The sequence below is a fragment of the Vanellus vanellus genome (genome assembly GCF_965231255.1).
Source record: "Vanellus vanellus genome assembly, chromosome: 2".
Classification (NCBI taxonomy): Eukaryota; Metazoa; Chordata; class Aves; order Charadriiformes; family Charadriidae; genus Vanellus; species Vanellus vanellus.
This window is the reverse complement of record NC_138906.1, coordinates 54,534,741-54,814,832: the sequence shown is the minus strand read 5'-3', so window position 1 is coordinate 54,814,832 and position 280,092 is coordinate 54,534,741. Positions and strand designations below refer to the sequence as shown.

General features: G+C 43.7%; 2 protein-coding genes across 2 annotated transcripts; both read right to left on the bottom strand.

The window, feature by feature from the left end:
• Positions 1 to 2,466: 2,466 nt before the first annotated feature.
• Positions 2,467 to 31,861, bottom strand: LANCL2 (LanC like glutathione S-transferase 2; the record flags this gene model as incomplete). Its single annotated transcript, XM_082480073.1, has 9 exons — positions 2,467 to 2,593; positions 4,381 to 4,453; positions 7,762 to 7,938; positions 10,036 to 10,218; positions 14,230 to 14,376; positions 14,841 to 14,988; positions 17,165 to 17,372; positions 20,175 to 20,292; positions 31,658 to 31,861. 9 exons carry the CDS (start codon positions 31,859 to 31,861, stop codon positions 2,478 to 2,480), a joined length of 1,374 nt encoding a protein of 457 aa, XP_082336199.1. The 3' UTR covers positions 2,467 to 2,477.
• Positions 31,862 to 68,071: 36,210 nt separating this feature from the next.
• On the bottom strand, positions 68,072 to 228,170 carry EGFR (epidermal growth factor receptor; the record flags this gene model as incomplete). Its single annotated transcript, XM_082479617.1, has 28 exons — positions 227,777 to 228,170; positions 113,057 to 113,208; positions 111,031 to 111,217; positions 110,177 to 110,311; positions 108,368 to 108,436; positions 105,291 to 105,409; positions 103,569 to 103,710; positions 102,591 to 102,707; positions 101,900 to 102,026; positions 101,727 to 101,800; positions 100,441 to 100,531; positions 99,487 to 99,686; positions 98,299 to 98,431; positions 96,550 to 96,649; positions 94,488 to 94,645; positions 88,964 to 88,999; positions 86,976 to 87,117; positions 85,135 to 85,257; positions 83,797 to 83,895; positions 78,829 to 79,014; positions 75,324 to 75,479; positions 74,377 to 74,452; positions 73,036 to 73,182; positions 70,443 to 70,540; positions 69,830 to 69,997; positions 69,688 to 69,735; positions 69,482 to 69,587; positions 68,072 to 68,448 (listed from the first exon to the last, which is right to left on the bottom strand). The coding sequence occupies exons 1-28, from the start codon at positions 227,877 to 227,879 to the stop codon at positions 68,072 to 68,074; spliced, it is 3,669 nt and encodes a 1,222-aa protein (XP_082335743.1). The 5' UTR covers positions 227,880 to 228,170.
• Between the last annotated feature and the right edge of the window lie 51,922 nt (positions 228,171 to 280,092).

The window sequence follows — 280,092 nt, the reverse complement described above, 5'->3', positions numbered from 1 at the left end:
TTCCCCTTGGGCTCCAGCCAGCCAAAATCACCTCCCACAGCTGCCATTCTAAGCTCAGCAGCCAAGAAGGCATACATGTATATAATCACTGAATGAAAATACCTGCCTGTCGACTCCCTAGTTAAGCAGTCAATACAACACATGTTTGGGATCTGCTGGGAAGGTCTGTGGCTTCTGTTCTGTGTTTGCAGGCAGTTCCTGCAAACCTGGCAAGCCCCTTCCCTAGTAACCCACCCCCACATGCCCTGCACTCACAGTGGAGGGGAAGGAAAAAAGGGGTTGGGGGTGATATGAAACAGCATTAGGGCTGCTGTCTACCTCCTTTGCTAGGACTTCTGTGAGACCTCACCCTGGGCCAGCTTCCTCCCCGGCTTATTTATGGGCAGGATCAGCAATCCACAGGCTGAAGAAAGAAACACAGAGTTAGTTAGACCTTAGCATGCTTGCCACGGAGAGACATCTCATTTGAGACGGCCTCTAATGGTACATTATGCATTGCCTTCCGTAATCTGCTCTCCCTGTTCCTCACCGATCTTTCTGCTTTCTCCTGCTCTGCTCCCATTTGCTTCACCCCAGCCACTTGTCAGATCCCCTCCCTCATTCCCACTGCCTCTCAGCATTTTCCCTTGTTCCTGGCTGGGTTTGGTGTCCCCCACCTCATCTTCTGCCCTTTGTCAGAGAAGTGGAAAAGTCTCTCCGGCTGGTCCTGTGTTTTAGTCCTTCCTAACAAACCAGTAGCGGAGCTACACTGTGACACTAACCTGTCCCTGCACTGGCACTGCTGCTCTTGCCCAGCAAAACTGATGTGGAGATTATTAACATCCCAATGGATTTGGCAACAAACACTATAAAGTTCAAGGAAGTCACCCGCTACCATTCAGAGATTTATACAGGAGCAACAATGCATCTCCAAGCCTGACTGCAAATACTGGCGCATAGCAGATGGCCCATGGGGCACATATATCCCAATGCACGCCTGAAAGGTCAAAATCTCTGCCATCTGTCACACTCACACCCAATAGAAGACATCAATTAAAAGAAGCACCTGGAATGAGAGCACAGGGAGACATGGGGGGGAAGGATGACAACAGAGCCTGAGCGAGTGACAGCGTGCTACAATTACTTACCTTTCCCAAGCAGTAAGCGTACTTGCTGTCTGGAACACATAAGCCTGCTCTAAGTGTACTTACAGTATGTCCTGCTTCCCCCCCAAACCAAGAGCCTGATACTCAGGCTCACCTGGAGGCAGGTCTAGTATTTCACAACCCCCCCCCCACTACAAGGGGAAGCAAAGCACTAGCAGTACAGTTAAAACTAAGGGCAAAGGGCTTTTTCTGTTTGGATTTTAAGAGGAAATCAACTTCAATTACAGCCTCTAGCAATGGTTTCATATTGCTCATTTACCTTCTGCAGCCTCCACAAGCAGCTGGTATTTATCACTTCTATCATACTATATGGGCTAAATGCATCGGGGCTGGGAGAGGGAGAAGGGTCCAGAACAAATCCTTGCCTTGGTTCGGAAGCAAAGTCATGCTGAGTTACCAGCATGAGAAACTGCCCTGATGCCCTCCCTTACTAGATGCTGCAGGACAGGTTTATTACAAATCCACGTACAGGAGAGGAGAAGCACAGTTATGCTGTCCCTAGCTCTGCTCCTGGCAGCAGCTCCTGGCAGGTTAGTATGGGTGACTCCACCTTCAGTTTGTGAAGCTCATGCCATGGGATGGGGCTGTGCAGAGGTGGGGACAAGCATCTCCACCCTGCTGTAAGTGCCTAACACACTAACCACGTGCAGGTATCAAAGGGAGTCTCTATTTCAGGCTTTCAAAAAAACCTCCCAGAACAGCAGCAAAAGACAAGTCAGGTCCCTTCCAACCTGCTAAGTTTCTGAAAACTGAGAGGGGCTCATACCTCTTCATCAAAAAAAGGCTCATCTCCATCACCTTAGCTTCTATGGACTGTGGAGACAAACATGAACATAAAAACGTTTTTCATCTCTTTTTAAAGTTGCCAGCTCACCAGTGAAGCTGGGCAGTGTCCTGCAGTGAACTCTCTGGCATAAGATGGAACTCTCTGGGTAACCACGCTGCAGAAGGCAATACTGCTGTTGTGAGTCATGCGCAAAGGTACAGGACAGAGATTCACACAGAGACCAGCTTTTGGCTAACAACAAAAGACTCGAATCAACACACAACACCAATAAACATGCAGAGCATGTCAAAGACCTGAAGACAAATACAACAGAAAAGAGAAAGTTCAAAACTTGACTTCTCTCGTCCTACATCTGAAGGTATCACTTCAACAGAACGTAAAAGTGGCTTCTCCTGTTCATGCTCTAATGACTTCATGGTCCTTTGAGGCGGGGGCGGTGAGGAAAGGGGTTTATCCATCCGTTGGTTCAGGGTCGATTGGTTCAGTATCAGAGGCACTAAACAGTCTCATCTCTTTTGGCATCAGTTTCCTTTCAAAAAGATCTTCTAGCTGTCCTGTTCCACTTTGTTCTCCCTCCTTTGAGGTCCAAGTTCAAACGCTGGAAACTGGGAAGTCTCCGGTACTGAAATATCTGAGAGGAAGTGAATAGCTCCAGCCATGCCTAAAACAACGAGAAAGAAATCTTTGTGCATCTTTGACATTAAAATGGCACAGTTGACAGCAAAGGCAACTGCACCTGTTTGCACACCTCCTCACTAGATCTTTTTTTGAATAGGTGAACTTAGGGCTTATAGAAAGGCAAGCTCATCTGTGCTTTGCCCAGAAAACCAAGTTTCACCTGAAAAAATCAAAGGCAAGAACCAAGATCTCTCTGCTACCACCTTTTCAGCTGCACAACCTCAATACTACTTCAATTAAGAAAAACCAAATCCCTATTTGGACTGTCCTTCAGAATTTGAGCAGCTCTTGCTTGTCGTCTTCACTAGTTAAACAACAAAGGCAAAACTTCATTATACTTGTGCTGTAAAGATTAATTTTGCTGTTTGGATTCAGTTTGCTATTCATGAAGAGATCATCCAGAGCCTGAAGCACTAGCACCAGTATCACCTAATGAAACTTTAAGGGTGACAGACAACAGAGGCACCCTACAGCAGGAGAGCACACAAATAGAAGCTCAGATTTACAGCCAAGCTAAAACCCTGCTTTATCAACAGCTAAGCACATACAAAGGAAGGAACCTTCCTGAAATACAGCATCTCATGCAAATGAAACCATCAGGACAATCCTGTAAGATGCACATGCAACTGCCACAGAAAGTGTGCTCGTACATGCAGAATTGGACAACTTCACACACATTTTGGCTACAAAAAAAGCCCCCCAAATTAAGATATTTTGTTTAAAATTTGAGATTTATAGATTTTTCTAAAAAAAAAAAAATAAATAAATCGCCAACATAAAAAAAAAACTAAAATAAAAGTGGTATGTCAGCATTAAAGCACAAATCATCATATCATTGGCATTACTTCACCTTTTCAACAAATTTCAAAGCTCTTATACAACAGATTGTATGCCTGCTTTTTCCTTCTACAAGTGCATGCAAGGGAGCTCTCAGGAATAAGAATACTTATACTCTTCTCCTTTAAACATTAAGACAATAACTCTGTATTTAGAAGGGATACATAGAACTACTGCTCTCTTGTGTTCATACCTTGGATTGGTTTATTTGTAAAATAATCCTATTCAGCCTGCTGTAATTTCACGTATTTGCGATAGGTGGCACACTAGGCTCATTGCTCACGAAGTAGGAGCGCTACTTTAAATCCTACTTGGATCTATGAGTCCTATGAGTATTTCTCAAACGTAAGGATGAGATAGGGAATAGAAAATAAACTACAAATAAAAAAAGATACAAAGCTCCAGGAAAGTATTTAGGAACATCTCTGAACTTACAGAAAAGCCTCTAAGAGCTCTGCATTTCTTTTCTGTTCAAGTGATTTGGGTTCACACTAAAACTAGCTTTTCCTTGCTTTAATATTGCAGCAGAGGTCTAATTCTGAGAAGCCAGCAACTGCTTTGAGACCCCCTGCCCACAGCTGCTCCTCTGCCCGGTCCCTCTGCAACAACACCTGCGATAAAACTGTTGCCATGACTTCTATTTGCTTTCAGCCAAGAGGCATCAGCACAGCAGAATTTTATTCAAGAGTGACAGGGGCACTGGCTTTACATTGGAAACTGCTGAAATACAATCAAAAATTTAAGTTGTGATAGCAAATGGTTTTCTTTTGTCTCTCTCCCCTCCCCACCTAGAGGTGGTGCTAGGGGGTGGGTCTATTTTTAATAGTAGAGGAACACACCAAAGGTTTCCCAACTCCTAAACATGCGCCAAAACTGCAAGGTTGCCCTTCTTTTCTGTATAATACAATACCACATGCAACACTATCGCTTTACCTTCAAAGAGAGAATAAGGTCGGTCAGGAATACGACATCCATGTGCACCATACTCCAAACACCATTCAGCAAACTGGGGAAAACATTAAAAAAAACGTTGTTTTTATTTAAGACTGTTAAATACAAGCTCGAGTATCTGCATATCTTTAATAAGTACTAAATGTGAAACAGTGTAAGCAGAGACACAACACAGAAATCACTGTCCGAGATCAATTTGTCCCATTTCAACTGTGACAAGGCTGCAATTAGGTTTTAGGATACGTATTTCCACAGCACAAGTTCCAGTTTCATAACAATGTAATTAGGTGGGCTGTACTTAACTTGTTTTCTGTAAATCAACCCTTCTACATGTCAATGAAAAATGTTATGAGAACAGATATATTCAGTTTCAAGGGCAAAATTTTTCTAATACTATAATATCAGTTTCTTATCTGTCCTGGTGCTTAATTTATCCACATGCTTAAGACTCAGGGCTGTTAATTGCATTTTGATTTTCTTTCGCTTCCATGTACCAATTTAGAGTATTAAATCTCTAGCTGCCATTACGTAGTTTTATTTATTTTCTCTCCCCAAGCCTTATGAAAAAATCGTTATAGACAGTTAGACAATTATGGTCATCAATATTTTGTTGCAGAAAGTAGAATACCATTAAAAAGAGTTACCAGGGTCTTTCTTGTGTTTGATCAACACTGCTGCAGTAGCTACATTAGACATACATGACTTACGAACTGCATCTGGATCAATTTAATAGCAACCATCTATTTCTCCTTTATGGCTCCCCAGAGCATACGGGGGCCACCAGTTCCCCTGGCATTTCTGTGCTTGGAAGCAAACCACTGCTTATTCAAAATACAGTGTGAAGATTCCTGCAAAGCAAAGAACCGAGAGGTCTCTCCCCGTTCCCCCTGCAACTTGGGCAACCTGCTAGCAAACAGAACACCCTGCTCACAGGATGTAAGCATTCCCCCAGAGCCACCAATCTGTTCCACAGGAGGATAAGGGGTGGCATCTCCTCCCTTCTTCCCCCCACTGTTCTGTCGAAATGTTTATTGGGGGATAGATTTTTCTTCTCTTGGTAGGGGTGTGTGCATGTGTGTGAATGCCTTGAGGAAACCCGGCAAAAAACCCACAAACACAAACATTGTGGTCTACACTGTTACTAAGAACTGATTAAACATTTTTGGGCCCCCCACAAGTATAAATCTTGAAACCAAGGTTTAATTTTCCACATAATCTTGTCTTACACGTGAGGACAGAACATGTTTATGGCATGTTTCTAAACTACAGTCAATTCTTGCAACATCCACATCTTATTGCATACTAGCCTTTATTATGACTGCCAGCCTGGGAACTGCAACAGAAATTACAAAAACATGCACCCCAGGCCACTGAAACACAACCATCATTTACAAGTTCATAGCTTCACCACAACTCACAGATACAGTAAGTCACACTAGTGTCTTTGTCACACCAAGGGGAAAAAATAAAAATCTTCTAGCAGGAAGACACGAGCCATTATTTGTCACGTAGACTGCCCGTGCTTGCCTTAACACTGGTTTAATCACAATGTTGAGCAGCACAGGGCTCAGATGCTCTCTGTTGCCTGGAGCCCAGGATGCCACAGCCCCTGTCTCCTCTCACAGGCAGGCCAGCTAGGAGAGGCTCAACCTCCTGGGAGCCTGTCTAATTATGCTGGAGAAAAGCTGCAAAGCCGAAAGCAAGAAGCACAGACCAGGGGTCTCTGAATCACAACCTTTCAAGCTCTTCTGGTTCATTTGTGAAACAGTTTCAGGGCTCCTGAGAGGTAACCAGGGATTCCTGGCCAGGCTCCTTCCCCTGGGCCTCATGTTTTCGGCGTGAGCAAACATCCTGGGAGGGGAGCCATCTAGTTCTCTCAGATACATGCCTTTAGGTACCAACGTAACTACGTGTTTGCTTCCCTGCGTGCTCTGGCTCAAAAAGAAAAGATTTCAAGAATTCCAGACAAGCAAATTCCTCTGCCTGTTTCAAGATTTTCCCTGCAAGAGCCTTAAGGCTCTGAGTGAATACTGGAGACGTTAAAATGCAGAATGGCTGCAAATATGCTGCCAGACCTGCTGAGCACCTCCAGCAGTCTTTGGCCACTGCACCACATCTTCCTTCTCAAAGGGATTTCAAGTACATAAGTAACTGAGTCTCTTCCTTCTTTGGCTTTGAAATAGATATGTTTCCTTTTCTCTAGCTTGGTACGGAAGACTGTCAGGGCTCTCTTAGGCCAGAAACACAGCACCAACAGGAGTTGCCAATGTTGCGCAGAGCCACAGAAGATGTACTAGCATGGAGGATGACAGGGAGAGCCTGAAAGCTGCGCTGACAGTAATGCCTACATGGTGCTGTGGCTCACAGGTCAGCAGTGGGTGAGCCCACAGGTAACAAAGTCACACATTTGCCGTGAGAACGCTAGGGGTTTATTACATTCTTTAGGATGCACGTATGCCTACCAGTGTCCTCATGGTGTGATGCTTTGGTAAATGTAAGGTGAGACAAGCAGCAACTTTTTAAAGCTCTGCTGACAGGACAGGCTGACAGCGGAGATTAATACAACAGCTTTACATGTTGCCAGTGCTCATCTGAAAGCACCTAAGAAGCAACTCATCAAATTTCCCATTACAATACTTCCAAAAAGGCCTCAGCTAAATAGCTGCAATATGAAACCTAATATCCATTAATTAAGCCTGAAAAAAACCCCAACCAACAAACCAAAATCAAACCAAAGCCTTGTGAGATGAGGAAACAGAGGCTGAGAAAGCTTTCCCCTTTGGTAACTGCGAGCATAGTCAGAGCTGACAGCAGAACTGAACAATTCCAGTGGAAAAATTCTGAGTGTGTCTTTCTCTGCAATTTGTATTAATGAAAAAAGAAAATAAAATCTAAGTGAGCAATTTAATAACTGCAATTCAGAGCTCTAAAAGCCCCAAACAGACACTAGTCTGAAAACAAATAATTACAGAACACTACAAACAGTATCGCTTGAGGAGCTGAGGACGACAGTGGATGTCTCAATGGAATAATTAGCACCACATAAAATTAGTCTGTTATTGTTCAGGCAGGCTGACTTTCAGACTCTAATTTCTTCTGAATACGTGTTAGTTCCTCGCCCCTTACAGAACATTTGCATGTTTCACTTTGAGTATTAAGATGGTGTGTGCCCCATGTACACAGTTGAAATGGTCCAGTCAAAGTGTGAGTACAGGGGAGCAAGTGACGGGACACTGTTGTCCCACCCAGCCAGCCAGCTCCAGCTCTAGCGTACAACAGCCTACTCTGATCTCAGTTTAGTCTTGCACAGGCGTTATGACGTGAAAGGGAAAAGTAATTTTGTTGGGATGCTGCAAAGCTCACCTTGCAAGCTCGGTAGAGGTACTTTTTGTCCTGAGTTAGGTTATAGAGAGACAAGAAGGAGTAGCCATTGCCAGCAGTACCATGGCAGATCCCATATCCTTTTCTCAATAAACCTCTCTGCCAGATGACATCGCTACATTCCATAGCATCTTTCAAGTATTTATCCTCTTTAAAAGTCTGTGGAATAAAAACAGAGAAGAAAACACACATAAATTGAAGTAATTGAAGAAAACAAAAGGAAGCTGGACCTGAGAGGTGGTTTGGCTGTTGGTGTGGGGTTTTCCTATATACAATTTACTTTGAATTTTAATAATCCATTCATCGCAGACTTGCCTTTCTTTTCTTACTAAGTTGTTTCTCCTTTCCCTACATGTAAAAAGAAAGAACTTCTGATTTCAGAAGCAAAATCTTGTGGACCCCAAAGGAAAAACTCAAGTTCAAGGCCCTTGGTTCTACAACCTATAATCTATTTGAAGGGTATATGGTCTTTTTTGCTTTTCCCCTCCATTCCCAAACCACATCATCTTTTGATTTGAAATACAGAAATGTAATTATTGCCGCTAAGAAATGTAATGCAGAATAGTGGAGATCAAATTTGGTCCTAAAGGGCTAGGCCCTGGTCTTCCTGAGTAATTCTTCCTGGTTACTCACCATCTACCCTCAATTCGATGTCAAAAATACACAAGAACAACTCTTCGCATAGCACAGGGTTATTTTCTCTTTCACAAGGACAAGTAGGAATACTCCGTTACCTTAATTAGTGTTTGTATTGGAAATACTCAGAGCACTAGCCAGTTTGGGCAAAGGACCAATTTTGCAAAGCTTATTGCAACTGAAGTGCACTTTGGACACAAGAGAGCCCATCAAGAGAGCAGAAAACAAAAGCAGGTAATTTAGCTGAACACCACCAGACTTCCACCTTTATAAAGCTGCTTTTTTGCTCTCCTTTGCCTAAGACACTCTACAGATCAACAAGACAAAAAACCATCCATTTAAAAAATAGTAACTGATGCACTACTGTAGACTTAGTCCTTTAGAGACGGCATCCCCTGCCAGGCTATTTAATAAGGTAACAGAAACAATTAACATGCAAGATTCTTAAATCCACGAGCTTGATAAAGAAAGTCCCTCTCTCTGAACAGGGTTTGACAGTTACTTAGCTGTAACATTTCAAATTAAGGCCTGGCAACAGCATTTGATTTCCACGACAAACACTTCTGTCTGTTATTACAAGTCCCTATGCTTGGTATGAAAGCATAGCCAGCAAAATGTACTCAACTTTTTCTTATTGCTTCTTCAAAAAGCAGAATATAAAGAGTAAAAGAAAAGCATCATATGCCCCATCACCTTAAATACAAAAAGAGCCAGAAAGGAGACTGATAAACAGAACTTGGTCCTATCCCTCTTATCTTCTGCAAAACATTTTGTGCTGGGGAAAGCATCGCATTGACAAAGAAGGGGAAGGGGCAGGAAGAAGCATTAAGTGAACGTCCTACCACAGTCCAAAGAAAAAGCAACTGTGACTGCTGCTACATTCAGCAATGCTGTAAGAGATTTACAGTTCACATTTCAGGTAGCTGCGTAAGTAATTATTCCATAAACCAAGCCTGCTTTTCATCAGCCCACCCAGAGGCCAACCAGGGAATCTGCCAAGGAGGGCTGTCAAAAGCAAGAATGAATTTGCATAGTTTTAATTAAATGGCACACTTTCAAATGTCATGCAAATCAGAAGTGCAAAATACAAGAGAGACAGCAAACCTAGTTAAGGGTGGAGAAGAGCAAACAGTAGGCTTGTGGTAGCTCAACGATTATATTTATGCCCTAGAGGGGCCCGGGATCTTTGCTCTGACGTTAAGTTCTCAAGAGTGATATCTTAATAATGGAATAATTTATGGAAGACATTCTTTGGCAAGGCGCACGAACCTACGCTTTTGAAAACCAACATAATTCTTGGAAAACTCTTGGGATGAAGATTCAAAGAATTTAGGTCAATGTTCTCACACCCAGGACTCTGATATCAAGTTGTTTAAATACGTGGCACTTTTCCAAGAAAGCCTGAAGTCTAGTAAGTACCAGCACTCCGAGCAGCAATTTTATCCACTTATTTCCTCTTTACAAACGTACCCATTTTGAGATTTTTAGATGCCTAGACTAGGGTTCAGGTTTGAAAGTCTAAATCTAGAAAGAGATGAAATGCAAGCCTTACAATCTCATAGGCCCATGTACAGGTCTCTCTGTAAAAACAGAGGTCTATAAGAACACAGAATAATTCACCTTATAAGCTTGCATGAGCATGTGGATGACTCCAGGGGCACCATGGCACCAGTGAACCAGTCTGTCAGTCTCATTGCTCAGTGACGAAGGGTAGTTCCCAGATCGGAATTTTTTATGACGCACATAGTCAATGCTTGGCTTCACCAGCTCCGCCAGGGTCTCCTGGTCCACATTTGCAACTGGCTGAAGAGAACATTAAAAAAAAAACCACCATCAAAAACATATACAGAAGTAGTAACAAATTGTGTATCGTTAGTTCTATGATCTATTTTCGAGTATCCTACATATGTGCCCTTGATCCAAATACTTTGAATCACTTCATACAGATTTAATTAATGTCTGCTTACAATATGCTTGTGAAGAGCATTTTTACAGCTACTGTAGAGACAAAGAAATTGGGGCACAAAGTTGTTACCTGTCTTAACTGGATGTGACACAGAAAGACTACAGAAGAACTGAAAACAGAATATAGATTTCAAGACTCCCAGGCCTCTCTTTATACCTTAAAACGGAGAACACACTTACAGGAGAAAGATGTGTTTATACCTATGTTGCTCATAATAAAAACTTAAAACACGATCGGTTACACATTTTGTTTTAAAAATAACTAACATAACAAACCTGTCCTATTTCCAAATAAATGAAAAAGAGTGTATGCAGTGGCATACCTGGCAAAGGTTTATGAAGGTTAAAGTTTTCCATCATAAAAAAAACCTTCCTGAAGCTATGGGCTATAAATCTGTATTTCCAATTTCAGAAGCAACACCTTCTCCAAGCAGCTAAACATCTTTGTACTACAAACTCATCCTTAGATTGCTCTTCTGAATTTTCCTTCTCATGTCTTCTATTTAGTTTACATCCTTGCCAAAGGAATAATATAGCCATCAACCTGCCTGCTCCTTGTAAGTAAAGGTTTAGAAGCTGAGTATCTGTTGGGTCTGCAGTTGTTCTTTGTTGTCATTCCCTCCTCTACCAGCCCATTTTACAGTATTTTCATAACAGAGCTCTCTATTTTTACAATCTACAAGATTTCTGGAATTCCTGTAAGCTGTGGGAACAACTGTAGAAATTGAAGCCTACAGGAGTCTAATAACTGAGCTTATTTTTTTAAATAACTTGTCTTTGTTGCTGACTTGATGTTGTACAATTTCACTGTTTCCCACCAGCTCCAGCACATTTGCATTCAATAGGTGAGCACACTGCTACAATTGACAGTTTTACAGCCAAATGACGGAAAACTTTCAATAGCTGTATTTTCAGTAACCTGAAAAAAACAAAAGCCTCTATTTCACCTCAGCCAGGAAAGCTTTGCCAGGCTTCTACCTACCAGGTCCCTCAAGCAAACTCCACCTCTGCACTTTTCTGAGCGGAACAGAAACCTTCACGCTGCTAATCAGGAGTACACTGGAATACAGATCAGCTTATCATGAAGAACACCCCACCGCTGATCAGCCCTTACTCAGACACTGCTGACCTGTGGGGTAGGACGATTCTGTGGGAAGCTTTGTTTTGGAGCTCTGATTTCATGCTGCACCCCTGCAGCAGAAAGCAAAGCAGATGGGCACCAGCCATAAATGCCTTTGGTCTTGAGCTGTGCAAGGCAAGCCTAGCCCAGCACATCTGTTCTTGGGAAGTAAATCCAAGAAGAGCAGAGCTCTTTACAAACCTCCTTCTCACCTTGTGCTTCTAAGAAGATCTGAGTACAGGTGAATTCTTTGCATAAGCTGCTGAGGTTTCCAGCACCTACTTCCAACAGCAAAAAAGTAACCTACAAGTATGTGTCCTAACTCTCTGGACAAGAGCAACAATATGCAAACAGACATTTTTGCCTCAGGGTTAGTGGAAGGGGCTAGGATTACAGACTCCCTAGCTAGCACTTCAGCATTCCCCCTCTACCTCCTGGATGAGTTAACACTGCTGAGTTCTTATTCTTCCAGGAGTCTTTTGTGAATAAATCCAGCAATAGGTGTTTCGTCATAAAGGTGTACAGAAATGATCAGTGATGTTCACATCTCAGACGCTATGTGGGACACCCTTTTTTTGTTATCAAACAACGACTCAACAAACAATCTCCTGAATTCTTTGCTGAAAATACAGAAAAATTCTCCTCATTTGGCATGGGAGGGATGGGGAAAGGATGGACTCCAATATGCCATCTTCTTCTGCAGTGGATGACTCAATTCTGCATGACTCACAATATTTAATATACAGTGAAAAGACAGTAATCTAATGCTGCATAAACAATGGCTTTGTGGTAATTCTTAAAAGCAGCAATTATATGTAAAGGAAAATATAGTTACAATTTTAACATGTAGACAGAGTAGCTTTTGCTTAAATCAAAAAGCACTGTGTAATTATTTCTCCTATCAGCCTTGAATAGCAAATGAAGGATGGAGCCTTTAAAGAGGCTTCTTTAAAGGACCAGATGTTTCTCAGAAAATCTAACAGAGCCAGGGAAGGAAAAATGGAAGCCAGGAAGATGAGGGAGCCAAATGGGGGCAGACCACCTTTTTGAAGCAAGCAGGAAGCGAAGACCTGCTGGAGTGAGTTCAGAGGAGGGTCACGGAGATGATCAGAGGGCACCTCTCCTGTGAAGACAGGCTGAGAAAGTTGGGGTTGTTTAGCCCAGAGAGGAGAAGGCTTCGGGGAGACCTCATAGCAGCCTTCCAGTACCTAAAGGAGTCCTACAGGAAAGGTGGAAAAGGTTTTTTTTATCAGGGAGTGTAGCGATAGGACGAAGGGTAATGGTTTTAAACTGAAAGAGGGTAAACTTAGATGAGCTATTAGAAAGAAATTCTTTACTCTGAGGGTGGTGAGACACTGGAACAGGTTGCCCAGAGAACCTGTGGATGCCCCGCCCCTGGAGCTGTTCAAGGCCAGGTTGGATGGGGCTTTGAGAAACCTGACCTAGTGGAAGGTGTCCCTGCCCATGGCAGGGAGGTTGGAACTAGATGATCTTTAAGGTCCCTTCCAACTCTAATCATTCTATGATTATATGATCAGGGCGCAGTAAATCAGAGCAGCCTGAGGCCCCAGTGAGATGATCACTGCAGAAAATGGCTGTAGTGAGGTTAAGACATGCCCCCAAGTAGCAGAGCCATGGCCACTTCCACGGCAGAGTCAGACACTTTAGCCTGAGCTACTGGTAGAAGTGGTGTGAGCTAAACTGAAACAGATGGGGAGAACTAACAGCATCTTTTGTAAATGAGGAACGGCTCGGTAGCAGCAACACCAATACCAGCAGTTCATTCGCTTTTGCAATGAACATTTGTATGCAGCCTCAGGCTGCGAGGACCTACGATCCTTCCACTTGCCTGAAGGAAAGCCATTCTGCGTGATCTGGTAAGAAAACTAACATTTACAAAGATGCCCAGACTGGCAGCACCTTTAAAAACCAGAAACGGGTACAATGCAAATTTTGCAGCTCTGTGGCCATCTTCTATAATGAATCTTCACGCTTTTGCCAGATTGTATAACAGAAATAAGATATACAGGTCTGTTTTGAAAAACAATCCTATTGGAGAATCTCAGGGCAGGAGGGAATGGATTTAAGTGTGGGAAAGAGGAGGTATACAGAAGAGAGGAATCTCACTCAGGCCAACAGAAAGAAGACAGCAAGGGTCATAAACATAGTAATGAACATCAGATTTTCAGGGGAGAGAGAGGTGGGATAAGGAAGATCATCTAAAGAATAAAAACATACTGAAGACTAATGCGTGATTAAAGATAGTCTTCAAAACAGTGAAAAAAAAAAAAAAGGCACTGGAGAAGAGAGGAAAGGCATGGAGGGCAGGAGAAGAGGACGCACCAGCGGTGTATCCATGTAAAAATAGCAAAAAATTGAAGAGTGATGGATGGTGAGTGATTATTTAGCTGGACTAACTGCAGGCACCAGAAGAAGTAAGGATGAGGATGAAGGAAGGCACCTCATTGTCTCCGTTGAGGATACAAAACTTCAGCTTGTGGAACACCGGTGCTCTGAACATTCTAATGTGAGGATACCTGAGTCACAGTTTTCTTCTGCTACCAGGGCCTGAGCTAGAATCTCTGCACAGTTCTGCGCTGCAGAGCCTAACTCCAACTTGTGAGACCTGACCCAGCACAACACTGCACATGCATGAAAGCTGAAGATAAGATCCTCTGATGCAAAACAACAAATGGTGTTTCATCCCAGCCCACAGAAGATGCTCTTACCTGCATGAGAATGTAATAGATCCCAGCCACTCCATGGGCTGCTCCAACATATTGCTTCCTGTGCCACTGGTACAACAGAGGACAACGGTCTGTTTTCCGCTCCTCCTTTGAAAAGTTTTTCCCCGATTCAATAATAGCATCTATTACCTGAGAAAATTAACACACCAATTCATTTAGACTTGAGTGTTGATGTAGAAATGAGATTTTTCCTAAATGGTGGAATTGCTTATATTTCTAAGAGTAGAAATGTAATATATAAGTATTTCTAATCACTTTTTTCCAGGCCTGCCTTCTCTGGTTCTGGTATCTGCAGAACAGTCGTGCATCTTCCCCACACTGCATTCTCCTCTTCACTTAAACACTTCCACACTTCTGTCTGAAGGTTTTTGTAACAATTCCATGGCCCATCATGGACCCACCTGCACTGGCCTGTCTGAGTCCCAGCTGGGCAGCAGGGAAAGAGGGAAGAGACTGGAGGATGAGACAGAGTTTCCAGTTCTAGGTCCCTCTCCTCTTCAGCATCCTTTTCTTAATCCCTTGAATTATGTGAAGGATTGATTCCAGTTCAACTTCACTGATGCTGCGGCACCGGAGACAGAAAACTATCTTACCTCTTTGATAACAGACTGTGGGACAGTGTCCGGACCAATTTCAGTATTCAGGTACAGCAAGGCATATAGGTAACCTGCTCTGCCATAAAGCAGCTCATCTGGAAGTTCAGCATCTGTGCTTATGACTGTCCTTTGGAGTTGCAACAACCTGCATCAGACAAGGAAGGTTGTGAGAGAGAGCATCTTTTCTTGAGACCATACTGGTCTATGTGTTACACAAGCCATCAATCAAACCAGAAGTCGGAGCCCCACCACTTCCCTTCAGTCATTCCCAGTTTAGCTGGCTGCCAGGTTTACACACAGGAGCTCTGTGTGCCTGCCATCCATGACAGGCAATTCAGAGCCAGAGCCAGGTGAGTATTAGTGCAACTATCAGGCTTTTGTGCAGACAGGAACAGATGTATGGTTGAAGGGTGGGGGTTGGATGAGGCTGGAGAACTACTCCAACAAATAGGGAGCACCACCTAAAGCCTCTGGCAATTTCACCTAAGCAAGGACCTTTAATTGTAGATGTGTAAGAGGGAAATAACAAAAACAAAAAAAACCCAACAACACCATTCAGCACTCCCCCTTCCTAGATAACATGTTGCCTCATATGTGTGTAGCAGCTCCATTTTAAAAAGGGCACTGGTATTATGCACAAGTGTTTTGCTTGCCTTTAGCGATGAGAAAAACCCTTAGGCGGGCCATCACAACTCTCATTTGCTCCAAAGAGATTCCCTGCTATTCTTCCACAGGTCCGCATCAGAATTGAGGTGGAGCAGAGATCTGTTTTCTTGCGCATTCCCTCCCTGTCTCTTCCTATCTTTTGTGATTAAGTTAGCAATTAGACGAAACCATGGAGATGATCACATTTTAAATTGGGGGATGGGGCAAGACAATCCGGATTGGATTAAGACTAAATTCAATTCCCAGATGCCCCCAACAGCTATTACTTGGCAGAAATGTTAGCTCTACCACCTTGCTGGAGAAAAACGCTGACTCCAATGGCTTGTTTATGCTGTCACGGCTTAATACCAGGGAAAAGCCACTCACAAAAAAACCCCAACCTATTTTCTGTTAAACTGCCCACTGTTAAGTTTTATTATTCAAATCATACAACTGGACAGCTACAAGGTAAAAAGTTAAAAACACAATCATAGATTACATTTTTACATCTATAATGTACCACTCAGCTGGTGTCATGGATATATTTGTAAACAAAAAAAGGAAGAAAAGGAACAAACAATCAAACTAATCTTGTCAGTCCTTCTCCTAGAAGTGATTTTTCAAGCAGAGGTGAGACTAAAATATCTATTGCTAATCTCATTTTGCTATACTCATGCTTCACGCCTTACAACAACACTGCTCGCCTAGCTGCATCCAAAATGACATGCCCGAGTTTACTGCTGTTTCTAAAAGCAAGAAAAACTAAACCTACCACCCATTTCAAAAACTGAAATATTCATTCAGGAACAGCAGCAGAGATTAATCACACTAGGATTCCAGATTAGAGAGATACCAATTATACTTCCAAATATAAACCAGAATGGAGATGAGCACACAAGGCTAGTCCACAAATTCTGGCACCCTAAGGTATGCTGCTGGACCTCTAGCAGGTGGATTGCTGATGCCGACTGCAAACCCAACAGGGCTCCAGTCCTTCCAGCCCTCTCTGGGACAGCAATGAGCTCCACACCAGCAAAGGGACAGTCAGTTCTCCAAGGAAGCTCTACATCTAAATGCGATTTCTCAACACATTTGTTACATTTAGTTTACTTTGAAAGGGGCTGGAATTTTTTCAGGCTACCCTTCATATGCTCTAACCTAATTAAAGCCCTTGCCTTTGACATCTCAGCAAATACCTCCTCTTTGTTTTATTAAATCTTTGTTATATATCAATTTGATGTACAATGTTTCTGGCTGGATGTTTCCAGATCCCTGCAGTGTACATGTTTTGTAATGAATCTACAATTAAGACCCACTCTTTACAGGAAGCATTACATACTGCACAAGCACTACATATTGCTGGTGACAAGCGTGCGGCTTTTGTTAAATGTCACTTCAATGTGACAAAATCAAAACGTGCATGCACTACAGATATGCCCAGGACATCCTGTTCTTACAGCAATAGAGGACTCAAGATAACCCGCTAAATATGAATCAAGTGTAAGCCAGCTTTAATAAAGATAAAGGCTATTTTGTATTCTCCTACTGAAAATGTCTCAAGGGAGAAAGTGTCTCAATTTTTTAATCCTGTCCTCCAAAGCTCCACTTGCTAATGTTACTGAACCAATGCTCTCTACAAATGAAGGGCATGGCTTTTTCCACCATCAACTACTTACTTGGCAACACATTCTTTAGATTCACTGTCATTTTTCAGCTTGTGATAAACCACTGCACCCACTGCCAGTGGTCCAGCATCACCACAGAGGAAAGTAACTCTTCTGCCATTCAGATTGCGAAGGATTCTCTTCACGTAATCAAGAGATCGCTGCAAGTGGCTCTGGTTTTTTGTGACACGGTAGAGTTGCAAATATAAGAGGGCAATACCTGGAACAACCACATGAAAGATAGTTTCATTTACTTTTCCTTATAAGTATATCATATTCCCCTCTTTAGTGCCTCTGAACCAATAACTTCAAATGTGAAGAAGTATTTGGGCAATTAAAACATGTCAGTCAAGAATCCTAGCTTATGCAATGGGAAGGCATCAGGCCTTCTACTTTGATTACACTTCAATTTGTATTGTGACAAAAAAAAAAAAAAATTTCTCAGACTGAAGCCCAACTGTAGGACTCACAATTTGCAGAGAATGAAGAAAATTCACAACATAGGCACCAATGCTTGGTGATGAAATCAATGAAGACTCAAAAACTTGGACTAACAAGCATGTGTATGACCAAGTACATTGGCTGTAAAATACTCATCTATTATATGCAAGGAGTAACTTATTTTCCATTTGATTCGTAAAAGGATCTTTTGATAAGTTTTTGGATTCAACTTGCCAAGTTCTTTATAACCCTTAAATGTATTTTACAACAAGATTATGAGCTTCTACAAGTTAAGCTGGCTTGTAAAAGCCAGAAAGCAAACAAGTCCTCAAGCTTCACTCCATTAAACTCATTACATAGTTTCCCATTAAAACAAAACAAAAACAAACCTTAAAAATTGCAACAATGTAGACTGAAGACAAACATCTGAGATCCATCTAAGTGGATGCTTATTGGCCAATTGCATGCATACATGTGCAGAAGCAAAACACTTACCACCAGACTGTACTGCACCTCAAACTCAGTTCTGAACAGGGAGAGCACTCTCCTGAGTCACAACTAAAGCCGAGTACACACAAGGCCCACTTAGCTCCACCCAGAGGCTACCTGAGGAGTACAAGAAGAACGGCACCACAAGAGTGCTGGTACATCCTCAGATGTTCTCTGGACTGGCTTTGACAAGGCCTTTCTAGATGAGTCCAAGACCAGACCTGCAGAGCTTGGTTAACCCAGTTCACTGGCATGGGAACTTGTGGGCTATTTACTGGGATTTTTGTAACCCTTTTTTATGTTGCAACAAATGTGTAGGTAATCCAGGCTTGATCAAAGGATCATCAGAAAAGTAGCCATGAGGTCCAGTTCATCCAATCCTTCTTTGTTCAATACCCTTAAGATGGCTCCTCCAAGATGTATGGCACATACAAAGAGCACTTGTATAAGCAAGATGGACTCTAACATAAGTCCTATGATTGTTATGTGCCAACACTATGTGCTCCAAGATTTTAAAGATGTTTCACAAAGTACAAGCCAATGCTCAGGACTGCACTGCCAATAAGATTTGTCTAGACTTGGTACATAACCTGTTTTCAGCCTTGCTTTTACCTTCTGATTTGCACACTAGCAAAATCCTGCAAGGAGCAAGCTTGGGGATAAAGTATTTGCACTAAGTATTTTAAAAGCCAGATCATTTAAATATTTTTTAAACTCTGAATAGAGTCATTTCCACAAGAGCCTTGATAGAAGTTTGGAACTTGGAATAGACGTAGTTGGCGATCCTTCTACAGGATGGAAAAACCCCACTATCATTACACTGCATTACTTGTTCATCTACCTTCTTGTTTCAGATAATGACGGCTGTGTTACTTTTAGCTTATGACTCATTTTCAGCACGCTCTGGTTTATCAGCCGTAACTTCAGTTGTCAGTCACAGTGTCAGAACACAGCTCCCCAGGAGCCCTTTTGTAATGTCAGCGCAAGAAAGCCCAACACTGGAGATCTTCTGCACTCACTTAGCAGCCACTCACTTTCAGACTTTGAAACACATCTACCCTTTAAGTCTGAGTTGTCTAAAATTTCCCCACCCATCCACCCACAGCACCATCTGTACTGAAACACCAAGAAGAAAGCAAAGAAATTTTACCCTTTCAGTGCCAGAATTAAGCATGAGCATGGACAAAGCCTGGAGAGTTTTTCCAAGCTGCTCCCTCTCACGACACAAAGATAAAAGAATAGATCTCCTCAGGGCACATTTCAAACATGCTGTGCTAAAAGCATAAGTATGCCTGAAGCATGAGCTAGACAGAGCAGGAATAGAATATGTCATTGTAATAGCAAAGTGGCACTTAAGAGGCCCAGACGGAAAAGCATTCTGGCAGCTTGAAGAGCAGTGGCTGCATAAGGCTTGACAACTGCAGGCTCTGCTTAAAGGATCAAAAGGGCTCATTCACATTTGGACAGCATCAGTGATGCAATGCTAAACGAATGATGGTGCTAGCAATAACCAGCGCTTGCACATGCCTGTTTATCTTCATGAGCTTCACAGTCTTGCAACCCCACCTCCATACTTCCCCTTCCTCACACGTTCATTTTACCCCTTTTGTACAGACAGAACAAGCACAACCAAACTATCCATATTCCAGAACTTAAGCTCCTGGGCACAGAACACCTCCCCCCTACCTCAATGATTAGAAGATGTTGTTACCATTAGACAACTCCTAACTAACAGCAAAAAAGATGAAAATAACTCATTTTAAGAAAACCTTAAGAACCTTTAAGAAAGCCTTATAGAAACAATAGGTAAGCCAAAAGAAATAGCAGCCTTAGAAAATCCACTCCTTTTGCAAGACAAAGATCTCCATATACAAAAGCCAATTATCCCTCTGTAACTTTGTCTGCTGAAGTTAATGGAAGTCATTCCAGACAGTAATGACAAAGGGTCTAGAGTTAAAAGAAACCAGCTTACACAAATGCCTGTATCAGATTATTTCTGCCACTCCTATGAGAATATCAGAACCTTCTCCTTTTAATAAACCCAATTACATCATTTAACAAACACACTTCATTCAAATTCTAGCTTTCTCACCAGTCCAGCCAGTATACGCAGAGCAATCATGTGGATCTGCTGTCTTCAGCCCTTCCTCCATTTGTTGCAGAAGGTCCTTGATTTTTGCCTGGATCCGTTTTGAAAACTGAGCACTGACCTGAAAACAGGAGACAGGAGAAAGGGAGCAAGTCAAAAAAGGAAAGAATCCAAGAATGCAAACTATCTGCTCCACTTTCTTGTTTGGGGGAAAAAAAAAAAAAAACAAAAACAAAAAAAAACCACAAACCAAAAAAAACAAACCAAACCCAACCAAACAAAAAATAACTAGGGAATAAACACTACATACAGCAATCAGCAGTGTCAGGGTGGTTCATCTTAAGTGTGTTCATGTAATCCATTCTGATTACATATCAGAGCAAGTTACTAGTATCTACATTAGACAAAAATTATCTCAGGATGCTTTAAAGCCACATGAAAAGCAGCTATGGACACTGTGGCAGTACATAATTATATCCTGCCCCTTATCTCAGGCTCTTGATACAGTAAGTAAAGCTTCTCTGAGCTGAGTAATAGGTGAATAGAAGCAAACAGAAGACAACAATCTGCTGCCACTCCATGGGCCAGTACTCCATTCAGGGTCCTGGTACCAAGACCACGTTATGGACAAACACAGCACAGTGAACCTACAAGCCCCGTATTATAGGTGCTTGCTCTCATCACAAGGTCTCTGCACATCCTTTGTGGCACTATGGAGAGAAAATAGCTAACGGAAAATAAATGCTCATATTTGAGACAATCAAGTGATAGTCAAGCCATCATCTTTAACGATGTGCTCAATCACATCATCCATGATGTATTGCCATTTTCTTCTTAAATCCAAGACTTTTTTTTTTTTTGCTGTCCCAGTTTGTGATTGCCACATAGAAGGCAAGTCACATAAATGCCCTTCCTCCTGCTTCGTGCTCTCTCCTCTCTCCAAAACAATATTAGGATTCACATGCTTTATCGTGAGAGGAGGCTGTTAAATGCTAGCTTTCTTATTAAAGAACAACTACCTGAAAGAAAGAAAGAACTAGACACAAAGAGGATGAGTAAAAGTAGCTCGGCAGCTTCAGCTCATGCATGAAGGTAAAGAAACAAATCTTTAATTTTACATGTTACTTGCTATTACTTTTCACCAAGAAAAGTTTACATAGATGCTATATATGAAATATAACAGAGGATACTTTACTCTTGCCAACATTTCTCTCTCATTAAGCATACTGTATGGGAAGATACATTAGTGATTTTTCCCTTAAGCCTATGGAACATGGAAACAGTCAATGAACTAGAATTTACTGCCCTATTAACTTCCATGGGAAAGAGTATTCATGAAGTCCCTTCACAGGACGATTCTACATTTGAGTGGGAGCATCAGGAACAACAATCAAAAATTTTTTTTTTTATTAAACTGCATTACTTATTGATCAGCTTTTCCTATTAACACATTTATTAAAAACTATTTTATATATTTAAAAAGAGCTTAAGGGCTAGGTTTACTTGTAGCACAATTTATCTACTACAGAGCCAGAGAAGAAGAAACAAAAAACCTCTTCCCTTCCTAGGCTATAAGAAAAGCTCAATCATTACCAGATAATTGCATCATTCTGACAAAAGTGATGTACACAAACCTTGTGTCACCCAAAAATATTCCCTGAATATGTTTTCCATCATCTACAGAAAGCCCCAGACTTACATCACTTGCCACGCATATCTTAGTTATCCAGGAACACACAGATGAGAAACTCTCTAGAAACAGTGGTGATGGTTGTAAACTGAAAGAGGGTAAACTTAGATGAGCTATTAGAAAGAAATTCTTTACCCTGAGGGTGGTGAGACACTGGAACAGGTTGCCCAGAGAACCTGTGGATGCCCCACCCCTGGAGCTGTTCAAGGCCAGGTTGGATGGGGCTTTGAGAAACCTGACCTAGTGGAAGGTGTCCCTGCCCATGGCAGTGGGGTTGGAACTAGATAATCTTTAAGGTCCCTTCCAACCCAAACCATTCTATGATTCTATGAACATGGAAGCCAACAGAGCTTCCCCACCTCCCAAACCAAGAGCCACAACACAGTGGTCATCAGAAAAATGGCATTATGCAATTTGGCTACCTGTCAGCTTACACTAATGCAAAGCTACTGTTTTCTGAACAGTGCTTGATCTCCTTCCACCTCTTGCTTCCCAAATGACAGCTGCAACAAATCAGATTGTTGAAGGCTTAGTTTGATGTTAAACACATCTACATTTATTATTTTTTTTTACTGGAGAAGGAGGAATTATCTCATTAGAAAGATAAGTTTGATTACAAGACACACCAAAAGGGAAGGGTTTAGATAAATGATGGGTCCCGGATGCCACTGTGCAACTGATTACTCAAAATACACCACACTTTGTACTCTTGTTCAGAGCAGAACTTCAAATAAATATCAGTGAATTCAAACATCCATTCAGGAGATGCAGAAATCAGAAAGATAATAGGAATTCCACAAGTCCTCCGACACACCGTAAGTCTCCAGGGTGAACAGTTCAAATCTACTTTATGATGGTAGGATAGGGAGGGAGAAGGAAATTGTGGCATTGTATCTCATGTCATACATATACCACTCTAGGAAGAAGCCAGAGCCCCCTTAACCTTCTCCAGTAACTCTAGAAATAGCAACTAGACACAGTAAGTAACTGATGTCTATTACTCTTCGACCTTAATATGGCTTTAAGCACCTTTTCGTTAGAAAATTACACCATGCACACACAACATCCCCCCAGCTCCTTTTGACTAGTTCAGTGAAGTCTTAACACAAAGCAAAACCTTTCCCAAGGGCAAGGCTTCTCTCCTTCAAAAGACAACAATGCCAAAGCTAAGGCATATGGTGAAACAGCATGAGGATACCCACGCGGATGCATCCAGGCATAGCACTCAGCTTATCTGACAAGAGTGAACTAAGGTTTCAGACTCCTGGTTTATTTAGCTACTGTACATTGCAAGCAGGTGGGTTATCTTTTTGTTCTGACAATACATCTGCTGCTACCAAATCAGGATATTTTTTATCAAACACCAGATCAAATCACTTAGAGGCAGGAGGGGAGTACTAGGACATCAGGACACCTGGGTTCTGCTTTGAAACCTCAGTCCCATACAAATAATTTAGCTCAGGTTGGCATACCCCTTTCTCTAAAATGGGAGTTGTGACTTACCTATCTTGTTCAGTGCTTGGAAAAGCACAGATTAAAAGATTTTTTTAATTATTATTATAAGTATTTATCATCCCAAACAAAACTACTCCCAAGCCAGTGTGAATAGGTTATGAGTGGCAACAAAATTTTCCTTTCCTAATCCTGCACTACTGCTGCTTTTTTTTTTTTTGGTTACTCTGCAGGTTTCACAACTGAGTACCGCCACTGTTCATTTGATAAGATTCCACTATAAGCTTATAACAGATGCTTACATGCACTAGAATAAATTAATTACATAAAGAAATGAATGCTGAAAGGTGGCTTTAGAAGGTTTATAAATCTCCTTCAAGGAATCTTATGGCAGCATTACAGCTGAGCATAAAGCACGCTAATGCGTGTTGAGCACAGATTAATTTTCATGAGAAGCATATCCATTTAGTGAGGATGATTTCAGCTGGCATTCAGCCTTTTCTGCAGGTGACTCTTGTTATTCCTGTAGGGACAAACAAAAACCAGGAAGCCTGACCTCTGATAGCCAGTATCACATTTACTCTTGGTTCACAACAGACTGGGTGGTAACAGGAGCTGAGGAGTATCTTTAACTAGAAAAGGCTTTCTCTGGGAATTCAATGGCTGCATTACTCCTGTGCTGCTGCAGGAAGAACAAACACTGCTCAAATTTTACATCAGCAAAACACAAAAAATGAGAGCTCATTCCCCATTATACCCAACAGAACCCTGTACCATATTGATTATGGTACCAACAGAGGCTCATTATCAGCATGAAACAAAAGTAGTGCAGAAAAATACAAATATGTTGGTTTTGCAAATTAACTGTTTGGTGATTTATTTGAACCATATCACCTTTTCCATTGCAATGAGGCAGTATGCAAAGCTACATCCCAATCGAAAGCCTTTTAAAGCCAGCAAAAACATAAGGAATGTAAGTGTATGTGCAACATCACTCACCTTTGCCTCTAATGACATGGTGTCCAAATTATGCTGTCCTTGTCAGCAATACCAGTTTCCCCTACTCACTTTCTTTCATTTGTAGGGTTCCTAAAAAGAACTTAGATCACCTTCTTTTGTAAACCCAGCATTAAAACTACATGTTACAAAAAATACACCATGATGCAAATAAAAATTTCCTAAAAGAAATGCACCATTCACTCGCAGTTGATATTACAATAATACACCAATTCTTTCTGACCTACTTCTCCATTACAGCTATATCCAGCTTTACAGACATGGCTTGAAAACAAATCAGCACCACGAGCAGAAGAGGCAACAGGCAATAAGCAGCTGCTACATGTGTTTTATATCATGATTTCTGGTAGGTAAGGGAAGCCTGTAATGTAAAGTCTTGCATGCATATTTGGACCAGATATCACAGTGCTTACCTAAGTCTGACAATGCAACCGTGAGACCTCATGGCACTCCTTTTGTGGTTAGAAGTAATACTCTGGTTTGACAGACACAGGGTGAGTTATCTCATTTGCCTTTGTCAAAGACATTTAGATACAAGCGTGTTTTTCAAAAACACCTCTCAGCATTTATTTGCATCATGATGTACCTATGCCAAATAACTTGTGTAGACTCATGGCAGGACAAGGGACACCTGGTCTCAGCTTCTTCACAAGTTGCCAACGTATCAGTCTTCCCTGCCGCCACCAGCTCCCAAAACAACAATCTTGCTATTAATCCTATTTTGCTATTAACCCTGTTTTACTTCAGCTTTTGGGGGACTGATGCTACATGCAAAACTATACTGAAGGAGGAAGAAATTGTTTCTGCAGAAGCAGCGAGGTGATGGCCTATACACACGGTGCTACCCATTGAACAAGCAAAATACACTTTTATTTCATCTAATCTCAGTTCGAATCAGTTTAAGATGAGATATTTCAGAGAAAAGTGACTTAGCTGTTGGTGATGTGTAGAACAGGAGATATAACATGGTGCTGGGTTTTCTGTCAGCCAAAGGGCATTTCACAGAGAAGAAAATACAGCTCAAGTTGTCACTGCAGCAAGGACTCATTCAAAACCCAAACTTGCACAGAAGACTGCAGGGGAAACATGACAGACACTGGTAAGGGAGAATGGGATGGAGGACGACTCACAGCTCTACTGAGATGAGAAATCCTGGCTGTACTGAAATCATTGGGAACTTTGCCACTGACTGTAAGGGAGCCAGGTTTCACACCCACGCACTGGAGGCATGGGTTTATTGAAGCAAGATGAGGTCTCACGCTTACCCCCTCAGAGCTCCTGCAAGAGCAGAGCAGAAGGAATGGCAGTAGGATCCCACATGCACATTCTAGCAAGGTCAGCTGGGAAGTGACCTGCCTTTTTGTACAAAAAAACCCAAGTCATACTTTGTTTTTACCTAAATCAAAAGACTGTTACAGCTCCAAGAGCAGAGTTGTTTGGGGTTTTTTTTCCCTTCTCTGAAATACCAGATACTGAGAAACCTTATCACCCAGCCTCTGAAACAGTTTCATACAGTTCTCTGCTACTACTCAGTTAGGTCCTTCCAGAAACAAATGCCAGTTCTGCAAACCACATGCTTAATAAATGATTTGAAACACTGCTGCCTGTAGAACACATTGCTCTGTTTTTCAGTGATTTGGTACCTAGTACAATACATGTGACAGTGGGGGAAACATAAAGGGGGGGGCGGGAGAAAAGAAAAAAGGGAGAAGGGAGGGAAAGAAGGAGAGAGAAATCAATAGCTTTAGACACACTACTACACTGCTACAAATTCCAACTTAGGACAGGCTTTAAATGCAGACATCGCCCTACCTCAGAGGAGACGAGGGCATGAAAAACAGCATTAAAAGGCAATCCACTCAAGTTTCAGAAATAATTGTTTAAAGCATGTAAGAAATAATGAGACTGTGCCTCTAATGCATTTGTGTGTAAAAGGAGCTATTTGTCTCATTGGTGATTAGATTACAAAAAAACAAAGCCTAAAGATTTAGATCATCATAGACAGTCATCAAAAAACTTCAAATTATTGATAACAAAATTAAACATGATTAACAGACACCGAAGAACATTATACTAAATTCTGGGAAATGGGAGGCTGATAAAGCAAAAGAGCAATACTGAAAATCACTGGTCCTCCAGGTAGCCTAACACCAGCATGCTACTTCTTGAAAACTAAGAAAATCAAAGTCTGTTGTGAGTAGTATTTAAATTCACTCACTACGCAGAGGTCTCCGCCCTAGCTGGGACATTTTAAGGTGGTCCAGAAGTCGTAAAAAAAAGCTAAAACCTCTACCAACACTGTCTAAACCATTTTGATGCACAGACAGCAAGTATATTCCACATATTGAACTTGACAATGTTATCAGTGTTGTGAAGCAAAACAAACTTTCCTTCAACAGGAACATGATTTGCAGTACACAGAATCCTCTCTCTATTAAAATAGAACACATCTGAACTGGGGTGCCACAAAATGGCCAAAAAAGTGGCAATCTCAAGAAATGTAGCTATCTCATTCCACAGTTCCAGCAAAAAAAAAAAAAGTGGCAAGATCTATTTACAAGCTCTAGAGGTTCAATTTTGTCTTCAGTGCAACGAGTGGTATGATTCCCGTTAGTGTAAGTGGCTGTATATCAGTCCCAGAACAGAGAAAGCTTGCTGCTCTCAGGGAGACAACTAAAATGCCCAGTGAGACAATCCAATAAATATAAAAAAATACCTCAGGGAGGGGAAGGAAAAATGAGGCAATGACAAAGAACTTTACGTTTTTGGGTTTTTTTAGCATATTTTAAAAGAGGATGAAGACTGAACAGCAACAAAGGAATTATCAGAACTAACAGGAGATTGAGAAAGCACCAAGGAAACTAAACATTGCTACATCACCCAAAAGTAAATATTCTGTATCCCCATCACAAGATAAACTTTGCCAATAAGCATCATTAGCTAATTTAAAACAGGTTCTCTGCAAAGATTCCCCCACAAAGCCTAATTAAGTACATTGTATACATTTGTCAGAACACACAACCTTTTACTAATATTCTTTAAACATTATGGCAAGTCAGAAAAAACTTATCAAGAAAAGAACTGGCCTAAAAAAAAGTTAACGTTTAGGCATCCTAGTGACCTATCATAAAGTCTGAATCCAATTTCAGTGCTGGGGTTCAGATGTGATAACATCTTGATGCCAAGGGTGCTTTTCTTGCGAACACACAAAATCCACATCAGGTTGCCTAGGCACAGAATTGCTTCCACCTTCCCCTGGATGAACAGGTAACATCAGTCTGCCTTCGGTTTCCAAGTCACTGGCCTGCAGATGGTGTGAAGGTGGCTCCTAAATCACATCTCTGACTATGCTATGGATATATGCATCTCTGACTATGCTGTGGTGGCTCCAAGGATGGTGGGCAATGTGAGGCTGATATTGGTGGGTCACCCACAGAGACAGGTCCTTGAAAAAAAAAAAGAAAAAAAGAAAACAAACAAACAAACAAACAAAAAAATCGCCACACCTTACCAGCAAGCTCTCCTCACCATTTTTCCCCAGGAATCCATTACATCTTCATAGCTCTCTACCACACAAAGGTTTTGATAAACAGTTTCTGAGCCAGGACAACTGGCTGCCTCTGCTTTACGCAAACCTGTGCAGACTTCCTCATTCTCGGTCCCCCACGCACAACTAATGGGCAACACAATGCCAGCAAGTCTTGACATTGATTGCAGCTATAGGTTGCCTCTCCTCCAGTTCAGGTGGGAGAGCAAAGTACAACACTGCTCAGATGAGCTACCTTTGGTTCCCAACCTGCACAGAACCATAGCCTGATATTGCCACATTTAAGAATAGGTGAGTTTATAACCAGAGTTGCCTAAAATGCAGGGGGAACTATCAGAAGAACATCTGCTTTTCAAGTATTAATACTTTCCCCAGTAAACAATTACAGTGAATTAAAAATTAAGTGAAACTTAACAGACAAACTGATTTTCCCATGAACTAGGCAATATGCTTTGTTCTGAGTCTATAGCTGTCTATTAATTTCTCCGCCTCCCTGACCATTTACATCTCCATTTTGAAAACTTCTGGACCACTTTGAGGTAATGTCTTTAGGTACTTTTTCAGGCTAATGTATCACTATGGGATCTACATCAAAAGGAAATGGGCTACAGGATATATATTGAATTGAAAGATTCATCATTTTTTAAACAAAGACTTACATTTAAAATTATGTTTCTTATTAATCTAGAATTAATGCTGTCTCGTAAATTACTACCTTCAGCTTTCTCAGACAAGTTACAGAGGCAATTCAAGTACACGATCTAATTAAGAAAAAGAGGACCTCGACTACATGAGCTGAGCCCACCTAGATAATGACAGTGTTTACTGTGACTATTTTTAAGGCGGCAAATCAGCAGCCCCAAACTTAGTTTTCTTTTCTCCTGCTCAAATACCTTCTAGCTTCTTGAACTGCACCTTAGGCATATAAACACACACTTCCATATGCAGCACTTTGTCCCAATTGTCTCATATTTCAGAAGACGACTTGAAAAGCCTCTTGTCCTTTTATCAACCGGATGAATTTTAGATGGCAATCGCGGCAGCTTATGAAATCAAATGGAGGGATTAATAATGCATTGCCTTCCATGACAACGGCAGAGCCCCGCACACCTCTAGCTGTCATTACGTGAGTCACTCAGTGCTCACCACTCCACACAGCAGCAGATGGGAGGAAAGAAATTATACAGTGCACCGAGGGCTTCTGAAAGCTGCTCTCATTTTTCGGAAACTTGTGCTATTGTGTACAGCAGTTTACAGAACAGACACCCTAACCTGCATGAAGTCCTTTCGTCTTCACTGGGGCTTTAGGCAGGCAAAGAGGTTTCTCTGATGGGACTGGAGCCTGTTAAATACAAAAAAAAAAAAAAAACCACAAACCAAAACCAACAAACAACAGCACCCCAAAACACTCATCAGGAAGTCTCATAAAAGTCAGGATAGTACTAGGATTGACAATACACAAATGCTGCAAAGAATATAAATACATATAAATATACTTATAGCTATGTTCTAGCCCAGAAATACATAGGACGATTCGATTCCTCAGATTTTGCAGATGCAGAAACAAACAAAAACAAATTACACTAGCATTTGCCTTCTCCTATGAAATGCACAGAGTTGAAAAAAATTCAGACTGCTGAAAGTTGCTGTAGTTACATCACTTTAATGTGGTACAGAAGATTTTTTTCCAGAGATGGTTCGTACTTTTGAACATAACAAAGCCACACCACCATCTTTTATCAAATACACAGCTACACAGGTGCTAAAGATATTTTCTGAACAAAACTGCACAAATAACTGCCATAAGGTAACAAGGAATGTCATCCACCATTGATGCTGGGAAAAAACATTTGCACCCACTGTAAAATAGCATACTCATCTACAGCAGAGCAGAACAGACATTCCCAATGTGAATATAGGGCTAGAAGTTCTAGATTAACTAATTTTACCTCTGCCACAGAAGAATGTCTGAATTTGGATTTATTCAAGAATTAAATCTGAAGTAAATTGAAGTTGAACTATTCTGCAATACAGCTAGTATTCTCTTAAAAAAATAATTAAGGATGTTCACTTTCCTCCAATATCAATTCTCACTTTGGAAAGCTGTAGTCAACCTAGATCAGCAGCAAATGAAGGCTTATTTTCCCTTTAAAAAAATGGACATTAAGTGTGGGATCTAAAGCAGGCACATAAGAAGTATGACTGGCTTACAGAAGGCCTTAGAAAAATGCTCTTAGTATGTTTTTTTACCAATTTAACAGCAATATACAGCTATAGTTGTTCTGCCATCTCCTCTCTGCCTTCATACTTCAACTCCTCATACTGGAGATGTTTTTTATATACTGAGCAAGACACAAAATAAAGAAATCACAGTTCTCTGTCACACAAAAAAAATAGCTTTACCAACACTGAGTACACTACCAGGGATTTTTGTAAAAACAAAGCAGATTTCACTTCCAAACCTACCCTTGCTTTTTAACACTTTCCAAGTTCTTTTGACAGCTGCCATTAGCTGTAGCAGCAAGACACCAGTCCACCAAAGTACTCTCTTTTGTGCGCTCTGCTTAGCCACACACGACTTCATAAACCTCAGTTGCAACAACGAGTGAAACCTTTCACTGCCTCAGACTGATTGTGAGCTGATGCTGCCCTGCTCATTGTTATGATGCTCAGGGGGAATGCTGCTCTCACTGCTGAGCATCACCATCCTTGTCCCACCCTATCAGTAAATCAAGGTAATTCCTTACTGCCACAAGCAGGAAAATACAGAGCTGGGATTAAAGGCGCTCCTTTATTCACAGTCGAGTGAGCTAGGAAAGTTAGCTTCCCACCCAGTGCATTCGTGCTTCTAGCAATGTCACCATGCAGTGTTTTTCATCCCAAACATGACGAAGCAGCACAGTATTGAAAGCTGAGGCTGCTCAGGGGCTTAAATGACAGAAGGTCCGTATTCTGGTATCCCTTCTGCAGCTTAAGCCAGCTTGCGTGGTAACAGGCCAGAGCAGGTTCTGTGCTTAAAGCCGAAAACGCACGCAACTGCCCAACCAGCAGCGTGTGGTGTCGAGGAGATAAGCGGAGAGGAAGGACCGCGAACCCGCTGTGACCAGCGCCACCAGACCGACCTTCTGCTGGCCCGAACCCACTGCCAGGTGCCTATCATGACGCACCTGACTCTATAAACGTGTGTATGTCAGTAAACTGGAGAACAGCCCAGCATCACCTAAAGCCCGACTGTTGCTGCCACCTGAGGAGAAACTCGTCTTTTCCAGATGCGCGCTCACCTTCCTCCCTTCCCTGCGCGCTTTCTGCGGTGAGACTCGGGCAACTTGTAAGGGGTGGGACAGAACCGCCGTGGCAGCCGCAGCACAGGCGGCGCTACCCCCAGGCCCCGCAGCCTGCTCCCTCGCGTTCCGAGGGAAAACAAACACACCTCACGGCCGTCACCTCCACCGACTCCACGCCGTGGGGCCCGGCTGAGCTCCCGCGCCTTCCCCTCAGCTCAGCCAGCCCGCCCGCAACTCCCCTCAGAGCCGCTGCCTCTGCCACGCCGCCCGCGGGGGACGGGCCCGGCGGCTCGCCCCAAGCCCGGCCGGCGGGCAGGGGCAGCAGGGCGCTCCGCAGCGGCGCGGACAGGCCGCGGGCCGCCCCACCACGCCACGGACCCCGCCGGAGTCCACCCTGGGGCGGCGCTCACGGCCTCCCGCGCCGCGAGAGCGGCCCGTGAGGGAGGCAAGGCCCGGGGTGCCAGGACGCGGCGCCCGCCCGCCGCCCGGGACTCACCTTCCCATCGGCGCCGAAGGGGAGGGACTCCTCCTCCGCCGGGAGCGGCGCTCTGTCCCGCAGGGTGTCCGCCGCGCTGGGGGCGGCCGCGGCTCCGGCTCCGTGGGGCTGGTAGTCGGGGTAAGGGTTGGCGAAAGCCCGCTCCTCCATCTCCGCCTCGCCGCCCAGCTGGAGCTTCAGCCTCTTGGACATGCTCTCTCCCATCTCAGCCGGCCCCCGGCCCGCCTCCCCGCACGGCAAGCCGGCGGGGACACACTCCGCCCCGCAGAGCGGCGGATTTGCAGCAACGCGAGCGCCGCGACCGCCAAGCGGCACCCCTGCTACAGCCGCCGCCCGGCGGGCGCGGAGGCGGGAGACCCGCGGCCGCCCCGCGGCGCCGGGGCTGGGTGAGGGAGGGCGACGAGGCGCAGCCCGCCGGCCCCGCGCTGAGGGGGCTGCGGTGGCAGTGCCCGCGGCCGCTGGCCCATCTGGGCCGCCTCAGGGCAGAGGCACCGCCGGCCCCGGCCCCGAGCCGCCGAAGCCCAACTTGGGAAGGCGGAAAGGGGAGCTTGCGACGCCGCCGCTCTGCCTTGGCGTCCCCGTCAGCCGGGAAGGGGGAGCGGCGAGCGCGGCGGCGGCATCACACCCGCAGGGGCAGAGCGCGGCCGGAGCCGCGGCCGGACCCCCCCGCGGGGAGAGGCAGCCCGCCCGCCCGCGCAGGCTGGGTGGCACCGCTGCAAAGCCCGCCCGAGCTCCTCATCGTCCCCCGCCGGGGCCTCACTCTCTCGGGCTGCTGCTGCTGCTGCCGCCGGCCGTACGCCGGGCGGCGGAGCGGGGCTCCCGCCGGCTCCTCCCGGCCGTCCCCCCGCGGCGGGGACAAGCCGTCGGCCGGCGCATCTCAGAGGAGCGGCAGCAGCAGCAGGAGGGGGAAGGACAGCCCCAGGAGCAGGCAGTACGCCACCAGCTCCTTCCCCCGGCTCATCCGCAGCCGCCGCCGGGCCGCGCTCATCCGCCGGCACCCCCCGGGCCCTGCGTGCCGACCCTCGGCCAGCCCCGCCGGCAGCGAAGGAAGGAGGGAGGGAGGCGGCGGCCGCGGCCCCAACGCCCGCCCTGAGGGGAGGGAGGCGGCCCTCGGCTGCCGCCCGGCGGGGAAAAGGGGAGGAAGGCGGCGACGGCCGCCCCTTAGCCAGCGAGGGGAGGCAGCACCCCGAGGAGAAAGGGGGAACGGGGGGGCTGAGGGCGGCCTCCTCCCCTCGTCCCGCCCTCGGGGTTGTCACGTCGGCCTGTGGACTTGTGGTGGCCGCGTTGTCCGGTCTGTTTACAGCCAGCCAGCCCGCTCCCAGAAGCCAAAACGTGTTAAAAAAAAAAAAAAAAAGAAAAGAAAAAAAAAAAAACCAACAAAAAACCGAAAAGCCCCACGGCACTGGAGGAGGCCGGCGGCGGCAGCTCGTCGCCCCCAGCCTGTGTGCTCCCACCCCACAAGTGTGTGTGAGGGGGGAGAAGGACCCCCTCCATGGGCAGCGGACGGGTTTGAGGGGGGTGGTCCCGCCGCGGGGATCGAGCGTTTGAATTTGGGATCCAGCCCTGGGGGCGGGGGGGTCTGAATGGCAGGAGTCTGTGTCAGCATAAATTTATCCTGAGGCCTCCATCTCGGGCTAGGAGAAGAGCTTCGGGTGAAGGGGCACTGTGCAATGACGGAGGATAAATATTTTCTATTCGCAAATCAATGGTCGATGCTGTCACATATTGCGGTAGCCGTCAGGAGTATTGAATGGCATACCGCAACAGCCTGGTTGTAGAAACGGGCTGCACAAAGCCTGCCATCCAGCCAAGCACAGTGCACAGGGTTGTGTAAAACTGCGGATGCGGGAGACCTCATTATCCCATTAAATATTTACTCCCAACTATGCCATCGCTTGTTTGCTAGTGACTGTAAGTCAGCCAGACTATACACTATTAATTCAAGATCTGGACACTGTGCAGACTTATTGATCTTTAGTTTTCTGTGCTGAGTAATTTTGTTGCTGTCAAAATACATAGTCAGTGTGTAAGATTAAATATAGTTGACGCCTCTCCTAGCATTGGCTTCAGCTTGTGGTTGGGTGTAGCAATGTACATGTGAACAAATGGGACGTGTCCGTTGTCTTGTGGCAGGCTATAAATTTTAGGAAGTACTTTCTTAATTTTATGTATTTTTAGAAATTGACCTGATGACAAAGCAGAAATTCCAAACAGATTGTCCAACAAGAGGTACCTGGTATTTGCTCTGGACGTGAAAACAACCATCCACTTAAAAATTACACGATCACCTATAAAATATCTGGTTTTGTAATCATTTAAAAACATCACTTTATGCATGTTTTCCTCTTTAATGCGGAAGTCTTTTGTGCTGTGTTGCAGAGCCTGAAAGGGTAAATGCAGAACCTTTTTTAAAAAACCTCTTGTCTCTGTGTAGACATTTTGCTATGCAAAGAACGTTTTCATCTTGAATGGTTTCCTGCCCTCAGCGAACACCAGCTGCGTCAGTACAAGTGACTACATCCCTGTAACAAGGATCAGAATTAAACCTTTAATACAAACGTGTGTGGCTTCTCTTTTCTTACACCTTCTACTCTCCTTGAATCAAAATGGTGGGAATATAAAAGCAAGATCATCCCAACTGGATGAGGTGAGATCATCCCAACTGGATGGTGGCCCCAACTGCAGGTGAGGAGTGCAGGTGCTCCCTGGCACCTTGCAGGAACAGGTTCTTCTCTTCCTCTGGCGTGGTGGGTTGGGAGGTGGTGGGTTTGCATCTCTCGCTGTTTGGTTAGCTGCACGCTGCTGTGTTTAACGTCCCATTAAACACCTATTTCTGAGGCGCTTCACTCCAAGCTCACCATTCCTCATACTTGTTGCAGCGTGGTACATTTAGTCTCAAGCGTATGAGGTCTTCCTTTGTTCTTAGCAGGTGGGATACATTTCAAAAGACTTCTGGGTTTTCCTTTTGCTCCTTTACCTTTGATACACACAGAGCTCCCACAGCCTGAATGGGAATGAATCATGGATAAAGGAGTAAGAAAATGGTTGGGCTGACTGAGGTGACAACCCTGAATATAAGTTTTAAGCAAGAATCAGTGCACATCTCTCATCTGTGGCAGTGTGGAGCAGGAGGCCACACCTACTGAAAACATGATTTCATGGGCACCTTTCATCTAGAATACATCTAAATGCTACTGAAAGCAGTGAGCCCTCGTCATTTCTTCCCACTCCGGCTATGCACTACTATAACCTGCCTTCTGCAGCACTGGCAAATGTGCAGCCCTGCAGCAAGCTGATCTAGCTGAAAACTGTCCTTTTCCTTTCTGTGATGTAGGTGAAATTGCAATGAATGTTTCACCAAGGCCTGATTCCTATGTAGATATCAGTTTCTTCATGTAAATCACGCACATTTTTGATTAACAGATCATTGGGCTAATCATTCTTTACACAGGAGGAATTTGTAAACCCCTCTCTCTTACTTCTTCTCGCCTTTCCTTCCCTCTAATCCTCTTTACATCCTGCAATGTCTGATACTGTGCTCCTGATGGGACTGGTGCCAGTTTTTTTTAAATAGCAAAATAAAATATCGTTACTTTTGGGGCCAGGACTAAGTAATCAGAATCCATGCATAAACCATGAATGATGCTTTTCTTTCCCATGTGTTTTGCTGTTTGATCCCAGTGTGCGTAGTAAATTATCCTAACTAACAAGGAGGGAAAGAGCGTCGTCAGAGCCAACCCTCCCAGGGCTAGCATGCTGCTGCCCTTCACACCATACCCCGCGAGAGCTACATCATATTGCAGTGTGATACAGCTTGCAGAATGAGCGTGAGCAACCATCGGCAATCTCCAAAGCTCTAGCTGTGACATGTTTAATGGTTCCTTCAGCAGCTGTGTTCATTCTTATGGCAGTATAACAGCGCTCATTTATTTTCATGCACAATGGCCCCAGATATGTGCAAGCAACAGCCCCATCCATGTTTTGTTCCGTGGAGACAGGATGATGAGTATGTGACTTCAGCACTCATGGTAAAGTGCCTTGTAAATTCTGGGAAACCATTGTAGCAGCTGGCATTAATCTCATTTTATTTCTAAATATAGATCTATGAGATTCAGCTGAAATTAACTGGGAGAAGCAAGAGCTTCATGAATGGGCCCTGCTAATGTGATACATACTGGTGAACAAAGCTGTACACTGCTTGCTTCAGTATTTACCTGTGGAAAAACAAGGTGTGGCTATTTCTCAGCTGGCATTAATTAGGACAGCAGGTCAGTGGATGGAGACAGGGCAATTTAAGCCCGCTCTAAATCAAGGATCATACTTTTACTCAACATGAATGAAGTCTTTCATGCTGACTTCTGCTTTCTTTCTCTCTGGTCCTCTCCACTTCAGGCTGAACTTTGCCTATGCTACATCCTTTGTGCTCTGCAGCAAGCCTTTTTCTCCTCTAGCACTACCATAGGCCTATAATAGCCTATAAGGGCTTCCTAATTCCCTCTTCACTGTTACTATCCCCTTCCCTGAGCTGCACTTGCTAATTTGTTTTTGTCTCCACCATCTGATATTATATTTTGCAACTAAATTGTTTAAAACCATTTAGGCCTCATAAACTATGGGGGGCTCCTTCTTGTAATAAACATGATATTATGAAATAAAATCTGCAGGATTGGGATTTGCATTTTAATTGCAAAAGACTTGCAGACTTTGGACCAAATTCAGTCCTGCGTTTCAATTCAGCTTCAGGTGGAGTATAACCCAATGTAAGAACAAATGGGCTTGTGTGATATGTTATTATCATATTGCTTTTCAGTAGCAACGAATTTCCCTTGCTGCTGTAAGTAATTGGTCTGTATAATCTGCATAATCTTGCTGTTTAAGATCTTGGAGATTTCTGTGAATCTAATAAGACATTGTGCTAGTCAACCACCAAAAAATGTTTTAATAATAACTCCTAGAGTCATAGAATCGTCTAGGTTGGAAGGGACCTTTAAGATTATCGAGTCCAACCATCAACCTAACACTGCCAAAACCACCACTAAACCATGTCCCTAAGCACCATGTCTACACGTCTTTTAAATACCTTCAGGGATGGTAATTCCACCACTTCTCTGGGTAGCCTGTTCCAATGCTTGATAACTCTTTTGGTGAAGAAATTTTTCCTAATATCCATCCTAAACCTCCCCTGGCATAACTTGAGGCCATTTCCTCTTGTCCTATTGCTTGTTCCTTGGGAGAAGACACCGACCCCCACCTCGCTACAACCTCCTTTCAGGTAGTTGTAGAGAGCGATAATATCTCCCCTCAGCCTCCTTTTCTCCAGGCTAAACAACCCCAGTTCCCTCAGCCACTCCTCATAAGACTTGTTCTCCAGACCCGTCACCAGCTTCGTTGCCCTTCTCTGGATACGCTCCAGAACCTCAATGTCTTTCTTGTAGTGAGGGGCCCAAAACTGAATACAGTATTCGAGGTGGGGCCTCACCAGTGCTGAGTACAGGGTAATGATCACTTCACTAGTCCTGCTGGCCACACTATTCCTGATACAGGCCAGGATGCTGTTGGCCTTCTTGGCCACCTGGGCACACTGCTGGCTCATGTTCAGCCAGCTGTCCACCAACACTCCCAGGTCCTTCTCCACCAGGCAGCTTTTCAGTCACTCCTCCCCAAGCCTGTAGCGCTTCATGGGGTTGTTGTGACCCAAGCGCAGGACCCAGCACTTGGCCTTGTTGAATTTCATACCATTGGCCTCAGCCCATTGATCCAGCCTGTGCATTTAACACAGTTCTCTTGTTTTCTGTTCTTATCTTTGGTCTTGTAGCAGAAAAAGCAGTGGTGTTTCAAGTCTGTTGCACTTCTGTTTTGATGAGTGCAGACTAATAAATGATAAGCCTGAGTAGCTTATCAACACCCTGCTTTTCCCCCCTGCCCCTCACCTTTGTAGCATGATATTTCATAGAATCATAGAATCATAGAATCAGTGAGGTTGGAAGGGACCTTTAAGATCATCAAGTCCAACCATTAACTACCCTGATAAAAACACCACCACTCCTAAACCATGTCCCTAAGCACCTCATCTACCCTTTTCTTAAACACCTCCAGGGATGGTGAATCCACCACCTCTCTGGGCAGCCTATTCCAATGTTTAATAACCCTTTCAGTGAAAAAATGCTTCCTAATATCCAATCTAAACCTGCCCTGACATAACTTGAACCCATTTCCTCTTGTCCTATCACTTGTCGCCAGGGAGAAGAGTTCAGCTCCCATCTCTCTAAAACCTCCTTTCAGGTAGTTGTAGAGGGTGATAAGGTCTCCCCTCAGCCTCCTCTTCTCCAGGCTAAACAACCCCAGATCCCTCAGTCGTTCCTCATAAGGTTTGTCCTCCAGACCCTTCACCAGCTTTGTAGCCCTTCTCTGGACACGCTCCAACACCTCAATGTCCTTCTTGTAGTGAGGGGCCCAAAACTGAACACAGTACTCGAGGTGAGGCCTCACCAGTGCCGAGTACAGGGGGATGATTACTTCCCTAGTCCGGCTCACCACACTATTCCTGATGCAGGCCAGGATGGTGTTGGCCTTCTTGGCTGCCTGGGCACACTGCTGGCTCATGCTCAGCCGGCTGTCCACCAACACCCCCAGGTCCTTTTCTGCCAGGCAGCTTTCGAGCCACTCCGCCCCCAGTCTGTAGCGCTGCATGGGGTTGTTGTGACCCAAGTGCAGGACCCGACACTTGGCCTTGTTGAACCTCATACCATGTATGTATAAATGTACCTAACGGACATTTATTTGTATTAACAATGTTTGTACAGAAAATAAGAAAACAAAACTCCCAATTTTTGTTGAAGTTAACTTTGCACAGAACAATCAGAATGTTGTAGTAGAAGACTTAAGTAAGAGAAACGGGCAGCTGTGAATGAATGTAGGGTTTGTAGTTTCAGTAGGGATGAGGGTGTATTGACCACAGTACAAGGTCATAATAACTCTGCCTGCAGTGGAGCTGGTCAGTCATGCTCAAAAAACATCCATTAAAATTGGAGCAGAGGCAGAGAATGGGGAGAGTCTGTTTCATGAGGAAAGCCTAGACCACTCTGTCTTTTTTAGCAGAATGAAGGCTGAAATGGTGTATAGTTGCTGCTCATAAGTATGCGAAAGATATAAAAATAGATCTGTATCTATACTAGGGGGAAGGCAGAATGATTAAGGACTGTATTCATAACTGAGCAAAGTGGTTATACGTTGCCCATGATGAAATTCGGGCTAAAACCAAAAAGAGGTCTAACTACCGGAGGAGCAGGGTTTTGAAGCAGCGTTTCAGTGAGGTTTTTTAGAAAGAGCTTGAGAAACATCTTAGAAAAAAAAAGACTGTACTGTGAGCCAGTAAACCAAGAGACTTGTAGTTATGTGCCTCTGGGAAGTACAGTGGTCTCAGGGGAAGTGAAAGAGCTGCTCCTTATTCATTGAGAGCTTCTAGTAGCCCGTGATTAAGAGAGCATAGTTGGGTGGTATTTTTTCCTGTCATAAAATTCCTGCTGAGAGAGGTATATTAGCAATAAGATAGTTATAATATTCACTGAGCTTCTGGGTGAGATTTCCTACAGCAAGCTTTTAAAGTCTAATTGTCATTAACGGTTCTGCACATGTGGTGTTTATGTGGGGATGGAGAGCAGGCATCTAAACCTGCTTAAAATTCTGCCAGGGGAATGACGAGCCAAATCGCTGGGCTGACAGAAAGTTACAAAAGGATGGATCTAGGCAGCTTTCCATTTTATGGCTTGAAGGGAGATTTCTGTCTGAAGTGAATTCCCCATTCAGACAGTTTCCTGACATGTGTTTTTATTTCCGTAGCTCTCTCCTGGTGTTTAACTGTACAAATATATCTGTCATCCAGCACTGAGCTTCCAGGTCTAACAGTAATGAGAAGATAGCTGAAATATGAAAGTGGTGCCCTCCTGGAAGCTGTTTAAAATCTGTCAGTCTGACATAAAAGAGGCTACTAATAGAGCCATAGTTATTTTTTTCCTAATCTGAACAGGTCAAGAATTTGTGGGGTGTGCTCCCCCTTTTTCCTCGGATATTCTAGCGCTAAAGAGCATTTTGGCTCACAGAATAAAGGAATGGCTTAGTTGTTGTGTAGTTCCTCCATTGCTGTTGGACTGGATGCCGTTCACCATAAGGCTGGAGGGTACCGATATGAACATCCCTCTCCAGTTATCAAGATGTTAAGAAGAAATCCTGCAGTACAGAAGTTCGTATACTTGAATAATGTTAGTGGCGATTGCTAACAGTTTAGAAAAATCTAAATTCTGCTGTGGCAGCTGCATTGACTGGTTTAGGTTTCCTTAAGTAAAAAAAATGGATTAACATTACTTCTCTCTGTGTGTGTTGCAACTCAGTTGCCATATTATGTCAGAATTAAGCAGATCACCTTTGCAGATTTCTAGAGTAATTATCAAGTAGTACAGGTATTGTTGTATCCAGGCAAAGCAGGACATGCTTTGCAGGCTTTTCCATATCTTTTGTTTGACGAGAAACTACAGCAGCTTTCAGACACAGGCGGTTTCTTAACACACTGGCCCAATTTCTGTAGAAATGATAGATTCCAGGGACTAAGGGGGAGGAAGTAGTTGCAAGGCTATCGATCATAGTTCACTATTTTAAGAAAAGGACAGTGTGAGAGAAGCAAAATAGAGATAATGGGCTTCAGTAAAGCAGACGTTGATAAACTTAGGGAATTTGTAAGTAGATTCTCGTGGGAAGATAATTTAAGGATAAAGAAGTGCAGGAGAGATAGCAATTACTGAAAGAAGCTGTATTTAAGACACAACAGAATAGTATTGTGCTATGAAGGAGAAAGGAATCAGTGTAAGAAGAAGGAATAGCTGCAGCAGAAGCTCTTTAAAGTCCTGAATATTAAAAAGGGATTTATTTACAAATTAGGAACGAGGACATCTGGCTAAAGCTGAGTAGAAAAAAAAGTAGACCAAAAGTGCATGGTTGAGCCTAGAAAGATGAAGTACACAATGACTTACTACTATTGAGGGTGATCAAAAATTAATGTGAAAAGATTGTATGAACACTACAAGAACAGAAAAAGGCAAAGTATAATTCAGGCCCATTCCTTAATAGGGGAAGATTGCAAATAATAGACCACGATGAGAAAGCTAAGATATTCGATGGCATCTTTTTCCAGGCGTGACATAAATTGTGAGCAAATGCCTAAAGCAATTAGGTCGTTTACAAGAGCGCAGATGCACAAGTCTGAGCAGGGAAAGAAGAGGTTAGAAAATATTTAATGTGTTACTCTTACTAAAGTTAGGGTGGCCTGGTGGAATTTACCCTGGAATATCTGAGAAACTGAAGCAGTAACCATTCAACCATTGACACTCATTGGTAACAAAAGGGGAGAAGGTTCTCTAGGAACTAGAAGAAATCCCACAGAACCCATCCTTCAAAAGAGGAAAATGAAGGTTCAGGAAGGTAACAAGTCTGTCTGTGTTATCCTGAAAGATACACAAGTCTAAATTATTAAAGAATCAATATATACCTAGAGAATAATACGGTAATAAAAACAGCTGGAGTAGATTTGTCAAGAATAAATCATGTCAAATTAAACTTGTTTCCTTCTTTGATGGGATAATTGCTCTCGCGGATAACAGAGAAGCAGTAGATATGTCTCGACTCTACTAAGGGTTTTGACGTGGTCCCACCTAACATGCTCTTAAGGAAACAAAAGAAATGTGTACCTACCCAGAGTCATGATACAGTGAGCACTTGCATGGTTTGATGTTAAACTGGGAAGACATTAAAGGTGGGGCTCTGCAGAAGTCATATTTCTACTCAGGATTTTCATTAACAACTCAAATCATGAAACACACAAGTTTTCAAGCAACATGAGGCTAGGAGGGATTGCGAGCTCTTTGGGATACAGGATCAAAATTCAGAACCATGTTGAGAAACAGCACAAAAGGCCCGAAACCAACAAGGGAAAATTCAGTACTCAAATACAAACACTTATACTTGGGAAAGGGAAATTAAAACCTAAATTATAAAATAGGGAATGAAGAGATGTGATTGCTCTAATGGAGCAATCTAATGGAGCATTAGACAAACTGAGCAAATCTCATGCTCTGCGGTGCTGACAGAAGTGTTGTAGGTAACATATGCAAGGTAGTTATCCTTCCCTGCTTGGCCCTGGGATGCCGACATTTTCACCGAACAGTTTTGAGTGCCACACTGTCCGAAGTGTTGCCAAACTGGGAGGAGTCTGGAGGAGAGAAATCGAAAAGGTAAGGGGTAAAGAAAACGTGACCAGAAAGCAAGACCCAAAGACATGACTTAAAAGATTGAAGGAAATGGCTTTGTTTGGTATAAGAAACAGAAGACTAGCGATAAGATGTAATAATAATCCAGTATTCAAAGGCCTTTTAAACAGAACGGTGGCAATTTGTTCTCAAAGGCCCTTGCAAATAGACTGTCATTGAACTCAATGAATTTGCATTGCAGATACTTTAGGGTTTGGTATTAGGAAGTAGCTGTGGTGCAATGCCTAAATATGCTGCACAGAGGAGGAATGTTTATGGAAGGGTTTCAAGATCAAGCTAGACAAATTATTAGACATGGTTTAGGTGTAATAGCGCTATCCTTCAGAGAGGAGAAAGGACCGTGTGATCCCAGGAGGTCCTTACCAGGCTTGCGTTGCCATTACTCTGTTACATTAAGACCCGGAACACAGCAGGGCTGACTGTTATTGTCTTTGCAGATAATTTTCTGTTCCAAGCTTCAAATATACAAGGTTATTATAAGGCCTGTTTTGTTTTATATGGATGTTAGACAGCCACAAGTAAGAAAGGAATATGGTTAAATATTTTTTTTAAACTGACTTTAATTTGGGGCCAGTTACGGGATAATGATATGTGGAGAACAAGATGTAATTAAGGAACTGCGGGAGGCCTGTAAAGAATTAAATCTGGTGTGTATAATGAAATCCCAATAACTTCAGCAGGCTGGTCAAGCTATTAGCCTGGTTGGCAGAAATCATGCTAATTGTGTGTAGCCTGAAAGACCATTGTGGAAGAGAAAATGGAGGATAAGACAGAACACAACCTTAATGTGAAAGACTGAGAATACAAGAAACTAGGAGGCAAGAAGAGGTGACGACAGGCTATAGGAATCCTGAAGACCTCAAGAAGTAGAAGCAAAAGCAAAGAAATATGTTTAAGCCCCAAATCTGCACTGCGTTTATTAACCAGGGCAGAGACTGTAGAGGTTTTCAAAGTTATCATTTACTCATTTGTATTCTCCAACCATGTGGTCTAGTACAGTGATCGCTGGAGAGCTACGACCTTAATCCTGTTGGGAAGCTGGGAATGGAAATCCTCACTTCATACTGTCACTTCAGTCCTGCTCTGCTTGTAAGGGCTCTCCCAAATAAAGGGTCTGTATGTAAAGATTGCACCAGTGCTGATTTCAATCAGGCCTTTAACGTGGCAGCAGCAAAGAGTATTGCTTGATAGCTACCCCAGACTGGGCATTCATCAGAAAAGCTCTGGGTTTTTGAATGCCAGCTGTGGCACGCCAGATTTGAGATGTAATACAGGAGTTACTTACAAAGCAGGAAATGTAATGCTCTCCTTACTTGGCTGCTGAATCCACGTACACCATTCAGTGGCTCCAAACACTGCTGACAGCCTTGAAGGGGGGAGGCTTTACTGACTGCTGCCACTGTCGAGGCAAAGCTTTGGCTGGTGCCACAAACTCAGCCCTCTGCCAGCCAACTTAGGGGTGCTTTATGTGCAGTGCAGAGGACAACTGTCTGTGCAAAGACAACGTCCCTCCTGGTTCCTCTTCCCCCAGGCACTGCAGCCTCATCCAGTGATCATAGAATCATAGAATCATAGAATCATAGGGTTGGAAGGGACCTCTGGAGATCATCTAGTCCAACCCCCCTGCCAGAGCAGGGACACCTTAGAGCAGGTTGCACAGGAATGCGTCCAGGCGGGTTTTGAATGTCTCCAGAGATGGAGACTCCACCACCTCCCCGGGCAGCCTGTTCCAGTGCTCTGCCACCCTCAAGGTAAAGAAGTTCCTCCTCATGTTTAGGTGGAACTTCCTATACTCAAGTTTGTGCCCGTTACCTCTTGTCCTGTCACTGGGCACCACCAAAAAGAGCCTGGCCCCATCCTCCTGGCACCCTACTTAAAGGGTTTAAGTATTTATAAGCATGGATCAGGTCCCCCCTCAACTGTCTTTTCTCCAGACTAAAGAGACCCAATTCCCAGATCCCAAGAGAAGAGCTGATGGAGCAGAAAAAAGGAGAGAGTTGTTCTCTCCTGCCAAGGGGCATGGCAACCAGGAGCCTTGTGGTTTCGTGCCAGCTCTTTCTTCCCCTGTATGCTTCCCCATCGCAACATCCACATGTCTTTGAACCCCTCTTCTGTGGCAGCACTCCTCCAAGAGCAGGGGCCTTGGGATCTCTGCATCAAATGTGAGTCCTGGGACTGAGCCTGGATTCCACACCTCCTTTCATGTGGGGAGAGCAGGTGGAGACCCCCAACACAAGTAGTGTGTCAGGGATGCAAATGGAGCTGCCCCATGGTTTGGGGCAAAAAGATTTCCCTTTCCCTACTGCATCCTGAATCTTGATGTCTGACAGCAAAAGACCCATTACAATGAGGTTTCCACTTTTTAGCAGAAACCCTGGCATCTGCTGTGGTACGCTGTTGAGAAAAGGCACAGAGTAGGAGGGAAGGAAGAGGAAAGTGTGTTTTCTGAGAAAGTTTCAGAAGCAAAGGAAATTAAGTTTGAATGAGTTCTAGCTTTATTCCACATTAATCTCCTGGCTATTAATCTGGAGTCATTAGCCTCAGAACACCAGTGACTGCAAATGACCTTCTTACCCTTCTGAGCAGGGGTGTGGGTGTACACACCCATTGACCTGTACCTCGGAGGAGCAGAAATAGATAGTAGGCGATACGGGTCTGGTGAGGGAGGTAACCGTCCTTAACAGATGGGATTTGTTAATTCTTTGTTCTTAACCAGACTCCTGCTGTTACTGAGAAAGGAAAAAAAAAATATCGTGATTTTTCTGCATCTGAGACAAGCAGAACGCCTGAAATATCCGATGTATGCCTGCTTTAGTTTACAGGGGCTCGAGAATCTTGTGTGGTGTACGCTTGGGGATGAAACAGAGCTGCACCCTGAGGCACAGTGACCTATGAGTCTTAAATGTGTCCACTTGATTTTTGAAAAGAGGCAGAAGCAGCCATAAGGTCATCATCTTTGCCTTCTAATGCCTGAGGTTTTGAAGTGTTATTCAAGGCAACCATTTATCTTGTACCTATGAGGAGTTAAATAGCAGAGGTTTTTTGCTTAGAGGAAATAACAGCAAAACTTTGCTCCTGTCAAGAAAGAAGATGTGTTGTCTTAATTAGCTGAAAGACAGAGCTGGTTAGCTCTTCTGCTAGTGATGCCTCAGAAGATCTCACTGACCATCAACAAGAAAATAGGCAAAGGCCTCACATATATAGGATATATTATTTCTCTACACAGGGAAGGATTTATGCACAATGTTTACTTTGGGTATTCTTACTGTATTACAAAGAAGCTCTTCCCCATTAATGAATAAGATTAAAATTTAAGAAAAAGCCTTTTAATCTGTAATTTCAAGCACCTCAACAGAGAAAAGTTAATATGCAATGATACCACCTCTGTTTTCTGTATCCAGGATGCTTATCATCGCACTTCCAGACAATGAGTCAGCCTGTGCTACAGCTAGTTAAGCTCACATTTTCTCAAAGATGGGTGGACATTTAGTCAATACCCAGCAGTGCATTGCCTAGATGACATGATCTACTTATCGTCCTCATATCAGGAGCTATTGAAATGAACAGATGTCTTCTCTAAGAATGCAAACTGAAAAAGTGTAAGTATCCCTATTTATCTAACAATAAACTGAGCATCTTTGTAACAGGAGTGCTGATAAAGGAGGAAGGATTTGTAATACGAGAGTGCTGATAATTTGCAAATTCTGAAAAACTCAACATGGTATTTAAGAACTGAGCATGGATTGTTGGTTGGTTGGTTGGTTGGTTGGTTGGTTGGTTGGTTGGTTGGTTGGGGTTTTTTTGGTTTGATTGTTTTGGGGTTTTTTTCTGGCTTATTCATCATTACCGGTGATTAAAACTTGCCTGTAACTTGTAGAATCTTTTCAGCTAGGATTCTCTCAGTGAAAAGCAAAGCAAATTAGAATCTGGTTTGTGCTTTCCTAGCTGTATAGCATTTTTGGAGCTCACATGACTAAGAGTCAAACAACAGTATTTTTATCTTGAAATCAGCACAGATGATTCTGAATAGATGCCTGTGCAAGACCAACTGAATAAGAAACACCTTACATATATGGCTACTTTCCTGATTTCACCGACAGTAAAAGTATTGTGAGAAAGAATTGGGAAGACTCAGAAGTTTTAATGTAGTTTTATGTAGTAAGATGTGTTTTCATTACTTCTTTCTTTGCTTCTTGGTTTTACCAATTTGTCTCTGAGATTCAGATTTCTATGGCTAGATGGACCTCTGTGCATCAGTCTTCCTAAGTAATGCAAGCTAAAGAGCATCACACAGCAATTTCTGCAGCTAGTGGAGAACTTTACTATGAATTATAGCATGTTTTAAAAAGACATCCTGGCTTGCTTTTCTTTCTGTTACAAATTCTGTTCCATTGCCTCGGTCCTGATCTGTAGGTATTTTGGCTTTTATTAGTGCTTTAGTATACCGACAGAAATAACTTTCATTGAAATGCTCCTCTTCTAAAGAAAAGATACATTAACTTTATGATAGTTAAGATGTGCATTTTACGCATATTATCTTGACAGTATTAATTAACTGCACACCTGGTAACAACCCAGTAGCAATCTCAGCTAAGAGCTAAATGGTCACCCAGACATCCTTGTCGCATGACCATCTCATCCAGTATCAAACCTGAAGGGCATTGGTTTAACAAGAAAAGCAGCTTGTTTTGCTGTGGCCTGCCCTCTCATTAGACCTGTTGATAAAAAAAAAAAATCATCCATGTGTTGTGCTTGCGACACTTCCAGAATTTGCAGTATGGAGTAAAATCTGGAAAATGGAAATTTATTCTCCCAAAGATCTGCCTCTAGTGGAAAAGGCTGACATTAGCTGTAATCCCTCCCCTATCAAATATATCACATTACTTTTAGAGGAACCGTTATGTCTTAACAATACCAAACAGCTATCAGTGGTGACTACTCAGAGCTCACTGATTGCTAAAGCTGGTTACAGTCTATAGCATCCCCAGATTTTTCTTTGCATTCAGTGGAAATTCATTCCTGTGCTGCTTTGGTTCTGCTAACAACATTAGTGATGTGATATTTTCTGCCCACTGCCTCCTGGTTTGTCAATGTTTTGGGTTTTTTTATCTGTGTTGAGTTTGCATTGCTTAAATGACCTCTCTCTGTTCTTTTTTCTCTCCTTGAAAAAAGAAATGCTTCCCTCTTTTCCAGTTGATCAAGGCTTAGAAACCCACTGCCTCAGGTATTTTGAGTGTCTTTTGAGTTTAACCTTGTTTGTCAGGATTCTTGCCAAGCGCCTCAGGATGCAAAAGAATCACAGGCACATCATCTGGGAATAGATTTTGTGTTCAAGCCCAGATTGAACTGACTTACTGGTTATATAGGGTACTAGGGAATACACGTATTCACTACATCTGTCTTCAAGTCAGGAGTTCGCTTAAGCACAGGAGGAGCAAAACTTAAGATCTATATTTTAACAGAATTGTCAGATGTGTTCTGCTTGCCACATTTTTTTTTTTTTTTACACCCAGTATTCAACTGGGTGTTTTCTGAAGCCTGATATTTTCTGCCATCACCACACTGAATGGCAGTGTTATGTTCAAAGTAATAAAAGGTAGGTATCTGATCACAGGACTTTGTAATTCGGTGTTCTTTTGTTCTGAGTGTTTTTTAACCTAAGGATGAGTAGATCTGGGTTTGGATGCAAATCTTTCCAAAGCTTAACTTTATCACTTGGACATAGTCTATGAAAGCATTGGTCAGAAGCCATGCAATTTCACAGGGATCCTTGGGAACATTTCGTCACAGGAAAGGAAAATGCCCTTTTTGGTGACGTTGCTACCATTCGAGCTTGTGATGTTAATCTTACACCATCAAGATACCACGTGCTAGACAGATATCTCAACAGAGACTAACACCTTGGGTTTTGTGATGTGAAAATATATCCATATAGAAATTCTCATTTTTCCTAAATTTCACATGTTCATGTCCCTGTGCTGCCCTTTGCTGTAGCTTTTCAGCCACGTTCATTTCCTTATCGTGAATACTACAGTGTCCTTACTTTAAAAAAGTTGAAGGTTGGTGTTGGGCTACTGTGGGAGAACTAGAACATAGCAGGAGTTATTGGGAGTATCTGGAGCCAAGGACAGCTAGGAGAGCCATTAATTTTGTCTTTGGTGCTTGGCAGAACTGAGGATGTGAGATCCTGGGATAGGAAGTCTCCCACATAGAAGAACCAAGGTTTAGGGGAGCTACAAGTCTGCGGATTGGGAGAATATCAGGAAATGTTTTTTGGAGGCTTACAAATACAAGAGAGAGGACATTGATGGCTTTGGAACAAAACCATTTCATGTCAGCACTGATAAACTCATTAGATCACAAAGCACTGAGGCTACTCCCAGTGTAGCTGCTGCTTATAGGTGCAGTTTGAAAAGCTGAGGAAATGCTCTTTTCATCCTTCTTCCCTTCTTTGCATTCATGCGAAGGCCAAGTGCGATCTGGCAACATAGAAATCCAGTCTATAAGCCACCTTGAATTCCTCACAGCATTTCCCCAATTGAAGGCATTCAGTGGTTGTCAGAAGTTGCGTGCTGACCCACATTGGTACTCCCTACATTAGATGCCTATGAAATATTGGACTTGTGTCATCTTAGTCTTCAAGTATTTGAGCACGAACAGAATTAGGGGCCTACTTTTGTGAAACAACCAAACTTGAACAAAAATAGTTTTCTGATTGTCCTGTTCATCTTCCCATCGACAAGCACCCTAAGGTGTCTAGGCTCTGATGAGCAGTGATGTCTCAGTTGACTTGGTCTAAGGGAGATACCTGTGCTCAGAGAGCCTCCTCAGCAGCAATGTGCGATGGAAGACTCATTTTAGATTTTGCACAGCCATGTTCATGTGGGCTATCTCTGAAACAGCACCTACCTTGATGAAATGCTGGGAGGATCTTTTTGCCTTGCAAGGGATGAAAATTTCCCAACAGCCCTGTGTGTCCTGATGGCATCTGGACTTCACAGCCCAGTAAATGCTGCATCCAGTCTGGTGCAGTGAATGATTTCTGATGTGCACAGCCTCCTAACATGGCAGAAGAATCCGCTAACTCAAAATCAGCTACTTTTGTGATATCTAAAAGCACAATTGAAGAGGAAAACCTAGTTCAGTGGCTAAAACTGTTTTATTTTTCAAGGCCGTTAAAAGCATGAGATTGTTTTTACTCACAAGATGCTGTCCATCCTTCCCTTCACCTCTGACACAACATTCCTGGTCCAAACTACTAAGCTATTTTTGCTGGAACTTTCAACAAAAATAAGCATTTTTGGCAGACACTGAAAAAAAAAAGTACAGCCAGAAAAGAGAAAAATTGTGGCCCATTGAAGACTGTGGAGAATTCTTGCATAATTTGATCTAAAGCAGATGCTTTAGATGCTGTGACTCCTGTTCCAATTACTGTTCCTTTTTGACAAATCAAGGATAACCAATGTAGAATTAAACCACTTGGGAAGCAGAATAAATCACAGTCATCACAGTCATCAGGCTGCAGAGTGCTTCATTAAGTTAAGCTATCAGCTTTCCACAGAAAAAAAAAAAAAAAGAAAAAAAAAAGTCTTTCAAACAAAGCAGCCCTGAGGGGAGAAGGCAGCATCAGTGTAATGAATTCAGTGGCTGACAGGATGGAGGTAGCTACAGGCTTTGGTTATGACATCTTCCTCCTCAGCAGGGCGCGCGCTCCTTGTAGCTGTGTCAGATCTGGCCTCCTGTAAAGCATATGGCTCTAGTCAGGGCTACGTGTTAATGTGAAAGAACACAGGACTGAGGTCAGAGAGCAAGAAGGGATGTGAAGCTGAAAAGCTGGCAGGTGGTTTGAGGAGGTGAAGGAAAGGCAGGAAGAGAATACAGGATCCCATAAGGTGAAGAATGATGATTGTGGGCTACACAGCATGTAGACTGAGGATGTGAAAGAGAAAAAAGAAAAAAGAAAAGTAAAAAAGAGAAAAACCCTACACTTTTCCTAGCTTTGGCCAGGAAAAGTTCCTTGGTCTTGGCCAGGATGAGTTCTTTGGTCATGTAACAAAAATGAGTGGTGAGAGTGGATGAGAGAAAAATGAAAAGCGTAGGAGACATTCCCAGAGGGGCGCTTCTTGTTCAAGAAACACGGTAACGGAGGCAGAAGGTGGTTATACTGAACAGGGTTATACTGAACTGTTTGAGATGCGATGAGGCAGGGGAGGTGTCAAGTGGAACAAGAGGACCAGACATGTTGCTGGCAAGAGTGATACAGATTTAGCAGCCCAAGCCTGGTGAGGTGGGATGGGAAGAAGAGGTATGCTTCTCTCACTAGGGATGTTTCTTGCACCGTTTCAGATATTTCTGAGCCAAAAGATGTTGCAGGATGGGAAAAGGGGAAGGGTGGGTTGATGCCTCCATTCCCACTCTAGATGTGGGCATAACGGGTATATTTTCTTGATCATGCATGTATCTTGATGCTCACAGAAAGTTATATTCTAGTAGTTGCAGAGGCTGAAATTGTTCGTGTTCAGGGACAATCAGGCATTTCAAGCTTCTGTGGTACTAAGGTCCCCTAAGGCTAATTCCTAGGATAAACAGGCAGGCCTGTCTTCATGTTGATTACCTCCAACATTTTGGTGATGCCATCATTTTAATCCAACAATTAAACTGAATCCCTCTACCTACTTCACATACATGAAACAGTCATCAGAAGACAGCTTTCAGCAAACCCTAATTCAAAGCAGCCATGTACCACTAAGAAATTCATCCTATTCCCCTACCAATTACATGGCTTTTCCAGGTCTCTATGAATTTCTCTTTCTTTCCATCTCTGGTTTTGAAACAGATGGAGGGTTTAGAAAAAAATAAAAAGGAAATGCTGTGTGGTTTCTACCTATTGGTAAATACCCAGATAAAGCATCCTCAATAGATTAAAGAAGTAAGCTCTTAAGAAGCTTATCTAGCCTCATCTCCTACTATTGAACCTTTATTTTTTTCAGAATTAGCACTGATTTGATTTTTTCCTGAATCTGTTTGCTTCCTGAGTGGGCTGTCTTTGTGACGTGTAGCTGTGCGCAGTGTGTGCTTCAGTGCCTGCTGCTGATAAACGGGTAGCAGCTCTGAGGACAGCGAGTGTTCACCTACCACTTCAAGGACTGGAAGAGGAGGGGGCAAAACGAGGAAGGAGAGGCTTTTAAAAAAAAAGCCCCCCAAATGATAATGTAGATAATGTGAGATTCTGAAAGCTGATGAGACAGTAGGAAACACACAGTGCTTGTGCTAGCATACGTCTGATAATAAAATGCTTAATCAATTAGAGGAAAGAGTGAATATGTGGCTCTGAACTTTGCTGTATTTTGCTCCTTGTTGCACAGTGGGAAATCAATATAATCTTTGGTACAGTACCAAACTTTCTGAAACAATAGCTCTGCAATTTTAAAACAGTGGATCAAAACTTACGTGGACTCGTTCAAGGCCTAAAAGTTTTAAAGAGAGTACATCAGGGACAGGAATTTTAACTCAAATATCCCCAGATACCCAACAGGTATACGTTAGCACTGCTAACTTCCAGGCCAAGCCTATAAGTTGGGTGGAACAGTCCTACGGTGGAAAACAACTGTCATGGGAAGAAGTGCGGGTAGCTTAGGGGCTTCAGTAGTCCCGCAGAGTTTCGCAGAAGAAAGGGATGGTGTGGGGTTGTAAGAGGTAAGGAGGTGCCCTTCAGCCATGCAACGTGAACTCAAGCTTTCTTTGAACTTCCTGGTGCTGAAAGTTTCCCTGAAAGATGAGAAACCCCTTTGTATGCTTCAAACAAGTGATAGCTATACGCCTCAAAGAAGTAGAAAGATGTGACGGTTGCCTTGTGTGAAGCTGAGACAAAAGCTTCAGTGAAAACTTTCCAGAAAGTGAATATAATGAACTTTGAGATCCCTGTGTGAAGGCCTGCATGAAAGCTTTCATCTGTATCAACAGATGTACCCTTCTTCCCGCAGGAAATTTAAAGAGAAAAATCCCATTGATAGTACCCCATTTGGTGCTTTACTGTGTCTTGCAACCATTTCCACATCACAAAAGTGAAAAGGTCCTGCCCCATTTTGGGCAACTCTGCTTTGCTTCCAACGCTGTTAGTAAACCATGCTCAAAGAAAAGTTTCTGATGTTTCCGGTTACTCACTACAACTTTATGGATCTAGTTTTCCACTTGCACAGTTTCCCTTGACTGACTGAAACCGCCGAAACTGATAAAAACTGCATCTGGACTAGTAAATAGCAAATCCTGCTGCTCTTGTTCAGTTGTCAGACACCTGCTTACAGTAATTTTGTCATGCTGTCATGTTGGTCATCACAGAAGCCCCAAAACTGAAGACATGCAGGCAGTCTATCATGGCAGAAGCTTTAAAAATTTGCATTTGAAATTAACTAAGTAATAGAGCCTTCAGAAAAGTTGTGTGAAATTAAAGCAGTCACAACTGCATCAGACAACAAAATCTATGAGAAAGTTATAAATCATCTAGAATTTAGTTCAGAGCAGGCTGAAACGCCTCCTATAAACACATTACTCAGCATTTGTCTTCCAGTGGGTTCTCAAACCTTGCTGTAGCCAATGATGGGAAACTAAACTTTATGGCCACTTTCTTAAAACAGCTTAAGTTTTATGAGGGGGTAAGGAAAAGTTTCTGTAAGTGAATCAGGACCACATTTTGAAAGCAGTGGGAGTCAGATGGCGATCCATCTGCTAGGACTCTAAATGTCCAAGTGTATGTCTAAGTGTATGTGTATTTTGAAGAGTTGGGTCCTAAGTGATCTGGTTATTCAAAATCCCATTGTAAAAGAGACCCAGCCACTTAGAAGCCACTCTCTTTCTCTGAGCTTTCATAAAGGGATTGACATGATGCCATACAGTCATTTTCATGTCCATAAATCTAAGAGGAAGTATATACAGAATTGCATCATTTAAACCCACAGATTTTACTGCAGTTTTATGTTTTGGATAACAATCATCAGCTGGTGAGCTGAACTCAGCTTTTACAACATGCACAACTAACTGATGCTCTTATCAGTGGCATGGCAGCAAACACCGCTGCGGTGAGGCTTCTTGGGGCACACTCTAGCTTGGGCCTCCAAGTCAGCCACAAAGTTGCCTCTCCGGGATGTAAGGATGCCCAGAAAAAAACCCAAAACCAAGCGAGAATAGTAACTGCAGCAGGGCTGAAGGCCTACCTGTGTGTAAAGGCCTGTCTATGCCGACAAGAGTAAGGGTCCAAACTGCCAATTTATACTCATTACGGCTTTCCTCATGCAAATGTTGCATGCTTATATTACACCAGGAACAGCTTCAATGTTCTGCGGGACTACTGTAGGAAGTTGATCATGTATGCAAGTCTTTGCAGACCCAGCTAGAGAAATTCACTCCAGCAGAGAGGGCGGATGAGCCAGCACTAATGTTTTAAAGACTTGAGAAGGACATAAATGATGCATAAGTTTTTACACAGGTTGTATACACAGATATACATTTCAATAGCATTGTTAGTGCTATTTGAACTATTTATAGAAGTGCTTTGCATTCAGTGGTGAGTTAAAAAAAAAAAACAGAGGAATGTGTGCTTCAACCGACATCTTAAAGGGATATTTAGAAACTTTACTACCGTTTCCCCTGAGGCCCTTCCCACGATAACTGCAATACTGAGACATGGAAGGTAAATTAGCGAATGTTTGTAACACACTTTGAAGATGAAAAGCTTTCTTTCTTTTTTTTTCTTTCTTTTTTTTTTTTTTTGAATGCTAAACATGCTGATGATTATGAAGGTGGGATTTCTGACAGCTTCTTTGTTTTGCATATTGCACTGAAGTGGTTTGCTATGAATCCAGTTTGCTGCCAGGTTTTCAGAGGTGAGTTTACCCGCTCGGCTTTGTCAGTGTATCTGCTGATGCCTTTTGTTATGCTGCCGCCTCTCCCGTGGACTGGCACTGCTGATGCAGGAGGACGCTGGGCTCAAGCACAAGGTTGCACACTGCCACTTTGGGCCAAATGGAAGAACCTCCCTGTTCACAACATTAAAGTCCATCAGAGTTTCTCTTTGACAGAAACGTACCCTTGCAACCCAGGAAATGAAGCTTATCTGTGAGACTAACTCTTCTCATCTACAAAGGCATCCCACACTGACGTTCTGCTGAGCATAATACATCCTACCCTTGCAAGATTGAAAAGATGTGACAGCAGCTTGGCCACTGGGAAGTTTGACAAAACCTTCTGTCCGTGAAATCCCATGCAAAATGACAATATTTAGAGTAAAGACCCAAGTGCTAAACAGTCTTCAGTAGTGCATCTTATTAATTTAAACACAAGAGCTCAGCAGCAACAAAAGGCTTTGAGTCTAATTCTCAGACCTTTCTGCTGTTTTAATTAAGAAACTTCCCATTTTCTTCATTAGACTCATTAGCTTGTTCTTTATCTACTATATGCTTCCACAGGAACTGAAGCATGGAAGAAGGCAAACAGCAGTCTCCTCCATCACACAAATTAGTATATTTTCATATTCAATAAAATTAGCTAATATTATTGTGCCAGCAATCTTGACGTGCCTAATTTATTAAGCTTCCATTAAGGGAGACCACTGCAGTACTGGAAAATTTTATACCTAGTAGAAGTAGGTTTGTGAAACAGGTTATATTGGTACAAATACGTTTTGGGGCATTTACATATTTGAACGTGTTTATAGCTGAGGCATGAGGATACCTTGAGAAGATGCAAATAGCAACCACTGGAATTCATCTCAGCCACTGCGAGTTACTCAGTTGCCTGTTGTTTTGTTTGCCTGCTTTTCTTCTCCATATTGTGAAAAAGCATCCAGATGCTTTCTAATGAAACCCATCATTAGAGCAAACTAACAGTGTTGCTGAGAGAGTTTGTATAGAGATGGAAAAAGGAGCACAGTGAGAATTTTCTGTAGGTACAAGCTCACAGCAAAACGCAAAACCCCAGCAAAATGCATTTTCCTAGCAAAGAGCAAATTCACAGCCAAGAAGCCTCTTCAGCCCAACCTGTGTTAAAATATTTATTGTAGAGTAATAGGATGTTGGAGGGAAGGCATTTATATGACATAAATAATTGTCCCTCTTTTTCTTGAAATTATGTTGTAAATTATCATTGCAGGTTTTTCGAGCACTAATTTCTCACCACCTATGGGTAAGCAGTCGCTCTCTATGTATTTATGTTTTCAATATGAAGAGTGTCCCTATTACATATTTCAAAGCAAAAATCACAGTCAGTGTAACAGAGGACAAGACGTAAATTCGTAAACTGATGTAAAGCACTGCTGGCTCAGTGGGTGTAAATCAGCAGGGCTCCAATTGGACCCCATCGCTTTATACTCACTGGAGGGCTGAAGCAGCCCCAGCACCAGGGAATAGCTCTTCTGCTTGGTGAGTGGCAGTGAACTGCCAAAAGTGTTTCAAGGGTGGCTGGAACCAGGCTTGCCCTCTAGTTTTATTAAATCAGTATTATTAAAATTCTGGCTAGGTGTCATCAGACCAAAGGTCTATATAGCAAAATATCTTTCTGCTTCCAGCGGCTAAAAGTAGGTGCTCAAGGAAAGTGTGTGAGAAAGAGGTCATCCATGCTCTCGGGGTAATTCAGTTTATAATGAACCTATTTATATTTCCCCACAGTCTCTGGGTAATTTATTTTTTGTTTCTTTGCATAAGAAAGCATAAATTTAAGTTGTGGTCATTAAATTAGTTCGAAATAGATGTTATCAGAGTCTTTCACCCAAGAAAGTTTTCTGAGCAATCATTTTGAATGATAATCTTAATACTCAGCAACCCGGCATTCAGGATGAAATGTCATCTGTGAGCCCATGAAACACACCTTGAAGTAATACTTTCTCTATGTAAGCAGCTGACAGCCTTGCAAAATAGGAAATTGCATCCTGCAAGAGAGTATATCCATGCCCCTGCCCTGTTCTTCCTGCTGAGCAAACCTCTTTGCGTGGAAAGGTTAAACCAGAAGACCTCATACCCAACATCTCTTTGTAGAAGTCATGCTTGGTACCGGGGTCGTCTTTTCCATGCAAAATCTAACAGGTAGGTTTCAAAGGGACCTAACTGAGCTGAGTACCTAAGAAACATTGTTTTTAATAACATGCAGCACAGAAAACAATCTGCAGCTTGTATGCACTTCAGCGACAGCGCTAAAGCTTGTGAAGTTGCACTGTCCCTTCGTTAAAGGAGCTGAAGTTTTAAACATGGCCTCAAAAATTGACTTCTATAAGTACTTCCTTCAAACTGTCTCTTCCTACAGCCCATTCTTCTCCTCCCCACTTCCAGGCAGAACCTACAGGCGCTGCCCAAAAGGCCACTTGCTATGTCCTCTTCCACTAAAGAAAACAAGTCCAAAAGACTATCCAAAGTGCAAATCTACCTAATCCTGTCTAAAACATCTACAGAGGGCTCAAACCTTTGTCACAAAACAAAATAACAATATGCATAAAGGGGTTCAGTTAATAACTTTGGAAATAAAATGCTCTGTGTGTGCATGTGTGTGTTTGGTCACCCGACAGTCACCAAATTTTGATGCATATTTATTCTAAAGAAAATGCCAGTTCTCCCAAGCCAGACAACGAGCCTCTGACATGTCTTTCCTTAGCTCATCCGTCCTCCAAGTTTTCTTTCTGTCCTTAAGAAAGATGGCATTCTCCCATCCTGATAGCCCTTGAGAAGCTTCACCAACACCTATTTGCTCCCTCCCCTCAGGCCATCCGACGCCGGCCTCTTTTTCTCACTTCCCTACCTATGTGCAACATGCTTTCCTACCTCCCAGGCATCCTTGTGAGGCTACATTTGTGTCACATGCCATGAAGCAGCCGGGGCCACCATGGAGGTCTCTCCAGGATTACTTTGGGTAGTCTGAATGTGCCACCTCCGCCCTCCTGTCTCCTTCCACCAGCTTCCCTCGGCAAACCCGACTGGTGGAAATCTTCCGGGCTGGCCCAGCTACCAGCATTTCAATGGGCTCATGTCTGGCTAGATAATGATTTTAAGCTTCCCAGTGAGTGTTATCCTCCTGGGAGAAATGACCTATTGGTTTGAACCAGCTTCTGTTGAAGGGAAGCATTAGAAAAGCCAATGCAATTAGCACTCCAACAAGGATGCTTACAAAGATGAATTTGGGATCAGTGCTACCTCTAATAACTAGTGCCTAATTGTATTTTGTTTAATCATGTATAGATCACTGTTTCTCCCAGGAACTGCCTGGTGCCTGCCTGCTTTTTTTTGTGTTGGTTTTAAGCGCCTGTTGGAGTTAGCATCACCATCAAGTAACTATGAAGGTGTACCTTGCTGCTGCCTACCCTGTGGCGGGGGAACGCCCTTTTGGTGTACAAGACTTCCTTGGCAGGGGTATCAGCGTGGATTTGCTTTGATATGAAACTGGGGAGAAAGCAGCCTGGCTTTCAGGAGGAAGGCATCCGCGTGTGCTCTTGAAATGTTATATGCTACTTATGGAGATGTGCCTTGGAGGCCTGCCTGTTGCCCTCTGTGAATATAAAAGAAAGCTAAGCTCCCAAAAGATCTCACTTTTCGGCTCACAGGCATTTTGTTACTTTTGTCCACCTACACAACTGATTTCTGATGTAAGTTAGGTTTGTTGGTTTAGCACCCAAAACCCAAGAACGATTCAGAGCCTCACCTGTTTACAAGTCTATTCCAGCATCATTATTCACAGCAAAACATACGGAGGTCCAATTTTTCAGGTGGATCTCCACTGGATGCTGAACCAATAAAACAAGTAGTAGAAATAATTTTGCATTAGCAAGTCCCAGGGGCCAATATACTAATTTTTAAAAGCATAGCGAGGCATTATTTGCATTAGGCAAGACTACGGCTTTTCTAAAACCACCTTTCACTGAAAATAACCTTTTTTATTTCTGCAATGGGATAAATCTACGCTAGAGCGTCCTCATATGAAACAGAAAGGCTGGACAAAGACTACTTTTGGCTGGACAAAGACACCAACAGTTTAATGATCACAAACCAAAAATGAACCTAAATCTCTTTGTCCTGACACAGCCTATTTGCATTATTTTAAGACTTTTCACAGCATCATTGCAGAATACTGCTTTTCTTGCAAGACATGAAGAAACCCAATGACTGAGCATTAGGGAAATGGACTGCTTCACAGTAACATGCACAAGAGCTTCTGAGGGCAGGATGTCACACTTGTTATGACCTTGTCACTTGTACGCTTGCCGCCAAGGGGTACAGTCATGTCCTTCAGATGCTCGTTGCCATGTCAGACTTCAGCTCTATCGTGTATGCAATTGCAGTGCAAGCCTACTGAAACTAAACCGCCAAAGAGAAGGATTAATTTTCCATCGGATCAGCGCGGTGACCCTTTCCAGCAGCAGCCCGTACTTAGGTTGGATTAAATGTACCATGAACCTGTACTCCAAATGGACTGGAAAATAAATCGCCTATGCAAGCTCATTTTTTCTGCTCTGTTTCCTGGGAGACCTATTTTAAAGCTGTGTATGTTGTGGTCAAAGTTTCTTTCTCTTCCAAGAGAGGGCACTATTAGCTTTCCTTCTGCTGTTCTCAGAAGCCGGGGTAATGGTAGAAGTCCTCTTGGCTGGGCATTAAGTGCTAAGCCAAAGGTACAGGCACCAGAAGCCAGGCAGACTTTGCAAGCTTGGCTTCCCTTTGGAAGCCCAAATAGCTGCACGTGCTTTCTACCATTGCCCCACGGCAGGTCTGTCCACAGGGGAGAGCGCCGTGCTTGGAGGACCTCACCACTGTGTTGTGCTAGAGGTGCATCCTAACCACGTTTATGCCCAGCCCAGCTTGGTTTGACCTAGCATGGCTTGGTCTCCACAGGCAGTGGTAAAGGTCATATGTTGCTGTATTTCTTATCCACGAACATTAAACTCACACACGGGTCAGCTGCTTTTGATGATTTAACAAGCTCCAAGAGCTAGATGGAAACCTATACAACCAGCTGTGACCCTAGTTAGCTGCACTTAGGCTTGTTAAATGAGTGCCAGGACAAATACTGCTAAATAAAAGCTGTGAGGTAAGAATGACCATCTCTTGTATCATCGTCACTCCTATCTGAGAGTGTCCAGTGAAATCTAGTGCAATCCATAAGTCTGTGCCCCCCCCCCCCCCCAAAGGAAAAAAAGAAGTGCAAACCAGCCCATATGATACTAGATGAAGACAACACTTACTGCGCTATTTCTGAGTTAGTTCAGTTTCACGGAGCTGTAACTCACTGAAGGCAGCAGTCTCTGAGGTTAACACATGCATTAAATAACATTCCTTCCACTCTCTTGAGAAAGACAACAGGTTTTAAAGTGAAAGGCTTTCTGCAATGAGAGCTCTGGTGTTGAACTTCACACAGATGGTGCTTATTAGGGAGATTTCAATTCCCAACAAACAATTTAAAGCACCACCTGATCTGTAATTCCAGCTCCTCTCTCAACAAAACAGCAACAATAATCCACATTGTAGGACTGGGGGTTTACTCCCCCATATATACTTACGGGTGGGCTCCAAGCAGACCACCTCAGTCTGCAGGCAGGGATGTGAGGAAGAAGACCAGCCACCCTACTGAGCACCCTAAGCAGGACATGTCCTTTGGCACCTGCTGTATCAGTGACACCCCTCCTAGGGGTCTGCCATGGGTCTGACTCAGGTGGGCACTGACCTGGGAGCTGAGCCTGTCTCTGCCAGCAAACATAATGCAACTTTAAGGAGGCTGAGTCACCTTCTCTGCAGTTCCCAGCACTTGCCTTTGGTAATTGCACGGAACCTCTTTCTTGCCAGACTCACACCTGCTGCAAACACCCCTTGTCAAATGCTGCTGCAGCAGTGGTGCCCCAGTTGGCAGCCTCAGGAGAGGAACAATCAAGGCCATCTGTGACCAGTTCCTACTGAAATGTGACTGCCCCGAAGAGCAATGGTGGAGCCCTTCCACGTTCAGTGCTGTAGTAGGCATGTAGGTCTGTCCCAGGTGCTATGGTAGGATGGTCTGACTGTGGCTCTGCGCCCCTTTAAAGCATGTAGGTTCTCTTATTGGCCACCTTGGAAATGTCTTAGGTGACCTGACGTAATTATCAGGCATTCAGATTAGTTCCCTAGAGGCTGGCTTTGTTGCTTTCCCGGGTTGAGCTCAGGAGCGCCGAAGAGTGAGGCTTGCTTTGTGCTACTGCCGATAATGATGGAGCATGTGGAAGAGGCTTCTGTTCCTCTCCTATCTTTAAATAGCATTTTTCTTTATCTTGTCTTAGCCTACCATATCCTGTGCAGGCAGATAGAGGGGGTTAAACTGCAGCTGTGTTTCTTCAGCTGTCCTCTCCTCTTGCACCCTTTGTCACTTTTTATGTTTATTTGATGTTGGCAGCACTGAGCTGAGTGGAATTTCTGAATGCTCATCCTTCCCAAATACCCGTGCTATTCTGTAACTACACCATTCTTCATTTTAAGTTCCTCTCTTTTGGTGCTTTGGCAGTGGGATTTATCCCCATACTGATGAGGATCCCCACCTCATTGGGGTAAATACTGAGGCATTTCTCTGTCTCTGTTTCTACCTGTGAAATACGGAGGACAGCAGCTTCCCGTCTGATAAAGACTTTTGAGTCTATAAATTGTTCTCTGATCTTCACAGAGGAACCGTATGGATGTACAACATATATTTCAGTTTCCTTCTCTATATTAATACTAACATATAGAATCTTCCCAAGCCAGCTGATCACCAAAGAGGGGAGAAAAAAATCACGTGCCAAAAGAGCAAAGATTTATTTAATTACTTTTATTAAAATAAAAATATCATGCATTAATACGCATTAGACATTTCTGAGAACCGGTAATATGAAGATTAAGACTACGTCATTTCTGCATAAAATAAGTTGAGCTGGTAAAACATGCAGCCTACGTATTGGAAGGGACTGGATGGAAAGTTGAAAACGAGAAAGGTGCGGTAGTGGCTTTTTTTTTCTGTGTACAAAGTTCATCTATAAAGACAAAAATTATTTAATTTACTAATCCTGATACCGAGAACTTATCCAGGCTGAATGTGTACTGACAGTTCCAGCTCCTCTCTGCTTTACTGTCTTGTCAACCCAGTGTATTTTGCTCTGTTGTGTTGAGGACCCTGTAATTCCTTCAATCTTTGTCTGCTACATGTTCCACCAGTTGGATACTTAAACACCAACACTCAGAGGACGCCAGGGCTTCATTGACTGGCTTTGCTAACAGAATTCCTCTTTCTGCCTAGTGCAGTACAACAGCTTAAGTCACCAGCGTGACTCTGGTCAAGACGTTATTTTGCCTTTCCTTACGCGTGAGTCCTGCGTTGCTGTTGCACAGCTCATAGCTATGCAATTTGGAAATGGCTTCATCTGCCAAATGACACACGGATGAGCTTTTGAGGGATTGCTTTGACTGGGCTTCTGCTTTCGCCGTAAAAGTTAAGTGAGAACCTGCCACGCGTTTTGAAAGAGCAGCTTTTATTAGCGCCCTGATAAGCAGCACCTGGGCTTTCATATTGCACTTCCAATGGTCACAAGCGTTAGCTGTATTATTGCTCACATTTTGAAACTCCAGCACTGTGCATGCAGAGAGCCAAAGAGTCTTGGCGAGAGGAACGGGTCCCATTATTAGCTTCACTAAGCTCTGGATAAATCCCCAAGGTGACAACTTTTTACCAAAAAAAAATATCTAAGTCTATCGATAAAGAACTCATAATGTGAGTTCTTCTCTGGCTACAAACTGTACAAGCTAGCCACTGATTTTTCTTCCCCCCAAATAAAACAGTATATTACAATAAAAGTTCTCCAAAAATTAAAAACAATTAAAAAGAATAATATACACCTCATTTTTGTCGCTCAATATACAAACAATCTTTGATCAACAGTATAAACCATTAAACCATATAAAAGTCAAGAATTTCTTATTGTACAAATAGTGCTTTCATAGCTGAGTAACTTTACAATGCTGTGAGGGTACCGTCTGTATCTATGAATATATTGCTTGACAGTTTATTAAAACCAAGACATTATACCTTATACTCGGTTGATTGCATCGATACAAAGTGGCCTAAAATGGGCAATGGATCCATAGGATCTCTGATTATTGCGAGGGATTTTCAAAAATCACTCAACATTAGCCTTGTTTTATACTTTCGGTGTAATCAAGTTAAACATCCCATTAATTTCAAGGGGAACAATATTAGGAATGGAGGATTAAAAAAGCAACCTAGGTATGTGAGCCAAGCCTCCTGCCATTGCGGACAACTACTTCACTTATTCCCTTTTGTAAAATATGAGGATATTATTGATGGTGGTTGCAAATGCATACTCTTCAGCTAGCTTGTGAGAGGTAAGGAGAAGGGTCTGGATAAATTCCAGCACGACTAGAAACGATGTACCGTATCAGCTACATAGGAACAAAACCTCCAACCGGTCCAGCTCTTAGCTGCGGGTTTGATTTCTGGTTTTCACCTTGTTAATCAGAAAAACCCATTACTTCAAGGAGAGAGGTACAGAGAGACCACAAAGCCCGCGTGCTGTTGTGCATCCAGACAGCCCCATCTGCACCACCTAAGAGGACAAGTGTAAAGTTGGTGGAGCACCAGCCCTGAACCTTGGCTGAAGGCATTTTGCCTGCTGACGTCAGTGGGGCAAGAAGTGGCTTGTCTTTTGCCAGCTGGGTCTCCAGTTACCAATTTTTTTCCTCGAGAAACCCTTTGCTTGGATGCTACTGAGGGTTTGCCTCACTGCTGTGGGACAGCCTACTATCGCCATACTCTTCTCTCCCACGTGTAAGAAGGAGGGGTTGCATGCTGTACCTCTGACCTACCTGCAATTCTCACACAGCCACGGTAATACAGGTGATCTGCCAAAACACACAATGTCGAACAGAGGCAGGATGCGTGGCAGAAAATAAAGCCTATCATGGAAGCGCTGTGATTTCCACTCCCCCGCATAATTAAAGTAATACATAACCCAAAGTGTTATCGGTTTAAAGACTAACTGCCTGCCTACACACTTCCTCACACAAAAAGCAGTTATCTCATCGTGTCTCATCTTCACATCATTGTATTTTTTCCTGATACTGAGCCAAAACATCATGTATTGGTTTCTTTTTTTCTTGACTGTGACCCTGTTTAGCTGTTGTGTTCAGTAGAAAATGAATCGAAATGGAGTAGAGGTTGTAGATCTGGCCCTGAAGTGATACCTGGTCCTGATATTTGGTTTGGTTTTCTACTGACAGGCCTCACCCTCCTGCCAAGCCCTCCTGGCTCAGTGGAGGTCTGGCCCAGCCCCAGTGAAGAGCGGAGATCTGTAGCTTTTCCCTGTAATGAGAGGCTGTGGAAGTGGTGATCAATACCCTATTCCTTTAAAGCAAGAAAACAAGACATTAAATCTTTGGTCCTAATGCAGCCCATTTGACAAGCTACTTGAAGGTGTCATGTTTGTTTTTTTTGTACAATTTTTTTTCTATTATTTTTTTTATTATTTTAAAAAGGCTCCTTAAAAGTCGTATGTCAGAACAAAGAGAGAACACTTACAAAAAGAAAGCTAGAAAATGGGATCCCAATACAAAAATTTGAACCAGTGGTGATAAAACATTACAAAGCATTCTTGCTAAGTGTTATACACAGAGTTTGACATTTCACGAGTATACATACAGTTTCCATCAGGAGGGAGGACACAGGTACATTTTCATACTTTGTACTGATTCAGTTGTTTTCTCACAGAGAAATGCAGGGGAAAACAAAAGCCAGAGTACCACAACTGCTCATTTGGAGAGGCAGCTTCGTACTAAAAGAGGACGTTGAACTCTGAATCTGAAAAATGAGTGCTTGTCTGGAAATGCAAAGTTTCTCCTTGGCACCCTGGAGCACACCCAGACAGACCGAGGACACCCCAGGCACCTTGTGATGCACCTTAAACTGGCTGGGGTCCAGTGACGTTATTACAGCCCTAGCTGCATCTTCCAGGGAAGAGAAGAGATTCACCCTGTAGTACACTGGTCTTCCAACAAGTAATCTCTATGGAGGGCTTTGCTTCAAGCTGGTAGCAGGGACAAGAGCCATGTGCCTACTCCCACCTGTACCTGCAAGAACAGTCAGTGGCCTCAGTGATGTCCCGGGGCAAATGCGGCAGCTGTCTCAGGTATGGATTGGCCGGCTGTGCCCCTTCCCTGGCATTACTCTCCCTACACAAGCCCCTTCCTTTCAAATAAACCACAGGACTGTACTTTCTAATGCCGGGGCTTCACGTGGCCACCTGATGGTGACGCTGGTGGGACAGGGCATCACCCTGAGGCGTTCCAGAAGCCACCAAAACTCACTGCACTGTCACCTGCCAACTGGAAATGAAAGCAAGCCCCCATCTTCTCGGATGAATTTACCTGATGAAGACCAATTGCAACATGAAGGAAATTTCCCAAGCCAACTCCCTTTGCAGCAGAAGAAAACAACCCGAGGCCCAAATGGAGTCAAGTGCGGTGACACAGTATACAGATCACTGGAAAAAATCAAAGTAAGATGAAGACTCTTGACTTAACTTATATTTTCATATACTTAGCACTTATTAAAAGTCTTAAATTATTATTATTGCAAAAGCAGTTCCATATTAACTGCTGCTTTATGATTAAGAGACGCTAAGCACTAACTTGTGAGTGGTTTTATTTTGCTTTCCATGAGAAAGATAGTAAAAAGGGAAATTTTTATTTTCTCGATTAGTAAGACTCTGTTAGCCTTTAAAAGTGGCTGTGGTCTGCTACATTTCCCTATCCAGTCGTATTTTAAAAATCAGCATTTTCTACTCACACCTCCTGAGAGACAGCAGAACTTTCAAGTTATTTTTGGATGCTGATTTATGTAAGCTCTCAAGCTGCACTGCTTTTTTTTTTCCTAATATTTGTAAAAAAACCCCAACTTCCCATGTCCCATTCAGTGTCCTAAACTCCATGCAACCCTGCATCAGCAAGGTCCCATGAAATGCTGCCTAATTGTGTTCGCCTTTATGAGCGCCTATGATCTGCACGGGGCTCCTTGCTGTTACGTGGGCAGTGAGCTGCAGTGGGAAAACCGGACCATTTCAGCTGCTTATTGATTTTTATTAATTTTTTTTTCGCCTCAGTGGAAATCAAGTGGTACGTTGCTAATGTCTGTTACCCTACGAGCATCACCCCACGTAGCACCCGTGGCTCTGGCGACAGCCATGCAGCTGCGTGGCCCCGTCCGCTCCCACTGCCGCCGTATCTGCCCCTGCAGGCGCTGCCCACGGACTACAGCACACTGCCCAGTTTTTACTTCTTGCTGGCTATTCTGAGCTGCCAATTTACAAATCACGGCTTACGGGATGCCTGTTTACCAAAACTACTTTACATTACAGCTAATCCCACCAATATGGAATCTGTACATTTGTATTGAGACTTTGTGGTCCTACCCCCTCTTTCTACTTTTCTCATCAAAACCAAAACATTAAAAAAGTGAGCCTCTTTCAAACTTATATTGCTTAATTTTCAGATGAACGTCCCTGTTTCCAGCAATGAGTCGCTACTGAATCCCTCCTAAATTGTTATGGGCAAGCATATTAACCTCTATTAAATAGTTTTCATGCTACATAATGCTGGTGATACATATTGCTACTTCTTAGTGGCTTCTTTTAGCTAACAGATTAAAACAAAACATCAATAAATTCTTTTGTGCAATAGCGTCAGAAAGATTCGGCAGGAGAACGTGCACTGTGTGATTTTCTAGTGTTCTGCTTGGAGACATAACAGATTTAGCAAATTGGAAATTATCTGTGATTTCTGTCAAGATCTTTTTTTGGGTTTATGTACATTCCTCCCGGGGTGGTGGGTGGAGAAAAGCAGCGCTGCCTGTGCGTACATGTTGCACGCTTGTGAGAGCAACACAACAAATCTGCTCTCAGGAATGCAAGGAGAAATCTGCCACTAATTGGACGTGGGAACTGAATTTTGGTTAGTGTTTTAAATACAAGCCAGTAATAATCAAAGTCAAATGTTGCATCCTCCATACCCGCTGTGCCTAGGACTTGGTCATGGTGACACAGATGTACCAAACAGGACAATCTTTGGATTTTGACCCAATATACTGCTCTACCCTCGACTGCAGGGTGGCCGATGAGCTGCAGCACACACACAAGCTGCTAATGCATTTTACACTGTGTTACTTATAAAAGGGGTCATTTCACATGACTGTTCTTCTCCTTCATTCCTCAATAAATCTGTAAAAAAATGTTCTGAGGATTTGCTGCTTGATCCTGGACTCCAGATGCAATACTTAAACTGAAACGCATACTGATATATCCAAACCACAGTGGCGGCATAAATTTGACTATTTCTTGCTACTTAATATAGACCGCATATCCTCTGCAACTCAGCTGCTTACGTTACCTCCAGCAAGTTCCCAACAATCAACTACTTAGGGATCTTTGTACCAAAATCACCAAATGTGCACTTGCTTTCTGATCTAGTGGTTTGATCAAAATAGCACTGCCAAGCTGCTCGTGGGATGCGTCTAAATTACTGACTAAATTCACACTTCAGGCATTTTACTCCTCCTACATTGATAAGAAATGTTAATGATGGAAGAATCTGACGTTCTGTATCACGGGCCCCTGGCAAGAGGAGCTGCTTTTGCTGCTGCAATTGATTTATACTATGAAGCTAAAATCTCAGCCTTGCCTAGTCTGCCTATTGCACACTGATAACAGAAGATGATGCTGGGTATTTTAAAGAAGCAGTAGGCAGCCCTGTGTTTCAGAAGAGGAAGATAATATTTTTCATCACTCCAGATTAGTCTTCCTTTCCTTAATTCATTCTCACTGCCCCTCCTGCATTGCCAGGATATATAACCCCAAAGGGACAGGCAACCAGCCCCAGGATCTGCCCCAGCATGGTACAGCTGGGTGGTACAGCAGTATTCTGCCTTGAAGTGAGTAAAGCATAACACTGATATATCCCTTTCCTTTGCCAAATGTATAAGGGAAAATGATTTCTGCTCTGAGCCCCTTTAAGAAGGAAAATAAAAGTGCTTGGCTAGAGCTACCTGTGCTCTCTTGCCCTAGTCAAGTTTAATTTAGTATAGTTCTTCCAGTCTGTCTCGTGAATGCTCCAATTTGCCACCATTTGCATTTCCTTGACATTTAATTAAAGTCTGTTAAACATTATTTGACACTTCATTTTTCAGTTACAGCAACATCTTTAACAGTTTTGTTGAAGAAGAAAGGCAATTTTGACAACTTGACAGCTGCATAAGGGATCAGGAAAAGAAAGTCTTGCATTTGACCATCAGAAAACAAACTAGTGAGCACTATAAAATCAATGTACATGTGACTTTGAGGTGAGTTCCTCCTGTCAGTTTTTAGCAGTAGTGGTCAGAAGGTGATGCGTTGTGCCATTTTGCTCCTTGTGCTGGTTTTCCCCAGAGCGATCCACTCCGTACCGCCCTGGGCAGAATCTCCCATACGTCCCCCAGATGCACTTCTCTTTGTGCCAAGAAGTAGTGTATGGAGCCAATGTGTAAAAATTCGGTGTTTTGGCATAACTTTTTCTGTTCCAGGAGTTTTGGAAAACTATGTAATAACATTGTTCTTCCTTTTCTGCTGGTGATCTGAGCACCACATAGCAGACCAGCAGTACAAGCATCTGATCTTGTGAAAGATCCAAAAATTCTGTTAGAGACATTTATAAAAATACAGACTGTAGAAAGGAATTTGACTGTACAATGTGTTCATGTACAGTTCTCAAGTTCATCCCAGAGTGGCTTCTTACCATGCTACCATTTGAGAATGAAAGGAATGCATCTGTATTTCTTCTGTCCAGGAAGATCCCGCTCCATCCCAACACGCATCTGAGTGCAGGCCACTGGCCTCAGTTATTACGTGGAAATGGGCAAGAAAAGACCCAAACTACCATCAGATAGGCTTTGCAGTTTCAGCCCCCATGCTGAAAAGAAAAGGTGTGCTGACTGATGCATTGCGGTCGCTGTTCACTCTGACGAAGAGTCCGTCCTTGCAGCAGCCAGGTGGTTCACCGAGAGTCTGGCTTGCCTCGCTGCAAGAAGAAGTTCTCCATGGTCATGCCGAGGCTTCAATGTATTCACTTTTTGGCGCTGCTACCCTCAAGTACTCTGGGTTCTCTGCTGCGGGAACTTTCAAGATACCGTTAGATTTGGTTTCCTTCGGTAAGAAGTCCTGCTGGTAGTCAGGATTGTCCAGATTTATTTGGTGGTTGCCCGCCTGGATCCAGTAAGGAGAGCTCTCAAAGACTGTCTTGGCCAGTGGAGACTGGTTGGTGTTGAGATACTCGGGGTTGTCCACAGCTGTGCTGTGTGAATTCTGGTAGCTGGAGTCCGTGGGGACCTTTGAGTTTGCTGTGAGAGAGAAGTTGTTGTAGATTGGATTCTGGACTGCTGAGGCAGATGCTTTCTTGGGCACCAACTGGTTTACGTACTCTGGAGTAAAAAGAAAATAAAAGTAAGAAGGAATGAAAACGAAGACACATAACTAATGCAGCCATTTGCATCACTCAAGGTGTAGTTTCAACCCAGCTGCCACTTGCTCTTCGTGCACAGCATCTCACTGAACTTCCTGGAGCGGAAGAGAGCCAAAGGCAGGGACTGCCATGCCGTGGCACCAAACACACTGTCCTGAAGCTCACCTTCAGGAATGCGGTTTGCAAAGCAGCAGATAGATGGCTCAGACCACGAGACAGCGAGAGCGCTGCTGCTGATTTTAGTGATGTGTGGGTGGCTATGTCCCAGATAGTGTTCTGAAATTGTAGTCTGGGAGCTTAGCTGCCAGAAGCTGTTTCCCTAGAAAAATGGTTAGAGATGAGGAAAATGCCTAGAAAATACAGGACTGGCAGTAACAGACACCACACTTCACTTCAATGCCATCCCTTGCAGGGTCTTTCACCCTTTTTAGCTGTGGCATATTCTTGGAAGGGTTGGTTGGTTTTTTTTAAGGACACAAAGCATCACGAATGCATAACCCAACACCAGCTCCCTTGGTGCTCGCTGGCTCGCTCTTGGACCGCCTACGCTGTAAGTCCACGTGAAACCGTCAGCCGCCTTCTGTGTATCAACATCTGAAAGCAGCGAAACTGCCAGAAAGCTGTTTATATTGCTGAAATGGTTTAAGGGGTGAAACGTGTTTTTTTTAGAGGCTATTTTCCCAAGTGCAGGGGTGGTAGAAAGCTTTAAATGCATAATCGCACATGCAAACTCCCCGGCCAGATGGCACACATGGCAAACATGAGGAACCTGGCTCATGAAGGAACCAAAATGAGAGGCAGCCAGAAGCAGCCAGAAAAAGTCTAGGAAAGGGATATGTGTACACGTTTCCACTCCCTTTTACTGAGCAAAAAAGGTAGGAAGCATTTGGATTGCTTCCTTTCTACGGAAAAGGAAGGACAATGATTATATTCACAACCAAACAACTTGTGAATGAATGGCCGTGGGATGGAAACAGGGGAGAGGTACTCACCCGGGGCCGGCAGGAAGCCGTCGTCTATGCTGTCCTCCAAGAAAGCACCCGTTGGGTCCGAGCTATACCTCTGGACAAAGCTGTCTTCCCTCACAGGGTGCCCCTGCTAGGTTGGAAGCAGAGAAAATCAATATTAAAGGGACTGTTTTGTAGAAGTTAATCCACATGGGAGAAATTGCTCCTTTTTTAAAGATCATCCCACTTACCCCGTTCCTGTCAATGCAGGTTGTAGCAGAGCTGTTGCTAGTAGCACTCTTAAAAAGAGAGAGAGAGAAAATACAGACATTATGAGAAGCGGATCACTCTTAAAATTGCTTGTCGTGTTTCAACGGAGGAAAAGTTTCCTACCAATGAACTCAAGAGAGGAGTGCGGGATGTTGAAGGGCTGTTGAAAAAGCCCTGATGTGGCACGAGATACTCATCCGCGTCCACTATATCTTCCATGTCCTCCTCCTCCATCAGGGTGCGGTAAAACTTGGAGTCCGTAGGGCTGGGCAGGTGCATCCTATCGTCTCCCTGTGAGACAAGTTGGAGTGAGAGAGGACCCGCAAACTCCCTTCAAACCCTCATTATCCTCTTCTCTGAGACACAAAGTAAATTTAGTGAGACATCCAAGATGTAAAATCTTGATCTGTGCGTTTAACCAAATTTACCTAGAGTTTAGGCAGTCTTTGTCCCTGCTGCAGTAAAATATCTGTGTTTTGAAGAGGATCAAACTCTGTTCTCCTCTCAGGACTGCAGTATGGACTGTTACTGGTCCTAGACTGGGACCAGTACTAAGAAAACAGTGACTGGTCTTGAAATTCTGTTTGTGGTTCTAGCTGAATGCGTTAAGACCTGGAAAGCAATGATAAATCTGACCTTAAATTATCCATATTATATGTTTTCATATGCACAACTTATCATTTTGGGCCCCATATTAAATGCCCGTCAGACATCTTCCTACCGTTGGGTTTAGTACCTGTATAACGAGATAGCGTGGAGGGTCACGGGCCATTTTTGAGAACTCCGCTATCAGTTCACGAAACTTGGGACGGCTGTCTGCATCAATCATCCAGCCTGAAGGGACGACAGGAAAAGCAATGCACAAATAAAGTTGCTTTGGGGATCAAACACAAGAGATTAAAATAAAATGCAACAGCAAAAAGAGCAGTGCCACGTGTGGAACAAAGAAAGGAGTTACCTATAAGGGACCACCATAAAAAGTTCATTCACCAGCCACTGCTGTGAATTTCAGCGTTTAAAGTGCACTTCTTGGAAGTTTTTGGAAGAATGAAGGAGGTAATAAAACCCTGAGGCTGGAAAAGCTCCAGGTTAAGCCCGTCTCCTCTCCTTCTGGCCTGTCTCCGTGTGGGCAGACAGGTCCCACTCAAGTGATAATAAGGCACTGGGCCTGAGGATAGCAAGTGGGTGGCCAGCCTGGATCAGTCCAAATTAGGCTGTTTTGAAAAAGGCCTTGAAGATGGGGAATCAAGCTAACTTCAGGGAGCCCCTGCAGATGTACAGTGATTTGACCGTCCTCACTGCACTGCTTCGTGAAATCCTGGGAAGCCTAAAGCAGAAGCTACACTTGTATTTTTCTACCCTTTGTACCAGATGTCTCCTAAAATTCAAAACATCCTCACTGGGGACATTTTGAAAGATTAACTGTAACTAAGCTGTATGTAATTAGTAACCGGGCTTCATCAAAAACAAGTCCTACAGCTTAATGTGGATCAATGCTAGAAGAGATTTCGAATATAGATGCTGGTGGTTTAACATGTGATATTACTTAGGAGACCCACACTTTCTGTTATCAACTAACAGATGAGCTGATGTAGACACACTTGTGTTTAAAATTAAAAATAATAAAGGTCAAGCTTAGTGAGCCTGGAGGAACTCATAAGAAACAGCCTATTCATAGTAATGGAGAAATGAAGTGATAATATGTCATCTGAAATCTGCATTAGACAAAACCTCATCAACGGCAGTAATTTTTTGCCATGCTAGATACATGATCTCCTGCTAAATTCTTCCAATGCAGTCGTTCCCAATTAAAGAAATCCATCTTGCTTTTAGATGGACTGGTGCATTTGGGAGTTTGCTGCTATTGCCTAAGTAGCATCTACTATTTCTGAATTTATCTCTGAGTTGCGTATGTTTAAGTACTGTTTCTTAAGAAAATAACTGTTGTGCAATAACTTTTAACGTTTCAGTTTATACTCTCTGCTTATAAAAGAGATGACTGGGAATCCTGGATTCCTTTAGAAAAAAAGTTACGGCTTCCACAGGGTCTGCACCATAGCCTGCAAACATGGGGTGATCAGAGCAGTGACAGGTGTGCAACTGAGTCCTGTGGCAGAAGGAAGGATCAACCCCCCCCGAGCCTCACGCTCTTGCATTTAAACTCAGTGTAATGGTATGAAAGGGGATGGGAACACTCCACTGGTGGTGGTTTAAAAGAAACAGGTATCTGATTAGGTGCCTGGAAAAATGCCTCCTTCCTACATCTGGGCTATCCCTGAGGAAAGGCAATGGGCTGAGGTGTCAGTAGGGTTCAGCATCTCTGAGGATGAGTTTCTAGGACGCTGCTTTTGGGTCGGGGCACCTTCCACGCTAGGTGCACATATCTGGATCCATTTCCTGCTTGCCCTGCTGAGCACAGGATCCGGCTCACCCTGTGCAGTGCCTGTCCTGACAAAGCAACGTGTGGGTGCTCCAGGATTCCCCAAAAGTGCTGCACTACGGGGTGTTCATGGTAGCGTGGCTCCTATTTCAGGAACAGGTACATTTTGCTCCAGTGAGAAGATCTTAAATGCCACCTAGTGGGCTGCTTATCAGCATCCTCACAGTAGCGAGCGGGGATGCAGCAGGAATGGCCTAGAGATGCACGGGAAGATGGGTAATAATCTGGCATTTTAGCAGCTGATATATATGGAAAAGGTGTTTGGGGTTCAGAAGCCCTTTGACGTGCCCTAAAAATGGCCAAGAAGTGCTTCAGAGACCCCCAGATCTTCTGCTGCTTTACTGCTGCAGCTGTGCGCTGAAAAGGAGCCATCCAAAAATGAGGAAGAAATTGGATGAGGAACTCTGGATCGTCATGTGGACTTGCCATTATCGTGGTGCCTGTGTTCCCAGCGCTCCTGTAGTAAAAGGAGCACATAATCCATGCATGTGATTGCGGGGGGAGGCATATTACCTAACTAAGGGGAAGCCTGGAGGAGAAAGCAGTGTTAATTTTATTTTCTAGGTGTACAAAACCAGAGTATCAAGTAAAGTGGGTGGTGTTATGCTAACTTACGCTGCCTGACAATATCAGTTCAAAATAATTGACAATCTTAGTCAGTGGTGCGGATGGTGAAAAAATCATTAGTTGGTTGAATTAGTGACTAATGAAACCAGCTCCTGCGCTCCTAGCACCTAGTTCAAGGTGTGGGAAAACACACTCTGGTATCACCTCTCTTTTCGCATAACCCTATTCCTCTGAGATCACCAAGAACACAGTGTATACTAACGTGACATAACGAAGGCAATTGTGCTACTTATTCGACCCACTACCCCAAATGTGAACTCACATTTGACCATGATCATGTAGACATCGATGGTACAGATGGGGGGCTGGGGCAAACGCTCGCCCTTCTCCAAGACAGAGGAGATTTCACTGGCGGGGATCCCGTCGTACGGCTTGGACCCAAATGTCATCAGCTCCCAAACTGTCACACCTGCAGGGAAGAGAAGACAGTGAGAGAGGCTTTCTCGAGCCGGGGTGCTTGGCCTGGGCGCAGAGAGGTGGTGAGCAGAGAGGGCTTTCCTGGAGGCACTGCGTTGCCAGAGCCCCACCCAGGATAAGCATTTTTTGCCGCGATTTTAAAGAGAGACAAATTAATAAAACAGGTTGAAATCATCCTGCTTTCCTATATTTTTTTAAGTTTGTTTGTTTGTTGGTTTTTTTTTTTTTAAAATCTCAGCTAGCATCTCAGTGTTGAACATCCCACAAACTTCCCAGCCCCAGAGAAAGGAAATTCAGGTTACCACCTCCTGACTCCAACCCAGCAAGCGGTTTTAAAAATGGAAGTTGTCTTTTTGTTTGAAAACAATCTCTCTGGAGACGAGCAAGAGCAGTTTTCGAAAGATGTCTAAACCAGCTGCCTCAGTGTCGTTTGCTGACATACCATGTACTTGTGTGATGTAGCTGTTTTGATTGTCTGGTAGTTTAGGATACAAAACAAGATTTTGGATGCCAAGACACATAACTGGATTAAGAGGACCAGAGGCTGTACTTTTTCTAAAAGGACACAGGATCTGACCTTCTGAATTAAATATTTTCCAGGAATATCAGAGCCCACGGAGTAGAAATTTTGGGAATACGTTGCTTTGAAAAGTTTCCTTTCTGCCTCTTTTTCTTTGAAGCTGGCTTACGAACTATACCAAATATAAAACGAATTCTCTAAGGTGATTATCACTTTGCTTCCCTTTTAGCATTGTCCTCTCAATACCAGGACAGCACAAACATTTTAGGCCACTGCAGAGTTATACTGATTGACACTGACTGACAGCCTGGCCGGTGGTTATAAGTCCCCACCTCTATATGTGGCTTTATTGTCAGTCCAGTTATATTTCATGTGAAGTTGCTGAAGAAAACCATCAGCAGAACTTCAGCAAACGGACCAGTCTCCTACCTGCAGCCCCTTTCTGGGGCTCAGCATCTGAAAGTGTATTCTGCAAAACATCTTATACCTCACTAGCATGCAATTTCATGGGAATTTTACTTTGTTGAACAGGTGGTTTGGGCCCATTGTTTATGATTAATCCCTCAGTCTTCTCATAATAGGAAGAAAAAAGGGCTGTGTAGAGTCACTAGTAAATCTGCAATTTTCCAACCTGTTTGCAATAATTATAATTGGTTTTAGACTCACCATAACTCCAGACGTCACTTTGATGAGTGTAAATCCGGTGTAAAATTGACTCCAAGGCCATCCATTTAATAGGAACCTAGGAAAATTCACAAATAAGCTTTAAGAGGCTGACCCAAAATTTATCAGTGATATTTTACCAGCAGGTGGTGTTTAAACCAACAGTTTGGCTGCAGAAGGGAAAAAAACAACCAACAAACAACGCAACTATCTGAGTGGTAGAGCAGGCAACTTTTGAGTCCCTTATCACTATTTTCGTTTATTATGTTGAACCTGGGAACTTGTGGAATATTAAGCATATTAGAAATATCTCTTTCGATTAGTTTTACAATATTTTTAACAGACAAATTGCTATTTTTTTAACCTTCTCCTATCATAACAGGACACAAATCCAATCTCAGTCTGCATGACAAAGACTGATCTGCACTCATATGGTTTCCATTTATGGTCTCTGCAATATTTGCGAGCAGCTTCTCTTTAATTTCTCAGCAGGACACGCTCCCTCCATCAGCACGTAGTACAACGCGAAGGCGTGTTGAACCAAGTCTGACAGGTCTTTTTTCTGCTATAAATATACAGCATTCCCTTTCTCTTCATAAACTGCGCAGTGTTATTGGTGTTGGCTACACTGATGAATTCAGCCATGTTTGTTTTTTTTTTTTTTTTTTTTTTAAATGTTTCTTTAATAATCTCACTTTTTCCCAGACATTCTGGGTGGGAATTTCAAAAGCATTCACTGCTGTGCTACCTCCGCTCCCACTGCAGTCCCACTGGCCTGACGCTGCTTCGGCTGATTTCAGAGGACTCCCACAGGCTTCAAAGGCAGCACGCTGGGACGGCCGCTGAGCGTTTTGAAAAACCGACTCTCTTTTTTTCCCCTCTTTCTAAGGTTCCTGTGCAAGCACAAACACCGACGAATGCACAGTAGTTCATTTTCCGACGCGTTTTACCTTGCCTCCCTCAGCATGATACTCCTTCTCGTCGGCACCGAGCAGCTTTGCCAGCCCAAAGTCCGTGATTTTCACGTGTTGAGGAGTCTTAACGAGGACGTTTCTGGCAGCAAGGTCACGGTGCACCAGGCGACGCTCCTCCAAATAGTTCATTCCCTGCAATACGACAGGCCATGGGTAGGCACCACGTGCTTTGGGCTTGGACGCGCAAATGAGTTGCCAAACTTGAGGTTCCCTGCGGTAACTGTACGCACACCACCATGAACACATGGTAACCTATTCCCCCTTCAAAAAAAGGTTGGCTGTTTCGATTTATGCGATGCTTATTGCAGGGTGAGTACCTGCGCTTACACAGGTACAAGGAGAAGTAGCTGTTACCCTCCAGGAACCTTTCTGTGGGTCCATGTGCCAATGGAGTCACAGAGAAGAAAGGGACAGTAGCAGGTATAGCAGGGGATGCGTTTCCTTTGGGATTCAGTGCAAGAAATACAAAATTGGAATAGGACTTGAAAATAAGGGGGCAAACCCTTCTTTCAGCTGCATTTGTGCAACCCCTGTGACTTCAGGAGAGCACAGCGCAGAATCTATCACCTTCCATACACACACAGGCCAACCCTACAGAGAGTACGTACACACTAATGGCCTGGGAGAAGAGTCCAAGCAAAAATAAATTAATCGTTCAAAGTTGCTGATTCTGCCTCTCGTTACAGCGTATTCTTTCTGCTCCCTGTTACCAACTAGGCATCCCACTGCAAAGGTGAGAAAAGGAAATAAAATTAAGAAATTAATTTTTTTTGCTGAGCCCAGAGTTGCCTCTATTTTCATGTCCTCTTTGAAAAGGCAAGTTCTTCCAGTTTCACTGCCTCCCATGATTAGACTGGGTTCGCTATAGTTTACGTGTTTTTTTGGTACAACGTCCTCTTGAAGAGGAATACGACTGTGCCGGGTTGACTTTTAAGGTATGAATCTAACAGCTGCGTTTCTAACCACAGAGATTATTCCCCTTTCCTCCAACTCCAGTCTCTTGGTGTATGGAATCAAAAAGTAAATGATTTCTAAGTTTCCTGTAAGATCCTTTCTAAAAACCACAATTATTCCCAGTCGATGGATTTCTGCTGGCAGCAGCTTATGTACGTGTATTTTTATGGAGAATTAATAAAAAAAGTACTTCTAACCTACAAAGTTAAGACCAAAATGATCATGTTGATGTGATGACAGAGCACTGGAGGGAATAATTCCCTTCCAGCCTCCACTCCCTTTCCTAAGCCCACTGCTAACTGGACCACCATCGAATCCTCCACCCAAGTTCCCCAGCAGAACTTCACCCATGCGCTGCTAATGTTGCCAAAACAAACCACCCAAACGAACTGGCACAACGCCACTATGAGCATGCCTTTAATTACACAAATAGATCTTTAGCGAGCAGAGCTCTTGAAACAAAAAATCTTGGGCTGCCAGCAGAAAACAGAGTATCTTAAAACAATAACAATCACATAATCTAGCCCCAGTTGGACAAAAAATTTTCCTGCTAAACATGCCTTGCTGCAGAAACTTATTAAGATGAAAGCTGCTGAAAAGCCGAATATCAGTTTCACACTAGGTTAAGACACTCATAGCTAAAAGACTCGTGCACGTGCATAACCGTACACCGAAGCCGTTGAACTGCTCCTCTAGGAAGTTCAGCAGATTGTGTGCAGGCCTGGAGTTTAAGCCATTTTTCATCATTAAGCCTGAGACCATTGTGTTCAAAGAGTTACTTCTCAGTGTTTCTTTCTGCACATGGTGCGTCTATGCTCTGTCATAACATCTTGTCTGAAAGACAGGACTCCATACTTCAGTGAAAGATAATATTTATAAAAAAGGCAAAGAAAACTTATTTCAAAGCTGTGAAAACAGAAACAAAAATAAGCTTCCCAGGGAACTTGCCTCCAGCTGGTTAGTTACCAGACATAAATATATTTGTTTCGATTTCCCCCCCCCCCCTCCAAAAGTACATTTTTAAAGAGCCAGAGAATGTCCAAAAATCTGGCAAGACTTTATCAGAGTAGTAGCACCAGACGCATTGGTGGGAAAAAGCTGTATGTGTGATTTACGAGCGCTTTGCGGAGAACTTCAGTGTGGAACAGCACAAAGGAGTATGTTGAAGGTCAGGCAGCACCAGAGAGGGTAGAGATTGCTATGGGCGAACGTTGAACTGACATGAAAAAATCAAACAGAAGCTAACAATTGTGAATGGCAACCTTTTGGGCAAGCGGTGCCCCGAGGATCAACGTGGGGACTGATTTTGCCACCTTAAAAATTAACAAGGAGGAGGAGGGAAATGTGCCCTCCAGCTCATCCTCCAAAGGGACTGAAACCAGGACAGAGCAGTAATTGATTTTAAACAAGAGACCAAAAGAGTCAGAAAAAGGCAGTTCACCTCCTGGGTGGACGCATAAATCATAATTCACTTGCTGTGGAGAGCGCTGTAAAAAAGTACACACACCAAGATGAAAAATGTGCTCTGTATACTTTCGGCGGATACATTTCTGAGGTCCTCAGCATGTTTCCTGAAAGCAAACCACGGCCGGGCAAGCCTGGGATGTATACAAGGTCTCGAGGGACCGATAAGGCTGTTAAGTGTGTGGTTAGCTTGTAGACCGGCATTCCCGAAATAAGCAGCGTTAAAGCTTTGTGGATACTGCCATCTCACATGACAAATCTCCAACAATCTGCAGCTTTTTTTTTTTTTTTTTTTTTTTTTTTTCTGGTTTTGTTCCATTCTTCCATGCTTGCAAATGGCTAAACCACCTTCCAAACACAGCATATCGCTGCTAAGGGCTTGAAGCTGTCCTTCAGTCTCCTTTGCTGCTCTTTTCTTTGGTAAACAGTGCCAAGCGTGATAACGAGTCTTTTATTTGGCACCACAGCCACTGCAATTAGATTGCAGTGTGTATCAGCGTATACCACAGAAGAGCCCCGGGGTGCCTGAATGCCTTTTGGTCACAGCCAGCCTGCACTAGAATGGACCCGGTATTTATTAATCATCAATTTCGATCCCCAGGCCTCAGAGATTTCAGCTTGAAATTCTCCGAGGCGCACCGGAAGGCGTATCCGACAACATCACTGTCTGCCCTGTGGCACAGCCTAAAGAAATCCACCGATGGAAGCGGCATTTTGGTACGGGAATTGCCAAATTCTACTCCCTTCCCTGCCACAGCTTCGTTGCATCATATTATCAGTTCATTACCGAGTGTTTGGTTTGGACATAAATGTCATGGCAATATTACTCTGTCTAGGAGCATTTGGAAGAATACTTAAGGTTTGCTCAGCAGCTTGAAAATGGTAAATTGTTTAAGACAAAGTAACTGCTTGCTGCCATGGATAAGGTATTTAGGAACCACGTGGTGAAACAGAAAGGTTTACAGAGACAGGTTAAGTAAATAAATACATTACATGCTGTCAGATCTCTGCGTTAGAGTCCGAGTTTTAGCTGATCTATCTGGAGGCGTGCCAGTCTGCTTACCTTTGCAATCTGCACACACCAGTTGAGAAGGTACTGGGAGCCGATGTTGTCCTTGTGCTCTCGGATGTAATCAAGGAGGCAGCCGTAAGGCATCAGCTGTGTGATGAGCTGAACAGTAGAAGTGAGGCAGATCCCCAACAAGCGGCACACATGAGGATTGTCAACACTAGCCATCACGTAAGCTTCCTGAGAAGAAAGGCAAAAAAGCAATATGAAACACTCCCTCTGGCATGACAGAAATGTTTGGAGGCAGTGTAAAACAAGTGGGTCATTCAAGAGGTTGCTAAAATACTATATGCAATCTCTGCGCCCTGTATCGCATACAAAATACTTGTATTTCCCACTCTGTGGACCACGTATTTTCCACTTGGTGGAAGGTCCAGATTTTGAACACTGAAGCATCACTGAGATGCCGCAGAAGAGCCAGTCTCCCACTACTAGTACACCAAGCAAACATTGGACACAACATCCTGGAACAAATCTTAAAGACCTAGGAGGAATTCATAAATTGAACATCAACTGGAAGCTGATGGGATTTCTTCATTTTGAGCACCTAATTGCAAGGGCAACACATCTTGCGAACATGTGTCCTACGGCTTTTTTTCCTTCACAGATCTTCTCACAAAAATGACGGGAAATCAGTATTCTTGAGATTTCTTCCAAGGCTTGAGACTTCTGTCAAGGCTTGTACTAACATAGAAAGTCAAAAGTTGTCATCTAGGATGCAACTGACAGTTTGACTTTTTAAGACACCATGTTTTTCTCAACCGTGTTGTTCTTCAAGCTGTGTCAAACCAAACAGGTTAATAGTCAGTTCACCTCTTCAGAAGCTTGAATACGTGTCTTACTTTAAGCAACACTGGTGAAAATATTGTCCCAGTTGGAAAAGCTCTTTTAGACCCATATAGCAATTTAAATGATACCAGGAAGGTACTTACAATGCGGGAGCCCAAGCATAATAAACCCTTTGGCCAACTGGAATTTAGAGTTTGAGTTTCATAAATATGTGAAAAACTCTTCTTTCCAGCCAAGCCTGGGCTCACCCTATGTAGCTTTAGGTACCTAGCTAAGGTACCCGAGGCACCTCTTCTTCCTTTGCTCTTCTGTAGGAAGGAAGAGGCCCCTTCAGAGGCTGGTGCAGTACACTCCAGACATGCTGACTACATCCTTTAACATGGCCGCAGGGTAAAAACCCCTGACTTCATGGGGTTTGTGTGCAAAAAAACTACTTACGGATTGAAATTTGAGATCTATACTTATATTGACATCCACTGTCAAGTGCCAGCTCAAAGAATGGATTCCAATTGGGGGAAAAAATTAGAGCTGAAGATGTTTTGTTTTTTTTTTTAACTAACTTTGTGTATGATTTACAGTATGTCACTTTCAGACATTTTTAAAGCCATTTGATTGAAAACCAACACAACGGGAAATAAATGGGAATTTTTCCATGCAGTGAGCTTTTAGGTCAGCATCTTAACTCAGCATCTGGAGTGACACCAATTAATCATCCCTTGACAGTTCAACATTAAGCAGGCAGCCCCCCCAAAGCCTAAAATCATAGTGAAGACCCTATTGTGGCAAGGAAAGGAGCAAATCTGCACTTTCTAAGAGCTTAAGAAAAGAAATACCATAGCGCTTTACTCATCGTCTAACAAGCTTTCCACAGATGTCACATAGCTGTGTAGCTGGTAAGAACTATTATTAAACAAAGTTATTAAAGCAATGACGTTCAAGAAATAAGCAACCCCAATTCTTAAGCAATACTTTCTGGCCTTGGTATTGTTGTTTGATGTGCCAGCCTAGCAAAAGATGATGTAATGCAGCTTCTTCTGAGGTGCTAATTCTGCATTTGGTATCCTTGTTTTTGGAGCCCCTGGGATGAAAGTGGCCTCCAGGCAGCCAGGTTAAAGAAGATGTCCAGCAGGACTGGATAAGTACTCCTCAACCTACTGCAGGATGTGAGCAGGTCATTGAAAAACAACCCTCTGTCACGGATAGCACTGATTCTGTGAGCTGGCTTGAGGAAAGGTAAAGCAAGAATACAGTCTGTCATTCAATTACGTAGATATTTGTGGCAGCATTTTTTAGAGAATCTTGCGAATCCGTTATACGGCGCTCAGACGTAAGCAGAGACCAAAACACACGCATCTCCCTAGGCTTCCACACTGAGCTGTCGTACCGACGAAAGGCGTCTGTTCCTTGCCTTGCTTCCTGTTGGGATTCAGATACATACTGTATTCGTTTCAGCAGGGGAGAAAAGAATCTGCAGAGTCGGAGCTGTTCTCGCTGCCCATCTGCCGCGCAGCCCGCGCGGGGCTGACCTGGGGGGCTGAGAACCGGGCTGCTGAAAGAGCGGGGTGGGCGTATGGGCCACACAGCTTTCGGAGAGCGTCCCAGCGTTGACGCCGCCGCCTATTACATTTGATACTGCAAAGTAAAATAGGCCACCACCTCCTGGCAGGGAGCAGAAGGGAGCTATTGTGCAGTCGTGGGACCCTCTAAGTAGCCCGAGACATTAAAGTGGGCCTTTGTTTCAACTGTTTATCTTGGAAATCTCTGTGGTACGCTCTGACCTGCTCCAAGTATGCTTGGTATTCAACAACAATCTTCTGAATTAGCCCTACCCTAATCAAGCCAGGAAGAGCTTCGCCTGGATCATGTGAGCTAAAGCTGCTGCGCTTGTTCTATACCTAGTGTGTTTCTGTAAGACAAATCATCTTTAATTGGGCATTATCATCTCTGGGGGTTCAGTGACCTTGAAAAGCTGGTTGTGTAGCAAAAATCTGTTTTGAGAGGAGCTTTTGGAGCCCTCCCTCGGACCTCTTTCACTGGTTTTGTATTTTTGTATTTTCTTCTGAAATATAGAATGAATTCCACCAACCAAATAATCTAAAAAATGAACAGCACTGAAAAAAGGAAGAGCTTTTTGTTAAGCTTCCTAATTCAAAGGAAAAAAAAAAGCTAACGAGGAGATGTACTACAGAAACTTCTTTGAAAAGGGAAAGTACTTTGATATCACCAAAGAGCGTGCAGTCCCTGCACCTACTGCCCCATCGTGTGACTATCTTGATCTGCTGAAGGCAGAATGTAGTACTGTAGGCTTATTCATTAATCCTTCCTCCAGTATACAGGAATTTAATGCAGTTAAGTCCAAAGCATCCTTTGTGGAGACTGTGTTATGCTCCTTATCACTGTGAAGAGGGAAAAGAGGGGCAGAGCTCAGGGCAGGCAGCTGAGCAGCATCTCTGCCAGCTCCTCAACGCCAGCGACGGGAGGGACCGCAGCCTGCTCGCAGGCGGGCGAGGGGCAGGGACCAGGGCCACATGGGTTGGGGGACTGGGGGAAGGGCTGAGACCGGTCTGGAGTCTAACTAAACTAAAACCAGGATGGATATTGCTTCAGGTATGGATTCTGAGACGGACCACCTATTCTTTTGCATTGCTGCAATACACATATCAAATCATATGGTACATAACACACAAACTGTTGAAGTGGAGTAATGTATTGGAATAACACTGGAAAAATCCAGTGTGGTTTACTATCACTGGTGGTTTGTTCACAGCCATTCATCCTGACACTTCTCATTATGAGACGTCTTTTTGTTTACATCTTTGCCAGCTTGAACCATTTGAGAAAACCTTCCTACCTGGGGCATCGTTTGCTGGCGAAAGCTGAATTTATTTATTTTTTAATTAAATTTCCTGCTAAAGTGGTTCAGTTCCTCCCAAAATAATAAAAAAAAAAAATATTCCACAGTTTTCCCCATGGCTGAAGGATTTGTGCATTTGGTTAACACCACCGTCACTTCCACGCAAACAGGCTGTCCCCAAGCTGCGAACCTGTGTTTCACAGCTCCACTTGGCACGTCCCAGGGATGTGCGCCCTGTCCCTGCAAACAAGCGCTCGATAGATGAGCCCCTGCCAAATCCAAGCTTCCAACCTACGCTTTCTAGAGACACACTTATGTGGGTATAGCAAGGAGAAACTTAAAGACTTCATCTGTACCAAATTCACTGCGCTGGTTTTGGGGCACCCCTGGGCTGACCATTCCTCAGGAGCGACCCAGCAGGCTCCAGCTCGGGGCTCAAAGGGCTGAACAGGACACAGACACATGCCCCCCCGCCATGTTTCTTGTTGCTGAGGACTGAACCAAAGCACATGAAAGCTGAACTGAATGTATACTGAACATGGGAGTGCTCCTCTCCGCACTCAGCATTTACCTTTCCTTGTATATAAATGTGTTATCCTTGGTGTCATATGTTACGTGGCTTTGGATCTAGTGGCAAAGTTCAGATTTTTACCTATTCCACATTCAGGGAAATTTCTATTTAGGATTCTGGCTCACCCATTTAAAACTCACACACACATATCTATAAACTCCTGAAACAGTTTCCCATAGCCTTTCTCCCTGTTTTCTGAAGTGATGAGCTATATCCAAGCAAGACAATAGAATTCCCATACGTCTTTTGGGAAGCGAGATAATTTCTCACTGTTCATGGCAGAGAAACCAGACAGCTGGAATATTTTTTCTTTTGGATTTATAGTTAATTTAATCCTATTTAACCATGCAACTAGCTTATAAGAATCTGCAATGTCAGGATTCAAAAATCTTCAGATATGTCGTTATTGGGTTTAGTTGTACTGCCATAATGGCAATGAATGCCACAGTTTAAGGCCTGAAACATCAGAATAAAGAAAACAGACTTAGCTGTAAATGTACGGTCCTGAGCTCTCCTTAGGTGCCACCCCACAAGTATAACATCAGTATTTGGACTGTGAGGACGGGGTTCATAGAAGACACAAGAACACTTCACAGATTGGGCTGCAAAGCCCAGTACTTCTATATGGAGAATGTAGTTTGGGGTGCAAAATATTTCTTCCCACCCAAAATCCTAAAATCCCTTTAGATGTTACAGAGGAAAATCCACAGACCACATACAACTTGGCAAAACAAACACAAAAACTTACATCAAGTATTTCCTTGTTGGCTTTTGGCGATGTAGCCTCTCTCAATTCTTTAATAGCAACCGGAATTTTAACCTTCTCCCCTTCTGGGATCCAAAGTCCCTACCGAAAAGAAGTACAAAGAGTTACTCAGTCTCATATCTAACAGGTTAATTCTGACAATTACATAAATACTTTACATCTTCTGAGTAGACTTAAATATTCTGAGCAATGGGAAAACATGGCAGACAACAAAAATTTGCAGGAAACGTGTCTTGTGGGTGTTGAAAAAATCCTGTTAATGCAGTGAGTGGTACTTCTCTTTCAGTAACCTCTACTGTACTTTTTTGAAAAGGCATGTTCATTACCGTCCCTGTATAAATAGCCCAAGAGACGCATAAAGAGCAACTTATGTGGATGGAAATCTAATTAATTAGCGCATCACGGCAACTGCATTTGCAAAACCTTGCCACTTCCAATTTATAAATCATGGGATGAAAAGAACTGGGATTTTCTCACGTAAATCAGATGGGATCTATCCTGTAAAATAATCCAGTCCTAAACGTACGCAGTGGCAGCTAGGTCTGTGTCCGACTGGTTCAGTGCTCTACATCTATAGTGTCATGAGGGCATTTAGGTGGCAGGTGAATGGCATGGTGCTACAAGGACACTCTGCTGAAGTACCCAGCAATGCAGGTACACATTTTCAGAGGTCAGTGGGATTTGCGTCCCTGAAGTTCCTAGCCAGAGCTGGAAAACTGCTTCAGAATATAGAGCTTTTTATAAAGAAATATAGGAATCTACTGTTCATATTACAGTGCTGCTGGCAAAGCCTGAAATACATATCCTGAATAAAAGGAGGAGCACAGAAAGGTGGAACCTGGTGAAGAAGAAACGCAGGCAAGAAACAATCACCCTGTGGACCTAAACAACTGAAGGTGTGTAGGCACTTCCACACATCCGAGTCAGTTCTAATGGAAGAGTGATTGGCAATTATAAAAAAATGACCCCAGACCAAAGAGAAAAATGGCTTAGCACTGAGCTGACCAAAGTGCATTTCTTTTTTTCCTAATATTCACAACAGGTTGTATTTGGCTGTGGCAGTTTTTAAGTAGAGACCTTTGTCCGCCCATTCAGCAGCATGCCTTTGACAACATCTTATGTAAAACTTCCCATGTTACCCGATTCTTAACTCAGCTTATGATGACTGAGTCATCTCTCTACCATTCGATATATGCATGCTATAAAATCTAGTTGAAAAAAATCTACGCAATGATCGCAGCTCTCGGTTCATACTTTGTTTGGGTGGCTTCTGCATGAGGGAGCAAGATGAAAAAGGGAAGATAAACATGGTGATCTTACCTTATAAACAGTGCCGAAAGCTCCAGAGCCTAAAACTTTGACCTTTTTAAATTCTGTTTCCTTTAAAATTCTCAGATGAGCCTGGTTTGGTGCCTCCCCGCTGGGTGTCAGTGGTTCGACAAGCTGGTGCAGAGAGATGAAGACGTTAGAAGAGGATACAGTCTAGGAGAACAGCAAGCAGCATGCTTTGGGGAAGCAAATAAATCCTTCCTTTAAAATAATGAACATTTTATTCCACGTGAAGTTTATGGGAGGACAGCTCCGTTCTGACTTACAGCAATAAATATCTAGAGTTGCTCCGAATTTCAGAGGTAAAATCAATCACAGAGTGGCCACTGCCGTTTTGAAGGAGAAGGAAGGAATACTACTGTTTAAATGAAGGCTTTGACTTCAAAGCCTTAAAACACATGGCATGAAGAACAGTGTAATTACTACAGATTTTTTTTTGTACTTCTGAATAAATTACAAAAATATTTTTAATAAATATTTCATAATTTAATACTTAATATTAATATTTTAATATTTTTTTATACAACCTTTCAAGTCTGCTCTTGTTGAACTGGATGAAATTCCCATGGTACCACTGGCTCCCCCAGATCGCAGGGTTTACAAGCAGCAATTGAAACTCTAGATTCTTTTATCAATATAAAAGGTGATTTTGAATCGACAATTATGTTTTCAAAATTTGATCTAAGCATTATTGCAAACAGCAGCAATGCCTTCCAAACAGAGATGATTTAACACTTCTTTGATACATAAGTGAGCTTTTTTCCCCTCAGTGATTTTTCTTTTTCATTTTCTTTGAATAAAACCATATTTAACTAGATAAAACCTGATTTTAGCGGGCCAGCAACTTTTCTGTTGTGATGAAATATCCTCATTTTGAGGAGTCCACAGGGTATAATATGAGCTGAGCACAAATTGAACTGTACTATCACAGCCGTAGAATACAGTGATATGTAAAATACTGTTAGATAGTGCATTAAAAAGCAGGACAGCTTTGTTTTTTTAAGGATTTTAGCAGCTGACTCTGTAAAGCCAGGGAGCACAGAAGAGAGCTGCAACTGCTCTTTTAGCACAATGCTAAATACTATTTGCTAATTATTTACTAGGATTGGACTAGAAAGAGAAGGGGGCTATAATCATAAAAGAGTAGCTTTAACCCAGGATAATGAATTTTGCTATTTTATATGTGAGGTACCCAGAGGGTGATGCTGTAACACACACAAAACCATGCAGAAAACAAAAAGCAGAATAGACACCTTGTTCATGCCCAACAGGGTGAACCGTTCGCTTTGATGGCTTTGTGGGGCTTTTGTGCTAAAACCAAACCAAAGACGAGACACAAACACTTCCTCAATTCTTTTCCCTCCTTTTCTTTCTCTCTCATTTTTTTTCCTCAGGATCAGACATACTCTTGATCAAGTGGGTACAATTTTCAAAAGCATCCAAGTTGCCGCAGCAGCCTCAAGGCTTTTCTGGAGGGAGTAGTAGTTTGAGGCTGAGGGTGGTATGGATCAGCACACATTGCACCTCACCCCGAAGGCATAGTTTCTGCTGAGTGGACAATCTCAATGATTTGCATTGGGATTTAGACACATAAATCCCCTACAGCTTTTGAAAATTATATACAGAGTGATGAGACTTGAGATTAAGTGAGAAGGTGTTAGGTGCACACTGCCTCTTCTCCAACTGGTGTGGTGGACACCGTGTTGGCCAACCCGAGGGCTTGTTGAGTTAGAAGGCAGATGCACAGTGCTTTAATTCTCTGGTAGGAGGAGGACAGCACCCATTGCCCCAAATAAAGCAGCCGGTGTTGCAGCCATGGAGGCGGCGCTCACCTCCCTCTCCTGCAGCAGCCGGCGCAGGGTCCGCTTCCTGACGATGTGGCGCCTCCGCAAGTAAAGGCCGATGCCCAAGCCAACCACCACCAGGCACAGGAGACCTCCGACAACGCCAGCTGCAATAGATGGGATTTTGGAGCTGCAAGACAGGAGGGGATGCAGAAAGAGAGAAAAATGCTTAAGCGTAAGATTTAAAAAACAAACCCTATAGAGATTGCATGAAGCCTTAGGTTTTGAAAAAACACAGTCTCTGGACATCCACCTAAGCCTATGTGACATTTCATGTATCTTGGGCATCTGTATTTTTAAGTTCCTCATTCAGCAGTTGTGTTTATTGGTTTTATTCTTTAAGAAAAGGTGAAGGACCGAAAGAACCGAGCTGATATGAGACCATCTCAACTTCTACTACGCTTGGCAGTGAAGATTTCTGCTCCACTGTTCGGCCATCTCTTCCTTCTTCGGCTGATTGTTTCTGCACAGCCTTCTGCACCTACCATTTTTGTCCCTTTTTTTTTGCTGGATTTCTACTTTTGTCCCATATGTGCAAAGCCCCCTTTAACAAACCAAAGCACATGTATTTCTCCTTTAAAACTGCTCCTGTGGTGTGTGGCAGGAACTGAGCCTTGCAGAGATGGGCCTGCTTGTATACATTGGTGATTTTAACATCGCAGAGCAGGAGGGAAAAGAAAAGGCCCTCCACACAGATGAGGTATTGACAACTTTGTATGCTTTCTTTTCAAAGCACAGTGGAAGTTACTTTGATAGTCCACCCAGGAAGGCAGATGGAGAGCAGGTTGAAAGCCTTCTCCTATATCCCATTCCTCACTTGAGTTTGGTTTTTTTTTTTTTTCCAGTGCTCAGTAATGATTGGGGTGTAACCTGCTCAAGTCTTCACTCTTCTCTCAACCTCGCAACTGGAATTGATCCTCATGGTTTAAGTGAGGGGATTTCTCCTCCCTCTGACAAATCCTTGCAGCACATCAGCATCAAATCTGTGATGCCTCTACGTGCCAGCCATGGGCAATGTGAGTGTTATCAGATAAACGAAGCACATGGAGAAGTGATATCAAGAAGGCATACGCAGTTGTGACACCAGCAATGAAGCTGACGTCTTACCATTGGGGGGGGGGGGGGGGGGGGGCATGCTCTAAGGGTCGTGCTGTACTTCAAATCATTAGCCCTCCCCTCCAAGTACAAAATGTCTGAGACCAGGTAATATGTGAACCATCCACATTCTATGTACAGATTGCTGCCTGTTTATTAGAGCCTGGGTCATTTCAAATTTAAGTTGAAAAGGGTTTCAACCTGTTTTCCAAGGTTGTTTTTTGTTCTGTACTTAAGATCCATCACAGCTCTTTCTAAGTTGCCCCAGGGATTACTATTAAATAGAATCACTTCTTAACAATACTTCTAGGCTGAATTTGTCCTGCCATAGCATGACTTTGTGGCCAGAAACTAAATCCCTCTCTCTTAGTCAGAGAATTCTGGTTGCTTGTTGCATGACTTTGAGCAAGTCATGAGGTCAAACAGTGAAAGGTAAGATCGAGTGTGAAGAATGAACATCCATCCGTGCACAGAGCGGCTGGAGATGTACAGATCACAGGGCCGGAAAAAAAACGCCAAGTCTTTGAGATGAATCCCTGTAATGCAGGTAACCATATCATTCCTAAACATATCTCTGTCTGCCACTAGCCCTTAATCCTTTCTTTTCCCAGCTCCTCCTTTTGTTCTCCAGTAACAGATTCCAGGTCTCACCTTGACAAACAAACTAAGCACAACAAGGTTTTGGAGTCTCGTGCCAGTAGGAATATTTCTCAGTTCTTTAAATCATTTTTATAGGTCAGAGCCTGCTCTAATCTGTCACTTCCCTGTACAGAGCTGAAGACTTAACTTTAGTCCCAGCCTTGCAGTGTCCAGCGTGGAAATGTAAACACGCATGCATTCTTTTCAGCTCTGTTGTTAATTGTAGCAAATGAAATACTCACCCATTTGGACAGCCTTCAAGACCTGGCCCTTTGCACCTGTAAAAACAAATGAACGTAACAAACATATTAGCTCTGGCATACATACCCCTAGAATTCCAACTAAGAAGAGTGCTACTGATTGAAAAGTTTGTGTTTCAGAGCAGTCCAACTATTAAGGTAGGAATTTATAATAGTCAAACACTCTAGTAAATATCAGTCAATGGCCTTGTTCCAAAATCTTTTCTCTAGAGGCATAGTTATGCTGCATACTCAGTATAAAGAATATTTTAAAACAACTTTCCATCCTGTGGTAGAATGGGGGGATGACATAGGTACATAAAATCCAAATGGACCTGGATTCCCTGGCTCTGCGCGGACATCTACATTAGCACAGAAGCTCAGGGCTGACCATGGAAGAGGGCAGAAGCAGTGTCTCCCCTGCACAAGGGCAGAAAGCCACATGGAAACACGTTGCTGTGGACCCTCCTGCATAATCCTTTTTTTGCTGGTAAGTAAAAGATTCCAATTTCCAGACTTTCTATTGCAATGGAAAACTTGGGTAGCAGATCCTCGCTCCCATCAGAAAACAGGATTTGACAGCATTCCCTTTGGCTACAGTTGGTTAGTATGTGTCCATATTTTTATTTCAGAATCTAAGATCTTAAGTTACTGGTAATGTAAACAGGTATGACAGTTATTCAGAGAGCCAGAATCTCTACTAGCAAGTCATTCACCCTCTGTTTGATTTTAAAATGCCTGAAATTCATTTTGGCAGCCTGATGCAAAAAACAACACGTATGAAAACACAGTGACTGCATTCACTTGATGGTCTAATGGGTGTGAGAAGACCGTGCATTCCCGAAGTGCTGCTGGGCTACAAGTTGTATGCTCTTCATGGGAATTGTGGTCTTTGTGGTGTCTACTGAGGAAGGAGAGCATTACAGAGAGGGTTACATCACCTCTGAAAAACAGAGCACCACAAGGAGGAAAGTCCAGTTTGTGGTATTCACTCCTTGTGCTGACTTAAAGAAAATGCATCATCCCAAAACAACTCCAGAGGAGGTCAAGGAGGGGGTAAAGAGTGATCCCGTGCTAGGAAAACTGCTCTGAATTCCCTCTCGCCAAGAGGAGGAACCAGAAAAAATTCAAAATGGCAGGTGGAGTTGCAGATCTTATCTCATAACTTGATCTAGGTCTGGGGGAGGAAGAGGTAAAGCAACTACTTGTTTTATTGGGTTTTTGTTTGTTTGTTTGTTTTCATTATTCTGATCTTCCCTCGTGTATTTGACTTGTTTCTGGGCCAACACAGTGCTCCAAGACCCAGCATCTGGAAGGTCTTGTAAGTTCACTGGGCTCCCATGCAAGAATGTGCATCCTGGTGTCCTGGACATGCTGAAAGTGCTGCGCATACCAGTTCCCGGATCCCGGGCGCCCAGCTTTGTTAGCGTTCCCTGTCTGCCTACGGCTTGGTTTGTTTGCTCAGTTGTGTAACTAAGCACAGAGAGGCTGCACGTGCAGAGCAGAACCACCAGCTTGCTTACGGTCACAGGAGACGTATCTTGCTTCGCACCGGGCTTCTCTCTTCGGGTGCTTCACAGAAAACAGATCTGGGACCCAAGACTTCATCCTATCGCGCTCTGCCACTCAGATATGAATTTCTACACGCTAATGCATCAAAGGATGTGCACCTTCTCCCGATAAGGATGTGAAATTAAAAGGCCTCACTTTATTTCAGAATGTGACTGTGGTCCCTCAAATTATCTCTTCCTAAAAGTTCTGGTTTGCCATGCTACTTTATGATGGCATGTCCTCCATGTGCTTCCTACCAGCAAAAAAAAATTGGCTGAGGGGATAGTAGCTACAGTCTGAGGAATGTCTGACCAGTTATTTCCCCTACATCAGAAAGTAGAAGCAGGAGAAGTGTAGATTTTCATCTGTCCCCTTCCTTTTTTTTTTTTTTTTTTAAATATTTCTCACACAAATCCATCAATATCAAGTCTAGTGGGATAAAGTAAAAAGGTGTTTGGGAAGAAAATGACAGATCAGCTTGTGCTTTTCAAATCCCATGTGATTTTCTGATTCATTTCACAAGTCAACGGAGAAACAAAGCCTATGACAAATATCCATCCAGGACTAAATATAACCATCTTTCTTAATGTGGAATTTTATGATGGCATCCGACATAAGTAACCCGGCTTTTATGGAATCTAAACAATCACTTTTTCCATTGCTGAATTGTTTTTCTTCTGCTTACAGAAACTGAGAAATGTGACCGTGTGTTATGAACTGCCTCAACATCTTATGGATACATGAGATAGAATCTAGCAGCAGTTGAAGTCTCTGAAATACTTTTCTAGTTATTGGAAAATTAGTGCTGTGTACAGTCCCTGAAAACTTTTGCATCCTGAACTCAGCATTTCATCTGTCTACGTAAATATTACTTGTCCCAGTGCGGACACAGCTATTTATTTCCCAAAGCCATCAAGCTTTTAACAACCTGCTTCTCGACCCATAGTTCCTAATTTGATATAATATGGCCAGGTTGCTATGATTTATGGCCTTTCAGAGGGAACTCACACTGTAACACCTTAAGTTACTTCACAGTCATAAAAGAAACGGAAAACTGTTGGGCTTTTTAATGCCTTACAAGAAGTTTCTTTCTCATTGACCTTCAGAGTGTGACAAAGGCATCACATTTGTGCTGTGCTGTTCCCTCTCAGACCCCCTGGATGCTTTTCTTACCACCTCCCCCTAAAATTCCCTGGCATTTAACATGAAGACTGGTGAGACACGTAATGTTGGTAGCGACTGCGGAGGCAGGACATGTCAGCCAGTGCTATTAATTACAGTGGTGGCTTCTCTCCTCTTTGCTCTTCCACCCCAGTGGCTGTGGCTGAATTTAATTCCCATACTCTGGGAGAGTGGCTAGGGAAAACCAAATCCTTCAATGGCGAGCAGATTAATTAAGCTAGTGTGTGTCATTAGTTGCTGGAGGTATAAATGGGGTAATTCCAGGGCTTTGGGGACGTCGCTGTCTTTGTCAGATCCTATTTTCTCAGCTGTTCTAGAGGCAGAACAAAAGGAAGCTGGTGTACAAAATCCCCAAGAGGTTACAGGGGAAATGGGAAAGAAGGGGTCTTTTGGGCTGAGCAGGAGAAAGCTACCTCCCTTCTGTTTCCTAATGAAGGCTGAACAAATGACTCAGAAAAGAAAATGAGACAAGACGAGATTCTTCACAGCGATACGAAGGAAGTGATGCACGACCGGTAAGCACACCTAAAGTAAAATCCAAAATTCACAACAAGGCTCAGCTGGGAAGAGAAGTCCTCTTTACCGGCTGCTTCTCCAAATAAGAAAAATAGAGCCAAATCCTGGAAACCCTTACTTGCATGACTACTGAAGTCAGTGCACTTAATCACGCCGATAAGGTTTTGTGGGCTCTAGCTGTGAAATTGGACGGGGACAGAAATAAAGTTGTTGTTTCTTGTCATGCAGAAATCGCTGAGACTGTGGTTTCTAAGGATGCAAAAACTTTGCGAGACAGATGTTTTCCACCCACTGCTGAACAGATCTCATTCCCGCAGCACAACAAGGGAAAGGCGTGAAGAGAAATAAGTGGCATTACTGATTGATTGCCTTCACAGGGACAATGCTGTGTCCGACTGCACGTTCCCAGACTATGCCTCTGACACTGGCTCCCTACCTATCAATGCCATTGGCCTCAGATGTCCCATCTGCAAAGCAAAAATAGTAACACTACCTTCTTCTAGCTCTCTTGAGCCCTTCAAGGATACAGCCTATTTCTTCTACTGCATTTGGGCAGCAACTTGAACTGGTCCATTGAGCATCTCCACAATATAACTGTGGCAAACTTAGTCCAGTTCTTTCATGTAAGAGATGAAATTGATACTACTCTATGCTCTACCTTAATAACACTGAGCCATATGTTGGGTACCCCTAATTTTAAAAAAGGTCTCCTTACCCTACCCCCATCACCTGCCAGACTTCTGTGGTACACCCATCCACTGCTAAAGCCAGGCAGAAATTGACTTTTCTGATGAAGTCTGCTCCGGGGACTTGCTTGTGCACAAAGAACTACCATGTGGCTCGTCATCACATCCATGTCTGGCAGATTATGTTCTCGAAGTTTGCAATCACTTCAGTCTTGTGTTTGATCTTGTTACTGAGGCCACACAGTGGAAAGCCTTGTTCAGATGTGGTTACCCAATATGCTGCTCCAGTAATCAGCTGCATTTCCATGCAGCCAATTAGAAGAAGGATATTGGAACACCATGGCCGGTTTGTATCAGTAGGGACTACAGAGGTCATTAATAAAGAGCAAAGTTATTAAGATCCCTTCTCAACTGAAATCACTTGTTCTCAGGTGCGTGATGGGAAGCCCTGAGAAGTCTTGCCTGCGACTGTGACAAAACACGGGGCATCGCTGTACATCGTGGCAAACCCACATGGCTGTTACAGCTACCATCTGCAAACCAGGCCACTGAATTCATTACAAGCACTAAGAAGGGCTGTTACTTGCTGGTTTGACCTTTCATCTCCTTTTCTCCATGAAGGTTGGGGCCCGGACACTCCACTTTTTAATGACCTGGCAGTTCAATTAGCTAATATACAGTGGGATGATGGTCAGTCTAAGTATGTTATAACTTCTCTCTTGCAACACGTATTACAGACAAACCTGCAGGGTACAGGGCAGGGGCCAGTGGAGGAAAAGACACCAAACATGGCCTGTTTTCCTGCTCTTAAAGCATCACGGTCCAACAACCAAGTCTCAAACCCTAAAACCTTTTACTGTGCATCCTGTGTCCTTTGCAGGTTGGAAACCAGGAGAGGAGTTGTCACCTATTGTCAAGCAGGTTAAATACAGTTCAATTCACAGCTTGTTATGGGTGGCAGTTTAAGCACGCCCCCAAACGAGGACAAAAATAATTCATACAGACTGGGTTTACTGTGATACCCATAAATAAAGCCACACACAGGAGGCAAGCAAGGCTTTAAACTCAGACCAAGTGCTAGCATACGCAAAGAAGGAAAAAAAATATTACTGTGGTACCCCACTGTGATTTCCCTCCTAAAAAATCAAAGGTGCAGAATAACAATGGGGCCCGGGAGCCTGGCATCCACCAGATGTCACTGATGTTCCTCCCAAAACCAGAGGACCCAGCACCAAGCCAGGTGGTAAAAAAAAAAAAAAAAAAAAAAAAAAAGTACATCACTGGTGGATGAGTTCTGTAAAATTCCAGGAAGTTTCCTATTTAAATCAACAAACAAACCTGCTTCAAACCCCCTAAAACATTTTTTTCCTTTTTTTTTACCTTCAAGATGAAGTGCCGCTGAACCTCTCCTATTTACAAAGTCTGCCACGCTGTGCTTACATTACCTGTGTACTCCTGACCTCTCTCGCTCCCTGCTATTTCTCCTCCTCGGGGGTTTGAAATGGGGCTGGTAGGAAGGCAAAGAGCTCGAGAACAGCTGTTCCCCTATTTCCCCCCGACCCTGTTTCCATTCAGCCCGAGGTATTACTCACCCCCGGGTGCAGTTTGGATGGCAGAGCTGGCAAACGGCATTCGCGTCGGCGTATTTCCAGACGAGGGTGTCATTCTCGCCCAGAACCCCCGCCGGGCAGGATTTCACGCAGTGGGGGCCGTCTATAAAATGGGCACACTTCATGCAATTGTCAGGGCCCTGCAAAGAGAAACAGCTTGTTTACAATGCCCTTACATCAGCATATTCAAGAGGAAATTCAGTGGAAAAATCTAAATGCCTTCAACTGCTAGAAGTTTTCAGCATCATCCAGTTTTATTACCTCGCTACCTGATATTCTTGCAGTATTTGCTCTTGTAGGATGGACTGTACAAAAGGCAGTACCTGACATTTAAAGCTAATATTTTCTTGAGTTTCAGTGTTGCTGCTTTTTTTTTCCCCCCCTGCCTTCTGCCTGGTTGGAAAGTTTGCATTTTTCATTTAAAATAGGGAATAATTTAGTAACACCTTGATAAGGGGTAAGCTCAAAAGCAGAGGGCCAGGCTGCTGCCTGGTGCAATCTACCATCATGCAACTTAAAATGATGGAGCTGGACCTGCTGAGACCTCCCTGAAGTACTGACCTCAAATCATTATTTTCCTGTTTCTCAGCACAGGTTCTTTCCTCTGCTTCCGAGAAGCAGGGGATAATGGAGGCAACCCAAGGAGTCCAAGAGGTTTTTTTACTTTGAAGAGCACTTAGATTGTGTTTAAAGGCATCGCCTTTGGCCATTTTTGGCAGAACTGTTTTTATTCATTATTATTTATATTTACTTATAACAGTACCAGGAATGCCCTAAATATTTTAAAGAAGGGAAACCAGCAATTCTGGGTCCAATTCTACTATGAAGAAAAACCAGACCAGATCCACAGTGGCGGTTTCGGTGGGACTATAGTAAGACATGCTATGGGAAGATTATTTTAATTACTGGAATGTCTAAGGGCTACTATGATAGACTGGTTACTAGACATTGGGCAAATATGGAACAAGGGGGTGGTTACTGCCTGAAGGAGCTTATAATGTTAATAACATCCCTTAGGCCGTGGTGGTCTAAGCTTGGAGGGAGGATGGAAATGCTTCACATTACTGAGCAGTGACTCTGCAGACTGATGATGGGCAAGGGTTGAACAGTCAGTGGCTGCAGGGGATGGCAAGAGGTGTTTAAAAGAGTTGGGTTAAGTAGCACAGAAAAGGATCTGTGATGGAAGCAGGAGATTTGTTTTCAATTATCAAAACCAAATGAGAACTAGAGTTTTACAATTAAGACATGAATTTGATCTGATTAAAAGGAAATCATTTTACATCTCTGCCAAACTGGACACCTCGTAACACATAAGACTGTTCTCAAAATTAAAGGAGAACAAAACTGAAGAAGGCTCTGAAGGACTAGCGAGAGTACACACTGTATTGACTTTTGTAAAAACAGCTTTTGTATGAATTCAGAATATTTAAACAAGCTTGAATATCCAATTGTTTTGTTGTGATCGCCTTTCTTTGACCATAATTTGCACCTGCAATTACTTTAACACAGGTATTTACTGTACCCTAGTTAGAGGAGGGAACATGGTTTTAAGTAAAAACTGCTTCCTGAATATTTTCCAGTAAATATCTAGTTTTGAACACAATTTTATCATGGCTTTTCAAAAAGGCAAAAAGTTACTGGTTTTTAATCCACTATTTTTAAAAGTTCTTTCTCTTTGAATACGGAAATTTAATTTGTTCATGCCAACTTGGCTGTTCAGTAACTACATGTTCCTGAAATGTTCACCAAATTACTGTATTGTCACATATGTAAGTAAGGCTTATGTTTTTTCTTTGGTAAAAAAAATACAAAAAAGAAAGGCCTCCACAACGTCTGTGGCTGTGGATTACACGTATGATGGGTGACATGAAAGAGAAATAATATCCCGAGGTTCCCTCTCCTGTTTCTCCTCCCCTGACCCCAGATCTTGCCCTCTGATCCCCCCATCTCCACCTGATCCAGAGAAGAGACCTCAGGATTATCTCAACACGGGAAATAATACGCAGCCCGAGGCGCAGCCTTGCTAAGCGGAATCTGCTCTTACCGGTCCAGTGCAGGTTGCGTTGTACATGGTGGAGTTTTGCACCAGGCACTCGGGGTGGCAGGGGAGGCACTTGGAGTCCCTTTCAAACTCTCTCGGCTCCCTGCAAAACAGGAAACGAAAGGGAAATAATTAAAATCCAGGCCGATTAGCGACTGAAAAACTGCGGTCGTCTCTCCTTTTGTGTCTTTTCCGGTTTAGATCGGGGTGATGGTACTGAGCCAGGAGGAGGTACAGGGGGACCCTCCTGGTTACACCAGTAGCAGTTGCTCAGGGCAACCAGGGGGAGGTAAGAGTAAGGGAGATTTGGTTGACGGTGAAACACATGGCACTCCAGATTGCACACTACGAATTAGTTTACTTTCCCTTTTAAGCTAACGACACAGAATATTCGTAATGATTTCCAAAGGCATTTAAATGGTGGTGATGCAAAGAGATCAGCAAAAACAGTTTAAGTGATTCCAAGGCTCCACATAATAATTAGCAAAGTTAAACAGCAATGCACTGATAATTAAATTCATGCCCTCCCTACAACACACAATGAATCATTGAAATATGAAAGTTGGGAGCAGATGGTTTCAATAGCAATAAAGCTGTTCCACTTCAAGTAATGGTATTATTAATTAAACTAAATCTACCCATCATTTGACACAAAAAATGCCCAGATCTGCCCTTCAGGTCATAATTGCTGCTGGAGGCAATTGACTTACAAAAAAGACAGCTGCTGAACTGCAAGTTGCTAGAGAAATACAAGCATCAGGGGCATCAGCACCCTGTCAAGTACTTGCTTAATACTCACGATTTTTAAAAGTCGAACTTTGAAAAATTTATTGAAAAATCCCCGTAATTTTGGCTGCTTGCCACGCCCTTCCCGCCTACATCACCTGTTGAACTGAATGGAAGACTCAGCCGCAGCCCTGACACGCAGGCAGCGATATATTTTCCTCGGCCTGAGCGAAGCCGAAGGCAGTCATTTGGGTTGAAATTGCTGCTGCCAGCGCTTTTCCGATTCTCTCTAGACTGCAACTTTGCAAATTGCAAGGGCGAGCCGCTCGTTTGAGCAAACATGAGAGTCCCTTTGCAGTACGGAAGCCTACCGGGCAGCGAAACCCTGGCTCCGGGGGTGACTGGGCTCCCGGTGATTGCACCCGGTGCTGCCTCTTGCCCGACGTGATAGACGCGACAGGCAGAGCTTGGATTTTCACCCCGGCTTTAAGCTCCCTTATTTCTTCGGGGAAGGGAGCGTAAGGCTTAGACTCCTTGGGCCTCCAGATAGTCTCCTCGCAGGCTTGAGGGGAGAGCAGGTTTAGATTAAATATTAGGAAGAAATTTTTCACTTTGAGGGTGGTAAGGCACTGGAACAGGTTGCCCAGAGAAGCTGTTGAGGCCCCATCCCTGGAGGTGTTCAAGGCCAGGCTGGACGTGGCCTTGGGCAACCTGGTCTAGTGGGAGGTGTCCCTGCCTATGGCAGGGGGGTTGGAACTCGACGATCTTCAAGGTCCCTTCCAACCTAAACCATTCTATGAATCTACGTTTTCACGGCAGTCACCGTGACAGAAGCAAACTCCTAAGCAATGCTAAACAGGGAAGGAGACCTACCTCAGCTCCCAGCCTTTCCCTCTTTTTAGGTGCTGTGCTCACACAACATCTGTGCGAAGTTGGTGAAATCTTTTCTTCGTAGCTATAACATGTTCTAAAACCCCAAAGCCCCAAATCACCGCCAAAACCTCAGGCACCCCCCGGACACCTTACCCTTGCAGGATATTGCACTGTTTCACACACTCCTTCTGGCGATCGAAAAACCTGCAGGAGAAGCAGTGGAAGGGTCCAGGGCCCCAGCAGCCCACGTCCGAGCACAGGGGGTCACAAACGTGCCTGGCAGCAGCTGGGAGAGAAAGAGAGGCAAGAAAAAAAAGCCATGAACATCAAGGCAGGAGAGAGGGCAAACACAGCACTGCAGGTGACTCCATCTTCACCAGCCAGTTTCTCCAACCTGTTCCAAAGTGGATGTGAATGGCAGTGTGGAAGAGGAACATGCCCACTTCTGTTAATTGCCGAAGCCTGGAATTAAGAGTGACTTCTGGCCTGTCAAAGTAAGAACGAGCTCCTCTGGGACAGCTTAACAGTCATATAATAAAGCTAAACCAGTACCAGGCTGAGACAGTTGGGGTTGTTCAGCCCAGAGAAGAGAAGGCGCTGGGGAGACCTTATTGGGATGTTTTCAACATGTAAAGGTGGCACATAAGAAAGATGGAGAGAGACTTTTTAGCAACGCCTGTGGTGTCGGGACAAGGGGCAATGGATTTAAACTGAGAGTAGATTTAGATTGGACATAAGGAAGAAATTCTTTACAAGAAGGGTGATGAGACACTGGAACAGGTTGTCCGGAGAAGCTATGGATGCCCCATCCCTGGATATGTTCAAGGTCAGGTTGGATGGGGCTTTGAGCAACCTGGTCTAGTGAAAGACGTCCCTGCCCATGGCAGGGGGTTGGATTAGATGACCTTTGAAGGTCCCTTCCAACCCAAACCATTCTGTGATTCTACGATCAATTTCTGAAATACAAAAAAATCATATTCTGCAAAGAGAAATATTTAGATTTTGGCCCGGTGACCACTGCAGTCAACAGCAGCATGGCTGAACAACAGCTTTCACCTTCTGAAAAAAGTCCAGTGTTTGGAGTTAGCTTCTGTGTCCTTCAACCTAAGTGGCTTTGCTACACCCATAGTGGTGAAGCAGCTCCTTCCCATCTGGTGGACACCATGAAGTCCACATCCTTGGTGGGAAAAAAATCCCACTTTCCCCTCAGCACCTTCATTAAAGCAGGATCACTGATGAATTTTGCAGCCAGGGGAACAGAGAGAAAAAAACCCTTGCTCAAATTACTCTTGCATTTTAGCACGAGCTTCCACAGTGGGCAGGAACGCACTGTTGACTTACCACAATCATTTTTATTTCTGTTCTGTATGATCTTTGTTTTCTGGCTCTGAGTTGCAAACAGGCTGTGCCAGTCCATGGTGTCAGCGTAGCAGAGGTTCTTGTTCTTCATAATGGCAACATCTCCGTCACTTATTTCCTTGAGGGAGCGCAGCCCCAAGGACTGTATTTTCAAGTTAACAACAGCAAGGGAATATTGGCCACTAAAATGGACACAGAGAAAAAGAAAAAAACACAGACAAAAGAGTAAGCAGGGTTTAATTCAGCACATTTTTCTTTTGGTTTTCAAACACGTGCTGCTGCAAACTCAATTTTGTTCAAGCAAGACATTGCTCGGCCCTCTAAGCTTAACGCCCGGTACATGACATACCTATGATGAAACAACCGCAATACTCATATTTGGTTTTGCATGGGCATTTTAAGCTAAAACTGGCAGGACATGTGCGCTCTGTCAAGTAAATGATGTCCAACAATGGTTGTAGGTAGAGCAGCTATTATTTTGCACTGGTCCACCAAGCCATCCTTCCTCTGGGGGTAAGTCCAGGCAGGCACTGGATGTGCTGTCAGTGTCTGCACCGCCTGGTAGCCGTGGTCTCCATCCCCAACTGTCCATCTGCCTCAAATCCCAAAGTGCTTCTATCACATCGTAACTCGCCCTGGCCTGCAAAGAGTGCCCTCCGTCCTGCTTGCGCTTCCAGGCTGGTGGGGGAGAGAGCCTGGTCCGCGAGCAGGCTCAGCACAGTCCTCTACATCCAGCACAGAGTTGCAGGTTTGATCCTCCCAGGGCACATTATCTACTGCTACAAAGGTGGTGCTCGATTCCCCGCAGGCTTTCTTCCCATTTTGCATTGGTTTGGGGACACCCGCATCTCACTGCTTGGTACCTTGGTGTGCTCAGACAAACACGGCTCTAAAAAGAGTTTCTTTTACCGTTGCTCTGGCACATGATTTACTTACTGTTGTTTGGTTCTGCCTCGTATAATCTCCAGATTTTCAAAAGCATAGAGGTCAGTAGCATTATCGGGCCAGGCTTGAATCAACAAAAATCCTGAGAGGAAGAAAAGAAGATTAAAAAAAAAAAGTAATAATAAAGCCATGGTCAATATTGGCAGCAGAACCTCCTCCTTGAGCTCCTCCTGTGCTGGGAGAAGGTGCTTGTGCTTTCCCTTTGCTTATCTGAGAATCTCAAAGTGAAACATGACATTTTAGGGAGCAGGGAGATATTTTTAAACCCTGTTTTTATAAACAGTTTACTTCTTAGCCCACCACAAGGGCTTAGGAGTGCAAAAGACGAGTGTGTCGGTGAGCTGCACATCCTGCTACACTGAGCCAAGCAGTGATGATGGCTCTTGCCAGCAGATACCCTGGCTGAGAGGCTGCAGGCTCCGGTGCTGTGGGAGAAAGACATTGCTCCATCCCATTTGTGAGCTGCCCTCGAGGAACATGAAAACTGAAGAGAAAGCAGAAACGGAGCAGAACAGACAGCCGCTCAGTGTGGATTTGCTAAGACAAGCAGATTTCCTTGCTCAGCCAAGGCGCTCAGGGGGAGGAGAATTTGGGAAATTGCAGGCTGCTGTATGAAGCTCTGGGGTTAGTCATTGCTACCCCGAAGGGAACCAGGAAGGTAAAAGAGAGAGAAAAGGGGAACTGGAGTGATGCCTGTGGACCCAGCTCTGATGTTACGCTCATTTTATAATGGGCTGAACAAAATTACTTTTAATTGATACTTGGTGCAAGACGGTGGCTGAGCGCTCTGCTGGCTGCTCTGTGCTCGTGGAGACACATTCACCCCAAGGAAGAGCTCTTCAGGCTGGAGAGGGTGTCTCCGTGAGGATGACGCAAGCCACTGAGCACGCTTCTCTAAGGAGCTGCTGAAAGGTTTTCCACAAATAGAAACACACTTGGCTTTTTTTAGCCCAAGTGGCACGCCTCTGCATCACCACGTCCTTCTTGGGTGGCTCAGGATCTCCTCTGCTTTTACTCTTTGCTAGGGCCGACAGTTCAGCAGAAGGGATGGTCTGGCCAAACCACACACCTTGGATGGGAGAGCAGTAGGGGTTACGTGGGCGGAACGCTGGCGAAGCGCTGCTGACCACCTTTGTGAAGAGTGACCCCTGGTAGCTCTGAGACAGAAACCGTTCGCTTGCATTTCTCTTCATGCACTTAAGGAATTTCCCTCCTCTCCCTTTGTGTTTTTGGCAGTACCGATCAGAGAACATCCCAGCTTAAAACCCATTGCTGACCTGATATTTCTTTGACTGTTTTGAAGACATCCAACTTCTTGGGGTCCAAGGGTAGGGTCTTCGTGAAGGCATCTCTGAAATACACAGAAGGAGGAATTGGGAAAAGAACGGCTCAGCCTGAATTTCTCCCTAGCCCTTCTCTTCCAGTGCTAAACAACCAGCGGGCAACTCACCCTAGAAATGCAACTGGGAGAATGCTGACATCCCCGTTGATCTTGGTGCAGTTTTTGAAGGAGTCAATGTTTGTGGCATTGATGGAGAGGATCCCTTTAAGTTCACCTATTCCGATGCCGTTGCACACTGTTAAGAGAAAGATACAAAAGTCAGGGGGCAGAAGAGTAAAGCCCAAACACATGAAGGGAATAAACATGGAGATGCCATTAGTCCAGAAAGCACTCCCATATGGTGGAACCTAGCACTGTAAGATGAGTTTCACGGATCTTTTGCCTACTTTTGCTTTTCAGAAAGCACCACAGGAGAAACGTTTCCTGCTTGCCCAGCTATGCAGCTCTGGTCTGAGCATCTCTGCACACAGGCACTGGCACATGCTCTTCTCTCTCTTTGTTCCATTTTCATTTTATTCCCCTTGATGAGATACTGGGAAGGTCAAATGAAGAAGGCGGCTAATGTGCAAGATACACATCCACACGATGCACAGTTTATCTGCTGTACTTGTGCTGTATACCACTTGGAGAGCATGTTCCACAGCCATGTTTCCTGATCAAACCACTTGTCAGATATTTAAACCATCACTGGACATTTATGTTAAATTTGCACTTAATTAAGGTCAGAACTCCATGTACCTCTTCTAGTGAGTTACCTATCATCTCAAAGCCTTACTGGTTTATTCCATGCTTTTCATACCTTTGCTGCATAGTCCGTCACACTTTTTACACTTCCGAACACCGTTTTCTTCCACCTCATAAGTGTCGGTATTGCAGGAGCGAACGCAGGAGCCGTGGTCTGTCACCACATAGTTGTCTGGAAAAAACAAGGATACAAAGCTCATTGAAATATGAAAGGGGTGTTTTGGGTGCTGGACACGCACTTCAATATTAGGAAGAAAATGGGGTTTTGAACTTTTGGCATACTTAGCAAAGTACAGGCATTAATTATTAATTCTCACAACATCCTTTGAAGGCAGACAGACATACAATGCTATCACCATTGTACAGAGAGGGGAATAGTCACCAAAGGATCAAACAACATTGCCAAGGTCAGGCTGTGCAGCAGTGCCACAATCGGGATCAATACACGGCACCTCTGATCCCTCAGCTTCAGTCACTCTTCCAGGCTAAAGGCCAGGCAAGCCAATGGTCAACCTCAGAAAGGGGTATCAGTTCTGCAAGCTAAACCCTCTCTTACACATAAGTCTGGATGGGTTAAAAAAACAGGACATGGAATAGCACAAAAGCAAAAGCAAGTATCTGTAAAGGAAGCAATGATGACAGGCCTTGAGAGGCAGTGTTTGAACCAATTACTTTCTATCAGTCCTAATTAAGAACCAGTTAAGAGTTGATAATGTTTGGTAATCCATGGGATTGATCCCATATGACTTGTTTGGCCATTGTTTTGATGATTCTCATAAGATGCTTTTTTTCCCCATCAAGAGAAAAATGGTTAAAAATCAGGGATGGTGATGGATGCAGACAGTTTGAAGAGGCTGTCTTCTCTACCAGCTATTCTCTCATTTTTGCCACCTGTTCCCATTTCCCACAGAAGCTGAAGAGAACAAGAAAGTGCCCTTGCACTTGGCCATAATGCAGCGGGATGAGACAGGTCCCATCCCACCTCCTTCTAACCTCCCATCTCCTCTGTGGCTGCAACCTGAAATGAACTTACGTGGACATTCCCTCACACAAGTGGCTCCAAAGCTGTATTTTCCATCAGGGTTGACATCCATCTGATAAGTGGTGGGGTTATACAGGACCAACGGGGGACACGTATCCTTGCACGTAGCGTCATCCCGAAACTTGCGGCATGCCTGTCATTGAACAACAGCACCCATTAAACTACCTTCTCCTTAAAAAGCAACAATGGTTTTACATTAGCTATTTAAAAACACTCTGATGGGCTCATCTGTTCGGTGCTTAGCTCTAATGGAAACCCCAGGGACGCCTGGGCATCAGCTATAAACATAGGTCTTATCACTCTGAGAGTGAACAGCGTCTGCACAATATGCTGTTAATTTCAGGAGTTAGAAGAGGCCCAGCTAAGAAGCAAAGCTCCTGAACAAAATTGGTCCTGTTTTGCCTCAAACCAGTCTCTCATCTGTCGAAGGCAAAAGGTTGCTTCAGGTTGGGCAATCAAGTTTAATATTTGAAAAAAAGAAGAGAGAACGTGAGGTTTTCTTGTTCTGAACAAGAAACCTTGGCACTCTGGTGGAGAGCTGCTGGGATTCACGTGGGAACAGGAGCAAATCTGCATACCTTAGAAGAATTTTCCCTACAAGCAGTAACCAAATCAAGACAAACGGTACTTTTCTTGGCCGCTTTTTAATAACCTAAATCAAATCAAGTCCTTTCCTGCTGATTACTGACTTTTCTGGCTAAATATTAAACTGAAGCCATTATGTTTGGCTGCAGGTGATGAACAATTTAGCAGCCATTTATGAAGGACAAGTTGGTTCTTCCAACCGAATTCTGCATTAAATTAATAATCACTCTCTTTTTTCCCCTTTTTCTTCCCTGGCTTTCCAGATAAGAGCGAGTAACTGTCTTCTCTGTGAGCCAGTAAGGGCATCACAGCCACGCAATATATAAGGGGACCAGGAATACAGATAACAACAACAAAACCCAGACGGGATGGTTTCTGCAGCAATTACTCGAGTGTGACTTAATTCAGAATGAAATGTAGTGCAAACATGGGGAAGAGTTAAAAACACAGCATGCACCAACCCCCTGAAGCTCTTGCAGAAAAGCAATGGGATTTTTTTTTTTTCCCTAAAAAATCTCCATTTGCTCCTTCTCCCCCCTCTGTCCCAGGGTCCCCCAAACACAGCGTTTTTGTGGCAAGTGAAAACCAGAAAGGAAAACTTTGATTTCATGTCTGAAGTACAATGAAACACAAAAAAAAAAAAAAAAAAAAAAAAGTGAAGATTCATCATATTTGATTCCCCTTACAAGTTCTTGCTTTGGTAAACTGAGATTATTACTGACTACCACTGAGGGCACATGGCGAAGCTGCGCCGGCACAGAAAACCACTGCATCGTGGTGGCAACTGAGGATCTGCGGACCTGCCTATGTGGGGAAGTCGCCCTAAAGTGAACACTTAGCTGCTCTGCCACAACTTTGAGCTCACTGGGATCTCAAAGGCACTACTGCTGGTTTGTCATGCGCTAGGATGATCCACCGGCAGAGTCAGTAGAGCTAAGGATGCCATGAAATTGCATGTCCTCTTCCCTCTCACCAACCACCCGTGCAGGGAAGCCCTGGAGCACCCTCCAGGTCAGGTTCTCTCAGAGGCCTTCTCGGATGCAAGAAGACTAGAGGACACGCAGCTGAAAGCCTGCCTCGCCGTGCCAGGGATTTAAGCAATTATGGTGGTTGGTGTAGCATGGTTACCAGGCAGTCGCTCTCCCGAGGCCCCGTGCACCCCGCAGCACACTGGTTGTGGCAGCAGTCGCTGGGCACCTTTCCCCTGCACCGGCCAGAGCACTGCTGGGCACAGATGACTTTCGTTACTGGAAGACACAAGAAAAAAGGACAAACATCAGGAATGAAGAACGTTTAAGCTGTACTTGCTGCAATAAGACCAAGAAATATGGAGAAAAGGTCTGGTGCGGGATCTCTGCTAGATTTTTCCCATGGGATGCGTGTTCTGTCCTCATATAAGGCCCAAGCTCGGGAGTGGTGAGAGCTGGTGTGGGTGGTGGCAAGAAAGAGTTGTGTTCAGCAGTAATTATCTTGGAACTTGAGAGGTGCTAAGCACTCTGGGCCCAGCCAGCAAACCATGTCCTGCTTAGAAAGAGCATCCAGGTCCCTGGGGCATCAATGCCTCAACCAAGAAAAACTCTGTGGAGTCACTGCATCTTACAGCTGAGCAACTGGATCTGGCTCCATTTTGTTGCGAAAATCTGTCATTTTTGGTGCTAGCTTTGGGAAAAACAACCCAACAGGAGAACTGCCAGGACCCTCTGCTATAACGGGAAACCGTACATTGTTGGTGTGGTGTTAGGATCCCTTCAATGCATTAAAAATATTTCTGAAATGTTCAGAGAGAGGGGAGACACACTCAGCAAACTGATTTCATACACATATTGTATTATTTTTCTTTAGGCTTCAATTCTGTGGCCAAATTTTATCTTCATTACTCAACTCCCACAGGGTTTGCACCAGTGCAGCAATCCAGAGGAAGAACTGGCCCCGATTCAGCTTTTTGCAGGGAAGCAAAAACTGCCTGCAACACTTGGTTGAGAATCGGGAAATTGTCTCCATTTGAATATCAAAGCAGAGAAAAAGATAATCAGTACAATTAAAAAAAAAAAAAAAACAAAAAAACAACAAAAACAAACCAGAAATGAATGGCTAGCATGTGTTTGTACCAGCAACCCAAAATGGGATTGTTTGTTCTTTACAAAAAAATTACTGAGCCACAGACCCTGGCATTAGACTTCAGAGAAACCTGATGGCTAATCCTCTGCATTACAGCACCCTGAGCATTTTGGCTCCGTGCTACAGTAACTGTTATCAACTTTTCAGTTGGCACAAATGAGTTACAATATCACCAGGAATTCCTGTAAGTCCGAAACAGATGGTTGTTAATTAATAGAAAATTATTGGGAAATGTAGCCTGCTACAGGATATGTAACTGATTTAAAAAAAAAAATAAATCATATTTCCCATCTTTTTCTGTTACACACTTTTGTATCCAAACTGCACTGTTTCATTTTTCTTGTGGACCTGTACGCAAGATAATATACTTTCAAGGAAACAGACTATTTCCACAATATGCACTAGCTTCTCTGATAGCAACTCCTGCGTTCAACTAGAAACAGGGGAATAAAAGGCACATTGTTCTACACGAACAGCATTTTGATATCATCTTTTTCATAAGCATCAGCAGGGGAGTAAAACAGCCTGTCACTTTGATAGCTATTGACTAGAGCTTCCTGCTGGAAACATATATCACAGCAAACGTTTATATTTCATACAGAATATCCCACGTTCGTTGAAGGAGAAAGATATGTATCACCCCAAACTTTCCCACATATGGAAATGTGGGATACATTTGCAGTTGGCCAGATTCTCAAATGCCTGGAGAGGAGAGCCAGAGCCTGCAAACAGTTTTGGTTTATGCACTCCTAGTCATCCTCCCGAAGCCAGCAAGAGTTTGCAAATGCTGGAAGCTTGCAGGGCTGAGACCTGAGGTTTCACGAGCCCCTGGGACAGCTGTGCAGCATCAGCTGCGGGGACCGATCTGGGAAAGGCTCTGTGTGCGCAGCCACTGTTCACCTCAAGAGCCAAACTGCAGAGCTGACTGAAAAAACCTAAAGGTTATACTAAATGAAGCGAGGAAAGCTGTACGTTCCTTCTTCCTTAAGCTTCAGAAACCATACAGTTTTGACCCGCTACCTGCAAGCAAGAAACTGAGGTTTAGGTGATTATTTGCAATGTTAAAACGAAGATAGGATGTTGCTTTCATTTGCATTACGTCTAGATCAGCAGTCTTTCCGCTGAACTTTACACGAAACAGAATCAGAAACAGTGCATTTCCTCACTTATTACAGAAAAAGGAAATAATGAAGTAGTGAAACAAATTGAGATGGTCTTCCTCCTCAACCTTTACTTTAGGAAAAATACAGCCTTGTAAGCTCTCAAGCACTTCTAAATGGATGTTTCTGTCACCCTCAATATCAGGCAAGCATCCTACCCGCAAAACTTTACAGTAAGGCACAGGTACTCGAACTGAACAACCTCACAATGCCAAATATCTCCATTTGCAAATTAAAAAATAGCTACGCATTTTCTGAGAGCCTTCCAAAGGTCCTCTAAGTACAGTATGTAGTGTGATTACCCAAGTGAAGGTGACATCTTTTGTGCTTACAAGAGAAAGCTATGGGGATTCCAAAAGGAGGAATTAAAGCCAGCAAAAATCAGGTTATATTGTTGCTTCTAACAGTAGAAATTAATCCAAAGTATCGCTAACTGGCCTGCAGAACGGCTCTGCGGGAAATAGCAGGAAGGCAAACAATTTACCCTGCAGCTACTGCCTTGTCTCTTATATGGTAAAATAACTTAAAGAATAAATGTTCTCAAGTGCAGATGGGAGAAAGTTGTGGGCGACAGACAAAAGCTTTCAACGCGGGAGACAGCTGCAGCTTTTTGCCTCTGGAGGAACAGCACATCTGCAGGGAAATCCAGACCCGAGTTAAACCACCTTGAGGTTTCCCCTCCAGGAATGGAGCTACTCGGGGGGAGCGGGCACGGCCGTACTCCCCACGACTGCGCTTCTGCAGAGCGGGAAACCGGCCACGTCCCTCCCTGGCGTGCTTCCAGGAGACCCAGCGGAGCGGGAGGCAGAGAAGGACAAGTGTGAAATACATGTCACTAATGCGCGTTTGACAGGTTAGTTTTTCATTAGATAGAAATTTAGTATGTCACAGCACACAAGGTATTTCTTAATTAATCTGCAGGCTTACATGTCTGGCAGTTCTGTTCACCAGGGCCCCAGCAGTGGTCTTCTGTGCAGTTTGGATGGCATTTGGGACCTAAAACACAAGAGCAGAGTATTATATTCTATAAGCATGGACAACAACAACGTCACGTGAGTCACAGAAAACGAAGACTTGAACTTTCCTGCTCAATAAATCAGCGGAGAAAGCACCTATGTACCAGTGCTCAAAAATCTTGAGATCTGGACCTTAAATCCTTATCCTTTGCTCATCTCTGGTTTCCTACGTGCAGTTCTCCACACCTCTGAGCGAGAGAGGGCAACACCCCGCCAGTCTGGCTTATGAAAGAGGCATATTTTTCCCAGGAACAGGAATCTCGGCTACTGCCCGGCTGGCCCTTCTGCTGGAGTTTGCATGCAGCGGCAAGTCACCGCCGGCTTGCGGCCGGGCATGTGCCAGCTACTCGCTACAGGCCACATGTAAATCAACGTTTCTGAACAACGTGGTTCTAAAAAAAAAACAAACCCAACTGGATTTGCAGGCAACTGCCAGCTACTCCGACCACAAAGTAATTCAACTTGTCTGCTTCGCGCCCTCCTCCCGCCCTCTGCCAAAAATGCTCCTCGACGTAGGACTATGCGGCAGGTGGACAATCAACGGAGAGGCGGTAGGATGGTCGGGCTCTTTCCCATCCCTCCCTCATTACTCTTTTCTTTCTTTTTCTTTCTCTTAATGACAAGCAAAGTCCAAGAGAAACAACTTATTTTAGATTACGGGATCGTTATTAAAACCATAAATGGCTGTCTAAGGAGATTAATCTGGAATTCACTACATTTAAGAGGCATTTCCTGCTAGAGTGATTCTTCCTGCTAACAACACGGGATTCTCCCTCCTCCACTCTGCCCATCAAATAGCTGAACAAACGCCAATACTTGTCCAACAGTTGATTGATTTGGTGCAGGACCAAAGAATTATTTTTTTTTTTTTAAAGCTGAAAAGTTAAAGGTTAACATTTCTGTGGTGTTTAGAGCCAAACTCCTGTGCTGACTTGTATAGTTCACAACTCCTTGATTATGCTAGGGCTTCACAGAAAAATATGTCAACACAGAAGTTGGCTATTAGCTCTCAAGCAATTACGCAACTGGAAGAAGATAAAGAAAATACGTTTTTCTGCCAATTTATAGTGCCAGAAACGAAATGCTCAGAAATGAAAATAAACTCTCCTTTCCATGAAATGACTGGGGATTTAACAAGTGACTCAAAAGGCTGAAGGATTAGCTTGAGCCCACTCTAAGCATATGCCACACAAACTTTTAAATATACGCTCATCTCCCTGCTGATCTAAAGCATCAGATTCATCTGCTTGTTTATCATCAATTTTGCAAGGGTAATCCGTGCAGCCCAAAACACCAGAGTTTTAAGGCACTCAGCTCAGGCCTTCGAACTGAATAGGCTTCAAGTCCCACAGTAACTCCATGAGGGTATCCATACGGGTTTTCTAGACCAGAACCTTACACTGTAAACAGAAGATTGCTGGAAAGCAAATAAGTGCGTGTTATTCTGAGTTGTCTTTGAAGAACACATATGTAGGGTACTGTCTAAAACCAAGAGAAGCTTTCCCCAAAACTTTGCTAAGCTATGAGTTAAGGACCTAACCACGGTGAAAAAACTACATCTTAGGCCAGCGGTGAAGAAAAGGACCTGCCCCGGAACAGGGCTTGGTGGCCCTGCATGCAGGAATTGGTGGACCTGAAACCCACCGCATGAAAGATGGGACGTTTGTTCTTCTCTATGAAATGGGGGAGTGCATAGCGTTTTTGGTAAGTTCATACTCACAAGAAGACAGGTTGCTTGCAAATTCAAGCACCTTGAGAGGCTGCTTGCTCGTGTCAATGATGTCATTCCAGAGAACAGTGTCCATGTTGCACAGTTTGGGGTTATTGCTGATTTTAACACCTCCATTAAGAATTTCTGCCATGGAAGGAAAAAAATTGGTAAGTGAAGCAAGCTGCCTAAGTCTTCTGTCTCTGATCTAAAGAAAGGGAAATAAACCACATATTTATTCACCTCAGTCATACTACGCTGACAGAAAAGGACAATCTGCATGGCACCATCTCTCCTGATGGTGCAACTAACACCAGGCTCAGACTGATGGGTTCTGGAGTGTCGGCTGCTGTTGGATGCCACTAAGATGCAACTACGTGTGGCTTTCTGCCTGGTGCCACCTCCAGAGGCCACAGCACTCAGCAGAGATGGCACTGCTGGTGTGCACAGCCAGAGACTGTCAGTCACACACTGTGTAAGACCCTAACTTGCATACCACCAGTTCCCACTGGAATTTAACAGAAAATACCGATGTATGTATGCGCTGGAATCAAATAATGCAAAATAATGAGTGGATACTTCTTTGCCATTTTAGGGGACACAAATAAATCTCATCACCCTGTTGATGCATTGGATTTTCTGGGTTTTTCTGCAATGGGAAGTTATGAACTTTCTTCATCTTTTGAAGAAGGTTGGCTAGCAGGAAAGCCAGTAGGAAACTGGAAACTACATTCAGATCCTTGTTTTTAAAGCAGGATTTGATGGCATATGACTTTGAGAGGAGATCTTCAATCACATCTTGATACCAATAACCTAACAGTTGAAGTTTGCTTTACAGGTGCCCCCACCTCTTGCCCTCGTCTCACCTGATAGCCGTTTCATTGGCAGCTCTCGGAGTCCCTGGGTTTTATTCATGTGGTAATTGGATAAAACTGCCAGGGCATAAGAGTTGTCATACAACACATTGCCTCGGATGATCTGGAGGTTTTCTAGGGGAATGACATCCACCATGTTCAGGGCAATGAGCACGTAGCCTGCGACCTCCTGTATCGTCTGAGAGAACAACAGAAGAAACAAGGTGCTTAATCCAGAACACTCTTCTACTCTGTCAAGAGTCACTTTTCTCCTCCCACCCTTCCAATCCACCATCTTTCAATTTTAAGGAACAACACACCACTAAATCTCGTAATCTCATTAAAAAATAAACAAATCCAAGAACAAGAAGGGACTACGTGGAGAACTTTGCTGTCTAAGCAGGTAAAAACTGACCCTTAGAGCAGCTACCAGGGGGTCATTCCAAAGGTCCAGCTTACTCCTGTTCTGTCTCCAACAATGGGAAATGGGCCTGCCTCGGGAATGCAGAAGAGGAGGGCAAGTGTGTATGATATGGCCACCAAGTGTGACGCTTCTCCTGAATACTTGCCCAGCTGCCAATCACTGGCAGCAGAGATGCCATCTGATTGAGGCTTTTACACCCTCTCTTCTGTGCCCCTTCCCTCGTGGATTCTGCAATGCTCAGCAGAGGGGAAGATCAGGTAACCGTCTCCCTCTTAAGTAATAGATAGTTACAGGACAAAAAGACAAGTGAGGCGCTGTCCCTGGATGTAAGTTAATTCCTGCCTGTACTGTGAAATATATGCATTTTTATTTCCTACAAAAATCACCATAAATGAGAAACCCTTAGGCTACGACTTAGGATATTTTCCTATTCTATGAAGACTACCAGTGAGTTTTCAAGAGACCTGTTATGTTTCTGGGAACACTGAGCTCCATGGTCAAGTTGTACTTGGGAAAGAAAAATGGCAGTACCATCATATTCATAACCCATATGTCTGAACCATCTCTTTTCTGATGTTCTTGCTTGTTACTATGATGAAATGGTTTTTTTATCTTTGTTCCCTGAGAAGAAAAGCTCACGCAAAGAGATGACTCTTCTCAACCCAGAGGACTGACCTGTTCATTCAAAGCTACCATACAAGAGCTCTTGATACCAGACATACCCTTATCATGTCAAAAAGGTTCTTCCTCTCCTGCCTCTTTCTTTCAAAACCTCCTAATCTGATAACCAGGTATGCAAAAAGCAATGCGTTTAAAACATATTCTTTAAAAAAATAAATATAACCTAAGGTGCAATGCTGTGGCCACTGGTGGCGGCCTGGCAGCGGGGAAGCAGAGCTGTACCACTTGCCCAGCCTCTGCTGGTGGAGAACCTGGAGGTCCCCATGCAGACAGTGCTCCTCCCCATGCCACGGCTGCATTTTAACATCTGTCTGTTCCCCTCTTGGCTTGCCATAGTTGCTCATGCACTTGTGCACAAAACAAACGTTGAGATGGGAGTAGCCCATGTGTCAACTGCAGAGGATTATCTTGAAGATCATTTGAAGCATCCACGTGGGAAGTTATTGCACAGGACCTGCCTGCCTGCTCAGGGTGCGGGCGCCGCAGGCTGGAAGGGAAGGGCAGGGGAAGGGGTCACAGCTTGGAGGACAGGGTAAGGGCCTCCACACTTCAGAATCTGCCAACAGTGGCCACTCGTTTGGCACTTTCCTTTGCCCAACAGCACCGCAAAGCCTTTCGCCTTCTGAGGAGTGAGGCGATGGGTAAGGAAGGATGTAATAATATTTCTAACTAAGGAGAAACCCACCTGCATGGCAGCCAGCACAGGTTGGCAGGTGCTTGAAAAGCTGTGTCTTAAAGTACCTGATTTAGTATAGTAGAGTTGAGCGTATCCTGCAGCCTACAGGTATGCTGAGACTGAGATCTGCAATTTCTCTGACACTAGCTATGTCTTTGGATCACCACAGAATTCTATAGGTAGCTAAGCCTTTGCACTTAAAAAAATACAGCTAGATTCCTTTCGCGGGGAAGGCCACGTTGGCCAAGAACACTAACCTTCAGAAAAGAGAGGTCACGATTGTGCTCCACGTATGTAATCTCCAGGTTGCTGAGTACCACCTCGCAGTTGTTGTACATCCTCTGCAGGCTGGTGAAATGGTCTTCGACATGTCCCAGTTGGGTCAGCTTGTTATTTGTCCCTTGACAAACTGTGGAGGAAAGAAGAAAGCTCCATGAAGGAAAGCAAGAATAAGTACAGGGTAAAGGCTTGTTGCCCACCTATCTTTAGAAGCACCACAGTAAATGAAGCATCAGCACAGGTTCATATGAAACAAGAACCTTATCTTGCATGACCCTAATGGCAATAGTGTAGGGAGCACACATTTCCCAGGCGCACAGATGTACCAAAATTAAGAGCTGGAATTAAGACCTCCACCACTTTCTGTTATATAAAAAACTCCAAGATGAGAATTTTGTACATAAATAGCGCTAAGTTTTCTGTATCACATAACTCAGTTCCTGAGGAGAGAGCATTGATACAGTGCTATCAAACACTATTGAAAGTGGTCCACTGCCAGGTATTACCAAAGGCAATTTCCCTGAGGGGGCGTTGGGGCTCCTTGTAAGCTCAGTGGGAGGGAGCAGGGGTTTTCTGCAGGACCCCTCAAACTACAGGTCCGGATTTTAAGAGCAAACTGAACCTCCAGGGCTCACACATCTCTTGCCACTTCGACATATTGGGAGTATGATAGATTCAGGAGATTTCCTGGCATCTTCAGCTTTGACACACAAATCCACCTAAACCTGCTTTGCTGATGGGGAAGGAAGTGGTGCCACACAGAGCATCACTGAGATTACAAACCTTTATAATGGCATGATGGAAAAATTAGTCCCCACCTGAAATTCTATTACTCTGCTTTACCAAACCTAGATGATCTGACAAAAGTTAGCACCACTGTATTCGATTGCAACGAAAGAGCAAAATGAAAATTGCTTTAAAGAAAAAAACACCACACGCAAGCCCCAGATACTCTGTACTTATCCAGTCATTCCCTGGGCTATCCTTACACAGCTAAAATTAAAACACCTCTGAGTTACCCTAATACAGGGTAAAGGAGAACGATACAGAAGGCAACGCGGTAAGAAATTTCACAACACCTTCCAGATGGTAGGCTTCAGCCCAGCTTTGCTCTTCAGTGGGAGCAAAAAGAGGCTGTTACCTCATCTTCGCTATAATGCAACCCCAGCCTGACCTCATGGCTTTCCGTAACACACTGAAAGAATTGCGGTCTTTCAACTTGCAGAAAATAATAAATTAAATGATACTTTTGTAGAGCCATAATTCCTAGAAGCGCCAGTCCCAAATTGGAACATCATTGTGTGGGATGCTGCAAAGCAAATAACAAAGACTCTTGACAAAGCTGGAAATAAGTTTTGGAGCTGGACAACACCCGATGAAGGTTTACTGAACAACTGATCTTTTATTAGTAGGAAAAATAACTTAATAAGCAGTGACAAGAACACACTTATCAATTGTCAAAACCATTCGCTGAACATATGTTACTTCTCAGTACAGTCATCACCCTTAAGGAGCTACAGTGATAACAGATTAAATACTCTTTGTTCATGTTTAAAGCAAGGCTATTCACTCACATTCCTCAGTTATTTCTCGTTATATGTCTAAATAAACATTATGGTGTTTGGGACCAGAGTGGCAACTACTAAACTAGTAAATGGGGACAGTTTAAGAGGGGCTGTGATCACACCATCTAAGCCACTTGTTACTACACGAGCCTTAACTGTAGAAAACGACCCTTTTTACATTTGCCTTGAAATTCTGTGACAGACGAGAAATTTTTAAGCAGGATTTTTTGCTCCAGTTTCAAACTTAACTGTTCCAATGTGCTCACACTTAAAATCTGCATTTGCCGCCTTGTGCCTCAAGTATCAGGATCACAAATTATCAGCCAGAGTCACAGGAGGGGTCTTATTCTGTGGAGTGATCACATTTTGAAGGCAGAAAGTTAGAAGTATTGTCATATGCTCATCTGCCCTGTAAAATGTGTTGTTGGGGACAGGGGTGAAGAGGCTTTGAACTGATTGGAAAAGTCAAGGTCTTCCCAGAGGCTGTCTTGAATTTTAAGAAATGTTATCCTCCAGCTGAAGAAAAAGCCAGTAATAAAAGATTCTCAGGCGGTTAAAACCCTCAGCTCGGATGCTCAGTTTAGGCACGTCAGAAGTGATCTCTGAAAAGGTGTGATTTTGAAATGCACTCAAATACAATGCAGGAGTAAGTGCAGTTTAGGCTGCTCACAGAAATGAAGACACGTAAGTCAGCCTGTTATGGTCTTCAGGGTCCACAAATGGACTGATGCTCTCGTTGCATCTCTGGTGTTAGCAGCAAAGATCTGCCCTGGTACTCAAGACAGACCCTAGGCAAAAGCTGCAGTGTTTAGGCTACGTCTGAATTGAAGGAGGGGTGGAAGGAGGAGCCATCATCCTGGCCACCCATGCCCATGATTGACCCTACATGGCTTGGCACCAGTCGGATGGTACAACAAACAGTCCAGCTCACTGAAACAAGCCCTAGGAGAAATTGCACACATTTGAATGTGTTTCTCTTGGGATCAGACAACTGTTGGAGCTCTGAACTTGTCTCAGCCGTCTCGAGAAACACAGACTTTTTCACTGCTTACTAGGCCAAGGCTGATGCAGCAGACAGAGGACACGGTTACTCTTGTGCTTCTCCCTCTCCCATGGGGCTGCTCAGTGAACCAAGCCGAAGAGTTGATCCAGGCTACAAATAATGCAGAGCAATAAATAAATAAATGGACAGAGGGTATTTTTAGCTCAGGAAAGCTCGCTGATTTGGTTCACTGTGGTGCCCCATGAACTGCTGCGTTGGAAATAGTTCTGAGGACAGTGAGAAGGCAGGGGCAAATAGTGAAAGGAAGGAGCCTGCCAGCTTGTGAAGCTGCAGAGGGAAACCCAGACATAACGAGCTCCAAAGAAGCTTCAGGTTGGTCCTCCAGGACCTACTTTCTTCCCCTGTTCTGTAAGTAAAGAGCACTTTGATGGCTCTCTACCAAAGGTGTCTTAAGCCACATGCAGAACCACTTGTCCCCTCCATCAGGTTCATCACATCCTCTATGCAGTAAACAGAAGATGCAGAGGAAATATTAGTTAAGATCCAGAGAGCAAAAGAAAATGGGTTGCTTCTGTTAAGATCTCAACAGTACATGTCTAGCATCAGTCAGACCACTCCATAGGAGCTTTCCCACTCATGCGCAATTTTTTGTTTGCTCCAAGAGATGCAAGGCCAAATCCTTCTTTGCTGCAAAGAGATCTAAGTACATCCAAAAAGTGAACTTCATCACAGCAGTATTTACCAAATGAGAACCTGGGTCACAAGCAGTATATGCTGAGCAAATAAAACCCAAACCAAACAAAATGAGTTAAACCCCTCCAGCAGTATTACTGAACTCAGGCAAAGGTGCCGAATAATTTTCCAACTAGAACACTTGGAAAGAAAAGAAAATGGCCTGCTTGCATCTGATGAATAATACCATTCCTGCAATTTCTTTGCTTACGAAAACAGTGTTCTGAAAAGATACATGCTATAATTATCTGTATGTAATACTACAGTGTGAATGCCATTCTGGCCAGCGGGAAAAGCAGAGACAATGCGGTGCTCGCCTCGCTCTGCAGAGTTTTAAGTGGGACGTGCATGCTTGAGTGGATGGATCGTATTATGATTTAACTTCTATTGAGCTTGACCTATTTGCCCTCCAAAGGACAGGTTTGGATGCCACATACATTCATTATATACTTTCGTTTCAACGTGTAGCAAAGCCAGCACTATCCAGGTTTAGGAGTCAACGGTGGGTACGGATACTTACAGGGTACTGCTTGGGGGCTGTGCTAGTATGTACCACATAATGTATGTCCCATGTGGATGCTTACACATGGCTGCAGCACCTTTCAACTATAAAGGAGATAAAAAAAAAAAACAGAGAAGTTTCCTAAAGAAAATTCAGGGTGAGAATGTCCCTGACCAGCAGAAAAGCCGAGATCCAGAATGGAACTTCAGGGCATGGGCTGATCCCTAAAAGACAATAAGCGTTGCTCTTAGCTGTGATGTTATTATAATAAAAATACAGCCAGTATGGAAAGTTTTGACACAGAGAGGACATCCCAGGAGGCCACTGTCTGCAGCAGCGCTGAGAGCGGGAGCGCTGGGGCTCTCCTGCCCCAGCCCGGGTGACCCGCCAGACCCCCAGAGCCCAAACCATCACCCCTGTGACTTGGAAGCGACCCAAAAAGTCTGCAGGGCAGCAGCACAGGACACCACTGCAAAGCATTTGATTTCTATAGGATGTTGCTCTTAGCACAGACGCTGTGCTTCCTAATCACCAAAGTAATGTTGATCTTGAATCGGTTACAGTATTACCTCAACAGACAGCCTAAAAAAAAAAAAAAAGGCAGATATTGCTGAAATGAGCCAAAATATCAGGTGCTGTATAAGACAGCAGCGATCGAAGAGCTGAAGAAAGAGGCACACTGTACTGACAGATGCAAACTCTCTGAATTTTAGTGCTTATGCAGGGCAGGGTTGGCAGCCCTGGATACTAAAATTCTCTCTCTGCCCCCAGACACGCTTGCTCCCCTTCTCTGCCTCAAAACTTGGCCTCAAAGGAGTATTTCTAGGTGATACAAATGCAACCTGCAACCCTCTGCTCCTTGGCTTTTTTTATTTTTCTCTTGCGCAGCCCGAAGAAGTGGAGTGAAACCAAAGCATTTCCTAAATGGCATTTTCCACAAGTGATGGTAGGGAGACAGAATGCATCTGCCCAGCCGTAACGCTAAGCGACTATTCTCCCAAATCCATACAAGCTCAGATTAAACAAAGTGATCTCTGCAGCAATTGCCCTGATACAAGTGAAATCTGTTTTCATCTTTTCCCCAGAAAATCTGATTACTGGAGTCCTAATCCTGTCACGCATATTTGTCCCAGACTTGAGAAAAACCCTGGAGGATGCTTTGAAACCAAATTATCCCCAAACCATCAGCTGTTTCTGTCCATGCTTAGCCTCTGTTAGTGTCCCTGCAGCTCTGACAGACACATCAAAATAGTATCTTGCAAAGGCAATTTCAGAGACACACAAGTCCATTTCCATGCTTCATATATCACTTATAACTCTATACGCCCTGGCATAGTAAATTGATATACTTTTTCTGCATGTTTTCCAGCCATTATTGACAATAACACAAAACTTGCAGACAAGAGATATTTGTTTAATCTGCCAGCACATTTATAAATATTCCTCTCTCCTCACTTATTGGCAGTAATTTCACTTTTGATTTTTTTTAGGTTATTTTATGGAAGAGCAGTACCTTCCCGGGCACTTGGTCCAGACATAAAGCCGCCTCTGAAGGCCAGGGTAGATAAAGGCACTTGGCGTCCTACTATCACTGCTGCCCACAACCAATCCACTTCAATCAGAGAGTGGGGAAAAAAAAAAAACCCTTTCAAGTGAACCGGAATCATTTTGTCAGAAATACCGCTCGACATGGGTCTGTATGGGCAATCACCCCATCCCAAAACCCTGCCCCTTGCACCCCCACCCCGGGTCAGCCCCGCACAACACACGGGGGATCCTGTGCCTCCACGCTTCTCCCTAGGAGAAAAAGTGTCCCCCTTATGAGGGCTGTCACCAATCTTCACCTAATGGGGCCTCAGAAATTAAATGAAGATCCTGGCGTCATTCAAGCACAAATCTGTACATCAGCTATAAGGGCAGATCTTGCATATCAGTTTTTTTTTTTAACCAACCTCAAAGCATTCCCTTACAGCTATTGAACAGATCCACATAACCTACTGTGGAAACCAGAAAAGTGCGGCCAGTACTGTCAAATGATCAAAATAATGGCATTTAAGCTTACAACTAAGTACTAGAGCAGACAGGACGCTTGTCATCGTGACTAAACTAATTTCTGACAGAAAGATAAAGAACCATGCAATGCTTTCCTTAGAGAAAACAGGGTATGAAATGTCAGAGGCTGGAAAAAGAAAGCGTCATTTCATTACATGTGATTAACCATTTAAATAGAAACACTTCACATATTAACCAGTTCCTCAACGCTAGGGAGAGACTTGACGGAGAAATTTTGGTATTACTGGGTTGAGTGTGCTTCACATACAGAGTAAGAATTTCAAGAGGGAGGAAAGTCCACATGATACAAAAAGAAAACCAAATCTACTGTGATGTGCTGTGGGAAGTTACGAAAAGGAAAGGAAAAGCTAGAAAACAGGTGAGGAGTACAAACAGTGCTCAGACACAGGCAGATGTTTTCCCTTGAGAACAGTGGTTGCAAATGCATATGACACCTAAAAAGTCCAGTTTCAGCTTAACGATAGCAGCATTCGGGCACTGGAAATGCTGCCGCAGAAGATAATCATTTTTGCACATATTCAAATACTATAATTTAAAACATTGTGAAAAATAGCCTCATGTGGATGTATTATGTCCCTTCTCAAACAGCGTGATTTAGTGTAATGCAGTTACTGAGATTAATTCTGACTTTTAGACACACTGGGAAAAAAACAATGACAGAGCTCTTAAAAATACTTAGATGGAAACTGTAATTGCAAAAGTGTCCCAAAACTAACGTCACAGTGGAGAAACAGAATATGCCTTAAAGGAAAGCTTTCCCAGATGTTTTCTTATTTCTATTTACTTGACGAAAGCAACTTTTCCAGCTAAATCTAATTTTAAGTTTCCCTTGCTCTGGTAAGGAGTGGAGACCTGCCCTCCGATGGCAAAAGTCACGTCCTGAATTGCAGGGGATGGAGGCAGCGTGACAGCTGGATGGCCTGATTGCTGGTGACTGCCTTCACCTGAAAGAATAAATAATTATATACAAACCAACTTGCTCCTGAATGAAGACCTCTCCAAAGTCAGAGCATTTCTGACGACAAGGGATTCAGCCTTATTAATTTCCTTGGGTGTTTTTTTTTTCCTCCCCAACGTAATTTAATAATATTTCTATTTTTCTTCTCTGTTGGCATTATTTAACTCAACATGTATCTTCATTAATCCTCCAGATTAAGGCCAGACCGGGATGTGCTGAAATCAGTCTTTCCCCTGGCTTCAATGTGAACTGGATGGGGGATTAAATTCTTCTCTTGTGGATGCCCGTGTAAATTTGGAGCAACTACAATGATGTGGTGGGCTAGCCCAGAGTCTGAGCTTTCCCCTCGAAATGCCTCAGGATGCAACTGTGGGAGGGATACTGATACTGTCTGCAAATACCAGCAGAACTTCAAAGAAATGGGAATTGTCACCTTGCCATTTTCTACAGTTTGGGAAAAGGTCGATTTCTAAAGGTGAATAATAGGTCGCAATCTTTGGAGGGGGTGTTTCTAGCAGGGTACTGAAAAATAACCCAGTTTTAGATCCGTTTTCTTCTGATGGCTTTGTCAGTGGTCTGTAAGAAGACATCAAATCACCGCTGAGGATGCCCGCGGATGACACAAACATTGCCAGGGTACTAAACAACACAGAGGGACAGGCAACCTGCACAGGCTGCTGTGCGTAATTTAGGAAAATAAGCCCTCTGAACAATACTTATTTGAAATATAGCCAAAGGCATGGTCTTACATCAAAGACTGCAGAACACATACTAGACAGAAAACGGGGAGCTGCGATGCAATGGCTCTGAAGAGGTCTTGGGGATCATAAGAGGTGACCAGCTCATGGCTCGACACAACAGAAAACCGCAGCCGCTGGGTGCATCAGCAGGAGAATGCCGAAGGAGGGGAGGCAGGAGCTGGCATTAATCACCAGTGGTGCCCCAGCACGCCCAAGAGCGGCGGCCTCTGCGCTAGAGGGCTCCCCTCTCCCAGCAAAGCAGGTGCACAGCTCCCACTCCCAACGGCACCCACTGGGATGCTCCACCCAGGCTTCAAGCCTTCTAAGCAAGCTTCGTTTCAGCCCATGTCCCCACCACATGACCCACGGCTACTGCAGTATGACTTTGCCTTGAGTTTTGCAGGCTATTTATTGAGAGCAATGGCTGGGAAGTCAAGGTCCCCAAGATGTCCTCACCAGCAGCTGGGGCGTTGCTGCCAGGTTGTTCCTCCCACCGGCACCCTTTGGAGAGGCTGCTGTAAGGGCAACCAAGAGATTGCATGGGGCTTTCTCTGTTGAGCTGTTGCTCAAGGTTAATGGCCAGGTCTATGGCAAGTGCAATCACCGATGAACTCAACTAATGAGCTGTTCCTATGATTTATTAGTGAGGAAAACCCAAGAATAAGGAAACTGCGTATCTGTCAACCGCTGTGCAAACATACACATATATACACACAAATAACAGTTTATAAATCGTATACACACCGCTTAATAAATGTTGTACAGAAAACCACACAGGCACCTTCCCCCCCCTTTTTAACCATCTTTATAGAAACTCAGGCCACACTAATGGTATTATTTGAAGTCAACATTGGCTTTGAGGTGTCCCCCCCCCCCGGGAAGTTTCTCCACGTGAACCTGATGCAGCGGGGTGATGAGCCTGGCCCTACAAATCTATCAAGACCAGGATGGGCAAAGCAATGAGTTCATGCCGTAGCTTGCCATTTTTAGGCCCGCAGTTCCCTAAGTACAGCAGAGTGACTGAAGGTGGATGCTCTAAGGTGCAAAACACAGCTCTTGAATTCAAAACGCCTGCCGCAGCCTAGACTTCCAAGTGGCGTGCAGCACAGGGAAACACCACCGAGTCCTACAGAGAGGAACAAGCCTTTGGAAACCGCTGTGGAGGAAATCGGGGAGGGGGGAAAGGCAGAGTTGGTGGTATACTGGTAACACTGGATATAAGTATTGCCATCCCACTTACGCTGAGTCCTCCAAGAGAAAGCATTGCCCATGCCTGTGTTTCAGCACAGCCAACTTTATGCTGTTTGAAACCCACATACTGATCAAAGTAAATTTGTCTTGTACTGCGGAAGACAACCCCAAACAAGACCATGTAAAAAGACCCCCTGGTGTCAGTCCCAGCAGGCTCCGTGCCCTTTGATGGTTCCCCCCAAGGATGGGCCCACCAGGTAGCGCAGCCTCTGGCTACCAGTCCACGGTTGCCCTCCTGCCCCCTGCCCCCCAGCTTCATACACCGGCGTATCTACTACACCCGTCGCAAAAAAAAGCTGTATGCATCCACCGGGCAGAGCTCTGGAGCAGGATAAAGGCTGTCATGCAGCCCCATCCAAGGGGGGCTCAGGCCCTGGGAAACAGCTTGGAGAAACACAACCGTTCTTGGCATTCCCGGTGAATTTTTTATCACTGTGTTGCTGCGAGTGGGGTAAAAAGCCTGCACAGAGCGCAGCAGCCAAGAGCCCTCTGACAAGGGGTTTGGCTCACCGAGCCTTTAATCTGGGGAGACGTGTGGCAGCGGAGTGGCATCTCAAGATTTACACCGGGATATGTGGGAAAACAAGTGGATGACAACAGATACGTGAGCTTGTGCTCTGTGATCTAAAAAAAATCACATTCTTCATTGTTTGTTCTGGCAACATCTACGGAGCAGCAGGATTTTATAGCACAATAAAAAGAAACTGAAGATGTGTGCCCATGAAAATGTGGGACTGGTTTCTAGTTACATCAGCACTGAATTGTTTAAAATTGTTTCAAAATGAGTTAATTTGAGAAAGGAGATTTAAAAGCATTAAACTACGCTGTGAACATTTTACCACATGAGATTTCTTAAAACACTGCAATTGCACATTTTCGTTTGTGCCTTCCAATGAAAAGAAATCACATGTTTTTCTTTATTTATATTAAATCAAGTCTTATGTTGAAATAAGCCGTGGTGCTCGTACATGTACTTCTGAATCCCTTGAGGTGTAAATTCTATGTCAGCACTCACATCCTGACTCAAAAAGGGCAAGAGAAACCACCTACATCTGATTCCAAGCAGAAGACTAAAAGCTTGCTGTTACAAATGCAACGCATTCTTATTTTTTTACCAATAAACATATATATACACATACACATATATACGTAGCTCTCCCAGATGACTAGACTGACAAGTCTAGAGACTGCAACGCGTCTGGAGAACCGCTGAAAACACAACAGCAGGCGTGCAAGTTTTGCTCACTGCCTTGAACTACGCGCGCCCACCCCCCCCGATAACCAACCCCATCTACTTCTGCGCGCGTGGTTCTGCCCACTGAAGTCACGGCAAGTGTTGCCAGCAAACCACAGTGGGTGCTGCGTCCAGCCTCTGGGCCCCTATAGCTGCATCACTGCACGATGCCTCCTCCGAAGCTGGTCCATAGCAAGGAACTATAGCCAGTTCCAGCCTCATACAGCTTCGAGTCGGAAAGCCACAGAAAGAAGGCTTTATACCCCCAAATTCCCCAGGAGACATCTCGTCCCTTAGGAATGAGATTGTCTTCTCGAGTGATGCTAAAACGAGACAAAAAAATGCAAACAGAATAAGATAAAACGCTATTTGTTGCTTCAAACAATAAAGGTGCTGTGAAGTTATCTGTACTAACGTAGCAAATGTCCTGTTAACTAACTACAAAGTAAAAACCAATAAAAAGCTTTAAAAGTTTGTCTCTAGCTTCATGGAAATGAATGCTATGGTTAACACTTACATTAGGGCTTCCAGCAGAAATTTGGATATTTGCACACGTTCACAAGCAAGCAAGTCAGTACACGCAGCTGGGTTTGAAAAGCCTCCAATAATATTTAAGTTTAAAAGGAATAGCTGAAGAGCATATTAAATGTAAATGAGCTCTGGATCACCTTCTGATCTTCGTTTAAGCCTTGAGTAAAACTCAAAGGTAAGACTGCTATTGAAACCAATGGGATCTGAATCAAGCTCTTATTTCACTTAATTTAACTGTGTGAAATTCAATAAATGAGGTAAATAGACTTTCTACCGCCCTTTTTTCTGGAAGGAGGAGAACTACAATTACGTTTTGAAAGCACAGCTAAAAAGCCACAAAGTGATTTAACAGCACCTGGGTAAGTTTTGAAGACGGAGACCAATTTATCTTCAAAAGTCTGGGAAGAAAAAACATTGAATTTAGTTGTCAGTACTATACACGTTGCATGTTACAGCAAGTGGACTGCTTTTAGAGTCGGTCTTCTTTAGCAATAGGGAATCTCAGCCACATTTAATGCCAGAGTTTAGTTCTGTGAAGAAATGTAAACAAGTTTGAACGTTTTAAAAGGTACTTGAAATGCACGATTACGGTACGTTACATGCTGTTCAAACTCTGTAAAAAGTTCCCTCTCCATCGAGAGGAGCACTTGCTCGATTAACCTCTGCCATGCAACCCGAGCTGGAAGGCAGGCAGCGTTCCTCACGCTTTTTCATCCTCTCCAACAAAGCAACTGCTCCATGGCTTAGTACTGAGCCCAGAAATTCTGCCATCTGAGTCTAAAAAATCAAGAATATAATGTTATCCTGGATAAACCTCTGCTAACGCTCTCACACTTGTATCATCATAACGCCCATTCGCACAGGTCCCAGAAAATGAGACGATGGGGTTTATCTTTTGTTTTGATTGGTTATAGAATAGGGCTCACGCACAGGTTTTCTTTCTTTCTGACCTTGCCAAAACAACCCTTCCACTTCCTCCTGCTTCTTTTTCTCCAGTTCTCTAAATTTCTGCTTCTGCGTAAAGTATTTGAGGCCCATTCATGCAATGGGCTGCACAAAAACCTGTAAAGCAACTGTTAACCGTGGCAGGCTTTTGAGGACCCCGTATTTATCTCTTGCCTTTGAAAACACTAATAAAAGAAACATATGGGTAAATGAAATTATTTTCTTTCCTGAAAAGAATGAAAATACAGCTTTGTCAAAAGCTGATAAATCGTCCTGCAGCAGTCTTTTGAGGTCAAATTAATATTTCGTATCTACTCAGAATTTGTGGCTGTTTAGTTGTGAGTGGTTTAAAATCATTATGAAGATGGCTGCAGCTGCTAAATTTGATTCTGCCACTCCTTTGTCCCCAAAGTTTGAGCAATGGTACCGGTTTTGTTTTCGTCATGGACCTGTTCTAAGCAACAAGGCAGGCAAAATGCCACGCAGCTTTTTCAAACAACAACAACAAAAAAACCCTACATGCAAATATGAAAATCCAGAAGACAACATGCAGATAAGAATTTAAAAAAAAAAAACAAAACACCCTTACATAAATGCCACAAACCTGCTTTAATGCATTCCGCTCCCTGCAGAAAAAGTTGCCAGAAAGAAACTGCTCCATCAGTTCAGTGGAGAATGAACATCCCCTTTTATATAAAAAGCTGGTAAATTAGCTACAACCTAAGCTACAGCACAGAATGTAAAAATGTTATCGGTAGCAGGAGGTTGGACTGTGCTTATCTTTGCCAAAGATGTCTTGGGGGGGGGGGGTGGAAGGGGGGAGAAGAAACTTTTTACTAGTGCAGCAGAATTCATGTAGAGACATGAAAGCCTGACTGTAAAACTGATCTCATTCACTCCCGTTCCCATCTGCTCCTCCGTCCGTGCAACCTTTCTTCTGCAAAAGATTGCGCTCAAGTATTTTGACGGGTGGAGGTTTTTTTCATAGTGTGCTGCGTTTGGGCTTTTTTTCTTCTTTTTTTTTTCCGCTCTCTGATTAGAAATAATCAACTTTTGACTTTTACTACATTACAGCGTTTCAGAAACTTGCTTCCGTGCACAAGTGTAGGCCCCTGGGCAGCGAAGCGATTGCCCACCTGTGGGCAAGAGGAGGGGAAGAGTGGGTGTGCAAACCCTGCTGCATCCCCATCCTTCCCCTGAATGCACCGACAGCGTGCCGGGGAGCGGCAGAACGGCTCCTAGTCCTGTCATCCACAAAGCTAGAGGTTGTTTTTTGTTTTGGGTTTGTTTTGTTTTTGGTTTTTTTTTTTTTTTTTCCGAGAAGAAAATGAAGGAGAACAGAGCTGGGAACATCCCAGCGTAAACTCCAGCACCAGAATTATTGCTGTGGGACATCTCAGTGGCGTTGCAGGAGGATGGTCCTCGCTCATCTGCAAGTGCAGGCACCGTGTACACGCATCACCTCAAACTCTGCTAGGATGCTTCATCTGCCTAAGAAAGCCCCTGCACTTCGTGTCCCTGGCATTTCCCTGCCTTCATTTTTTTTTTTGGTGTGCAAAGCTTCTTTAGCAGGAGTATTAAAATTACATTCTGGCATATTTCTGATACACTGTGTGGAGGTGCCACGTTTTTCTCTAGCCCGTTTCTTACGTGGAAATTCAAAGAAAGAAAGACTCGGTGGAGTAGCAAGCTGTGAAGAAATTAAAGGCAAGCAGTGTTAAGATTCGAGATCCACCACTCCAAGAATTTTCATGCTCGAATCTTTAAGCTTTCAAAGACTTTTACTGAGGACTAAAAATATCCGAAAACAAAAATGATGCAAGGCAGGCTCTTACGAACCTCCGTTGAAAAAAAAAAACAACAAAACAATTCACTCTTAGTTTTCCACACCATGACATTAACTTTGGAAGGATCTGGCTTTGGCCATTGCATCTCAGAAAGTTTCCAAAATTGCAAAACAGTCGCCTTCTGAGCAAATACGCATGTCACCCTGCCAACTCTCCGGCTCCATTGCGAAGCTGCTCCCTGTGTTAAATAACTTCTTGATAAGAACCAGAGCCACCTTATCTGGGAAAAATGACACCTAGCAAGTTTTTAAAGCCGTAGGTCTGTTTGGCTGCCTTTGATGCATTTGCCAGTCTCCCATCGCTATCTATCGCTTCGTGGAGGAGCTGCAGCAGCTCTGGGGAGCCCAGTAAATCACCTAGCTGCAAGGGATGAAATGCTACCAGCGCCGAAGAACAGAGCAGCTTTGTGTTGCCCTCATCTTCACACACCACCACCCCACCCCCAACTTGGAAAGAAATACCCGTTTTGAACAGATCAAGCTATTTCTTCCATGGCCTAGGAGATAAATTTTGCAGTGCTGAGTGTGAGACTGTGGTGCTACCTTGGATTCTATGGCCAGTCGCCGAAATATAAAGCACAACAATCCTCTTCCCAAAACTACAAATAAAGGTCTGCACTACAAAATTTGGGTGGAGGTTTTCCATAGTAGGAATAGGAGTTTGGCACGCAAAATTCTACAGCATGCAGTGGGAGGTAGACATCAGAACTGGCTTTTGAAAATCTCCTCTTTAAGACGGATCAATACTGTTCAAGCAAGGATGGAAGGTCTGCCACTGAGAAGTAAAGTTTCCAAACCCACTATGCCTTCGTGAAGGAACTTTCTGAAGGAATGAGAGCACAAAGTTTGCTCCAAACACCAAATTACTGTGTTGATATCAATGCAGCATTAGGGTATTTCAAGAGCCCGTCTGACTCCAAAATGACTTTGCTTATTTGTACTGGGCTGCAGTACCTTGAAGCAGGATCCTCACTACTAAGCGGAACACAACACAGCCTTAAAAATAATAGCGGTAACATAAAAAAAAAAAAAGAAAGATGGGCTTAGAAGAGACAGAAACCAGCTGCTGCTAGATGCATTACATCCTCACTCAGCTTACAAGCTCCCAAAAGGTTCTGGTACAGGAGTTGAGAAAACCCATGGGAAAATCTAGCTTGTGATCTGAATATGTTATACAGCTACGGGATGTCTCTGCTGTCACCAGGTTTGCTTTTATGAGCCAGTCTGCGATACAAGAGGTTTGTGTTTCAGCTCTCGGATCTCATAACAAGAATTATTGAGTGCTTTCAGAGCTCTGCCAAAATAAGTTTCCATTAAAGGTCTCAAAACAGTCGATGGAAAGTTTCTGCTATACTCTGCTGAACTTTCCCAATAAATGGCAATACAGTCTATCCTCGCAGGAAGAAGCTCTGTCAGTGTGCATCTTTTCCAGATAATGTGCTACTAACACAACCCAGAAAAGAAAATGTGGGTCAAACAGTAACTCCAATGTGGTTTTTCGGGTGTTGCTCTTCTCTCTGCACGTTGGATCCAACAGTTGTATGGAGGAGTCCCGCAACTCTTGCAACTGCACATACGCCGCAGGACATTGGGACGCAGCAAAATAATGGTTTTCTGAAACGTCAGGATTGAGCTCGTGTTCTTGGGAGGAAGCAATCCTACCTAGAACTGTGGGGATACCCATAAACAGCAAACAAATCTTACCTGCTCCTAATAACACGTGTCTTCAAGCATGCAAAATTGTCTGCTCTTCTTTTTCCATTTAATTGCCTTTATCTCAAATTTCGCTTTCCATCAGCAAGGTAAAACATGTTTTACAGTTTAAGAATAAAAAACTCATATGATGTAAAATCTGCATTGGCCTAGATCCGTGACCATGTAAAGGTGATGTTGCTGAAGCTTTGATGGGAATACTGCTGCTTTTGAAACTTCTGCCTTACTCCATTCTTTTTGGTTTTAAACTCTTTTGTAGACCCAAACTGGCTATAGGTAATCACACCCTATACCACAGAACTGGAAATCTTTTCACCGTGGTCATTATGTGAAAACTTGTGGAGAGGTAACAGGATTTCAAAAGCAGTGAATAAATATGCACATCTCTCAGATAGAGCACTGGAAACTTATTTTTTTGCCTGTATTTTAGTGGAGGGATGTTATTATGTCTCTGTGGTTATTACTGCAGAAGTGTATTCTCTCATTCATTCCAAGGCATCATTTAAAGTGCTTCCCCACCAGTGATTTTCAACCTGTGCTCTGCATCTCCCTGGGAGTTCCTGGGCTATTTTCATGCCCATGAAAGGTAAATAATGAAAAGCAGGCTTACAATTGCTAGACAGAGGTCTGTGCCACATCTCCCTCAGAAATACTGTAGGTGCCTGCATATTTAGCAAGGCTGGAAACCACTGGTATGCATTAACCCACTCCAAATGTTCTGTGAACTCCTTCAAAGCAACTCCTTCTGCTGCCTTCCCCCCTATGGTACTGCATATGCACACAGATATATATTTTATATGTATAATCTATTAAGTGGGCTCTTGAAGCCACTGTAAGTCTACCTGAGTATTTAAAAGCGAGATTAAACTTGCAGTTTTTTCGCTTGCAAGGTAAGAATAAATTCTCATTTCATAGACAAATAGAATACACACACCTACTTATGATTAAAAATAGAAAGTGAATGTGGGGAATAAGCAAACTAGCTGCTAGAACCTCAGCTCTGCTCCATTTAACCATCACAAGCCCCTGGTGTCCCTGCTCGCTGACCCCATCGATACTCCCCATGAAGGCACACGGCTGCAGCACTGCTACCACTGCCACACCATGACGGTCCCGTTCCCACCACAGTATCTCCACTCCCGTGGAGTTCGGTTGGCTACAGAGAAAGCATGCTTTATTGTCAAAAAGACATTGCTAGGCACTTTATCTTTTACAGGTAGTGCTGAACGCTCTTTATCCCATTTTAATACACGTCTTGTTCAGGAAACACACGCATGAGCAGGCTGCAGAGGCAAGGTAAGACTTAAATTTGCAAAAATGGAAATTAGCCATAGGTGAACAGACTATTTACATCCTGTTGGGCTGTTGTTTTTTTTTTTTTTCTCTTAAGGACTGCAGATCTTAAAGGGGAAAACCATTTCTGTCTCACCGTAATAATGGAATGTCAAAAATGAAATAGTGCAGTAACTGTACCCCAATCCTGCCTCCCCATTCCTAACACGAAGCTTCACGTCCTGACCCACGTAAAGAAGACGATGCCTTCTGAACGCACAAAACCTTACTTGACCCCAACGCTAATAACTCACAGCGACCAACAGCCTGGATTTGGGAGGCAAGCAGCATACCCGAAGGGCCGTGCCCCTTCCTTGGAGCATCTTACCCCAGCCCGGGCTCGGGTACCGCACACAGCTCTCAGCACGTTGCTGCCTCACCTCAAGCTGTGCTCCAGCAGCCTGGGCAGATGTTCCTCAGGGCTGCCCTGGGGCAGACAGACGGTATAAGCATTGCACGCTGATTTCCGGGCTCTCCTCACGCACGCACAGTGCGTACCGCTCTCCCATAAAGTCTCGAGTGCCAATGTGCAGATCCCTTAACAAGGAAACACTCCCGATCACGCACACGCTCACAGGAGCCTCCCCACGGAGCTGCTGCCACTTCTTCCTCTCTTATTTTCAACGAATGCATGTCATCAGCTGTAATTTATACAGAGCAATTAAAGTTCCAGATCAGACGCATAAACACTCCTCTAATTGTATAATGAAAATCCCAGCGCTGAAGACACAGCGTGCTAGGAAGTGCTCTGGAACAGTTTCAGAAAGAAGGACAGAGACTCAAGATATTTTATAGCTATATATGATACTAACAGATACGCCGCTGCGAGTGAAAACCCATGCTGTCTCGACTTCCACAGGAGTTTATCATCACATAACCCAGACGCTGCAACTGTTTCCTTGCTATGACATGAAAAGCTTCTTTCTTTGTTCAACAATTGCTTGCAAGAAAAGGAGGGGGGGAATTACAGGTGGTTTGGTTGTTGGGTTTTTTTTTTATTTTCCCCTATGACAAACACCCGAGTTAGAAAGTGCAGTAATTATTTCTTAGCACTAGGATGTAACAGTGTGTTCCCAAATAAAAGTAGTCAGCATATTTATCAGTGACTTTAAAATGTACTTTATCCTCTATGGCACAATACCATGACTCAAAACAAAGTGTGAATTCTTCAGCCAGTGCTTTTTCCTCTAGGGTCATGCTCCTGTCTTGATTAAGAAGAAAGAAAAGGGTTTGTTTGTTTGTTTGGGTTTTTTTTTAAGGAAAGCACAGGATTTTCTTTAGTTCTGTTATGGGATGGGATACTACTGAACACGTGCTACAAATATGTGATATATGACAGAGCAATAAAGACAATTTAATAGCCTGGGAATCTCTTGCTCAAGAGGGCCAAGAGGTCAAGTTACAGTGCAAGATCATGATATGGCTTTGACATATAACACATGCTTTCTGAGTGCCTTCTAATTGCAGGAAATGTTTTGATTTCGCAATCTTACAAATATTCCTGAAGCCTCTGAGGTATTTCTCCAAGTGATTCACTCACATGAGATTAAAAAAAAATCGACGCTTCCTCTCACCACCTTACATTAGCAAACAGTACCTTAATGAATGTGTACTCAAAGTGGTCATGGACAGCTAAGGAGGTATTTCCCCTCCTGGTATGGCCAAAGGGACTGTAATAGTGATATTATACGGAAAGTGCTGCAGATGGAGGAAGAGATCGCCTATCAATATGCCAGCCACAGGACAAACAAACACCGAGTCCAACTGTACTGCAAATATACACAAGCCCCGTTTCCCTGCCAGGAGGGCTCAATCCCTGCCTCTGCAAGCGCAGAAAACCCACGTCCCGCTCCACGCTTACTGCTGCTACCGACTGGGTGCTACCAGGAAAAGGGAAACAGCGGACACAGATGCTTTCAAAGGACTCATCAACGTGAGCTGTCGCTAGGCCCTCCACAGTCGACGGGGAGAGATAAGCAAACCCAGAGAACTATTCAACCTCTCTGAATAGGAGGATACCGTGTTCCTTTTCTGCAGAAAGCTAAAGATTTCAACAGAGACACAACATAAATCATTTTCCACTACAAACCTCTGGGTTATAATCAGACTTAACTTGCCTGTGATTCATTCATTTAGAAACAACGAGTAGATTAATAGGAAAGAATGACATCAGTGATAGCTATAAGCCAATTACATACCCATTGGAACCTATAGGGACATATGACGTTCCGATAGGTCCCCCATGTAATGCTCCGGTGTGCTGTGCCACCTCCCTCCAGGGACACACAGAGCTCCAGAGAGGCAGTGGGGCCCTCCGTGCCTCTTGGGAGGCTGCTCCTTCACCCCTCTGACATTTATGAAATTTGCTTCTAAATGGTCAGCCTGAACTCAGGCTTTACCTTTCATACCATTTGCATAAATTGCACCGGCATTGTTCTTTACATTAAAGTAGCTTGTTCCCCACTGGTGCTACCTTTTCCAATGCATATACTAAGTCCCAGATTAATTTGATTTATTCAACTAGCCAGATTTCTTTAGCCCTGTCTCATAAAACAGAGCAGTCTCCCTTATTTCCCTTTTATTATATCTTTTCCCGTGAATATCCATCTTCCATTAAGCTGGGGACCAGAACCGTACGCAGTATTCCCGTACAATGGACTTAGCAGTGCATTGCAAATGGTATTCATGATTTATCCCTACTGGGACTTTCAGCACAGTGTATCTGTACTTCCTGCATATCCACAAGGACTCCACTGTTCTTCCAGCTTAAAGCAGAGTCAGTATGCACTTTTGGGTTCTGCACAACTTTATCTAACTTTTATTCCACTTCTCAGCATCCTCCAATTCTACTTAAATGCTACCGAGATCATCTTCTTCCTTCTCAGTACGTTTCTCGTGAAATGTCACTGGGACAAACTTAAGTCCTACGCCAAGATCCTTAATGAAAATATTTAATTAGACATGTCCCAAGAACAATCTTTGAGGATACCCAGTAGACACCTGTCTCCAGAGCTTTTCTGATACAATCTGTTGTGTCCTCTTTAATCAGCTCTTCACCCAAATTTCAACTCTTCTACTAAACTTCACCTCCTTCGAGATATGTAGTAACTTCCACCATTTCATTTTTTACTTGGGTTACTGAAGTCCAAGTAGTTAATGATCTCCCTAAAATAAAACAAAAGCAAACCCCCAACCAGCTCAACAAGAAAGCCAATGTGGTAGGACCGATTTTTGCTAACACAACTAAAGCTTTTGACTATTTCCATTACTTTATTAACTTAAATTTGCCTCACCTTCAAAACACTTTCTGAAGCTACGAGTGGTCTCAAAGGCAGAATAAAGGTTCTATAGCTGTGTGGCTTGCTTCCTTCCGTGAAAATATGGGGACCTCATTTTATTGGATAGGAATGTAGAATCATGACTGCCTGATGATAGATTAAAGTGCTTGCTTGTTAAATAAAGTAGTTATTACTCCTTCTAAACTATATGTAATAGGAGCTTGACCCCGGTACGCTGTGACTGGGGAGTGATGGGAAAACTGGAGACGATACGTTGCTCTCAGTGAAGATTTAATCTTGTAAAATTCCATCAAGAATTACTTTCCCACAGGTACTTTCCTGGCCATGTACTTTTTACTGCACACTTACGACTGTGCGTCCTGTGTGTCTCCAGTATCATATAACACATTTCATGGTGACAAAATCCAACCCGAGACAATTTGCAGTTAACCTCTGATTCATTTCCTTCTTAATCAGTGCAACTTTCTGGTGTTCACACCCTTTTGCAGAGAAATAAGGAAGGTTGGTCTTTTAAAGCCAAGTTAATTTTTAAGGGCAAATATGATTTTAAAAAACCAAAATCCAGACAGTCATATCTGTGTCACCGAGGCTCTATGAGCTGTACCTGATAAATCACCTGTCTGCAATGCTTCAGAAAATATTCAGTGCTGCCTTCTGTACACCTTGTTTGTAAAGCTCTGTTTACTTACCTGTCACTGTTTGGCTAACTATTAACCACAATTAACCCCATGGATGTTTTTTTTCCAAGCAAACCAAATATTTATCAGAAAAACAAAACTTATTCAGTAAGCCAAATGCAAATGTTGTCTCAGACAAGGTCAGAGAGGTCACGGGGAGCAATAAAGCTCTATTTCCACGTGCTGTTCGTTATTGCTGGTTGCAAATTAGACGGAGATAAGTGGAAGATCAGAACTGTAATTTTCTGCTTATAAGCAGCTCTCTTAAAAAATATTATTTGCATGGTGGTATATAATCCACTTATACTTTTCAGGGAGAAAAAAAGCTGTTTTCAAGACTGGTTGACAAGAACATTTTAAAATTCACCGCGATGCTAATGACCAATTTTGGTTGGTGTTTCCCCCCCCCCCCCCCCCCCCCCCCCACTGTCTGATTCTGAGCAGCAAGCAACAAAGTATTTCTGGAGCACAACCAATGTCACATCCTACCAACAACTTCTGCATCCTTTACTAACCTCTCACTGGCACCTCCGCTTGATCCAGCAACGGGGGTGATGGCTTCTGTCCCCTTTGCAGTGTCCCCAGGACAGAGCTGCAGGGTCTGTCTCACACCTGTGACACAGCCCTTATTGCACCACTCTCGTGTGCAGATAATACTCTCATCCCCCACTAAATTGGCCAGAAATAAAAGGAGGTAAAGCCTTATACTGCTATATACATTAAAGGAAGTAAACTTTAATGCTAAGAGTGCCAAAAGTAGCCCAGGCTACGGTTGAAATAAAAAATGTAAAAAGGACTTTAAGATGACACCATAAGTGCCGGCAGATCCATCTTACTCCCATATCTCTCAAGGAGCGGAGGTGTTTCAGCAGATATGGCAAATATCTAACCTAAGAGCCCCAACTTGCAATAAACCGTTTCACGTTTCCCAGACGGTGCTCTCCTATCCGAGGATGGTTGTGAAACCGTGCTGCCAAATCCGTGATTTCACAAACTTTTCCACAGTGATAACATAAACAGCGAGTAGTGATTGATCTGTAGGATCAAGCTGCGTTAAAAGAGGAATGTGAAAAAAATGTGCATTTGAAGACATTCTCTCCCCCGAGGGAGGAGGAAAGCTCATATACATGTATAAAATGAACCACACGCCCCAGGACTTGCCAGAATCGGAGCTTTTCTTTTTGTGCTTTCTGAAAATCCATGTCAAATTCAATGAACTGAAAAAAAAAACCCACAAAATAAAAAGTCCTTTTTGTTAACTGAATTAACCCTGCCTTACCTCTTAATAAAGCAAATTTGTGAGATTTGCATGACAGAACATTAATAATACTGCCCATAACTCACTGAGCTTCCAGCCTTCCTTTTAAACTAGCAGATGATGGCTTTCTCAGGGACAATCAGATTTTGCTCTCAGTTACATCCACATCAAAACAGAAGCGATGCCACTGACTGGGGCAAAATTATTCCAGATTTACATCTCTCTCATGGACAGCACCGAGTAAGGACAGTTTAAAGACAATCCAGTTAATTAAATCCAAATTCATCATACTTTTAAAAGTTATGAGCAAGAAGAAAAACTAGCCTTAGTCTCATTGCCACAAAGCATGCCAAAACCTCCTTAAATTCAAGACGAATGTGCACATACATTGTACCAGTGAAACTACGGAAGAAAGGAGAATAACCTTCCTAACTTAGATCATTGGTCCGTCTGGAGTTTTGATTAAACGGTCCTTCCGGTAAGAAGTTATCCTCTAAGAGGGCAGCAGCCATGAATTCCTCCTCATACTTCCTTAATGGCTTTCACATTTTATTTTCTTTGCTGCAGTCAAAACAACTTCTTTGGCAGTCGCATCTTCCTGCACTCCGCAGCCTGTGTGACCACTCTTATCCCCACCGAAGGCATCTGGGACTACGTTCTCTCCTGGATGAAAGTGAGAGCATCTGTCTTCACCATCGAAACGAAATCCTTCTTATTTGTGCAGAGCTCTCAGGGCCCTGGTTTAAGTGCTGGGAGAAAGGAGGTATATCATATAGGGCTGCTTATGCAATTATCAGGACGTACATCCATGGTATTGTGGGAGTGCAGGGGAGGGAGAGGAGTTCGGGAAGCTACCTGTCCCAGCATCCGTGCCTTGCCCTGGTGCATCCCCCTGCCTACTCCAAAAATACGTGCCCGGGTTTACAGCAGCCAGCACTGTTTAAGAGAACCACATAATACGAAACTGTTTTCTAATCTTTGCTTTCCTCCTTAAAATGGATGCTCAGATGAGTCAAAAAAGTGATAAAACTGCCCATAATGTAAACTACCGTGTAGTTTATCATGTACTTGGGTACCACTCACAGTTCGGCAGCACTGTGCCTGTGCGGGGAAATCCAGCACATCAGAAAGGATAAACTCTGTCTTAACACGTGCTACTCTGAGGGCCGAATGAGCATCAACAACTTAAAAGGAAGAGGGAGAAATGACAACCTTGCAAACCTTGTGTCATCATTTGTTTTGAGATGCACCCCCCACCACCTAAACTAGGACACAGTATTGAAGAGCCAAAAGTCTGCCAAGACAAACGTTCCTGTCATCAACACCAGGGCCGTTCCTCTCTCCAAGGCCTTCTTTATGTGTTTCTTCGTCCTGAGCTCTTTTTGATTTCACCTTTTCACTTCGCATTTTACCACTGAGATCCAGATTTTTCTTTTCTTTTAAATGCCTACCCCTCTGCAGTCCGCTTTCTTCAGAACGAGCAGCCAGAAAGCAGCGACCTAGACTGTTCTTCTCCCCCAACCTCTGTCAACATAGCAAATAGAAAAAGGCAAAAAGAAGTAAGGTCTCGTTCTAGGAAAGCAAAGCCCAGGAGCGAAGAAGGCATGAGCTTACTGTGTGGCGAGGAGCGCGCCTGCGGGCTGCAGCCCTGGCCGGGGGGGGTGGGGGGGGTGGTGGGCATCGCTCCCGCATCCTCATCCCCACCCCAGAGCCAACACTGTTTCCTTTCCCACTGCTTGACATCACCATCCAGAAACCCTCAAAAGCAAAATCCATTTGCCTTGTTATCTGCGCCATCCAAAACCATTTGCAAGCTGAAAATCAGGGCTGTGACACGCTCAGAGCAAATTTACCCAGAGCAAATTTAATAACTAACAGCGGAGTTACTGTTTGTTAATGTGTGGGGCCTTGTGCCTTATCACTTTATTAAAATGTCTACATGTATTTATCCACTTTCAGGAGGTGTTTAAGCTCCTCTGTGACCACTAATAGCGGATCCCTGCCAATATTTGATATTACAAAGTGCTAAGCATTAGTGAAGTGCCAATTTCCAGGAGCCACGAGTAAAAAGTCCCTCGTGAACAGACAAAAAAAAAAAAAAAAAAAAAAAAAAAAAGACTAGATTCTTTAGTTCCCTGAGCTGAATAAAAAATAAATAAATGAACCCCACTACAAATAACAACAGAAAAAATATGCAAAACAGACATATTTTAGGATGCGTTTTACATTTAGCGGTCAATGGTTCTCTTAATGGCAGCTATAAGAAGAATTAGGTGCTGGGGTCATCTGTGAGAAGTAGCCCCCCCGAGGGGTAGACACCAAGCAAGTCACAGAGGGGAGAGGTGACTCTTCTCCTCAGGGAGCACAACCAGAAGCCGGATCCCAAAGGATCCGCATTGCCCTGCAACATCTCCATCAGCTCCCGCACGAAGCGGCACGAGCTGCAGTATAGCACATCCCCCAGATGCGTTCAACCAAAAATAATAATAACAACAAAAAAAAAATCAAATTCACAGACTGAGTTACAGAGGTGGCATTCGGGAAGAGAGACGGGGAGGGAGCAGCGACCAGCCCGAGTAGGCGCAGCCCAGTTGCTCACCGGCACCTCGGGCTGGGGTTTGCACGGCCTCCGAGTCAGCTTCTGGGCCGTAAACAGAAAAATCCAAACCACAAGCAGCAAAAAACATTGCACGCAGGAGGACCGGCCAGCCACCCACTCCCGGGACGGACTTTTCACCGGGATCCATCACCCGCTCAAGTCCGCTTTTTACATTTTGGGGGATGAGAGGAAAGCAGGGTAACAAAACCAGCTGGGACGCAGGACGGCATTGGCTTTCCCACCCCACTCCTACGCTCCCGCTCTGCCGTTGCTGGCTGCTACCCAGGGTGGCACCGGGAATTCAACAGGACAAAACCCGTCCTCAATAAATACGTTGCGTCTCATTACGCATCAGAATTACGCCCAGCGAGGGGCAAGGGAGCTACACGTCAGGTGTTAGCCAAAATTTTTTTGCTGCCGGTACCCTTCATGTACAGCTCACAGGCAGCCAACGTGAGGCCAAACGGGAATTACTCATAGCACTTGGCGTGACATATTGTTTTACTATGAAGAAACGCGGTTCACTTTGGTCCACTTGATGCCAGAGCCTGAGGAAGTCTGAAGTCAGTGCAAGTTACTGCTTCTTCAGGCCTCTCCAAAATACATGCTAGAGCCATTTAGGTGCCCCTGGGGACACCACCACCTCCATCTCCACCACCCTTCTCTCCGAGGTGGTAACTAACAGGATGCAGATGCACCAAGGAGGGCAAGAAGAGAATAACGGCGTGGAAATCCTACAAAGTTCTGGCACAGGCTCACCACCCACCTCTGTCCTCCCTCAGGCAGATTATAGCATATGGAGCTGATTTGCATAGTTGATCAAGGCTACTAATTGTCAAGGGGGCTCCAATGTACGCACGCACAGCTGACACTACACCAGCTATAATGCGAATTTTCCTGTGTAACTTTCTAGTTTCCAGTGCTACAACAACGGAAGTTTAAATGCTTTGTAAAATGCTCGGCATAGAATAATTTCCTTAACGCTCCCTCTGAATGACAGCATGAAGGGAGTGCCACAGGCCACGTGCTTGGGGTTATTAAATCAAATTCTGCCCTCGCTTAATGCTATCCTCTGAATTGCAGAGATAAAGACGCAGGGCAGAACACAGTCCACAGCACACGGTAGGTAACAGGAACAATAAATGCAGTTACCTGTGCCCCGAAGCAAACACATCTCCCCGAATCGCCTGCCATGGGAAACTACCCTGTTCAAACTACCAGCGATTCAGCCCAGCGTTTCACTTCATGTCCTTGCCTGCAGCGCTGGCAAGAACACCGGAGGGGTTTTCCCTACGGATGCTCAAGCGATCCTGGCGATAGGGTCTCTGGACATAGCCTAAAACACGCAAAGCAGTGCTTATCCCAATCCACGTTTTTATGGCCCCGTTCCAGGATTGCCTTAAAAAAATTAGGTAACACAAGCTTTTTTGCAATGCAAAAACTGCGTTAGGGAACACCAGCAAGGGCAGTGCGAAGCAGGTTTCAAAGAACGGCTGATCCACATGAGAACTTGAGAGTATTTCTTTAAATCTCCGCTTTTTTTCTTGATCATCTGCATAGATGGCAAAGGTAACATTCTCAGGAAGACTGACTCACCTGGGAAAAAGCAAGAGCTCCCAGTTATTTTTCTCATACCTGTCCCTTCTTGCTTTGCAGCTTATTACTTGTAAAGAAGAGAACAACTATTAACCAACAGATGATGTGTGCATACTACCCCACCTTCCTTTTTAAAGCGAACTGAGATCACCCTCTTTTTTTTTCACAGCTGAGAGATACACAGCTGAGCCCATCTCTGCACACAGAAGGGGCTTTGCAAAAGCTGTGGCAAGATTAATCTTTTTTTTTTCTCCTTCTATGCATTGGCATAAGCCTGTCTGCTTCCCCATCCCTTCTGCTTTTGAAAGTTATTTTATGGATGAAAAGTTATTGAAACCAAAACCTGAGAAAGCTGTTCTTGGAATTTGGGAGGTAAAAACCCTGCTCCTAAAAATTTACAAATTTTTAGCAACTTCTCCTTTCCTTTTAGCAAACTATCAGAGCTCACTGTTGGTGCCAGACACGTGTCATATTAATGAAAATACCTTTAAAAATGCAAATTATTCATGACCCATTATTTGTGAAGGGCACACCTCTGTGCAGCACCTGCAGCATTCTGCAGCAGGGATTGCCCCTTCCAGAGCCCGCACTTTCAGCTTAAATGTAACACGGCTGCACACAGCGACACGGGATGGGAATTTGGTGGCAGTCGAAGCTGTGACAGCGACCTGGTGAGAGCATTTTAATTCACACGGGACGGTATTGCAGGGAAGTGGACAGCGAGCTGTCTCCATCTCTTCTTCTTTTTCTATCACAGGCAGATGTCTCATTTTCAGTCTTTTGTGGAGTGAACAGAAAGTCAGCATCTAGTTACCGGGAGGGGTTTATGCACTGATGCTCTGTATATTTACACAGCCTTTAAATATTTTTCTTAGTTCCCAAACAGTCCATCCTGCCTGCCAGTGACTTGCTTCAGGGCCTCACAGATCTGTCTGGTGAGCATAAAGGGAGGAAAAAGGTGACTTTGTTTTGTGCCTTTTTTTCTAGCAAAACCACTCATGCTAGCTCACCTCAAATAAAAGTAGAATTTCACCAGGGAAGGTTTGAGTACAAGAGGTGGTTATTCCCGTTCTCCTCTCTGCCTCATGTTTACCAGGAGTGGGAGAATTACACAGAAACTAAGCAGTTTTACACAACCACCTGAAATAACAGGATTTGTACTGTTTTAACTCTATAGGAGTTCGTGACTCACCAGCAATGATAATACACTTCAAATAAAGACATTCAGCTCCATTTTTTCAGTTCAGCAACCTAGCCTAGTGGGGGGGGGGGGGGGGGGGGCAAGCTGTCATTCCTCTATTAATATTCTTTCAATAATTAGCTGCTTCTCACAGGTTTCCCTTTTATATCATGCCAGAAAGCAAGCCTTTCCATGAACAACATACCGAAAGAGAGAGCTACTATTTTAAAGTGTCTGTGTTCGCAATGTGAACCGCTCTGTGTAAACAATGAGATCTTCCCTTGCCTTGAGTGAACCAGATGTTTCAGGAAAAAAAAACCCAAAACAACAAACCAACAATCTTCCTCACACGGAGGACAGTTATGGCAGAGAAGAGATTCTTCCACCAAACTCACTGATGAACTTCTATCGCTGGTGGAATAGGTCCACCTTCCACCTTTTTATTTCTTCCAGCTGATCTGCACTATTCGGGCAGAGAGGTATAAATCAGTTTTTCACAGTCATGTCTCAATAGCCAAAGCTTTATAAGCAAGGCTATATCTTCTATCGCGCCCGTCCCCTCTCTCCTACACAAACTGTCCTTCCTATATATTAAGGTGTTGGATACGGTTGATCATAGCTTCTTAGTTGTTTTCTAAATGCTGGCCAAGGTCCGTTTGTTACAATAAAATACTGTCTGGATGCTGCTGGGCAGAGCATTAAACAATACTGTCTTCGCAGGTGGCAGAAACAGAGAGAGAAACAGGCTCTAAAGATGCTTCTATTCCTCTTGATACTGCTTTCTGCCCCTGGCAAAGCCTGCTCACATCCCACCTCTGAGCGTGGGATAAGGTGAGGAAGGTTTTGGCTGTACCTTGCTCAGAAGGGCTAACAGAGCAGGGGTCGGCCCAACAGGAGCTCTTTGCTTAGTATTTGCAATGATATCTCCAATGGCAACATGCTGGACTTTGAGATGACTGAGACACCATCTTAGTGTTTCACCTCGTTAGAGAGAAATCAGCGTTCAGTATGTTGTTAAAAGATTGTATTTAATTAGCCAACAGGAAAAAAAAAAAACAAAACCAAAAACAAACCCAAAAAACCCATCCCAACACAGCCCTGCATGACTTCCAAACAAGCAAACATCTCCATAACTTTTTTCCTCTTTCTCTCGTGAATCAAAGTTCAATTTCCCACTAAGGTGATACAAATTTCATTTTCTGAGGTAAACATTCCTGTGCTTTCCTCCTGGCTCCCTTTATTGCTAAAGAAACCCTCAGAATTACACCAGTGAGAAATGAACAGCCCTCTCCTCTGTCTTAATAAGAAAAATTGATTATGGGTAACTGTGTTGTCTGTCTTTGTAAAAACCCAATGTAGATACAAAATGTTCGTGGCTGAGCTCAAATTATCTTTCAGATGATGAATGTGAATACAGAAATGGGGCTTCAATACTGAAGTCAAGCATCGGATTTTGTTCTCTGCCTAGAAAAACGAAGATGTGACTACTTGCTATTGCTGAAGAAATTAAAAACCCAATGAAATTAATTGAACGTGGCTGGGTACCAGAAAAGCATGGAGGCGCCACACTGCAGGCTCTGTATCTTCTTCTAAGTCATCAGTCAAGACAAGATTTATTTTTTTTCTCCTGTTTTCTAACAGGTTGACTCAAGGACCCCAAGGAATCCCAGTTCCAGATGTGTTTATACTTCCAGCTTTTCATCCTGGTGTCCTCAGAATAGCACAAATAAAAACCAGAACCCCTATAACGAGGTATCTAAACAAAAAATACAAACATGGTCTGCATCAAAGAGCTTGGGCTATAGGATCCCAAATTTCTTTAGAGTACAGCTGCTGGAGCTATCCTCCACACAGCTATTTTTAATCCAGTTAAACTGCTCAACCAGAAAGGATATGGCCTGCTTTAGTAACCTACCAAGTCCTTGACTTACAGAGCCAGGGACATGCCCCATGGCTCAGATCAGTTGGAAGGAGATACGCTTCTGCACAAAGTTTGGGAGGAGATACCTTGGGACCACTGCACCTCTTCACACCATGGCTACAACTCCTCCGATCCATTCCTTCCCCCCGCTTCCCCAAACTTTAGGAAGCAGCCATTGCAGGCATCTCATCTAAAGTCAAGATAAATCCAAACGCATCTATTTCTCCTGGTCTTGAGGGACAGGTCGCCTGCTGGACAGCCTTTATATGCTGGCCACCATTACAAGAGCAAATATGGCATGTTGCCTTCTGTCAGTGAGGCTGTGGTGCCTAACAACTGCAAAGACATCCTGAAAAGCTGTAAAGCCATTGTCAAACTAACATTGCTGTCATTTGTTTATGGTCATTGCTTAGTGTGTACCATTAGTTATAAAAAAAAAAAGCATCATAAATTTAGAAAATTAGCAACAAGCTGAATGATCCAAAACCCTCACCCAGTCACGATACCCAAGTGTCTTCATAGCATCCGCTCTGCGCTAGACAAGCTCAGACTGTAGCCTGAAGGTCAGAAGGCTCCAGTTTCTGCTAGACCAGGAAGAGAAGCCCATTCCAGACTGGCCAGCTGAGCATCCTCTCCCAGGCTCCAACGGGTCTGACCTGCCTGAACCAGGATTCTGGCAGATCTCTGCTTCTGGAAGGGGGCACAGGATCAAAATGGCGACGTCTGCCTACTGTCCAACTGAGACAATCAAACCATAATTTGCTGGAAAGTCTGCTTGAAATTCCAGAGTCTGGGCAGAGGAGCAACTTGGCTGAAATGTGTGCTCCCTCACACAGTATTTCTAGCAGGGTTGCAATGGTTACCTTCAAAACCAGAAACACCCAGGCTGTTTCCCATCACTCTTATTATGACACAACAAAGTACATTTCTGGCGCTGTTTAAAATATATATTTGAAAAGAAAGTTCACATCCTGTTGGTATGCAAAAATGACTTGTAGCCAGTAGACTGCACAGCCTATTAAAAAGCTCCCAAAATGGCCCTAGAACTGTTGAAGAGGCATTCACTTTTCCAAAGCATTTCCAAGTTGGTAAATGTGACCTTTTGTTTGCAAGGAAAAACAGAAGTTGCCTCTACCATTCTTCTGCCTTTCACTTCACCCTGCAGTACCCAGAGGACCTTCACAGTATTCTCCTCTGTCCTCTATATTAGAAGTTCAGCTGAAATCTTTTCTGCCTGAACTTAATGAAAAATACAGGATCATAAAAATCCTTTTTCTCCCCCCCCCCCCCCCCCCCAAGATCAAATAACTTTTTGGAAGGCACTGAAAGTGATAATGAATACACCAGGTTTCCTAATATGTTTGGTTTCCTCAGCTGGATAGGACCTTCATGTTAATACTCTTTATATTAAACCCGGATGGATTTAATACAAAGACAAGAAACAAGAAAAAGCATATAGGAATAGGGATAGCGAAAGGGTAAGATGTTGTAGAATGAGGACAGAGTGTGCTGCTTTGTGCTCTCCAACTACACTTTGTGGTTTGGGATCATTTAAGTTAAGAAGGACCTATGGTGTGCTTCCAGCTGTTGCACATTTTCATCATTAAGTATTGTTAAGGACACTTAAAGATTCTATTAAAATCCCAAGCCAACGAGACTTCTGTTATCAACACAATTATCTTAAATAGCAAAATCTGCCCAGAATGAGATTTGCATCTCTTCTGGATCCCAGACACACTAGTGGCAATTTTGGCATTGAAGATCTGCTTATATTCCAATTGTAGGCAGTCTCCCTCAGAAAACCTCTTTGCCAAAAATTTACGATCATCTTATTTCTTCGTAAACAATATGACTGCAAAAGAAGGAGAAAAGGCTTTACTATTAAAATACTTTGAAAATCTTCATGCACAAAAAAAAAAATCTGCAACGGCTGTTTCCATCCTTTCTCAAAGTTTAAGCTATAGGAACATCATCATGAAAAAGGCCTCCTAAGCTACAAAAGCCTCTATGCTCATTCGAGTACTACAACCAAAACTGCCATCACAGAAAAAAATCTTTTCCGGCCCTGTTAATATTATTTGCAGATGAGACTGAACTGACATTATATGCTCCACGCTTGTTTGAGTTTGTCATGACTTAGCACCCAGCAAAAGAAAACAGTAAATGTGAGCTCCCTGAAGGTTAGGGCGCTACGGATAGTGGCACGTCATTTTGCCTCTTTTATTGCCATGCGTGAATCACAATACTGAGCACAACCGGTTCTCTCATGCCAAATAACAAGGGTAGAATTAACTTCCAAGAATCTCATCAAGACACGTATTTAAATATACACACAACAGCTTCATAGCTGCACTTAATCTTATACACAGCTGAGATCCCAAGGACTTCAGAAGAGCAGAATTAGCCACTAAATATATGGTAAGCAACAACGTTACACCCATATACAAAAGCTAAGCATCTTTCCCGAGCTTCTAATACTATTAATCTGGAAAAAGTCCAATAATTCTGCTTACAAAAGTAACTGGTTGTAAGAAGTACATCCAGTATGTACCGCTGTTATGAGTTTCAGCTTCAAATTGTTTTCCCAAGTTGCCTTCTTCATAATGGCTTAGCACAAAACTCACGTACTTACACATCTGTTCTTAAAGCAGTTATCCTAAAACCAGACTACAAACAAAAAATAAATCTTAAATGGCAATTTTAAAGACCATCCATGAAACCTGCATAAACAGCTGATTTTTTTCTCTATTTTCTATTTAAATATGTCTATTGCTGCAGGAAATCCCTTACACTCTTTCAAGATACTTCATACTTCACTCAGTAGTACTGATAAAGCATAAGAGCAACAAAACATTAACTATAAACAAAAATGTCCTGTTCTTCTTCGGCCCTTCACCAGAAGAGCCAAAAAGCTTAATTCTATGAGACAGGTGTTATCCTTTTTTTCAATTAGAAGAACTGTATCAAAGTTCAGAGACTTTGAGGATGCTGAAGAAAAACAGACTGCAGATCTGTCAACTGCTGTTAACCCAATGCATTTTCTCTCTCATACTGACCTAGAGAAAATAATAAACAATTGGTTTAGGACCAACATTCCTTTCATGCATCAAGTCAGCTCTTCTTTTATCTTGCTGGGAAGCAAAAAAAAACCACCACCCAACACCCAAACAGACAAATTACAACAAATGTTCTTACAAGATATCTCCGATATAACTGTTTGCTGAAAACATCTGTACAACCAATACAGTCCCTGTGTGCAAAACCCAGCTGAGACTGCAGTCTCATGACCATGATGTCATGATTTGCAAATGGAAATCTATACAAAGCTCTTGAAGGAATCAAAATTCAATTTACAGCTAAAGGAGACGTAAAAGAGAAATTTTCTGGCCAGACTGGTCTCCAGGATTTATTAGGCCAGAAGGCTTCTTTGCTGCTTGGGACCATCAACTTGGGAGAACAACTGCTTAATTGCGTGCACTGCAGGTAGAGCATAACTGGGCTCTCCAAGCAAGCCACCACCAGCACCATAGGCTGTGAGGTCTGATGCTCCCCAAGAAGTAGAGGGGAAGGTCAGTATACGCAGTTCTTAACCAGGCGTGATTGAGCTGGGGAAGCGATTGCTATATTAATGCACTAGGCTTCAATAACGGCAGCAATAACATGCCTGTTGCTTAAAGAAAGGGCTGAAGCATCTGCAGTGCTTTAAGCGTAAATAGCAGTGTCTTGTGGAGTAACTTTACTGCAAAAAAGTGAGACCTTCGCTTAAGTCCACGTAGAAGCCTCTGGACCAGCCCCTCCTTATTTGAACATCACGCCATTAAACCTAACACGTGTACAGTGGCTTTTCATAAAGCCTGACCTTTAAAAACAAGCCAGCGGTATTAGACAACAAACACCAACAAAATATTCAGCATTACTGATGGATAAAGGAGAAAATCCTCTTCCTAAGGGAAGGTTAGGCTTCAGCACTGCCACCTGCCTCAGCGTACCTCATGGGCCACCAGCATGGCCCCAACCAACCAAAGAGTTTATAAAATTTCCTTTTTAATAGAAAAGCCACAGACCACATTCTGTGGCCTAATGAGCCACCAAGACATCTACAAATCTCTGCAGCAGCTGGGGAAGGACAGGTCTACCTCCGAAGAACATGCCCATGTTAGTGCCTCGGGTCAGGCAAGGGATGTGCTGGTAAGGGAAGAAGTCTCTTCGGTTCATGGACACCCAGACACCCTCCCCTCCCCAGCTCTGCTTTGGCCTTTATAAGTGACGCATAGATGATGGATCCTGGCACCAACTCCACAGGGCGCACACTGGCTCAGGCAGAAGCCCCAGTCTCACTGTATTTCCTTCCAGCCAGCAGAAATTAGGCATATCCCAATACCTCATTCATTTTGCGTCTTGGTACCATGTTGGAACATGGGGAGACCATGCTCTTAGACTTCCCTCCACAACAATCCAGGGACAAAAAAAGGCTCCAGGCTCTCCCCTGTCGCAGTAGCTAGTAATGCAGCTGTTGAACACCCACTGCATTAGCAGTATAAGGACAATCTGAAGGCGCCCGGTTAATTCAAGTGGCAGCGGTTGAGCCTGCGTGTGGGAGAAGAAGCCAAAGGAAAAAGCAACACAAACAAAACCTCACCCCACACCCCCTGATTTCCTCCTTCTAAACAGTACCATAATAAACCAGATGTGTGTGTTATTGCCTTTCTCCGGAAAAAACTTACATTGCAGTTTTTCTTTCTTCCTTGTCACACAAGTCCAAAAAAAACATGGCAAAGAGAAACATCATGGGCAGTTCCCTCAAGAGGGAAGGAGAGAGATGTCTAGAAATATAATATGTATTGAGTACAAAGACTGCTGGATGTCAAGAAAAAAGGTGTATTTTCAGGAAACCAAAGTGAACCCATCCTCTTATTTTACCTCTGATGGCTCATTCTCCTCCGACCAGCTTCTGGATGGGGGGTATTGGTTTTTCTTGCTGTTACTCTACAACTATGAAAAAGGACAGCATAAGGCTTTGACTTAGGCACTACAATCAAGATAATATAATTAGCCAAATAGTTGTACAGGAAAATAATGGAAGCTTTTTAGCTTCCCCCATAATGATGGGGAACGCATAGCAAAGAGGCTGGCAAAAGGACTCCACAGTAGCTTCTGCTCGCCACCCAGAGGGAAGAGGAGCATTTAAGGGACAGGGCACACACACGACCTACCCTAAAATCTAACTGAACTCCTTCCCCTTACTCTGTTTGTAGTATAAGCCACAAGCGAGTCTTGTAGACGGCATGGTAGAAGATTAACCTGAGGGTTTCAGTGGCACTTAAAGACTGCGCAGCCTTGTGCAAGCTACACAGTGAATTTTAGCTTTGAAGAAAACAGCGTGGCCATCTAGTTGCTGAGCACCTTGTGTTACGTTTCAGGCTCAGAGTTCAGGAACGCCTCCAAATCCCCACGTAAATCATCAGTCTAACCACAAAACAAACTCCCCCAGTTCACGTGGGGAACAAGAACCTGTCCCCTGGCACAAAGACAAGCTTCATGCATGCCCGATGCATCATCGAGAAAGGAGAAGAAGACCTGGAAAGAGAAAGCACCTGCTCTGCTCTAGTAATTTTGTTTAGCCATGGCTTGCAACCGTGGTTCCCGTGATCATGTCAGAGAGCTGCCGCAATAGCAACATTGAGGGGACTGCTGAGAAAGCCAACTGGGGATCCTCTTCCTTCTTGTCACCTCTCAGGAACCAGCTGAGTCCTCTTCCTTCTCGCCACCTCCCGGGAATTTTGAATCCACTGCCAAACCCATCTTCGAAAGCGAGAGTATTCATTAACCTTTAGGAAAATGCCTCACCAGATGAATTAAGTCAGGTGACATTTTATAGGCAGCGAGTGATTTTCCAGGAACGTTTCTGTACTCGTTAGTAATATATTTGGATAAAATTTCAGTGTTGTTCCTAAGGCTTAACGCTGGAAGGAGAAATGAGCAGACTCGCATGATGAGGAATGGGAAGCAAATGGCACCAGTCTCCCCCTCCGCCACAGAAAGTAATGTTTCCTCTGAAAGACCACAGATGAGAAGCTCTGGCATACGTTAAGAAATACATATGTTTTGCTTTTCTAACAGCCCTAGCCTATTATTCCCTAAAAGTTTGAGGCCAAACCTTTTAAATCATTAAGTTTTCATTCAGAATTCAAGCATAAAGAGACCAAACCGAGACTGAAAACTATTCCCATTTCTCTCTTTCCCTGGGGAATTTTCTCCCCATACCATGGGCTTCCCTCTTGAAAACCGCCGTCCTCAACTCCCTAGACAGCCTCTCCGCATCAGCCTGCTGCCAACCCGTAATGGCCTCTATTGGGAAGCTGCTGATTTTAACCCCGCAGCAACACTTCCCCTTGACTGAGCTGCGTGTGGGTAAAAGCCTTTACAACTTACTCCTCTGACCATAAACCCTCTCCAGAAAGGAACGTTGCTCACTCTCTGCTGGTGAAGAAACTCTGCTCGTAATTTATTTAAACTCAATTTACTTTGAATGGAGACATGCTATGGCTGACAGATTGAAGATTTCAAACATTTTAGCGGAAGGACGTAGCCGTGCCTCTGCGGCAACTCTGAGGACGTTCACCATTTCGTACGGTAGTGTTCAAACCCAACAGAAGCAGACAGAACCCGGTGCCCGAGAGCACATGGAGGTCTTCAAAGTCATTTGACAAGCAGGATGGAAACCGATAGTAGGCTGGATCTGAGTGCGGGATGCCATCTGGATGGCCCTCGTCTGTGAGGCAAGGTGAGATACGAGCTCTGTTAACAGCACTTAGTAGCCCTGCAGGGTTTTATTAAAAACAAAACACCTCCCCTCACAACCCATGCCAGATCTGGAGGTTTGTATTTACCGACAACTTGCTAAGGTAATAAATAGGACAGAGAAGAAGGTGTGGTCACCAGAATAATTGTTTGCTGTCACGAAGGCAATGGGATGTCATTTTGCGTATCACGATTTTCTTCTCTACTGCAGACACAGAAAGACTTTCAAAAAATATCATGAGAGCATTTCAATGAGATTTTTACAAATAGATGCTTATCAATCTGAGTGGACCAGAACCACTCCTTAATAACAGGATCGTGTTTCCCTCTGCCAAACACAGAGCTATTTAGAAGCTGAGCAATACACCACAAATAGAAATATTAACCAGAGTGCTTTGTACTAAAAAGCCACAGATTTATTTTTTTCAATGTATGGACCATAAATACTGTTAGAGAAGAGAAACACTAAACATATACCATCTGGCACACATCTTTAACTTACACACCAAAGTTGTTAGCAGCTTTATTTCAAACATGGATCTATTCTAATGAGGCCATTCCAGCTTCTAGCACTATCCTATATTGTTTCAATACACAGCTGAAAAGCTCCCATTATAATTTTTTTTTTTTTTTTTTTTTTTTTTTTTTTGCATTTTCAGAGCCCTGTTTGGCTTTCTAACATTTGGTCTACAAAGACTAAAAGCTCAGCCAGTTGAAATCAAAGCAGCTTCAGAGCAGGAGACTCTTCAGATAGCAAGAGCTTCTCTAGCAGACCGTACCGTACTGGCTGCTGGTGATAACTCGAAAGGGCTGGAAGAGATTGTGGTGGTGGGAAGGGAACAACTAAAGCCTGGTTGAAGAGCTTCAGCGAGTTAAAAAGAAAAGCTCTGCTAATATTTCCCAAGCTTCCTTTTGCAAAGGGTGTAAGAAGTGAAAATACAAAATACACCACCTTTTTTGCTCGTGTGACTGCACAGAGAATAACCTGTACAAAAGGGAGGGGGAGCCTTTTAGATGAAGAATTATAAAGCCAGGAGGTTAATTATGTGCCCAGTCGTAAAGCAGAGTTTACAAACAAGGAATCCTTTCTGGTGAGTGGAAGTACTGGGGGTTAAGCTTAATTGTGAACCTCTGATGCCTTCCCTCCGTTTCTGCAATTGCAAACTCTCTCCGCGTGTACTACGCGCCCAGCCCCTACATTAGGAGCTCTCACTATGTTTAGGGTTTTTATTACAGACTCCTGCAAAAGCCTAATGAGCAATAAACTTGTCGTTGTCTCAGACGTCAGCAATGACCGTGACGAGGGTATCCTGAGTAAGTTTCTCTGAATCACCCGGTTATTTATCAGTTGACTAGAATAAATATTGACTGTTCTTTGCACTGTCCTCTACAAATACAAACCCACCAAAGGGCTCAAAAGGCTAAAAAAAAAAATCAAAGTTGCTAGATACAGATGAAAAAGAGCTGGTTATTTGCCCATGGATTTTTGTGCTGTTACACATTTCCAGTGTCTCAAATAATGGCATTTAGAGAATAATCTTTAAAAAAGAACACCTGATATTAATATAAAAACCTGAGTAGCTGAAGTTTGGGTTTGTTTTTGTTTTTGTTTTTGTTTTTTTTTTTTTTTAAAGGAATTGTCCAGAAGAAAAATAAAACCAAGAGACCACTTTTTCAGTCAGCAAAGTTTTCTTTCCAGGAACATGGATAAACACACATACTCTAATTCGCGTGTGTTTGGAAAAGCCAAAGACAATTAAGCCTGGAGCTGTTGCCTAGATCTTTGGCTGTAAGTTTCCTGCTTCAGTCTCCTCTATCAATCTGAGTGATTTTTGTGCTGAGGGCTGGAGCACCTCTCCTATGAGGGCAGTCTGAGAGCTGGGGCTGTTCAGCCTGGAGAAGGCTCTGGGGAGACCTCATAGCAGCCTTCCAGTACCTAAAGGGGGCCTACAGGAAAGCTGGGGAGGGATTCTTTATCAGGGAGCGTAGCAATAGGATAAGGAGTAACGATTTTAAAGGAAAGAGGGTAGATTTAGATTAGATATTAGGAAAAAAATTTTCACTATGAGGGTGGTGAGGCACTGGAACGTGTTGCCCAGGGAAGCTGTGGATGCCCCATTGCTGGAAGTGTTCAAGGCCAGGCTGGACGGGGCTTTGAGCAACCTGGTCTAGTGGGAGGTGTCCCTGCCTATGGCAGGGGGGTTGGAACCAGATGATCTTTAAGGTCCTTTCCAACTCTAACCATTCTATGATTCCATAATTTATAAATGGTACAGCTTAGATTTTCAACTGCAATCACCATCTGGGAGGTTTCCTTTTTTAGGCACCCAATCTGAGGCACCTTTATTTCAATTTGCCAAAGTGCTCATTTCCAAAAACTTCAGTCACAGAGTCTGAGGGATGCGAAAGAGTACCTGAAAGTAGCATCCCTCAGTACCTCCATCTGAGCACTCAGACAATAAGGCACTCAAAACCACAGAGCACTTGACAATGGGATGCTTTTGTTGACTTGCCTGTATCTCACCCAGAACAAGCAAAAAGGCAGTGAAGATGATGGAGAAACCAGTCTCCACTCAAAGTCACTGATGCAGACCAAACATGAGTGCAGGCCTTGATACGTGACCTCATATATAGCTTCTTCTATTACTGTAATAACAAAACATATCAACTTAGGGGCTTAAAAAAGGCACAGCTTCACACAACAATCTTTCAGTTCTCCTCCCCGCCCCCTTATTTAGCAAATAAAGGCTCTGGGGAGCCAAAACAGCAAAACCTTCCATTGACTTTGGTGCAATTTGGGTCAAAACTTTAACCTCTCTCTCCCTGGGAACCAGCATAAAGTTGGCTTTTCCATTTCTCCATCACTAGCCAAGTTGAATGAACCGCCTCCTACCCAGCTGCAAGCTACAGTTCATGGAAGGGGAGGCCAGTGATGGTGGAAAAGGAGGTCATGAGAACCCAACAGGGAGGTCAACTGGAGTTACCGTGATAAGGTACCACATGCAGGAGACACAGGGAACATCAATAGAGAAGAAGCTCCTTTAATTCCACCGCTCACAGAGTCCTTGGTGCTCAAAAGTAACATTGAGAAGGGAAAGACCAAATCCGAGAAGTAACACTTTCAGGAGTAACTGGATGCAATGAAACGGTCTGTGTTATTCTGGATGATGTTAAGGGTCACTTCTAGCCAGGAAAAAAAGAAAATCTATGAAGGTGTGTATCAAGTCCTGCTGCTGGTTTACAGGTAAAAAATCCAAAACACATAAACAACAAATCCCCCTAACCTTATAAGCAAAGAAGTGTAGCAGCAGAATTACCCATGAAAAGCAGTAAAAAGGAAAAGCCTTCCAGTTTTAATTCAAAGGAAAACCTAAACACGCTATTTGGATAGCTGTCAGATCAACATTTTCTGTCTCTATTAGTTCCCCTAACAGTGTGCATCTGGAGAGCCTCAGCTAAGGGTAGCACTCCAGGAAAAGATATTCTTGCCTTGATGCTTCTCTTTCTGCATGAGCATATCCATGGATATTTTGGAGGCAAATCAAAACAACGCCTCAAATGAAAAGTATGCAGGTAATTCTAAGATACTGCACATACTAGTATAATTTTTTTTAATAAAACATGGGCTTGAACAAAGCGTTTTTAATAAAGATCAGACACCAAAAGATTCTTTTAATGTTTTCAAAAACAGTTTTAATCTCACACTTAATGAGATGCATTTCACTTTTCTAAAATTCCAGCCCTCTTCCAAATAGACTAACTTAAAACAAAAGAAAAGAAACTACACTGGCTTCAAAGTCACTCCAGCTGCACGGCCCAGCTGGAGGGAGACAGAAGGCGTTACTCCTCGTCCACTCCTGCAGGGGCTGGAAGAGTCCAGTGTTGCCCTTGACAGTTTGATATGCGGAGGGGGAGGAGAGGAGACACAAAGTTTAGAGCTGTCAGAAGGCCAGACGCCTGGGTGGGAGCCCTCCCTCAGATACTGCTGTCCCCCTGAATGCTGAGAAGCACGGCCGACATTGGACGCTCTCCTGCTGCTGGCTCCGCTGATGGGCTCCATCAGATCCCGTGGGCATCAGCAGGAGCCCGTCCATTCACTCCAGTAGCGCTTTAGTACCAGGCCCCCATGTAAGTAGGTGGAATTTTAATTAAAGAAAGAGAAAAAAATGTTAATCTCATTATTAACCGTGAAGGGGAAAACCCACTAAGATGAAAGCCTTGTTTTCTAGGGGCATGAGAAGAATTTCCCTACGACTGGCACGTGCAGTGCTTTTCACTGGTCTGTCCACACATCCTTCTCTCCATGAGCATTTGGTCAGTGAGGGGTTTATTGTCTGGGAGGGGATAACATCATGCCCCTGTCACTACCCTTGGACTAAGCACCAGCAAAGCCAAGGCAAGAATGCATATGAACAGTAAGTAGCTTAATGCATTAAATCAATAAAATCATCCAAAATGCAGCATCCTTGTGACGGTCTTTGCAGTGTTGCACGTGCAGTGGGATTTCCAAAAAAGAAGTATTTTTGCGAGGCACGTGCTAAAGCACATTACACAGGCATGTGATAGATAATAAATACACTAACAAAAGGAAGAGCAACTATGGCAAGTGACAACAATCCTGCTCACAGCTGAGTGAATCAAAGAACACCGCTGTAAAATTTAAAAATAAAATTGTTCAGGTAATTGCATCATCATAAGGGTTGCAATTTGTGTTATGGTGGCTACTTACATATGGAGTCAAAGTACACAACAGAACCAATACGAGCAACTGATCCCAGGTCTTATTTCAAAATTTAAGTCTGCTCTTTCTTTAAGGAAGTGAAGAAAAATCTACAATTGGGCGAAGCTTGTAATTGGCTGATGGAGGAGAAAAGAGAACCAAGTTACAGAAGGAAAAGGGAAGTATGTTGAACAAATTTCCAGGGAATATTCAAGCTTCTCAGTTGTGAAAGCTCTTATTCACCTGACTTGGAAGCTTTAAATAGTCCTCTGACCATCAGTGAGTAAATGAAATGAAGTACAGATGATACGGCTTGTAAGCTCTGGCCTCAAAGCTCCCTCTGAAATCAAAGGAAGTAGAGAGAGTTTATCACCTAAGAAACTTTTAAGTGTCCATTTGTGTCCTCGCTTTGCAGGTTTATCTCCTGTTGACTTAAACCAAGGACAAGATTAGAGTCAACAATTAAATTCCCATCAGTTTGTTGAAGCACAGGACCATTTTCTGCTCTGTATTTCAGAAGTCTTGGGTTCTTGGACTGCAGCTTAGATGCAGTTGCCACGAGGAGAGACTCTGATGCCCATGAAATGAAAATAAAAGACTCATCTGGAAAATGGAATAACATCCAATTCATCAGAAAGGGTTCTGTGCTGGCAAATGTCACCCAAGCCACCTTGTAAATAAAGCGGGTTTATTTGTATTAAGCAAACATTAGATAATCTAGAGTTTCTATCTGGTGAGTTATTTCCACATAGCATTTCCCTGAAAATTTATTTTTAGTGTTTATTTAAATGCTCTGAGCAGATGGACAAAAGTAAACATTTGTCAATGCTCTTATAACTTTATCAGCTATGGAACAAATGTACAGGGCAAGTACTCTATTAAAGTGCAGCAGCGCACATTTTATCTAACCTACCTTGTTAATATTGTGCTGGATGTCTTTCTTTGGCAGCTCGATATAACATACAGCACTAAACTGGTTATATCCCAGGGTTTTTACCCAGGACTAGAACTTCTTGCATGCAGCTCAACACTACTTAAATTAGGAGTCTTAATTCATTTTAAAAATGCAATTATGTTCTCTAAACAATGAGCTGAGAATTCATGCTTAGGAGATGGCTGTGGTTAGTATCACTTGACCACAGTGAAAAGAATACATGTATTTTATATCATTTCATCATTGCATCTGGTTCAGTAAAATTAATCTAAACCTTCCCTGAAGTCTAAAGCCTGCCATTTCCAGGACACATCTGAAACTTAACAATATTCTTGTGTAATAGATGGGATGAGTTATGTCCTAAGTGGGTGTGCAGTTTGATACTGTACCAGTATATTTTTTCCATCAATGGCAACTGCCATCTGCACAGAAACAAAAGTTCCAAAGGAATAAATGTTATCACCAGACATCATCCCCTGGGACACAGCCTCAGGAATTATGTTTTCCTCTTGCAATGTGGAAAGTTGTTCAGCGTGCAGCGTCTTTGGGAGCGCTGTGGACAGCATGTTCTCTCATTAACTTGAGAAACATATTTAATAAATGACAGGGTTTGCATTTGATTGCTAAAATATGCCTCTCACCTTATTCTCCTTGGGTACACATAGAGGGTGTCTATTAGAGTTCTAAGGCATGACATACGAGCACAAGATGATTCACTATGGCAACTGGACGCAATAAAAAAAGCCAAGAGCAGCTCTAAGTAATATACTAGCAGTTGTGACTGTAGCGGTTCTATTACTGGTGCTTCAGATGGTTTTTGGAGCTATAGAGGAGAAAGAAGAGGTTCAAGGACTATGTTTCTCTCATCCTGCAAATCCAGGCAGGCTGTTTCTGCATGCCCTCACATTCATCCTAGCCTCTAAAACACTTAGAGTAAGAGTTTAATCAACAGACGGCTTACATGTATCTTTTAAAGACCATTAAAACCGCCTTAAGATGGATGAAGTCTCCTCTCACACACCCAAAAGCTCAGCAACTCGCTCAGGTTTTGGGCACAGCAACAAAGAGAGGGACAGGCCACCCCATGAGTGGTGCTGCCTAGCTCCCCCCTGCTCCCTGCAGGACCACAGCCCACAAGACCCCACAGGACCCAGTGTAAGCTTCTTCCCGGTCACAAACATACTGCAGACACACTTACAGCACACATGGGGAGGGGAGAGAGCTCTTTTTCACCCCTTGCTTGCCTGTCTTCTATGAAGCCCCTTCAAAACATTTTAAACAAATATTAATCTAATTAGCGTTGAAGTACAGCAGGAGTCACTGGCTTTATTTGGGACATTTTAGCTTAAAAACCCAAAGAATAAATACTACTCGTCTAGTAGAGCTTTGCAGACTTGCAGGGTTGGCACAAGAGCACATACCTACAGAGTTGGTGTGTGTGTGCACTCATGCAAAGGCTTTATAGGCCAAAATGTCCAACTGCTCACCCTGAACCCGCTTTCAGAAGAACACAAATCAATTGTACAACATGAATGTAAATTTGGCGTTCAAAGATCACAACTATTTTGTCCTGCTCATTCGCCCTAACGTGGCTAACTTACTGCCTTTCCCTTCTTCTGCTATAATAAGCTGCACAAAATTCCTGACAAAAAGTAGATCCTGTGATTTGTCTCACGCACAACAATTTTTCTAGTGCTTCGCCTACAAGTTGGCTGGATTACCTGCATTATATTTGAATGGCAAAACCAAGGACATGGGTTATCCCAAAGAGATGCCAAGGAAGTCCTATTGCAACAGGCCCTGCTAAATAGTCTGTCCCCGTCTTTCTTATAAGCCCCCTTCAAGTATTGAAAGGCCGCAATAAGGTCTCCCCAGAGCCTTCTCTTCTCCAGGCTGAACAACCCCAACTCTCTCAGCCTGTCCTCACAGGAGAGGGGCTCCAGCCCTCTGATCATCTTTGTAGCCCTCCTCTGGACCTGCTCCAACAGGTCCATGTCTGTCCTGTGCTGAGGGGTCCAGAGCTGGACACAGTACTCCAGGTGGGAGTAATTAGGCCAAAGCTGCAAATTTGGCAAACTTCTGAAGCAGTTGTTCCATATACAAAAATAATAAAATAACGCTATATTATGTCCCATTGAGATCTTATAAATAGTAGATTAAGGAGAGGAGGATCTTTTCAATCTTCCTTTGCGCTGACTACAACACCCCCCCCCCCCAAACCCCCAGTTTGCTGTTGGAGCGCAGCAGGAACCGGCGCGGCTCCCGGCCGCAGCCCTGGGACCGAGATGGCAGAACAAACCCCATAAACCCCACGGGGACAGGCTTGGCCAACAACCCAGGGCAGCTGCCGGTGGCTCAGCGGTCAGGAATGCGAGGGATTAAGCGGGCAGAGTGCAGGTGGGGCAGTCACATGCAAATGCAATTTCTGCATGCAGCTATCCAAACGGCAGATGCGCAAGTTCAGAAACGGCCTTGCGATCACTCGGGAGCTGTGCGCTTGGAGTGCAGAACATGCATTATCGACACAGTCCGGTTCAAACATACGCTTGCGTTGATGGAGGACATGCGTCGGTGTTTTCCGCTCCGAACCCTGCCAGCGCTCACACCCCAGGCCAGCCAGCATCACCACTGGGATGATGCTAAACCTAGCACACACGCATGGAAGCCAACGAGCGTGCATTTGCACAAGCAGGCTGCCGGCTGGCCATCAGCAGCAGAGGACGGGCAAGCCAGCAGCCACCTTTCACCAGCATCCCCACTTTGCTGGGAGCATGCCTGAGCCCACCCCAAGACGTTCACCAGCCCACATGTTTGGACACAGAGGTCCCACTTTGGTACCAGGACATGGAAATCCAAGAGAAAAAAAACCTTGGTGAAACTTTGCAGCTGATAATCTTAGCCCTAACCATCTTCAACAAAAACTGAGGAGGTACAAGCACATAAAGGATAATTCCTGTGCATATTTTTTTTAGTACGCTTCTAATTCTAAAGCTTGAGTAATGCCACAGGGTGATAACTATTTGTAACAAAACCACTGCAAAACATATGCTACAATCCCATGCCCTTCTTTTTTTTAAGAGAGCTCAGAAATGCAATTTAAACTTCGAAACAACTCACTGGGTCTATAGAAAGAGAATGAAGAACTAGAAGCCTTTAAATATTTGACTTGCCAAATAGTCCTTTCACAGGATTAACCAAATAGAGCAATAAACATCAGAAACTGTAGCTCTGCAAAGACTCTCATTTAGCATAAAGGAGTGGACTGGCTCCTTTCTTTCACAGATGTCACATAAGGGAAGATTTTCAAGTGCCAATTGATGTGGTAATCACAGGGGTAGCTCACACCATAATGCACTTACTAGACTTTGCTGTAAATGTCACATGCCCATAGGTGTTCCACTGTACTATAATTTGGTCTATAACATAGCATTACCTTAACAAAATAACACCCTCAGATTTTATTTTTAAAGTTAAAAAGACCTGGCAATTCACTTAGAAGCTGCACTGAAATTTTCTGCATTTGATGCGACCAGCCACACATGCGTTTGATCCGCTCGCTGCCTGAAAACGAGGGAATCACCTTAGGAAGAGGATAACCTTGTCTGAGAGCTGCCCACTGGAAGGTGAGCATCATCTGCCAGCCAAGGCCCACCTTCTCAGTGCATGAAAATAGCAGATGGATAATGAGAAAATGATCAAAATCAGATTAGTGATGTCAGATTTTAAGCCCCGCTCCTGAAAAAGAAAGCTAGAGGCCCTTCTCAATATTGTATATGATATCGCATACAATATTGGGTACAATATCCCTTCAACCTTCAGAGCCAAACCTGCCCGCTCGGTTGTTTGGAAAAGGCAAAGGGTTGAGGGCCAACGAGCTTCAAATTACTACTGATTTGGTCTTTGCTGTCTCAGACCCATGTATCCTGCCAGTTCGCTAAGTGGAGTCTGAAGAGAAGCTGGGAAAATAATTGAACGTTTGCTTTTCCCTCATTGCAGTGTCCCTGCATATATTACTATACGGCACAGTCCACATCAGCTCTTTTCCCAATGTACTATTACTTCTGAGCATCAGGAACACTTGAATGACAACTTCTAAGCAAATGTAACAACCAAAACACTCCTTGGGGTTTATCATCCACTGCCTAATCTAAATTTATCACAATATTGCCAGCACGCTTCAAAGTAGAGGAAAGAAAGGACAAGATAAGGGTTTCTGCAATGATTAATAAAGAAGTGCTCTTATCTGATTCTCCTGTTGGTGAAATATAACCAAGTAAAATAGGCATTTAATATCCGTAACTTCTGGGCAGCCCTGCTGGTGAAGGTTTCTTCAATCAGCATCACACAAAAATTATCAATGCTGCTGGATTAAAGCATGCGCTAACACTTCGGGGGTCTCTCATACGACTGAGTCCTCAAAGCTCTGCTGAGAAGATAAATAGGATGCTCTATTGCCATAGTTGTTTTTTTTTTTTTCCCCGTTGTTATTGTTGTCTTTAGGGGAGGGGAGAAAAAAAAAAGAAAAGAAAAAAAAAAAAAAGAAGTTTCCAGATGAAAATATGCGTGAGTGTAATGGAAATGACATGCAGGCAACAGCTTCCCTCCCCCCCATTTGGCTGTCAAATTGAGCTCAGGCTAGAGCAGCCCAGCAAACTGCGTGGGGGGGGCGAGGGGGAGGGTTCAAGTGGGCAGGGGAAGCAGTGAAAGCCTAAATAAACTTTGACCATTAGATAACAGGGCTATTATTGCTCTGTAAGACTTCCTGAATGGCCTAGAAAAAACAGAGACAGTTCTTGTTCCTGCCTGAAGGAAAGGAAGCACAAAGATGAGTGCTCAGTATGTCGACTGAAAACTCTGCTTGGTTCCTTCCTTCCTTCTTTCTCTCTTTTCTTTATTATTTTTTATTTGTTTGGTTTTTTTCTCCTACTTAAAACCCACGCTGTATACTTAGCCAAAGCCAGGAGGACCCTTTTTTCATGCCAAAAGAAAAAAAAAAAAAACAACCCTTAAAGTTTCTATTGCGGGACGTGAAACCCACACATTTTGCACAGGCGCCGGGCGCAGGCTGCCAGCCGCTCGGGCAAGGCGATGGATGCATCCCGCTGCTCGGGCAAGGCGATGGATGCATCCCGCTGCGCTGCCGGCAGCACCAGCAGGGAACAGCCGCAGCTCCCCGGCGGCATCTCTGCACCAGGGTAGCAGCAGCAAGAGCAAACGGAGCAGGGATAGGAGCATCCCTGGTAGTGAAAAGAACTAAAAGGTAAAAATAGGAGGAAAGAAAACGGCTTTTTTGAGGAAAAAAATAATTTTTGAGGGTAGGTAATTGAAAATATGCATGCTTTATGAAGGGTTAGTTCCTCTTCCCCAGATTTTATACTGAAACAACTGGCTTGCAAATGCAAAATCTCTGCCCCTTCCCGTATCTTTCCCTTTCCCTCCACTACATCACCTCTATGTACAAAGAAATTTCAGAACTTCAAAAAGGTTTTTGCTCACTCAGGTCACCTCAGTGAAGGATATTCACTGCTGTTAACCTTTTTGCTTGCACATATGATATTGTTGGTGCGGTAAAGCTGTTAGACTCATTAGGAAAGCATCTACACTAGTGATGTATAATTACAATTCCTCAGGCTCAAACCAGATGCTCCAGACTGTCACGAAAATACTAACTTGTGCTGTTTATATTCACTGTTCTCTTTTAAGGTGAAAGCAGTGAGAAGTAGATCACCCAACACCACATTTGGAACATGGTGTGTCTTGGGTCCGGAGTCCCAGCCGACCTTCCTCTCCCAAACCATTACGAACTTCTGTTCTCTCCACCTCCTCCTGGTCCACCAGGTGCTCCCCATCTGCTGCGATCTCCCGCTCTGGCTGCTCAGCTTGCTCCGTCCACACAAATGTTGTTACAAAACGCAGCAACTAAGGCCACCTCACTGCGCTGCCTCTCGGGCGATGCTGCTCACCTCCCCAAACCTGCTCACTAGCTTTTGTACTAAATAGCATCTTTCTACCTATCGCTCTCTGCTACTGCGGTCAGACCTTGCCTGTATTTTCCACTTATTTCCATACTCCTTGCTGTATTCATGCTCTTGTCCAAACCACCCACTTAGGTAGAAGCTTTCAGTTCTTCCCCAGCTCCCCACTCCTCTGCACTTTCTTTACACGCATTTCCCATTCCTTCCCCGCTAACCCACTTTAAAGCCTTTCTTCTTGCAGCATTTAATAGAAAATCCCACCGACAGCAACCATCTCTTTGGCGGAGGAAGGGTGGGCTGGATCTGCGCAGGACTCCTCACACCCTAACACCCGTTCCTCGGTTTTGAGCAGCATCAGGTTGGCTACTGGGTTGACTGGTGCTAACCGCTGAACAGGAATGTCAAACTGGAAAGTACCGGTCTGTAACCGGAGCTAAGGGGACAGCCTCTACGGACAGAGACCTCTGATCTCTGTGTGCTCAGAACTAAACAGAAAATACACAGCTAACACAGACACACTCATTACAAACAAAAAAAAGACCAAACAAAAAGAAAAGACCAAACCCTTAAGTGACCCAATTTCAGTCTACTGGCCTTAATATGTCGCTTCTCACTTGAGGAAGGAGTATATTTAAAAACCAAAACCATAGAGGACGGGAAATGATCTCCAGACCCAGGAGACCACAAGAAGGTACCAGGAAGATAAGGGGGTGGGCAAGAGCAGGTTGCTGAATTGTAAAACTGAGCTTGTGGCAGACAAGATAAAAACAATGCTTAAACAGATTTCTGGTGCAAATAATCATGATTTAATTTTTCATAACTCCTTTCTGATATTCCCGCCCAGTGGTTCCTCCTAAAATACCTGCCCGGGATGGGAAAATGAATACTCACAGGGGAAAAAAAAAAAAAAAGAGTGAAAGCAAATTTTGCACTTGCATTTTAGTAAGTCTCCAACATAAAACATTCACCAGCCGTGAGCTCATCCAAAACCTTAAGAGGTAGGAAAGTCATTCTGCAGGACTGGAAAAAGTGATGTTAATTTAACTTTTAAGTGACTTAAAGAAAAGTCTAAGCTTCTTTCCTCCAGTTTCAGCATCCTCCTAGGAACGCTGAAGAGTCAATTCAGGAGCCCTTGTGACCATAAACAATTTTTTTTTTTTCTGGTTAGTGTCTGTTTAATTTTTTTGTTCCCAGAAAGGCTGTCATTAAATAAACAATGGGGTTCACGTACAAAAAGACAGACATCGTTCAAGCCTGAACAAAGAGAAAGCAATTCCAAAAGCTCCTAAAATGAGCAACCGAACCAAGCGACAAGGATGGTGTTAGATGTGACTCAAGGTCTGACACACTCCTCCAAGCCCTAATGACTGACCTCAACCGGGACTCAACAGGGAAAATAAACCTTTCCAGAGAAAACAAAGCCGTTACATGCAAAACAGGTGAGGAAAGAAATGAAGCTGAGGCTTGCTGGTGAGAAGCCCTGTCAACTGCATCCTGCAGGCTTGAATCAAGCCTCAACATGGCCTGTGGTTTGGAAGACCTCGTAGGGTACCTACGATGAGGTAGTTGGCTGATACGCTGCAGACCTGTGGTGGGGGTAAAACAGAGGAGCCACAAGGGCTTGTGTGAACTGCAGGACGCAGACCGGCATCTAGTGCTTGGCTAGCGTGTGTTGTAGCATTAAACTGCTACGACTGTTGTTAAATGGCTCCTCTTGTGATACCTCAGTGGTACAGGCAGGACCATAGCCTGCAAGTGCATTCATGGCGTCCCCAGGAGGGGGTGAGACCCAGCCCTGTGAAGGTGAATAGCACCAAGCCAATACGGCACATTGGCTTTGGTCTTTGGCCTGCAGAGAGCTTCCGCCTTAAGAGCTGGCTAGTAAACTCTTCTGAGAAACAAGATTGTTCTACCAACCCTTGTGTGTGCCTGACGTTGGTGAAGCCTCACCTATGGGCTCCAGCAGCATATTGAAAAGCAAGGACCTGTGCTGCTACTGAAGCCTTCAGAGCTACTCAGAGCTCATCACGGCTGCTCTGAGAAAACAACTCTCCTAAAAACGATGGGTCCAGACCAGTAAACACACTAGAAATCAGTTGTCACAGTCTTGGCTGAGAAGTTGCACTTAAATATCAAGTCTGCCCAAGTGCTAACCTTGACTTTTGCCTGTGCTGTTACCAAGTGTCATATCTGACTGTCTTCGCTGAAGAAGGGCCTGTTGGAAATCCTCCATAAAGGTGAAATAATTTACCACAGTCGAGTGCAGTGCAAGGGTTGCTGTCTAATCGCATGGTAAATGATTATCAGAAAGGGTTACCTTGATGATGGCTGTCCGTTTATTCAAGCCTGGAAGGAATATTCCGCACTAGGTGTTTTTAATTGAGATTGTCACCACAGACAGAAGGCATAAGCAAATTTGGAAAAAATAACCTCAGAAAGAGGTGTTCTTTGCAGCAAGACTCCTATCTTCTTGATGCAAGCATTTCAGTGTAAGAAAAAAATAAAAGACGACAAAGACTTTGCATGTTCTATTTTTATTGGACCTCCCCAAGCAAGGGACGCTTGCTCCAGGCTTGTGGGAGCGGCGCATCAGGAAGGTGGGGCTTTTTTTGGGCAGCTTTGCATCCATATTACTTAGAATGAAATTTCTTTTAAGTGCGCTAAGAGGAGTACTCTTGACAATACATTGTTAAAAAGTTAAGTAACTTTAAAAGGGGAAAAAAGTACGAAAACAGGTTTGAACTGGCTAATAATAAAATTTTTCTGGTTGAATGCATTTACCTCTACACTCATTTAAATGAAAAAAATGTACTCCATCGAGTCCTATTAGTCTGGATAATGAAGGAACTTGTCCAAAAATGAATGAATGAAAGAAATAAATCCTAAGTTTTACTCTGGTTTCTTGTTTCAAGCCATCTGATCAGCACGTTTCCTTTTCCTGTCCTTAGCCCCCTGAAGCAGTGGCAAGGTATCCTATTCCACAGGAATCATTGTCGCTTTACCTGGATAATTCTACCAAATGAAGCTGAATCCCAATCCCAGTTTTTCACTAAGCGATACTATTACCAGAATGACGCAAAAGCAAATATACAAAACAGGACAGAAATGTAAAATCTGAAGTAAGTTTCTGAATATGAAGTCACAAGGGGAAGGGCTGCAGAAGTTCACCATAACCCTTTTATTCACTCTGTGCTGGGGCTTCCTGCGAGCATGGAGTGATGCCTGTAAATTGCTGAGAGCACAAATCTGAAACGCTGCTGCTTGTCAGCATCAAACTGAGACAGCTGCTAAGAAAAGCTTAAACAATTGTGCCTTGCACATCTACTTCTAGGAAAAAGCATTTAAAAAAAAAAAAAACAAAACAAAACCAAAACCCACAAATCCAAAACCAAAAAACAGAACAACAAAAAACCACAGACCAGTTATTGACAAATAATGTACACTAATACCTCTGAAAGTTTCAATGAGAGATATAAGTGCCCAGAATCCCTTGGGACACAGTTCATACCTTGTAAAGCTGAATAAAATACATTTTCCAGATTCTTAAGGGTAAACGATAAGGATGCCCGATGAAACAGGAAGAACAGGATGTAGGAGCAATTTGCAAGGCTGCTTCTCTTTTAATGCCTGCCCATGTCAAAACCCCCCCAACGTTTCCACCACTGTCAGTAGTCAGTATGGGAAACCTCAGCAAATCTCTTTTCCTCCAGGACAGGAAGACAGCAACTGGGGCACAGCTGGCTCCTAACACCCCCAAACGTTTTGGATAGTGTGGGTCGAGCTCACCCTCCATCTAAATTTTCCTGGTACGAAACTCTTCAGCTGCTGTTTCCAAAGCAGACTCCTTTCACAAAGCACGCTGAACGTAATGGTTTGAAAGCTATAACAGCATCAGACTGTTGGCTTTGGCAAAGAGATGGTCTATATATCTACCGACTGCTTGTTTGCACGGTGGCAACGTGGCACTTTGAATGCCTGCTGTCTTCAAGCCCTGATCTGTCCTCCGTCAGACATCGGTTCTTATGCTCTTCCACTGTTTTCTTACCACTAGTCCACATGAGGACTCTGGTGTTCCTGAGTTAAGATTATGGGGTTTATTTTCCCCACTGTAAACACTCTCCCACTGAACGTACTTGGTGTCAACCAGATTGTTAAATAAGTCACTTAAGTCTAAAACACGGGAAAGCCATAGTCCCATCCAGCATTTCCAATTCTGCACCAGAATGATGTCGCACAATATAAAAATCAAGATTTTTTAATTATTTTTTTTTTTTTAGCCTGCCAGAGCATGGTTACCTCCAGCCCTTTGAGGACCCTGTCTTCTCTGCTTCTCTCTCCAAGCCTGTTCTTATCCCTAGCCCAACTCAAAGCATTGCTTTTTTTTAATGCCCAACACTTTAATCTCCTCAAACACTGCTTTCATCCTGTGCCAACGGGACCTCTAACTGTTCTCACAGCTAAGAAACATCTCTTTTGAAGCAACCTCAGGAGAAAAGTAGCTAAAACGCTGTAGCTAATGATCTGGGTGGGCAAACATTACCTCTGCGCTCCAGCCTGGGCCCCATCACACATCTCATGAATGGCACTGGATAAGTAAACCACTCTCCCTGTATCTTTGCAGAGCCAGGCACGGAAGAGTCGAATCAAAATTGGATTTGCTAATATTTGCAAAGCAGCCATTGATCATAGCTGAGTAGTGTCATTAATACTTTATTACAGAGATGACAGGCTTCGTTGCAGAGACATACCTCTTCTCCTCCACAGCTGACGGTTTGTGAAATAACCAGCTGACCTAAAAAACCTCCTCAACCTCCAGCGAGAGCTGCTCCAGCACTGCCACGCTTGGGGGGGGGTGGGAACTGTGGGACAGAAATCTCATTTCATCTCGTTAAACAGGCTCAGCTGCAAGAAGTTAACAAATTGCTGGAGAACCCCTATCAGCACGGTGGTGGCGCGTGACTGCAACAGAGCACACAAACTGCGAGCCATGTGAAAGACTGATGAGATCTTGAAGCAAAAAACCCAAGCTACAGACGAGGAAATTAAAAAGAGCTTGTGTGGGCAAGTCTGCCTCATTCCCTCTGGTTTTTGTAGTAGGAAAGATGCCATTATGAAGTGGCTGGAGCGAGTTAAACACCTTTTAAGTGTGTTCTAACAATTAGTGGTATTATGAAAAAAAAAAACAAAACAACTTGGCTTTTGTTTAAAAAAAAAAAAAAAAGTTGTCTTATTTAACTACAACTCCAGTGTTTAAAGTATTAATAGCTGCCTATGCCGCTCGTTCCTACATGCTTACATGCTTTTCAAATTGCATTTGGTAAAGCTCGGTCCATCTGTTTTCCCACACTCCGTCAACACATGCAACAAAGTGAGCAGAGGCTACCTACGGTAGGGTTGTATTTTGTTCAGAACTTTCTGCTTGCATACCAGAAATTCAATGCTAATTCAACATGCTTTGGGGGCATTTGAGCTATAAAGGAAGGGGCTCGGGAAGGGGAGGGGAGAACGGGGGTTTTCACTCATCACGATACTCGCCTTAACAGATGAACAAGTGGCCGGGAAGGATTTGTGCATCGCCGAAGCCTGATTGCGTACCGGTGCCTCTCGGCTCCAGCACAAACCTGTTGCAACGCGACAATATTATGCACCAGAAACTGGACAAGTGGCTGCTAATTCTCTGCACTAACTTCAAAAACTATAAATTTTCTTTTCAAACCCATCCAACAGGACAAAGGGAAGTCTGTTTGAGATTCATCGCAAGTCCCAGGCTGATGGCTAATTTGTATGAAAATGGGTATGGTGGTTCCTGTAAATAGCTCTCCTCAGATGCTCAGTAGGTAAGTGGCCTGGGGAGGATCTGAAAAGAGATCACCCCCCAAGATCGGCGTGCACAGAGTCTAGAAAGAGACAAATGCTGCGATGGGTAGCCCCAGAAGGGATGGGTGAGGGGTCTTCATACAGAGAGCTGGGGACCACCAAGGTGCAAGGGCGGAAGGAGCAGAGGCAGAAAACAAGGATACGCTAAGGCTGTGGCTTTCCAGGTGAATTCTTCACTGGCTTTGTGTCCCGGTTCACTGCTGTCCAGCTGCTCCCCCGTCCCTGTCTGTCCCCACAATGCTGTCTGTCTGCCAACCCCTCTGTTACACCAGCACAACTGTTGGAGCAGCCATGTTCTGTGAACTGGATGAACAGGTCTGGCTCCCCCTCCCCGAAAAAACCCAACCCAAACTATTTTAATTGCCAGGCTATTTTTAAATTCTCCAATGTTACACAACGTGGCAGGTACAACTGAGGGGGTGGCACTTATTAACACAAGTCAAGGGCAGGAGGAGAATGAGGATGCTCTTAGCAAGTAACATCAGGAAAGGTTTTGTCAAATTAAATGTATGGCCTCACTTTCTCCTCCACTAGAGTTCACGCTGGCTGCTTTGCCTGGCGTTACCTTTTAGCATGGCCTGATTTTGGAGTCACATTAGCCTTTATGCTAGCACAGACATTTTAAATTACTACTAATTTCTTCAAACCTCTACATTTTGACTCATGAAAACATTTAAACAAATCTACAGACTCTTGGAAGGAAGCCAACCAGACACAGAACTTTAAGCTTTTCTTTTTTTTTTAAAGTCATCTTTGGTAGGGATTTATACTAGGAGGCACTACATCAAATGCTAGTCAGACATAGAACAGCCATCATTTATATTATCGCTTTGTCTGAAAGCACCTGGGAAAAGACATTGCATTTGGCAAAGGACAGACAAAGACACAGGCAAATGAACTGGCACTGCCATCCCTGGAAGCAGTTTTACGTGGAGAAATGAAGAAGCTATCACCTAAATCCTTTGTATATGAAGCCTGGGGGGCTTTTTGCAAGCCGAAGCGATTTTCCAAATCCATGAAGGAAAAAATTCTGAGTTGGCTCACTGTTTTTTTTGCTAATGGAATTTATCGTCTTTGTTACGCATCGAGGTTACAACATTTACTGTTAGAGATCAGAATGGATACTTAAAATACCCCCTCTCTTACAGATGGATTTCTGGTGATGCATCCCATGATGCTACCTACACTCACTATTAAACACACAGGCGGTAGTCACCTGCACGTGCTCTGCATGACATCTGAATGTCAACCAGCAACCCTGAAAGGGAGCTCAGAACAGAATGTTCCTCCATTCAATATAAAGGTCAAAATCTGTCCTCATGCGAAGCCTCGATTTTAAATAAAATATTTTTCCCATTTAAAGCTCTCGCGCTGTAACACACTGAATTCTAATGCAGCAATGGTGTGCGCTTCACGACTAAAAGTTATAAAGTATGGGGTCCCTACTCGATTCATATATTCCCAATCATATATTCAATACCACTATAAAGCCTTCCAGTAGCTTATGACAATGGAAAACCTGGAATAACATAAAGGGGTCCCTATTCAACTTTTAGTCTTCCTGGGAAAGCCCTCATGGAAGCATTTAAAAATATTCTTTGCCTAAAGTTTTTGATATTTGCTTCAACGAATGACATCCCAGCCCTACTCAAGAGTAAATTTTGGTGAGGCTAAAATTTCAGCCCAGACTTTGCAAAGCTGACTGCCTGTTATGGTGAAACAAAAACTGGTTTCCAAAACCTATGTCACGTTGAGTGTATGGAGCCACGCTGCTTGACCAATGAGTTTTATTTCCCTCAGCCATCCTTGTCTGGAGCTCTTCCTGTGGCATCAGGAGGTACTCACAGCTCCGTAAACTTTGACTCCTCAAAAGAAAAATCCCCGCACCTTGTGGGATTTCCCCACCACACAGCGTGGTTGAACTTAAGGGCCAGCAAATCTCTACTTCCACTGTGTTTATGTTGAGTGGCATGGAAAGTCCAAGTCAGTTAAAGGAGTTTGCCTGGTATTACTGTGATTTTCCCCCCACCCCTCCCTTGTTAGTTTTTATACATACAAAGGAGGAGGAAGGAGCTCTGCAAACACAGGAGACAGTTACGAGTTCTTCCTTCAGCTGTTCTGCTGCTGCTTGCAGACAATTTGTAGGGATAGAGTAAAGTGAAAACATCTTATACTATGACTCACAGTCACAGAGGTTCTCTCCAAACAGCCCGGAAGCAAATAATGCCAGGAAGACCATAAATGTAAATAGCAAGAGAAAACTTTGAGGGAGCAGAATTATTCTGTGGTGCAAAACGAGCCCATTCGAAAGAAAATCCAGAAAGGTGGGCTATTCATCCCACTGGCAGAGCTGGAGTAATTAAAATAACATTTCACTTCTATGTGCTTGGTTCACTTTTGCAGAATTTAATGGCAACCTGGACCTTCCAACCTGCTTTTTGACATCTGCCTGCTATGTAGCAGGCACTGCACAGTGGTGGAGCCTCACGCCACCTTCAGCTCCAAACAACTCTAAACCTTGGTTCTGTTAACATAATAAGAAGGAACAGTTGGACTTCTATTCAATGCTTTCTTAATGTGAGCCAGGTTATAATTTGCTGGGGAACAGGACGAAGCAATCAAAGCGGCACAGGGGGATTTTGTTCACCGCTATTTTTCTTCCTAAGCCCAGTGCTCGCTTGAAAACCTATCACTTTATCTAGGAGATACTTTCATTCACAAGCAATTTGTCATGCGACTCCAGACTTCTGGGATTGTATCGATTCCAGAACTGCAATCGCAGTTGTCAGCAGCACGGGCTCCTGCGATCTGTTAAACGCATTCCTCAAAGGTGGTTTAGTACCCTCCCTTCTCCTTTCCTGTGGGAAAGGCAGCAGCGACGGGCTCTCACTCACCATCCTCGGGAAGGCTTCGCTGGGATGGTTTATTATACTACAACCCCCCCCCCCGTTCTCTTTGCCCTTCCTCCCCATGAGCCTGCCTCGCAGCGGAGCCAGAGGGGCTGGCTGATGCCTGGCTGGAGCCTGCTGACCCACGAGTACCACCACGTAACAGACCACACCAGACCAGCCGTAGGGGCTGGGGACCCACCGCCCGCTACCTCTGACACCCCCGGGACAGGGACAGCAAAGCCCCAAGGGCAGCCGGGGTCGTTGAAGGCAGAGGGTGACCCCAGCTCCGTTTGGACAAGAGTATGAATCATTTCCTCAGTGTATCTAAATCCAGGGTAAGAAGATTCTCTTCTTGTTCGCCTTTATTTTTTTTTTCTTTTCTTTTCCTTTTTAATGCATCTAACAGGACTAGAGCAAGTTAGCCGCAAAACGCTTGAACTCCCACGTGGGGCCAAAGAGCCAGAAGCCTGGCAGCGGAGTTGCTGCTCGCTCCCGCTAAGTTACGTACAGCATTGGAACAGACACATTCTTCGGATCCCTCTGCTTCCAGAGATTTTAATTTTTTTTTTTTTTTTTTTTTTTTTTTTTTTTGCAGTTTTCCATTGCAAATTAAACCCTTTTTCAGACCCGACGCTAAGGTGAAATGAGGTATAAGAAATCACTTGGGCTCCTCCGCCGGCCTTTCAGCTGGCACAGCCTGGCAGAGGGCCACCGAGAAGCAACGGTGCTGTGCTGATTTGCACCGGCTGAGGCTCTGCCAATAACCCTTTTAAGGATTTGGAAAGAGTCCCCGCGAACTAATAGGCCGCGAGATTTTAATCCGAGTGAAGGGGAAGGGCGACTCTGTCCGACCTTTGCCTCTTCCGAAGGAGGGGGAAGGAAAGCAGAAGCGGCCGAGCTGAAATGATCTGAAACAAAAGCAGGTGCCGGCATACACGAGGTACCGAATGGAAAACAGAAAGCTGCTGCAGCCTAAACCAGCATTCCTCCATACCGGAGACACTAACAATATCAAATAATACACAAAAGGAAAACGCGCTTCATTCTCAGTGATTCTGTTTCCTTCCCCCTTTGCGCATCTCAACTATGACCGAGATCAAAGACAAGGCTATTCCGGTGTGTAGCAGAGGCTTTTGTTTATTTGTTTTAAACAAAACCGCAAAGATGCCAAAAATAACACTCAAAGCATTTGCATCAGGGACAATCCCACCCAGGGTGCGATGCGGACAAGCGGCACAAGGGCTAATCTCACGACGGTCAAAGCCTAAGAGGGATTACTTGGCTTTGTTGTAAGAAACTTCTCTCTAAGCACTTTCTTCTTTCAGCGCTCCCCAAATTGTTGCTGGCAACAAAGCTTCAGTAAAAACAGAAGAAAATTTGCATCTAACACGCTCTCAGCAAGAGAGGGCAGTAGCTGGCAAAGCAGACCTGCAGAGCTTATGGCAAGCTCTGCCAGAAATGCAATATATTTACAGTCAGCCCTTTGGAAAACTATGAAGTTTGCCTTTAAATAATTTTACTGCCGTATCATCTAGTGATACTCAATGCTCTTTACAGGAACTGCTATGGTTAACACAGTAATCGTGAAATTATCGAGGGCAAATGGCACGTTTTAAGAGCAGCCACTTGAACTGCAGCTCTTTTTACAAAACTAACCCATTAAAGATGAGTATTCTCCATAGGCATCATACACTTAACATCAAAGGCAGCTGGCTGTGTTTCTAAAAAGGTGTGTCAATGCATAAATGGAGCTGTATCTCCTCAGAAAGCAGAAGATGCTGGATAAACAGTCAGTGCTGTCGAAGGGTACTCAAAATTGAGAGAGCAGAACATACTACGCGATTTTGCGGAAACACCAGTGTACAGACAAGAGTGATTAATTGCAAATGTACATGACTGCTATTATATAAATTCCATTGTATTAGTCATCATGTTCTTCTAGATATTCAAATCCCCTTCTCTAATGAATGGCAACCATAAGCTACTCCAATTCTCTAAGTAGGTCACAGGATACTGGGACATTCAAATCCTTCCATCCAACAGCAGTATATGCAGCAGCTACACCCAAGAAAGTGCAAAAAATATCTATATTTCAGCTGGCTGTGCTTGTTTTGTTGGTATGCTCAGTTTGGTACTCTTTGCATGTGCAGAGAAAGAGGCAGTGCAGGTTATATGCCTACATTTGTATATACGAGGAGCAGAGGGGAGCAAGAATCAGGGAGAAAGGAGCCGTGCTGAGCTCCCGGGGGGGTGAAAACACTTGGCTACCATCAGCAGACCTTCCCCCAATTCCAGCCCATACCCATACCCATCTCATTATTGGATTCTTCAAGGGATCCAAGGCTTTCAGTTCTTGCTTATTTTGGGGGCAGCTGATGGGATTTACCATCCCAGGTGTCATCCCTGACATGGCAAGATTTCCCACTTTGGTTATAGTTCTACAATAAGTTTCCCTAGCAGGTAACAGCAACGCACTAGGCTATCCTCTAGTCTCTCCCAAACTCCCCAAAGAAATTCATTATTACATTATTATTATTATTATTATTATTTTAAAGACAAATTAACTACTCTGACCAAATGACCAGAGACCTGTTTTCTAGTCCACCCTACAAACAGTTGTACAGACTGTTTGTAGACGGGGTGGAGGTGGGAAACTACAGTAGAAGGCTGTGAATGAGGGGGAAGAGCAATATTCCCTTATTCCCTAAGCCAGCTTTGTGGATGAGGAAAATGGTCTTGGAAGCAGTTTCCTAAACGCACGTATACAATAAATTATATTAGCATTTCATTCACTGTCTGCATCTTCTACTCTACTATCAACTTTTCACACACTGTACTTACAAACATTTTAAATAAAGTAATAGAGGTTATTTAACTAAGACTCTGTTCTACATAAAATGCTCTCCCCTGGGTGCTTCTGATTAATTTTGGTTAAAACTTAATAGAGTAATACACACTGGTATGCCTTTCTACATTTCTCACTGGAGAGTCTCCTCTCTTCCTGCCCTCTTAGGCTACAGAAACACCCGAATTTAAAAAAAATCAGAGTCGCGATTCATTTAAAGAACTCTTCCTCCTCTTTAACTTTTGCAATTCATTAGACCTCCATAATTAAACCAAATGGGAAATCTTCCAGTTCCCCAGCGGGTTTTTGTTAGTCAGCAAAAAAAAAAAAAAAAAAAAAGGAAAAAAAAAAAGGGAAAAAAAGGAAAGTTTTCCTGCATGTGCCTTTCAGCTTGTACTGAGAAAATCCCAGGCTTTTCGTGTGAGCAGCTGCAGCAGGGTTACCCAGGGTCAGCTTGGGTAGGAAGCAAAGTTTTCCTCCAGTCAGTTAGGGAGAACATAGCCACGGTTGGCAAAAGGGGAAAGAGAAAACGACTTCCATTCAACTCAGAGTGCTTTTAAAATGAAAAGTAGCAAGAAACATTTAAGAAAGGGGCTTAGCTAATGGAGATGATGAAGAGAGGAAAAAACAAAAAATCTAAATGAAGTCCTAAACATTCAGCAAAAAAGTCAACAGAATCCAAATAAACCACTGATGAACCACTGACATGAACTTTTGATTTTATATCTACGCCCACAGTCAGCGTACCTTAACCTCCCAAACCTGTGCTCAATACCTTCCTTCCAATCCTCAGTCTCAGCTGAAGCAGCTTTGACTCCCACGGTCCCTCCACCAAGTGACCTATATCCCCAAGAGCTTAGCTGCTTGCCCATCCCAGGTACGTGGTTACACACGACAGCATGAGCCAGCACACCTGGCCTTGTCCTTTTAATTGTACAGTACTTAATTTGGAGCAGGTCAGGAGGAACATCCCCCTGCACCTCAAAGCACCTGGCTTGAGAGCCTCTCCGTATTGCTGTCCCGCCAGGGGCCACTTCACATGGGCTCAAGTAAATCCCATGACAGTACAGGAAGGTGCCCAGGTCAGAGAGCAGATCCGTGCTGCATCCAAGACCCCACCTCTCCGAGGACTTAAAAGTCAAGAATAAACAAAACCATCCTCCTCCTCCTCTAAAATCCCCCTCAAACCCCAAAATGCAACGCGACTCGCAAGGTTCTTGGAGTTTCAATTTCCATCCTGTTTACGAGAAAAGGGTGTTCTTACCCATAAACGAAAAGCAAAGCTGATCAGTTCTAATATTACTAACCCCAAGAGCAGCTCTTTCTATTCCTCAAAGCCTGCCCCCCACTTGAGTACACGGTTATTCTCCTTGTCCAATACGTGCCGCTCATTAAAATCTCAGGGAGACGTGTCTATGTGAATCACCTGAGGAAAATACCCGCAGCATTTATTTTCAATACTGGCGACATTTGCACCTCCTCCCAATTGCATAGGGTAAAAAGATGGTAAAACAGACTTTAAAACATTTCCTTAAAACTTAAAAGAACATATGAGCAAGCTGGCTTTTTAAAAAAAAAAAAAAAAAGAAAGAAAAAAAGAAAAAAACCCCACGTAGCACCTGACAGATTGCAATAGCTGCAGAAACTGAAATTCAGGTTATCTCCGGAAGAACTGCAAGGAGAGGATGCAGCAGAAGCTACCCCAGCTAGCTACCCCAGGAGGGTCTGGTCGACCTGCGGCCACGAGGACCACTCCTCTGCCTCTGCGCGGCGGCTGTAGTGAGCGGTGCCAACCACCATCTAAAGCGCAGCCACCGTTCACTTTGCAGAGGCCCAACAGCCAGTGGTAACATGGCACAGGGATGAACTTGTGGTCCAGAGGTTTAACAAAATAAGGAGAAATAGATGGGTTTCCTGCCCCACCCCATATTCTGCCCCCACACCATACATCGGTGTTATATCAGCCAAAGAACTTGGTGCTGTTTTACTCGGTGTCACTGTTTCCCTCCCGAAGCGCCAGTGTTTGTAAGTCTATAACACACCTAAGTAGATGTTCAAATAATCTCCAAAATCAATATTGATTGGTCATAGATCTTGTTTACCATGTTTTTATTCTACAAGCTGTACACCTCACTCGGAAACCACATACCTATAGAAAAAAAAAAAACCCAAAAACCAAAACAAACACCTCTTATTATTTGGTTCACGACAAGATTAATGACTTGAAACACATAGATTAGTTTCTTGTTGCAGACTACACCAATCCTGTAACAGCAGATCCCTGTTGCGAAACGAAAAAGAGTACAACTCAATATGCTATTCATGAATAATCCAATGTGGATACAGAGTTATTCAGCTACAATGCAATTAAGAATGAAAGAGAGAGGGTAACAGCAGTAAACACCCAGGGATATTTTGAATTTAATTGGGATTAGCATGTAATACGCTTACAGCCTTTTGAAGAGTGGCTGCGCAGCAGCGTATTGAGAACATAGGCGTTTGAAAGCCCCGAGCACCTCATTTAATGGTCTTTTCAGCTGGCAAAAGCTGCTTTCGACAGTGGGTTTGTTTGCAGGGAGTTTAACCCAGCGCTATTGCTTGAAGCTGAACTGCGCTGGGGGGAGCGGACTCTGATGCTAAAGTACATCTTGCAGTTTCGGGGCAGGGGAGCTGAAGCACGCGAAGGTACTTCGGAAAGCCCATGACCTAATCTCTTCTGGCGCACTCAGCTCCTCACCCAGTGAGATACTACATGTAAAACCTGAGAGCGCTCACCTTGAAGAAAATGGCAGAATAAAGACAGATTTCCAGGGTTGCCAACATGATGGCGGGTGGGTGCGCGATGGACCTACCTGGATGCTACTTAAGAGAGCAGGTGTTACCTATACGCTTTCTGTGCATAGTTCTTCTAGGGGAGGTATAATTAGGGGGGAAAAATATAATCAGTGACTATTTTCAACTTCTGTTTTGGGAAGATGTACGGGAAGAAATTAAGCAGCCCTTGATGGTTTATCCTCCACCCACAGGAATATTTCTGGCTTCTACCAATGTTTTGGTACTGCTCAAGTTGTTTAAGAGGTGATGGTGCAAATATCTGCAGCCAGTTTGCAGGAGGAGGGCATCCATTGGCATCTCGGATAGTTGTGCTGCCCTTGCCTGGGAGGATGTCTCAGGGAAAGAAAGGGCTGGTTCAGAGTCCACATCACTGTTACGGGGCTCCCAAAGCATATTCAGCAGCTATCAAGCTCACAGAGGGCATCTCTGAGGCTCTCTCATGGGGTAAGCAGAGGGTTAAAACCCAAGCACTGCGAATTTTACCTTGCGAATTTCCATAGCCCGTTCATTTTTTGGTGACTTAGACTTGTAGGAGGATAGTATGGAAACTTGGGCGTACAGGGGAACGAAAAGTAAGGAAAGCCTCTGACATTTTTTTCCTTTCTACCTGCTGATTCGCTCTCTTTCGGATCCCAAGTGTCAGAATGGTTCTATAAAAGCCAAAGTTTGCGGTAGGGCTCCCGCTGCAAAGGCCCTACTGTCCTTAAGTAGTCTTTGAAGATTTTCTTCCAAGCTGTTCCCACCCTGCTCCCCTTCAGTTACCAAACCCAGCGGGAATGAGTTGCACATGTTGCCTCAAGTATTTCTACAACTGCAGAGCTTTGTTTGTATGTGGTGATAGTGGGGGAAATGGCTTTATTCTAAATATATCTCCCCCTTACATCTGGGTGAAGAAACAGGGATGAGGTTATCCTTTTAAGTGCTGGTAACTGGGGCTAGTATATTTGTTCTTGCTGCACCTCTGAGAAAACCGAGTTAGGGACCGTTGTACTGAGTGTTATTTTTCTCATGGAAGGACAATCTCTGCTCTGGTGAGCTTATACAAATCCGCCTTCTGCCAACAACTTAGCAAAACATGGAGCAAATATTCCGCTGACTTATGTCTGCTCCAGTCCCACCGAAATCAATGAGGTTGACCTACTTGTAAATCGAGCAGAATTTGATTCCTGTGTTTATTTGTGGACGGCTACGGAAGAGGCTGACGAAGTCCGTGTGGAAAAAGATAACCCAGAACATCAGAGGTAGCTCCTGCTAAAGCTTCAGAGGGCTGAGGACAGAACATGGGAACGGATGGACGAATCCTTGCAAAAACAGCAACCGGACTTGGCAACTTTGCTTTGTTAACCTGAAAAGTGCTCAGGGAGCTCCCATGCTGGGAGAATTCACATGATCTCACTATTACGCTTACTACCGCTTTTCCTTTATACACCAAATTTGAATAAAAGGAAAGCAGCTGCCGATGAATGACATGCACCAATACCACGGCGGTGGTGAATCGAAAGCAAAAGGCAAAGAAAAACCCAGGCAAGGTTTTTTGGCTACACCACCTAACCGGCAAGGCAGCAGAGCCGCCGATGTGCTTCATCAGCCAGGCACAAGCATTCGCAACGGACCCGAGCGCCGTGAGCAACACAGCCACATAAATCCGAACACGCGCCCTGTATTATAACAGGAGAGCATTAGCATTCGCCAAGCGGCTTCTAGTTGCCACGGGTTTAACGCGACTGAAGTCGTGAAGGGGGCATAGCTCAGAGCCAAAGTAATTAAAGGTTTGGGCTGATGACCGGGATTAAGATACCAGCACCACTGTTTATCTGTAAGCACCCAGGAATCCCAGGAGCAGCAGCACCAGTTGCTGAGCTCCCACCCCAGGTTCAGCACGGATTTGTGCGTCACAGCCTGCGCGAGTATCACTCCACAGGGATGGGAGGAAAGGACAGCAAGGCGAAGCCTCAGCAGGCTGGAGAATACTTCTGAAGCTTGCAGCTCTGCTACAAAAAGCTTGCTTTGGAGACCGCAAGTTTTAAAAAGGCTGGAAAGTAAAAGTACATAAGAATTAGGACCTGGATTTGGAAAGGGCTGGGAGTAAAGCGTCTCTTCAGCATCCTGCAGAAAGCAAGCCAGCCTGCTATCAGACCTAACGGAAGCCGTGGCTCTTGCTCATCGACTAGCCAGTAGGGTGGGTTGACAGACAGATAACATCATGTCTGCACCCTCATTTCAGAGGCAAAAATCTGGACGGAAAAAAAAAGTACGCTACCGTTAGGTGAGCAAATACAGGAATTATTTAAAAGTTCACAGGGAACGGAGGAGGAAAAGTCCGAGCGCAGGCAAGGTAAAACATCTTAAAAATGAGCCTTCACACAGGGCTCTCCATCATTTCCAGGATGCTTTAAACCAAGCTGGCGTGCTGCGGTACGAGGGCCAGTTTTGACTGGCACGCAATAGCTCCTGGCTTCCAGCGATTTCCAAACTCAGCAAGAGCCAGGAGCCAGGAGCCACTACCTCTCGCAGACACGCTACCAGCATGCTTAATTTGGGAAAGGAAAATACAGTCTGGCACATTAGCCCTGAATGGCTGCCAAGTCCTGCTCTCATGTACGCGGCGCTGGAGCTGGCCAAAAAATTAGGGGGAAAAAAAGTCCAACACCAGGCTGGACTCCCTCAGTAACAGTCCCCCTTCCCAGCGATCTCTGGAACTGGAGCTTATATTCAGAGCTGATAGAAACATCAAGCCATGAGCAATCTGGGCGAAACCAGGAGTCAGGCGACACAACGCAAAAGTGAGTCCACGCAGGAGCTTGCACAGCCTCTAACGTTGAAATAACCAATCCTGGAGATTGCGCTTGGGCTTAGTTCACCATCCTGCTCGATACCACCACCAGGTATGACAAAAATCTTGCCTCCAAGGCTGCTCCACAATACATGCTCCTGTGCCTAATCCAAGTGTAATTAAATAAACCTATTTTCAAATGGGGAAATTTCAAACCTATTATGAGGAAACCTGCAGCTATTATATGGATTAAGAAACATTTGGGAATTATTCATACATGTGTTATTAACGCAACTTAGGCCTAATCGGAAGAAAACCCCTACTTCTTTGAATAGACTACTACGATCACCTAGATCTTTTCAGAAATCATAAAGTAAACAGGCCTCCAGAAAGGAGTTTTATAAAAATAAATGTATGATAATAAATGTGGAGATAGCTGTATTTATTTACATTTTAAGCCCTAGGAAGCATTGATGTCTTATTTCAAAACATTCTCTGTAAGCAGGAAGACTAAACCCAGCACTTTGGGTGGGTTTGTTTGGGTTTGTGAGGCTTTTTTTAACTCATTTTGTCATTTAATCACTTGCTTCCAGGACACTAGGCTCTAAAGAAAATGTCAAGTGTCATCAGTTGACAGTGCTGACAATGGAAAAAAAGGGTTTGCAAGTACATACAGGATCTTCTATTTGGCTTTGACCAGTACTAGCTAGTAAACAATGTTTACCCTCAAAAAACGTGTTCCAGAAAACACACTTAAATACACATGCAAATGTATTTGCACGCTGTCTTTTGTTGCAAGTACTGGTGTTAAAATTTCAACAGTTTTCTGCATTCACTGAAAGAAGCGCAAGAAGAAAGGACTCCGGTAACACGTTACAGTGCAGGACAACAATAGTGTGCAGAGCACAGAGAGTAGTAATTCAAAGCTAATCTATATATCCACAATCCCATGAATGGCTTTTAGCAACAACTACAATTCCTATGAATGACACAAGCAATGATGGATCACATTTGTGCCTCCATCACCCTCTAATGCTCCCACTCAGTCATACCAGGCTGTGAAGCAGCCGATAGGTATCTCCGTCCGCCACACCGACACTAGCCATCCCACTGAGTCAATCAGCTCCCACACCTCTCACTTTCCTCCCCAAACCTGAGTCACCCTTGAGTTTTCATTTGAAGGGATGAGCCTGCCCCGGCTACAATTTCAATGGGCACCGGCGGAACCAGCAGCTGGCACCAGCTTAGAGGGTTTTCTTGTGGAGATAAGCTCCTGTGGGCTGTCTCCCAACCCATTCATTTTCAAGAACAGGAGGAAGGAGACATAATAATGGTTTTCACAGTCATGATTAAGAGGACTATTGATTTTGCCCCCATCCCTAGGTCGGCCCCAATACTTCTCCAGCTGCAGGGAGATGCTGGACAGCTCTCCATCCATGCAGCAGGGTGGTGTCAACAGGGGCATGGACAGTAAGGTGTCCTCCCTGGTCAAATATTAAATAAAGGGGATCAAATCACCCATTCTTTTGAAACGTTCCTACCATTTATAATACTCAAGCTACCATAAATCCCAGGGAAACTAACCAAAGCTCAAGTGGATCCAAAAGATGCTGTCTTAGATTAAAAAAATAAAGAATTGGTTTCATTTCTTGGATAGATAAATTATTGAAAAAGGCCTTAGAAAAAATGGCAAAGTTTTTTCTGATGAACCGTGTAGTAAGGGAAGTACCTCATTTTGGAACCTGTATCAATTTCTGACACTTCCTTGCCTCCTCTTAGTTTCATTCAGCTAAAAATTAACTGCTCAGAAGTGTAGCGTAACTAAAAAAAGATGATGCCACTCATTCATGAGGAGTGAGCCTGCTAGGAAAGCCGTAGCAAACACCCTGCTGATCTACTGCCCAGAAGAAATTTGTTCAAAGTGTATGAAAAAGAGTATAAAAACTTACATAAACAAGGCACTGTTCCTAAAAAACCTTAATATTCTGGATTTATGTTGCTAATTCTGCTCCTTGAAGGAGCTGAGCAGCTGGTCTGTCACACAAGAAGGACCCAGCCTCTTGGACGCAGCATAGACTAAACAATGATAGCCCACTTTCAGGACCTGGCAGAAGTATCCCAGCCTCACCCCATCCTTCTTTAACCACAGGCTCCCTCCTTGCTCTCTTTATTTAACATCAGCCACCTGTTTACCGCTCGCTGCCTTAGTCTCTGGAGTTGCAAGAATGTTGCGTCTCTCACAAACCAAAACCTCAGTTTATGTCAGAGAAGGATGGAACCATCTTTTCCTCTTTCTCATCCTTTGTTTGAATTAACAAGGCTTTCAAGAAGAAAGAAAAGAAACCCACAAGACAAACTGAACAAATGAAGACAATTTCCACTTGAATTGGCCCTCCCTGAGCGGACAAATATTCTTTCTCATAGCTCTAGCACTGCCCAGATGAAGGGGCTGGAGAGGCTGGTAAAATAATTGTGATGTCCTCATGGTGCCCAGCGTGCTCCTCCTCTGCCTTCTGTTAGGGCAAACAGTGAGCTGTTACTGGTAATTAATTAGTTATTATTTTAAAGCAGTAATGCTGCTTCGGGTATTTTTCCCCTTCTAATTTAGCCGGCGTCAGGTATTGATGATACCTAATGAAAAGCTCTGAGAGGAGCTCATGACCAGCTATCATTTTCAAACACATTTTGGTAAAGGATAGGAATTCACAGAAATGCAGCAAGGAAATTAAGCAGAAGAATATAGTTAAAAGCACCTGTTTTTCAGGAGTATCATCAGAAGTTAAAGTAACAGGAGGAGGGCGTCTCCTTCATTCCCATAACTTTCCCATATTGTTCCTCTCTCCCCTCCTTGCTGGATGGCACGGGGAGACCTTGTGCTCCTGTATATGGTTTGCTTCTTTTCCGCATCACTGGAGCTCTAATATAATATAGGCAGCCATCTCCCATCAGAAACCAACTTGCCACATAAGACAGGGCAGACCTAGCTATTGAGTCACTTCAAGTCAATCTGAACAACATGCGACGGGAGAGGAAGAAGAATGGAGAGGGGAATACGCTTCCAATGTTGACCCTGGGAAGTCGACGCTGAAACTAAACGCAGTTCTTTCAGCATGGCCCGTAGTCCTAGAGCAAGTAAAATAAAGCATGTCTCACACCTACTTTCCTTACAGGCACTTCCATGGGTTGATCTAGAACAGGATCCTTCAGGGATGTACTTCACTATCTGCCTAAACAGTACCTTTTCTAAGGGGACCCCGATCACGCCTGGGACCACTGGTAACCCACCCCAGAAATCAACATAACCGGAGCTTGCCTCCCGACTGTCTCACTTGCAGACAGTGGAGACCCAGTTTTACACAGGCAGAACTTCACACATTGAATTCTTGTTTCAGCTGCACTAATCCACTAACTCGAATAACGTCATGGAGAGGCGTGCTTTCCCATTTCACTTCATGCGCATTCTCTAGCTGCAGGGGACATTAAGCTTCAATAAAGACTATTTTAAGAAGTCAGCTCATCTCTCTTTTTTCTTTTTTTTTTTTTAATTCCTAAACACAACTATGAAATTGAACAAAACCGGACAATTTGTCATTAATCTGTCAATTGAGATAGACCCACTGAGCTAAGATAATGGCGTCTATTGAGTGGTACAAGCTCAAGAATTATGCTGAGCTGACAATGCGCTAAGCCGCGATGAGAAAACTGTGGGTTCTCAGTGTGATCTCACGCTGTAATTTGCGTTCAAGGGAGGCCCTGTCAATCAAGATGTATTAGAAATGATCTAAGACTTCTGGTGTTGCTCAAAAAGGTCTTAAAGCACCAAATTTACGTGAACACTTCAGTTTTCGTTTTTGACATAACAGATACTACGTCAATGGTTGGGATGTTCAGCACTATCACAGCATAAACAAGTCAAGATATGTAAGCAAAAATAAATTAAAAGAAGGCCCAAAATGGAAAGGCAAATCTTAGGACATGTTGGAAGATAAGCAGCAAGTCAACATGGACTAATGTGTTCTGGTCATATGTGGCAGACCATGGGAAAGCGAGGAGCAAGCTCCACCTCTAAAGCAAAGCAAAGCAAATAAGCATGTATTTTTCCTTAATCCAGTGTTACAGGACTTGTCAACAAAGGTTTTGTCAAAAAAAAAAAAAAACAACGAATCAGTAACTGCCTGCTCTTTGAAAAACAAAGTGAAATCTCCAGCTGTAGCTAATGGCAGACCATGATGGGCATGGAATTCTCTTACCTCCTCCATCAGGCCTGCTGCTGATGTTCAGCAAGCAGAGGTCATGCAAGTCTTTCAGCTTCACCCACCCCCTCACATTGCTCGCTCTCACATTTTTTGGCACAAGGCTTACCTGCCTGATGTTACTCCGATGACATGTTTGATCTGTGTACCCAAGTTGCCATGGAGTAGGACAAAACTTGGTAAATCTCGACTGTTCAAACAGATTCTCTCAAGATGTGTCATTTTAATGCATTTTCTCAGACTCTCTTTACACACCATCTCTCCTCACTCCTTCCCCTCCAGCCCAATTTCCCTTCCCATTCCCTTCAAGAATAGCGCCTGCAGTAAGAAGTGAAAATGCAGCAGCTGCTCACTTGTTAAAATATTTATATTTTTATTTATGCTTTTCAGATTGAGCCAGTTATGCTCTCTGACCCAATCTGAAAAAGAGTTAAAGCTGTATGTTTTATTTAATCTAAATAAACATGCAAAGAGTCCCTGGCTTTTGGGAGAGACAAACACAAGTGACAGGTTGGGAGATGGGACAGAAAGAATATTCTGCCTATTTCTTTTTAAAATATAATCCTGCTTTCCAATCCTTTCTTGGGAATGTTTACTTTTGTGTTAACACCACAAATTATTTCAACTGCACTCTAAATATTTCTATTAATTTCCTAGTTTAGTTTAAATTCATTAGTGTCCTAAATAATTAATAAAAAAAAAAAAAAAAAGGAAACACGTTTAGACAATCAACAAGATGCAGAGAATTTGGCTGGGATGCTGGAAAGGCTCCTGTTTGGTACTGACCCCGCTTCACTGCAACAGCCCAGCAGCAATTTCAGTAACTTGCTCTTCAGCACAGTTATAGCAATACCTTCAAAAACGCTACAGACACTGCACTAACATGCAATTAATGCGCACGCAGAGAGGTGCATTTTCTGCAAAGTACGAGGGTTAAGACCTGCTTAGGTTTCAGCTGGATTAACAGTAGTTGAGCACAAAAAGTCAGTCCATATGGAAATAATCAGTTAAATGAAGACTGAATGCTTGGTATGAACTTTGCTTAAGTAAAGCAGAAAAATATATTACTTTTCAACTGTACGAATGACCTTAATTTTTTTTTGTCTTTTCCAGTAGAAAACTCCCACCATTCATTAAAGCACTTCACATACAACGAAGTCCTTAAAAGGAAATGTGGCTCTCGCCTACGAGCAAGATGGATATCTATGCGGCCCCTACCCCTACAGTCTTCTCAGCTCACAGGATGGGGAGGAAAAAAAAAAAAAAAAAAAAAAAAAAAGTACTACAGGTCTCTTCTTCATCTCTTTAATTTTCCTCTTCATTTATCTTTACTTTTCATACCATTAGGCTGAACTGCAGTTGGATAATATGTCATCGACGGAGAACCAGGGTTAAAACCCATAGATGGGTTTTAAGTTTCTTGATTTGCAGTTCTCAAAAAAATATGGGGGGGGGGGAATCTTCAAGCAGACAGTAACTCACTGAGATGTTTCACACTTTCATTCCTCTGTGGCAGAGACCCACAGACACGCTGTGGGTCAGCAAACAGCTGAAGCCATTGACCATGCCCCCACCTCCCCTCTGGGCTTGTCATGGCCCCAGCTCTGCTAGCAGGGGCTGATGGATGTAGACCCAAATGCTGACACACTCTCAGTTCACGTCTCCTTCCTCACCCGAGCACCAGCTTCAAGACTGGGATGTAGCCACCTGGGCTTTAATTCACAGCAGCTTGAGATTCTGTAGCCAAAGAGCCAAAACGATACGGACCAAACAGGTGAAGCAGACCATCACATGGGCATAAGGAGTTCCACTTTTCACTGGTTTTTCTCCCAGAATTTGATATTTTCACTCATTTCTGGTGAGCAATTTTCAGACAAGCTTTGCTGTTTCTTCGTCTCCGATTCACAGATGAAGATAGCAACACTATATTCATCACCTAGATGGCAGAGAGAGTTTTCTATCCTTGTTTTGAAATTCAAATCAGCGGAGATAAAATACTGGAAGAAGTAACGAAGAGGGCCAACCTCAGATGACAGCTTTATGACTGCGCACGTCAGTGCTGGAGGAAACCCATAGCACCCATCAGCATGTGGCAGACACGTTTCCAGCAGGGAATGATGGCTGGAAGAAACCTCATCAGGGCAGGAGGCAAGGTCACCAGCAGGAAGCAGAGGGGCAAATGGCTCCTCTTTTCCCCTGTCTCATTGGCACTGGTTGTGTTTATTTTACCAGAGCCAGATAATTCACATCACAAAAGGGCATAATGACCTCTGAAACAAACTGTAACTCTGGTTGTTGGGTTTTTTTGTTTGTTTGTTTTGGGTTTTTGTTGGTTTTTTTTTTGGTTTTTGTTTTTTGTTTTTTTATAACAAGGCCAGTGCTGTATTCATTTTTCACAGGAAGACTCAGGACTGTCAAGAATTGGCTGGTTCTTACATCAAAGAACCAAAAAAACACTTTGGCGCTCCACAGAAAATTCACATTACTTCTGAAGGCAGAGGCGAACCCCACCTAGGTCTAGCTAATTAGCCTTCACTCAAGAACCAGCTTGCCACAAAATTTCACTGGCTTGTAGCTCAGGAACCACAGCATACCTATCCTCAATACATTAAAAAAGAAGAGATGCCAAAGCCAGGTGTTCAACAAGGAAAAATGAGCTGTTGGTAACACTGAAAAGGTACATTATTGGTTGCATACGAAGAGATTAATATCAGACTAAAAATACACCGAGGATTTGAGGATTATGCACTAGTGGTATCCCACAGAAGGCACAGGGTGAGTACCAAATGCTGGCAGGGCAGGACCCTTCCCCTCTCATTGAATGGCTGGTTTTGCCCTCGAGAAAATGCAGCTGGAGCCACTGCTGACTATGGGCACGCTGACACCCTCACACCTCTCTCTTTGGTTTGAGCAAGAGGACAGGAAAGCCACAGCTCCTCGATTGTCTGTGGCGAGCATCCCATGGGAGGAGGCAACGGGTCCCAATCAGCCACGGGGACATGACAGCATTTCTGTCGGGTTAGCTGGGATACGTGATAAGACATTTATTTGAACTCAGTGCTTTTACACCACCTTCATGCCAGCTGTAGAAGAATGGCTAGTATCTGATGAGGCACCAAGCCAACTGGTGCTGAATTACATAATTCAACTATTTTTTTCTTATTTTTTATTTTGTAATAGAAGTCTTGAGACTGGATGTGCAAGGAGCAATGAAGTGGGATTTCCCTCATCGCAAATCCACCACAGCAAAAGACAGTAAGCCTAGGAGGGGGGTCTACACAATATAGACTGAACTGCCCACCAGACTTGGCCACTACTTAATAACACACCTGACCCCTGCCCTTCCAGTCGTGCCTCACAAAAGTTTCCCACAAGGAACATGACTTTTCCAGCCTGCCAAAAGGCTTAACAAGAGCATGAGGCTCCTGAGAGGCTCTCCTCAGAGAGAGGAGAGCCTCAGCCTCAGGAGAAGAGCCTGGGGCTCTCCTCAGTCCTGAGGCTGAGGACTTGTGGGCAGCTATAGGAACATGCCCTGACAAAAGTCCTCCCTGTCAGTGTCAGGACACACCACTTACCATACCTCTTCTGGATCTGGGTGTGCAGCAGTCACGGGGCATTTCATGGGTGCCATGCGCCCTCCGCCACAGGGCTGGGTGGGACCGTCCCTGCACGGAGCCAGAGGAGCGTGGCACTCATGGGGCGCTCCAGGCAGGGCTCTGTGTCCCTAATGCATTCTCAGTGTTTTCAGACCTCTGACTCCACTATTCCGGTGCGGTTTCTGGTCCGAAGGGCTCTGGAAAAATTAATCAGCATGCAAAATATCTTGCTAAGGAAGAGAAGCTTTCCTGTAGGCCCTCGAGAGCCTCCTGTTTCAGCTAGCACAGTAAGGTCATTCTCATCTCGCCCTTCAGTTTAACTTAAACTCTTTCACAAGGACTGTCCAAAACATCTCATCTACCCATCTGCAAAGGCAGGTGGCATGGTCTATATATGTAGCTGTACCTATAGTGACTCAAAATTCAGCAACTTTATCAGAGAGGACACGGGGGGGGAGGGGAGAGCCCCAAACCCAAGTAACTCCAAGCAGACTTGACATCACAGGGGAGTAATAGCGAAGGGAAAAGAATCGGAAATGAGCAAAAGGCAATATAAACACAGTGGTTATTTCCTGTTCATTTATTTCTTAATTTTTTATTCATGTGTCAATTAACCCCATCTGTTTTTTTCATTCAACCCCTGAAGGGAGAATATGGGCCATGGTTTAATAACAAAATTCCCACAAGACATCGCAATTCAACGTCATCTCAATACAACCTTCCAAAAAGTAGAAGAAGGAGGCACAACACAAAAGACCGCAAAAGTGCCACATGACAAGCAATATCCATCGCAGACATGTAGGATAAGAATGAACTGACAGGAGAACAGAGAACGAAACAAATATAATCCAACACTAAACACTGAAGAAGGAGCGTACATTGTGAAGGCTAGTTCTAGCATGGGTGAAGGCTAGTTCTAGCATGGCTGCAAGCAGCAAGAGGACTTTCCCACTGCTACTCCTGCCATGAATTTTGATGGTAACCATGGAGCACTTGCAACATTGTGAGAAAGTCAGAGACCAAGAATACTGTATTTTGGAAAAAAAAGGCTCTATAGATCATTCTTGTGAAATCTCTTCAAATTAAACATTACGGAAGAGGAAATCTGTAGCCATCTTTTGGCAACTCTGCAACATAATGTTCTAATTTCATTTTGATAAATAGCCAAATGCTACCAGCTCTCCTTTAAGGAGTGCCATCAAAGCTACCTGAGCCCCTGCCTGGCTGAGGTGGCCACACTCCTTATGCAAATAAAAGCAACCGTTTCTTCACCACTTCACAGGAACCCATCTAAGAGTCTGCTTTTACACAAGTCAACTTTGGGTACAAGCTTTCAGGTTTAAAGACTGAAAATACGACTTCTGAACAGCTATGTGTGTATTGACTGAAACCTTCTGAGTGGACAGAATAGTCCCACCATGTTATCTGCGTTATAGTCCTCCTAATATGTATTATGGAGGCTCTGAACTTGCTTTAGATGCAAGTCTTGTCCACAACTTATTTATAATAGCCTCTTCCTAAAAAAAAAAAATAAAAAAATTATCATTTATACTTCTCCCCCACACTTTGGGACTAAGGCATTCAGCCCTCACATTACCCTGGTGCTCTAATTTGGGGTTACAATCATACAGCACAAAGAGATTTATTGCCCTGGGATACTCTATGAAAGGTACCCAGCTCTGAAAACAAGCTCAAAAAAAGGAAGTTTTCATCACTCAGTTCATAATAAAAACATTTGAAAGAAAGGGAGGAATAAAATAGAAAACACACGCGCAACACAGATGTTGTAGGAAAAATCTGTTTGTTGGTAAAATTGGTCAAGATGATCACATCTGTTCTGAAGTACAGTTCTCAAACACAAACAAAGCTGCAAGCAAAGGCAAGGATTAAGGAGGAAAGGCAAGAGGCCTTCGCACCTTTTTTAGCACTGGCAGCTGTGGCACGTACCCTCATACTTTTTGAGAGGCAGAGGTGCCAGCATATACCCCTAGAGATCGGGGGCCCTTCTCTTCTGAGCATGAGAGAGAGGGATGTGATCAAAACAACTCGGCACCAGGTCCTTAGAAAAACTGTTCCCCTATCTAACTGCATCCATCTGCTTTGGGACACAGACACAAATCCCGTTGCAAATTTTTTTTTCTGGGAAAACAGAGATCTTATAAAGAAAATAAAACACAAAACACACTAATCAGATGCCTTTTCATTAGGTTCCAAAAACCCCCCAGATATTAGAAAAACTTCAGTCAGTATAGATGGAAACTATATTTTTGGAAACACAAAATTCAAGCACGTGTAAATTGAGAACAGCCAAACACTGTCCACCCTGCAGAGAAATGCCTCCAGAGTATTCCCTCTCAGCCCTGCAGTGAGAAACAAATCCTTTTGCTATATATGCAATTAAGTTTTAAGTAGAATTTTTTGCTTTCAATAGGGTATCAAAGTCAATGGTGAGTTCGACTAAAATAAAACAAAAAAACACAATAGGAGGAGTTTGGTCCAATGAGAGTTGTATGTGTGCACAAAAATTCATGGAGACGAAATGGCAAATGTTGGATGCAGCTAGTTATAAAAGAAAGCCAAGATAGGAAATCAAGTCTGAAAAATCTTTTGATATACTGTATTTGCCATGGAAATGCATGTAATAAAGTGGTACACTGAAATGGAGGAGTGGGAAAAATGCAGTTGCCAAGGGGGAAGCAGCACGCTCAAATAACTCATTTTCTTCTAAACTTCCTTTACAAAAGAAGGATAGAAAAAGGTGCTCTATGAGTCCTCAGAGGTAAAAGCCACTACATAACAACTCAATAAAAGAAAGGCTATTTTATACAGAGCAAATCTCTATTAAGATGAATTACAGAACACTGTAAACCAATAAACGTCCCTTTGCCATGCTCAGTTGTCATTTTCTTTTAAAACCTCATGACCTTCTCACCGTGCCCTTGAATTGTAGCATTAGTTATATGCAATATTGTGAAGTAAAATGAACAATGATCACCCATGCCCAAATTTTATATATAGATTTAAAAAAAACATTGGCAAATGGGCTATTAAAAGTGGATGCACCTTATTGATTCCCCCTTAAAGCAATTTACAGTTAGACAGCACTATTTGCTCAGTAGCGTTAGAACAAAAATTGCTTGTATTTATCTTGTTGGCAAGGATAAAACACATCAGTGCATTAGAGCTGAGATTTGCACCTTGTCTGGACAGTGCCGAGAGCTCGTCCGTTGTATCTAGCCCAGAACTGCACGTGTGCTAGCATGCCGATACTTTGAAAGATGAACATTAGCAAAAGAAAGAAAGATTTTGCCCTACAATTGCATTTCCAAGTGTTTCCCTATATTCTTCACTCCTTGGCGGGCCTTCTTCAAGGCAAGTAATTATAGAAAACACTTTCACTGCAAAATGTCTGGAGATGTAATAGTGCACTTCTTTTCAACAAGACAAAAATATCTTTTTCTATGATACTTTAGTTGATGCTCCCAAAGAGGAAAAAGCACATATTGGAGTGAAAGACAGCTACGGAGACCAAGAGAGGAAGGAAGACGTATCTTGATCGACCTGAGAAAAAGAAATCCATTTGGCCAGTTCCTTACAGTACCCTGGTCCAGGATAAGTCCCTCCACGAATGTGCCCTCTTCCCTCATAGGTTTCCTCTCATACATCTTTTTCCAAGTCATGGAATTTTTAGGAAAAATGCAGAGGCATTGCATTTTGCTTAATTCAGTGAGAAAACTCTTCACAGACCATGCTGAACTAGGCAGTGTTTATTAAAGGTATATAGAGGTTCTCACCTGCACATCTGATTGAGTCACACTTAATGGTTTCAAAATCTGCCCACCCTCAGCAGGCACCATTTTGGGTACACACCTGTTCACTTTTATAAACAGCCTTTCTCGAAAACACACTTCCCAGAAAGTCAAATAGTTATAAAAATATTAGCCATTGTAATCAGACAAAAGAGAGATTGAGAGAAAGGTTTACTTTTGCTGCTTTGGAGTGAGGTTATACATGATAATGACTATCCCTGATGACTGCGAACGTCATTTCATCCAGCCACGGACTAAACCATGAGGTCAAAACCAAGCAGGGATGATAGTGATGGCATCATGACATTAAGTCACCAGGAGCACTGATGCATCAGAGAGGCTGAGATGACTTGAGTCTGTTCCTAGCAGATGCTTATCCTTCTGTATCACCATCCACTGCCACTACTGCATGTCCAAGCACCAGCCACTAAGAGTCGAACCGCATTTGCTTTACCACATGCAGCTATGCCATGTCACAACACGATGACACCCAGATCTTGACCTGCATTCCTCTGCTGCTGTGGTTTGGAAACCTCTCACTTATGTGTAAATGCCATCTTTCTCTCATACTCATTACCATCTACACTGGAGATTATTTCCAATTCAGTTAAACAGTTTTCTCATTCTGATAAATTCTGAGGTGGATCCATGAAATGGATTTCCCGGTGTGGGGATACAACTGTGAAAATCCAACCTCATGTCTGTCTATTAGGAAGGAGAGCTTTCAGGCTCTCAGGGTACCAATGCCTCAAATGTATTCCTGCAGTAATAAATTTGCCCTTGTTCACTTAACACTATTTATTTTGTTCTTGATGAACTTAGCAGATACCATCAGAGCATTGAAATGCCTCGAGCAAATTAAAGAGTCAGTGTCCTTGAGATTAACTCATTGGCCACAGCATGAACCAATACCTGAAAGCTCTCAATAACCAGAGACCACTGTGCTTTTTTGACAGTTTCTGGGAATGCATTCCAGAAAAACAAGGACTTATCTCCAAAGAGCCTAGGGAGACAACGGAAACCACAGAAACCCCGCATCCCCCAAACACTAGCAAAAAATAGCAAAGCCTTCTCCAAGGGGTGTTTATCTGACACTTGCCAATTTGGAGGTCAGTGGAAGGCAGGTTGGGCAGCCCTTCTGTGCCGAAGCAAAGGAGATGCTCTCCGACCTCTGAGAAAAGAGGCATTTTTGTCACATGGAGATCTGTGCGTCCAGGAACACTTCCCGTGACCAAACGTAACTGGCATGGACTCAAGATTGGAATCAGGACACAGAACAACAACAGCCCTGCAGCTGCCTCAACATCATACATTTGGATTGCACAAGTCATCAATAACATTCTTCTACTGCCATTGTACAAAATAGCCATTTCTGTCGTTGATAACAATGTGATTGCCTCCTCCCTCTCATCAAGGGGCACCATGCCACCAGACACACACAGCGTGTCTGAACGCTTCATGCACTCCTTGTTCTGCCTTTTGGGTGCCCGTAGGTATGTATGTTAACAGGTAAAACACACAACTGCACAATTATGTCTTGTCCAGCAGATCAGACTTTCCTACCATATTCATCACACAAACAAACACCTCATCAATTACATATAACGCCACCACTATAGAATCAATGAAGCATTTGGGAACTTTGATTGTTTAAAGGAAAAAAGATGAAGCTTTTGTATCAGGCACCAGCAGAGGCATACAAAATCCGTGTAACATTCATCTGACCATAACAGAACTTCAAGTCTCACCTTAGGCTTCTGGAACCATATTAGTTACATCTTTATGAAATACTTTAAGAGAAAAAAAATTGTTACAGAGATAAATAGTATGCCACAGATGTAGTATTTCCTTACACTCATTAATATACTGGAGATGGCTGATTTACAAAGCGCTGGGCCTGATCCCAAAAGTCACACCCATGCACTGACTTGCTTTCTTCAAATCAGTGTGAGCTGAGGTTATTCAAAGCCTCCCCAGAAAAGCCTTAAAAAACAGCTGTGTTTTGCACTGTTAACTGTTCTTTAAGCATTTACAGGCAGGATACTGTTAGTAAATAAACATATAATACTTCCATGATACACTCCATTTCTATATTATTGAAAGGGAAGTTAATTTTACGACTAAAGCTTGGTTTTCAGTGAACACAGCTTTAGCACAGATGCTTTGGAGCTGCTGAAATCCACAGGATTTCCACAGCATCTGCATCATCAGTTGTTATCACTATCAACTCAATGAATCTGTGGTTCGCCAAAGCGATACAGGCAAAATGCAGGATCTACTTCCAGTTCAGAGAAGGTTCCTAGATGTCAAACAGGACATTCTCTCTGATTCAGCACTGTTGGTTCTTCGAGACATTTGCTTAATTTTGCAAACTAGACAGTGGCAATTTGCCCAGCTCCTCTGAGTGATTAAGACTGATTCAAAAATGAGTAGAGACATTTGAACTGAACAAGCAGAATAAGAGCACTGCTGGAGAGTTGTGTGTGTGTGTGTGTGTGTGTGTGTGTGGAGGGTGGAGATTTTCATCCAAGAAAGTAGCATCAGCTGGAAGAGGTATCATGATCGTCTGACAAACGGTCTTCTGGAGATCCAACCAGTGAATGCTAAAAGGCAAAGAGCACAGAAGCAACAGAAGGGTCTTCTGCCTGTCTGAATATGGCCGTCAAGAGGAAAACTGAAACTGGTTCAAGAATTTTTGTTCCTGGGAATACCAATAACTTCAGGGACCTGCTTTACAAAACCATTTAGGGCAGCTATGAGAAGCATCTAGAGGTCAGGAGACTGCATTAGCCAACACCGGCAAATCAGCAGGAATCCCATTCAGCCGGTTGAAGGACTGCAGGTTAATAGCCTCTATACCACTCAGCAATATCCTGGTTAACTACAAAACATCATAAAATTGCCCAATTGTTTCAAAGGCTTTAACGGATCAGCAGAATAAGAAAAGCACAATCCCGTAAACCATACAGACATCATGCTGGTGGTAGAAACTTCACAACCACATTCACACATTTGGATTGAGCTTCCTTTTAAAAATCCAAATTCATGTTTAAACATTAAAATATTGCTGCATGGGGCAATGCTTTAAGATGGACAACTAACCTGAGTTCTTTTCTCGGAAATTGCTAGAGGGTGGAAGGAAGGAAATTCTCTGAAATTCTTCACTAACTTTTACCACTCCTCAAAATCTTTGCTTTGATCATCCATTTCCTGATGTCAAATCACCCTGTTGCATACACACCAGCCTGATGTCCACAATATCACTTAAGAGCAGGAAACCGCCTGTGTTTGAATGAACGACCATGCTAAAACTGTGTTGGTAACTACTCATGGAGAAGAACAGGCCAGGCCAATTTTATTCAGTACTGGGTTTACCTCCAAGGATGCTTCTATTGTTCTGTTTCTTCTCCAAAGCCTATACCGTTCAAATCCCCATTAACTTGCGCAGAATTCAAATAAATCAAGCTCGGCGCGTCTCAGGACCTTAAGAGCCTTCTGATCTTTTGTACCACAAGCCTCTCCATCTCCTTCCCTGCTCCAGCAGTAGCAGCAGCAAAGGAAAGCAGCCAGGAACGCAGCAAAGAACAAAAGATCTCTCTCATGATGTTTTCTGTCTTTCCATCAACCTGTTGCCGAACAAATTCTGGAACCAGGGGATGTAGCTGTATTTAAAGGCACTCGATAGATACTTCGCCTACAATTCTCCCCTGCTTGCTCTCTGAACCCGTGTAAACACTGTGGTAACGAGTTCAAGGGTTTTAAAAAAGTTCTAAATAAAACTTGACACAGCTGTCAAATGCATGACATGGACTATAACGTCCTGTTGCAATACAGTGGTATTCATGAAAAAGCAAAGCTAAAGGCATTGATGTATGCTTTGAAAAGGGAAGGTGTGGGCCTGTCTCTCGACCCCTTTCGCAGGAAGAAACTCATTAGCGACACAAGGCCATGCCTCCAGGGATGATTAAAGGACCTGTCCTGCAAACATTAAGATGCCAGCTCAGTTTCAGTGGGATTCCTCACATGCTTAAAGCAAAGCAAGAGTGTAAATATTTGAAGAAAGCCCCTTTGCTAATGCTTGACACTGTATGAGCACCAAATACTTGGTATTGCCTTGGGCAACCAGGGGGACTCTCAAAGAGATGTTACCTTCCTATTAGCAGAAGGATTCAGCAGAATTTTGATCCCACAGCAAGGTGGACTGTGTCAAAGGAAGGTCAAGGGAACAGACCTGTTAACAAAATGCTAAGAATTCACATCTTTTGCTCTCCTGGTTTAGAGCCTGTCACCCGAGCCTCTTTCAGCCTCAAAAGACTCTGCCAATACACAGTTCTGTTTCGGAAACACAGCTCAGTGCACTGGAAAAGGTTACAGTTTCCAAATACTGTCTTTAAAAATATTTTGTAGTTTTTCTTCCTTTAGTCATAACAGTAACAATAAAAATAAAAATAAAAATAAAAGTAAAGTAAAGTAAAGTAAAGTAAAGTAAAGTAAAGTAAAGTAAAGTAAAGTAAAGTAAAGTAAAGTAAAGTAAAGTAAAGTAAAGTAAAGTAAAGTAAAGTAAAGTAAAGTAAAGTAAAGTAAAGTAAAGTAAAGTAAAGTAAAGTAAAGTAAAGTAAAGTAAAATAAAAGCATGAGATGGGCTCTTACGTCACTCTCATGCCCCTGGACATGGTACTACATCACACTATTGTACAAAACCAGCCACTATCCAAAGACTGCAGGTGTCCCGAGTAACAGTCACAGCGTTATCCCCCGATGCAAGCACCACGCACATACAGACCCCTCTCCTTTGCCACTCAAGGTGGCTTATCGAACGACGAGTTTGTCTCTCGGACACATGGCGGAAGCTCAGCCTGGCACCACCTTTGCAGCACCACACATCCTCGCAGGGCAGGAGGGCGCTCAAAGCCAGGTCTGGCATTTAGTGGGCCGGAGGCATAGCCTCCTCATGCCGCACAGCACCCCAAAAACCCAGGGGCCTGAGCGCAGCACCCCTGGCCCAAGCAAGGCCGCAGCAGTGGGACAGCTGTAGGGACACGTGAGTAGAAAGGGTGCATCTCCCCGGGGTTTGGGCATCACAGCACTTAACCCACTTCCGCATTTGCCAAGGAAAGAGGCCACCCGCGTTGCTTTTTATTAAATAGTACATTATTGAGGCGCTAGCTCTGCACTAGAGGGGCGCTGGCGGCAAGTGTTGGCTTAGAGGGGTGGTTGCAGACCCGGGCCAGCCTGCTTGCTCCTGTCCTCCCTCCCAGCCGCACCAACCCAACCCTTGGGGAGTAGCACGGCACCAGCCCGTTTGTCTTGGTAGGGGAGGATTTTTGACTTGGGCCAGCGCAGCAGTTCCTTTCAAAGCAGGGTGGTGATGGAGGAGGCCTCGGATACACTAACGGGAAAGGTGGGAGAGGAGCAAAGCCTATGCCAGCGCTGCTGCCGGCGCTTCCTGTGACCGGAGAAGTAAACTGAAGAAAAGCAGCATGAATTTAATGCTGTTGCAAAAACATTACTCCAAGGAAGATGACCACCTTCAGTCCTGAATAACAACTTCTTCAGGCAGGGGGGTTTCAAGCAGCCCAGAAGACAGAAGAGCTCTCTGGGAGCGCTCACGGAGCTGCTCTGCAGTGACCCAGATCAAAGATGACAGCAGGTTTAAAAAAGGATTGTTTGGGGCTTTTCTAAGTACATTCCCTTGTTTAGGATTAGAAGATAATGACTTTTGCTACACTGCAGAGCAATTATAAAAATAATTCTATTTACCTAGTAACTTTTATCCTGAGAGATCCAAGGGGTATTTATGAAGCACAGGCCAGATATTTTAGCTGAGGAATGCGCGCAACTGCAAACACACACACCTCCTGGGCTTGTTCAGTTCAAACATTTGCACGCATGAACATCCAGCTACGCGTTTCATTTCATCTGCTTTTAAACAAACAAACAAGAAAACATGCTATTTGCAAAACCGATTTGTAGAAATAAAATTCATGTGTTTTTAGGAAAATACTGAAAAAGCTCCACTAAGAAAAAAAAACACGCTCTAGTAAAATTACAAATTCAAGTGTGGTCCTGTTACAGATTCCATAATAACTATATTTAATTACACCCATGCATACCAATTTACCTCCGCTTTCTCGGAGGTTGTTTTGTTATCGCTTGACAAGAATATCTCCCAGGCAACTCACTTGGGGGAGTGGTGACAACTGCTGTTTAATCAGTACAGCAATTAGCTCAAGTTCTGCTTAATGGCTCCGACGGCATGGACTTTAGCGATGTTTAACTCGGGGATGGAGCAAAGGCAAAAGTTTAAACCTCAATCTTGTTTCAGGAGAAACTGCAATAAAGATTAAATAGAAAAAAAAAAAAAGTAAAGATGTATCAGATAGCAACAAAATTTCGGTAAGGCTCGTTTTCAGGATGTTTTTTAAAATAAGCACAGTCCTCTTGGCCAAATGCAGTAACACAATTCCCAAAGTGAACTTCCTAAGGGAGTGCTGAGGGTGGGAGAGAGAAGGAATCCTTCTCCCACTGCAAAACTACTTTATATCTGATGGCTGAAACAGCTTTGTGCAGCCACGCTGCTCCCCTGCTCCAGAGAGCTTGGGGCACAACCAGGAAAACCCTTGCTAGATTACAACTGCTTCCAGATGCACCGTAAATAAACTGAAGTGAAAAACCCACCAAACCTTCTCTACCCAATTCCTGCACAACTGAGCCTCCCGGAGAGGTCGAGAAATGGTCGTGGGCTGGGGAATGTGGCTCTCAGACCCTGCTGGGAACCCTCCGGGACATTCTCTTCCAAGTTGTGAATCACTAAAAAACTGCTGCTGGAGGAGGGGAAGGGCACCACCACTCCGAAAGCCTCATCGCATCTGTTAAACACTGCAAAAGAAAGGCAGAGGGTTCAAACAGCCATTTAACATCCCGCAGTGGACACGGTTTTGATTGAAATTCTGATTTGGGGCTTGAGGGCTTTGCCAGGGAAACCAATGAGGGCCTTTTGAGACTGATAAGAATCCACGCAGCACTGCATCATTCTTAGATTTTCTTGAATAATTCCTGAATAATTGCCACCTTACAATTAGAAGTGAAATCAGACTATCTTTCTCAGCACAGGATATATTATTATTATAATTTGCATGAGAAATAACTAGATAAAGGATGCTATTCATTCTAACAAAGCTAAGCTGGACTTAGTAGACACAATATATTACTGGAGTTGAACCTTCAAGTGAACTGTTTTTATCTCTTCTGCAATATCTGCTGTTATCTGATGTTCTGAATATCAATTTCTGCAACAAAGTAGTGCCAAACCTCTGCTACTCAGAGGCCAGGGCAGAAGACATAGTTCAATTTATTGTAAGCGGACACGATTCACTAATTTTTAGAAGCATATGGATAGCTATCCATTTTACGCCTGTGCTATGTATGAAGTTCATTAACTTTACCATTTTGGTTGGTTTTTGTGTAACAGTGATTTTTCAAGCCTTCCTCCTGAATTAAATGTGAGGATGAAACCAACTTGTATTCTCTGAAAAAGAACAAATACAAGTCCCCAACAGACGTAAAACTGCATGCCGCATTTAAAAGGCATGCAAGGCACGAGTGTATTAGAAAAAAAAAAGTTGATGCATTAGTAATGGGTTTGTAGCATCATATCTCCATCTCGTTTCTTTCCAGGAGACAATATTTTGTGAGAAAGTTGTGCTGCTAAAAAATGATAAAAACACAGTATGTGGTATCAGCTGTCTTAGTGCCATGTTCACAATAATAGAAACAGCCCTTCCTCAGTGCCATGAAAGAAATCCACGAGGATATAGGCTTTAATCAACAGGGCTGCTTTAATATGGAGTTAATTCTTGCTCATCTTCGCACACACGCACTGCTCTTCTGCTACACCACCACCCACGTACTGCGCTCTTCAGAAGTATCTGCTCACCATTAAACAGACAGCTTTCCGCTTTCCTAATCTGCTTTGGCTTTTTGGAGTGGATTTGGCCACACATGAAGTTACAGTGATACATCAGTTTACATTCACCCCTCCGCTTACACCCCTGTAGCTCTTTGCGCTTGCTCATGAGATGCAACAGTGTGCCATGTAAACGGAAGGGTCAGAGAGCCCGGGGGCTCCTTCTGGAGACCCTTTCGCATGGAGGCTGCGGGCGCTACCCTTTACTCTGGCCACTTTGTCCTTCTGCCATCAGACCATCCGAAGGGAACGCTGGCTCCCGCCTCCGCCGTTCCTGCAGGGGATCCCAGAGCCGAAACCTTGGCGGCGAAGGCTGCTGCTGCTGAGAAACTGTCTCAACTTGAAGCTCTTCAGAGAGGGCAGGGAGTAGTTTCACCAATCAAGGAGTCCCAGGCAGAGGAGGGGGGAGCGTGTTCCAGCTTTTAATATAAACACGAGGAGCTCTGCTCAGCCAAGTTGAATTTTTTTTTGGTCTCCTTTGTAAAGCTCGCCGAGGTGTTCCACACGGTGGAATAGAACAACAGGGTTGTTTAGCACCGCGGGCAAAGAACAAATGTTTATTAACTGAGAGAAATATTCCTGCTCAGACACGGCCTGGCACGTACAGCTCTGATGAAAAGTCACTCCAACCTTCTACATTAATCAGACGGAGCTCTTCACTAAAAGTAAAAGAAGTGTCTGCTCTACATGTCTATCATAGCTTTTACCCTTTTTTTTTTTTTTTTAACTAATATACAATTTTTTCCAGTTTAGTTTTAATTAATCTGTCATTCCTGCCTGTAGCCATTTGCTGGGTACCTCATGACTTCCTCATAAAAGGGTCTGTTTTCATTAAACATACAGTCTCCTAATCATTTCGTACTTCTAACTTCCCTTCCTCCTTCCAACTCTTAAGACACTTGAAAATACACTATTTTATTTTAAATGCCTCAAGAAAACACATGTTAAACGAAGCCCAAAAGCGTTTAAGGTCCCAGAGCTTAGCAAAGCGCAGGTGAAACAGAAGGATTGTAAATCTCTGCATGTGACCGAAGCACAGGCTTCAGGACGTGAAGCCACTGCAGAAACACTTCTTTACGGTTTCATCAATTGTTTTACTCTAAGGCTAAGTGAAAGCACACACGCACAGTTCCACTGTGAAAATAATCTAAATTTCTTTCTGGGGCAATCTCTCTTATTTGTGCTTCCTCTCTACAGCATGGGATTGCAATGTCCCTCCCACATGGGCTAAGTGCAATCACTGAATTTGGATGAGTAATGACTGGCTGGGCTGAAATGTCTCCACTAAAGTGTTCCTCCACCACAACATCTGAAGCCTTTTTTTGTTTTCTGGCTTTTAATTCAGACTACAAAGACCACAGATTCAAGCAGGCACCTCCTGCTTACACCAAAGATTTGGTCTCTGGAAAGTTCATGCTTGCTTGGTAATGCAAACAGAGCACACTGTCACCTAGAAGGGACTAAAGGAACAGAAACAGGATGACATGCACGAACAATACACCCTAAAAAAATACTCGGCTGAAATATAAAACACGATACAATTGCACATAGGAAACAGCATTCATCTCAGTAGCACTATGGCTCCTAATTGTACGTAATGATCTTGCCAGGTAGCAAGTTACTCATCAGATCTACCTCCGCAGTGCAAGGGGACAGATGGTTCTTCTACAACACGCGTGTTTTCCAGAAAAAGGTAGGAAAAGCCAGTAACTATCCCACACAACTGCAAGTCTCTCTCCTGACTTCACTGGCTCCCATTCGTAAAAGATTGGTTACAGTAATTTTCCTCACAAGGAGCCTTAGAGGGAGTCTGTGACCTCAGGGCAGACATTTTGAAAAACCTAAAGATAACTCCCTGATAGAGAAGCAGTGCTAGTATGAGAGATGGGGAATATGGGATCTGTTAGACATCAGATGCTCATGGAACAGCATTTAAAAAAAAATAAAGACCAAAAAGATCCCCCTCCCCAAAGCCCTTTGCTCTTCCAAATGCTGAAGGATGAGAAAACACAAGCAGAACATATAGCTTTACTCCCCCAACCAAGGTCTAAGCGTTAGACGTCTATGTTTCTTATGCAGAAAGGATTCAACACTCTGCAGTGTTGGCCATGGGCATTTAACTGTATGCAGGCAAGTACCAATTTGAAATGTGGGAAGGGACCCAGAAATCTCTGCCCATAGATGAACGTATGGAATTCAACCACATTATCTACAAGAACTTGGAGACATCCCAACAACAGGTTAGAACAGCCTTGACATATCTGATGCTTCAGCAAGAGCCCTGTGGGAATGGTTCATGCCAACCTGAGCAGCTGGCAAGCATCCAGCTTCCACACAGATCAGGAGAACCCCAAGAACTCACTAGGACAGCAAGAAACCATTACCAACTTCAAAGCCAGGGGTATAAAAACAGTTTTCCCTTTTTGAAGGGTGAGCCAGAAGACCCATAAAAGGCAAAGCAGCCAATACACTTTTGGAACTGTCCAGTAGCTCTTCAGTTGTAACATTCTGCCTCTCTCCTGGAAGAAATGAAGCTCTTTAAATCCTGTCTATACTTATGTGATCCAGGAATCCTACATGCTTTTAAAACTGCCAGCAGACACAGTCCTGAGGGCCAGTGAGCCCAGCAAATGACTTCTCTATCAAATGAAGGATAGAGATCCACTGCAGACATGAGTCATATGATGACGGAATAAGAGAAGTTCCTCTATCCTGCCACTCCCCAGAGATTTATATGAAAGCGGACTCTCTACAACATCACCCATTCGATCTCAGTTCAGCTCTAAAAGTCAGATTCTGCTTTTCAGGTGTGTCACTACACAGAGCATGTCCTGATTTCTCATTAATTAAAATCTAATTCTGCATATCACCATGGCCATTTCTTCCAGACCAGAACAAAAGCCCTTGCACGTGCAGCCTTCTGACTGTTGGTTGCGTAGACTACGTGCCGTGATTGATCATTTCAGCTTAATCACACTTTGATGCTCTGTTAATCCTACCGCTACTCCAGGAGGAAACTGTCAACACTTTGGAAGTCAGCACTGCCAATCACTTCGAACTCATAGAGTCTTCAGGGTTTGTGCTGAGAGTGAATATCTCCATCCTAAAGAACCTGAATTGACTCCTTAGGCTCTCTGAGTTTTCGCTTTTCTTATACTGATGCCAGTTGTACATAGTTTGGAGTTAGCCCATTGGCAATTTAAAAGAAGGTGTTAGATTCACGCTCCAGAAATGGAGGCACTTTTCCCTCTGCAGACCCTCTGGTGCGCTCGGCAGAGGGGGGTCCTTCCACCAGTCCAGCCTGACTCAGAAACATGTGTCTGAACTTGACCTCTGGTCCTAACTGTGCTCAGGGAAGCAGAGCTTTGTGTTGCAAACGCAGGATTAGGATCGAAAAGGAGTCTATGAAGAAAAGCAGTGTTATAAAGCACTTCTACTGGCAGAGAAAAATTCCCCAGAAAGTTCAAAATTGTGTTGCCACAAGCAGGTTGCTATATTTTGCGTACATATTCTACTAACTATAGAATAATTTCTGGTATTAAACTGCTGGGGGGGAGGGGGTATTTTGAATTGTATCAGTGCATGTTAGAGAGATGATTAATCAACCTCCTCAAAATTAGCCTTAGGGAAACAATTGTTCGCTCTCATTATTTATTTATTTTTTATTTTTTTTTTTTTTTTTACATTTCATTACAGCCAAGGCTTAGGTTTTGAAGCCAGTGACTAATCAAAACAACATACCTTCTTCTTTTGGAAGGCGAAAGATACGAGACCTTTCAGCTGAAAAGCAGCAAGTAAGATCTACCTTCCGTTTAGTCACATCGCCACCGCCTCCCCTCAGGTTCCCAGTCTCTCTCTGTGCCATAGGAGGCTCGGATCGGGCTCACAGGTTGCACTGCGCTAGTTACCAACCTTATCTTCACTTAGTAATCCCCCATATCTTTAAGAGGCACGAACAACTTTGCAGAGCCTAACGGTGAAGAGCCCGTGAGCTTACGGGGGTGAGCTCTGGCCTGGGCCTCTCAGGTCATTGCGCTTCCACCTGTGAAGTACGGACAGGCACCTCTTCTTCTCAACTCCGAAGAGCTGGAAGTGAATTTCAACGGAGATGCAACCCCACAGGAAGCATCTACTTTCCCCCCCGTGGTGAGTGGTAGGGCTGAAAAAAAATCAAAATCAATATTTTATATGCTGCTCCTGCTTCTTTAATCCGGCAGTTCGCATCGGGATTTTAAGAAACAATGAGAAGACTAGATTTAAAAAAAAAAAAAATTAAATTGTAAAGGCTATGAACTTTTTTTTTTTTTTCCCCTCCCACAAATATGTATGAAGTCTTTGGCTGTTCCCATCAGTTTCTGGCCTTGTCTTTAAAGACATTAATATGCTTAAATACCTGCGAATTAGGTTTCAATTATCATGATCCCCCAGAGGTGTTTTTACTTTTTCTTCTTCATTATGCAAAGAACATGAAGCAAGATCAGCTTTTTATGAGCCCACCCACAAAGGCATCAAATATGCTGACTCTTAGTAACAAATTTGGAATGGAGAACCTAGTCTTGGCGAATGTATTTTAACATAAAACAAAGAAAAATAAAACTGCCAAAGAGGTCCTTTCACCCTAACGGCACAACCACAGGACAGTAATGAAAGTAACGCGGCTTCCAAAAGGTCACTCCATACAATTTCATCACCTGCCAGGGTGCAGGGTGGACCAAACTATTCCTGCTGCCTTCTTTCTTAAACAAAAATAAATAAATAAATAAATACTGGGGAAAAGAGAGATCTGGCAGCCTTTTCTCCAGGCAGTAGCATAAGGTGGGCAGAAACAGCACCAGCCATCACTCACACCACCTCCCTGGTGTTGAAAAGACTGAGCTGGTTACCAGAACAATAATGCAAAAATCAAGGGGTGTAGACCCATAACAGGCAGTTAATACAATTATTAATAAATACAGCCATTTAGTAAAACCATCCACTTACTTTGTTTACGCACTAGAAATTTTAGGCCTCCTCGGAAATTATCTTTCATCCTCTGGGAATGGAGTCTTATGGTTGGCTTCAAAGATGCTGGCACAAAGCGCAGACCTTTTGTTTAATTGCTGCCTTTTGAAGCAGAATATTAAGTCAAATGAAATTGAATATGAAAGGGAGAGGCCATGCTGGAGTCGATGGGAACAAACAAAGCTAAAGCAGACCATATCTGCCCCCTCTTCCCCATCTCTAATGTTATTAAGGGAAGCATACTTTCCCATCTAGCCTCTGCAAAATGCTCCAGCAGGAAAGAAAAAAAAATACGGGTTGGATGGAAAAACACTACACTTCCCCAAGTAAATTTTATTTCACTTTAGTTTTTAACATACAACGATATCCACAGACTGTGTATCTAAGGCTGGCACCCTCAGAAGTCCTGGCACTGGAATAGCTTTCCCTCCCAGTGTCGTGAAATCACCGATACCGAGTTAGACTAAGGCCACTTGCAAAAAACAAAACAAAACAAAAAAAACAAAACAAAACCCATTGGTAATGTTTTTAAAGAATCAAGGTTTCTATGCAGCAGATGCGTGAAAATATGAGTATACGTATACATACATTTCCATGGATACATGTAAGTAAATACATAGAGAAATGCACCAACAACCACACCTCTGTGGACACTAGGGGTTGGTCTTCCCCCCCCAGGACTCAGACTTTTTCCAGCATGCTACAATTTACTGTTTGCATTCCCTCTGTTAAAAAGAAACTGCCAAAGTGCATAGCTTGAGCTGTGTTTTTGTTTGCTGATACAAATTGTTAGGCAAACAAAAGGGAACAAGTACTTGGAGGACTGTACCTATGAACATGCGGCAAATTGCTTAACTTTGACAAAGAAAATTTTACGGAGCCAGGGGAGGAGGTTTCTTCTCCCTTTGCTGTCATAGCAAAATTTTTCTACTCTTTTCACAGACGTTCAGAACGTCGCCTACCTAAAGCTTCCAAAATTTAAATGAAACCACTGCATTGCCTTTATCCTGTTAAGTAAACTATTATAACAGACTAGAAGTATGAACTTTCTAGAGCGCAGAGAGACAGCTTTTTTAATTGCAGTGCTCTGAAACGCCTCTTTTACAACATTTGAGGCTGGATTTTTATTTAGCGTTTGAAGAACTTCTTTTCCTTTCCCTTCAAAATTCTTCACCTCAAATGAGATATTGCAGGCTGGGATCCGATGGGCTGAGGGACCCACAACCACGTCCTTTCCTTTTGGCACCTGGAAGCATATGTCATTGGTATGAAGGAGATAAACTGTGGTCCTAAAAGGGATGTGCAATCTGGGATTAGACAGTTGATAATGAGTCGTTACATGTAACGCACAGCGAAACGCAGAGGCCACGTGGATCCAAACTGCCGTCTACATTTAAGTAAAGAGACAAATGCTTTCTCTGGGCAAATAGAGAAATTCATGCTGTTCCCTGCCACGGCAGACAGGGAATTCTCCAGCCAGGCATAGATCCATACTGTACTGTAAATTATGGCCTGCTATAAATGAAAAATGCTGATTTGGGGATTGTTCACTTTGTTATAATTTTCCAAGAGTAATATCCTGCGGGGAACAGCCAAGTTAATACAATGTTTCCACTCAAAAATTGGCAGCCTGAGCGCAGCTGATGGGGTGTATTTAATGAGAGTTTGCCTGCTGATAAAATGTTATTGCAGAACACGCGGGCTAAGGAGAGCCTCTTATTTTCCATACCCGGGATGTAACCTTAGCCTAGCAAACCGGGTAACTAGCGATAGTTCTCTGGATTTGTAATACACCACATATTTTTACTCTCTTTTAAACGTGTTCTGTAATTTATAAGGTCTTTCAGCCACCAGAAGCCTACAGACGCTGTTTTGTCTGGTTTATTCTCAAAGGTAACGGCTTGGGATCTGCCCGTGGACGCGACTCATACCTGTTATTTTCACACTTGGCTCCAAGGTGCCACGCGAGGCTCATCTGCTCCGTCTGAACGAGAGCGTAACTCACACAGCTAATCACCTCCGACACAAGCATTTGCTCATCTTTCCTTAACCTACTCGCGGCTGCCTGGGTATTTTCTCCGAACTTCCTACTTCTGGGCTGGCGAGTGAATAATTCACAGTGAAACGTGAAACTACAGCGACGCACAAAACAAAAGCCGGGATTGAGCAACCGAACTGCAAAAAACCCACATCCCAAGTGTGAAAAAAGCCCCTGCTGCTCTCTCCTGAGCATGGCACGAAGGTAACAGATGTGTGCAGCCCTGAAACCATCCTCCCTGCCTCTCTCCCTACCCTACACCTACAGCGCTCAGCACTCCTTTCCCATCCATCAGCTTACATAAAGCTCACAAGCTGCTTAAGTCCGAGACTCGCAGAAACGTACGAGGGGAAAAAATGCCATTTCACGCTGCATCTCGGTGACGGGCATCGTGTGCAGCTGAGGTTTCAACTTCTGCTGCCGCCGCCAGATGATGAATGGGTGCGGGAACACCAAGAGCTCGAAGGAAGAAGCCAAGTACCACAAGAGCCCCTTGGGCTGGGCACGGGGTGGCGGGGGGGGGGGAGGGGGATGCGCAGGCACACACCGACCAACAAATGTTACACGTCCCCGCCAGGGAACTTGAGAGATGAACGCGATGCGAGCTGTACAGAGTCACAGTTTCAACCTAATTTGGAGAATGCTGTTTTGCAACGTAACTGTTTTACACCCAGCCCCAACGTTGCCTTGAGATGGCAGGCCGAGCGCTGGCTAGAAGCTACTAACAAACACGTGCGTGTATGTATATGTGCGCGCGTGTGTGTGAGAGTATGTGCGTGTAACTCCACAGCTCCTTTCCCCACCCCCATATACAGCGCAGGGAATCTGCTAATGCTTACATGATGGGGAAGGGTCAAGAATTTATTGCGGGAAAGCCAATGGTAATTTCGCTGCCTCTCTGGAATACGGCAAACAGCCAAATCGCACAGCTTAGGAAGAAAAATAAGTTACCCTTTAATTTAGGACTTTTAAAGAAACCGTAGCTCTACTGGTCATAGAATCAACCACCAGAGGGTACAGACCCACTGTACGTTTCCATAAGCCGGGGGCAGCAAGTTATTACTCCGTCAGCAGAGCTCCTTCTACATAACGTGACAACCGGCTTTCCAAAAGTAGAACCGGGACTTCAGAAACCTCCTTGGTTACAGGCCTGCCAAAACCCCAATAGCCTTCCCCGCCTTTCCTAAGGATTCCTTCCACTTCCCCTGGTGCTCCTCCAAAAGAAGAGGCATGCGAACACTTTGGCGAAAGGCAGGAAGATTTTCTGGAGACACTTCTTGATCTGGAAGCACGGTTTCCCTTAACGCTACGAGGGAAGAACAAAGCGAGACTTTTGCAGGAGAAGTTCGCTTTTTACCCAAGCGCCCATTTGCCTTTGGTTACGCGCACACAACTTTGGGGAACACCGAATGCTGCAACCGGAGGAGTCCCAAAGAGCAGACTGACGTATTTAAATACCTATTCGATTTCTTGGCTGCAGGGTGGCACCTCGAAAGATGTTATCTGACCCCCACCCCAGGCTGGTCCCAGCAGGAGAGCGGCTCTCGGTCTTTGCTTTTGGGAGTATGTTTTTCCACGGAAGAGGGCAGCCAGCGAGAAAGACCCTCTGCGCTGAGGAGCGGCTGCGTATTGCAACACCCTTGTTTGGCAGAGGAGGCTGCGGTGTCCCTGCAGCTGTCCTGGGCAGCGGCCAGGGACTCTCGCTGAAGGTGCTTCATCCCGTGTCCAAGTCTTTTATGAGTCCCAGACTTGCAGAAGAGGACCGGTGCCAAGTTCAGGACGTTCTTGGTTTTACCAGCTGCCTTTTTTAATTAAATTAATTTAGTTCATAATGGGATGAGAGACTATGAATAGCAAGGTGCGAAAGCTTCACTTGCCTTTGTTTCGGGTTCCTCGGTGTTTAGCTGGAGATGTTCACCCAACAGCCCAAGGCCTCAGTCAGTGCCAGTGGGTGATGCAGCCGTTTGTCTGGTAGGAGCAGGAGATTAAAAAGAGCCAATCCCATGTAAAAAGCATGGAGTATCTGGCCTGTGCAGTACTTGCTGCTAAGTGCCATAAAAAGCGAGCGACCCTATGTACTTCATCCCCAAGCCTCTGGCGATTTGTTCCATTACCAAACCTCAAACCTGCTACTTTTTCAATCATTTGCTTTTTAGACCTCTGTGCACGACTTTTTCAGACATCACAGGCACTTGGGAACCAGGTACTTAGCGATTTTTGCTCTCTCCACCCTTAAGACGTATGACAAAAAAAACTCACCATGGAAAAAGCCAAGGGGCAACACTCAGTGTCAGGGGCCTCCCTGCCTTTACTTCTCAGCCCTCACCACAAGCAGACCTCTTGCTGACTGGGTTCACCAAAGAAAATACTCAATGCTACGCAGGTCCCAGGCCCGAGGGATTCTCCTTTGCACCATATAAATTTCTCATCCAACCGGCAACTTCTCTTCTTGCCGAGCTGATCAGGAAAAGCAGTTAACGAGCGTTCACCAAATTTCAGAAGAAACCCTGAGGTATGAACCGGTTAGGCTTTGGTGGCACACAGCCACACACCCCATCTGAACAGCTCAATCTTAAGCAGCGCGGGAAATGGAGCAGACAAACTGTGCCAGCAGTTGAAAGGCTTTTCTAAAAACCACTGAGGAAAAAAAAAAAAAAAAAAAAAAATTTCAATTGCCAGCTTCCAACCCTACCGTCAATACGTGACAAAAAGCAAGCACTTGGTTTCAAAGGGGTCATTAAGCCTTTAACTATCCACTTAACATGAACGCCACTAGCAATACTGGTCAAGTCAATGTTTGTGCATGATTACGCTTCGAATTTAGATGGGAAGCTGTTGTACAGAACGTGATGTGTGGAGACTTGTTTCATTTTCTAATGGATTTAAATTGCCGATAAAACAGGGCCCAGGACGCAGGTGTAAAACAAAGCTCAAAACCCAAACATTTTCTCCATCATGTCATATGTTTTCAAGATGCTATGAAGATCAAGGGGATTTTGTCTTGTCTGTCCAATGCATGTAATTTAAAAAAAAAAAAAAAACAAAACAACAATAAGAAGATAAATAAAAATTGTGGGCAGGGAGTGCCTTTTGAACCAAATCACATGACGGACAGCTGTCGCATGGCATTATTCTCCACTCCTCACCCCAAAGAAAAAGGCTGCGGGTACAAATACCCTGTACCCGGATACCCGGGGGTGGCGAATTATCTGGTGCTGCTGCCTGGGGGAGAGCAAGCCCGAACCACCCGACTAGAAGCTGCTTTTCCTTCCTACGGAGCTTCGGTCCAGAGCCGCGGATCAGCCCTGTGTGCCTTCAGCCACCCGAAAACTTCTGGCGAGGGCAACGGGCAAGTGACTGCACAAAGGAATACGCCTGTCTCGGCTTAGGAGAAAATAAAGCAAACACAACACGCCTAAGATTGGCGTTGGGTTTCTTTGCCATGAAGAACTCTCCACCCCCACTTCTTCAGGGCTCGATCCAGCCAGTTTGCAGGTATCCTTGTAACACATTAGCTGGGTGCAGAAGTTGCTCAGCACCTTTTGCAGGCTTACTAGCTATTGCAGGGCTAGTTTTTGCTTACAAAGCCCTTCTGTCTTCAGAAATCACGTAAGATCTGCAAACCGACTATTGTCCTGAGATTTTGCCAATGTATAAAAGGACCAAATTCTCTTTTGATGGAAATAAGCTATGAGCTCCTAAGCCTCCATGGGATCAAAAGCTTTAGAAAAAGAAATCAAGAAAGGAGATGTAAATATCCCACCTGTTATCCTGGCATGCTGCAGAAAGTAGTGTCACTTAAAAAACAAAACCAAAACAAAAAAAAACCCCAACACCCCCCCCCCCCAAAAACAACCCAACAACAACAACAAAAAAAACAAATAGCACCCTCCCAAACTCCCAAATCATGCAGGTGCCCCATAAATATTGTCTTTAAGCCTTCATCCATAGTTGAATTTGGACTGCAGCAAAAAATCTAATTTGTATTCAACAGAAGGATTGCTGCTAATGCTGCAGAAAAACACACTGCAGATTAATTCTCAATATTAATGAGAGCAGAATATCCCAAAGCTGTGAACTCATAAAAAGCTGTCTTATACGCAGTCATGGCTAATGGCAGTTTGTAGACAACACATAGTTCAAAGCTTAATAGATTTTCCTCTTAGTTTTCTATTGCTCCGCAAGTTACAAACCCTGATGGACTTTGCGAGAAAACGCTATGGATGGAGAAATGAAGAGGACCCTAAGTAACAGGTTATGCAAACCCTCACCTAGCTGAGTTCTAACACGGTGAATCACGCCTAACCCAAACACAGCCTCCCAGGCTTATCAAGGAGACTCCAGCCACTCCAGACAACATGCCGGGGCCAAAGAGCAAACGTGCAGCCGGGCCACCATGGGAAGTGGCAAGCGGTGCCAGAGCCCTTCCTCCCCGGCATCCCTGGAGATGGCATCCCATGGGGGGGGGGCATCTCCCATACAGCACCTTGGCCCCGACTGGTGCCTACCAGCTCCTTGGAAAGTCTGAGGCAATTAACAATGGACACATTTCCCAAAACCACCAGATTTCGCGGTAATTTTCACACGTGCACACATAGACACTTTTGAAGACCCCGGCATTTACGTCTTACTGTGGCTTCACCCACCCTTTGTTTTACAGCTAAGTAAATGCCCGGAGGAAAAAAAATGTAATTTCTTTAGCCTACGTGCCCTTTATCAAAGCATGTAATTTCTTGATTACGTACAATTACTTGGGGTTGGGGGCGGGGCGGATTTGAGACCATATCAAATCTATATAACAGTGCAGACAGTTATAATACACAGATCCTGATTTTATAATCCTCTTTTGACTATCTCACAGGAAATCCATTATTCTGATCCCTATATGATCAATCCAACCCACACAAACCAAACCAAAAAACAACCCCCACTCCTCCCCAAAAATCCAGAGCCTGCTGAAGATTTGATGCTTGAATTCAGGTAATTTTAGCTCCTCCTTGCTGTATTTTTTTTTTCTTGGCCGTAATTCTTACAGCACTTATTCTGAATTACTAAACCAAAATTCCCTGCTTTATCTGAAACAGATTAATTGTGATTTTCATACAGAATTCTTTATTGCAGTTGTACAGTGGCTTGAAATAAATACCCAAAACATCAAAAAGTAATTTAAAGAGTTCTTCACAGGACTTCTCTACAAGGGCTCGGATTCATAAAGTACAAACAACAAATAATTCCCTCCTTCCCCCGCCCCCCCAAAGCTCCCTGGAAGCAAACCTGAAAGACTTGTATCCCTACTTTTGAACACTACTTTCCTGGCTGTAGACCCAGGTCTGCTTTCAGTCCTAAGTAGACTACACCTCAGTACTTCAGCGGGGCTGCGGAGTTTCCCCGCGGGCAGAATGTGACCTTGTGTTTTCACACCACGGTGCTGCAGATACCTACGCTCTCCCCTTCCATACCTGAGCACAGCGCGTAAAGGTACTGTTAGCTTTAGATAACAGCTGCCCGTGCAGCTGCCTGCTGCACCGGTAAATGTTTGCTATCCCTGCCTATAAAAGATACAACGCTATCAAACTAAAGACTTTCAGAAGCCTCTGGTGCTTACCCACAGCTAAAGCGAGCTCCCTCTTCTTAGCATACCGCACCACACGCAATCAGGAAACACAGCAAAGGAACACGTGCGTTTTAAACAAGAAGCACCGAGCACAAATGAATTTGGTGCAATGACATATTCGGAGCCTACGAAATAACTTTCCAAGCCTTGGGAAGCTTCCTCCCCGACATCGGTCCTTTGCTTTCCCTGTGCATAGGTTGTGAGTTACGGAGAAAACACCATCTTCAGATATCAACCCTAGCTACCACCCCATCCTTTCAGCGAGGCCCTGAACTTCATATCCTGGAATAATCTCACTGCCTTTAATTTTGAATTTTAAAATAGACCATCCCCTCAATGTCTCTGTGAGCAGACAAGCAAATAAATTCCCTGCCTGGTTAAACCACTATGAACAGGGAACGCAGTTCCTCTGCCACTGGGAACTCCTTTCAGATAAACAGTCATCAGACTTCTAAGCTTTTCCGTCTCTCTGTCTCCAAAAGCATTTTTAATATACATCTAAAGCAGCTTTTGTAAAATCCTGCTAGTGCTGGAAAGCATTCCTCACATAACATCAAGTTCGTCATCACAGGTGAGTGATTAATTAGAAATCAAGCAGACAGAGGTTGCATTTTTAAAAGTATACGTACATTTCTGAGATGAATCACTGCCTGCCTAATTTTCTCTGTACTGCATTCAAAACATTGAATGCAAACAACAAAACGTCTCTTAAAAATTCTACTTTTGACTACAGTGAGGTTTTTTTGTTATGTTTCAGGCAAATTATCATCCCTGTTACATGTCTGAGCACCTTCGCTAAAAATCTATTCCTTTAATACAGTACTGCAATACGCACGGAAAATCATTCGTGCACTGGAGCCCCCCGACATATACGTACCAGAACTAAACCGAGTTACTGAAGAGACTTCTTGGGCAATACTTTGCTCAGCTTTCCTTACCCTTTGGGTAGCACTGCAAAGATGCCCCATGCGAAGTTTCCAGTCCCAGAATACAGCCACCGCCACTGCCTTTACCTTAGTGAACTTCAAAGTGCTTTTGGCATTTGTTCAAACAAAACACACCGAGGCTCCACCGTCCTAAAGTACAAGTCACAATAAAAATCAAGGGAGACTATCTGTGAAGATCAGAATGGGATTACAGAGAAGCAGTACCAACACAAGCGCTGGAGCTTACGCTACAGTGGAGGCGTAAAAAGTAGAGGTTCAGAAATCATCCGAAAGTTGTCTTTAAGTGTTCGTGCCTACCTGACTCGGGGTAGGAGGGGAAAGGGCCAGCTGCCTTCCAACTCAACGCGGCTTTCACGCAAAACTTCTGAATTTTCACAGGCATTTTAACGGCGCCCTGGCTTCACCGGGGCTTGAGTTCCGCTCTGAACACCCAGCTACAGCAGATGAGACAAACTTCTGCAATGCACCCTCCTAAGTCAGCCAACTAAGTACCTTCACGGGGGAGAAAGGATGCGATCCCCAGCGCTGCCTGTCCTTACGTGGATCGTCAGGACCAGCCCCAGAGGGTACCAGAGAAAGCACAGCAACCCCGCAGGAACAGACACACCATGAGGAGAGCTGCTCCCTCCAGCCCCGCAGGTCATTTATCTCACAACTAGGATTAGCTCACTGGTGAACAGTAGTAGAGGAGACAGAAATTCAGGCTACAAAGCACAGGACTTGTTTTTACACAGTTTTCGATTAGCACCTATGCAGATTTTTGTCCATATGGTGATTTCAAAACACTGTTTCAAAGACCAAAGGTGCCGTCCAGAAATTCCTGTCAAGAGGGAAAGGGACCAGCATACACGCATAGCGTTTTTCTGGTTTTTATTTCAAGAATTAGAAAACTTCATTTGTGCTTTTGTTTCATGCGATCTGATAGACACAGTAGCTATGGGGAAAAAGTCAACAAGAGAACTGCAATCAGGAATAATCTTGCAAATGCAGTGCTACTGAGAGTAATAAGTAATTCTTCATAATCCCAAGTATGCTTTTTCTAAGCACATAGTTTTATTAATACACAGATGCTCAGCTCTTTCTAAGAGCTGGTAAGGATTAAAAATACAAAGAAATGCAGTAAATTCATGAGCACAGAAGGTCTTTCTATACTACCGTGTCTTAAAAGGAAAACTCCAAAATAGAATATTGATCTTACACTACTAGTTTTTCCATGATAAGTTATAGTCTTACCGAGTCCAGACTAGCTTAAAACCTTTCCTAGGACTCTTGCCTGCCCTACAACAATTACATTTTATTGTACAGAAACATTTATAATGTATCACTCCAGGGTTTAATAGACAGCAAAACATCATTATACACACCCCCCCCCCAACACCGTTTCCTCGCTATCAAATACAGCTGACGCACAAATGTAATATGAAACCTTGTCCAAAATTCACACCCATAAATCAAAATTTCTGATACTTCCAATTACTCATGACTTCCATTTCAATCATCTTCAGTGGCTCATTGTCGAGAAATGCCAAGTATCTGCCCTCACCAGTCACACCCTACAAAAGTGTCATCACTTGAGCTTCTCAAAACCGTCACTCAACAATTAAACAATATAATTTTTGTCCCCAGTAAAACACGGCTTCTGAACCTGTACAAACTCTAGGTCTACACACAACTCCACTGATCTCAAATGGATCGCACATAGTCTTGGAATAACACATCTGCCAAAGCAGCTTGCTGAATCAGAGCTATTGCTAATTATTTCCATTAACCACTCTTCTCAACTTCTGAACAAATTCATGCCCTCCTTTGACTGTGGCATTCAGCAAGTGTTAAGTTCCTACTCTCACTTTAGTTACGTGCACTTTAAAAATCTGTCTAATTTACTTTTATAAGTGCTTGCATAGATGGGAGCTGCTTCAGTACCGGGTGGTATAGCAGTTGCTGTGGTAACACCATTTTTTTTTTTCCCTAAGTATAAAGCAAGAGTGCCAGAGGCCTCTATAAACTAAGAACTGCATATTAAGATATCATCTCAGGACTACAGTAAATAATTAATTTTATTTCAGATAGAGAGAGAGGAAGGGAGAGATATATATACACATACACACACGTATTTCTTTGTAAGAACTCCCATGTAAAAGTTTTGGGGCAAACACATCCAGTGTGTGAGTGAAGCACCACTCAACTCAATCAAGTTCATTCCAGCAAGTTTAGAGACATCTCCCTTTTCCTAAACCATTAGACCACCACTTTGGTTGGCAGAAACCAATGCTGAAGCCACACCACTTTACATGACTTAAAGAATTCAGCCATCTTTATCCCATCCAACAATATATCTAGAAACAATCTTTTAGTAAAAGGAAGTGGAAGGACTGTTACCCAAACACGTACTTACCAGACTTACTTTTAAGCATACCTAGTCAAAAAGACTCATTTCAAGTTATAACACGGACACCACAATACCTTGTGATGCGATTATAATATATAATACCTTCTGTTTCAGGAGAATTACTTTTTGGCATAGCCTTCATATAACACAGTGTGGTATTCTATATCAGTTTTTCCCTTTAAACTAGATGAGAAGAGTTTTCTTAGGCAAATAAAGTAATAAAAAACCTGATCCTGCAGTACTGGCAGGCAAAATAGCCATAGACTTCAAAGGAATATTATGCCTAAGGTTTGCTGGATCAAGCCTCAACAGAAGACGGGTGTCCCTGCTGCAGCATTACTGTAATTGAGAAGCAAGAGTTCCAGATTTTCTTCTTTCTCCTCCAGCTCTCCGTAATTTTACCTTTTCCACAAACTCCCCTGCGTGTACCTGCAGCGCTTTTCTGCGAAGTTGCAGGCTCTGAAGCTGGGGAGCCAAACTCAGTTCGAGGCCCTCTCCTTGAATTCCGCTTCACCATCCGCTGCCAAATACATCAGAAAAGTGGAGATGGAGCAAGCAATTTTGTCACAGCTAGCAGGCGAGTCGAGATCATTAGTTTAAGAATTACACTCTTCTGGTGTAAAGCGCTCCTGAAGCTGCACAGACACTGGAGAATATATTCCCCCAGGATGCGTTCCTACCTCCCCCACTACCCCCTAAAGAAAATGAAGCAAATAAACAGGGGCAAGCGATAAGTCTAGGAGGACAGACCCTGTGTCTATTTAGCAACAGGTACATTTCTGTTCCCCTCCTCCCTCAAGTATAAAAATGAAACTCCACCTACAGGCAGGTAAGGCAGCTCCTCCTCCGCATCCCATGCTGCAGAGGTGGAAAGTCCACGTTCAACTCTTCATTACGCTTTGCATTATCAACGCCACTGCATTATATATGCTGAATATCACCAATAATATCAGAGCCGGAGCATTTCACCGCTTGGCTAAACTAATGAGGCACAGATTTTTTTCCTGCTCTCAGCACTGTGTTATGAGTGCAGTCTAACAGTTTAATGCACTGTTAAACACCCCACGCTATTTATTTTCTTGCAAGAGAAGTTCCTCCTCTTCCCACTTTGGATTATAGCCCATTTTGCATCATGCTGTGGCTGATAATTTGTTATTTAACCAATCATGTGGAAGGGATGAAGGGGGGGGAAAGAAAGGAAAGGTAGGAAGTTAGTAGCTGTGAAAGCAATTTGAAAGGGACCATACATTGACACAGCCTGTAAGTTACGGACAAAACTTAAATGCTTCTGCATTTTTTTTTTTAGAATGGCATATTACTGGAATATGAAAGTAATTACACCTTTTGAATGTTCACATTCTAATAACTGTCACGCTAAAGAAAAAAAAAAAAATCAGAGAAAACTAATAACAGAGTAGAACTGTAGTAAACTTCACCTGTTCTACAATTTTCATATACAAAACCCATAATGACTTTTCCCCTTTCTGCTGACCTAGCGAGCGCTTGACAGAGGTAATGAAAAAGCACCTACGCCCCACACATGGGACCAGAGCTTCAGGTGCAAACCTACCCCAGCCCAACCCAGGTGAGAGAGTTCTCGGCAGTTACAGCAACTGTGGATCTGACCCATTAATTGTCAGCTGACAGTATTTTTGTTTTTTCATTTGAGTTATTACACCTTCAGACTGAAAGTCTTATTTTATATAATTACATAAACACAATTGATGGTAGCAATTTATTCCAGGGGCTGAAGACGTTCACTGGCAATCTAACAATGGAAGGAATTATTGCTGACAATTTTACAAAAGCTTTTATCAAAGTTTATGGGCCATTAAGCCCAACAGTGCGATTACCAGTACGATATCATCACTCTCAATAGTACAGTGTTGGCCCAGAACGATCCATTTTCTAATCCTGTCTATTATAACTAGTCTGTTTACTCAGAAGTCACATGCTTGCTATTTCTGAAATGATCCAACTCTTTGAAACAGAATTTGAGTTCAGTTCGTAGACAGGATCCAATCAGTACCGTATTAAACCAGGAAAACCTAGCCCAAGACCTTTTCAAGTGCCCATAACTAATTCAGGTTTTCTCTTCACATGATGAAATACAAACCACAGGTGTTAGCTGAGCATACATGTATTAAATTCCACGACACACGGAGGCAGCTCGGAGAAACAGGCAATGCAATAAAAAAAGGGAATACTTCTCTCTAGAAATCTCGGAGAATTCAGTTCTTGAGCTGAGCTTGGCATTGGCACCGTCCATGCCCTATGTTATCAGGAATTAATTTGGTTCATAGTAACTAATGAGCAGAGACAAAAGAATCGGAGAAGGTGTTAATTAGCTATTTTTACTCTTAATTCACTGAATATCATGTGCTCATTGATGCAATCCAGACTGCTGCTGTTCAAATCAAGACGACCCTCATTTAGAAAAAGGGTCTGTTCTTCCTTTTTTTTTTTGCGCTTGACAAATCTTTTAAGTGTCAGAGAGAATTATCCACACACACTGATGGGAACATCTTACACACTGATGAACACAAACTTCCACGGTGCTGGAATAGTTCATCTACCATAGACAACTGTGATAAAGTGATGCTGCCTAGGGGATCTGCCTCATTAAGGAGGGAAAGAGAGAACAAGAGCGGCTCTGAAATAATAAAATCATTAACAAGAGCACCTTGCAGAGCTTATTAGGTAGGAAACAGACTGACAATACCATTGCTCAACACTTAATTACTTTTTGAAGACCAGATGGAAACGAGACAGCATTTCAATGATAAACCTTTCAAATCCCAAACAAAAAGACAAATATCAAACCGATCCAATAACTGGGTACGTATCCTAACACAGATGTTTTAAGAAATTATCAGACCCTACCAGATAACTGAAGATGCTGAAGTTTCGACTTCACCTCCTACTGCAGATGTCCTCATTGCAAGTGGTCAAATTAGGAACTACAAATGGAGGGGATCACATTTTTCCTTTTACCCGGAACTAAGCCTGCTGCGACTCAACTACTTTTCCTCCTTTCCAGACAGGTGGAAGCCAACAACGTAACATAAATATGATTTGCATGCTTTCCTTTCCGGATATACAGTGAAAGACTTGCCCCTGCTCTCACTTTCAAAGACTGAACTTCTACCATGAAGTTTGGGGAAGTGTTAACAGCATCAGTATCTACCTAGACGCTACAACCACAACAATAAAGGCAAAATGCGGAGCTGATACCACCTTGCAAGCCTCGTGCACTTCGTTCGGTCTGCTGCACAAAGACACCGGCACAATTCTAACGTTGGCTTTCCTCTGCTCCACAACTGAAGCTTCAAATAGAAAGCTCTGCTCTGTCCTCAACACGTGTGAGTACGTAAAGAACAGACCGAGAGGTTTTCATCAGAAAGCCAAAACCGAAATGGTCCACTCGTATGGGCGATCAACACCCCGTCAGCTACTGTGCCTCGGTAAGGACAGTCTCACTGTGAATGATCAGATACCAGTCAGAATTCAAATATTGAACCTGAAGAGGGAAATACGCTCTTCCTGGGCCTAATTCATCTTCTGTTCACATTACCGCAGGTCTCCATTGGGAAAGACCTGGATCGGTACCTGAGGGAGGGGAGATGGGGCTGCTACTAGGTTTTCTGACAGCTTGTTTTTCAGGGAATGGCTTCTCTCCTTCAGGCTGCCTCTGAAAACAAAGTCACTCTGCCACCACTTCCCAACTCCCAGCAAACACCAAGGGCCCCACGTCCTACACGCTGCTCTGTGGTACAAAACCCCTGTTCACGTGGAGACCCAACAGTTTAAATTATGGTCTAACTCTGACAAAGCAGTTTCCAGAGCCAGGATTTTGCCAACTAACACTTCTGTTTCCAAAAAGTTGGTTTGGTTTGTTCTGGTTTCATCAGTTTTTTTGCTTGGGGTTTTCTGTTTGTTAATAGCAAGGGTGAAAAAAAAAAAAAAAAAAAAAAAAAAAAAAGGCATGGACTTGGTGCAAAACTAGTCTGAAGAGCAACAAAACAAAACAAATTGAATCCTGTTCAACAAGTGAGAATGTCAAGTTTCCATTCATGAGAAATAGGCTGCAATAAAAATGAAGTAGAAAAACACTCCACACATGTAACAGCTTTTGCCTAAAGGCACTTTCTGTTCAGCAGTTCCCAACAAGGTCATGCCAACCAGTGATGGGCTCTCACTCAGGGACTTGAGGACATCTCCCTCCCTCCCCCCTTTTTTTGTGGGGGAAGGTCTCCTTGTCTCCACATGCCCAGTAGATGATCTCTGTAGCTCCAGATTTAACACACGAGAAGCAAGCTTGTCAAACTGTCATATATCTGCTCTTACTACAGCTTTCCCCTCACAATTATTAAAGGGAATGAAGAATAATTTTTTTTTATTTTCAGTTTCCGAAGTTCGTGGAAAATTCACTACAAACACCTTCAGGTAGGAGAACCGGTAACTTCTGCTTGCAGAAGAAATGGTGATCACATATGCAAAATGGTATTTTTATCTGGCACTGAAGATCTGGTATCTTCATTATTTTGAAAGGCTCTTTTATCAAATAAGTATCCCTAGTCTTACATACCTTTTATGTTATATTAAGTGAAAAACTTGGAAAGAAACATGATACCAAAATTTTCTCCTGAATAAAACAGATGATCATGCAGCCAATAGGTCCCCAAATCTTACCTATCCTCCATATCCCCAAAGTGTACCATCAGCCAGAGCCTTTGATAGCTCAGAGTGTATTTTCTTAAATTAATCAACATTGCTTGGTACATGGTATAAATAGTTATGACAGAGTTGTAAAATGACTATATTTTTTTTTTAAATACTACTTTCACAACACCAAAACCACATGGGATTTTTCAATTGCCGAATACAGCTACTTAAAATTAAGACAAACTAAAAAATAACAACATTAGGAAACAAAGGCCAAGAAGACCTTTTCTTCCCTGTCTTCTACACTGAATTACGAGGCTCTCATCTCAAGTCCAAACCCAGCAGCAGAAGTTGGAGGTGGACCATGAAGCACATCCCCTTGGAAACACGAAGGACACCACATAATCCATGAGCCCACCTGAGAGATGCGGTTTTCTGCATCTCTGGTTATGGCACATCCATTGGAGTTGATGGCCCAGGAAGACATGAAGGAAAGCTAAGACAGCAGCAAATTACAAATGTTTGGGAAGGATCTGCTTGAGAATTCCCCCCTACAATTAAAGAAAACAGAGGTACACTTGGCAAGGTGATTCCTTTTCCCTGTTAAGTATCTGTGGAAACTTAGTAAGAAAACCTAACTGCTGAAGATACAGCACACCACCACCTGTACAAAACAAATGTGTATCTCATTTTAATGCAAGCTTTGGTTAGGTGGCTTGTGTTGAAATGCCACCTAGCATTCCATATGTAACGCAACTTAATCATATCTATTGAAAACCACATAATAAATAACGTGAAATATGCAGCATGCCATCCTAATTGCAGAGGTTGTCTCATTTACTAGAAGTCATTTATTTATTCAAATGACTTGAACTACGTGATTCAATCTGAATCATGGGAACTAGTTACTGATTTGTGGAAACAGGCTCTTACTTCTTTGCTAAAGGCATTGTTGAAACAACTGACCCAACTGCTAAAACAAGCTTCTTCCTTGAACCCTGCCTCCTTCCTTAGTGTTACATCCCAAGTGAGCTTCAGAAAACACAACTGTTCTACAAAAGCATTTTGAACTTAAGATTTTTTTTTGAAAAAAAAAAAAAACACAACCCTCAATTAATTACACGTAATGAAAAAATGGTATTTCCCAGATGACAGAATTGGTTAGCAATGGGGAACTGCACATGGCAGCCATAAGTGCGCTCTGCAGAATTTAAGTACACAGCTCTCAAGAAGAAATGTTTACTACCTCAGAGGTGAATCAAATTCAACTTTCAGAATTCTATGTGTGCCCCTCAGATCTTAACTGGGGGGTGTGAATACATATCCCCAGACAGAAGCAGCTATAGTTGGTTTTTGTTTCTTTCTTGCCTTTTTTTTTTTTTTTTTTTTTTTTTTAAAGTTAGGCCTTGCATATATGAAAACTGCCATCACAACTATGCTGCAGCCATGTAGAAAGCATAATTTAGGAGACGATTCAGACTTTACATCTGCTTACACCCAACCCCAATTTACAGCTACCATCTCACACCGCCGTTATTTCAGGAGGTGCCGGGGTTCCCCCCTGGTGGTGGAGCAAGGGGCCAGGTGGGGAATGAGCACCCTTTGGTCACAAGGAGCCAAGCCAGACACATGCCACTATAGGTCACCTTCATCCCAGGCTACGGCCAACCTCCATCAAGGGACATGTCCCCAGGGAAGGACAGGCAAGAGGGCCTTCAGGAAGGAGGGGAAACTACGCTCTAAGACATCATTTAAAAGCTAGCAAATAAGCCCTGAGCAGGATGTTGGCTACCTCCAACTCCAGGCAGTGTTTACCATTGACTTGGGCATGGGACGAGAGGCCAAAAATCCTAGCAGGCAACTTCACCAGCGGCCAGCTGTGTTGCCTCAGGCAACCATTCAAAGCCTCCATGGCTCCAGATAGGTAAAATGATGCTTTTCCCTACCTAGGAGAAGGGCTGTGCGAGCTCCCGGTGCCCCAGTACCGAGAGCACCTGATTTCCAGGGCGCTTCTGGTTATCTTCATGTTTACTGCTGAATCTGGCGATGGGAAAGCAAGGATTATGCCACGGTGTTTTGATTACCAAAGGCACACAAACCCCATTCCCACAAACTGATAATTTCCTTCTCATAAAAGCCAGAGCTAAAATACTACTATCCTGTCATCAAGACAGCTGGTTTATATCCTCTCCTCTCTCCTCCATCCTCCCCGGAAAACATCCCGCCTGACACGGTCCCTGCCGACTCACCCTGCCCCATGAAGAACCGTCTACCCCGGCAGAGCGGTTCTGGAAAAACCATCTTTGCTGGTCCTGCATACTTTTATTTATTCTTTTTGGGGGTTGGGTGTTTTTGGTTTGGTTTGGTTTTTTTTTGGTTTGGGATGGGGGGGGGGGGGGGGAGGGGGGCTGTCAAACCCACCGCTTTTCCAGGGAGCCGGAGGCTACCCGCCCTTCACACGGCACCTTTGCAAGGGAAAGGAACCACAGAGTGGTAACCGCTAGACGGAGGAGAAGGCTTTTCACCCACACAGCAGCAGCGCCGCCGGCCCTTGGGGCATTGCTACTGCTCAGCAGCTTTCACCTCACCTGCCCAAAGCCCCAGCCCGCCTGCTTCTGCGCCTCTAGCAAGGACCTGCAAATCTCCAGCTCCTCCTCTGGCCAGAGGTTAGCAAGGTACGGTGAAGGCACCAAACATATGGAGACCAGGGAGGTAAGGGATACCATGCGCTTTTTTTATTATTCATTAGTAATTTTATGATTAATTCTCATTATCTTATTACGTCTACTATTATTTCATTTCTCAACTGTTATTTATTATTGTTGTTATCATTATTATATGAAAATGGAGAACTGATCACAAGCACTTCAGGCTGCATTTATCTCTCTACTTAATATTTGGAGCGCAGCTTTTCGCATGTATATAAAATGACACCTTACCCCACCCCCAAAACCTGAAGTTTTTCGGGGGGGGGGGGGAAGAAGGGAATTGAAGTAAGTTCATTAATTTGAGCCAAACTCAGCAAACATGCCTTGGTCAAAAAAAAAAAAAAAAAAAAAGAGTGGGAGGGAAGTGTAAGAAAATTAAGTGGTGCTCTGGTATTTTGAAAATAAACCTGCAAATTTTCATTTCAAATGACATTTCATTTTCCTTCTTACCCAACTTAAAAAGAAAAGAAATGGTCTCAGGTCAAATTTAATCTTCCAGATTATCTTAAAACAGGTTTTTTTGGTTGCTGTTTTGTGTTGGGGTTTTCCCCCCCCCCCCCCCTTCACTGCACTAGAACCACCCCGACATACTTGTTTCAGTTTGACTAGAAGTTATTCTTTTTTTCCAGGTTTTTTTTTTTTTCCTCAACCGCTGAAACAAACAAAACCCACCCATGATTTGATGCACCCTAACAGCAAGACATGCATGCGAACACGTAGATGTTTACTTTCATGTACGCAGATGTGCTGGGCAGGAGAAGGCACGCTGGCAGGAGGAGGAACCTTGCATCTGCCTTGCATGGATCTGTCAACAGCCAAAACACACTTTGCATTAAAACTTCAAAAGGAAAGCTCACACGCTTTTACGGGCTACATAAACCCAGTGCTGTTCTCTCCTATCAATGTTTTCTGTTCTTTAAAAAAAAAAAAAAAAAATTAAAAAAGGTGCGATGTGATAGTAAGCGTACTTCTTAGCTCGATGGCCAACCCACCTGGCCTCGTCTTTTCACTCTGGTGAAAGTTCTGTTCAAACACACAATCTCACAAGTGGGTTTCCTCCTACTTCTCCCCTGCGAGCAGCCCTCAATAACATTATTAAAGCACAGAGAGCACAAGAGCCACACCTACACATTCTCCCTATGGACAAACTACGAAGGCATGTCACAGCTCTCAAATAAAAATCTTGCTTCAGCAGGAACAGACATTTATTTTGGTACAGCTTCTCTGTACGTGGAATATATCTTTTTTTTTTTTTTTTTTCCCCCCACATTTTGTTTAGGAATGACTTCTGCTGCCCATATTCATGCCAAATGTTCTGTAACTATTTCTGAAGGAAAAAAAAAATACACTATTACTCAATACTGTTAGGTCAGCAGAATTCAGCCCTAAAAAAAGAAGTATTACAGTCCCATTTGCTGCAGTGGGAAGCCAAGAAGTAACACATCAAAAACCAGAACAGGCAGGAATACTACCAGATCTTACGCTGCACCTACTAATAAAGCATTCCTGGAAGTGCAGGAACACGGGAGAAGGTCAAATCAATACGTATTTAACAGGGTCAGCGTGTACTGTACCAAGCTAAACAACTGTCAGAGTCCACGCAAAACAACAAGCGGTGGATTCCCACACTGGGTACTATTAACTCCTGGCAAAAAAAAAAAAAGACCTGAACATTTTCTATCCCCACCTACACAATGCTGATAAATGCGTTGTGCTGACTCCCCATGTCCTCGTGCATTTTCACAAGCTCTCCAGAGCCGAGAGGTACACATGGCAGCGGTCCTCAGGAAGGGAGAACTTCCGATGAGTCACATCCAGCGCAGCATTTTATCCCACCCTTGTCACCCAGACCTGGGGACCTTTGGCATTGCCTCAGCCCCGTTCAAAGGGTGCATCCCAGAGGTACTCCCTCGTCGTTATCCCCCGCTCTCCTGTCGTCCCTGACGCAGGCGCTGGCTGACGCGCTGCTGAGGACCCAGAGTGGTGCATTCTGCACTAACTTCGCCAACTGCCCTTCCAGCAAGGCGCGTCGCTCAAGCTCAAGCTAACCTGGAGGCCAGAGCAAGGCGGGTGACTATCCCCATCACGGCAGTAACTGCTGCTTGAGCATTCATGGGAGGCCGCACACCTTCGGCAAGTGCTACAGAGCAAACCCGGGACACGAAAAGCCAGAACGCGCCTTCCACTGAGGAGCAAATAAAAGCTCTGCCGCCTCTCCTAATAACTTTCCCTTTCTGCTAAAACTAGCAAAATCCTAGCTGGATTGAGCGCGATTCCTGTGCCAGCTGAGCCCCGAGCGACGGAATTGCATTTTTTCCCTCGTAGATGTGCAAGGAGAGCAGTATAGCAGAAGGGGGTTCTGAGAAATTATTAACACGCAAACAGAAGATGCCCAATGCAATTCACACATTTCCAAAATAACAATTGCTCAAGCTAGCAGGTCATCTTTTTTACAGAATAAGACCTCGCCCCCGTTTTGAATAGGCTAAATTGAAAAGGTTTGTCAGCCGGGCCACCCCAGCAAGCGCTCCTAACATAGACTGGCCAGAGGCTGCTTTTGTGGGGACAGCCAATTTTGGCTCCCCCAATTACAGTTCTCCAAGTCAAAGCATTTCTCTGACAGTACAACCATGTTTGCATTACACAAGCACTTCTGTAATACAGATCCGAGTCGAACATGAGATTTGACACAAGTTCTCATACCTGTAAACACCAATGCTCCTAATATAACATGCTGACTACTAATTTTGAACGCATGTTAGTTCTTTCTGGGATACTTCACTCGCACACGCAGGGTGACTGTACCCTCTGATGCACACCTGCTACCGAAACTTGGACTAATCCAGGAGTTTGCGGCATTATCAACAGTTTCTATGCAAAACCATTCCATGAAGGTACTGTCATCCTCCCTAAAATGAAGCAAACCTTTCACTGGGCTTGTTTCTAAAGAGCTGTTAAGCAAAGGCAGATCGTGCTCAAGGAAGATAAGGACACCTTCTGAAGGAACTGGTTTGGCTAGTCAGCTATCTTGCTGCTAAAGCTAGCATATCCCCGTGATTTCAGCGATACATGGATACCCAAATGCAAAAGTCAGCCCTGAGGACCATAATGGCATTGTGCGACACTCCCTGAAAGTCTCTCTCTATAAATTAACAAATAAATTACAACGGACTACTCTGACTGCAAAGTCTCCAGGGCATTGATCTTGATTTCTTACTTATCTGCAAATCTCTTAATATACTCTTAATGCAAGAAACAACAAATTTGTATTTACTACTATCGCTCCTGTGTGTAGTTTGCTCACCACACACACACACACTCTTTGCTGAGAGGCCAACCTCTTCTGTGGCATTTTGCACAGAGTCACTGTACTTTGCAGATTGCCCAAATTAAGGAGAAGTCTGCTGGCACTTCACCTTCCCTTCTCTGCTTATCTGAAAATGCCCTTAACGATGGGAGGATTTGGGTTTTGATCTTAATCATTCACACGTTGAGGCACTGGAGTAAGAGCAACTCTGTAGTCAAGACTACTTATTTCATTATATTATTTCACCAAATTGGTTCGTATCATTATGTAAATTTCCGTGCCTCTAACTGCATCCACTGCCAAGGCTGCACAGATTTGTTTTAGTTTCCAAATCCCCCAAAAGTTTGGTCATTTACCAAGGCGAATAAAATAATAAATGGGCGCATAGACAAGACCTTGGATAATAAACAAATACCCGCGTGCTCACACACACACACACACTATATTCTCTCCTGTCTCCACATAGAAAACTCCGCTTGCATCAGTGATAATACAAATACAAGAACGACAAAATAGCGGCGGCAGCAATGCAGGTACTGCAACAGGAGCATGAGATGTCCTTCACCCGCGACCTGGTGCCTGGCAGCAGGCAGGCAGAGGACACTGCCGACCCCTCCGCCAAGCTGCAGATGTGCGGGCAGCTGCCTGCTCCTGGGAGGCCCCCGTGCTGGCTCCCACGGCAGGCACGTTCCACGGGGATCTCTGCTCCCAGGAAACAGCGGCCAGGTTACACCGGGGGGTATCTCAAAAGGCACTGGATGCCTGGGCATAACCAGATCAAGCCCGACGCAATCCACAAAGATTAGTCTACTTGTATACATCTGTCGCAAGTAAGTATGGAACAATACACAGTGCAGAACCTACAAAAACAATGTTAAAGGGCAGCGATACGTAACAGCAGTACACACGTAGCCCACACGTAAACACTGCGCAGGATATTAGATGGAGCTTTTTCATTTCACGTGAAAACGAAGACTTCGACATCCTTAAGGAACTTAAGTTTTCCCTTGTTTTTCCAGAAAGCCGTGTAGGACATCAGGTACACAAGGCCACTGCAGCCAACTTCTGCAGCTACCGAGCTGCCCAGAACGCTCGCGCGCACGCTCCCAACGCAGAGCCGCATGCTCCCATCCCACAACGCAGATAAACTAGAGATATAAAACCAATATATAATAACAACAAAAAGCAGTTCGCTTAACTGTAGTGCTCTCACTGAGCACTGACACATAAAACTGGACGTGGGTCAAATGCATTCTGCGTATGTGCCATGCCGGCTGTCACAGGTATCTCCGGTACCACTGAACAGGCCATCCAGGGTACGTTAATGGAAATCTGGATTAGTTCCATGGTGGTTAATCTGGGTCAACATCAGAGCAGGTAGATAGAGACAGAGGCAGGTATCGATCCCTGCGAGTGTACTTCGGTTTCCAGCAATGCCGTTTGGTTCTGGAATAAGCACAATTAGGGTTTTTTTTGTATCCTAATGGCTACAGTGTTATAACTAAACCGTGTTTTTTTCTCATCCATATTCAAAGAACTCATTCTAAAATTTTGGGAAAAGACACAATTGTATTTAAAATCTGATCATCATAATGTTTGAATGGAAATTTATAGGTTGATTCTGACATTCTTCTAACAAAAACATTTGTCCAGGTACTTTTTCTCCCCCAGACATCTCCTCTTTTTAGTAATAGAACAAACCAGGTTGAAATTTTGAAAAGTGTAACTTCATATGTGATTTGAACTTCCAAAATCCACATAATGTGGTCTTAAAACTCAAGAGTGTTGTATATACTTATTACGGCACGTTTACTTCCAGAAATACTTTGAATTCTGACGGTGGGTCCTATCACTTGACCAAGGAGGCAGGTCCTCAACATACACTGATGCTCTGTTACCTGTTGGACCTGTGGCTTCAAACCAGTATCTCACAATTCTCAAATGCCGCTTTATTTCGTACCCCCTGACTAATTTTCTTGTTTATCCTGGAGCGTGGCGAGAAACTAATAGACCAATCAATCGGTTCATGCTTCCTGAAGAAATTCTTCTGCCTTCACCTCTGCCGCTGAGCCTCCAGCTCTCCTCAGAGGAACAGTTACTTGCTAACAGAACATACCGAAAATAATCTCTATTGGGTTAGCTGTTGATTATTTAGTAAACCTCAAATAACTGGCACCCTCATAAGTTTATGAGACACAGAATTAAACACGGTATTTCCCCTCACACTTTATATATCCTACAGGGCATGTGCACCTGAGACTGCATCTCAAAAGACTTTTAATGCAAGCACAGCAGATGGGAGTCACCTTGCTTCTCATCATTTTCAAAGGGTGAGGGGGGAATAAAAAAAAAAGAAAAAGAAAACCAGGAAAGAAAAACTGCCCATGTTACATCAACAACATGTATGAACTTGATTTCTGGAACAAGAGAATCTCCACTTTTTGAAGGTTGTGCAACTAGTTTTTTTGGATGGGGTGTATCTCCCTTTCAGGACGGTTTTACTGTCCACAGTCACGAAAGACTAACTCAGTCACTTTAAGCCACGCATCAGCCCTTCTAAAAACTATTAATTCTCTTCTCCCAGCTTTTGCTTTAAAAAGCAAGAAAGGGGGGGGGGGGGGGGGGGAGGGGGTCGGGACACGACACACCACAAACCAACCCCAACCAAATCTGCATTATTTTTTTTTTCCTGGCTGGCAGATTTCCAAGATAAAGAGGACCGCACTCTGCCTGGAACAGCAGCCGGGGCCTGCTCTCCAAACTCACAAAAGAGAGCACCACACACAGAGGGGAGGGAAGGAGAAAAAAAAAAAAAAAAAAAAAAAAAAAAAAGGAAAAATAAAAAGGCAACAGATCCGACCAGCCAGCAAACGTTTTCTCACCCTTTATACCAGTTTCTCAAAAAAAAAAAAAAAAAAAGCCAACGACAAACCAAGCCCAAACCTACCCACCCCGAACCCCCAGCCCGACAGCCCGAGGCGGAGGCGCCCGCTCCGCGCCGTTCCCACGCACCGCCGGCCCGGGCGGTCACTGCCGGGGGTGACAGCGCCGGCGAAGTCGGGGGACGCCTTCTGCACGCTGGGTCAGGCAGGGATAAATCGCTCTTTTTTTTCTTAGAGAACCAGAACTCACGTGAAGTTTGTCCTCTTTCCACACACACTCCCCTTCCCAGGTGTATACATTGATTTTTTTTTTTTTTATTATTTTTTTTTAAACAGGACAAGCGGAGGTGTCCAGGTCAGGGTGACAGGCGGGGGTTACCGGAGCGGCGCTTACTGGGGGGCTGCGCGGGCTCTTCCCCGTTGCCACCGCGGGGGGGGTTACCGGCAGCGGCTGAGCCCGCCGCCCGGCCCGGCCGGGGAGCGCGCTCCGGGGAAACACTGGGCAACGGGGGAAGAGAAAAAAAAAAAGAAAGAAAGAAAAAAAAAAAAACAAAAACGCACGAAAGGAGAGAAGCACAACGGATGAGATGTGCCAAGGCTTATTCCCTTTTATTTCCTCCACCCCCACAAAAGAAAATAAGCCGAGAATCAGGAAGTCAGAGCTGCGTGATCGCTGCTATAGGTTTGGGGTTTTTTATCCCCTCTCTCCTCTCTGTTTTTTTTTTTTGTTGTTGTTGTTTTTTTTTTTTTTTTTTTTTTTTAAGGAAAGAAGTAGTTGGGACTTTCCCTCCGCCGCTCCCCACGGGAGGCCGCGGCGCGCCGCCGCCCGCAGCCCGGCTCCCACGCTCCCACGGGGGCGCAGCCGGCAAAGCGGCGGCGGGATCCCCCCCCGGCGCCCCGGTCCCCCCCACACTTACCTTTCTTTTCCTCCACGGCGGAGCAAAGGGCGACGCGCCACAGGAGCAGCACCAGGACAGCGGCCCCGCCGGGCCCGGCGGCGAGGGGGCTGCGGCCGCCCATGCTGCGGCACCGCCGCTCTTTCGGAGGAGTCGGGCGATATGGGGAGGGGGGTGGTGGTGGTGGTGGTGTCGGACGGGACGGACGCGGGGAGGTTCCCGCGGAGGAGCCGCTCCTCTTCTTCTCCGCTCTTCTTCTCCCGCGGTCGCGATCAGCTCCTCGCCGCCGCTCTGCCCGGCGCGGCTCCGCGCAGCATGCCGGAGGGCGGCCGTCGAGGGCTGCGCGCACACGTGTGTGTCCCGCCGCGGGCGGGCGGCTGCTGCCTTCTTCCTCCTCCTCCTCCTCCTCCCTCAGCCCCTCCTGCTGCAGGCGGCGGCGGGTGCGCAGGGGCTTGCGGAGCGGCTGGAGCCGGCTGCGGGACGGGGCGAGCCCGGCTGCGCTCTCCTCCCGGCCGCGGAGCGCAGGGGCTCCCTCTGGGGACGCCGAGGAGGAGGAGGATGGGGCGGGGAGCAAGGAGGAGAGGGGAGGAGGAACTCGGCGCAGCCTTCCCCGCCCAGGTGGGGAAGGGGCGGACCCGCCACCTGTCCCGGGATATAGGGTGAGAGGAGAGGTGGGCGGGGAGGGGGTAGTTTAGCTGCTCCTGCTTGCTTGGGAAGCGGGGGATTTGCCGGTCTTTGGCGGTTCCTGCCCGGCAGCTGCCCCAGGGATGAACGTGTGTTTTTGCCGTTGCTCGCAATAAAACGGCGTGGCCCCGGCACAGCCTCTGCCCCCCCACCCCCCCCCCCCACACCCCCCATGTCCCCTCCCGGGGGAAGGGGTGTGCGGGAATGCGGGTGCCTCGGAGGTGCAGCAGAAAGGTTGTCCCGTCCCGTCCCCCAGGGTCCTCGCAGCCCCCACGGAGGGGAGCGCGGGCTAAGGACGGGCTGAGGCTGCTGAGGAGCAGCAACAGCGAAGCGGCTCTGGAGGTTAAACCCGCTCCCTCAGGGGCCCATCTCTGGGGGAAGGGGCTTTGCTCCCCCTAAATCAATAGAGCCCACTTGGCTTCTCTGCGAACAGTGCTGGGCACGGTTCGGGTCATTTTACCCCCGACGCTTGCGAGGCCAGGTGTGTGCGTGAAATAAAACGGCGCTCTTTCTACGCCTTTTTTAACACACGGGTCTGTATCTGTGCGGTCGTTTCCTTTCCCCCGTACCGGCAGTGAGAAAGCGCTCCTTGCTCCGCGGAGCGAGTTACTTAATAAACACACAATAATACAAGTGTTCTTGAGGCGCTCCAGGGACATCCACAGACGTTAAGCAAAAAAGTACATGCATGGTGGTCTCCCCTCCTCCCCCCCCCCAGCATCTTTTCCCTCTGAGAGGCAAACCCAAGCTAGTCAATATTCAGTAAAATATGCTTATGGTTACGATCCCTTTTTTTTTAACAGGCTGCTCCTTCGGAAAATGGGAGGAAAAACCGTCTTGTCACTCAAGCACGTTAATAGGACATAGAAGTGTCACTTGTCTGGGCTGGGATCTCTCTGAGCGTATCATGATTCAACATTCAAACTTGTTAAACGCTGGTGGTAATTTCTTCATAAAGCTCTTGTGAAGACTTGGGTCACATAGTCAATAGGATATGAAGCCTTAGAACTGTTATGATTAATTGGAAACTCCAGAACCGAAGTCCGTAATGACATGAGGTTTGGGAGATTACGTGCTAAATGCCTGTGTCTATCACAGGGTGCTGGAACACAATAGATTGCAAAAGAGCCACTGAGTGTATCTTGACTTTCCTCTGTGATGCATGTCCTCTGAGAGATGCCTTACTTTTCTCTTACCAGTCAACTTCCTCCCTACAATCTTTTTCTGATAGTTTAACTAGTTACTGTCCTAACTAGGCAAAGAAAATCACCGTCCCCTTTACTTATCCTAGCACAAAACCCGATGCCTGACCACATCCATGTATTATCCTGCCATGCCTGTAATCATTTATTAAGACGAATTGGTTTACAAGTCAGCTTTTGTATGCTGTAGCTGACATTCTGGTTTGATTATATTTTGTAAATAGTGTGAAAGCTGTACTTTGAAGTAAACTCAGACATTAGTAATATCTGAGGAACTCTACTCATATGATTGGTTTTGTGGCTGTAACTGAGGGCAGAATCTGGGCTTACAATACAATATTAATGCAGTTTGCTTCAAAGATGCTCACACAGTGTGGCTTCCTAAACAGTGTTTGTACATGATTAATTTTCATTTATTTAGACAAGCAGGAGGATCTTTGAAAATGAGAGGCCCAGGGAAAAAAGATCAGCTTCTAGGGGGGGAAGATTTGCAAAGCATCCGCAGCGCACACTAATGATTGCAGCTTGCATTATGAGAAAGGAAGCGCAATTAAGACAACCGAGAAATGAACCTCAAATCAGTTCTGTGGATAAATACTAAATAAAAACATATGCCCCTAGACGTGCATGTTGAGCATCAAGCTAACACTATGTAAGGCAGCGGAGTTTTTAAGATCTAGAAAAAGAAAGGATTCAAAGTGACAACTGAAAAACAAACTAAACATAGGGAAAAAAAAAGAAAACGTCTCTTGCATATGAACTCAGTGGAGAAACTTGTCCAAGTCCTGTCCTAATGTGCTTAAGGAACAAATACTTGCTTTGCAGAATTTTTTGTGCAATTGTGATTCTACCTGCTATACTGAGCAGGAACATCTCGTACTTGCTTCACCTCCCATCACGTACTGCCTTTACATAAATGCACATAAACCCAAGTACTTGATCCTAACTAAACTCCTCCTTCATTCCTGGCATGATGGGCAAGGGAAGACTAGGCAAATTCCCCTTTAAATTTACTTTCCCACACTGCAGGTAGCCACTACAGGAGCGTCTCATCTGCTGCTGGCAGTGCGGTACTGCTGAAGGGGCTGTGCAGCAAGCTGCCGCGCGTGCCGTCCTCCCACCTTTTTGAGCACAAACGTGGTACTTTCATGACATCTGTGCTCTACTTGCCAAGGTCACGAGATACATAAAGAGGCTCTAAGACCGAGGTTTGAGATGCTTATGATCACAGGCAGGGCTTTCAGACCTTTATTACACAATTGAACAGTTTCTGAAACACTTCGAATACAAACATGACATTTTCCCTAAACAGCTGGTCACATACCCAGTGACTGCCTTTGGTATAACTTCTTTGAAGTTAACGTAACTACATAAATTTTGCCAAGGGCATGCAATATTTGTATTGCAAAACTTTTATTACCAGCTGCATGCGTGCCTGGATCAAAGGCCGTGGGGCAAAGGCCAACCTTTTGACCACCAATTTTTAAATGGATAGAGTTCACAGCGAGAATATCACACTTAATGCAACATCTTGCTTCAGCTTTCTTTTGACTAGCTTGCTTTATAGTATGTATACATCTCCTGTCTTCTATCTATTAAGCACAAACATGCTGACCGATGGAGTAAAGTCCGTGTAAGCCGGTAGAGCCTTCATATGAAGATACTGCTGGATTGCAGAACTGAACTGCAATTGCTCACCACCACTTGCCTGCACCGCTGAGCTGATTACTTTGCCACACATGGAGGGAAGTAACTCTAAGAGAATGAATAACTGATATGCCTATCAGTGGAAAAAGCAGGATTAATTCTCCTATCTCCTCCACATTCCCTCAAGACAGAAGAGAGTCTCAAAATCCTTTCAAGAGTAAAGAAATCCCTGCAGCTGCGTCCTTTCCCTGTATGAAACAACAAAAAAAGAAAGTGTTGGTTTTCATTATCCACCAAGAAGTGGGTCAGCATTTGCCCCCTCGAAAAAATTCACCAGCAACTGTTCCTCAACAGCAACGCAGCTCTTCTCCGTGTGTTGCAAAAGTGATTTTAAAGGGCAGGCTTTTTACTGGAGGAGAAGAAATGAAGTGGAACTGAATTAGCGGGGTTTTACAACCCGGCTTGCTCAGATTTCATTTGCATGGTGTTTGAGATTGTGGACAGTGTAGTTTGCATTGTAGTTTGTATTCTATGACTCCTCGCTGAGGTTTTAAAGCAAGGACTGACATAATAATTTGCGGAGATTTTACGGCACTTTGCATGTTGAATGCATAAACATTAACTAATTTATCTTCGCAAATCTCCTGTAAAGCAGGTTAGTAGCTATCATTTCCATTTTATAGATGTAAAATAATTTGCCTTGGGCAGAGTGCTAGTGGCAGAGCTCGGGTTATCACTCAAGAGCTGTTTATTCTAAACATTATACTTCAACCTCCTCGGATCATGCTGCTTCTAGAGAGTGTCCCTGATGAAAATGTATGTATTTTTACACACTCAGATTCTCTCTCTCTTCTCTAAACACTGTTTGTTTGTATAACAGCACTTAGAAAGGGCAAGACCAACACACACAGCTGCTGGAATTAAACCTTAATTATAGTAAATTGCACAGTCAGTATTTCAACATGTGACCATGGTGTTATCTCAGGAGGGTTTCTAGATGTTCTTTATTTTTTTCACGTCCAGGTTTTATCTGTCATCTCAGTCACCAAGTTCAATGTCGCATTTTCCAGGGAAGCTCCACTTAACTCAGGCACGGATTTTTAAAATGTTTTAAACTCTGATAGGGATTTGCAGCAACAGCTTATTCACTAATGAAAGTAGGCAACAAAAAAGTAAATATGAAAATAAAACCTGTGTGGCTGTAATGGGTTTTAGTACGCAAAGATCTTGTCACCCATTGCACAGTAGAAAGTGCTAGCTATATATTCTCTGAATTATGGCTTCTCTTTGGAAAGACCCCCAATTTTTATCCAGTATAAAACAGAAAATAAAAAAATAAATTGCTTTGTGCATTTTGATTAACATCTAAAATAACTACAAGAAACAAAAAAAAAGGGTATAACAAATTCTTTCAGTATTGAAGATAAACATTACAATTCATAACATAAACTGAACAATGTTATCAGGATATCATGGAAATAACTATACTATATTGACAAATGTATGCAGTTTTAATTCCCATAGAGTTATTATTTCCCGTTTCGCAAAATCTCTGCTGAACCATTGGGGAATACGGCATCTCCATTCCCATCTAATAGACCATTTCAAAGAAAAGAATACATTTCCTGTTTAAAAGCAACCATCTCTTTGGTGTTTGTAACGCCATGTAGGGACTACTGTGGTTTTTCACACACTTTAACAAACCCTGCAGCTCGGCATTTCTCGCTGTGTTCTTACCTAAGTATCTTTTACGGTTTGTATGGATAAGCACATAAGGACTGATACTGTGATGGAATGAGGTATGTTATAGCCAAAATCTTTGTTACTAAACAGCAGGGTATAGAAACAAGCTTCTGCCCTATTTCCGTACTTTGTTAGGGTGACTTAATCATACATCTCTGTATGATGGCAGCAAATACAATTTGAACATGCTGTCAATCAACTGGGTGTCAGCAGAAGTAGAGCTCACGTCACCAGATCACACCGTATAGTTATTCAAGATGGGTGGCGAGTAATGGTGGGTGTCTGATTATGAACACTAACACAGCTAATTGCATTATTCTCACAGTCTGTTCTGCACAAGCGAAGAAGGAGCTTTATACCCTTGCTCACCTAATTCCTGACCCACTGCATAGGCTGTCATAGCCCATGTATGTGTGACAAAGAGAGGGGACAACAAGGCACTGTGCCCTGAACTTCGCCTTAGGAAGAGTAAAAGTGCCATGAAGCCGAGCTCAGGTGTGGTGGTTGGCTGGAGCTTGTTGTCTTTACCCTTCCCTTCCCTTCCCTTCCCTTCCCTTCCCTTCCCTTCCCTTCCCTTCCCTTCCCTTCCCTTCCCTTCCCTTCCCTTCCCTTCCCTTCCCTTCCCTTCCCTTCCCTTCCCTTCCCTTCCCTTCCCTTCCCTTCCCTTCCCTTCCCTTCCCTTCCCTTCCCTTCCCTTCCCTTCCCTTCCCTTCCCTTCCCTTCCCTTCCCTTCCCTTCCCTTCCCTTCCCTTCCCTTCCCTTCCCTTCCCTTCCCTTCCCTTCCTTTCCCTTCCCTGTAAAGTCCTTTGATCTACCTCTGCCCAGCTCCCACCCGAAGTTCAACACCATGTGCAAATATAGCAAGTGGCTGCTCAAAATACTGTCTCCTTAGGTGTTTGTAGTGCTTCAAAATCTATGGCAAAGAGAGAGTGGGGAAAGCTGATAGCCCTGAGTCAACGCACAAAGAATGTGAGTTGCATCAAGGGTGCGGCTAACGGGGGTTTCTTCAGATTCAGCCATCTCCTGCTGTTTGCATCCAAAGCGAACACAGATAGGAACGATAAGAGATTGCAACACGGTGAATCCCGATTCTCCTAAACAACTGCAGCTACCAGTCCTTATTTGGGCTAGCAAATATAAAAGAAGTCAGCCTCCCCTTATATCCACCCGTATTTTGCATTGTGGAGGTATCTCTGCATTAACGCACTTTTCTACATCAATTGCTAAATGCTACTCAAATTAAAACAAAGACACACAGAGGCTGACTATGCCAGTCAATTCGACATTTTCAGAACCTTTCTCCAGCATGTAAATGAATTGCCACAGAGCAGGTTGGGTCCACCAAAGTGTTAAACTCAGTCTCCCGACCGGTGTGGTTGCATCCAAGCTACCTACCAGGAGCAATCCTCGGCCTCTGCTAACTCTAAAACCATGTTAGGGAGAACACTAGCCAGCTTAGTCTGAGACTGTTCGTATAAATAAATAGATCAGATGATCTACCACAACGTGCGGGGAACACTCCCTGCATAATTGACCAGTACGGACATGGTCATACCTATTTCCCAATATTTCAAAGTCAGCAGTTCTGTTTCTTATTCATCTCAACATGCACATACTCAATAACTAGAGCGTCTCACTAGGCAAATTTTCCTTTCTAGCCAAAAGAAGCAAAGATGATCATCAGTTCTTTTCTCCCAGCCCCGCAAGACGATAAGTACCCTAACGATTACAGACACTTCATTGCTTGTTGCTTCTCTGTGACTCCAGAGGTACACCAGTGAAATCATTACCTTGCATTTTCCACATGAAAACTCGGCACAATAGCAAAGCTGTCACTGAAAAGAACAGGAAAAGGATTTTTCTGTCATGTACTTTGAGGTCGTGTCCCCAAAGCATTTTAACCGCGGAGTAGATGGTCATTTTTATTTCAAGCAAAATAAGTCTTTCACATTTTATTCAGTCCCGCATAGCTAAATAATAGACATATGTGGCAAAGGCTGGGCAATTCAATATGATTAATCTACCCTATATCCCAGAGATATTGCAACTGTGCTGAAACAAATCCCATAGGACATGGCCAGGCAGCCAGTTGCCTTTTCCCCTTTATCATACCTTTAAATTCCAAAATCCTTTTCGAGATCTCTGCAGTGTGCTAAAGACCATCACCAAATGTGACAGAGTAGAAGAGCAGGTTCTGGAGACCAAAGAGGTCACGCAGTGCCTGACTTCCCAGCAATGGCATCTTTATTTTCTAATAAGGAGCCAATGCTAAGTGCCCCTGAGGAAGGCCTTATGGCAGTTTAGCTAGTGTAGCAATATACAGTATTGAAAACTAAGATTTGGACAAGTAATGTGACGCTGGAGGATTGGATCTGGAAAGCAAAACAGCTGGTACAGAGGCCCTGACACCCTCACTGTATGTGTTTCTGGGCAATTTAGTTCAGACTGCCGCTTGTGTTGTCCATTACCGGTTGGGGTGTGCTACATGTGCCCCTGGAGCACTTCCTTCAATTTAGCTCCACCTTGAAGAAGCACAAGTTGTGCACCCCAAGACCATGGCACAAAGAGGATCACCTTCAAAAGCACACTCCCAATCCACACCAAAATGCTTTTACAAATGGGTTTTGTTTACACTCTTCCTTATTTCCCTTTCTCCTTGCCAATACCCTTGACCGCAATCTGCTGCTTCTAGGAAAAAGAAACACCAATAAAATATTTGAGTTCCTACAGAAGTTTTAACCTTTAGAAGGCAAGGTGGGACCTGGATCCCAACCTCAGTCTTTGAGGTTTCCAGACTGGGTTGACCCCAAACCCAGAACATAAACAAACCCAGTCTTTCACGGGTTACCTAGAAAACCGCTCCATATGAAAATGGCAGTGGGATGAGAACACCAAGCGCTTCCCACTACCCAGTGATACTGCGAGATAAGCTAGATGAAGTAAAACCATGGATAATACAAAACATACATTAGATCTGTAATGAAAAAAAAATGGGCTGAAAACAGTCCGGCAGCTCTGCAGAAGGCCCAACCAGCAGCACACACCAGCGGCAGGCAGGGCAGGAGCCAGGGCTGGCCACGGCGTCCTCAGGAATCAGATGGGATCGAGGGAAAGTTAATCCGCAGGGCAGATAATCAAGGGCTGACATCACATTTTAGGTGCTGTCAACATGGCTACACGAAGAGGTTGAGAGGGGTCACCTGAATGCCCTAAGCTTTTTCTTCCTTCCTATTTATAACGTGGTCCCCAGCACACCTCAGGATATGTGCTTGATCTCAACTCCCTGGTATTTACCTCTTGAGCTCCCAGCAGCTTTGATGGCAGTTCTCCCTTTCTGTTCAGACGGATGAGCAATTCTCCGAGCATTTCAGTAAACCTTCCAGAGGTAATTAAGATATAGCTGTCTCCGCAGCTTCCTCTTCTCCGAATTCAGGTTCAGACCTTAAAATCTCCATGTGACTTGCCGCCGAGAGGACGTAAACCTCTAATCAATTCCGTGTGCACACTCCCACCTCCATCAGACCCCCCCAGCTACCAGTCTGGGATATCCTGCGCTGCTGGTAAGAACACAATATCCTGATATAATAGAAAGCATACCATAAAACAGCCCAGGGATATATGAATATAAAGCGACCCGTCTCCTGCCATTTTTTTTTTTTTTCTGAAATGGGGCAGATTATGTAGGTTACTTCACGTTCACCATCACCCCATCTTCATAAGCAGCTCCTCAAACTACAAGCTCCTCATCATTTGATTTCATGCATTGCTTCCTTTCCCAGCCACTTCTGCAGAACTAGAGACCCAATTCATTTAAAAAATGAGACCCAGCACAAGAGCATTAACTTCTCCAGACCTGCCTTCTTCCTGACCTCACTGCTTATTTGACTGTAAAAGAACTGATGCTGCAGTTTTCAAAGAGGCGAGTGAGGACCACAATTTCTATTCCCAGTCTGTGGGAGTGGGAAAGCGACTTCGGCATAAATACATGCAATTCGATACTTTAAATATATTTTAAACCGTCTCCTTTTCCTTTAAAACTAATTTCCTCTGAAGACAAATTTATCACCAATGACTCAAGCTTCCTCAAGGTTTTGTCAATTTAAACTTCGATAATCTTCTTCCTTTGTGTATTCACGCTGCATCGCCTGGCCCTCGCTCACCCAGCCAGCGTGTGCTCAACGCAAACCGATACTTGGGCTTTTCTGGTTTCTTTGGGTGAGCGAGGGCTTTTTCGTTATGCGTCTTTCCCAATCTATTATTTTGAGACGAGGATCTTGCGGGAATTGCAGACAAGTCTGCAAATGGATGAGTGGTTTAAAATCTTGCCTGTTCTCTAGATGGTGGCAGCAGAAGGAAAACAAATGCCGGGCTCTCTCAGCAGTGGAACTACTGGAGGCTGTTTTTCTCCAAACGATTTTGCTTTCTCCCTTTGCTGCCTGTCATCTGCCATACCCTCTTGTGCCCTCCAATGCCAGCTGGGTTAGAGGCAGCTGGTATGGAGATGTACGCATGTTAATTGGCCGAGTGGGCTGACGGTGACAGAACATATAGCTGCTGAGGCTGCAACCTCTCATCTCATCCTACCGCCAGGTCGCCAGGTTTCACAAGGCTTGCGAGGTCCTCGCTCTTCCGGGGAATTTGGTTAAAATTAGTTAACAGGGATGGGGATCGATAGGTGGAGTGACTGCGTGAATCTTGCTTCCGGGCTAAAGAATCAAGAGCTGGCAAGAAGCTGTGATTACCTGCTTTGAAACAGTTGAAATGTGCCCTTGGTGTCCTTGCTAGTGCCTCAGGAATAATGACAGGTTTAGAGAGTGGAACTCCATGACCTTATTTGAATTGGAGCACACTGCAGTACGTCTGAACGCTCTCTTGAGGCTTTTTTTTTTTTTTTAAAGTTTAAAGAAACTATATCAGGACATCAGTGTGGTCCAAGGTTACCGAAGTTGTTATGGCTAACGGGAGAGGCATACGCGCTCCATGATCCTGATGTTTGTCATTCACAGATCTGCTCCTGACCTTTGTTTTTATCTCTGCATCTCACCCCTGAAGTTAACACAAAGTGAAAAGAAGCCAGACCTACTTGAAAAAGCCCACACAGAAGTCAGAGGGCTTCCCTGCAGAGTCAGCCGCCGGCTCACACGGACTTCCCTTGGGAAAGGAAACCAAGGAGGTCGCGTTTCATTTGCAGTTTCTCCAGAACCAGAAGACTGACCGTATGTGAACGCCAGGCTTATACAAGTAGAGGGAAGATGGCAAAGGGAAAATCAGAATTACAATGAGAAATCTCAAAAACACAAGTGAGATCTCGTCACTGCCTTTCTGGGAGACCTGTGCAGCTTACGAGTGCAAAAAGGAAAAACATCTTTCCCAAAGGAGGTAAATTTCTCTGTATGGCCTTAAAAAATTGGATGCTGAAATAGGAGCCAGAGCTTTGTAAGCTCTAAGTCTGTCTAAGCCCAACCTTCCCTCTGCAAAATGGGGATAACAAGTAGCACAAATAGCTAAATAATTTTAAGAATAACAACTTAATAACTACATGGTGCTTTACAGCCAGGGCAGGCTTTAGGAATGCTAAATATTCTTAAAATCTTGACCTTTCACCATGATTTTGGTTTGGTATATCCTAGAGGGTGTTTGCTGTTTGAGGGAACAGCTGCACTCTCACTTCTTAAGCGAAGCTTCATCCCTGAAATAGGAAGATGGCAAAGTCGATGAGATACAGCACTGACATTGCTGCTCTGTTCACTCTTAATTACTGGTGTGGTGACGAGTGCTGTATAAATCAAGCCAGTCCAGTAAAGAGTTCTTACCACAGGCTGGTTAACCACTACATTAATATGAACATCTGACACTTCATTTTCGAGGAGGGATTAAAACCAGGGTAAAAGCTTGGGGAAGGCTCTTCGTTTGTATGAGTGGGGCAGATGGGGGGAACAGAGGCTGAGAGCAGCAGACTCCATGGTTTCAGCTGGTATAGATGCTTCCACGCTCCTCTTTACCCCATGATGTGGAGCCCACTTATGCTTAGTCAGAGGCCAGTGTGAAAGAGGGCAATGAACTTGGATGGCCTTTGCTGCATAATGGTTGCGTATGTGCCGATAGGCAGGTCCAAAGCAGACTAATAATTTATTGCCGTTGGTAATCAGAGTGGAACGATGTATTTGTTTTCTTTCCATTTAAAAAAGAAAAATCCAGCCTGAGCATTTTTAACAGCAGCATTTCTCTAGGAAAGTCATCGGTTTACTTAAGTGCCTGTAAAATTTGTCAGAACGACAGTCTGGGAAATAGAAAGCCTCGTCTTATTCACAGAACAAGTATAACAAGTCCTGCAAGCTCTCTTCCAATGTTTCACCAATATGCCTCTACTCAAAGGCGGCAGATGAGACTTCATATTCAGCACAGCACAGATCTTTTCTTTAAGTTTAAGAATTAAATACTTCAGTGTCTTCATAAACCTGGGTCTAACACAGATGACTACCTCCCACCCAAATAGCAACGGCTTTGCTACAGGCACAAGTTTTGTTGGGGACAGGGCCAGGACATTGGGAAACTGGTGCTGCTGACACTTCCCCAAGAAGAGCAAAGGTCACCGGCCGTCTCCTGCAGGCCCCATAGCCCACACTCGACAACAGCGTTATTTTACAAAAGCTGCGCTTTTCCCCTCAATGCCCAGCTTTGCTGTAGAGCTCGTCACCGCAGGATGTTGTGCTCTGTGTGTGTGTAATTCATCAAAGAGTTCCAGTTCATTGAGGGCTCTTAAATACAGGAACACAAGTGCAATTGCTCTCCGGAAAGGTCTAACACCGCGGCAGCCATTGGTGGTCAGGTGGGATGGGGAAGGAGAGGTATCATGGAAGCGCTGATTTTTGTTTGCCACAGTAGGGCTGCTCTCCTGTTGCGCTGAATTAATACTGGCAAGAAAAAGTGGAAGCCCTTAGGCACCGTTCCCCAGTTCTTCAGGCGTTTATGTACACAGAACAGCTCTTCTTCCTCTGGGGAGGAAACGGCCCTCGTTTGCCACCACCAGAGCTAGTTTTGAACAGCAGAGAGGGATCTTCCCCAGTGTCAGCTCAGAAGTTGCTCTCTCCCTGAGCTCATGACGTGGGACACACGCTCTGTCCAGCTACAGAAAATACTTGTGGGGTGATGGGGGTCTAGGGACTGCCAGATCTCTGAGATATCCATTAGAGGTGGGTGATAATTTGGGTTGAGTTCCCCTGATTTGGCTCCGATACCAGGCTGCCGCCTACATGTTTTTGGCTGTTGGCTGCGTAAATCACTCCCACGTGACACAAACCTACCCAGGAACCATATGTGCAGGATCGAATACACCCAGAGGTACAGGAGGGTAAGGGACAATATTTGTCCCTAATGTTACAGGGAAAGGCTCTAAAGCTTGACCCCGTGTTAAGTAACGCTTCATTTCACTAGGAGCTTCCCTGATCTCCAAGGCATTACTCATGGAGGAGGGACCTACTCACCATGAGTAAAGGCTTTGGAATCTGGCCTTTAATGTGGAGCACTATCTTAGCAATACTGAATATGTAAATCTCTGCTTCGTACAATGCATGCATGATATTAGGAAAACACTGCATAACAAAGAGGAAAATAAGGAAAGTCGTGCCAAGCACTTCAGTCTACATTCAAGCTTGCCCAAGTTAACAGAGCCCTGTTGATTTATGCAGCTGTAGGACAAGCTCTTGATCTTATTTTCCCAACAAATTGCAGGAACAAGATGCTGGCAAGTTATTTAAGGAATGTGCTCCTCTAAGAGCTTACCGAACCTGTCCATATGTCCATCCATGTGCAGAGGCATTACAGTTTTGAACAGCACTAAGAAAAGAGGCCAGCCTCCATGGGCACACATATGGCTTCCACAGATCCTAGCAGAGTCTCACAAAAGACAAGAACACTCAGGATCATTAACACTTGTTGCCTGACCTTCCTTCACCCCAAGCAGCAGATTCCCCCAAATAACTTGCCACGACAGAGAAAGAAAGGCGACAGCATTTTATCTGTGAAGACTTCTGGCCAGGTATTTTTTTCCCATAGAAAAGCAGAGCATATAGCAAGAGAGAAAGCACATTTTCTGCCCTGCGCTATTGGGTATACCCAGTGGTCCAACCTGTCTGCTGGTACCACTACAAAAGAAGAGATCAAACTCATCAGAACTCAGCCTCGTGAACTAAGTTTGTACCTGATTTGGGGGGGGGGGGGGAGGCAAAGAGGGAAGGAGAAGGAATGGAGTTTGTTTCAAGCTTGGCTGTCCTCTTCACATAAAAAAAAAAGAGTTAGTGTGGGAAAAAAATCTTCTTCCTTCATTATTTTTGCTGTAACAGAACTGTGTTCAATGACTACACAGCCTAAAGGTAGGTAAGCATTGAAATTAACTCATGTAATAATCAGAAAAATACACTTAATGTTGTTTGCTTTAATTTCATGTATTGCGTGCAGTTCATAATCTACAGTGAGAATGTGATTGAGAGCTGAGAAACGAATAAAGAAATTGTGTTATTTTAGTAAGCAAATTCTGCAGTCTACATCATATTATCTCACTGACTCCACTTGAAATGAAACAACATCCAGCCTGAATATCTGCTCAGTTTCTGTCCTATGCAGAGATGTCAACAAGAGGGCACAAGCTGATTTTTATGATGTGAATCAAGTCTGGTAGAAACTATTACTTCTTAAGTTTCAGCAGCGTGTTGGCCCAATAGATGATATAAAATAAAGACTATCCCTGCCCTAAGGGGCTTGCAGTCTAAAAAAAGACCAAAGGAAAGTATTTGTCTCTTACAAAGTGATTTATTTGGTTGGTTCTCTGAGTTTATAGTCTACTTTGGAGGTGGGCACATTTGTCATGTAAATTTTAGCTTTCTGTAAGAAGCACAGAGCAGGCTGTACTGACAATGAATGCAGTTTCAATTTTTCTATAAATTGTGTTTTGTTAAAAAACAAACCACCAAAATATTCTTTCCAGTTTGCTCAGACATTTTGAAGTTGAAATGCTTTAATTTATTGGTTAAGAATGATTTTTGTTTCTAGACTTCCTTTAATATTGTTCCTAAAGAAAACATCTTATGGACAAAATGCGTCACTCCCAGAGATGATTCTTTCTACATTTTTGTTCTATTGAAAAATTATGGGGAAAAAACCTAGTCTGAAGAAAAATTCAAAACCTGAAAGCTGCCAAACAACCAAACAACCTGCTCTTCAGTAAGCCCTGCCATACTAACCAACCCAAATCCTTTCAAGAAAGAGCAAACAAACCCACAGCAAAGCAGAGGGCTGGACTAATTGTCAGATCGGGCCATCTGCAGGACTGTGATTTAGCATTCCAGATTGTAATTGGGTCCATGACCACCTGCTTTGGTCAGTGGAAATGAATGCAGCTGGACTTGGCAGGTCGCTCTGTCAAACATTTGCTAAAGGATGCACACGAGTGCTCTTGTTAGCTGTTATTTGCCGTTCAGGCTTTAGTCGATGTAAATTGTTGCTGAAGTCTTGTTGTAGGTAGTAGCAGTAGTGGCAAAGGTCCTTAGGTAAAGAAATACAATTTCCTCTCTCCATTGCCACAGGGCTTTCTGAACACAACAACATGAATGCACGTTAGACAATCTACAATTCACAATGTTTCCCAAACAGAAGAGGCACAGAAAGTAACGTGGCTTAGTGGGGACTGCAGGCTTCGTGTCAGAAAGTTGGTGTCCCGGCCACGTCTCTGCCAATGACTTGGTCTGGATCCTCCTGCGAAGGGCATAACCTTTGACCCTGGGCTTCACTTTCCTTTAGATAATGATATCTACCCTCACTTTATAAAATATTTTAAAATCTACATGTAAGACAGCTTGGATCATTACAGGGCAAGCACACAAACAAATATATACACACCCAGACAAGCCGTAGTGATACATAAAATGCAGACACTCCCATGCACAGAAATGTACTGATGACCTTAGGCTAATGACTGAAGTCTGGGTGGTACCGCCGGTATTCGCAGAGCACACACTCGAATAGCTGTGCAGGTCTGCACAGGCAGCCAGCGAGCCTTTTTGCACAACGTTGGCTAGCGCGGATGGTCCCGGGCACGCTGAGCCATTTGGGATAGCTGGAAGCTGCCGGGATGCTGCCGGGCACGCAGCGTTGGCTACCTCTTCTCTAGCGTCAGAGAGGAGGGTTTGTAGTCGCAGCGGAGAAAAAGGGAAACCAGTTCCCACTTTCTAGAGAGCTGGGATTTTTATTTACTTATTTATCATGGTTGCGATCATAAAGCCCTTACGTAATTAGCAGGAGCCTTGCTAGACTAAACGCAGCGCGGCTGGTGGCCAGGTTCCAGAAGCGCGCCTTGTTCGACACTTTCCTCAGCAGCAAACGGCCTGACTTCTTTCACGTAGTTTTGGATTGCTATGTTTGGAAACACAGAAATGAAAAGCCTTGGGAGGAGAAAGGAAACAAAAGGAAAACATCGATTTCAAGTGCAATTTTAGAAGCACGCTGAAAATAGTTCGTTCCTGATGGGCCCACACTTCGTCATTTTCTCACTTCCAGAGTCCTCCCACAGGATATCAGGTTATTAATGTTGTTTTATCAGAAGCAAATCTCACAGGCATATCATATGCTGAGTCCATGGCACTGCAGCTGGCTCTGCTGAGAACTGTACCCAAGCAATAACCCCTTCACTGTCTGACAGACACCTCACAGCTTCAAGTCTTAGAGCAGCTGATGGTACTCAGCCGAGTCTTCTTTCACGTATTGATTGCTAGATCGCCTACAAACTTGTGAGGTTAAACTGTTCTTCTTTAAAAGACGGGACAAGGGGTAACGGGCACAAGTTAGAACATAGGAAGTTCCGTTCAAATACACGGAAAAACTTCTTTACGGTGAGGGTGACAGAGCACCGAAACAGGCTGCCCAGGGAGGTTGTGGAGTCCCCTTCTCTGGAGATTTTCAGATTACTCAGGATGCAGTCCTGAGTAATGTGCTCTGGGCAACCCTGTTTTAGCAGGGGAGTTGGACGAGATAATCTCTAGAGGTCCCTTCCAACTCTGAAAACTCCATGATAAAAGAAGTAGTTCTAGTGATACTCCTGCTCTCTATGAACTGAGCCCTTCCTCCAAACTTCATGAAGGGCTCCTGTCCAATCTCATGCAGATTGGTTCAAATCATCCTTGCTGAGACCCAGTTAGCATGGGCTGAACAGCACTGGTCAAATCACTGCGTCTGCACTGTTCTGATTAGAGTCATAAGCTGAATGGTACTCCATCCTGGAAGGAAAAGGTTTCTGATACTTTGCTCCCCTTAGTCTGCCTGGTCCGTACTTTTGCCCGAGTTCAGTCTGTTCGGTTTGTACAAGTTCAGTCACACATGAACAGCGCTGTTTGTGTACAGACACAGTATTAAGTAACTTTGGACCTGTCCTACCTTATAAGCAGGGCTCAAGTTCAGAAGTTATTCAGAAGCTGTTTATAGCAGTTCTGTAAAATAAAAACAAAACCAAAAGCACCCAAACACTGCTTGATGCCCAGACTCAAGCACCTCAGCACGCTTTTGGTATTCCATAACCTGAAAAATCAGTTTAATTTCTCATTGTGTATAATCAAACAGGAAGCTACTTTGCAAGCTACCAGGTTGCATTTGACCCTGAATAAAACTGCTGCTTTATCAGGTAATGCAATCCTAAGCAGCCTTATGGGAGATTTAAGGTTTATTTCATATGCAGGCAAATAACTTTATCACCGTCTGACTTGCTTTGTCTTTCAACACATTAGGCATTATGGGATCTTCCTAAGTTTCTCCTCCCTCCCTGCTACTACTAACCCTTCCGGCACTGCTTCTAGTTTGGTGACTGCTAGTTACCAAAAATAAAAGGTCCTTTTAACCTGGTTTCTGAGAATAAACACAGCCTTGTTAGATACTAGAAAGTGCCCTCAGAGAGATAGAAATGTTCTGTAACAAAAAAGATTTCCACTGAAATTCTCATCCTCTTCAAGCACCAAAGACTAAATAATTAATTAGATTTAACTCTTACAGGATTTCTACATATTTCTTCAATGAAACAGAAATTTATAGGAAATTAGGTTTCATTAGCTCATCTGTTCTTGGAACTACTCCTTTTCCTATACTCAATAGTAATGAATTTTACAGATTTGTCAGAATTTCTCAACAAATATTTGTAATAGTTAAGAAATATTTAATTTCCGAAAGTTCTTTGAAGCAAAGGCTCCTCTGTATTTTTTGATGCTTGGCACTCTGTATTTGGCCAGTGTGACTCAGTGCAGGAATGTGGTTTCTGTTCCCTGAATGGATGACTCAATCTGTACGTACGAGAGCAGTGCCTGAAGAGAGCACATCATGTTGCACGTAGGAAAAGATAAGGAAAGGAGAATCCTGTAAGAGTTAAGTCTGCTTCAGAAATATTAAACATGCTCTGGAAATATTATTGACTTTTTTCTATACAGGAGTATAAATGGCCTGTGATTTTACGAAAAAAAAAAATTAGTGATCAAATTCACCAACAGTTCTTATACTCATACCTTCTTGGCACAAAGTAATTTCCTGTTTTGTTTTGTTTTGTTTTGTTTTGTTTTGTTTTTGTAAATGCATTTAATTAATGGATTAGTATTTGTGTCTGGAGAAATAAAGCTCCCCTCAAACATTCCTGTGCATAAATGTGATAACTAGCTGAGTTGCTTAAAGCACTATAAGAAATCATATGGTGAACATGGTACAAAGAACGCAAGTAGACAATCCGTACATCCTAACTCATGAGAAGTCAAGCAAGATGGAATTAGCAAACATGCTTGCCAAAACCAAAACAAACATTCCCAAATGACATCAAATCCAATACTAAGCCCACAAACTCCAAGAGGTGGGATGACTGCAGGAGAGTACAGGCATCTACAGCAGGCAGATCTTCTCCGTATAAAGGCTTTCCCCACTAAGCATCTTGACAGGGAACTTGGCTCGCTCTTAAAACGGCTCACACGAGGGTTACTGCCCTTGTAAAACACACAAGAAAGCTTTACCATTCCCTAGTCCCTCACTCCAGGAGGAAGAGATGGTTATGGAAGCATGGCTTTAAGTCTATAGAAACGCTTGACCGACATCTGTATTTTAATACTTCAGCAATAAGGTTTTATAGACGCTGGAAAATGCAGAGGCACACAGAGAAAGGATTAAAGCTAGCATTTTTTAGTCCAATGTGACTATTATTAGGCATTCTGCATTTTAATCTGTTCACTGCCTAGATTGACATAACCTCTTAGGTATTAGCTAGAGACCAGGGAAAAAAGCAGTCTGAAGAAGGAAGCAAAGCAAAGCCATGCTGCCTTACAGCCAGAGCCCATCTCTTGTGCAAAACATGCAGTAGCCTGCAGTACTCTTTGATCACAGCACTCGGCCCCTCCAGGTAGAAGAGCCCAGTGGCTAAAGAAGGTGGCTAGCAAGCAAAACACGTGTGCCGCTGAGCACCAGCCGCCCCGCATTCCCACTGCGGGCAAAACATCACAGCCCACGTTTGCCAAAGTGTATGGGTGCCATGGAGTTAGAGACCTAATTGACTATTATGAAATTGGCCTCTTGCCTTCCCCGAGCCAAATGTACCCATTTGTAAAGCTGGTCATTAATTCTTACCTCACGAGAGCTTTGTGAAATTTTAAGGATGCTACTTGAGACCTTTACCTGGAAAGTTCTCTCAGTGAATCATTATAATTCATTACCAGGCTTGAATTTTGAAATAACAAAAAAGCAGCCTTGGTCACTTGATTAAAAGATGATTGCATACCAGCACAGACCAATAATTTGCTTCCCAGAAGTCAAGCCATATGAATTAGGAATAAAGAACGCTTATGGCTCTTGTGCAGGACCTACCAATAGCCCCGCTGACCCGTTGGGGAAATTTAGTCCTTACCTGGCTTCTTGTTGAAAAGGTTGTGGTGAGGCAGACACATCTGTTGACTGTTGGAGGTCTTGCCCTGAACTGCACAGCTTCAGGAGGACAGAGATACTTGCTTATCGTGGCTTCTGCTGGAAGTCCAGGTTGAGAAAGGATAGCAGAAAAATGAGGTGCCCAATTGTTTTGGGGCCTGAATCAGAGCCCATGCGACTCAAGCGAGTCTTTCTTCTACGTGGCAGGATTTGAGGCCTGCAGAAGCATCTGCCAGCTGCATGGATATTCAAAAATCTTAATTAAAATGGTACAAAATTCCGTGGTCAATCCAAAACTGTAATTCAAAGGAGATAAGTGACTCTCAGAGAGTACAAATTATGTCTTGCTTTAAGATCATCTGTTTGCTCAGTCTGTAGCATATGAAGACAGACTTCTCCTAATCAAGCATTTGCAGGTTGGCTATGCTGAGTGTCCTTTAAGGTGTTTTACCTCTAGAGCATCCTCTAACTACCCTCTGGATTGCACATGCTCTGATTGCTTTCAAGACTTCATTATATTTCTTGCAACCTTGAAGTTTTTCAGAGATTTTTCAGTACTCCAGGGCTCAGAAACTCTTCTGTGAGAGCGTTCTTATGATGCACTCATCTGATAAGGAAATTATCTGATTTCTATCTTGCTGTTTGGCATCCCTCTGTGAAGCCAGTCTGATTCTGATGCATATTATCAAGGTTGTGCTTTTGCTATTCATTGGACTCATCGTATTTCACTCAGTCCATGTTTATAAATAATAGTTTGGACAACACTTGTTCTAGTGTGAAACCTGTGATATTTGGTATCTTTCTTAAATCCCCTACCTTAGTTTAACAGAGAATTCCATTCCACGTATTTTTGAAGAAAATGCCATGCTCATTGGTGCTGGAGGAGAACTTTAATAACTGGCATTGAAATAACTGGCAAATAAATAAATAAAGAAAAGAGAGAGAAGTAAATTCCTTTTCCCTTGACATAAAAAACCTAGAAAGCCTGAAAAGCTGATCTGTATATGCCCCACCAAAAGGCAAAGAAGCAGAACATGTATTTATTTAGAGGATATGATTCCCAAAACCAATCACACTATTTACGTGTGACAGTTTTGAAAGTCTGTGACTTGCAATACCCAATACAGATTTATCTGTACAGGTACAGGGAGAAGAGGGTGGAGGGAAAGGGAGCATGGTCCCTCATCCGTCGGACCTGGGGATGCTTCTAGTCATCTTTCACACAGAGGCTTCTTCACCTCCTGCAAAAAGTTCAGTTTTGTTGTAGAACTACAAGGATGAGTTCCTTTCACTGCTTCTCTGTGAAGGCTGCATTTAGAAGAGGCTGAGAGCAAGGCACGCCAAAAAAGGTTCCCTGAGGAACATCGCTGCATCATTGCTCAGTTCCAGAGGTCCCAAGCAGGGAGTCAGATTGAAATGCACAGTTCAAAGCTGCTTTTATCCAAGAACAATTGAAATCTGTGGCCAGTTAGCCTTTGAAACTTTTCTCCCACAATATAGCAAAACTTTTCTTCCATCAGCAATTATTTGTACTAAATTTATCTCTGAAAGATGCAGCTCTCTTTTCTGTTAGGCATCTTTCTACTCGCTGCATTAGGGAATGACACCAGAAGAAATGCTGCTTATAAATCTGTGGAGTTTATGATATGGCTGGGAGCTGGGAAAAAATGCTTTGCCTGTGCCCTGCCAACTCTGTGGTATCATAAAGCTGAAGATAGACATCAGAACGTTAAAACAGACTTGACAATATTGTGCTCTTACCAGAGGCTGACTCAAGTTCGGGGAGGTAAATATATTTATAGCTGCTTTCAGAAATATCTGCAATAAACTCAGCTGTGCACACGTACTTAGTGCTTTCGATATTCAAACTTAAAAGGAAATAGCTCCATAGATATCATTCAGAATGCTGCCATCCTTGCTCTTATGAATTATTATATGCCTACCAAGTATTGTACAAGTCAAGATGAATTTAAGTAGCTGATTCTTGTCTTCTGCAGCTTAACTTCAGTAGTTTACGATTACACCAGACAGCACTGCAGATTTCTAACCTAATTCCTCCAACACTGAAGCCTATCGAAAGCTGTGGAGGAACTATCTGCGGAGCAACTCACCCAAAAATAGCCTTGGCATGAGGCAAAACTTGAGCACTGGGAACAGCATCTTGCCCTAATCTAACATCCACACAACAGCTCTGCAGCAGTGGGAAATTCTGTAACCACGTCGTGACCACTACGAGAGTGTATAGGTTAGAGGCACAGCCGCAGCATCTTGTTGCATGTGGAACAAGGACCAGAGCCAAACATAGCCTATAATCATCCATAAGGGGATGTTTAGAACAAATCGACTTGGCCACGGTTAGATGGTTGTGTTTTGGACATTTGAAACGGATTACTTTTCTTTCAAAAGAAAACATTGTGGATGGACTTGCTGTCCATTGTAGCCAGGACAGTACTCCGCTAGGTAGGTTTAAAACTGTAATTCCACCACAAATCTTGAATATGTTGTTATTTGTTTCTGCAAGGAGAATAAAAGCGATTCTACTCACTTTAAGTAACATAACTTAAATTACACTCAATGGTCAGTACACCTCTATGTATATATTGTATTACAACTGCACTCACACTTCAAAAATATGGTAGTCATTTGTGTATATTTTCAAAGTGGTTTTCTTTTGTCCCCCTTTGTTCTGCTGACAATTTTCTCTCTCTCTATGTATGTGTATGTTCAGATGTTACTGAGCTACTGGTTGTCCAAATGAACTTAACTGACTGTCTTGCTATGTGAGGAAAATACCATTTTTCATATAATTCTGCTACATCTCATGCTATTTATAGTTTAGTCCTAAAGCAATGAAGTTAATATAATCACACTGTGTGTGTATGTTTATGTGTATGCATAACTTGAGTCAGTCTCCTCCCAGTAAACTTTGATCCTGCTGGCTAACCAGTTCAATTTAACGAAGACATGGCAGCCTCAGATATTCTAAGTTCCTCCAGCTAGGCAAATACCAAGCAGATAGAGAGGAGAAAACCCCCATGAACTCTCTCAATGAGAAGGCTACAGCATGGATGCCCTGGCTGAGTGCACAGAGTCAAATGTTGTGAACCCTCTAGTCTTGAGGAAACAACTGAAGTTTGGATCTGATTAGACAGCAGAGAACACGACTGCAAGACAAAACTATAGGCAACCAGACTACCTCACCTCCACAGCTGTTGGATGAGTTGGGTATCACCTAGATATGGGTTAAGGTTTAGGTCATGTCTCTCTTGAGACATGACATGTTCCTTGCTCAGGGGACACCTAATGCAATTTTTACATCATTGAAGCCTGCTAAATGTTCAAGGAAAATTCCTTGTAGAGCAACTTGCCTCAAAATAACCTGTATTAATGAAGCTATGGAGCCCTTCTGTAGACCCAAGGGCCATCATGCTTTGCAAATTAACCTCTGATGGTACATGCCCTTTTCTTTCATCTTTATTTAAGGTGCTTAGTAATTTGCTACCTATACAATGTCTGACAATCACAACATGTTTCAAGCTGTCGTCGTGGGTTCAGCAATGGGGGAGGAGAGAGCAAAGCTCATTGACCCCTGTCTGCTTTAGCTGCTGATGGCTACTATTAGCTTCAGTCTACAGATAGCTCACACAGGATACTCAACTTCTCATTTCACCCTGCTTTTTCCTGCAGTCCAGGACATTGGCAAAGTTATCAAGGCTACAGAGGCCCTATGTGTAAACAGGTATGTTGAAACGCCCGTTTTCCAATTCCCTAATCAGTAAGCAATGGTGTACTTTCTCTTGTTTTATTGGGCTGCACCACCTGTGGTCAGAGTCCTTGTTGGCCATTCAGCAGCACAGCCAACCCATCTGCAGGCAGCCAAAGGCGGGAAAAAAACATGCAAGAAATCCTGCCAACTCACCAAGCAGCATTGCTTCCTCATACCCAACTGGCTGTGAATTGCTCTGTCCTTCTAAATTGGTGACTGGAGTTAGATTAGCAAATGTGGACTTCCATACACTGTTCATTTTCCACATGGAAATACCCTGTCATTATAACAGCATTGCCTCCATAAAGCCAGTAGGAAGTATCCTGGGCTTTGCAAATCATAAAATATCTTGAGTTGGAAGGGACCCATAAGTATCAATGAGTCCAACTACTCGCTCCTTTACAGGACCACCTAAAACTAAACCATATGACTAAGAGTGTTGCCCAGATGCTCCTTGAACTCTGACAAGCTTGGTGCTGTGACCACTTCCCTGGGGAGCCTGTTCCAGCGATCAGCCACCTCTCAGTGAAGAACCTTTTCCTAATGTCCAGTCTGAACTTCCCCAGACACAGTTTTGTTCCGTTTCCTCATGTCTTATCACTGGTCACCAGAGAGAGAGCAGCACCTCTCCCTCTGTTGCCCCTCTTGAGGAATTTGTAGACTGTGATGAAGACACCCCTCAGCCTTCTCTTCTGCAAGCTAAACAAACCAAGTGACCTCAGCAGCTCCTGTAGATCTTGCCCTCGAGGCCTTTCACCATCTTGGTCGCCCTCCTCTGGATACACTGCAATGGTTCGATGTCCTTCTTATATTGAGGTGCCAAAAACCACACACAATACTCAACGTGAGGCCTCACCAGTGCAGTGTAGAGTGGGACAATCACTTCCCTCGGCCAGCTAGCTATGCTCTGCTTGATGCATCCCAGGACATAGTTGGCCTTTTGGCTGCCAGGGCACACTGTTAGATCATATTCAACTTGCCATCAATCCAAACCCCAGATGTCTTTCCGTGGGGCTGATCTCCAGCCTCTCATCCCCCAATTTGTACATATAACCAGGATTACCCCCATGCCAGGTGCAGAATCCAGCACTTGCTCTTGTTAAATTTCATAGGGTTGGTGATTACCCAGCTCTCTAGTCTATCCAGATCTCTCTGTAAGACCTCTCTACCCTCAAGGGAGTCCACAGCTCCTCCTAAGTTCATATCATCAGCAAACTTGATGTACATTCAATTCCTGCATCCAGATTATTTATAAAAACATTAAAGAGCACCAACCATAAAATTCCGCCTTGTGGAACCCCATTGGTGACTGGCCACCAGCCTCATGTAACCCCATTTACTATAACTGAGCCCAATCCGTAAGCAAATTGCTTACAGTATGGTAATGTATTAGGGACTTCTCAAGCTGTATGCTGGACATTTTGTTCAGGATACTGTAAGAGATAGTATCAAAAGCTTTGCTAAAATCCACACCCACCACATCTACTTGTTTCCCGTGGTCAACTAGATGGGTGACCTTGGAAAGGAAAGAGTTAGTTAAACAGGGCTTTCCCCTCATCACAATGATTGCATTGTCTCTCAGGTGTTTTTCAATAACTCCCAGAATAACCTTCTCCATAATTTTACCATGCACTGAAGTGAGACTGACAGGCCTGTAATTCCCAGGGTCTTCCTTCTTACACTTCTTGAAAATTAGGACAACATTTGCCAGCTTCCAGATTCTCAAGACCATTGAAAAATAATGGAGAAAGGTCCCACAGTAACATCAGCCAGCTCTTTCAGTACCCTGTGATGAAACCCATCAGGCTGTATAGACTTAAGCGCACCCAGCTGGAGCAGCAAGTCTCAAACAATGTCAGAGTTGGCTGGGAGTTTATCTTCCCCCAAGTTACAGTATCCAACACAGGGCTCTGTGGGTCCCAGGGCCCATCATCAGTGTTGAAGACAGAGGCAAAGAAGGCATTAAATGTCTTTGTTTTGTATATGTCCCTATTTGTGAGGTGACAGAAAATGTTACGTCTGATCCTCCTTTTGCTGTTAACATATTTTAAAAAGCCCTTTTTGTTCTTCACAGTACTGGCCAGCTTGAGCTCTAGTTGAGTTTTGGCTACATGAATTTTCTCCCTACAGCGGTCAACAGCATCTCTGTAGTCCTCCTGTGTTCCCTGTCCTTGCTTCCAATGTCAGTACACTTTGCTTTTCCGCCTAAGTTCTATAAGATCCCTGCTCAGCCAAGCTGTCCTTCTACCCTTCTAGCTTGACTTCTCACACTTTGTAATTGCCTGCTCCTGCGCTCTTAAGAGATGGCTCTTAAAAAGTGACAAGCATTCATGGACCCCAATACCTTCAAACGCAGATTCCCACGGGACCTTGCTAACTAGCTCCTTCAACAGTCCGAAGTCTGCTCTCCCCATATCCAGGGTCAAAGTCTTCCTGGCAGTTTTTCTCCTGTTCCCAGCAATTTGAAACTCAACTACTTGCTGGTCACTGTGACCCAGACAGCCACCAATCACCACTTCACCCAAGAGTCTTTCTCTGTTTTCAAACAACAAATCTAGGACACCTTTCAAGTCAGCTCTCTTAGTACCTGAACCAAGAAGTTATCTTCAACGTGCTTCAGGAATTACCTGGACCTGTTTGTGTCTGCTGTGTGATGTTCTCAGTTGATATCTGAGAAATTAAATTCACCCACAAGGGCAGCTGATCTAGAGATAACCCTCAATTCCTTATAGAATAATTCACCGGTGTCATCACCCTTACTGGGTGGTCAATAGTAAGACTCCCACAACAACATCTGCTTAATTTGCCTTCCCTTTTATCCTTACCAGAGGGTCTCAACCATGTTTTCACTAACTGCAAGCACCATAGAATCCAACCCCTCCCTTACATACAGTGCTGCAATCCGCCCACCTCACATGCCCTACCTATCCCTCCTGAAGATCCTATGTCCATCACGACACCCCAGTCACAGGACTCATCCCACCAGGTTTCACTTATGCCAATGATGTAGTTGTGGAACTGGGTCAAAGCTCCTACCTCCCTGTGTTTATTCCTCATGCTGTGCACATTAGTATAGAGATATTTCAAACGTGCTCCAGTGTACTCAGAACATTGTGGAGCAGGCTGAAGGATCTCACCTGCACGCCATCCCTCAAACATTGGCGTGTCATCCCACGGCTTATCACTAGCGAGCTTGTTTTATTCCTTTCCCCCTTCAAATCTAGTTTAACGCTATTTCAATGAGCCCTGCTAACTCTTGTGCAAAGATCTTTTTCCCCTTTTGAGACAGATGTACCCTGTCTGTTGCTAGGAGGCTTGGTGTCCTGTAGACCATCCCATGATCAAAAAACCAAAAATTCTGCCAATGACACCAGTCAGGAACCAGGTATTGATCAGCTGGGTTTGCCTGTTTCTTCCAACATCATGCCCTGCAACTGGAAGGATAGAGGAAAACACTACTTGTGCTCCTGAACCCTTAACCAGTTGTCCCAAGGCTCTGAAGTCTCTTTTGATTACCATTGAACTTTCTATTGCAACCTTGTCACTGCCTACATGAAAAAGCAATAATCGATAATAATCTAAGGGCTGTACCAAGGTAGGAAGTTTTCTTGTAATGTTTTTAACCCACACAGGCAGCAGAATTCCCCAAGAAGTGAATCTAGTTGGCATATCAGGCCTTCTGTTGCCCTTAGAAGAGAGTATCCTATGAAAATAACCCATCTTCTTTTCTTAATAGAAGTGTGTTTGATGTGGGGTGTAGGCCTACTCAACCTCACAATGTGTCCAACCTAGACGGACCATCATCCTCATCATTATTTGTTTCCAATTCCAGAATCTCATACTTATTGTACAAGGGAAGAGCAGAGATTAAATATTGCTTTATTATAAGCACAACTTGTGTTTTTTGAACAAGACACGGTAAAATTAGATAACCAGATAGCACACAAGATAATCCCTTACAAAAATTTCAAATGAGCATTCATGCCAAGATTTATGAGAGCGTCAGAGAAAGCAAAAGCAGGGTTGCTTCATGAAAGAGGATACACCAGAAGCCAAAGGTGACCCCAGTGCAAGCAGTGCCCTCACCAACTAGGGTGCCATCCCACAGGGCACAAACAGGGTGGGAACAACATACTCCAGTCACAATCACCTAGAGGGCAAGCATGGATCAGGTCCAGGGGACATTCCAGGGCCCAGTCGCAAACAGCGGGAGGAACAGCTGGAGGTCCATCTGGGAGACCAGATCACAGGCAGAACTGAGTGTAAGCATGCCCACCACATAGTTCAGACAAGAAATAAAGCCCCAGGACTATGCTTTAATAGGGCTCCTGGCCCATTGGTCCCACCAGAAGGTGTGTGTGTGGGGCCCAGGTGAGGCTTGTCTGGGCTATTAAGGTCTATTAGTGCCCCAAGGGCACTGAAAAGAGCTTGAAAATTTACCCCGACTCAGGTATCAGGACAACATTTATTGCCGCTTAGACAGTTTCCTCTGTCTGCCTGTCCCTCTATTCCCCCAGAAGTAGTTTCCCCAGGAAACCTTCCATGGTCAAAGACTAAGAGTATGTGATGGAGAAATCACAGTGTGCACCTACACCAAGGAAAAAGCCACACCGATACAACGGATGGAGCCACAGACAGTGACACCAATTAGGAAAGAATGATTCAAAGGTGATGGATCACCACCCAGCACTAGAAACGACCTACAGGACAAAGGCAAAACCATAGCTGATAAATGCCATGCTTTTTGGTTTCTGGATCAGCCAAGCAGGTTTATTGCAAAGAGTAGCTACTAATTGATCAGCTTTTTAGTTCAAAGACAAGCCAGCCTGCACACCCAGGTTGTCTTGCAGTGGAAAGCAGCGTGTAGATGGGAGGAAAGGGGGAGCTGGGGGAAGAGCGCATAGACACTCATGTCTTGCTAGGTCTCGGTGTCAGGACCTGTCCAAGGCTCCTGCCCACCCCAGAGGAGACAGGCAGTGCTCCCAAGATCTGCAGTCTACACAGAGACAGCTTATTCCATGGCAGATAGCATAGCCAGCGTGGAGCAACCAGCAAGAAATGGACCAAATTTGATGGCCAGTATTGCCCCCCAAACCATGGGTGCCTGACCACAACATGCCCAGCTACTCCAATTTCCAAAGTCAACAGGAAGGCATGAGAATTCTCACAAAAACAAGTTACCGATTGCACTTTGATACGGTATCACCACAAAGTGAGGAATGACACCTACTGAATACCCCTCACATCCTGAAGCATCAGCACAAGATTCTTCTTAGTGTTTGAACCTTAAAGGGTAAAGTGGTATTGCTGTGAGGTTAAAAGGCAGAGCAGGAATTAACTTTTTGGCAATTATATATTTGTTTGATGATAAAGGGTCTTTGCTGTCTCAGATGTGTGCTTGGCAAAACCATACATCTAAATGGACTTTTTTTTTTTTTTTTTTTCAAATTTACAATCTTTGTTGGAGCTTTGCTGCCACGGTAGCCAACGGTACAAAAATATTTGTGTGAATGCAAGCACTGGAAAGGCAGAGAAAAATCTTTGTCATTTCATCTGTAGGAAATTTCTGTAACGATGCTACATAGAGCAACTGCAGAAGAAATTTGTCTTTTTTTCTTGTTATGGTGTGACACAGTGTTGGGTCATGCTGGCTTTGCCTGTAAGCTTATCAACAATATCTCATCCTTTAGGAATCTTTGCTACAATTTTGGTTGAAATACCTTTCTGGAGAAGAGGACTCTTGAGAACGAAAAGCAGTTGTACAAGATGACCTAATAGTTGAATAATCTTTTCCCTTTAGGCAAAGCATGAAAGAACATGAAAGCTACCAAACAGGGTGATCAGAAATAACTGGAAATACGTGTCCTGAAGGGTGGTACATGATAGATCCCAAGGGTCGCTCAAAAACACACCACCAGTTATTTGCCCCTTCTAAACCTGGGAGTCTTCAGAGATTCACACTCCCCTTTTCTTTACTTTTTTCTCTTTGAGACACACATGCGCATACACTCATTTACACACACACATAGTGCCAGTATCTACACAGACATCTACTGCTGGTGGAAAATAAATGGCAGTATAGAAGCCTTAGAGATCCAAGAACTTTCCTGTTCTTATCTGAGGGTACGTTACTGAACTGACAGGCTCTCCCTTCAGGTATCTACCATACATATGTCGCCCAAAGATGCACACATTATACTTCACTTCACTGAACATGTGTTTCCTCAAGTTGTCTCTGCAGAGTTAATTCAGTATAATTACAGTGGACTGTAGAGACCATTACTTAGACAGGACAATATTAATATATGTTTTGCTTAATAGAGCCTTATTAGCTCACTGCCAAGGAACACGTAAGCAAATCATCATTCATTAGGAAAGCCTGAGTAACATCGTAAGCTCTAGGACCCAATTTTGATGAAGAGTCTGAAGTTATCTCCGGGCACATATCTTCAGATCTGCAGCAGCATGGAATGAATAGTTTTTCCTGAAGTTACTTTTGTATTATTCTGCTCTTTAGATGTGTATTTAAATACAGAAATTCACAGGAACCTAATACCTGGGAAGTGACTTTCTTAATAAAAAAAAAATAATAGGAAGTAGGTCAAATGCTGGTCTCATTTACAACTTCATTGACTTCTGTAGGGTTTTAATGATCTGCCAAAGACAAAAATTTGGCTCCGTATTCCCAGAAAGGGTTATGGTTAGGAAACATGAGACCATGTAACCTTTATGCAATCAAGCGTATAAGCAATAGAACTGCTGGTGTGCAAAGTGCTGTGGGACTGTGCCCCTGAGAGTGGCTGTCAGCTGTTTCAGGGAACAGTATTACCTCTTTCCTCTCCTTGAACTGGAATGCAGAAAAATACAAAACCCCCAGAACAGACTGCCCAGGCTATGGGGTAGGGTTAGGGTAAGGACAGTCAAACTCAGGTTACCTGAGACAGACCAGCAGCATCCACCCCCATACCCTTACAAGAGATCTTGGTAGTCTGGGAGATCAGACGGCTTGTGCCGGTTGCCAAACGCATTAGGGAGGGACTCAGGGCATCCTGCAGAAAAAAACGTATTGCAGGAGGGAAACCAGCTGGCCTTTATAGGAGTAAAGCTTTGGACAGACTGGAGATGGCTGTAGTGGGACATCTGTGTTGTGGGACCACTGCACCACACCTGAGTCAAAAGGACTGGAAGAATAGCTCTTAGGAGCAGGACTGCAGGCTGGCTGCTAGTGGCTCTCATAACATCAGGAAGGGAAGGTCCATAAAGCTTTTAAGTGAAGGAGAGGATTTGTGGCTCTAGGGAAGAGGACAAGGGAAGACAAAGGATGAAATCTCATTTCAGGTGGTGCCAGGGTCAGCAGTGAGACTGACGGTTATCCAGTTTGGAAGTAAACAACTGACAATGTGCAATCACAGACCAGAAAGCCAACCATATCCTGGGCTGCAGCAAAAGAAGTGGGGACAACAGGTCAAAGGAGGTGATTTTGCTTCTCTACTCTGCTCTGGTGAGACCTCACCTGGACTGTTGTGTCCAGCTCTGGAGTCCTTATCACAGGACAGACATGGACCTGTTGGATCAGGTCCAGAGTAGGGCCACAGAGGTGATCAAAGGGATGGAACACCTCTCCTATGAAGACAGGCTGAGAGAGTTGCTATTGTTCAGCCAGGAGATGAGAAGGTTCTGGAGAGACCTTATTGAGGCCTTTCAGTACTTAAAGGGGGCCTACAAGAAAGACAGGCACAAACTTTTTTGCAGGGCCTGTTGCAATAGGACAAGGGGTAGTAGTTTTAAACTAAACAAAGGTAGATTCAGACTAGATATAAGGAAGAAATCTTTTTTGATGAGAGTGGTGAAACACTGGAACAGGTTGCCCAGAGAGATGGTAGATGCCCCATCCCTGGAAACATTCAAGGTCAGGGTGGATGGGATTCTGATCAGCCTGATCTAATTGAAGATGTTCCTGCTCATTGCAGGGGGGTTGGAGTAGATGACCTTTAAAGGTCCCTTCCAACCCAAACTTTGCTATGATCATCTGATTCTATGAACCAGAAATCCTTTAACAACAAAGTATCTGAAAGCCTTGCAGGGGAAAGGTTTGGGTTTGACAGATCTTAATGAGTCTGCAAAGCTGATTAACAGAAGACTCTCAAAAAAGAACTTTTTAAGTAGTCTTGAAGTCATCTTAAAGTTTGCCTGGCTTACGGTGTGACCTGAAAAGAATTTAAGAGAGGACTGCTATCCCTGGTTCCGCCCACCATGAAATGCTTTAAAGGTGGATAGTCTTCCGTGTATGAAGGGAAAGCTTTCAAAATACGTCTTTAACCTGTTTTGGAGATGTCCTAAAAGAGGTAGCCAATGCACATAGTCGGTGCAGTGAGGTATGAGTATGCTCAGGAATTAGTTTGTGCCTTGGTTTGCAAATTGAACCAAGGCACAAAACTGAGAACACCAGGCACAGGAGTAGCCTGAACAAGGATACTATGCACACAAGCATCCTCATGGAGCGACAGACAAAGAACAGACAATGCTGTGTCTCAAATGCCTTTGCATCTGGCTAGCAGAAGGAGTGTCTCTGCTCTGAGGTGCAGATAGTGATATATTACCCTGGCTTGTGTCATGTCTAAGACAAAGTGGTTTGGACAAGGTCTGATGAGGATGCTATAGATATGTTTCCTAAGAAACAAATATGAGTATTTGCTCAGGAGCAAACCTGACCAGTAGGCAGTCAAGGTTTGTTAAGTCATGTCCTTGCTCTGTTTTGGTCTACTGCAATCAGCCATCCCCAAGGTTTGGGGTAGGTGTCTCTCCCACAAACCAATACGAATGAGGCTGCACTGATTTTGATTCCTTACACTCTGCACTGCACTCCCAAACTACCCGAGTTGGTCTTGTATCATTAAATATTTTGAAATGTCCTCATGCCATTTATCAGGGCATGAAACAAATTCCCCCAGATGGACTACATGCTCTGGTAGAACACAATGCAGTCCTCACATTAGTTTATTCACTCTGAACACAAAAACTGACAGCTTGCAGTCAGAAGGGCATTGAATGGCTTATGCTCTACTGATGAGGAGTGTGGATGTCCCTCTACATCTGCACCTGCAGTCTTGGCCTTAAACAGGCAGAGTTACGAGGCCCTTTAGAAAGAAGGGATGCAAAGTTGCATAGACGTAGTACAAGTGTCCATCATTTCTAACTCTCTCCCCTCTCAGAGGGCAGACGCACTTCCTGCAACTTCGCACATTCCTCCCTTATGAAGAGACATCAAAGTTGGCAATTCAGCTCCATGTTTTCTAAAAATAATTTAAAGATATTATTTTCAACTTTCCCTTCTTTTCTACTTTCCTGGTGCCCCACATCGACTACAAGAACTTTGAATAACAAATCATGGAAGATACTGGCAATTTTCCTGTTCTGTGTGAGGAGAACCATTTCTTTAATGATGACCACAATGGGACCAGGACTAGTTCCATGTTAATTTACTTGTCACTGAGTGCAGCACTCAGAAAGTATATGTTGTGATGCCTAGTGCATTCCTGTGACAGGTATATCAACTCCCAGTCACGTGGCAAGAGCTTTACAGAAAGATTGAAGTGTATGCATTTTGAATTGCATGATTATGCGCGTACTCACACTCATAAATACATTGCATTGTTTTTGTGATCACAATCAAGCTGTCTATGCAAAGCAGACACCAATCTCACATTCAGGCACCAGGGCAGAACTTCCATCGCAAAACCAGATCAGTCAAGTGTTGCGTAGGGTTGCCAGATCCCCAAAAGGCTGCAGCTCTAACAGTTGGCACCTCAAAACCACTCTCTACGTGTGTTTGCTTCTACCTTTTGTGCACTGCTGCCTGTATATGTGTTTATGCACACAGAGCGTGTCCTGTGTAAGGAAGCAGTGTGAAAGGGATTGTGTCCATTATGTGAGTACATACATCCAAGTGCAGCGGAAATCTCTCTTTTCATTTATATGGAAAAGTAGGTGTCGTTAGGGCCACTTGTTACCTTCGAACTCTAACTATTAAAGTAAATTTATGAAGTAGAAAAGAGTACTGAAGGAATCTCTACCCGGTAGGATGGGGAGTAATGCAATCTTTGAATACATGAATACATGTATTTGAATTCATGAATGCAGGTATTCAAATATGAATTTGAATACATGAGTTTGAACACAGGTAAAGAATGATGTTTTATGGACCATTCCTTAATTTCTGTAAAGTTTAAATGAGGATGCTTTTTTTTACTTGCTGAAGTCTTTTCTCCTTGCGTATACATTTTTTTGAATTATTTTACCCAAGTCTGTGCATGGATTCCTGTAGCAGAAGCTGACTGATTTGAATACATCTGCTTGCAAACCTTGAAGACCTGAAAAGCCAGTGAATCCTTTTTTTAAAAGTATTAGACCTGACTGAAAATATACCATTGAGAATTTTTTCCCCCTTTTTCCTTTAGGGGAACAGCCAATAGCACATAAACACACATGAACTTAATTATATGTTTAACCCTTTGCAAAACAAGAGCCTTAAAATTCCGCCTGTGCAAGACTGAGAATGTCATACACTTAATTTTTATGTACATGCCCATATACCCACCAGAAGCTTTGGCTCATCCTTTTTGCAAGCAATTAGTTATTTGAGCCTTTTGATGAAATGATCTGTGAAAGATCAGTGTTCCAGAGTCCAAATGCTTTAATAGAGATTTAATTGTATCTTTTGGGTAAGTGCCAAAGTGATGGACGGAGTTATCACAAATGACATTCTCTCCGAGTGAAAACACCATCCTTTTGGTACACTAAACAGCACCAAATTGTCCAGTTAATAGTTAAATGGTGTAAAAATAAAGGAGCTGATGCAAGCAAAACCCCCAAAAGTACTAAGCTTGCATTTGCCTTTTGGGAGGACAGTGCAGAGCTCAACTGCTTGAGGAACTGAAGTTTAAAATATAATCAGGTCAGAGGTATTATATTGGGTATTTCTGGTGCAGATCAAAGGGAATCCTAAAGAGCCCAATTAATCCTTCTGTACCAGCATGATGCCTGCCCCCCACATAAACAAAATCCCGTTGGCCAGTGTTCATTATACTAAGGTGGTATTTTTTTAATGGCCAGTTCACAGCCACTGCTGAGGATGTGCAGGAAAGCCCAAGAAACATAGATTATTTTGCACGAATTGGTAGTTAAACATGAGCTATTCTCTCCTAAACTACTCCATACTTTGACCAGTTCTTATTAATACACACACATGCAATTCTCTTTCATATCCCTTTTCTCTCTGGGAATTCGATCCTCTATGAAGATGGCATACAGGTTGTAGGTGGGTAGGGCTAATGAAGATCATAGCCAGCGCAAATATATTGTTACTGAATTTCTGTTGCATAAAATGAATATGTTTTTCTATGTACACTCATGAAGATGTCCAGAGATGCCTCCTGTGCATGAGCACTTCCTTCACTGGGAGGTGCAGCACACCTATGGGAGCAGAAGACAGGGGAACACAGCAAAGATGACATTCAAACACCTGTGATAAGTTGCAAACACCCTCAACACTTCCCTCTCGCAGCCTGAAGTGGAGCAGACTCCCCAGTTCTCCCTGGTAGCGCACGCTACAGCTCCAGCTGCTTCTTCTGGTAGGCTCCCTCACCTCTGGTCTGAGCAAAGGCAACCTCAAGAGACAGCAGAAGAGGTTTGGCATGGCCTTGGATGTATTTTCCTTGTGTTCTTGCAGATATTTTATATCCTGTCTTCCTCTGGAGTAGGCAGAGCGCTGCTCGGTTCAATCTCACAACAGGCATCCTGCGCCTCGTTCTCTGGGCCCTTCCTCATATTGGCTCTGACCATCTCCTCAGCCTTTGAGGATTGCATGTTCTTGTCATAAGAATAAAAAAAAAATAGTATCTGCTAAATTAACACTTAAAGTAAATAATATATATTTTTTTTTCCTTTCTTTCACTGTAGTACAACTATCAGAACAGAGAAAAAGGTGCCACTATACCATGGAAACCATCAGATCACTGTGAGCCAGAGTTTGGCAATTTCTGATACATAAATTGCTGTATTGCTTCCAAGCCTTAAAATTATGTTAACAAACATGTCAGGGTTTGCATACATTAATTTTCTGGATCCATAGATTTCAATCTCTTGAAGTGAAGAAGGCGTACGCTACAAGAGGTCCTGTCCTCTCATCTTTGAGGATGTACCTCCACACTTGCTACCACCACAGCTCTCCTAAGGTCTGGGGACAGGGCTGCTCATTGCTGTATTTCAGGAAGGCTCGTTCTGTTTTAAAGAGATGCAAATTAGTTAATCAGAATTGGAAGTTGGACAGCTAGTTATGAACTTCTTTACATAGTCTTTGGCTGTCTTGCACTATCCACATGAGACAGACAGATCTAACTATGATAAAAAAATCTGACCTAAGGCATCAAAGACATCGTTGTTGATTGAACTAAGACTGGAGCGTCAGACTGGAGTGTCAGAAGTCTGGGGTGGGAGGAAGGCTACAAGACTTGTGTCCTCGACTGATGTCATGTCATCGAGCTTGAGAAGAAAGCCTAGTTCACATACAACCCTTTGTATAGGCACACTCTAGCTGCCAAATTTAAACCCCAAGGATTTAGTTTAACTGCCTCTCCATTATTAGAGGCGCTGCAAACTCACACTCTGTAACGGGATCCCTGAAAGAAACTCCAAAGGGAGAAAAATCCCAGCATATTTTTGCTTGCGTTTGCAGACACAGGCAGAGACCAAGCAGGCCATATGGTCTAACTTTGACACCTCTCATCCATCAAACCAGTTAGTCCCTCTAGTACTTCATACACAAATCAGAAAAACCACAGGCTGGGCAGACATGAAGCTTCCTGCCCAGGAATGTTTGGGCTGCAGAGGAGTAAATCCTGGCAGTGGGCAAGCAAAAGTTAGCGCTGGAACAGAAGTCTGAGATGTGGGGCTACTTTTGTCATTCGAAGAGTTCAGTGTTTCTAAGTACGTCTGAGAAGAAGCAGAGGTCAAACGTCATTCAGATATACCAGTATAACTCCACTGACAGCCCTGGGTTGTGCCAATGTAACCAAGAACAACCTTCTAATTATACATGCTAAATGGCACAACTAAAAGCTTCACTTGTCCTCGCTAAAACTTAGAGAATACCAACTAAAAAGTCTGTTTGTTTCCAAATGAGATGGGCTTTCTGTGTTATTTGTCATCACATGTGGGACACAATAACAGAACTGCTACTAATTTTTGCGATTATAATATTATCATTTTACCTGGAATTTTGTAGAGGACCCCAACTCTCAACTTGCTTTCTGGTGGAGGGGAATTACGGTCAGACCACTCAGGTATGTTTTGATGCAGTTCACCAAGACAGAAACTGCTTTTTTTTGTTGTATTCCCAACATAAGGTGTCTCATGAGTGGGGTCTGTGAAATATCATCAAACACAGGTAAGAATAAGCTCTGATTAATCAGTTTGTAGATGCTTTCATTTCACAGTATCACAGTATCACAGTATCACAGTATGCTAGGGATTGGAAGGGACCTCAAAAGATCATCTAGTCCAATCCCCCTGTCGGAGCAGGAACACCTAGACGAGGTTGCACAGGAAGGCGTCCAGGCGAGTTTTGAATGTCTCCAGAGAAGGAGACTCCACAACCTCCCTGGGCAGCCTGTTCCAGTGCTCTGTCACCCTCACTGAGAAGAAGTTTCTTCTCAAATTTAAGTGGAAACTCTTGTGTTCCAGCTTGAATCCATTACCCCTTGTCCTATCACTGGTCGCCACTGAGAAGAGCCTGGCTCCATCCTCATGACATTCCCCCTTTATATATTTATAAACGCTAATAAGATCACCCCTCAGTCTCCTCTTCTCCAAACTAAAGAGACCCAGCTCCCTCAGTCTTTCCTCATAAGGGAGATGCTCCACTCCCTTAATCATCTTAGTTGCCCTACGCTGGACTCTCTCCAGCAGCTCTCTGTCCTTCTTGAACTGAGGGGCCCAGAACTGGACACAATATTCCAGATGCGGTCTCACCAGGGCAGAGTAGAGGGGAAGGAGGACCTCTCTCGATCTGCTAACCACCCCCCTTCTAATACAGCCCAGGATGCCATTGGCCTTCTTGGCCACAAGGGCACAGTGCTGGCTCATGGTCATCCTGCTGTCCACCAGGACCCCCAGGTCCCTTTTTTTTAATAGTTTGCATGGTGTATATGAATAATGGAATACCCGAGTTTTTCCAGGAATTGGGAAAATAATATGAAGTCAAAGTTAAAACTGAACCACAAAATGCTACCCAGTCTTCTGGTTTGGTTGTTTTTGGTTGTTTTTTTTTTTTTTTTTGGACTAGACGACATCCAGAGGTCTATTCCAACTTAAATTATTCCATGCTAATGATTTCTTCTGAGTTTTGGATTCTGCCATACACATTCAGAAACACAGATGAAGAACCACAGTGTTTCAGCCTTACTCACGTCCTTTAGCTCCTCACCCAAAAAGCAAGGCTGTTGATGGAGTGAAATCCCACTTAAGGTGAGTAAGGGTGCTGCAGAATCCAAAATTTGCTGTACACTGTTAAAATGCAGTTATGCATATTTTTGCACCACTCTGTGCTCTGAGTTTGGAGGTTGGTAAGATGAAAGCAGGTGTGTCACCTTTCAAGTACACTCTGACTACACGTTTCCCCAAAGAAACCAACCCAGTTTGCCATGAGTTTGTTATGACTGCAGGAGAGAAATGTCTTGTGGGTTGGATCCAAAGCCTGTGGAAATTGATGGAAAAAATTACCCACTTCCAAAGGTGTTCTGAGAGAGTTTTCTTCTCCTGTATAGTATGAATAATATTTTAAAGTGTCATACTTGCGGCAGATAATCATTAGGACATGCATTGCTTTTTTGGCCGTAAAAGAATACAGTGTTTTGCCATTTATTTAATAAATCATAGCTGGGTTGGGGGAAGTATGGAGGGAAGGACACAAGGAAATACCAGTTGGGAGAAGTGGTCAGAAATTAAGAATTTCTTCAGAATCGCCATTGGAATTTCCCTTTGCATATGAAGACAAGTGATCATACCGTTTTTGCCCTTGTGCTTCTGCTGAAGAATCCCCTTTAAAACACCACTTACTTCACAAAGGAGAGATGCTTCACAGGAAAAAGCCAGGACCAGCATGAGCAGGAAAAAGGTGAGAATGAGCAGGATTAGTTGTTGAGACTTGCAGCGCAAAAAAATCCCAAAACAAAACCAAAATAAGATACATTATTAAATATGTGAGAACTGGCTCAGCTCTTTAATAGGTTGTTTGGATTAACATACCCACAAGGAAGAAAAAGACAGTATTTGTGTTTGCAGTGCAAGTGCTCAACCTTCCTTAGCCCTTCACTGCTTCCTGAGAAAGGATGTCTCCACAGCTACTGTAGATGTGGCAAAGAGCTCAATCTGGAAACGCTGGGGGAGACCTACTGAGATGGAAAGGCCTGAAAAACAAGAATGAGAGAAAGATACAGGGGCCCTGTCCTGCTCTGACAGCCACATGCCCCAAATTTCGCCTGCCCAGCAGCAGAGCACCCGAGGTCAGCCTCTGAGTCAATCAGCCACCAAAAAAATTCAAAACAGCAAGCAGGAAGCTGCCCATTTCAACAACCACTTTAAAAAGGGACAGGCCGTTAACCCTTTTGCTTCAGAGGCATCCTTTCCTCTTGTGTAGTTTTGCCATGACTACACACAATGCTGTAATCTGTTGCTCACCAAGCTCAAAACGAATTCAAAATTTTCTTGTCACAAAAAGCCCAATCTGAGAAGGACCTCAACAGGCAGCAGTTGCACAGCACTGTGTTACGTGGAGGTTGGCCACTCAGGCTTTGAAAAACTCAATAGATAGATGAACAGCTGGACATGTCCTTGGATCAGGTCTGCCCCACGCCTCCTGCTGTCCCTTCTCTGGGGCAGATAAGGCTGTCCAGGTGCTGTTGGGCAGCCCCAGAGGCATTGACTACTCAGGTCCTTGTTCTGCAGATCCTAGCAAGCAAGTGAAGCTGTGGGTGGTAGCTATCTACCTGCTTTCAGGTCAATTGAAGAGTAGCATAGGCCTCTGCTCAAAAGTTAAGGCTATCTGAGGGAAAGCAAGTGTAACTCATTATCAAACCTATCATTCTTCAGGAGCTACCCATGAATATCTCAACATATGGTATCAAATACTGAAGCATTATCACTGCAGATTTTCTAATTCTGTGGTCAGATATTTTTTTTCCAGTAAGTAAAAGGGGTGCAATTTTTTCCTCACAACTTCATGTACAGGAATTGAACACAGGCTTCATTCAGACCTTCCACTACCTGCAAAATTCAGAGGTGCTATAGAAATTGTATGTAAAACTCTGCCAGAATGCATTACCTCTCTAGCGTTTCTTTTCCATAGCTCCCAGCCATGTTTGGGACAGCCCAGCTATACAACACCAGAACCTCTCCAGCTACCAGCTACCAGTAGCGGTAAGTTGCTTATTCCCAGATGTCCTCCTCTCCACTTGGACTTTTTCAGTGGCTGGGCATAACCTTTTCATTCTGGCTCTCCTGCAGTAAGAGATAAGGCTTTTCACCTCCTGATCAGGGATACAGAGGGGTTCTTCCAGCATTTTCAACTGCATAATTTTAATCAGAGTGGTTTTTTCCCCATAGAGTTGTTCATCTACCTCTTCCACTTGGATTTCTCTTTTTCTGGACTGTTGTACCTTTCCTGAGATCAGAACCCAAATGGAAATAATCACTAAGATGCGTTGGTTCAGCACAAAATATGACTTTGCTCAGACCCAAACCAGTTTTGAGATGGCAGTTTCTCTATGTGCATGTGTGTGATGCTTTCTGACAGTGTCTACAGAGTCACTAATTATGATATTCCTTTGTATTAGCAGTCTGCAGAAACAAGGTCTTTAGGTAGTGATGATATTTCTCCTGTGTTGTGGACATGAGTGTGATTAAATATATTCCTGGAGCACTGTGGCCTGACTTTTTTTCAGAAAAGCAGCCAATGATCTTGGATGTCCCATCTGAGACATCTGACTTCCAAAGGGGAATGTCAAGAATTTCCGAAGAATCAAAACCCCATACCCAGCACATGTTTTGAACTGGGCACCCAAAACAAATGGTCACTTGTAAGTAGGCTACTGCTTTCTTAACACACCCAAATATCTCTTAATACTCTGATGATGAAGTGATGTGTCCACCAGAAAACTGCAAACCATCTAGAAAGGCAAGGCACCAGAAGAGAAGATTAATAAAAGCCGGGAAGGGAAGGGAAGGGAAGGGAAGGGAAGGGAAGGGAAGGGAAGGGAAGGGAAGGGAAGGGAAGGGAAGGGAAGGGAAGGGAAGGGAAGGGAAGGGAAGGGAAGGGAAGGGAAGGGAAGGGAAGGGAAGGGAAGGGAAGGGAAGGGAAGGGAAGGGAAGGGAAGGGAAGGGAAGGGAAGGGAAGGGAAGGGAAGGGAAGGGAAGGGAAGGGAAGGGGAAAAGTGTGGCAAGACCAGTTTCAGCTCTTAACATTGGAAAAACATCCAACTCACCCAGGTCAGCAGCATGTCCCTGGCAGAGCTGGGGTTAAGAGTGGCCCAGCCAGAGGTACAACACCAGCTCCCAGCAATCAGCCACATCAGTATGTGCTGCCAAAAATCTCCTCTGGGATCACTATGCCTATATATTTGCTATTCTGCCCAGAAAGCTCCCAGTAAAGGACTGGGACAGAGCACTAGAGAGGGGAGGAAGGGGCTGCATCGAACCGACACCTCAAACAAGACACGATACCTGGGCTCCACCAACTGGTTATCGGCTCTGAGAAGTTTGACCTTTTATTTTAACTCTCGCTGACTCAGGCCTTACGCTCATAGATCGGCACCGGCTGAAAGCAGGCTCTGGACTGCACGAAAACTAAAACCAGAGCAGGGGAATTCTTGCCCTTGGCATGAACAGCTACCACAGCAGCTGGCTGAAAATATTATAATACATGGGAATCTGGCAGGTGGCTCAGGGCTGCATAGCTTTTGGGGAAACATTCTGTGTTGCCCCAGAAAGCGGGAGACAAGAGAAAACCCATTTTGCACATGTTGCACAGTGATAAATAAAAGATTTAAACAAGGTAAAAAATACCATCCTTTTTTTATGTTAAATATAAAGCCCATAAATTTCTACTAAATCTTCCCATGTCCTGAGAACAAAGCAAGATAACTCTCAGGGAAAGGATACCACTTACATACCACAAGTTCTCCAGATGGCATAACAGTTCAACAGGAGATCATGCTGCTGCAAATACTAGAGGAGGCACTTAGTGGTCTGTAGGCTCTGGAGCCCTGTTAGCAAGTGTCATCTTCCGTGCAGAAAATGAAGAAGGACCTCCTGCATGGGCAGGGTTACCCCATCCCTTTGCAATATGGATGACACTGTTTGAAGCCTCACCTGACTTCTCAGGTAATCCTAGTTCTCCAGAATCGTTTTGACACTTGCAGTTGTTAATCTAATTGTAGATAATATAATAAATTGGATTAAAATTACCTGAGCTGAAGAAAGGGCTCTAGTCCATCACAGAAAGGGTTAATTTTTCCCCCCATCCTGCTACATATTTCTTATAGAGAACTGTAAATGCTTTTGAAAGAGAAGAGGAAAAAGAGTGATGAAAGATTTTAAATATCTGTACAAGCCATCAGTTTCTGAAGAATCCTCTCCAGAACAAGTTTTCAGATGTTTTGGGATGTTTTGCTGGAAGTGAAGATGTGATGCTTACAATTCAATATAACGATATTCATGAAATCAGCACGATGCTATAATGTTTTTTGCTGATACCAGCCCCAAGAAAAGTCAATTTTCTACAGTCCTCATTCTTTTGAACAAAACATTAAAAATACACCAATTTAATTATTTGAGTTTGTCTTGGCTCTGCAGTGGGAATATATAAGTAGTTAGAACAACAAATTTAAACCATGTCCAGGAGAAATGGATTCGCCAGAGATACACCCTTTAGTATTAAATTATTTTTTTTTCCAAGTCATCTAGTTAGATTTAGATGAATAATAAATCAAATTCAATAGTAGATCTGTAACCAATCAGTGAACACTTCCTGTACATTGGCATATATGCATTTTTACACATGCATTTTTGCAGCTAGTCAGTACCTTCAGAGTTAGCTTTTCCACTGACTAGATGACACCCGCAAAGTTTGGGTCCCAGGCTCTCATAAGTACTTATATATGTACATTTATTGGCATGCGATGATTAATCTTAAACATCTTGAGTGAGAGTGACAATTTTTGATTTATTTCACCCCATTTCTTGTTTCTGAAAGAAGTGAAGTGGCTCTTACCCAGAAGAGGGGAAAAAAGGTCAGTTCCCAGCGTAAAGGTGCGTGCCCATCCTCCTTGGTCACGTTACCGGCAAGGTGAAGCACATTCAGTCCTGCCACAGGCTCAATTTTTCAATGGTGTTTGGATGCCTCATGCTCCTGAGAGTGCTTGCCTGCCATGAACGAGGCCTAAGGGGCTCTCTACATATCATTTAGCACTTTGTACAGGTACGTGAAAGATGTTACATTATCTTCCAGGTTCAAGTACAGGCTTTGTGATTCTTTTCTTCGTTTTCCCCTCCTTTTTCTTTTGCCACAAATGTTTCTGTAAAACCAATGCCTTTAATATCACCATGTGTTTGGCCACAAAAGTTGCAAACTCACTGAGAACCAAGGAAACGTTGCTTGTGATTTAACTGTTTGCCAATTATTTGCTTTAACGTTTTGGTCTTATGCAGCTTCATAAAATAATTCTGTGCAAGTTTGATTTTTTTCAGACATTTGATCAGTCCAGCTTGCCTGCTAAAAATGATACTTGACTCACATCCTGGCAACAGTGTTTATTTGCCGTGTGCTGGTGAAACGTTCTAAAAAACTGTACTCAGGCTATTCCAAATTTAGCCTTCTACATCTGTGTGTATTAGTGTTTGGGTGAGTCTGAATTATCAGCATATGTCAAGTGGGTGACACAAGCTGATCAGTGCACCTTTGTCGTTTAATTACAAGTTCGGTGCTGAAGAAGCCTTCAGAGAGAAAATGTCCGTGTTCCTTGTGGGCTTTTTTTAGATCTGTTTACATTGGGTAGTTTTGTTCTACAAGAAAATCCAAGTCACTTTGGACTGCGTTTATCCTCAGCCAAACTCCAATTACTTTTGTATTTCTCTCCAAATAAAACTACTCGCCGTAAATCCAAACCTATTAAAAATGCGCAGCTGTGAAGTTACATCCATTCCTATGCTCAGAAATGCTAAACCACAGGGACAAAGTTTTTTTAAAGGGAGGCATACCTAAAGACTAACCAGCTTCAGAGGGGAGAGCCTGGCCGCACGCTAGGTTTCACGTGGGAATGCGCCAGCAAGATGCTGCGAAGACGGGAGTTTCTCATTAAAAGTAGCTGCGCTAAGTTGGCTGAATCTGTCTTCCAGCGCATGATGGGTGTCACGCAACGCGAGAGCCTTGCCAAGGAGCGTCCTCCAGGATCACAACAGCTTCGGTGGGAGCGGAGGCGTCAGGCCAAGGCTCCAGCCAAGCCCTGGGCTGGGATTGCATATTGCTTACTGAAAGTTTCTTGCCGTTTCTATTCAGTGACGTATTCCTCGCTCCTGCTTCCAGAGGTGGAAAGATCTGGGGGTTGGTTTGTCTTTCAGAAATAGGAATGAAATCCTCTGGTTCCTGTTTATGAGAAGCGAGCAAAGACGTAGCTGCTCAAATGAACAAGGGCTAAATTCACTTTATTGGCATCTCCTCAGCAGCTCCACCACCCCACACAGGTTAACCTGCATGGCTTGCAGTGCTGCGTGACAGTGCTAATTGGTTTTGCTCATCAGTGGAAACAACAAGTGCACTGGTGTGGGCAGTAGGAGAGGGCAAGCACCTTCACCACCACCCTTTCACCATTACCATTACTAAGCCACCGCAAACAGCTCCTGCGTGGCTGTGTGAGCTGCGATCACACCGTGGGTGTGGGGTGCAGACACAGGCTAAGAAGACATCTCCCTTCTTACTACAGATATGGTAAATTAGGTTGTATTTTCACTGACCAGAGGCACTCCTGCCTCGTGCTGTGAGGACAAGGCAGCACCCTGTCCCAAGGAGCCTTTCGCTGTGCTGATGGGCTCTCTCTTATGGTGGGATGATGCAGCTCCTTCAGGAGACCTGACTTCTCCTGTGTGTAACGTATGCAAAGCTGTGGAGGATAATGGGGCTGCTAAAATTCCCTTCTGCTAACTTATTCCTACCCGAGACGATTTACCTTCAGGGCTCAACACCAATCTGATTTTGGAATGCATCGGATTATGCCAAAAAACAGAGGATGGAGAAACAGTGGGGAAATGGCATGAGGTTTTAAACCAAGCTACCTGCTGCCAGCCCTGGCTCTGCCACGCTCTCCATTTCACATCACACAAGCAGGGTGACACACAAAGGCCTTAATGCATTCAGAATATTTCTTTTCAGGATGAAAGCGTAAGTATTTCCAGCCAGCACAGCAAACTCGGGTTTGCCTGCCAAGATTTGTTGCATTTTTCTTTAATTACAGTGGCAGCCAATAGGTTTAAATTTGAGAACCAATGAACAGACTCCCTTCTTCTCCTCCCTCTTCGCTGATGGTTTGAATCTTCAAGAAACAGCTTCCTAGTCTTAGTCCGGGCAGCCTTTAAGAACACGCTTATCTTCAGCTAATGCACTGCAGTCAACCGGGTGTTGCACATTTGCCAAGTTTAGTGTGTGCTTAAGTGCTTTCTGGGGTGGAGGCTGGAATATACTTGGTTCACAACTCTGAAAGCATGTGATTGCAATGAATTTGTCTTGCATCATAGAGGATTTTTTTTTTGGAAAGTCTCCTGTTTAAACAAAAATCCATTGGTACTTTCGAGGCTTCTAGATTAAAGCTGCTATAAAAAAAAAATGCAAGGATTTCAGTGTTGCACAGATATAACATTATATAGTTTTCAAAGCATGGGAGCCTTGGATGAAAGGTACTCTGCATGTATCACCATCATCATTATAAATGCATCGAAGGCACAGAAGCCTAAGCTGATTTATTATGGGCACCTGTCCCTGTATAATTTTCTAACACTGCCCGCCTGGGTGAACTGATGAGATCTCCACTAAAATGGGGTGGCCTGTCATTTTATTCAGATTGAAATGGATTTTCTTGCCTTGAATTCCTGGCAGAGAGAAAACAATCAAAAATAATGGCTCGCAGATAATAAAGTTGCATGTTGAGCTAGGCATAACAGATACACAGCTGTCAACACTTTTCCTGCACGCATTTACATCATTTCATTATGAGATGAGCAAAGCCAGGATGAGAGACAGAACAGGGGCACAGTGTCAGCTGTTTGGCCCCCCAAAACACACTTGGGATCCTCCCAATAAAGGTGGTTCTCCTCCTACTTTACAATAGTCAGAGAGAAGGGCTCCCTGGCAGAAGGGTGAGCAAATAGTTTGCCTTCCTTCAGATAAGGAACACTGATTACATTCCACTGAAATGGTATCTAATATGGGCTTCTGTATATTTTGGCCTCAACGTGGCACCACATCTCCTGTTCTCATCTCTGGAGAGTTCTTAATGTCCAAGTGACGCATTTTGTGGAGATTTCAAGAAAAATACAGACTTCCCAGCCAGCTTTCTCTCTTCCAGGCTACATGGGAAGATGTAACGCAATACTTAATGGCTTGCCTTGGTTGTCAACAGAGTCACACTGGCCCAGGACAAAGCCCTGCTTGACCCCAATGGCTCCATCATATTACTGTGGCCAAGGCACACCAACTCCACAGCCAGTAGCAGACAGGACAGTGATGTTGTTATCACACCGGGCTGACTCCGATTCCTCAGTTCAGATGACCAGCTCCCCTTTCCAGTGGGATGTGCCTGCAGAGACTCCGTTCTCTGGCTCCAGAGCCAACTACTTCAGTTGCTCCGTCACCCCGTCCTTGTCACCTCCCTTCCCTTACCTGATTCAGCCTTAAAAGTTTCTTGGTGTATGAAAAGATATCCAAGTTCTACGCTTGATTCCTTCCTTTCTTGCTGTGTCTGAGTACGTAGTGCAAAGCTGAGAGCGGTGGAGTTAGCAGCAGCTGCTTGCAGCTCATCTGTTGGCAAGGCTGGAGCTGAAATCACATTCTCCAAGTGCCAGAAAGATAGACCTTCTGGAAGGAAGTATCGGGTGAAAGAGCAGGAAAGCGAGTTCGCTTCCAAACAATAAACATGCAGATCGGAAATAATTGAGGCACTAGAACAAGGGGGAGGGAAAACAAAACAAACCATAACAACGGATCCTCAGATGAACTGGTTTTCCCTAGTAATAGGGAAGGGGAAGGAGGGGGAAGAAAAAAAAACAAACAAAACCACAACACAATTTTAGGTAGCTCAGAACTGACCAGAAAAAGATTTTTCACGTCATGATAAATCCCGAGGAGTTGGTAACTCTATGTTCAGTGTCATGGTGAAAAGCTGGCGTCGTGGTGGTTCTGGCGAAACCGACAAAATCTTTCAAAGACCTGCCCGCCTGCTGACTGACCCGCCAACAAGCCAGGCAGCGAGTTGCTTTGCCTGGTTTCCTTTAAAAACGCCAACAAAACCGACCTATTTCAACAGAGCATTTCAGTTCTACCAACTCAGAAAGAGTCTTCCAGCAGAATCCTGTCTAATCAGGAGATTTCCAAACGGCTCCGTGATGCCAGACGATTATAGCTATAAGTACTTTTATTATGGGATCCCACAATACTGTTCTGTAGAAAGACATAAGGACAAGGAACAGAACAAAGGCCAACGTCCCCTACTATTAGATGGCACATACACTGTGTGTGAACAATACCTCCAGGCTCCTAAGCAGATGACTTGCGGGTCTCTTGAGGTGCAAGGGAAAGAGGGACGAAGAATTCTGGAAAGATGAGAAGCACGCACGCAAACTAGAAGAAAGCAGGAAAACGGACTTTTTTTGTGGCTTCACAGGATGCCGTGCACAGATGTAAAGGTACGTGATACTGTTTTCTACGGCACAAGGAGAGGTATGCTCAGAGCACTGAATTTAGGCACCCAGCCTAGCTGGTTAAGTTACCTGGCTTGCCTCCTTAAACTCCCTTAATAGAGAAGCTCTCCTAGAGGCAATTCAGAACAGGAGCCTGACACAGGCTTACTGAATTGCTCCTGGAAGCGAGTCTCTCTCCCCTCCTCTGTTTATCCATTGACCCCAGAGGGAACCTGGAGAGCCTAGCTGGCTAGCTTAACCAGCCAAGTTGGGTGGCTAAATTTGGGTGGTCTGAACACCTCAGCTTCCGCATGGGGCCTGGGTTAGGATTTGAGCTTTGTCTTTAACACCTGCATTTGCTGAAAAAGTACATCATCACCCTTCAGCCTTAACGTTTGCTATGCTTTAGACAAAATACATGTTTATGTTAGACAGACTTTGTTTTTCACTTGTACATAGGGTATGAAAGTGAAAATCTAGAAGTGTGATGTGTTCAAGAAAGGGAGGACAAGGGGCGAGTCGATAAACAACCTGGAAGCCACTAGAAGTTCACATTCACTTTGGGGCATTGCCTCTATCGGAGACTGCATCTTCCAGCCTTCTGACTCACAGGAGTGAATAATGAATATCAACGAAAGTCCTGAGTGACTGTACGAGCAACGTGGCACTGTTCACTCCTTGTTCACCAGCTTTATAATGAATCGTCTCTAAGCACGTCTGCTCTCCGTCTGGTTTTCGCAGCTTTCCAAATATGAACATGCCTCCCCGGCTTCAGCTTGCATTATTGCATTCCAGCATACTCGCTCTGCGTGACATACCAGTTACCTTCAAACAAACTTTGGGTTAAGTTTGCAAAGACTAATTCAAAGGTTGTCATTTAAAGAAGCTAAACGTTACACTGCTAGCTATTCTGAAGCTAAGCTTTCACCAAACATCTAATCAGATGTTTCTTTTAGGCCAATGAAATCATATGCAGCCCGTTACCTCCTGCGTTTCCAAAGCTGGCCTTCAACAGCGCAGGCTCAGCCCAAATTAGGAAGCCGGATCATAAATTATTCCTTAAAAAAAAAATAAGCCAAGTCACTTGTCTGTGGTCCTGAGAGCCCAACCCTGATCGCAGCAGGGCAAGCTGCCTCTCCTGCGCCACAGGTAACAGTCTGAACACGGTGGTACCTCCAAGCACTTGGCACGCAGGAGGAAGAGCACTGGACAGACCAGGTCGTGTGGCCCCAAGCAAGCGCTTGGGAGAATGACGTGGTCCTGCGTCTGGAGCACCGTTCCTTCCCCAGGTGAGGCAGAATCACCAAAAGGGTCGCATTTTTGTAGTCCAGACCACTTGTCACTTCCTGAACAGGCAAGCCTTTTAAAAAGAAATACATATTTATCATCAGAACAATCCAAGCAAAATCTAAAAGGTCAGAGGGTAGATCTATTGATGAAGATGGAGTTATTGTTACGAACTCATTTTTCAAAGCCGAACCACAAAGATTTTATATCATACATCTGACCTTTCCATATCATGGAGAGGGGTGTGGGGGCGGGGGAAGAGAGACAGAGAGGTTTACCAGTCTTGAAATTAATGCTACTGCATACTGCTTCTTATAGTTTCCCCCAGCTGAAGAGGCACAGAAGAATCCATATACACTTGGATTCATGCAGAGAAACATCAGAGAGGAAAAAAAAAATTTTTCCCATGCTCCTGTTGCATGATTTTCACTATGCAGAACACAGACCTGCAATTGTGCTATTATATATTCCTCAAATAGGGGTAGGTCTGAAAACATCTGGCCTGGTCACATCACGCTTGGCACGGATGAAAATTCATATATAAACTTTAATAACCAAGATCTACCGATAGGCAAAAAATGTGGAGATTTTGTTGTGTATACTTTGGAAGAAGTAATTACATTTTGTTATATAATCAGTTATACAACACAGATTCTCCTCAAAGTAAACAGTAGCTCCATCCATGAAGACTTTTGATGTGTGTTCCAAGAATTTATAATAAATCAAGGCATAAATGGGCTTTTTGGTGGCACAGGTTGGAAACCTTACAAGGAAACAAAGTTTTTCCTTGAAAAAAAACACTGCTTTTAAACAAACACTTTGTTTTCACTGAACTTTTACCAAATCCAGGACTTTGGGCTGCACATGGGTCCTTGGAGAGTTCCTTTGAGGCCAGTGGTCCTCAGACTCTGGAAGCCCTTGGCCTCAAAGCAGCTCACACGTACAAAGAAGCTCCACAGCTGCATCCCCAGCCCCAGAGCGGACAGGCCTGGGGGTTACCATCCCACTGCCAGAGCTGCTAAAATCTGAGTGCTCCTGGCTCCAAGGCTCACATGCTCAACGGCTCTGCCTTAGGAAAGGGGGCTCTGGAAGCTGCTGGGAACCACCCTAAGAAATTAACGTTTTTGAATACTGGCGAAGCCAGGAGAGCTTCCAGCTTGATTGCAGAAAATTAAATAAAAGTTGGGCTCTCATCAGAATCTAAACAAGATGAATTAAAATAAGAAATTATCTTGCAAGCTTCTGCCTGGTGTGGGGCACTCATAGTATCAAATGTCTTAGTTTCCTCCAGAACTGGAAGTGGTTTTGTTCCTACACAGGGCAGGTCTATCAACTGGTGCCTGTTCAAGTCAGAGGGGGCTATGTCTGATCAAATCAGTCAAAGGTATAACCAGAAAGCTCATTTTTGGGCCAGTTAGTGTCATGTAGAAGTAACTTTCCCCTTTCACCTCTGAGAAGCTTTGATGTATTTACCATGGTCAAAATTCAAGATCTCATGTTCCAGTGCTACAATGCAAAAACAAACAACGTAAGAAAGAGATACCGAATCCTCATGTTTCAATCCAAAATCTTGTGTCTTTCCTCCAAATTCTAAATAATGAATGACAAAACTTAAATGATTCAAAAGAAAGTGTGAAGAAGGAAAAGAAAGGGGGGGGGACCTTGTCTAAACTCTAGCACAAGTAGCTTGATCATCAACAGAAAGACTGTGAGGGATAAAAACCCTGCAGACCTGCCTTGTGCTACTTATCTCCAGGAGCTGGCCCATGATAGTCTTAATATTTGGTCCTGGAGGCCAACACCCAGTCAATAGCCAGAAACATTAGGCTGGGGGATTGGTGGGAAGATTTAGGCCAGCTGACATGACCCCTTAAACTCATGCACAGGATTTTAATTAATTTTATTGTGGTTATCCTGAAATTCTGTTTCTTTCATAACTACGGCCTGAAGTCAGTAATACACTTGAAAGCTCATGTGCATCTTTAACATAACTTTCAACACTTGAGTAGCCCCATTATCTCCAATGGACATGTGCAAGTACTTTCCTGAGGCTTGGGTATGCTCTTACTCACTGGCTCAACAGCACTGGCCAAAAGAAGAGCCTCACTTTCTTCTTCTTTTTTTTTTTTTTTTTTTAATTAAGTAGAGCATGACAATAAAGATTCTCTAAATTATGTCCCTCATTAACCAATAGAGGCATTCATTTTGATGCAGTCAGTATTTATACTTCATGGCTCCAAACTGAAGCAAGGCTGTTCTTGCAAGAAAGGTTTAGAAACACTTTCAGTGTTTTACATAGCTCCCCAGGGTGACCTGATGTATCTAGAGCTGTCATACAGACGTGTATTTAAGGTATTGCCTTGTTTGGGTTATTTAGATACATGACTGCACAAGTCCAGAAGGCCTTCTATCAGGACATATTCCTTCACAGGCTTAGGTCCGTGGCAGTCTGTCAGGACTTGGTAGGACTGAAAATTTTGATTGCAGTTACCATATAAATGTCTCCCAGTGCCTTTAATGTTTCTCTTAGAGGCGATGTTTTACGAGCTATCTCCTGCAGTTTGGCCATCTTCAAAGAAATATATGAAAACCTTATTGTCAGCTGCAAGTTTGAAGCCTTATAAATTAATGCAGCGATCCCAAACAATGTGAAAATATCTAATTCAGTAGACCAAAGTAATAACAAATGCATTTTCTTGCTGAATGACCTCCACAAAATGGGCTACATCTATTTATGCAAAGTTAATTAGGTCATAACATTTACTTTTCCTGTTCACAGTTAAACAACTTCTTATAAATCAAAACTGAAGCTTTGCCTCATTTCCAGTATGTGATTTTTAAAACATTTCTGGTGAATAGCATACTTTTTTATTTTGAGATTTTATTTTTCTGACAGTATTTGCAATGGGAAATTTAATCAACTAAATCAGCTTGTAGCTTTTCAGGCATCACACTTTTCCACTTTTTTTAATGCTGAAACACAATCTTGAATTTTTATTGAACCTATGTTAGAGCTTTTCGAAGGACTAAACCCCCCAATTTATAAGTATGCATCATGCAGGTAATTGATTTTCACTATTGATTTTCATTTGAATGTAAATATATTCAGTCATTCAGTGGATATGAAGTTTACAATAAAAGGACACTTCGTGGGTCAGAGGTGAATTCCCTGTTACTGTAAAAATAGTATAGTATAATGTTGTTTATAAAATTATCCGCCCCTGTTATGAGCGTGTTTGTTCTAACTAGTGGAAGCCTGTGCAAGAAAATACCTCTGAATTTACATGTTAAATGTATTCACAGATATGTACATATTTTTTATATATATGCACACATGCATGTTTGTATACGTATGTAGCACTGAGTAACATTTGAGAAAGTGCCAGTCTATATAGGGCTGCTCTCGGTACCAAGAAAATAATTAATGGACAGTTGCAATAATTTTCTAAATTATAGTTGCAATAATAATATATGGGCTTGAAAAGGGGCCATGGTAATATTTTTGACACAGTGTGAAGTTATTTTTTTCTCTTTATAGCTCTGTAACAAAGTTATTAAACACGTGCATAAATCCCCAATAACCCGAATTGAACTTCAAAATATGTTTAAGGGCTTTCCATAATGGGCCTGGGGCTTGAGAGGTCAGAAACGACACACTTCTACTTCCCAGAAAATACTGATATTTTGATATTTTACAAGCTTGAAATGGGGCAAAAAGATGAAAACATTTTGCAAAATGAATACTCCAGAATTAATTCTTATAGCCAAAGCTATCAATTTCAAAGAGATCTGACAGAGAAACCATAATAAAATAGTCATATGTAAATTAAAATTCATCCCTGCAAGATCAATAGAAATGGAAAAAACAGAACAAAATATATTCATGCCATCCAAGTAAAAAAAAAAATAAATTCCCCTTTAAACTTTTCCTCTTCTCAACAGTATAAAATCAAGATAAACCCCACAAACATTTTCAGTTCCAATAAAGTACAGATTCCAATCTTATTTTTTCTTGAGCTATTTTTAAACCAACCAGCCAGTATTATTTGCAGGATTAATCATGCCAAACAAATCTTGATATC